The sequence below is a fragment of the Nothobranchius furzeri genome, chromosome 14 (genome assembly GCF_043380555.1).
Source record: "Nothobranchius furzeri strain GRZ-AD chromosome 14, NfurGRZ-RIMD1, whole genome shotgun sequence".
Classification (NCBI taxonomy): Eukaryota; Metazoa; Chordata; class Actinopteri; order Cyprinodontiformes; family Nothobranchiidae; genus Nothobranchius; species Nothobranchius furzeri.
Window position 1 is genome coordinate 21,816,953 of NC_091754.1, and position 243,585 is coordinate 22,060,537.

At 41.9% G+C, this 243,585-nt stretch overlaps 9 protein-coding genes across 30 annotated transcripts; 4 read left to right on the plus strand and 5 right to left on the minus strand.

Moving 5' to 3' along the window:
• Positions 1-553: 553 nt before the first annotated feature.
• Positions 554-24,760, minus strand: adam23b (ADAM metallopeptidase domain 23b). Of its 4 annotated transcripts, XR_001573485.3 has the most exons (27): positions 24,542-24,760; positions 23,828-24,045; positions 22,805-22,881; positions 20,815-20,878; positions 19,573-19,655; positions 19,397-19,460; positions 17,494-17,566; positions 17,072-17,139; positions 16,835-16,900; positions 14,393-14,461; positions 14,041-14,207; positions 13,716-13,800; positions 13,554-13,641; positions 12,053-12,104; positions 11,308-11,407; positions 11,142-11,213; positions 10,972-11,058; positions 10,815-10,895; positions 10,687-10,737; positions 10,517-10,580; positions 8,369-8,474; positions 7,670-7,789; positions 7,381-7,549; positions 5,594-5,705; positions 5,214-5,304; positions 4,348-4,438; positions 689-746 (listed from the first exon to the last, which is right to left on the minus strand). XR_001573485.3 is itself a non-coding variant. In XM_015966438.3 (26 exons), exons 1-26 carry the CDS (start codon positions 24,615-24,617, stop codon positions 701-703), a joined length of 2,349 nt encoding a protein of 782 aa, XP_015821924.1. In that variant the 5' UTR covers positions 24,618-24,760; the 3' UTR covers positions 555-700. The 4 variants fall into 4 exon arrangements, 3 of the variants coding, with proteins under 3 accessions (XP_015821928.1, XP_015821924.1, XP_015821926.1); XM_015966438.3 differs by lacking the exon at positions 5,214-5,304 and having other exon boundaries at positions 555-746; XM_015966440.3 differs by lacking the exon at positions 4,348-4,438 and having other exon boundaries at positions 555-746.
• Positions 24,761-31,358: 6,598 nt separating this feature from the next.
• cmklr2 (chemerin chemokine-like receptor 2) lies at positions 31,359-34,871 on the plus strand. Its single transcript, XM_015966437.3, has 3 exons — positions 31,359-31,576; positions 32,198-32,299; positions 33,530-34,871. The coding sequence occupies exon 3, from the start codon at positions 33,557-33,559 to the stop codon at positions 34,646-34,648; it is 1,092 nt and encodes a 363-aa protein (XP_015821923.1). The 5' UTR covers positions 31,359-31,576; positions 32,198-32,299; positions 33,530-33,556; the 3' UTR covers positions 34,649-34,871.
• Positions 34,872-45,028: 10,157 nt separating this feature from the next.
• On the plus strand, positions 45,029-60,838 carry LOC129159763 (uncharacterized). The gene is made up of 9 exons (XM_070543986.1): positions 45,029-45,290; positions 48,079-48,116; positions 55,056-55,341; positions 56,550-56,624; positions 56,704-56,760; positions 57,067-57,141; positions 58,955-59,026; positions 59,105-59,179; positions 60,498-60,838. Exons 1-9 carry the CDS (start codon positions 45,239-45,241, stop codon positions 60,626-60,628), a joined length of 861 nt encoding a protein of 286 aa, XP_070400087.1. The 5' UTR covers positions 45,029-45,238; the 3' UTR covers positions 60,629-60,838.
• Positions 60,839-63,392: 2,554 nt separating this feature from the next.
• LOC107389979 (NADH-ubiquinone oxidoreductase 75 kDa subunit, mitochondrial) lies at positions 63,393-68,426 on the plus strand. Its single transcript, XM_054746906.2, is given in 21 exon segments — positions 63,393-63,474; positions 63,763-63,851; positions 63,927-64,034; positions 64,143-64,219; positions 64,353-64,398; positions 64,400-64,435; positions 64,525-64,655; positions 64,745-64,952; positions 65,021-65,151; positions 65,240-65,354; positions 65,464-65,609; positions 65,675-65,803; positions 65,889-66,018; positions 66,102-66,262; positions 66,345-66,483; positions 66,624-66,709; positions 66,711-66,753; positions 67,333-67,467; positions 67,578-67,650; positions 68,205-68,241; positions 68,243-68,426. Coding segments are annotated over 21 exon segments (2,154 nt in total). The 3' UTR covers positions 68,295-68,426.
• A 618-nt stretch (positions 68,427-69,044) lies between these two features.
• Positions 69,045-74,552, plus strand: ino80da (INO80 complex subunit Da). Of its 2 annotated transcripts, none has more exons than XM_015966435.3 (10): positions 69,045-69,209; positions 70,503-70,749; positions 70,842-71,653; positions 71,783-71,879; positions 71,957-72,181; positions 72,281-72,390; positions 72,581-72,714; positions 72,816-73,057; positions 73,151-73,308; positions 73,384-74,552. In XM_015966435.3, the coding sequence occupies exons 2-10, from the start codon at positions 70,532-70,534 to the stop codon at positions 74,397-74,399; spliced, it is 3,012 nt and encodes a 1,003-aa protein (XP_015821921.1). In that variant the 5' UTR covers positions 69,045-69,209; positions 70,503-70,531; the 3' UTR covers positions 74,400-74,552. The 2 variants fall into 2 exon arrangements, with proteins under 2 accessions (XP_015821921.1, XP_054602875.1); XM_054746900.2 differs by lacking the exon at positions 69,045-69,209 and adding an exon at positions 70,218-70,352.
• A 5,008-nt stretch (positions 74,553-79,560) lies between these two features.
• stk24a (serine/threonine kinase 24a (STE20 homolog, yeast)) lies at positions 79,561-91,902 on the minus strand. Its single transcript, XM_054746902.2, has 11 exons — positions 91,651-91,902; positions 86,326-86,556; positions 84,927-84,983; positions 84,724-84,832; positions 84,467-84,624; positions 83,827-84,012; positions 83,590-83,735; positions 83,368-83,506; positions 83,219-83,281; positions 81,661-81,797; positions 79,561-79,791 (listed from the first exon to the last, which is right to left on the minus strand). The coding sequence occupies exons 1-11, from the start codon at positions 91,690-91,692 to the stop codon at positions 79,758-79,760; spliced, it is 1,302 nt and encodes a 433-aa protein (XP_054602877.1). The 5' UTR covers positions 91,693-91,902; the 3' UTR covers positions 79,561-79,757.
• Positions 91,903-103,158: 11,256 nt separating this feature from the next.
• Positions 103,159-104,742, minus strand: LOC139062628 (spectrin alpha chain, non-erythrocytic 1-like). Of its 3 annotated transcripts, XM_070543989.1 has the most exons (6): positions 104,545-104,742; positions 104,029-104,121; positions 103,814-103,918; positions 103,709-103,741; positions 103,601-103,636; positions 103,159-103,394 (listed from the first exon to the last, which is right to left on the minus strand). In XM_070543989.1, exons 2-6 carry the CDS (start codon positions 104,092-104,094, stop codon positions 103,317-103,319), a joined length of 318 nt encoding a protein of 105 aa, XP_070400090.1. In that variant the 5' UTR covers positions 104,095-104,121; positions 104,545-104,742; the 3' UTR covers positions 103,159-103,316. The 3 variants fall into 3 exon arrangements, with proteins under 3 accessions (XP_070400090.1, XP_070400088.1, XP_070400089.1); XM_070543987.1 differs by having other exon boundaries at positions 103,601-103,741; XM_070543988.1 differs by lacking the exon at positions 104,545-104,742 and having other exon boundaries at positions 103,601-103,741; positions 104,029-104,233.
• A 3,719-nt stretch (positions 104,743-108,461) lies between these two features.
• Positions 108,462-129,222, minus strand: slc15a1a (solute carrier family 15 member 1a). The gene is made up of 23 exons (XM_054746901.2): positions 129,101-129,222; positions 128,903-128,943; positions 128,320-128,407; positions 127,981-128,122; positions 127,783-127,902; positions 127,585-127,684; positions 126,035-126,125; positions 125,877-125,960; positions 125,714-125,796; positions 125,524-125,610; positions 125,356-125,445; positions 125,234-125,278; positions 125,114-125,146; positions 124,940-125,028; positions 121,602-121,683; positions 121,340-121,459; positions 121,072-121,215; positions 120,939-120,985; positions 111,732-111,839; positions 111,515-111,626; positions 111,225-111,362; positions 109,122-109,229; positions 108,462-109,018 (listed from the first exon to the last, which is right to left on the minus strand). The coding sequence occupies exons 1-23, from the start codon at positions 129,105-129,107 to the stop codon at positions 108,779-108,781; spliced, it is 2,199 nt and encodes a 732-aa protein (XP_054602876.1). The 5' UTR covers positions 129,108-129,222; the 3' UTR covers positions 108,462-108,778.
• Positions 129,223-130,774: 1,552 nt separating this feature from the next.
• LOC107389974 (dedicator of cytokinesis protein 9) lies at positions 130,775-231,858 on the minus strand. Of its 16 annotated transcripts, none has more exons than XM_070543983.1 (56): positions 207,171-207,560; positions 190,566-190,682; positions 183,896-183,985; positions 181,919-182,001; positions 181,168-181,237; positions 173,281-173,376; positions 172,802-172,936; positions 170,033-170,207; positions 167,152-167,204; positions 165,750-165,824; positions 165,517-165,657; positions 162,545-162,757; positions 162,354-162,476; positions 161,996-162,078; positions 160,530-160,652; positions 160,271-160,350; positions 159,992-160,179; positions 159,843-159,908; positions 159,666-159,758; positions 159,471-159,594; positions 159,278-159,396; positions 159,051-159,137; positions 156,594-156,683; positions 155,661-155,776; positions 155,466-155,535; positions 155,245-155,370; positions 155,073-155,144; positions 152,161-152,307; positions 151,983-152,066; positions 151,771-151,882; positions 151,483-151,530; positions 150,837-151,015; positions 150,533-150,649; positions 149,661-149,772; positions 149,446-149,579; positions 147,863-147,977; positions 147,711-147,777; positions 147,571-147,618; positions 146,300-146,343; positions 145,586-145,701; positions 145,373-145,510; positions 143,304-143,486; positions 143,029-143,142; positions 142,745-142,960; positions 142,614-142,671; positions 142,424-142,530; positions 142,198-142,320; positions 142,002-142,115; positions 141,162-141,191; positions 138,954-139,100; positions 138,066-138,276; positions 137,117-137,307; positions 136,611-136,711; positions 135,305-135,448; positions 132,529-132,667; positions 130,775-131,620 (listed from the first exon to the last, which is right to left on the minus strand). In XM_070543983.1, exons 1-56 carry the CDS (start codon positions 207,339-207,341, stop codon positions 131,495-131,497), a joined length of 6,444 nt encoding a protein of 2,147 aa, XP_070400084.1. In that variant the 5' UTR covers positions 207,342-207,560; the 3' UTR covers positions 130,775-131,494. The 16 variants fall into 16 exon arrangements, with proteins under 16 accessions (XP_070400084.1, XP_054602866.1, XP_070400082.1 ...); XM_054746891.2 differs by lacking the exon at positions 146,300-146,343 and adding an exon at positions 146,578-146,645; XM_070543981.1 differs by lacking the exon at positions 146,300-146,343 and adding an exon at positions 146,578-146,714.
• Positions 231,859-243,585: the final 11,727 nt, after the last annotated feature.

The following is a 243,585-nucleotide window of genomic DNA, read 5'->3' on the forward strand; positions in this document are numbered from 1 at the left end:
CAGCTGCTCTATCATAAAATCGAATAATTTTGACCCAAATTGTAAAAGCAGTAGCTTTGTTTTTTCAGAAACGCCTGCTGTAAAACATGCTGGAATAAAAAACAAAAGCAGCTGACCCCTAAACTCCCTATTTATGTACAGTTTTGTGCCCGCCTGCACCACATGGTCTGCACTGTCCTTGCATGCAGCACCTGAATGTGAACTGTAGTTTTAACTGGCTTTCCAGTGGGTTTGGTTTTTAACGAGGCTTTCTCCTGCAATGAATAATTTCTTCTTTTTATGTCTTTTTAGTTGTTTTTTTTTATATTTTCTTGCAGTAAAATTATAGCTTTGGTAGCCATGCCGAGTCCTGCAGGGAGGGCTCTTCATGCTAATGGTCCTGCAAGCAGCACACTTTGTGTGGATAGTCATGCCAGGTGAGAGGATGGTGTGGATTCCGCCTGAACGCCTGTGCACTGGCACTAGGGGAGGGTAGAGGAGCTCCGTTGCTCTATAGAGGTTAGGGTGGAGGAGTTGGGGGGAAAGGTTACACGTGGAGTTCAAAAGGCTGCATTTATAATGTCACTACAATGGAATCTGTTACGATGTCCACTATGTCTTTTTCAAGTAGAACTAATGCCAAAAATCAGCAGCAGTAAGTGCAGTCCAGCTGTCAGGTAGCCAACTGAGGAAGCCTCGGAGGCTGTCATCTCTCCGCGGGTTAAATGGCCTGGGCGTTGGGGTCGTAACGTCGTTTCTTCACATTTCTTATATGGACAAAAGAAAACAGAAGTTAGTATCCGTCATGAACATTTCCCTTAGATAGACAGTCCAACCTGGACAAGCAACCACACTCATCGTTAGACATTTAAGCAATGCAAAATCAAAGTAATGCATTGATAATGTTTTTTTCAAGGGTGCCAAATGAAGCTAACCCCAAAATGTACTTTTTTAAAAACACCAAAAGCGAGGTTTGTTTGGTCCACGTTGGCGAGTTCAGCCTTGACTGCAGAGAGACACTCAGAGGTGTTTATGGTCACACCTTTAAGATGTGTCAAAGAGGGGTTCTGTAGACTCATGAATATCTTATCTGTTCTAGATAGATTTTTAAATGACCCAAGTTGGAAACATAGTGTGTTTCTCAATGTCAAGGCGCCTGGCCTTGCAAGACATCGCCTTGCTTACGAGGACACTGTTCTTCCTTGGTCAAAGAAAACGGTTAAATGGAACAGACTTGCATCCCGTGACTGCTGCGGAAGCCCCACGTCACGACACGGGAGATAATGTTATATTTTATACATTTAAGTTCTAATATCAGCCTTTTACTTTTTAAATTATGTATATATTTGTTAAATTAAATATGTAAGCGAGTTACTACCTGCTAGCCACTGAAGCTGCAACTACTAAGCAACTAACCAACCATCGTTAACTTCTTTGGATCTAAAATAAAAATATTTTTAATTAGTTGACTTTCATTTAAACTTGAAAATTTGCCCCTGAAGTAGCTGCTAGCTTCTGATCCATCATCCTTTCGAAAATACCGCGGTGTATTCTCAGAAATGTTTGACGAAAGCTAGGCTACAAGACACCTCCCCTATATCCTTGCTCAGCTAGCTATACGACTAACAAACGGAGAACGCACACCTCGGTAGAATATGAATTGGAACACCATTGGAACACGCCTCGGCAGTTCCTGATGATGTATCTCCTAGGCAACCGGTTCGGGATCAAGACATCAAGGCAAGGTTCCTTGGCACTGAGAAACACCCATAAAGTTAACTCTGACTGGATTGTTGAGCTACCAGCTAGTCTGAGTGGAGCTAAAACAACTCCAGTCGATAAACTTTCATTGTAATTACAGGTGTTTAAAATGCCCACACACTAGTTGTTCCAATAGATCTGCTGTGGTCTCTAGTACGAATTAATGCCTTGTGACTATTTCAGAGAAAAGAAAAAAGCTCTAGCGGCTATGCTTCAGGGAGTAGAAGTTGGTCGGAGGAGCCGGGGGCAGAAAACAGTAGGATATGCAGACATCTTGCCTCTGATTGACTAACAGCAACGCAAATGTTGTGATGGCTCTGTTCACCATTGCACCGTTTATGTTTAAATCCACAAATAACACAGGCCTGAATGTGTCCCACCATGTTGTGAAACTGCTAATGCTAACGGTTAGCTTCTACTAGCAGGGATGCGCTCTGCTCTCTCCAGGCCACTAAATCAAAACAACCTTCCCCGCCACTAGCCAAAATAAGCAAGCCCATTAATGAAAATTTTCCCTGTGGCTTTTTCTGACTTGAGCATTTCCTAGTTTATGTTCTTTTGGCGGGTAATGCGGAAAATGAAGGTTGAAGAACATTTTCACGTTTGTCCTGCATGTGAAACTCGGAGCTTTAGATCGTATTTCAAAAACAACAAGTATTATATGTTTCCCAGTGAAACTGCGACATTCATTTAAAGGTCAACTTCACTGACAAACTCTTCTTTTTATTATTTCATGAACATGAAAATAGTCTCCTACACCTATCTCCAGCATTAGCTTCTGATAGAAAATAGATGGTGGAATGCTAGGATTTGAAAAGCTTGACAGATCTACGTCATGCTGTCACTTAACACTCATGGACTCACCCATTTTGGCTCATGACAGAAGAGGCAGAAACAGCAGTGAACGTCTCAACAAGTAGAAGCTAACTGTTAGCTTTAGCATCTCCACCACAAGGCAGAACTCATTTAGGCTTGTGTAATTTGCACAAACTGCAATAAAGCTACTGTTATCGGATGGAAGCATTCCTCTATGGCCCTGGTCTCACTCAGAGTAGCAGTTAGCTCGTCAAACTGAGCCTGTTCAGGAGTAAGCTACTGAAGACTTCCACTAAACCCCGCTTCAACTAATCTGGACTAAGGATTACAAATTTCTGCAATAGAAGCACTCAGAAAGAGTAATTTTAATACTTTTTACCCTTGGTTATACAAATGATAACTCATCACCTGACCTCAGCTCTGCAAAGTCAGTTAGAGAAATAACAATATAAACATCCTCTGTTGCCTTCTCGCAGATAAGTACAGATTAGCATGTTCGTGCCACATCAGTTTACACAGTGAAGTGTAGGAGACAAGTCTCGTTACCAGTTTTGATGAGAAAGACATGATTTCACTCAAAACATAACCATCTGGGAGGAAAGAGCTAACATAAAATAAATTCTACAGAGGAGAGGAGACAACCACATGAACAACAACAGCAGCAGCAGAAGCAGCAATCACTACTACCAAAACAGAGGGACAACAACAAACAGGAGTGATGCATAACCTCCCCGTACTGGTGCTTGTTGTGGGGCTTCTATCACTCTGTCATGCACCTGTTCCAATAGTAAGCCAGTTGAAGGTTGGCACTATTGCTGTGCAGTGGTTCATGCAGTGCAGTGCAGTGCGTCGTGTCTGTACCAGGTCTGTGAAGCAGGCAGCAATGGCAGCCGGTGAGGGCGGTCCGAGTCTGGCCATCCAGGTGGGTGTGGCCAGCCATGCCACAAAGGCTGCAGGCAACAAAAATGATCCTGGCTTCTCTCGGCCGCTCTGTGTGCTGTCGCTCTCACCACTCCGTTTAAAGGCTCAGCATCATTGAGACAAAAATCATGGAAGTGATGAGAGGACGCCAACTGCGGGCCAGATGGATGTGCGTTTGGCTCAGCCTTTGTGCAATGAACTGACCTCCTCCAAATTTACATGTCAGCATGCAAAAATGTTTTGGCTTTTAACCTGTTTATTATTATTATTATTATTATTATTATTATTATTATTATTATCTCCCTTCGTTTTGCTCTTTTTGCGATAATCATGATGCTTTGCTATCTGGCATGCTTTGGTGGCTGTAGGACTATAAGTCTAAATTAGTTTGCAGGTCTGGTTAGATTAAAGTTTGTAACACCCCCGCTGCTCAAGACAGCAGGTCTGAAACTTAAAGTGCATTTCCTCTCATCTTAAAGATTTTACAGAGAAAAAAAACTCTAATAACTCAAGCAAACTATTTTATTTTAATGTAGTCATCAAAAAGTCCAATCTTCTTCTTTTGCTTTGTAATAATCTCATGCAAATCAAGCACTGAGCTCTGCCGATCAGTTTGATGTTCTGCTACAAATGCACAAACCTCATCTACCAGCTTCAAAACTCCTCACATTTATATTGATCTGGAACTTCTGCCTTTACAAAATACAAAAAAATCAACCACGACTGCACTTCAGGAAAGCGTTCGCTCTTCTCAAGTGCGTCTCAACATGTTTTAGAGCCGTATTCTGTAGCAGGAGCTCAAACCCTGGTGTCTAGAAGCAGCAGGGATGCTAGAGGTACAGCAGGAGAGGCATGCAGCGTGTTGCTTACTTAAAGCCCCATCCAGTCCCCCCCAGCACTATGGCAGCCACAAGGATGGCTCCGGCGATGGAGCCTATTATTAGATTGGTGGCACTAGGACCTGTGAAGGGTTATGGGGAAAAACACATGAGTTTCTAGACTCACTTACTGGATCAATAACATGAAACTACACAAGAACGATTTCACATGGAACAGAAAACATACCGTAAGAGTTTACATTTAATCTGAGAGGCTATTTTGCATGCGTTTCATCCCCGTTTTATTTGTAACGTGGGTTTGAATCTGACCAATCCACCTCCCTGGTGTCAGTTTAGGTGATTATTATTAGTGATTAGTCTGTTATCCAGAAGATCTGATCCTGAGCATCCATCACTGAAAGGGTTTTATTTAAACAGAAATTGACATGTGGTTGTTGGCTGCAGTACAAAATGTTTTTAGGGGTCCCAGTTGCCACACAGCCTCCAACTGATGGGACAAGCCAGGTAACTAACTGGACTCTTTGCAGGACTGTTTTCATCTAAACGCCCCACATGCCCCAGAAGGGAGAGGATCACAGGAGCAACCACATGACAACTAAGAGCTCAAGAGAGAGGAGAGGAGATGAGAAAAGGGAGAATGAAGAGAGAGTTAATGAGGAACAACAGGAAGTGGCAGAGGGAGAGGAGGAAGGAGAAGGTAGGAGGAGGGGATCCGTCAATCAACCACACAACACCAAAAACATTCAATCACATGACAGTTATATGGTCATCACCAACACACAAGAAAACACAAAGCCACCGGGACGCACACACGGGCTCAGGCCGGCTCACGAGACCGCCCGCACACTGAGGCACCACTATGAGAGGAAGAGCTGTGAAAGGGTTAAAGATGCTTACTCTATTCCCCACCCTGTGCCTCCAAAAATCACCCCCAGGGCCAGAATGGTCCCTGCTACTGCCCCTATCAGCCTGTTAGTGGCCACGCTCACTGTGCAGAGGGAAAAGGAGCATTATTACCACCCTGTCAGAAAACAAACAGCAGGCTTCTGCCTCAGAGTCATGGATCAAGGCACGGCCCACCCCCTTCTCACAGCGCCTGTGAGATCATTTTGTGTTCAGACAGAATCAACTCAAACAACTGAATCTGCTGTGAAACTCTGGTCTCAGGAAATCAAAACGCTGCCAATGTAATTGATGTGTTTGACCAGTTGTTTCCTATTTCAATCCATGCACATTAACTTTTTGCCCATTATTTAGTGGCAGAGGCAGAAACCGACCCTTGGGTTCTTCGTCTGGAGTGACATCAGGCTTTTTGGGTGGGTCAGACATGCTGCAGTCGGTCCCTGCCCAGGTGGTGTCACAGGTGCATGTGGCTTCATTGTTGCACACCTGTGTGGATCAGACAGATAAAGATGAGGCAATAGGTGAAACGTAAGGGTTTTTTTTATAAACATGCTGACACGTCAGGTCTATTTTGCGAAGCTTTACATCCAAAGATGCTGTTCCTAGCAGCAGCCGTTTCACACAAGATATTAAGGCCGTGCTCTTGCAACATACTTTATATATTTATATAGAAACTGTTTTGAAAGAATGTGTTTCTGAAATATTTCCACCTTCACATTAGACAGATTTCTGATTGATGAACCCAGGCTTTCCATTGGATGAGTAATGTAATAGATACGTTTTCCCCACAAGCTTTCTACTAGGAGGGTTTAAGACGCAAATCGGAAGCGAAAGCTATCCACACAGCTGGTCCCACCACATGATGCACTCAAAGGAAATTTGCAAGATCGAGAAATCACGTGATAGCAAGCAAGGAGAAAGGTGGCAGCATGTATCAAAAAGGTCTGCGATTTATTTCCTCGGCCAATGCAAGTTTCACCAGTGATGACATAATTTTATTTACTAGTTAACCAACAGGAAATTTTCATGAGACTTTTATTTTGGAAGTTACCGGATGTTTTACACTACTCATATATTTGATCTCCTGTCTGGCCCAGTCTGAACCAACGAGTTTGACAAACTCCACCTGCCAAGTAAAGCTTAATAAATCTAATATTTCAAGTTAACTGTCATAACAAGTCTGAGGGGCTGAATTTTCCTGTAACTCAACCGTTTAAATGTAATTAAAGCTTGAATTATGAATATTTGCCTACTTGCCTATTTGATTGACAGGAAGCAGATGAACCATCAGCTAGCGCTAGCAACTTGCCTCCTGCTTGCTCCAGGGAAGGCCTCAACCTCCGCCTCAAGTCAAAAAGGTTAGAGGTTCTGCCTAGAGGGCAGAAACCAGTTATGACTAAAACCGCCCACTAACTTCCGTTAGCTTTGGTTAGCACAGTTAGCTTGTAGCTACATTGGCTCAGAATTTGATGGATGTCAATCATCTGCCCCCACCTAGTCACATGATGCATCCAAGATGGCAGTGGTGGGAACTCCCCACTGGGCTTGAATTCAGCTCTTCGGAAACCTACGTGGTTGTCCAACACATTTACAGTCATTGGTTCTTGAAAAGTAAAAAATAGACCCAAAGCGTATATTTAGCTGAGTCATTCTTTGTTCTGGAGCAGGGCCACAGGGGCATTGGCCCCTGCTGGAATCTGTTACCCTCTTGAAGTGCCCCTTTCCAGTCACTCATCATCTGTTCTTTGCACGATGATCAGTTTACAGGTGGATGCAATTCCGAGTCCAAACACTGGTGGCGCTAATGAGCCAAATTGGACTTTTTAAAAGGAAATCTTGGGTAAGGATGTTGGATTAATGCTTGGCCCCTCTATGGCTCCTTGATGGCCCCATGCTCAGAAAAATCCTAGCTCTGCCACTGAGCGCAGCAATGTGAAGTTACACTTCTAGAACGTGCCTAAGGGTGTGGAAACACACACATTCACTCTAATGACAGCTATTGCGTTTTACACTTCTCGGGCATTATGTGATGTTTACGCATCTGGTGGAAAGCCGGGTTATTCTGATCCTAACTTCAATGCTTTCAATCCACCTAAATTACAAGCATAAACAATTCACATTTTTTTATTTGTCAACAACCATCATGTTTATCAGGACTCACGCCATGGGCAGAGCACACCTGCCCGTTAGGTCCGATGGGGCAAGAGCTCATGTTGAGTGACTGGATGGGCAGACACTTGTGGTCAAGGCACATCATGGACGGCCCACAGGGAGTCCCATCCTCCACGTAGCCTAAATCTGTGTCATCATCCAAAAGGACGTGGGCACCACTGATAGAACCGTGGGAGATGGAAAAAATTGAAATATCATAAGAAAATATGGAGCCAAAATGAATTCTGGTAAAAAATAGCTTTTATAAGCAGGTGTTATAATAAAATGAGCGTGTTTACGTGCACTGTATCACTTTGCCTTGGTGATTAAAGGAGGCGGGGGTAGTTTCTCCTTTCACTGTTCCGATGCGTGGCATTCGTCCCACATTGGCGCACAGAAGATACCCACAGAACACATCACTGTGACAGAAATACAAAGAGGCTCTTTAACTCTTTGATAAGATGAAAGTTTTGACTTTTCAGCAAAAAAGGACCAAAAGTGTGTTGCAAAGGCACCTCAGGCTAAAACCTTTCTATTTAAACTAGTATCAAGTGAACAGAAGAAAAATGTGTTTTAAATATTTTCTACATTGTTTTGAAATTAAGGCCAACACTTTTTTTTGCACAAGTTCCAGGTTATAAAATACATGAGAAAGAAAGAAAGAGTCCTGGGTGTGAACACATCCGTAAAACAGGAATAGACTAATTAAAGCTGGATAATTGGCTACTTCAGGCCCAGTTCTGTAAAGAAACAAGTCCTCTGGTGCCCTCTTTTGGGTGGTTGTAATATAACCAGGAATGTGAAAGAAACCAGGGTGTTTGATTAATTTTGACTAATCTGAAATAGAAAAGCTGGTTTTCCTCAAGAAAATGTGATCCTCTACGTTCAAGGCAAATAAATCTTTAACCTGAGACTTAAGAAAACAGATTTTAATTCTGCCTTATACAAAGTAATGTAGTTCCAATAATGTCCAGCACTATTTTTGATCTGTAACTCACTGTTTGCTACACGGGATCCTTTGGTTTACATCTCCTCCACAGTTCCCCTTTTCTGTTCCTTCAGTGTTTAGCTTCTCATAGCAGTACTTCTCTGAACCTCCAGCCTCTGAAGCAAAAGGGAGAGGAATAAACTCAACAGTGACGAATGATAATTATGAAGAACAACAAAACATCTTTGTGTAAAATTAAAGTGCAAGGAGCACAGTCACTGGAGGAAAGCTACAGTTTAGCTTCTTGCAGGTGTGGGTTGTTCTCTGACCAGATTTAACCACTCTTTGGACCTGCTTTTCCAGTTGGAAGAGTTGTTTTCAAATCAAGACCACACACTCGTAAAAAGATACCAGGACTGTGGTTTTGAGCCTAGCTTTGGTCAACTTTCCCAAATTCTTCTGCTGCCAGGTACTCTTTCCTTGTGGCTTTGGCGATTGACCCCCAGGACCTACGTTTTTAAAAGTAGGTGCCATCTCCTTAGCAAATCATCTCATAAAGGATTGCTTCAACATCTCTATGAAGACTCATCCCTGTGTCATCTAAAAACATCTTACTCTGGGTATCTTGCAGAGAACTATAGGGTGAGAAGATTGGAATGGCATGGGACCAAGGACACTTCCTTGTGGGATACCAGTGTTAGGCAGATACAGTTTAAGCCTGGGGCTCACCAGAGGCGGAGGCAGAAGCGGTCGCGGATGAAGCCGCACCGCTGAGCGCTTCTTGGAAAGTCGTGCAATAGTCACAACATCACGCGGGGATTGAGCACAGAAAGTTCTTTAAAGAGCAAGTCACCCCCTACAAGAAACTAACTCCACTCCAAATGCTGTTGCCTGGCAGACCGAGAGGGCAGAGCCACAAATACATGCAAACAGGCTCACAACAGCATTGCGACATCATAATGTACTAGCTAACATCATTGTGTACCTCTCAGCCAATAGCGATGGCAGATTTAAGTTCAAATGTAGTGCAGAGTTTTTACCTGACGACAGAGCAACACTGACAGTTTTAGATAGAATATTTAAATTTTAACTAAGAGGCACTAAAGTGCCAAATTATTAACTACTTACATATGTCTGCAGCACAATTAGACACTCATTTATATAGTTTATCAGTAAAAAGAAGTTCTTTTGGGGGTGACTTGCTCTTTAAAAGGAGAAAAGGAGAAATAATACATGAGATAGACTCATTAAATGCAAAGCCAGACATTTCAAGGCTTTATTTGTAACAATTGTAATGTTTATGGTTTACAGCTTACAAAAACCTCAAATTCAAAATCTTAGATAATTAGAATATTGTAGGCTAGGCTCCAAGTGTCACACTTTAATCAGCTAATGAATCCAAAACACCTGCAAAGGGTTCCTAAGCCTTTAGATCAGGGGTGTCAAGCTCAAGGGCCACATTGAGGAAAATCTAGTCCCAAGTGGGCCAGACCAGTAAAATTAAAGTATGTATAAATTAAAAACTGCTTCAGATTTTTTTCTTTGTTTTAATACGATCAACATAAAACAAAGCTGGAGCCTGAGGACAGTGTATCCAAAATAGTTTAAGCACAACATCACCATTAATAATAAAACGCCTGAAGTGTATTTGAAAATGTGAAATACAAAACAAAAAACCTAGACTATTCCTCAGTAGTTCAAATAACTGATTCACAGATCACATGTCTGCATCAGTTTCATGCATGTCTTTGACTCCTGATACCTGACATCTTTTAGCTTTCACCAGTAGTTTAATTGAAAAAATGAAAGCTCATTTTCAGACTTTACATTGTAAAGTCTGAAAATGAGGTTTACACAGTCATCTCGCAGGCTGGATTTAAACTGTGTGCGGGCCTGATCCGGCCCACGGGCCGCATGTTTGACACCCCTGCTTTAGCTGGTCTCACAGTTTAAGTTGAAAAACTGAAATAAATGGACTTTAGTACCATATTCTAATAATTTAAAGTTTCTTTTGTATCAAATATCCAAACAGACTGTAGTTTTTGTCAAGATATCCAGGGCCAAGATAGCAGGCGTCATCTCTCACAGCAGCAGTTTAATAAATATAGTGTTGAATTATTAACTTCACCTAATGTGCATGAAAACCAACCAAAACAGCTAGTTTTGCCCCACTTAAAGAGCCTTCAGCCAACGTAAAACCAAGGTGAATTATTCTTACTTGATCCCCAGATGTATTTACACTGGTTGTCTCTGGTCTTGCACTCTCCGCTGTAACAGCGACCCTTAAAACAATCAAATAAAAATAAAAAATAGGAGTGAATTCACCTCCTCAGTTTGTTGTTCTTAAACCAATTGTTGCATGATAAAACTAAAACCTTTTTTTTTTACCTGGTTTACCTGGCAGACGTAACCGTCCTGCTTATGCAGGTTGGGAGGACACTGCAAAGTCACAAACATCCTCTTATAATAGTCATCTTCAAAACTACTAAAATGCAGAAATAAGAACACAGGAGCACCTGTCCAGAGTCTCCAGAGCAGGTCTCTGAGATGTCACAGTCATTCACAGCAAAGCGACAGCTGTAGCCTCGCGGGTAGAACTGATGAGAAGATGAGAACATGAGTCACATTTACAGAGAAAAGCAAGTGTTCTGTACCGTGATGCTAAGCTTGTACCAGACACGTGTGATTGCAGCAAGGCCCGTCGCTGCAGTGCGCCCCGTTGGCGAGGGAGCACTTCTTGCAGCATTCCTTGTAGCAGTCCTAAGAAAATTTTTAGTAAAATAAATCTAACTTCAAACAAAACAAGACAACAACAGACAGTGAGGAAAAAATCTGAAACTTACTGCTCTCAGCCCGCAGTCGCACTCTTCCCCAGCTTCCACAAACCCATTCCCACAATGTGCAACCTCAAACAGCTGCCAAGAGGAGATGAAACAGTGTGATTTCAGCACAAGTGGTTCATGGCAGCTGTGGCGAGTTAGAGGAGCGGCAGACATGCGATCACCTGACCTTAGTCGGCCTGTTGAACAGACACGAGCCTCCTCCTTTTAAAAGGAACTCCTTGAAGTCTGTGATGCTGCATTTGGAGAATTTCTGTGGGTGCTGGACTCTGCAGTCGGAAAGTACATCAGGAGATCATTTAAAAGAAGTTATCTGTATTCAGTTCCTCCATCTGTTTCTTCATAGTTTACAGTCACACAAACTCATAACATTTTTCATTTGTTTATTTGCATGGATGGTTTTAAAACCTCTAGGACAGAACTGGATGCTCTTGGTTGTATTTTTGTATGATTTACAGCTGCATGCTAATTTCCCCACTTTCATAAATCTGGTTTTAATCTTTATCTCTAAAAGAACACACGGGCATCGTATGGACCCTTTTATATTCAGTTAAAGACATCCACGTTTGTGTCTCTGGGCAATAAAATAAAATAAATAAATAAGTGACTGAATAATTTCCAGCACCAAATCTTTTGTCTCCTGTTTCAAGTCTCAGATTCAAAAGAAACAGGAAGATGATTAAAGGAAATCATGTAATAAGTGAGAATTGTGCATGCACAATGTGTGTATTTAGTCCTCACTGACTCTATTTGTGGTAAAAAATAATTAAATAAATAGTACTGTAGAATGCAAAACAGGCGACTGACAAACTGATCACCGTCCTTATGCAGCCAAAATGCTGATTATTACATCACTGAGTGGACAGGAACAAGCTTCTGTTATCTCTTTTGTGTTAGTGTGTGTTGGAATTTACCCGGTGTCCTCCATGATGCACCCGGTCAACAAGTTAGCACAGCCACATTCTTCTGCAGGAGAAAAGCAGGACAAACATTTATTAGGAAAAAGAAGCAGCGACCATCAGTGGATGTTAGCGTTTTTATGTAAAATGTTGTGCTATGGGACTTAGAAATCTTCCAGCCTGTTTCCACACAGACACACTCTTCCTAAAGCAGCTTTGGGACCCGATCTGCTGACAGTTTGCATGTTTCTGACCTGTTAGGTGATTCAAGAGCCAGCATCATTAAGGACACACATCCTAAACCTGAACTTGAATCACATTTTTGGACTCCAACATCTTATCAAAAAGGATGTGAAGGATTTAGCCACTGACACCTTTTGCAGATTACAACCAGCTGGGTTCTGAACGAGTCCATGAAAACATGCAGATTTACAGTCAGAATCAAAATTACGTGTTTTATATGTGACAGGTTATGAGGTGAATACAAACCACTTGCAAAAGTTTGCAAATTGTCATGTCACAATTTAGTCTCAAGGTTTCTCAATCTGTTAGCAATTTATATTGTATTATATTGATGCATTTGAGAAACTTCTCTTCAAGGCGAGCTACACAGAGGCGATGCGGCAAGGCGGTAAGGTGTCTTGTCCAAGGACACAACAACAAATAGACAAGGGATGAGCTGGGATTGAACTGGCAAGCCTCTGATTGCTGACAACCTGCTGAGCCAGGGCCCCCCCTCTCTTTATTCCCAAAAACCTTCCCACATTTCTTGTCCTTTTTTAACTTGTGAAACAAATTTAACACGAGTTTGAAACCAGTTGCTTTAAAGGAGACGTATTGTGACTGCTTTTCTTAAGTTATAATAGTTCTATGTTTGACACTAAACATGTTATTGATTACATAACATGTTGGGAGTTATTTGCACTAAATCCCTCTCACATAAAAGAAATTTCAGCAGTTTTATTCTTGACGTTTTCAGTACCTTCCAGAATGAGCCGTTTCAGGGCTCTATCATTTTAAGAAAACAAGCTGGAGCTGGCCACGCTCATCCATCCCTCGCTCAGATTGCTATAAGCTGAGAAAATCAGATATATGGGAGGGACTCAGATTAGAGTCGCCGCTCCTTCAGCAGCTGACCACCCTTGCACATGAGAGATGGTTCTTTTATAATTTCCTCATTTGTGACATCACAAATGGGGACTTTCTGAAATTGTTTGTTTCAGGCTTGTAATCCCTAGAACTGACTGAAAATGATTGGAATGGATTTTTCACATTTAGAGTGGTTATGGAGGCCATAGTGACGCACATGGCAGCACAAAAGGTGAGTATTGCAACTTATGTAAACTTTGCTGATTTTGAATGAGTCCAAAACTCAAGCAAGGCGACAGCAAAGTTTTGAGGCTCACTGTAGAACTCCTGCAGATTTCTAAACATTCCAGAAAAACCCTGTTTCTTATATGTTAAATAACAAGTAAGATTCTGATTCTGATTACAGCAAAACACTTTTCCCACGTACTGCGCTTGGATTCAGGGTCCCACTGGATGCCCATGTTCTGCGCCAGGCTCTGGGATAAGAACACTACCATGGACGGGGTGGAGCCATACTGCAGAAACAAAACAGATTATTCTTCTGCATGACTATGCGCTGAGATACTGGATATTGGACAGCAAATCTTACCTCGTTGACCCCAACCCCTCGGCTCACAGAGCACAGGCCTCCAAAGTATGCAGTGCTGCTTCTGCGGTAGTGGAAGGCCTCGTTTCTAGAACAGCAAATGAGGAGAAAGAGGTCAAAACTCCAGAAGAAGAACTAGAAAGAAGAATCTGAAGCGAGAGGGGAAATCACTCTTCAGGACTTCTCTTATTTAAATCAACCCAATTAAATTAATTTAGGAGAATAAAGTTTATATGCTAATCACACCATGTATTATTCATGTTTTTGATTCAATCAACTCTACTACTGACAAAAAAATGTAAACACCGCATCAAAGCAAAGAACCTACGAGAGGAGCTGCACCGAGTCGGCGTGCAGCTTGATGCTCTGCTGTCGGTACTTGGAGAAATCCCGTAGCATTTCCAGAGGCTTCACGCTGATGGGGATCTGATCTTTATCCGTCCAGATCTCCAAAGCAACAAGAACCACGCGCGTATGCAGCTGGTCTTTGAAGATCTGCCATTGAAGTGTGCGGTGAATAGGGACGGCAAAGAGCGAGAGGCAGAGAACGAGAGAGACATGAAGGAAATTTGAGGAAGGTGAATTTTATTCTGCTTGGGATGCAACCAAAAGATGAATCATTAATCAACGAAATTCTAAAACTGAGGGAAAATGCTGTTCAATGATAAAAGGATACTCACACTATCCACAAGATTCACAACCGACTTGGCAAAATTTCTAGTGTGCTGTTTGTTCTTGTGTCGCTTATACTAAAGACAGAAAAAAGGACAAATTAACTGTAGTGTAGTTGAGGGTGTTCCACTTCATGTGTATGAAGAAAAACATTTTTCAACGTCAGTGCTCGGCCTTGTTTTTAATTTATGTCTAATGTAAAAAAATTTACATTTCAGCAATTTTGAAGTAAGTACGCGGAAATCGCCTTACCTGTCACAGATAGATCTTTGAGCAACTTCGGTTTTGATAAACAGAGATTAATTCTGATCAGCTATTGGCTAATTTCTCTTTTTTTCTTAAAATTACTCCAATCATATACATTGCATGCCAATTCATGCTAAGGAGTTTGCATAAACCTTTCTAACGTCACAGATTTCACATGAAATGCTCATTTACATAAAACATTTTGGTTATTTGCTACAGAAATTAGTGACTGTAGTAGAATGGCAAGCCATCCTATATGATAAATGACCCGAACTTGTATAGCGCCTCTCAGAGTTAGGACTCCAAAGCGCTTTACACTACAGTGTATCATTCATCCAGTCACACACACATTCACACACTGATGGTGATGAGCTACGATGTAGCCACAGCTGCCCTGGGGCACACTGACAGAGGCGAGGCTGCCGAGCACAGGCGCCACCGGTCCCTCCGACCACCACCAGCAGACAAGGTGGGTTAAGTGTCTTGCCCAAGGACACAACAGCAGAATTCTCTGTCCGGAGCCGGGATCAAACCTGCAACCTTCCGATTACTGGACAACCCGCTCAACCTGTTGAGCTACTGCTGCCCACAGCTACTGCTGCCCATGTGAATGCAACCAGCTCAGTGGCCTGGTGGTAGAGTGTCCGCCCTGGGACTGGGTTGGGTGATTCCAAAGACTTTTTAAAAATGGGACCCAATGCCTCCTTGCTTGACAGTCAGCTTTAAGGGGTTGGATTGGGGGTTAAACCACCAAATAGTTCCTGTCTGCAGGTCACCGTTCCCCATGGGGATGGGTCAAATGCAGAGGACAATTTTCACCACACACCAGTGTGTGTGTGACAACTATGGAACTTTAACTTGACTTTAACATTAACCCGTAATCGGAGTTCGGTCATAGGAGTGGAATATATGGTTGTCTTTCAAACTGTCTCTGCACGCAATTGGACGATGCTAGAACCAATCAGAGCAACAAACAATGGGACCTATCCATAGTGATGACAATAATGGGCCATTCCCATCTGTACCGGGTCGGGCCGGGCCGGGTAGCGTAGGTTGTTTACATATCTGGGTGGCCTGGTATTTTTACGGGCCAACCAAGGCTCATTCTCAGCCCTCTTCTCGAGGGGGTCTGCTTCAGGCCGACCAGGGCCAACACACCCACTGCTGACAGCAAATTCACACCTTCCATTAGAGCAAGCCTCTGATTGGTGGGTAGAATCAGCCCACATGGGCTTAAGACAAGGATGTGTGGAATCAACCGGGCCAGGCTGGGGCCGACTGGGGCTACCCGGCCCGGGCCGACCCGGTACAGATGGGAATGGCCCATAAGTCAATGAGGCAGTCTGCCATATAGCACTGAAGAAGCATAAATGACTTAAGAACCTCTATCTGCCCACATCTCAAAGAAAAGCCCAAGTCTAAATTGTCCAAAGTTAACACCAAAGTCATTTCAAGAATGCCATTTCTGAGTCGCTGCCATCTTTGTAGTTCTGCTTAATTGCATTTCTGGTGTTGAGCCTGCCAAACATCTCTCTACAAACTTATAGCCCTGTGGTTGGCCGGACCTAAACTTAATCGAGCCAATGGTAGATTTGCTGAGGCTACAGTGGAGCGTGGCTACACCACCCCACAGAGCAAAATATGTTGCTTTGGCTGCGGTTGGCCTAGATTAACAGGCTACAACTGTAGCACTTGTGGCTGGAAACTCCAATTTTCTAACATAAATGTTGTAAAATTGAATTGTTAGCTTATTATTCTGCTAGTAACTAATTTGTGTTTCCAAAAACTGAGGGTGTTCAAAGAGCTTTACAGCTATTAACAGAAGTCCAATCGTAAAGTTGTGAATTATCATTTTTAACATTGCTTCAAGATTTCCCTTTGGAATAATAACCTCTACTACTTTAGGTGCAAAGTATCCCAACAACATGACACTACCGCCGCCGTGCTTTACAATTGGTACGGTGTTCTGTATCTAGCAAGCTTCGTCCCATTATTGGTCTCTGCAGCTATATACTTTGTTTTTTACTGCACCTTTATTTTCAGTGGTACATTTTTTGCACAATGGAAAACACCTCATTCCTGGGTGGTATCATGAAAAATTTGGGTATCTAATGTTTATCAACAGCTAAAAATTTCAAACAATATAAGAAGCTAAAATAGGAATTGAATGCCGTTGCGTTCTGTAAGACAATAAACACACATACCATACTGTGGTCACTGACAATCATGACTTCTAAATACTTCATCTCCTCAAACACGCTGCGAGGCATCTGCAAAATCAAAACAATGACATGGTGCTTCAGAACATATCATTTGAGGTCGTATTACCACAGCGTGTTTGACCGTATGCAGACTAATCTCTTATTCGTCATCGTAAACACGAGAGAGGGCGAAGGAAAAACGTTGCATCATTTCAGAGGGAGGATGCGCCAGAGACTTACTGCTCGCTTTTTTCTGCGCTTCAGCCAGGACAACTCATCCAGCTCTGAGAGGAGTTGCTCCTCCTTCACTGCAGATGCACACAGGAAAAACAGGGACTTTTCAACCCATTTCATGTTTTTACAACATTGGCTTGTGTTTGCATGAAAGCCAACAAAAATGAGGTTTGAACATAACACTTTCCCCAGAAAAAAAAATTCTCATCATTTCTCTGTTGGCACATAGCATAAAATAAAAATGAAATCCAGCCCGTTTACTGACATTGGATCTGACATCATTAAACCCATGCTAGGAAAAACATAAAAATATGTTTCTTTGTTTGTGTTTCACATTCATTTGGAAAACAAAGTCTGGGTTGAGAGGTGTGGTGCTGGTTGGAGGCGAGTTTATGTAAGATGATGGATGACAAAGACCCAGGCTTTACCCTGCTCCTCTGAATCACCGCTCAGCGGACCCGAGGCTGTTCGTCTCAGCTTGTGAGGCCTTGCAGCTGTGTCCTGTGGAAAGGAATCACATATAAAACCAACAGAACTGAATGTGGACACAAAGAGAGAGGGAGAGTTTTTACTGCACTAACTTAAATGACATAAAACACACAATATATCTGCAGCTGTGCATGCTGATTGTTATTTAGGACCACTAACATGCGGGACTTCTTCGAAATGGAATGCAGCCCTTGATAGTGTGCCTGTGCTTTCTTTTAAGTCAAAATGCATATAATGCATTGGATTTAATGTTTAAACGGTATTAAATTATTATTGCTGGTCAAATTTTGTTTAGAATATTTTCATTTCATGTATTTTTTACACTGTAAAAAATTAAATGTTAAATTTACTTAACTAAGTTATGTCAACTGCTTATATGTTAATAATAATAATAATATATGCTGTTATTGTTATGATAAAAGTAAATGTATTCTAATATTTACAATTAAGTAACTAGGTTTAACCGAGGTGAGTAAACACAACGTTTGATTTCTTACAGTGTAGAACCAAAGACGGGCCATGACTCAAGCCTTCCCTCCCATTAGCAAATGTCCTTCCTACACAAATGTAATTTCTATCTAATTACTTCAATATTGAAAATAAATAAAAAATATCTGTGAATAAGACTTCAAGCAGAAAAGGATGAAGGGGTTCTGATTTCCTGATTAGTGCCAAGCAGCTGTTTCTGCTTTAGTTTCTTTCATTTGAGCTGATCTAAATGGCGGCTTCATGTTTGTCACACTTGCAAAAAAGTGCATCAATCTTCTCCTCTAAATCAATTTCATTTAACTCTTTTCCTCAGGGGAATAATGACGATATTACATGATGTGCATGGAACAAAAGTTTCTGATCCAATTAAGCTTGTTGAGAAACCTTGAACCAAAAACACATCGGGTTTCACAGATGATTAAAGAAGATGATTAAATCTAATAAATAAACATAAAAACACAAGTTACCCTTAACCACAGAACTCATGAGGGTCAGAAAGTATTATTACCTGACAAAAAGTTAGTAAAGTTTGACAAATAGATTATAAAATCCGAACTATGAGTTATTAATGGAAAAATGAGTAAAGTAGCTTGAGCACAGATGTTATTGAAAAGACTTTTACATAATTAACTCATGAGAGGGATGATGTGTTGCAGCTTGTTACACACGAGTAAATTAAATTAGTTTCAAATGCACAAACTAAAATACAACCTGCAGCCTTTGTGCACGGTTTGTTTTCTCTTCTTTTTGGTCAAATAACCGTTGGATCTGAATGATCTAAGAGACCAATAAATCCCTGAGAGGTGAAGAAACTAAAACAAGAGGATTGCTGTTTGTCCCTTTTATCACTTATTCCAAAGTTGAGTCAAAAAAAAGTTTTTCTCCTGTAAAATCTGAACGGATCTCCACTCAGGAGACATGCCGTCTCAATACACCCACCTAAGACTGACTGAGAGACATTTAATCAAGAAGTCCTTCATGCTTTTTGATCTCACAAATACATGTGTGGACATACATTAATAAAGCTGCAGCCACAGCTTCATTGTTCATTCCCAGGGCTCGTTACCTTGTGGTCAGGAGAATGAAACATTTTTGCATCAATAGCAACTGCATACTCAAATCAATGGAACGGCTGCTGGGCGTTCATTTGACTAAAACAAAATCATAAAGGGTAAGAATCCAGACAGAAGCAGAGGATTTCATTCCCTTCAAACACTGTATCTTCAATATTTCACCTCCTTCCTTTAAAAACACAGGATCAGGATATCCTCAAGTATAAACAACAAAACACCAGAAGCCTTGCAGGAAATGTCTCTTGACATTTCGCGGTCGACTGCAAATAGAATAACTCACGATTAAATGAGTCTGGTGCAAAGGCTCGATTAGATACACGTGGACTCCGTCGTCAAACATCCCGCTGGAAGGCAGGAGGAGGGGGGAGAAAAGAGAGAGGATGGCAGGCCAGTGAGGACAGAGGAGTAGAAATCGGAGCATATTCAGGGATGCACACAGCTCTGCGGTTAACTTACTGCAACCCGTTGCAGGTAGATAAGGCCACTTGGGAGTTATCGCTCCCCCTCACCTGGCCGTGGTAGTAACAGTGCTCACCTCCCTGCAGGGGAAGAAGACAGCGGAAATGCAGCAGCAAAACAAAGATAATTCACTAAATGACTCAATAATATGGTATGTAGGGCATGCACAAATATCAAAACTAGCGATATTATGAATCAAAGGCTGGAAAAAGCTTAAGGTTTGATGTGGTATTGTCAAGGTTTTGAAAAGCACAGTGATTTCAAATAATTGTTCTGAGTTTATGTTTACTGCCATTTAATCCAATCAAAGAAACATTTCCAACTAAATTGTAGCTGTTATCTTTACAGCAGGACTTTTTATGTTAGGTGTTTGAACATTTTCTTTGTCCAAATGCAAACTTTGACCAAGAAAAATAAGAATACACATGGAAAACCTGTGAAGAAATACTTTAAATGTTTAAATGTAGCCCTTTTGACAGATTTTTCAGTATGAACTGCTTATGCATGCATAAAATGTTAGAAATATTCCCTTCAAAGTGCTTGAAAAGAGCTTGAATTTCATTTAGGCAAAGCTAGAAGAACATTAATGCATTAATTTTGATTAGCTGTGGCTTTCATCTTGGATCTGATCATCTCCAAAGCGATTGTAGAAGAACACCCAGTGATTATTTTCTAAGACTTGTGAGAAAACCCACCCTACGGATCATGAGATATTTTGCTAAGAGATACAATAGCAACTAATTAATCAAAAGTTGTAAGCAGGTCTAGAAGTGTAGCAGCTTTAGTCACAGATGTTCCTTTGGTTTATCTGCAGGGGTCTACATCTGTGCTTGTGAAGAAGTGAAAGTATTACACCACATCACAGCTTCTGGCTACGATCTCCGGGTGAGAGGAGGACACTCTCCTCACTATACATCATTTACTTTCTGCTGCTTTGTGTGTGTGTGTGTGTGTGTGTCTCGCGTCATCCATCTCAGCCTGCACTGATACTGCAGAGAGCTTTCCTTTCCCTCGTCATGTGACCAGAGTTTCAGCAGAAGAGGCTGCAAGGGAGTGAAACCCTGCTGATTCAGCTCCAGTATACCCAGCCCAGCCCTGTGTCTGAATCAGCAGCAGCAGCAGCAGGATCCAGCTTTCACCACCCTCTACCCTAAAATCATCTCTATCATTCCTACCTTTATCCAACTGATAGGTCTCTAAAAAGATCAAAACAACAAATAACAGACCGTTTAGCCGTACCTTTGAGAGAACTGGTTTCCCATCTTCATAGTGGATCTCCACATAATCAGAAGACAGCAGGTCACTGACAAAAACAAACACTGGGTTTAGTTAGAGTGGAGGAATGTGGTGCAGTCCCAAGGAGGACAACCAGGGTTTCTGTCTGCTTGCCTTTGAAGGCTCTGACTCGCATATTGTGGCCGTGAATGCTGCGAGCGCCACTTTGTTTGGCGCACGAGCAAGAACAGCCAACACCACATGGTGACTGGGTCAGTCTACACAAACATCCCCGTCTAAATGCGACCCGGCAGATTACGGTGCTCCTAAAGATGATGATGGTGTAACCCCACCACACTCTCCACAAGCTGAACAAGATTTGTGCTGTCAAATGAGCAAGCTAGCACATTGATGGCGTGTAAAAACGCTGCGTTGTTTATTTCTCTCCTAAATCAAGCTTCTCTGGTTAAGAAACATCAGGAAAACAGGAACAGAAACTAGTGACGGTACCTATGAGGCCTGATGTGAAAAATGTTTGTGAGGCCTTGGCTTCACCTTGAACACAACAGAGTCCTCCTGTCAGTTCCCGCTGACTGACTCAGCATCCCCTTAACATTACACCCAATCGGTTAGCTGACTTCAAGAGGATGTGATTTTTTTTGTGCCACAGTGGCACTTTATTTTTTTCTGGGTAACCTTGAAAATCAACAACGCACTCCTCCCTTTGAACACGCTGTGTGGTTGTGGCAGTAGCAGCAAGCTAAAGCTCTTCCAGAGCAAGTATTGTATTCGGTTGCTAGCAAGAGGTGAGCAGATAAAGTGGCATGCACTGGCAGATTGCAGGTCCTATCTATATTTAGCTCAGTTCTGTAGCAGCAACAGCACTAAGCAGAATTCAAACCGCTGTTCTCACCAAAAAAAAAAAGCATCTCACAGATAACCTACACACAAACAGCTGGAATTCAAGGTCACAAGCCCCGCTGCTGTTTTGAGCAAGGCAGTTTACAGAATAACATTCGTTTAATGCGCCTGCACAGCCTGGGAACAAGATGAGATAGTTGTTTTTGTTTTCCTCCACGACATGGAACCTCCAAAAAAATATCACAGGTAGATTTTGAGATTTTACAACAAAATTCTGCAGGTTTTCAAAGCTTGAAGCCTAAACCGATCGTTTACATGGAAACAAAGCTTATAATCCGGTGAAGACATTGGAAAATATGATGTGCATGCAGACTGGCTTAATGGAGCAAATTGATATCAGAGAGGACGGTGATGGCCGACCACAGAGCAAATGTCTCTTTGCATCAAAACGATTCTGTCCAGCGGTAACGCCAGAACCACTCGTAGCACTTAAAAACCAGCATGCTGACACAGCAAGTTTGAGTATTCCTCATCACATTATCTGCAGCTAAATTCAAATAGATGACTGAACTGAGATTTAACACACAGCATTTACCACCAGATGGGAATCAATAAGCTATAAAGCATGTAGTTAAACTCCACTTCTGGTCCTGTCTTGAAAATTTCAAAGCTGAATCTGCATAAAAACAGCAGAAGTTTCATTCACAGTCTTAATCATTTATGTTACGCCAAATATAGTTTGCACAAAAAAGACTGACTTTATTTTAGCAGGATTCTTAAACCCTTGCATGCCTATCAATGCTGACTTTCATCTGCTTTCTAATCCTCACTCGCTGCTTTTAACATCTCATTTAACTGGAAGAACTATTTTGAATTATTAAAGACGCTTTTTGTCTCCCAGCTGAAGCATTTCCCATAAATGAGGCAACAGTGTCCCTGCAGGGTCATGCAGACTTTGCAGAAAACACAAACCCTCCATAGCTGCATGAACAAAGATAACATTCAGATAGTTCCTTTCAAGTGGTTGGAACAGATTCTGAAAATAAATTATTTTATTCTTTTAAAACAGTTATTATTGCTCATAATATGGGATTGATGAGCATGGAACAAGGAGCATCATTGTAGCGCAGGTGCAGAAGAGACGAGGACTTACTTGTTTAGTTTTAGATCCAGAACAAACCTGGAGCCAAATGCCTCTAATTGGAAACTGACTTGGGCGAGGTGGACGGGCTGAAGAAGAGAGAAAAAAAAAAGAAAATGTTTAAAGTCTTTTCAACATAATCCACCAAAAAAGGCCTGTTTCTAACTTTCTTTTAAATTTAATTTTTAAAAAAGGCATGAGACAAATTTGCACAGTAACAATTAATATTTTTCCACTTCTCCCCCTGCTGGTTGACAGCAGAATTACAACTGTTGTAAACAAAGCTAGGTCACCATCAGTCCATGATGTCGTAGCCACCTTCAGCTCCTGGAAACGAGTGTAGGCGGCACCGATGTTCACTCTCTTTGTCTAGTTTTCATGCTTTCTTCAACTCTAAAAATATTATACTCTTACTTTTACTTCCAGACTTCGCAATGACGCCAAAAAAAGACAAACTTCTTCTTCTTATTGTGCTTTTTTATTGTCAGTCGGCGAGCTGCAAAAGCTACCTGCTAGCCTTTATATGAGCTACCAGCACAGTAAACTCCACTCCAGCACTTGCTCCATCAATCAGTTGTTACATAAAACAGGCCGAGGGACCTTCCACTGGTACCTACCTGAACCAACAAAACATTTTTGTGCAATTTCTGGCCAGCAGAGGACTCCATTTGTCCCCGTTAGGAACACGAGAGGATTGAAAATAAAAGAAGATAAATAACAAACACAACATTTCAGCCAAAACTCTGAACATGCTTACAAGAAGGCTCACTGCAGCAGGAGTTGTCAAAAAACTGAGAGGAAGCCAAGCAAAACATGAAAAAGGCGCATATTGGACCCCACCAATCTGCAAGGGGCAAAATTTGTATACTTAAGTGCAATTGGTTAGCTTTTTTTTTAAAGTTAACTAATCTGATTTTACAGTGTGTTAAAGATCTCTGAGAACATTTATACAGGAAAATGACTGGTTTGTCCCATGCTATAAGTTAACTCACAACTTCAAGGGCCCCATAACTTTCTGCTCCAGGGCCGGCTCACCTGGTCCGCTGTGGCTTGGTTCTTGGCCCATGTGTTAAGGTCATGGTAGGTGCTCTCCGTATCCTCGTTCAGATAGTAGATCAACCGTGAGGGGTAAGTGATCTCATGCTCCTCTGCATGGTGTGTTGTGCTATCTGTGCCAGGTGCTGCAGTTGCCTGTTGCTTTAGCAATGCTTCCTCTGCGTCCCTCTCAGCCTCGTCCTCGACTCCGGGTGAAACTGCAAAGGAATTTCCAGATGCATGAATGCAGTGTTTCCAAACCAGGAAAGCTCTTATTCGTCATGAAACGGCTCAGACAGATGCATTATATGACCGATATGAATGAGTCAGGGTGATCTGAATGCACAGCATTATTATAGGCAATAGCTTCTGTTTGTGCAGTATAGCAGGAATTAGTTTACATATAGTCTCCAAAATAGTCACAGTGCTGTTTAGTCATAATGTGACCACTACATTAATAAACAGCCCTGTTTTCCACCAGCAGAACAAAAGGTGCTGTAGTCTGCCTTCATGCACCATCAGGGCTCCTGCATATTAAGCAGGATAATTTCCTGTGCGGGATAATACGCTCATATCTGAGCGCACGCGGCATCATTTTGGGCGCAATTTTAATCAAATACAGAAAGTCAAGACGCATCTGGTGCAACAAAAGTGTCCAAAAAATATCCGACATACTGGAACAAACTAAAGGCAGTGAGCTGTTACAACACGTACCCGACGAAGCCAGTGATGGATGAAGCCCCGGCGAATGGACGCTGACGAGCAAAGTGGCCAGAAATATCAAATGCATGATTCATATTTGATTGCTGAGATATCCAGATATATCAGCATAACAAGGTTTTTATTTGGTCGCGGCCCATCGTGGCGGGGGAGGTGTCGTGCGTGCGGGGAGGAAGTGGCTTTCTTCATGGATCCATCCTGGAGACACCGGGCTGTGCTGCTGCAGCAGCGGCTGAAGAGGAGGAAGATGAGGAGGACGAGGGGGAGGGGGAGCCAAAAGAAGGCGGTGGCCAGGCTGCTACTGTATCTACTGGAAGTCTAGCAGCAGACTCCTCCTCACAGACGGACACAAACACCGGACAGCCACGGGGGTGGTGGTGGTGGGGGTGGTGGTGGAGGGGGTGGAATCATAGGTCTGAAATATAAGCCTATAATTATAATTATTGTATCTGACATGATAAAAAAGCAACAGACAAGACGTTTATGTTCCCACCATCGACATATAAATATTGGACAATGGGTTTCCATAGCTCCAATAACACGTTTTTGAAGATAAATGGGAGGTGGCCACCACCGCCATTTTGACCGTGTCACAGGTTCCGTCAAGCCCAGACAATTCCACAAAAGGAAAGAGAGGAGGAGCTGAGGGTGGGGCTGTAAGGCTGGGATCAACTGACGACACCTGGTCGAACTAGCTACAAGCTAACCTGAAGCTAACCCAAAGCTAACGCGGAGGTGGGAGCTAAGCTAACGGAGGTAGCAACCTAGCTACAACCGGAGTTAACTGTGCACAACACCAGAGCTTCTGAGTCAGAGATACGCCGGGCTGACCGCTGGGTAAAACCGGGTGGAACACAGAGGTCTCCCGAGAGCTCCACAAGCCAGCAGCCCGCGCAGCAGACAAGCGCCGCTGCAATCTGAGATGCGCAGAGCTGCCGCTGGGGAGAACCGGGTAGAAAGGTTTCCATCCCAGAGCTCCACAAGCCGGCAGCCCATGCAGCAGTCAGGAGCCGCGATCAGACAGAGATGCGCCGAGCTGCGGGGAGGGGAGAACCACAAGCCGGCCAGCATGCAGCCCGCGCAGCAGACAGAGATGCGCCCAAGCCCCCACAATGCGGTTCAAAAATTGAGGCCAACCCGGAAGAACCAAAAATTACAGTTCAACCCTCATCCGCTGGGGGCTGGTGTCAGAAGCCAGCAAATCCTCATTGACTCCCATGTTAAAAATACCAATTTCACAGCAGAAATAAACACGTTTACAGCCTGGTACCAAAACATGTTTTTTGTTTAAATGATCCAGTTTACACTCATGACAACTCTGAGGGGGGTGAATTTTTTTCTCTCTTCTGTTTAAGTGTATTAAAAGCCTAAAATTCTGTATAATTAATGAGCATCAGACCCACGTGACCACAGAGCCGTGGAAAGGCCTCAGTAGAGCCTCGGTCTGGCTTGGAAACTGTTCCGGGATTTTTAGTCTCTGTGTTTGTGTATTCTTTTTTGGACATTATTTGTGCAATTGTTGGACAAAATGACTTGCTGTGGCATTAATTGCACTAATAGAGCATCCAAGGAGTCTCGGTAAGTAAAATTATATTTATGTATTTTAGGTCACTGCAGAGCTGAGCTTGGATTTTAACATGTACTGTTTAACCATGTAATTTAAATGTAATAGGGTAAAACCCAGTGCATTTAACATAATGCTGCACTTTAGAAAATGGGTTGAAATATAACATGTTGGTGGAGCTGGGTTCCGACTATGGGCTTGTGGAGCTCTCGGGAGACCGATGTTTTCCACCCGGTTCCCCCCTCCCCGCAGCTCGGCGCATCGTCTGATCGCGTCTCCTGTCTGCTGCGCGGGCTGCCGGCCGGCTTGTGGTTCTCCCCTCCCCGTCGAGCTGCGGGGAGGGGATATTGATTAATATAACTACTGCAATGTATGGTACTTCCGGGATTGCTTGAATTTTTGAGCCGCATTGTGGAGGCCTGGTTCCCACCAAGAAGCAGGGGTGCCCCCCAAAAATTCCATGGGGGGGGGGGGGGGGGGGGGAGTTTATTTAGGTGTTACTTGCTCTTTAAGTATCTCGGTATTTCTTGTTCAAGAATGAGGGAAAAATGGAGCGTGAGATCAATAGGCAGATTGGTGCTGCATCTGCATCAGTTTACCCCCTTTCTGGAATTATGATTATTTTGTTTTTAGAAATCCGTAAAAGTGACAGTCTGATCCTGTAATGTGATTTAATGCAATCACCATCTAAACCATCTTCGGTCCTCTAGAGCCCCATGCAATTTGAATTGACCACCATTCAGCATTAGCCATTAGCGTTAGACATCCACTTATATACAAAAGTCAGTCAGAGCGGACGCAAGCATTTGAGGGCATACTGAGTAAGCCTTTAAAAAAACAATATATGTGAATAAACATGCAGTGAGAATAATGACTGTAAAACAATATGTCTTAGCTCTGTTGGACAGCTAAAGGTGCACGTTCACAAATGAGAGGCGTTGCTTTTGGCCGTACATATGGAAGTGATGAGAACGGTTTAGGGTGCACTACATTTGTCAGCCTCTAGATGGTGCTATTTGAAAAGACTGCAGCTTTAAATTGATTTGTGCCTACGGATTTTCTTGTTTATTAATTTAAATGTTTCTTAAGCTCTGAGGCAGCTGGAGCTACTGGAACTTGTTTTTTGTTTCAATGTGATTTGTTTGGCAGAAATAGGACCCAGAGGTGTTCCTAATAACCCCTGGAATGTTCCTGTTCCTTCACATTCTGGCTCACAGCCAGCAGGAAATTGAGGATGAAAACATCAAATTAAAAAGAAAGTCTGTTATTTTATGTATGTCTAGTTATGTAAGTTGTTAAAGGAAAGTTGCATTTACAAAAAAAATCAAATAATGGGTGATAAGGATCATGACTGCAGACGTGCATGAAGGGGGCGAGGTAGAAGGGCTGAGAAGGGCAAAGGGAGTTGAGTAAAGGAAGTAAAAAATGAAAAGTTTGAAAAATAACATTTACACTGCAGTCATCAGTTTTCACAGGATTGCACGAGTTTATTTTTTTATAAACAAAACCATCTGACTCAAGGCAGAATGTTAAATGAGGAGAGAGCAAAACTCTAAGTTTAAGAACAAATAAAACATTAAAACATTTTTATTATTTTTTAAAGCAAAGATCAGAGAGTTGATCAGACCCTTTATTACAGAATTTTGCAAGCCATCACAGATTTCCCATAAAAACACCAAAGGTCTCAGATGAGCAAATCAGCCGCGGAAATCTTGTGTGGTGTCCATTTTGTCTTCCTGGAGGAAACGGGTCCTCATCACAGGCCCGTGTGCCAGTAGGAAACTGAAAACATGAAGATGTGGGTGTGTACACTAAGTGGATGGTTTAAATAAAAGCCATTAGATCTGCAGGATAAATTCAGATGAAAGCAAATCAGACATTTTTCTAAATCTGTTCACAGAATATTATAGAACCAGTTTGAGGCAAATGCAACAATTATTCTGTGTTTTACAAGTTTAGCTGTTGCACATATTTATTATTTTGACAATCTGAAAGTTGATTACTTGGTGTTATGTTTGCTGTAGGAATCCAGTGTTTGTACATATTTTCTGTTATTTTGCCATTTTCTTGTAGTGGCTTCAGTAATTTTTTCATATTTTCTTAATGCTTTCTGTTGGGTCTTTTTTAAGTATTTTGTATGTATTTTTGTCCTCTGACATCTGTTTCATCTGTTGTTTATATTTTCCTTTGTCCATAACTACTGTGGTTCTTCCTTTGTCTGCGGGTAGAATAATTATCTGTTCATTTTTGGATAAAGCTGTCATGGCTGATTGTTGTTCTTTTGTAATATTGCTGTGTTGAATTTGGCAGTTTTTTTTAATGTCCTAACTACGTTATTTCTAAGTTCTTCTTTCCCTCATCTGTGATTTGTTGGCATGCTAGTTCAATTCAATTCAAGATTATTTATATAGCGCCAAATCACGACAAGAGTTGTCTCAAGGCACTTCACATACCGGTAATAAACATTCCAATTCAGGTCAGTTCATTAAGCCAATCAGAAATAATATTTCCTATATAAGGAACCCAGCAAATTGCATCAAGTCACTGACAAGTGTGAGTGACTTTACAGCAATCCTCATACTAAGCAAGCATAAAGCGACAGTGGAGAGGAAAACTCCCTTTTAACAGGAAGAAACCTCCAGAGAATCCTGGCTCAGTATAAGCAGCCATCCTCCACGACTCACTGGGGATCGAGAAGACAGAGCAGGCACACACACACACACACACACACACACACACACACACACACACACACACACACACACACACACACACACACACACACACACACACACACACACACACACACACATGCACACGCGCGCGCACACACACGCACACACACAAAGACAAGCAATGCGTCCATAGCTACACCGTGATGTCTTAGTAAATATTCTATTTGGTGAGAGATAAACTTTATTGTATTTATCCTAGTGGATCTATAATTAAACGGATAAACTAGCAGTAGCACATCCAACGTCAAGGAACGCAAAAAGTTATTATGAGGAGAGGGAGAATGTTTTAGTGGTTAGCAGCAGTGTGCTAGTCGATGGCCCCCTCCATGAGGCCACCACAGCTGGCCTCATGGAGTTCTGTTGCTACAATGAATTCATCATATGGTATTTTCTTTGGTGTTACTGCAAAGTTTAAACCTTTTTTCAATATGCTTTCTTCTGCTCCTGTTAGTTCGTATTGTGAAATATTACATACCCATGAGCTTTGTGTGGCGTTATCTTGTATTTCCCCCCTCTTTTTCTTGTTGATGAGTTTGTTTAACTTCTTTATGTGTCTTTCTTTTACTTTTATGAACTCTTTTTCCTGTATTTCCATCATGTGTCCTTTAATTAGTTCCTCTGTTTGTTTATCAAGTTTTTAATTCCTTTTTAAGTCCAGGTGTCTTCTTTCCAGTTCATCTTCTACTTGCTTCTGTTTGGTTATGACGTTTCTTATCCTTTCTTTGAGTAGTGCTCTCTGTGCTCTTTCCATTATGTTTTGTGCTGTCTTGGTCCGGATCGGTGGTTTTAGCTGCTTGTTGGCGTGAAGTTTTCGTCCCGGCATCTTAAATTGAAGCGAAGGTGGTTCCTAAGACGTGCGCGTTTTTGATGTTATCGTTCCAAACGGCGGAAGTCCTTTGTCCCTTGTTGTCCATATTTTTCTTTGAACATCTTTGGTGTGTTCTTGCTGTGTTGAAATTCTAATTCCATCTTTTAGTTCTTTTTAAAACACAGAAAGGTTTTATTTACCTGCAAAGTTTCGTTTGCGGCTGCAAACTTCGTCAGGCTGACGCTGATGGTGGCGTCACTTCCTTCTCCGTTTATCTGCGGGCAGCAGAGGACGTTGTCGCCCTCTGCTGCCCGCTTTACATTTCTGATTATAATTAGTCACTGAGTGTTCATGCAGGCTGAACATGAAAACAGTCTCTTACATCTACAGTATCTCCTGTATTCGTTTCTGGTGGAAAATAGACGATGAAACTCTAGGATTGGAAAATCCTCACATATCTATGTCACACAGAATTTGAATTCATGGCCTTGCCCATCTTGGCTCGTTTCCGCCCACAGGAAGGCTTTTGAAAAAAAAATTGCAGCGAGGAGAGAGAGTAATTGGTGATAGTGACGTTGCAATGTATCCGGTCCAAGATAGTGCATTAACTGTTTATATTGTGGGGTTTTTTTGCATTTAAGAGACTTTTTAACCTAGACGAGTTTGTCTCTCATCCTCCTCCCCCTCTTTGTGTGCTCACCACCTCTAAACCCACGTTTCCCATCATTTCCATCCACAAATAAAATGCTTGGGATTCTTCATGCTGCTCCACGTCTGCCACTAGATATCTTCGGCTCTTTTTATGTTTTTGAGGGCGCAATGGCGATGCTGGCGTCCGGACCAATCACAAGCTTGCGTTCTCATTCTAGTCGGACGGACGTTTAGAAAAGAGAGCTGGACTCCATCCGTCCTTGCGAGCCTGCTGGAGAGCCTTCGGACGGACAATGGTGTGCCTTCGGAAGGATAATGGCATTGCGTGCGTCTGTCCCGACGCAGAAGTATAAATTAGGCTTCCTGCATTTTTCAGCCCATCTATGCACCAGCGAACTTCTGCATCTCAGACCAGGAGCATCATAGCTCTTTATTTTATGATTCATAAGGCATTGATTTTCACTAGAGAACACGGCAAATGTACTGAACAAACGAGTAAACCACACCTTTAAAATATATTAAAAAATAAAATGCAATAAAATACAATGTCTGTAAAATTTGGAAAATGGAAATAGTAATTTCCCAACGTTTGAATTTTTATAATGGACTATAAAAGGGAAATCATAGCTGCCACTGCTGATTGATTGTTTTCTGTATTTATATTCAAATATAGGATGGCTTGCCAGGCTAGCAAACGACATGAAAATGTTTTTCCTTTTATTTTTTGATGGTGGTTGGTGTTAATTGGAGAAATTGGTCAATTTATGTGTTACTAAAATTTTCTAGTAACGCCTAAAGTGTTTTTTATTTATTTATTTTATTTTTTAAGAAAACGCATACTAAGGCAAAATCATTCTCAGTCGCTTCTGACTGAATAAAAAGGGGGGTTGACAGGAAGAAAAACAGTCGAAGCTCCAGCAACTCTTTGTCTGGAAGACACGCGCACAAAGAAGAAAAAAATCCCGACGTTCCAAACTTTTCTTGGTACAGTCCGAGCAGGACAGCGTCCCGTTAGGTGTGGGAAAAGTCGCCAGAGAGAAAGCTGCCTTCATTCGCGTTTAAACCAATAAGTTTTCTTCCCTCTGAGGTTTGACGCGTCAGCCTGGCGCTCCCTCTGAACAACAGCGTCTCCACACGCAGCTCGGTCTGGGGCGCAGCAGCAGGCTTCACGAGCAGGCGAGAAAAGACTTTATGAAGCCGAGAGAAGAGACGAGACTCCGCATGAGGAAGGAACCCGCAGAGCTGCTGCGGGATTTCATCTAAAACAAGAGGTGAGTGACTCACTTTTCGTCTGAAAACTTAAAGAAATAAAGAATATTAGCAACTGTGTGTGTGTGTGTGTGTGTGTGTGTGTGTGTGTGTGTGTGTGTGTGTGTGTGTGTGTGTGTGTGTGTGTGTGTGTGTGTGTGTGTGTGTGTGTGTAATTTGTCAGTTCCTGACACCAAATACCCACATTATGGCAGCAACAGTTGATTTGTGCGTTTTATACTTTCATGTATAGGTTGCTTTATTCTATTTAGTGTGTTTTTAATTATTTTCTCACCTTGATTTATGTATTCCTGTTTGGTTGAAAATTAGATTTTTATGTTATGTTTAAAATTATTTTTAGACAAACTATAAAATGTTTTTTTTTTCAGAATGATTGCAGTCAAAATAATCTAACCTTGACTGTGGCACAAAGAGATGAACAAGCCTCTCACACAGATTTATTTTAATTCTCTACTTGACAAAAACAACAGAATGTGTGTTTTGTTCTTCTGTCTGATGCCGAAATATGATACACTGTGTGCCAATGCCAGTTCCTCATTTCAGAAAATAAATCTAAATATTCTTTTGAGATCATCTATCTTTCCACATTGTTGTCCAAAATGAATGTTGACAAAATGTTCCAGGACACACCCTGGCCTAGCTTCAACACAGGAACTGGATGACAGGAAAGAGGCTCAAGACAAGTCATTTTATTGAAGAAAAAGAAAACTCACAGCCAGTTTGAGGTGAGATCATGTCAAAGCTGCAATGGCTAATCTGCAGAACAGGCTAGTTTAATTTTTTTCTTGCTTCTTAAAGGAACAATCTGCCACTTTTTCATATTTTTAAATCTTTTTCTTGAGCCCTTATGTGTGAAAATGACCCTGTACAGGATTAATAAAAGGCCACCCAGCTCCTATCGCCCCCTGTGGCCAGAATACCGCATTTGCAACTTCACAGTTGCCTCTCCGGTCTATTGGGACTTAGAAAAAATTTAGCTGACATACCTGACGCTGCTGTCTGGCTTCAGCACGTTTCCTGCACGTTTTAGATCATGAACACAACTGATTTGTTTCAAGACACTTCTACAATATGGCTTTTAGACTGTGACTCATTTTATTGTATTTTGTTTTGATGTGTTCTTAGTATTCCTCATGTTTTATTTGATTTTATTGAATGGTATTTTTATCCTCTGTTTTTCTTGCTTTGATTGGTCATGATTTGGTCCAGCCTGTGCAGCACTTTGGGCAGCTTCCATGCTGTGTTTTAAATGTGCTGTATAAATAAACTATGGCATAGCATGGTATTTAGTGATGAATCACTCCTCTAGACACTTAGGAGCACTGGGAGATGTTCAAGCTGTTAGATCAAGGTGTTAAAAAGACAAATGTACGGCAGGGAGAGAGTTTAGCTTCTACAAAAGGACACTAGAGGGTACTAAAAGGAAGCAAAACGGCTTAGTATACCTTTAACAATGTTCTAATATAGTATTTTGTAGAGATAAAAAAACAGATAGTAAAATAATAATAAAGAGGTGGATCTCTCACATTTCTCTAAATCTCAGCCCTGGCTCGGTCCGAAACCGATTGGACCATCCAATTGTCTGTGTCACCACCAGGGGTGGACTGACCATCTTTGAGTTCTGGAGAATCCCAAAATGACTGGCAGGTGTGCTCTGGAAAACTACCAAATTCCCAAAATGAAAAACACCATTTGACGTCATGGATAGCAATAGATGTTTGGACGCAGAAAACGGCTACTGGTGTTTTGTTCTGTCTGGTTTACGGAAGCAATGATCGTTCCCATATCAGGGGGCTTAGGGATGACATAGCTGATGGGAACAGTGAAGGTTCTGTGATCGTGTTTGAGTTTAAAAGTTAGCTTGTTTTGCAGATTTGCCATTGCACCTTTAAGTAAGGGATCAATATAAATGAAACAGCATCAGAGCATTTAACAGAAGTTTTTCTTTCCAACAGATTATTCCAGCACACATCCCTGCAACAATGGGTGACTCTGGAGAAGACTACACTGGAGAAGACTACAACTACACCTATGCGTGTAATCTGGAGTACGAGGACCTGGGGAAGCTGAAAGTAGGCCACCAGCAGTCGGAACCCATCCACATTATTTCAGTGGTGGTCTACATCATTTCCATCATGCTGGGTCTGATTGGCAATGGCATGGTTATCTGGGTGATGGCTTTCAAAATTAAAAAAACCACCAACAGCGTGTGGTTGCTCAATCTGGCCATCGCAGACTTTGTGTTTGTGCTTTTTCTGCCCTTCTACATCGATTACATCCTGAGGGATTTCCACTGGGACTTTGGTCTGGCAATGTGTAAGATCAACTCCTTTGTGTCTGTGATGAATATGTATGCCAGTGTCCTGTTCCTGACAGTGCTCAGCGTGGACAGATATGTCTCTCTGGTCCACCTGAACTGGTCTCGGAGACACCGCACTGTACACAGAGCCTGGCTCATGTGCGGTTGCATTTGGGCGATGGCTGCTCTCCTCAGCTGCCCCGCATTGATCTTTCGTGACACCTTACGTCTTCACGACCACGTGTTGTGCTACAACAACTTCCACATGCAGAACGGATACAAAGCGGCTATGATCCACATCACAATAGTGACCATTCGTACCACTGTGGGCTTTCTTCTGCCGTTAACTGCCATAAGTGTGACAGGAATACTTCTATCAATCAAAGTGAGAAACTCTGGTGGTTCAGTTCACATGTCAAGCTTCTCTAAAACAGTCACTGCAGTGATTCTGGCCTTCTTTTTGTGCTGGGCACCTTTCCATGCATTCAGCTTGATGGAGCTATCCATACACTCCTCGGTTTACCTCCACCACATCTTGAAATCTGGCTTTCCTCTTGCCACCAGTCTAGGCTTTTTCAACAGCTGCATCAACCCCCTGCTCTACATACTCCTCGGCAAGAAGGTGCGCCACATCCTAAAGAGCGCGTGTCTAAACGTAACCAAGAGTTCGCTGAGAGAGCTTAGCCAGTCGATCTCTGCAACAGAGATCGAATCTGTGCCAGGAACTCACCTGGATAGCAGCCCAGATGATTATTTGACTTCATCTACCCTATAATCCCAACAGAAGTGCATGTTTCCCAAAAACAAAACATGGAGCGCCAATGTGGATAATTTCCACAGCTATGTTTTCCAGCTCAAGTGTTAAGATTTTCTCTCAATGGAAAAGTTGAACTCACACACAAAGTTCATCTCTTTTCATTTTTTTGTATAATTTATTAACACAAAAGCAGGGTGGACGAAATCCAAGCTATAAGTGTTTATTTGGATCAGCAGCGCAATTACACAAATAATCAACATAAAATGCATCTTTAATGTTCTTTAAAATGGCAGAAAAAATAATCAAAGGTCAGAAAGTTACTTTGGTTATCTTTCCAGGTTTTCAGATAACCAGCAGATGTTTAAAAATACTAAATCAAGGGAAGTGGGCAGGCTTCCCTAAAAAACACGCGGTTTTGGAGTCACACGCCTCATTATGTACCTCAAGGAAAACTTAGAGGATGACGTGCTTGACTCCAGTTATTTTTAGTTTTTGAGGTAACACGGATTCAACTAGTTTAATGATGGTTAATGTTTGTTTATGTTGGGGTTGTAACAGCTCCTGTTTGGACATCGTGTTCATTGATTTCCACAACAGAAAATGAATATGAGAAGCATAGAGGTCATATAAACGTAGAGGCGACACGGACTGGGGCTTTCTATCGGCGCTTCTGTAAATGTGGACCGCCATGTTGGATGGGTCACTAGTCATCCCTAGTGCATTCATTGGGCTAGAAAAGTCAATAGTAATCCAAGATAATCTGTTTTCAATAATATGCGGGTTGTTGGAACCATAGACCTCACAAAAAAGGCATAGTTGCTCACTGAGCGTTAACTTTGATTAGGTTTTGGAATGAAGGGCCCATCCAATATGGCGGTGAAGTGATTATACTCCAGTGCTAAACATTGCCTCTACGTATTTCGTCTTTGTTTCATCTCCTTCCCGCCTCTTGTGGCAACTAGCTGTTTGTTTCATAAAAATTGTACATTTGTACTAACTTAAAAAGTAAACTTTCTTCCTACCTAAAGTAGACCTACATTTTATTCGCCGTTTGAATGTGGGACTACTTTCTTTTGAGCGTAAGTAGTAAAGCGGCACTTGTGATTGTTTTAGACCAATGCTGTGCTCGCATTTAGTAACTAGAAAGCCAACATAGCGGTGTATTCGGAGTCAGAAAATAGCAGCAATTGTGATTTAACTACCCTAGAAACTCGTAAATTAGAGAACAAAAATTTTTTATTGAAACGTGTTTGATGTAATATGTCAGGGGACACGTTTCTGTCAAAATATATTTAAATAAAAAATGCTCTTACCAGTTAGCGTTTGCAAGTCTGTGTGCATTTTGAAGTTCCCACGCTTCAGCAGCTCTTTCATTGTTTAAATTAATTATCTCTGTTAAGCTTGTTCCCATCAACTCATGCTGCTGGCTCAAAACTGTATGGCTGTGCACCTTCAGTATTTAACATAAATGTATGTTCGGATTCAGAATCTGGAGCTCCATGCTGCTGCTGCACATTATTTTGTTTTCTGAGCAGAGTCAGGAACGTTTTTCTTGAGCTTCACTTCCGGTTTCCAGCAAGAGGCGCTGTTTTTAGACGGATGAGCTAGGAGAGCCTAGTTGGAAAAGTAATGGCACTTTTTTCCTTTTTTTTTTAAATGAAAATATAATGTTTAGACCTGTTACAATATAAGGGCTTCAACATGGGTTTAACGTAGAAGACCCACTTTAAAACGCTTAAAGCAGAAATCTGGAGTTTCTTTTGTCCAGTGGGTCTATCTAGAGGTGTAAAAATGTATTGCACCTCTTAATACTTCTTTGATTGTGGAAGCAACATGCATCTAGCAGGCCAACAGAGCTAAAAACAGTGTATCACAATTATTCATATGTATGTGTATGCATATATATATATATATATATATATATATATATATAATTACATAAAATACTTACTTGTCTATAAGAAATGTCGCTATCTATCAAGGTATGTACGCTAATGTTTGTACATGCTCTGTGAATTACATCTGTGCATAAGCGGATGTCGAACGCTGTTGTATAAGTCTGAGCGACACTCAAGTAAAATTGCATGGGGATCTACGGGACAGGCTTAGCAAAAATAAAAACAGATGTATTCCATCCATTATATCACAGTACAGGGTCAGACCATCACTTTGTATGGATTTGTGAAAAAAATCCGAAAAAAATCCTGAAAGGGGGAAACTCTGGACTGTAGTTTTAATTGCCCTTGTGGGCCAAGAAAATGTATTATTGTTAATATTTTTTAAGAAATATTTTATGGTGATTTTCTGTTATTTGTACTCCTCAAAAAAGCCCCAAGAAAAGCATTTTAGTAAAAATTTGAGCATAAAAACCTCTAAGTATTGATCTGCATGAAAAGCCAACCGGAGAGACAAAATGCATCATTCCAGAAATGCACTTGTGGGCCGCACAAAAGAAGTCTGAGGGCCACAAATGGCCCCCGTGCCACATTTTGGACATGAGGAAATCTCTGGACTGCTGCTTTAAAACAAGAAATAGAATGTATTGCTGATTTTAAATAACCAGATGCAAGAATGTGCTGTTTTGTCTCTAGTGAGTAAAAATGTTTTTGGGACATTGATGTTTCACAAAGTAAATGAAAAAAGTTTGTGATTTCATCCAGTGATGTAAGATACAATATATTGTTATTATTACAAGTTTCTTATGAGTGCCAGAATATTACCTCATTTAGACCATTAATGTAACATTAGTTTAAAAAGAGCTGAATAAATTTGATTTTGTCAATTGTATCCAATGTCAAAATTCAGTATCCTAATGTGATGATTGTCTGTTTTAACTGTATGTACAGTCTATGGTTTTAACATACTCTTTTGTTTGAAATAAAAAAAATAGACTTTAATTAGTGTGTGTGTGTGTGTGTGTGTGTGTGTGTGTGTGTGTGTGTGTGTGTGTGTGTGTGTGTGTTCTTGTTTTTATGGGTTTGTGTGGACCAACCCCTGACGGGAGACAAACATTGTGTGGACATTCACCATTGTGTGGACATTTACCCGGTCCACACAACCAAAACCCTAGAGGAAGCTTCCTTTGTCCTTATAAGTGTTCTGACTAATTTTCACAATATGACCCCATAGAGATGTTAATCCCTGAAAAGTGTGTGAACTGCTCTGCTCTTGAGTGTCCCTGGTGGACACACTCCAGTACTGCAGCTAAAACATTTCTTTCACAGTTGATTTTTTTGATTGGTTGGTGGAGGGAATTTTCTGATTGGCTGTGTGGACTGCTCTTGAGTCACTCTAGTGGACGCTCTCAGTACTGCAGCTAAAATATGTATTTGGCAGTATTTTTTTTATTTGTCTATGATGGTAATTTTCTAATTAACTAATGGTTGGATTTTCTTGGTGGCTGTTCCTTTCATGTTGGAATATAAGCAGGAAGTTGATTAGGAAAATATGCACAACTAAGTTCTTCAGTTTATTTTAAATATAACATGTAGTTCTTGAAAACAAAAATTAAATAGATGATTTTTGATTATATAAATGATTGAAAATAATGAATACATTTACAACTTAATTATTGTTTTTGCTACTTTTTCAATGTGAATGTTTTTCAAAGCCTTTTAATAGTTTTTTTTTGTTGTTTTATTGTTACTTTTAAAGTTGTGGAGTAGAGGCTGACACATTTTTGGGATCCCAGTGGATCACATGAGGCCTGCAGGATTCCCGTGAAATGGGAGTCAAGTTATTTATAGTCACATTATTGGGACAAAGCAGGAAAAATAATCATCAAGAGTGGGCAAGATTAGGAATAAAATTAATTTTGTTTCCCGTTCAATATGAAATGAGTTTCTTTTAAAATAATGTGTCGTTTTAATTTATATTTAGTTTTGTCTGACCCCAATCAACTAAAATTAATAACTGAAAATACAAAAACACTTCTAAAGCATTCCAGAGACTTAAATGGTCTTTCTATCTAAACTACCGAATAACTCCTGGGCGCAGCCAACGCTCCGCTTCCTGGGGATGGGTCAAATACAGAGATGAATTTCATCATTGTGTGATGATGACTATGGAACTTTAACTTTAATTACAGAAATAAATGCATTATTGCATCGTATTCTAAGTTTTCCAGTTTCACTTGTTTGTATAATTTGGAGTTTTTATTGGCATTTCTATTATTCATAATCTAGTAACAGCTTATCTATGAATAAAAATCCTTAAAACTGACACTAGAACAGGCACAAATGGCCTATTTGAGACCACATGGCAAAAAATGCAGGAAAACTGCCCACATTGCCCAAACGGACCCTTCGCACATTCCAACAGGCACAGATTTGACGTGTTTGGTTTGGGCCAGAACCGGGATGCACTAAAAAAAGTTTTGTGCGCCTCAGATAAACGTAAGCCGAACAGCAGCCAAAAAGGGGGTCAAATCTAGTTAAGGCTCCATTTCGGGCCTTTAGCTCTAGCATGTAGGGATTTTTTGACCTACCTTCCATCGTACAATTAAGATGAAATGTGGTGAGCACTTACAACTTATCAGTAGCGACTCTCACCAATATTTCCAGATTTTTGTCTTATTCAGGGATCGATCTATTACCTGAAAAATGCCTAAAAATTAATTTTGGCCTACGTTTCTGTCTTTTATGTTTATGTTTATTTATTTGGGAGACGCTTTTACCCAAAGCGACTTACAATTTATAACCTATAGGGCATGTTGTGATCTGTGGGGGAAACCGGAGTACCCGGAGGAAACCCACGCATGCATGGGGAGAACACGCAACTCCACGCAGAAAGGCCGCAGCCGAGCCGAGTTTCGAACCTGCAACCTTCGTGCTGCGAGGCAACAGTGCTAACCACCGCGCCACCATGCAGCCCAAGATAAGCTGTTACTAGATTTTGGGGGCTATATCTTGGAAACCACAAAAGACTTTGGCATGCAACCACCTCAGGTGGACTCGTCCCAGGCCCCAGATAAACATACTAAAAGATGGGGTCAAGGGCACAAGCAGAAATTTTTTTCTACTTTGGACCAACTGAATCACCAGGTCTTTTTTGGAGCTATGTGTCCAAGACCCTATATTGTGGCTGAAATCAGACATAGGACTTTTTTTTCTGGGGGGTTTCTGGGAATTTGACACTGAATTCTGATTGTGCTGCCCCATGGGGAAATACCCTCTGAAAACGGGGCCAATTGGTCGTTCCGTTGAGGAGTAATCGCAATAAAAGAGAATGACCCCAGTCACCTGCCGGTCGAGTGCCCACAAGGCCAAAAGAGCACTCAAACGACAAGCTACAGCTACGAAATTGCCAGGGCTTGCTCGGGGTGGTGCCTGCATGCGGAATCTGAGTTTGTTTGGTGAAAATCTGCTGAAAAAATGCCACATTTGAGACCACATGGCAAGAAAGGCAGGAAGACTGCCCACACGGCCCAAACAAACCCTTAAAGGGTTCCGACCAGCATGACTTTGACGTGTATGGTTTGGGCTAGAACCGGGATGCACTAAAAAAAGTTGTGTGCGCCTCGGACAAACGTAAGCCGAACAGCAGCCAAAAAGGGGGCCAAATCTAGTTCAGGCTCCATTTCGGGCCTTTAGCTCTTGCATGTAGGGATTTTTCGACCCACCTTCCATCGTCCAATTAAGACGAAACGTGGTGAGCACTTACAACTTATCAGTAGCGACTCTTACCAATATTTCCAGATTTTTATCTTGTTCAGGGGCTGATATATTACCTGAAAAATGCCTAAAAATTCATTTTGGCCTACATTTCTGTCTTTTAAATTAGCCCAAAATGAAAAAGGCCTAAAATGTTTTGTGACCTTTAACCTTTCTGTATGGCCTAGCAGCCTTTAAAATGGGGGGGGGGGGGGGGGGTCGGACCAGAGGGTCACCTGAAGCTACAGTAAAAATTTCAAGGTTAATCAGAAGCCTAGTTTCAGCGGCTGAATATTAAAGGTACACTTTAATGAGGTTCACCTTTGTCCTAGTTACAAAGCAAACAAGCAGGGGAAAGGGATGCTTAACCCTTCAATTTGGCCTAAGTTTCAGTCTTTTCAAGCAGCTCAATGGCACGCATGGCACCAAAATTATGCCACCTCCTAACAGTGAAAAGTGTGGGTTTTGGGGGGCTATATCTTGGAAACCACAAAAGACTTTGGCATGCACCACCTCAGGTGGACTCGTCCCAGGCCCCAGATCAACATACTAAAAGATGGGGTCACTGGCACAAGCAGAAATTTTTTTCTACTTTGGACCAACTGAATCATCAGGTCTTTTTTGGAGCTATGTGTCCAAGACCCTATTTTGTGGCTGAAATCAGACATAGGATTTTTTTTCTGGGGGGTTTCTGGGAATTTGACACTGAATTCTGATTGTGCTGCCCCATGGGGACATACCATCTGAAAATGGGGCCAATTGGCCGTTCCGTTGAGGAGTAATCGCTATAAAAGTGAATGACCCCAGTCACCTGCCTGTCGAGTGCCCACAAGGCCAAAAGAGCACTCAAACGACGAGCTACAGCTACGAAATTGCCAGGGCTTGCTCGGGGTGGTGCCTGCATGCGGAATCTGAGTTTGTTTGGTGAAAATCTGCTGAAAAACTGCCACATTTGAGACCACATGGCAAGAAAGGCGGGAAGACTGCCCACACGGCCCAAACAAACCCTTAAAGGGTTCCGACCAGCATGACTTTGACGTGTATGGTTTGGGCTAGAACCCAGATGCACTAAAAAAAGTTGTGTGCGCTTCGGACAAACGTAAGCCGAACAGCAGCCAAAAAGGGGGTCAAATCTAGTTCAGGCTCCATTTCGGGCCTTTAGCGCTTGCATGTAGGGATTTTTCGACCCACCTTCCATCGTCCAATTAAGACGAAACGTGGTGAGCACTTACAACTTATCAGTAGTGACTCTCACCAATATTTCCAGATATTTATCTTGTTCAGGGGCTGATATATTACCTGAAAAATGCCTAAAAATTAATTTTGGCCTACGTTTCTGTCTTTTAAATGAGCCCAAAATGAAAAAGGCCTAAAATGTTTTGTGACCTTTAACCTTTCTGTATGGCCTAGCAGCCTATAAAATGGGGGGGTCGGACCAGAGGGTCACCTGAAGCTACAGTAAAAATGTCAAGGTTAGTCAGAAGCCGAGTTTCAGCGGCTGAATATTAAAGGTACACCTTAATGAGGTTCACCTTTGTCCTAGTTACAAAGCAAACAAGCAGGGGAAAGGGATGCTTAACCCTTCAATTCGGCCTAAGTTTCAGTCTTTTCAAGCAGCTCAATGGCATGCATGGCGCCAAAATTATGCCACCTCCTAACAGTGAAAAGTGTGGGTTTTGGGGGGGCTATATCTTGGAAACCACAAAAGACTTTGGCATGCACCACCTCAGGTGGACTCGTCCCAGGCCCCAGATCAACATACTGAAAGATGGGGTCACTGGCACAAGCAGAATTTTTTTTCTACTTTGGACCAACTGAATCATCAGGTCTTTTTTGGAGCTATGTGTCCAAGAACCTATTTTGTGGCTGAAATCAGACATAGGATTTTTTTCTGGGGGGTTTCTGGGAATTTGACACTGAATTCTGATTGTGCTGCCCCATGAGGAAATACCCTCTGAAAATGGGGCCAATTGGCCGTTCCGTTGAGGAGTAATCACAATTAAAGAGAATGACCCCAGTCACCTGCCTGTCGAGTGCCCACAAGGCCAAAAGAGCACTTAAACGATGAGCTACGGCTAAAAAATTGCCAGGGCTTGCTCGGGGTGGTGCCTGCATGCGGAATCGGTGTTTGTTTGGTGAAAATCGGCTGAAAAAATGCCACATTTGAGACCACATGGCAAGAAAGGTGGGAAAACTGCCCACACGGCCCAAACGGACCCTCAAAGGGTTCCGACCAGCATGACTTTGACGTGTATGGTTTGGGCCAGAACCGGGATGCACCAAAAAAAGTTGTGTGCACCTCGGACAAACGTAAGCCGAACAGCAGCCAAAAAAGGGGTCAAATCTAGTTCAGGCTCCATTTCGGGCCTTTAGCTCTTGCATGTAGGGATTTTTCGACCCACCTTCCATCGTCCAATTAAGACGAAACGTGGTGAGCACTTACAACTTATCAGTAGCGACTCTTACCAATATTTCCAGATTTTTATCTTGTTCAGGGGCTGATATATTACCTGAAAAATGCCTAAAAATTAATTTTGGCCTACGTTTCTGTCTTTTAAATGAGCCCAAAATGAAAAAGGCCTAAAATGTTTTGTGACCTTTAACCTTTCTGTATGGCCTAGCAGTCTATAAAATGGGAGGGTCGGACCAGAGGGTCACCTGAAGCTACAGTAAAAATTTCAAGGTTAATCAGAAGCCAAGTTTCAGCGGCTGAATATTAAAGGTACACCTTAATGAGGTTCACCTTTGTCCTAGTTACAAAGCAAACAAGCAGGGGAAAGGGATGCTTAACCCTTCAATTTGGCCTAAGTTTCAGTCTTTTCAAGCAGCTCAATGGCACGCATGGCACCAAAATTATGCCACCTCCTAACAGTGAAAAGTGTGGGTTTTGGGGGGCTATATCTTGGAAACCACAAAAGACTTTGGCATGCACCACCTCAGGTGGACTCGTCCCAGGCCCCAGATCAACATACTGAAAGATGGGGTCACTGGCACAAGCAGAAATTTTTTTCTACTTTGGACCAACTGAATCATCAGGTCTTTTTTGGAGCTATGTGTCCAAGAACCTATTTTGTGGCTGAAATCAGACATAGGATTTTTTTCTGGGGGGTTTCTGGGAATTTGACACTGAATTCTGATTGTGCTGCCCCATGAGGAAATACCCTCTGAAAATGGGGCCAATTGGCCGTTCCGTTGAGGAGTAATCACAATTAAAGAGAATGACCCCAGTCACCTGCCGGTCGAGTGCCCACAAGGCCAAAAGAGCACTTAAACGATGAGCTACGGCTAAAAAATTGCCAGGGCTTGCTCGGGGTGGTGCCTGCATGCGGAATCGGTGTTTGTTTGGTGAAAATCGGCTGAAAAAATGCCACATTTGAGACCACATGGCAAGAAAGGCGGGAAAACTGCCCACACGGCCCAAACGGACCCTCAAAGGGTTCCGACCAGCATGACTTTGACGTGTATGGTTTGGGCCAGAACCGGGATGCACCAAAAAAAGTTGTGTGCGCCTCGGACAAACGTAAGCCGAACAGCAGCCAAAAAGGGGGTCAAATCTAGTTCAGGCTCCATTTCGGGCCTTTAGCTCTTGCATGTAGGGATTTTTTGACCCACCTTCCATCGTCCAATTAAGACGAAATGTGGTGAGCACTTACAACTTATCATTACAGTCTTGTTGTCAGTGTGAAATTGCTGGTGGCCACCACATCAATACATTTATCTTTGGCTTCAATTTTTTTCATTTTAGTCTACATGTGGTTTTATAGTGTTGCTACATGTGAAGGAAGTCTATTAATTAATATTTTCATCAAGGAGTTTGCATATATTATTACTTAAAAAGTATAGGTTGTGTTTCATGTGTATATTTTAATAGTCTTCACAATATTTAATAATTTTTTTAACTACATCATTCTCACTAGTGTTGCAGGGCAAGAGAAACACTGGACAAGCCTCAGTCCATCACAGAGACACACCCTGGGACAAACAACCAGTCGCATAATCACTCATAACTAGGGACAATTTAGATTCACCAGTTACCTTGATTGATGTGCATGTTTTTGGTCTGTGGAAAGAAACCAGCGCTTACATAGGGAGAACATGCAACCTCCACACAAAAAGGCCACGCAAGCTGGATTGAAACAGGTGGCTTATTTGCTATGAGGCAACATTGCTACTAATTTCACCACCATCAAGCCCCACAATAGTTCATTATGATGAAAGTCCAAGTCTGAAGTTAAAGAACTTATATCAAATAAAAATTTAGAAATAGAATTTACCGACAGGTAATTGAATATTAAACTCAAAGTTAGTCCTGTATCATGTTCTCCCATTTGCTAAGTTTTATGTGAGCTTAAAAATAAAAGCATGTAAAAGAAGGTGTTTTTAAAAATTTTGGTTTCAGATAAAAAAAACAACCAATCATTTAATTTTTTTTAGTCTTTGTTTCTAGTTGAAAATGTAAAGGGGAATGTTTTTTTCTACAGGGTCAAGTCATGAACATTGAGGCAGGGTGAGGGAGACGTGGCCCTTTTCAATCCAAACTGTTCTGTACAGGTTGTTTCTCTTGAGTTCAGAGGCACTCATCAACAAGAAGTCATGGTGGGGGATGGGTGGCATTAAACAGTGGACTGGCTAACTCAGGGTGGGGGATGGGTGGCATTAAACAGTGGACTGGCTAACTCTTAAACCTCTGCTGCATTCAAGGAAAATGTGTAACTACCAGTACACTAGTTACACTCAACATCAAATCTGAACCCTGTCTTTTTAAATATAAATTTCACACTGTGTTAAAAAGTGCATAACAATTTCCTTAAAAGTCATTACATGAGCAATTTTTCAAAAGAAATATTTTTAATCTATTAAAACGTGGAGATCTGCACGCAGTTCTCAACTTTCCCAGTGCTCCTGAAAGCAACATCAGTGAGGGGATTCACGCAGCTGCAGAGCATCGGAGAAGCAGATGGAAACTGTTTCAGTGTTTGGAACCAGAAAAAAGTCTGCAACTAAACCAGGTAAGATTTATTTTTATTCATAGTTAACTGTGTGAGGTGTTTGTGTGTATGTATTTTGTTTATTTTGTCAAAATATTGACAACTGGTGTAGTTTCGTGTAGCCTGTGTTGTAAGCTTGACAAAGTAAAATCAGGGGATCATTTTTATCTTTTATTTGTGTTCAGAACAGTTGAATTATCTTACTTTATTCCTTAAACCACTGCAGGGATCCTTTTTATTGCTTTGAATGTACTTGCTTTGCTGCAAACTTCAACCCACTGTTTTAGCTTGCTAACCGGGATTTAGCATGACATATTGACAAAAGGACTTGTAGCCCAAACTATTGCCTTTGACTTTCTAGTCAATTCAAACTGTAAAGAAGACATTTGCTTCCAATCTATGAGTTTGCTTCTCTGAACATACCAGTACTGGTCCAGAACTACAATGATTACCGGAAGTGCGTTCATCCTGGAACTATGCCAGCAAAAAAGCACTGAGGTGCATTAGCAGTTTAATTAGTTTTAATTATTTTAAGTCACACAGAGAATAAGAAAATAAACTGCTGCATCAACCTTTAATGTGTAATTACTAATACTAAACTGCATTGTAGACCTGTGTGCAGTAAATGGTCAATGTACAGTAACTGAGTAAGCTAACAGCCTGTGGGTGGACATCGAGTAGTTTACCACTGTGAGATGATCTTTTTGTGATTTTTATTTGACAAACAAACGCTGTAAGTATTAATGATAGGTTAGTGAATTAAGTTAATTAATTTTTACAGTCAAAATACCTAATGTATTTGAAACTTTTACACTAAGGACCCACAATTTTAACCACAACACATGAATATTTTTTAAATAAAATTATTTTATTGAACATGGTACTTTTTGATGGAAAATTTAGCTGCACAGACTAACACTGTAACCTGCAGCTCAGTCTCGTCTCCTGTGCTCCTTGTACAGAGTGAAATTGTCTGACTCCCATACAGGAGAACAATTTAATCTGTTAAGCAAACAATCAGCTGATAGTTTAAGACGGTCTATAAAGTTGACTACAAGCTAGTGAACATTAAACCACAACAGCATTCTGCCGGTTACCGGCAGTACTCATAGCTCATTTTTGTCTTCCACTCAGCCAAGTTTTATTTCATATTTTACTTTTAATACACACTAAATATACAGCTGTAGAAGAGAAGCTAGGGTTTTTCCTGCGTTCAAATTTGTGTGGCCGCCACGTGAGAGACCAACTCTTATCTGCCCCTGGGAGCCCCGTAATGCATAGCGTCATTTCAATATGGGGGTGTCCGCGACAATTTTTTATATGCATGTAGCGGCGCTGTGGCTGCTTTATATAGTGAATCGTTGCATTCTCCCTCAACCCAAATCCTCGGATCACGCATTTTAGCTAAAATGCTAATGTTAACTTGCCTTGCGTTGACTGTAGAGTTGTGGGTGATCGTCACGCAGATGTGTCATGAAATTTGAAGCGTTGCTGCCTTTCACAGACACTTTTTCTGCACGTGCTGCAAACAGGATAGCCGTCTTCTATCAACTGTCCCTCGGCATTCTTCATATATCCAAAAAAAATGCCCATACTTCCAACTTTGTCTTCTCTGAGAGATAATAAATGTCCTGAGCGCTGCCGTCTCCTCCTCTGGCCATTATTTCGGCTTTAGCCTCAAGAAAGTTTTGGTTGTAAACAACAAAGTGCGCATGTGCTGCAGGCAACTGCAGCAGATGATACGGTGGTCGGTAAGGGTCACCGCGCCTACATTGCAGCCACGGTAATCCACCGAGATAATATTTTTTTTTTAAAACAAGACGATTATTATTATTGTCCACTTTTTTATCGGGGTTTACCACTACACTGGTTACCGTGACAACCCTAATGCCACCATTACATTGTTAGCAGCAGAAATTAAATGTTCTTACCATTTCCAATACAAATGCATGTTAATGAAATCCATTATATTTTACTGGATATATTTATGTGTTATTTTGACTAAGGTGAGGGTTATTAATGAAAACCTAAAATGTTACTGAAATGTAGGTCGATTTTTAAAAATATTTTAAACTTTAAATATCAGATGGGAAAAAGGAACTAAATCACAATCTAATGCATATTATTGAACCTTTTATAATAAGTCTGTTGTTTCAGCCTGATAATTTTGTTGTTTTATTTCAAATGTTTTAGCAGCAAACCAGTTTTGTTTCACTTGAAACGTTGTCAAATGGGATATTCAATTAATCAACAGAAACTTAGATGAGAACACTTAATGAAAAAAAATTTTTGCCTTTAAAAAAGTGAGGCAGTTGAATGCACAGAATATGCATGTGCTGGTGCATGGTCAAGATGGTACCACCTCTGCCTCAGTTTGAGCCAGGAAAAACCCTGGAAGCATTACCTAAAACAAGGAAAATACTTCCAATCATAGCCATGAATACGTAGATGCCCCATTGGCCACTGGAGAACGTAACAGCTTTGTCGCTGTATTGGATGGGTCTCCTCACTGTCCACAGTCAATGCAGAGTGAGCAACTATGCCCGTTTTTGTTCAGCTTACGGTTAACACAACGGGCGTACAATTGAAAACAGATCACTTGGGATTATTATTGACTTTTCTAGCCTTCCTGATTGTACTTTATATTTTAATTTATTTTGTTTCATTATATTCATATATTAATTATGCTATATCATGTGTCTGATTTTGCAAAAAAGCTTGATAAAATGTGCTGTTTAGTTGGGTAAGCACCTTAGAAATGAATGCACTGGGGGCAAATTCCTTCACATTTACATGTTCTTTTTTGTAGATAATGAGCAGAAGGAAGAAGAACAGGAAGAGATAATGGTAAGTATTTCTTAATTATCCTATAGGACTTAAATATGGCTTAAAAATAAAATCTCAGACTTTTTCTTCCAAATTCGAATTGAATTTTATTATTTTTCTCCCTTCTTTTTCTTGAAAAGAAAATACAAATAACAGACAATTTTTTTTTATTTTGTCAAAAAAAATTGTTTTAGAAACATCTTTAGGATTTTGGTCACCATGAAGGCAGAAGGCAGCTGGTAATCAAACAAAATATTCACTGATTTAGTGTTGTATTAAATTTGTTTAGACATTTCTACTTATAACTTTAAGATCATATATAACAAATTTATATTTTTAACCAAACATAATCAGTACCGACACTAAACAGCTTTGTTTGAATTAAAAACGTCTGTGATTGCCAGTAAACTGAACCTGGGTCAGGCTAATGCTTGGAATGGACGTACTACCAACATATATGAAAAATTTAATTTACAACTATTTACTGGTTAGAATATTCTTTAGCTGTCTGTTATTTCAGGTTTTGGTTTGGAACTAAATTATTTGCCAGTGTGTTATAGCAACCCAACTTTAACTAGCTTGATTAATGCTTTTTAACCGTAATAAACCAGAGGCCCCTCCTGTACTGGAAAGAAAAGTTCCTTTAGTAAGGTTGCTGAGAAAGCTAACAGCTGGCATTGGTGAGGAGTAAGCACCACCTCACCCCTGCCACGTGGACCTCAAGAGATAAACCATCAATCCTGCTCAATGGTCAACTTTCCTTGCGGGGGTCACCCATTAGGACAGTGGGAGGGTTAAACTGAGAACAAATCAAGATAGGAAACAATCTGCCTGATTTTTCACCATTAAAATGCCACTGTATTCATGAGGGCATAATGCAGCTCACTGATGGCAGCATTGGCCCAGTCTGTCAGCTAACTCATGTTGGAAGGTCCCAGTGGCAAGAAATCACAAAGTTGTCAATAACGGAGTATGTACTGGAATTAGATTAGTGTGGTTTGTCAGTGGCTCCACAAAGGGTCTCAAATCATGTCACAGCTCCAGAAGGATCTCTGTCAGGAGGCAGCATCTACTCAAAAGCACCTCTAGATTCTCACTACAGGGAAAATGTCCACTAGAGAACACGGTCTGCTAAATCTTCCAACAACAACAGATCTACCATGCTACAATGTCAGCTTCCCGTCGGTCACAGATGCCTTTTTATCGGTTCCAATATCAATTACACGACAAAACTGTTTCTCCACAGACATAATTACTGATTGGGTAAAAATAATTTGTGAATGAGGAAGAATCGTGGATGACTGAGACCTTCAATACTACGGTTACACCATTTTACTATTAGATGCTGTTCGTACGCATGGTCAGATGTGTTATGTTTAAGAACATTTCTACACACAAGTTCCATCATGCTAACTACCACACTATGACCTGTTCATTACTAAAACAATCTACTGTGCTGCTAAGTCTTTGTGTCTCACATTAACTAATACCACCATTAAAACAGCTATTTAAAATGGCATTAGGTGAAAGTAGCTGTGTAGATGGTTGTGTTGGTTCTCTGATGACCTGTCCAGATGTACTCCATCTCACCAAATGGATAAAGCAGGTATAAAAAGCGCATGCATGAATAGAAAGATGAATAGATGTAGTTCTCCCTCATTACTGCACTAATGTCGGACTAGAAGACTCAAGAAGTCCTGTAACAAAGGTGTGAGCTCAGCAGAGCAACTCTGTTGACTGCAGGATGTTCTTCATGTTACTGTCACATGATAAAGTGCAGGGGTCACATGGCAGCAGCTTTACAGACTGTTGTCCCCAAATTAAGCCAAAATTTCTTTCTGGCCACTGCCAAGTTGTATTTTGGAGCCAAAGTCTGAACTCTCAGCACATGGGGCTGAAAGTCTAAAGAAAAGCATCCAATGGCCTATTAGAGTGGGGCTGGATGATATAGCAAAAAAGTATGTAGATAAATGTTGTTTTAAATTGATCATAATTGATAATTATTGAAAAAAATATATATATATTTTAAAAATGTAGAAAATATTTTACATGCACCCCTGGCCATTTTATTTTTGGTATTTTGATTTTTTTTCTCTGCCTCTTCTTGCTGCAATGTCTTTAGGGCTTCCACAAATGGCTATTTTAGTAGTCGACTAATCGTGTCATTTATAAAAGTTTAGCTTATTGCACCAGGATGCACTAATATACCATCATTAGCTTCTAGTCTGAAGTGTGATCAGCTATGGGCCATCTAATAATAAAGACAAGATGATAGCTTAGCAAACCACTTTAATTAACTTGTAACCTGTTGATACAAATGCTACAACTACATGGAGGTAGGCACCTAAAACCAAAAATGACTTGTGTTCACAAGAGGCATGGTGGCAAGGTTGAAGTGCTTCATCTTCCAATCTTCACTCAGGAAATAGCAGGACACACCAAGGTACGCCTTTGTAGCACGGCTAGTCCACACGTTAGCAGTCAGGGATCATCGGCAGCTCTGAGGGTCTGCTTTAGTGTAAAGATAAAAGATATCAAAGTTAGTTTATTTACCAGATTAATCATTCTGTTAAATCAAATAAAGTAGGTTAAGTTTTAACACAAAGAAAATGTTTTATGCTTTAAAACTATTAGGTTTCTTGATTGTTCAGTCAGCGACCTTTTTATTTTTTCATAAATGCATTTTATTCTAATGTTTATTTTATTTGTATCTAGAGAGAAACTGACACACACACACATCTTAAAAGTTGTGTAACTCTTCTTTTCCATCATGGTGGTGAAGTGGGACCAGCCTGGTAGATGGTTGTTGTCATATATATGTCTGTAAACTCCACTCTAACGTAGCGGGATGGAATCAATCATTAGCGTTTGTAACTGGAGCAAAAATATGTGACATACAAACGTGTTCTAAAGGTAACAACGTCACCATCTCTACTGGTGTTGCTGCAGCTATAATCACAAGTAGCTCTTCTCAGCTCTACTGACTCTCAAAAAACTATTTTCGACATTCAAAACTCTGCTCAACCCTCCTTCTCCACCTCGTACCAAAAATCTATCAGCAGTCACCTTTGCCTCATTCTTCACTGACTGGCAGCTATAAGCTATCAGTTTACTCAACTGGCCACTCCTGAACATTCGCTACCACAATCTCCTTCTAGCCCAACCATCTCAGGCCCTACTGCTTCATTTTCCTCTTTTTCCCCTCTCACTGAGAACTGTGTGTCCAAGCTTGTCACGTGCAGCCGCCCTACTACATGCCCAGGACCCCATTCCGACTAAGCTGCTCCAAGCTATTGCTCCTACAGTAGCTGCAGCAGGCACTTATGTGATCAACGCTTCACTGACATCCGGATTTCCTATCTCTGTCAAGCATGCTCTGGTTAAACCTCTGCTAAAAAAAACCATCTCTTCCTCCAAATCATGTGGAGAACTACCGACCTATCTCTCTCCTCCTTTTTCTGTCCAAAATCACAGAAAAGGTGGCTTTCATGCAGATCACAGAATACCTCTCACAAAACTGTCTGCTTGACCCTTACCAATCTGGGTTCAAAAAGGGCCACTCCACTGAAACTGCTCTTTTAGCAGTGATGGAATCCTTAAAAGAAGCTAGAGCAACTGCCAAATCCTCAGTGCTTATCCTGCTCGACTTATCGGCTGCATTTGACACTGTCAAAAATGGCTTCCTTTTGTCCACACTCTCTAGCATGGGCATCACAGAGAAAGCACACGCCTGGTTTGAATCGTACCTCACAGGACGATCATTTAGTGTACAGTGATCCCTCATTTATCGCGGTAGATGCGTTCCAGACCTGGCCGCGATAGGTGAAAATCCGCAAAGTAGGGACACCATATTTACAGTATTTATTTAACAGGAGAGGGAGCGCAGCTGATCCTCATCAGCCTGATCAGCGGGACGGCTTTAAAAGGAGGACGGTTATCCAGATACCACGCCGTATGATTAACTACTGCCTGACTCGCTTCTCCTCCGGATTCTCTCCCATCTTGGAGACTTCTGGATACTCACCGGTTCGCTGCCTGGATACCAACTCCGCTCTGCCGTCCCGCTCTCCACCGTGCTCACGCTCCCTCTCCGTTACCTCGTCCTCCTCATCCGTCTACTCTGCCACCTGGAAATCTACAATTCGCCTCTGGATATCACCCCGGCTCAACTCCACATTCACCCTGAACTTCCGCATTTTGCCGCTTCCTGGTTTACCCTCCACTGGATCACCAGTGCGCCCTCAGTTCTCATCATTAAAGAAATAAAATTATTGTTTATCTTTTACCTCGACTCAAGTCTGATTCTGTATGTCTTTGGTTAGACACTTACCCCAAAACATGACAGAAAAATACGGCGAATCGGTGAAAAATTCCGCGAATCGGCGAATTTCCCTTGAATAAGGCTCCAAAGAAAAAATCTGCAAAGTCGTGAATCCGCGATAAACGAACCGCGAAGTAGTGAGGGATCACTGTCTCTTGGCTTGGACAATCCTCTACCATGCACCATCTTGCCACAGGAGTCCCCCAGGGCTCTGTTCTAGAACCTCTTGTCTTTGCCATATACACCACCTCACTGGGTGAGATCATTCGATCACATGGCTTCTCCTACCACTGCTATGCAGACGACACCCAGCTCTATCTGTCATTTCCACCGGACGACCACACTGTCTCTGCACGAATATCAAACTGTCTCTCTGACATATCAAAATGGATGAAATCCCACCATCTCCAACTCAACCTCTCTAAAACTGAACTACTTGTCATCCCAGCAAACCCATCCATACAGCACAATATCTCAATCCAAAATGACTTCCTATCTCTGGCTCCTTCAAAGGCAGTTCGAAATCTGGATGAACACCTGACCTTTAAAGATCGTGTTGCCTCTGTTGCTCGTTCATGCCGCTTTGCGCTGTATAACATACGAAAGATCAGACCATACCTAACACAACATGCCACTCAGGTCCTGGTGCAATCTACTGTCATTTCCCGCCTCTATTACTGCAATGCCCTTCTAACTGGTCTTCCAGGCTGTACTGTGAGACCTCTTCAAATGGTCCAGAATGAAGTGTGTCTGGTCTTCAAATAGCCAAAAAGAGCACAAGTCACCCCTCTGTTCATTGAGCTCCACTGGCTACCTCTAGCAGCACACATCAAATTCAAACTGCTAACACTAGCATACAAAGTCCGAGATGGTACGGCTCCCATCTACCTGAATCCTCTTGCAAAGGCTTACGTCTCGGCCTGGCCGCTCCGGTCATCACAGGATCGTCGACTAGCAGTGCCTACACCACGCTCAGGACAATCCAGACTCTTCTCATGCATCGTTCCACAAATGTGGAATGACCTACCAAGCACTACCAGAACAGGGGCTTCCATTTCAATTGTCAAGAAACTCCTGAAGACCCTGCTCTTCAGAGAGCATCTTCTAAACTTGCACCTTCCCTGCACCCGTCCCCCTCTCTACTGTCCACTCCTTGTTCCCTCCTCCCCATGACTGATGTCAAGTTGTTGTTGTTGTTGTTGTTCAAGGGCAACATGCCGATTATCACTTGTAAGTCGCTTTGGACAAAAGCGTCTGCTAAATACATAAACATAAACAAACTCTGTTGATGTCAGCTGCTAACAAGAGGTAAACTTACCGAGGCGGCTCTGTTCTTCCTCTTAAGATGCTCGTGCATCGCCGATGTGCTCCTGTGAAAGAGTTTTGCTTTGCAGAGTTTGCACCATGTGGCTTTCTTTTGAATTAGTATAATGCTCCCAAACTTTTCAGATATGTTGCGACTCGACACTTTCTCCGATGATGAAGGCTGAGCTGGATAGCCACCATTGCGCATGCGCCTTGGAGCCAAAGTGGTGGCTGAGCAGAGAGGCAGGAAGCAAAAGCCCAACGTGCCGCAGCAGGCGACATTTTAAAAAATTGTTTATAAAATAAGGTTTATTTTATTTGTCTGCGTTGTCGTGACGAGTCGACTAATCATGGCAGCCCTAGACATCTTGCTTCCTTTCGCTCTCTTTTGGTTTGAGAGGGGAGGGCCTGGTGACGTAGCGTGCCGAGTCTGTGGTTTTGATTGGTTAGGAGTGAAGGTTGGTTAATGTTTGACGCGTCCGCGAGGTCCGCACGGCTCCACGCGGAAAAGTTCCGTCATTTTAACAACCACGCCCCTCCACCGTGCCTCCGCACGGCCCAAACTTTCCGCAACGCACACCTAGGAAATTTTCTAACCACGCGGACGGTCGGACGCGGAAAAACATGGCGGACTGGCAAGAACTAGTATGGCAGAGGTTCGTAAATAGACATTTGTATGATTCAGCTCTCAGAGATCACCGTGATCAACATGTTGTTAATAATTCGTGGAGAGAAATAGCTCGCACTGTCAGAAAAGATGAGGATGCTGTTAAAAAATGCTGGAATGCCATGTTGTAAACAACAGTAATTTTTACTTCTTCTATGGTGTAGTGTTGGATGCATGCCGTAGAGCTCCATGCTGCCCCATTCAGTTTGGGAGAATATTGGCTCACCGCAGAGACAAGCCGCATGAACCATAAACACTGCAATTTGTGAAGCGCGTTTCATCCGCGAGCCGCATCACCAAGCGGAAAGTAAATGCGTCAAGCATAAACCAAGCTTAAGTAGTGAGTCTAGTATGCTGCTACCTGATAGGTTATAATGAAAAAAGGAAACTTTTTAATCGAAGTTTTATTGACCAGTTTTTTTATCTATCGCACCACATGTCTATCGATAGATATATTGAACTATTGAATTATCGTCCAGCCCTATATTAGAGCTAAACGTATTTTGGAGAAAATTTTTTGAAAATACAGCAGCAAGGTAAGAAGTGCAAGAATGAACCAAAGTCAGCAGCTGGAAATATTTTTCTGAAGTGTAATTAAAGGTTAAGTTAAGAATTGTGGTTTAGAAATTCCTGTCCTAAACTTGAGTCTTTGCTCTATTTCTTTCAGGAGCTTTCTGCTTCAGAGGACTTTTTCTCAGACTCCAGCCATGATTTGGACAGTGATTATATCCCATCAGCTCCTCCTTCCTCAGAGGATGAACTAACCTTTTCACAGCCTAAGCTCATGAAGACACATGATGCATTAAAAAACCCTGGCAAAACCTCTCTCAGCCAAAGCTATGTTCATGAACAGAAGACACTGATGGACAGTGGTAAAAGTAATGAAGCTCTGGACATGCATTACAATGCAGATACTGAGGAAGAAAATCCGGAGGAATATGAAGATGATGAGGGTAGGTCATGTGTTACCGTTAAAACTTGCACTAAAGGCTAAATGATGACCATGTGTTCAGTCACATTTCAAATGAATAGTCAATAGTTTGAGATACTAATTCAAATTGTGTATATGTGAAAGAAATAGAGTGCCACAGAGAAAAAAAATATTAGTATTTTTCTTTAAAACTCCTTATGTTCTTTCTGTGTTTCTTTTCTAGTTCCATTTTTCTGATCTTGTCTCATACAGAGTAGCAAAGTTTATGTTTTACCTTATGTTGCTGACAGTTTTGGGTACTTCCTGTCACCTTCGGGAAGTAGCTGAAACTGTCAGCAAAATAAGCTAAAAACAGAAACTTTGCTACTCTGTATGAGATAAGAACAGAAAAATGGAACTAAACGATTTGTAGAATTGAAAAAATGTTTTGCTTAGTGATCAACTGTAACAGTTCTCATTGATTTTCAGTTATCCATTGACTATTACCCCTTCTTTCCACCGGAGCCGTCAGCAGCACGTTACTGCAGCAGCACGTCTTAGCTGCTGAAAGGAACCGCTGTGGTCAACAGAATCTTTTCCACCGGAGCCGTCAGCAGCATGTTGCCGTCCTTATGCGCCGGTTCTATTTTCTACGCGCAACGCCTCTGAAACGGGTCAAGTGCGACATTTTTGGGGAAGGAAAGACAGGAAATCGGACGCGGGAACGGAGCGAAGCTCCCGAGATTTTCAGAATTAAGAAATGTACTGCCTTCCGGTTGCTTTACTTTAAAAAAAGTTATTAACTGTGCGGCCCCGTGAGAAGTTATCACCTAGCTAGCGGTCTCCTTTGTTTTTCAGGTCCGTATTGGCAATTATAAAACGGACAGAACATAAAACGCAAACCTTTTGGAGCCATGTTGTAGTTTTCTCCTGCTTGTTGTGTTTACTGACGAAGTCACTTGTGTGACTTCGTGCTCTGTCGGTGACAGCTGCTCCCCTGCTGCTTCGCGTCTCGTGGGAAGGGCCAAGCAGCAGCTTACGCGAGCAAGACGTGCTGCTGCAGTAACGTGCTGCTGACGGCTCCGGTGGAAAGAAGGGGTCAGTTCGTTATTTTAGTTTTATGGCATTAAAAAATTATTGTAGGATTTAGTGAGGTAAAAAAGTTTTTTTCTTACTTATTTGATAACATTTGAGTATTTTATTTGGTATCTGTCAGACAGGATTGATGTTCATGAATGTTTTGTCTTGTAGAACCTGACATTCTGACTCAGAGGCCCACAAGAGCAGAACCATCAGATGATCACAGACAGACAGCAGGAAAAAGAGGTAAACTTTTGCTTGGCTAAAGTACCTAATGATAATAAGGTCACACTTGATTTTACAACTGTTTTTCTTCTCTTTGAAGTGACGTACAGAGGAAAAGGGCCAAGGAAGAAGGTTGAACCAGCTGAAGATTCAGATGGTGAGACATCACAAGGTTCACTGCAGATGGATTTTACATATGTGACACTCGTTCCTGATCCTTTCCATCCTCATCACTCCCAAAGATAACCTCAACATTTTGAGCTCTGCAACCTCTTCTACCTCCCGTCTTTTCTTCGTTTATGCCGTTTCTTAACCAGACAACATGACTGCTCTCACTACTGTCTTTACAGCTTTTCTTTCCTTCTTGCTGAAACCCGTAGACTCACTGCAATGTGATTTAGTACATAAATGTAGTTGATTCACTTTGGTTACTAATATATTCTGAATGTTCTTTATTTTTCAGATCAGGGAGAACCACTGAGCCAGTGCTCAAAATATGCAGAACCATCAGAGGACATCAAGAAGAAATATAAGATAGGTACATTTTTTCTTCATTTGTCTTTGTGCTGTTGGGTGTTGGGTTTAAATTTCTGTGTATTTTATCATATACTCATTTCATTTTTGCTAGTTTAAAGATTTGCATATACACACCATGCTGAACTCTCAAGCCTACTGCACACTGGCAGCAAAAGCGCCGTGGAACGCCAACGCCGTGGAACGCCAGTGGCGTGGCACCGCTTGCAATAGAGTCCATAATAGTATATGGAGTGTCACAAACAAGCTGCGTCACGGCAATTTTCAGACGCGGCCCAGGAGCGGCATGCCGAGGCGCTAAAGATAAGATCGTGTTCTAATTTTTCTGTGAGCCACTCCTGGGATGCACCAATTTCCGCAGTTACCGTTGGGCTAGACGGGAAATCACACACAGTTTCAGTGTAAAATCCATGGTAAAAGTATTGCAGCGATGCAATGTCACATAAATGAAGCCTACGTGTGATTGGCTTATTTACTCCTAGTATCATATTCCATCATATATGACATCAAACAGTGATAACAACGTGATTTCCTTCTTTTTGGTTTAATGGCGGACGGCATAAATAAACTCATCTTAGTTGCAATTTACAGATTAAGAAAAAATCCATTACCAACTAATACACCATCTTAGTGTCACACTTGGGGAGAAAGAGATTCAGCTGCTGTTGGAGACAATATCAATATGGCACTTTTCCTGTTACTTATTGAAGTAGTTGTCATTTTGCACAGAAAATGTTTAAAATATAAGCATGCATGATAAATGATCAGAGATGTTGAAAACCTAAAATGTTTTAGTTTTCCTTTTTTGTGAGAGCATATATCGAGCATTTTTATAGGAAATTACGAGTCGACAATGTTGGTAGATCAGATATCGGTAAAAAAGACAATATAGAGCATCCCTAGAATTTAGTGAAAACAATTACGTCTAGCGGTCCACAGTATGCAGCTCACAGGCCAGAAAGATGTAGCTCACTAACCAGATCCATCCAGGGGAAAGTACAGCCTTTGCTGGGTGGTGTAATTTTCAGGTGAGGTCCTCAGAGAGATTAATGCCCAGGAATTTGAAGGACTGCTCTAGCTCCACTTTGTGTACTCATCTTCCTCAGAGATGAGTCCAATGATGGTTGTGTCTTATTCATATTTGATGATGGTTTGATGGGTAATTTGGTGTACAGAGAGAAGAGGGAGGGGCTCAACACACTGCTCTTTGGGGAGCCAGTAATGAAGGGGTATATAGGTATACAGGCCAGTTTTGACTCTGTGTGAGTTCAGTGATGTAGTCTTTCATCCAGAAACAGGTGCAGAGTCATAGTGTGCCTATAATTGTAAAATTTGGTATTCTCTTCTAGAAGAGGACTTTTGTAACCGTTATTTTGTAGATAGGTTGCCGGCTCTCGGTAGTACATGGTAGACAGGCTACAGTTGGGTTTTATAATTCTTCTTTATTTCCGAACGGCAGGACAGAAAACTCAAACGCGCAGTTAGCCGCTGCTACTCCACTTCCTCCTTTTTTCTCTCCTACGCTTTTCTGTTAACACAGCATGTCTTCTTTCCCCTAATCCACCAGTAGGTGCTGTAAACAGATCAGCCTCTTTTACCCAGAACTCAAATCTACATAATCACAAGCATTACTGTACTGACCAAAGTAATGAAATAACAAACACATGAATTATATAAACATTAAATAAAGGTTACACTTTAATCAAATTTTTTCTCAAAGGTCTATTGTTTGCCATCATCTACATTTGTTTCTCATGTGAGTCAAAGCTAGATGAAGTCGAACCTTAAACTTACAGTTGTTTTTCTTCTCATTGAAGGAACCTACAAAGTAAAAAGGTCAAGAAAGATTGTTGAATCACCTGAAGATTCACATGATGAGACAGCACAAGGTTTACTGAAGTCTGATGTTACATAAATCTTGTTGCTATCATATTGGTTACCAATATGTTCTGCATGTTTTTTTTCAGATCAGGCAAAACTGTTGAGCCAAAGCTCCAAATCTGCAGAACCAACAGAGGGCTTCAAGAAGAAAAAGAAGACAGGTACATTTCTGCATTTGTGTCTTTGGGCTCATGTTGTGTTAAAAGTTGTGGCTCCTACTGACAAGCACATTAGGCACCGCCGGTTCACTTTGACCACCACCAGCAACCAAGGCCATTAAAGAGCAAATTGCAGGTTATTTTTTAAAATTCATGTAAAATGCTGTCCAAAAAGTACAATTTGAAATGCTTATGAGTTTTAAAGTACATAACCGCATAAATTTTCGAGTAAAAAGTGCTATTTTTCAGCAAAGCTTCTACAAACACTCTTTTTTTTCTAAATCTTAGCCTCTGATAGAGCCAGAGGGAGTCATGAGCTTGGCGCTGCCTCAGCTCAGTGTGGCAGGTAGGTAGTTTTAGGGTAGAGAGATCATGTTATTGAGTCAGTGTGTGTGTTCACTAGTTTAGAATTGTGTTCATTTTGATAAACTATTGTTTGTGGTGGGTATATAAACTCCAGCCTGTATGGACATCGAGTCCTCGGGTTTCCAAATAAGAAAAACAACGGCACTATCTTCTGTGCATTGGAGGTATTTTTTGCAGCTGAAAATATGAGACTTCATTTCTGCTTCAGCTTAAAAAAATGCGGTCGTTGTGGTGAACACTTCAGACCAGAGGGTTACAATCCCAGTGATGTGATGGAGTTCAACAAGCATGCCATCCTCAGAGGGGAGGCTTTTGAAAATAACCTGCGGGCTTCTGGAGAATAGATCAGGGTCGGACCGCCCGCCCCGACCTCCAGAAGAGGATGGGCAGCTTTTAAAAATACCAGCAGCCCAGTCTAGCTGGTTTCTGGGTCAGAACCAGCTCACAGCAGCCCGCCCTGAGCTTCTGAAAAGGATGACAGGCGTCTCTCTCTCTCTCTTAAGTCCTAAACTACGTTACGTGAACAAATAATGAGTATGAGACAGCTGACAAACGCTCATTATAGTTTAATACTGTCTTCAATGGGTTAGGGTTAGGGTTATATATACATATATGTATATATATATATATATATATATATATATATATATATATATATATATATATATATATATGTGTATATATAAACAGAATCAAGAAAAATTGCAGTTAAAATAAGTGTATGACACTTTTCATTTTGTTGCAATATACTATGTTGTATCATAAGATCCAAGTCATGTATTAGTATTACCAAATTTATTAGCGAGCAAAATAATATATATTTTGAGACTTAGAATATAATGCATTAATACAGTTTCAGTTGCTTCATATATTTAAAACTAATTGAAAAGTGATAATAAATATCCCTAACCATCAAACATCCTTAAATATTTCCTACTTGTGATTTCTGTTGCAGAACTGGATCAGCTTCTTCTCACCAAACAAGGGGTGAAAAAAAGGCCTTGGAGTTCAGCTGAGAAAGCAGCAGTATGGCGACAGCTTGGAAAGTACATAACCTTAGAGACCATTCCTGGTAAAGTACCTTAAGGCACTTAAGACAGAGCCAGTGCTCAAGAGTAGAACCTGGAAAGATATTAAAAACCATGTCTACAACTCCATCACAGCACAGAAGAGGAAACGGTTGTAAACTGTTTGCGTTCGCATGATTGTTCGTGGTTCACATGTCTCAGTGTTGTGAGGTGGAGTTCTTTTGGTGTGACACAATGAGGCCTAGGTGTGTTGATGCTAGGCATGTTTCTAAGCTTTTATATATATATATATTTTTAAATTTGGAACAGATGTATGTTCACACTGGCTACAATCATAAAAACTACATTTTAAAAGGCACTTTTTCCCCCAGTTTATTTTTCAAAAGCAATTGAAGTTAAAATAACGAAAGCTGTCATTTAAAATGTCCAGCTATTTATAGGATTTAAAAAAAAAATCCTTGTTTTTCTGTTTAATTTAATAAAAGGATGCTTTGCAAAGAAATTGTTTCTTTTTAATGAAACTGCATGAATTAGTCTAAAGTTTATATATAATCTAAACGTAAAAATCGGGAAGAATGATTTAATTTTTGTACTTGACAAATAAAATGTAATAGATAAATGTAAAAATCCCAGCACTGTAGCTGCTAAACTTGCTAGAATCTATCTATCTATCTATCTATCTATCTGTCTGTCTGTCTGTCTGTCTGTCTGTCTGTCTGTCTGTCTGTGTCTGTCTGTGTCTGTCTGTGTCTGTCTGTGTCTGTCTGTCTGTCTGTCTGTCTGTCTAATAAATTCATTTTTATCTGTGTCAAATACATTATATATTTATCTATATATCCATCTAATAAAAAATGCATTTGTATCTATCAAACTGTCAAAAAAATAATATATATATATATGTGTGTATGTATTTGTGTGTATGCATATGTATCTATGTGTATTTATATAAATTTTGCATGAGATAGTTTGGTTTGAATAGAAATTTTGATGTGAGGAAAAGCGCAAATCTGCCCGGCAACAGGAGTATGTCCACACAATGACTGTAAATAAATACAAGCTTTTAGTTTGAGTTTTCCCATATTTTGGGTGACATTCTGAATCTCTACTCCCACCTAGAGGCAAACATAATTTTTGCACCATTCTAGCTATAGTGGAAGTCAGGGTCCACACAAAAAACTCAGAAAACTTAGTCCACACAAACCCATAAAAACATGTATGTGTGTGTGTGTGTGTGTGTGTGTGTGTGTGTGTGTGTGTGTGTGTGTGTGTGTGTGTGTGTGTGTGCGTACGTACGTGTACCGGTCTATACATCAAAGTGAGGACCAAAAGTTGTTTTTTTACCTGCAAACTGAGGACATTCGTAGTAAAGTGAGGACATTTTGCTAGTCCTCACATGACAGAGCTCTACTGGTTATTTTTAGAGGTATGATGTGAAATAAATTTTAGTTGAGGTTAGGGTTAGGAGTAGACTGGTTATGGTTAGAGGTGGGGTTATGGTTGGTCACAATCCAGTCCCTAAAAATGAATGGAAGTCAATGACGGTCCTCAACGAATGCTAGCTAGACTAGAGTTTGTGTGTGTGTGTGTGCGCGCGCGTGCGTGCGTGTGTGTGTGCGCGTGCCTAATAAGTGTCCTAAAAGAATAACACATGGGTTAGAGGTATGCATGAGCATGACTCATTCTCGGAGGGTCTCTTTACACATTCTTCAATTTTCTGTAATTCTCTTTGAAGCCAGGTTTGGCTGGCGAGGGAGACATCTCAGCAGGATGATGGTGAGAACACATGCTTGTGTCTGCTGAGAAAATGTAAACAGGAAGTAAACTTTGAAAGTAAAAAGTTTTTAATCTACTGAGCATGTCCATTAACTGGGATTCTGGGATAGATCTGTGTACTTTTTGACACAAATGACACAATTATTTCTACATCAAAGTTTGTTTCACTCTAGATTTGAATATGTGACCATTTTGAATGTCATCATTTAAATGATCAGGATAAAGTGTGGATTCTTGGAGATCATGACATTATAACAGGGATTACATTCCTGATTTTACATATCAAGAATTTAGCAATGCGTTTATGTTCATATTCGGTTTTTTTTTTATTTCTGCAAAAACTGAAAAACACAAATGACCAAAAAGTGTATTTTTAAAAAATCGCTGGTGTCAGATTGTCTCTACTCTCAACAAGCTTAGTGGATGATTTATACGTTTTTAGTATTTTAATTGTGGCCAATAAATGCCTACATGGATGGGTGAAAACAATAATGTGACCCTTCTTTTCTGGATCATATATAGGCTACAGGATCAGATAATCCGTGACGCAGCAGATTAAGAAAACAGCTGCGCAATCCTGAAGCAGTGACTCAAGGTAAGAAAACGGTCGTTTGTGCGGAATACAAATCCCAAATATTATATAGAAACCTCGTAGTTAGATACGAAAGTGGTTTACTGAAGCACGTTTGGTGCCCTAAACTGGTATGATGACTCAACGTAACATCGCTCGTTGAGGTTGATTAACGTTAGCATGACGAGGCTCTCGGGATTTGGGGAATTTGGCACATTTCGTGACGTTTTTCAACAATTTCCGACGTTTCACGGTGCTTGTAAACACAAACAAATGAGTCATAACCATGCAGACTGTAGCTGTCCAGACTCCAGACATGTGTGGCTCGTTTCTTTTCAAAGGCCTCTGGGATTACCGTTAGCACCTGCCTTTTGTTTTGCTAGCCACGTGTAAACTAGTTTAGCTAAATGACTGACCAGTGGATGTGGGATTATTTGATTAATCTCCTGATATCATGATTTTTCGCATCTCTTCCAGCATGCCGCGTGTGTCTGCTGTTGTGAGTCGGAGTCTATTTCCAGCCTCTGTTATCAAAGGAGGCGCGGCAGCGTCACACAATGGTAACAATATGCCACTTCATCATATGATTCATTGATCGAGAGCGCATACGTGGGGTTTGTGTTTTTGTATAATAGCCATTTTGTATTTTGTGCCCAGCTAAGTAAGTATTTGAATCCCATGCACCCATGTTACTGTTACACTTGACAGATTAAAAACTGGTTTACAGATTTTTCCACTCTGGATTACGGGAAAAAGAGAATTGAGTGATGCAATTGCAATTTTGTTGGATGTATTTGGTGAAAATAATAGCCGTGTGAAGACATTTATAATTATGTTTGTGCCTGAAGTTTGCACGGTATCTGCTGCCAGAAACCTCCTGGAGGTGTTTGTGGATGGGAAACCTGTCATGGTGGAGCCAGGAACCACTGTGCTGCAGGTAACACAGTCATTTCATCCATCATCATTAAACGACAACATGTAACATCTCATCACCTGATATGTTCTGTTCCAGGCATGTGAGAAGGCAGGAATGCAGATTCCCCGCTTCTGTTACCATGAACGTTTGTCAGTCGCTGGGAACTGTCGCATGTGTCCTGTGGAGATAGAAAAAGTTCCAAAGGTATTGTTTACCCTGCACGTTTGTATTTAAAAAGCTGTCGACGTGTTTCCGATGGTGTCTTTGCTTTAAATAACTAATAACCACACACAACTTGTGTGTTTCTTCTAGCCAGTGGCAGCTTGTGCCATGCCTGTCATGAGAGGCTGGAATATTCTCACAAATTCTGACAAAACAAGAAAAGCCAGGTAGAATAAAATCGGTGCAGGCCTCACTTATCTGTGCCTTTTCTCCTTGAATTAACTCTAAGATTAATAAAAGCTAGAACATCACAGTGATATATAAACCATATAGTCAAAGGTTTTGCCTAATTTTACACAGAGAGGGTGTGATGGAGTTCCTGTTGGCTAGCCATCCTTTGGATTGTCCCAATTTGTGATCAAGGAGGTGAATGTGACCTACAGGTAACTCACAGTTGCATTTGCTTTGACTCAAATGCTTATCAGACTTAACAAAAAAAAAAGAGATTGATTCATCCTGATTGTGTTTGCAGGATCAGTCCATGCAGTTCGGGAGTGACAGGAGTCGCTTCACTGAAGGCAAAAGAGCCGTGGAGGACAAAAACATCGGCCCTCTTATCAAAACCATTATGACTCGCTGCATCCAGTGCACTCGCTGTGTGCGGTGAGTCAGCCTTCAACGACAGCAGGAAACAACGCTGCTGTGTTGTTCTCAAATAATAACATTGTGATTTTTTCCCCCTTTTCTTAAAGATTTGCCTGCGAGTTTGCTGGTGTGGAGGACCTTGGCACCACCGGAAGAGGGAACGACCTACAGATTGGGACTTATGTGGAGAAGATGTTCATGTCAGAGTTGTCTGGGAATGTGATTGATATATGCCCAGTAGGAGCCCTGACATCTAAACCTTACGCTTTCACCGCTCGCCCTTGGGAGACCAGGTTTTTACAATGTTCTTTACGTGTCTAAGATAAATAATATTAAAAAAATATATATATCTATACCCTAGATGTCTTATTATCTTCACATAGACTGAATCCATTGACGTTCTGGATGCAGTGGGCAGTAACATTGTTGTGAGCACACGTGGAGGGGAGGTGATGAGGATTTAGCCTCGTCTCCATGAGGACATTAACGAGCAGTGGATCTCAGACAAAACCAGGTTGAGTCCGTCTCACCTGGGGCTTACGTCGTACGCAAATTCAAATCTTTACATCCCTTATGATCATTTTCTTGTCTCATTTTTGCAGGTTTGCTTATGATGGCCTTAAGAGACAGAGGCTCACTCAGCCGTTGGTGAAAAACGAGTCTGGGCAGTTGGTTCCGACGTCCTGGGAAGACGCGCTGACCCGAGTGGCTGGAACTGTTAGTAATTGTGCAATAGCTTCCAATGCTACTTAGATATCACGGTGGAGTAAAATCATGTAAATCTTGTGGGTTGAATGAAGCAGAATTAAATGCAGTCTGTCAACAGTTGCAAGGGGCTAAAGGAAGTAGTGTTGCTGCTGTTGTTGGAGGCTTGGTGGACGCAGAGGCTCTTGTTTCTCTCAAAGATTTGCTGAACCGTTTGAATTGTGATAATCTTTGCACTGAGGAGAAGTTTCCCACGACCGGGGCTGGGTAAGAACGATCTAAACACATCCTGATACGTTTTTACAAGCAGTGATTTATTTGTTTATTTACAGCTCTGACCTGCGTTCTAACCATCTACTGAACACGGGCATTGCTGGCATTGTAGAGGCGGATGTGCTGCTGCTGGTGGGCACCAACCCGCGTTATGAAGCTCCTCTGTTCAACGCACGAATCAGGAAAAGGTCAGTAGTTTGTTTATCTTTGGTGGTTAAACGTAATGTTCTGAATGACGTTAAATATTTGAGTCTTTAATTAAATTCCCCTCAGCTGGCAGCACAGTGAGTTGCATGTTGCTTTAGTGGGAAAGGAAGTGGAGCTAAGTTACACGTACGACCATCTCGGGGATTCTGCCAAAGTCCTGCAACAAATCGCTTCAGGAGTCCATCCATTCACTGATGTAAACGCCCCGATCGTCCCTTGTTGTGAAGGTTATCAGTCACCAAAATGTCTCTTCCTGATGGCTTCTGCCCCCTCTTCCAGGTTTTTGCTGCGGCGAAGCGGCCTGTTGTTGTTGTTGGCAGCAGCTGCCTGCAGAGCGAGGATGGAGCAGTGATAATGGCCGCTGCATCAACTATTGCTCAACATGCTCGTGTCAGCAGTGGAGCGATGGAAATTTGGAAGGTTTTTAATGTGCTGCATAGGTAATAATCATTAAAAAAAACTTCTACTAATGGTGCAGTGTTTGTCTAGAATTGAAATATTTTTATACATTCGTGTCATCAGGGCTGCAAGTCAAGTGGCAGCACTTGATCTTGGGTACAAACCAGGAGTGGAGACCATCAGAAAGAACCCACCTAACGTCCTGTTCCTGCTGGGAGCTGATGATGGATGTATTACTCGTCCAGACCTACCTGATAGTTTATCAAGGTCACTTTTCACTCTTGATTTGCAGCAGCTTTAGATACTTTGGTAAAGGATTTCAAGTGTATACATTAATCAAAAAGAGCTTATTAGTTGCTCTCTGTCAGTGTTATTAAGATCTCACATCTTTAGAATCGGTTTTATATTTACTCAGGTCACCATGGCGATGTGGGCGCATCCATGGCCGACATAATACTCCCTGGAGCTGCATATACAGAAAAATGTGCTGTTGGCCAGGGAGGACTGGAGGATCATTAGAGCCATATCTGAGGTGAACTGCACTAACATGTTAAAGGTGTGGAACACAGAAATTAGCTTCTGGTAGAAAATAGATGGTGAAACACTAGAATTTGAAAATCCCCACAGATCTACTTCACTCAGTGAATTGGCATTCATGGACTCGCCCATCTGGGCTCATGACAGGGAAGGTTGTTATTGGTTTAGCGTCCAGGAATCAGCAGAGAACTTCTTGGCTACTAGAAGCTAATTGTTAGCATTAACAAATTCACCACACTGCAGAAGCTCCTCCAGGCTTGTGTAATTTGAGAAAAAACATCCATGTTGCAAGTCAGTGGTGGAGTTGTGTTGCTGTTTTCTAATTCGTGGCGAGATGTCCAAATATCAGGAAATAAGACTCCAAAACATGTTGTCTGAAGCTCAGCAGTGATGTGGGTGACTTCTAGTTCCTGGAAATGGTGCGTCTGTTATTTACCCCCCAGAGTACAACTTACAAGACATTCATTCCTACTAGAGACCACAGCAAATGATTGAATGAGCGTTCCACATCTTTAATATATGTTTTATTAAAAGGACAATTAAAGCACTGTATTTATTGTATCCTCTTTTTAAGCTTGCTGGAGTAACTCTGCCTTATGAAAGCCTCAATGAAGTGCGTGGCAGACAAGCTGAGGTTTCACCCAATCTTGTTCGCTATGATGAAATCGAGGAGGCTAACTACTTTAAGCAGGCTAATGAACTGTTTAAGGTCAGCCGTTGGATCATTTAACAACAACATATTTCTTAGGTTGGTATTTGTCTCTGTTTACGTCACGCTGCTCCAGTTGACGGAGGTGCTGTCTGCCTTATCTGTTTCAGGCAGTGAAGCAGGCTTACCTAACTCCACCTTTAGTTCCTCCACAGCTCACTGCCAAAGACTTTTATATGACAGGTAGGTTGCTGATGCACAAAACTCAATAATCCAGGAGTTTGCTGTCACTAAAACATAATATTTTACTATTCAGGTTTGAAAATCTTCTTTAAATTCAGAAAACGCTAAGAAAGTGGTGCTAATCCACAATGTGATGTCAAGAGATCTGAGTTATAAAGGATATGTGATTCTTTTTTTTATGTAAAAATTAAATTAAATTCAAACATTTTCAATAATTTATTGCACTAAATTCCAGCTCTTCGTAAATATTTAAGAGATCTGTGAGATCATTTTGCGGTACATTTTTACAAACTTACATATAATAGATTATTTTTTAATAAGTGATGTTTGTAAAACCACCATTAGAATGAATAATCAGAATACATTTAGGTAAACAGACATTTTAGTGTAATATTTAGATGAAATGGTATGCACAAAATGATTCTCATTTTAAAATAGCTTGGTTCATTTGTGCAGTGTTATCCTTCGATTTATATATTTCTTCAACAGTTCTTAGTTTCATAAATACTATAGAAGTTAAATGTAGTAACTTTTCTGTCAATTTTTACCCGCAGATCCGATAAGCAGAGCCTCCCAGACCATGGCAAAGTGTGAAAGCGGTCACAGAGGGAGCACAGGCCGTGGAGGAGCCAGGCATATGCTAAAGCACAAAGGATTACTATTAGTTTTATTTTGAAAAATGATACGCACAACTCCTACATTTGCACATTCCTAGGTGGATATTTAATTCACTTGTGTTCAATCACAACTAGAGTTCTATAGTGGAAACTGCTTTTAAAAATAATCATAATATAAGAAGCACTTTTTAAATCTGTGACCAAAGATAATAAAAGTCTTGTAAAATAAGTTGTTTTTAGGATCAGAGTATATTTTATACATGTTGTAATGAATATTTAAGTGCATATTTTGTAATAGTTATAAACATTAATAAACTAAATTGTACTAAGCCCAATACATTTTTTATTTAATTTTGTACCCTTTAAAAGTGAATGAAATGGTTTTCTGGTGGAAGCTGCGTGTGATTGACACTTGTGTCTATCATTAGTGAACAGCAGGGCTGGTAACTCATTCATGTGGACGATGAGGAGACAGTCCAGGTGGATTTCACACTAAGCAGCAGCCTTTGCTTGATTTGCCGTCGCTTATTTTTTAAAATTTTAACATAAAAAGCGACTCCTTCCTCCAAACGTTTGTTTCATTTGAGTAGTTATGATAAATGCACGCTGAGTGGCTTTTAAGAAAGTTGAATTTCCAATATGGTAGGAGAGGTTGTTGTTGTTGAGCGGGTTGTTGTCATGTCCCCGCAGTGCCTGTAGTGGTGCTGTGAGGAGTCTGCTGTGGATCCAACAAATATCCTCAGCAGCTACCTACTGCTTGTAATTTGCTCTGGATAGCAAATATTTACATGCGTCCTTATTTTGAGAAAATTTGAGCTCGATGAAGACCAGCGTTACCGTCCGATCCGGAATATCGATGGCCAAATAGCCTAGCTGAGACTAATAGACATTTCGGCCGTCTGATCTGGAGCGAATACCTTGCGCAGCCCAAACCAGTTCAAGGTAAGCCGAGTCGTGCGCAGCCCCGACCTGGTTTTCTGAGCGGGCCGCTTTGCGCTCGCTTCAGTCGGACTTCCGTTTTTACCAGAGACCGCTGCCTTGCGAGATCAAAAGGCCTTTCCTAATTATGTTTCTTATTTTGTGGTGATCCTCAAAACCTTTTCCCCCTGCGTGGATGTACGCAAATACCTTATGTTAACACTCCGATCCCCAAAATGATACTAACGTCACATTATATAACGATAATGGTCTTAATTTGTATCGATTCATGGCGAAGGCCTCGGAAACCAGGCCTATAGCCTTTGTTCGTAATTATATAAGCGGAGACGCGTCGTGTTGGTTTATATTAATTGATTAGAAGGGCCAAGTAACAGTTACAGGCAACATTATTTTATACTTATATTTTTGTTAATAAAACTTAAGCAAATATAGCTCTTTTGAGGGTTCCCTCCATTTACACACCGGCGCACCAGGCAGACGAAATTTGCGCTCGGCAGACCCGCTCACGTCTCGTCGTCACGAGGCTTCCTTGCATCCATTAAGAACACCTAACATAGCTTTCCTGATAAATTGTATTAAATGTGTGATTACAATCAGCGGGGCTACTGATTCTGATAAAATACATGAGAAAATCTCCGCTCATTATAACTTCTAGCCGGGTCGTGCGCCGGTACAGAGTTGTGGAGCGGACTCAATGTAACGTTTGCTGATATTTCCGTTTCCTGGTGAGCTACCGCCTTCTAATTTAGTGTTTTTAGCTTTGCTAGCTTATTAGCAAATGAAGGCTTTTGCATGTGGTTCTTGATGAAAAATAGAGCTGGGAGTAAATGTATACAGTGGTGCCTTCTGGAATTGGGATTGGCCTGTTGTTAGATTTAGAGTACTTTAGATTGTCACACTTAAAAGTTTAACATGTTCCATCGGTTGTTTGAGCTAATGTAGCTTAATGTTAGTGACGGTTTGTCGCTTATCCGGTTCTCCCATGCTTGACTGAAGTTTTTCTTAAATTATGATCAATACGGATACAAAAGGATAAATTCTTCTGGTCACTGTGTGTTTTTGTTGTATTTCACCTTCTTAAAGTGCACAATTGTCCTCAAGAGTTTTAGAAAACAAAACTTTCAAATGCGTCGAAATTAAAACGAAGTGAGTCCCCAGTCAGAGCATGAAACTAACCAGTACGTTTATCAGATACTTGTTAAGGAAATAAAAAAAATGCTGAAGTGAATATTCACCTACCTCTGTACGTTAAATGTTCTGTTTTATAGTTGTCACTGTTTTCCTTGATCTCCTCAGCTGATGTTGTCAAGAACAAGAGTCACGTGATGTACGAAGGCAAACACATACACTTCTCAGAGGTGGACAATAAACCGTTGTGTTCCTATAGTCCGAAGCTGTGCAAGCAGCGCCGACTAAACGGCTATGCGTTCTGCATCCGGCACGTTCTGGAGGATAAGACGGCTCCCTTCAAACAATGTGAATATGTGGCAAAGTACAACAGCCAGCGGTGCACCAACCCCATTCCAAAGTCAGAGGACCGCAGGTGTGCATGACTCTGTGTGCATGGTTGATTTGACCTAAACAAAATGTTAAATAATTTGGGTTTTGCTCAATTTGTTTGGGATTTTTCTCCAGATACTGCAACAGCCACCTGCAGGTTCTTGGCTTTTTACCCAAGAAGGAACGGAAGAAGAAACACGATGCATTAGAGGAGGTGCGTCCTCGGGCGCACCTGGAGTCGGTGGCTCTCAACATAACTGTGCCCTCTTTAGTTTTGAGAGCTCCCAACGGAATAGATGAACTTCCACCATCTCCCCCCTGTTCACGCCTGTTACCGCTCCCCGATGGAGAGCTCCTGGATCCGTTTGCCTTTTACGAGGATGACACGGACGGGGAGGAGGTGGGCACTCCTCAGAAAGGCAACAGCATCAAGAAGAAACTACAGAGTCGGCTGGTGCTCAACCAAAAACTCTGCCATGACACAGAACTCTTCCAGTCAACTCCCGAGCACTTTACGGCCTCCCCCGTTTCCCGCGTCCACCCTTCGTCACCGCTGAACACTCACCTACCCCTTCAGGCATCAGGTCTTCTCCAGCAGTCTCAACACTCCAGCGTGACTTCCTTCCCCTTCCCAGGACAGCAGCAGGGTTTTTTATGCAATCCACCTCCATCTCAGACGGTCAACTTTCTGCCTCCAGGGATGCCCGCGAACATGGCACCCAGTCCAGGGCAACATTCTGGACCATCGCTCAGCAGGAAAATGCCTTTCACTGCTACTCAACTGCCTGTCAACTGCAAGGATGGCGGTAGTAACAATCAGCGGCGTGTGGTCGTCATGCGTCCCTCGGCCTTCTCACCTTCTGCCAACTGCCTCACCAGGTTGCAACACCTGGTGCAGCTCTGTGCCAAGAGACATCGAGAGCACGGAGACCTCTTTCCTCATCTAGGTGACCAGTTTTAAATAACTTTTAAGAGTTTAAATTCTCATGTTGCATTTAAAGGTGTGCACGGTGATGGTTTTAGGGCAACAAGAACTGTCTGAGATAGACGAGTCGCTCTAAATAGTTATGTTCCAGGTTTGGACTGGTCAGAGGACAGTGCCGAAAATGACGATGAAGAAGAAGAGGCAGAGAGATATTCTCCTTTTCAAGGTTCATGGAGACAAGAGAATGGGTTTGTATCTTTACATGTAGCCTCACCCATTAACCTGTGAGATGTCACATTGTGACCTTTTGTGTTTTCGGATGCAGGTTGGAGGACGGTGGGGGTTCTTCACGGAGGACGCGGCTACTTAGGCTGTGCTCATACCTTCAGGAAAAATACAAGCACATGTGCAGGCAAGAGAGGGCGAGTATCCGCCAGAAGAGATACCGTTATGCCTTCCGCAAAGCCTTGCTGCATGCCGCGAGCAACAACCCCGACTGTGCAGGGCAGCTGATCCAGGAGCTGAGTGGTGCCTCTCGCGGCTCCTCGTGGTAATTTCGAACAGATTCTCTTGCTGTGTCGATTTCAGTTTCAAATGCACTTAAATGTGTAGTTTACCTGCTCTGTTCTGGATATGTATGTCTTTGCAGTCCCATTCCAGTTAAGCTGCCCAGCACAGATTCGGTGACCTGCACTGGCAGCACAAAGGGTCAGCCCTGCAGCAACAGAGCCCTGCCCTTCACTCGACACTGCTTTCAGCGTATCCTTTTGCACTCTGGTGTTTGTAATTATGCATTTAATTCAAAATATTTAAGAAATTTTAAAATAACTCGATAAATCACACATTAAGGGATCCCTGTGCACTGAGCCTTCGCTGTGACATGTAATGTTTAATGCCCAGCGCACCTTTTTTTTTTTATTTTTTTTTTTTCCTTCACCATCTCTTGTAGACATTCTGTTGAGTCGTTCCCAGCAGCTCTTTGCTAGTTGCACAGCCAAATTTGCAGACGGGCAGCAGTGCTCCATCCCGGTGTTTGACATTACGCACCAGACGCCCCTCTGTGAAGAGCATGCCAAAAAGATGGTGAGTTGAGTGGCTGATGGAAAACCTTGACATTTTTTTATTCTTCAGAAATGAGCAGAGTCCGACCTCCAGCTGCTTTTTTTACACGCCTTTTTCCCCAGGATAATTTTCTGCGAGGGGACGGAAACCGACGAGTGCAGCACCATCATCACCATCACCACCACCAGCAGCAGCAGCGAAAGCCACGTAAAAAGACCAAACCGCCGGCGCTCACCAAAAAACACAAGAAGAAAAGGAGGAGAGGGCCTCGAAGGCCACAGAAACCTATACCACCAGCGCTGCCGCAGGGGAACCTGGGAATGCCCTCAACGAGCCTCTTGATGACCTCACAGGCCAGCATCAGGTCTGACCCGCACCTGCATGTCATAATTTTTCTGTTCTCGGTGGGAGTGTGTTTCTCTTCTAAAGCCTTGGCTTTGTTTCCTGTTTCTTCCAGGAGCCCTTCAACTCCTGACCTGAGCACCGAGGAGCTTCCTGATGACATCACCAGCGACATAGCAGACATTCCAAACGACCTCGAGCTCAACCAGGAGGATTTCTCTGATGTGTTACCAAGACTATCTGATGACCTGCAGGACTTTGACTTATTTGAAGGTTATTTTATAGTCAGATCATAGATTCTTCATGTTGTTGTTTTACACGTTGTAAATGTATTCATTTATTTTCCAGGTAAGAACGGCGAGTTGCTGCCCACCACAGAGGAGGCTGAGGAGTTAGTACGTGCGCTGCAGGCGATGGCGTCTTATCCAGACTCGTTGGTGTGCCTGACCTCCATGGGAGACCTGACCTCTGCTGAAGGAGTGGACCACAGAGCCATGGCGGTGTTTCCTGGACCAGTCCAGACGGGCGGCATGGGAGACCTTCTCCACAGCCGCATCCCCACAGAGAACTTCCCCAGCCTGGAGCTGGAGGACAACCTGCTGCAGTCCACCGGGGATCACTTCTCCCCCTCACCACCATCCCAGCCGGCTAGCCTGTCCCCAGCGTCGTGCTCCAACCTGAGCTCATCCTCTGCTGTGGCCACCACCAGCATCTCCTTGCTCACCCAGAACTCCTTAACAGAGCGAACGTTTCCTCGGACGCACACGTCCCACGTCCTGACAAAGTCGGAAGGGCCCACGTCATCTCCCCAAGCCAGCCACTACAGCAGTGAGCACGTGCCATCTCCGTACAGTGACCATATATCTTCCCCCCACGCCAGCTCCTTTCAAACAGACACCCCTTTGCTTCTCGAAGTCCCTCTCAGCGGGGTCCCAGGGGCCCCACGCTCAACGTGGAACAACCTCACCCTTCCCCTCACTGACCCCACGCAGTTCGGCAATCTCATAAGGTCAGAAGGTCATCTCATATCCACCTCCCTGTCCACGCCACCCGCCACCACCCACTCTGTGACTTTGCAGCCCATGGCGGCTCTCTCAGTGATGCCCCAGAGCACTATGACAGGCTTGTCCACTCCCCCCATCCCCTCATCCTCCACTCACAATCTGTTGACCTCAACGCAGCCCAAACAGCAGCTCCCTCAGTTCAGTGCGGCCTTTGGCCATCAACTGGCCTCTCACAGCGGCATCCCGAAAGACGTGCAGCCGAGCCACAGCTCCACGGCGCCCCCTGCCGGCTTCTCTTTAGTTAGTGCCACCGCTGCAAGTGCCAACAGCGCCGCGCCGCCCTTCACGCAAAGCAAATGAGTGAGACGGGTGCAGCGTTTGCATGATGACGTGTGGACTCAGTCACCGGCTTCTTGGTCACCACCCTGTTCATCTACTTTATGTGGTGACGGTGCACTGTTTCAGGATGAATTTGCACAATCTGGATTTAATCGTTAGCATCTTTTCTCCTATTTTGCAACCAGATGGTAAGATTTAAAGTAACTGAGTCCACGTGTTTGTCCATCAGCAGGAGGGGGCGTCAGTCCGATTCTGCGATTAAAACGAACGGGTGAAGGACCTCAACAGAGATTTAATTCATCAGTGCTCAGAAATCCTAAACTCCTCGATCGGGGATCAGCTTCATTTTCTCTTTTAAAGGGAGAGTCTGGATTTTTAAACTTGGGGCTTTAGTCATAGCTTTTGGACAACCTCAGTTTGAAGAAAGATCAATTCTGACGGGATTGACTTGCTAACAGCTAGTCCAAGACCAAAGTAAATTAGCTGCTATCTTGAAACAGTGCTAATCTGAAAGATTTCCTACTAGTTGCTATTGTAAAGAGCCATCACGTTATTAGTTATTTATATGGATGTCTGTAAGAAAGCTAAACTACAAATGATATTCCAGCAAAACAAGTCCCTGTTAGCAGTAGTATCGCTAACAGCTAGCTGCTACTGCTGCTATCTGTACTATGTGCAAAAAGCGTTAGCATAAAACTCTGTAGGATTAAAGTAGTTTTAAATGCTCTTAACCAACGTAGATCTTTCTTAGATTAGCCGTTAGCTTATGACAGTCTTTATTTCTTCAAACTAAAGCTGTTCAAGGGGCCTAACCTTTTTTCTGACACCCTACTTTAAAAGTTCTGCACTGTCTCTTTAAATCCTGTCTTCTAAAGATCAACTGTACCCTGCTTTGCTCAGATGGCCATTGCATTATCCCTCCACCCTTCCTGTTTTATACACTGCGTCTAAGAAAAGAAAAAAATAAGCGTGCTCATTGTGACATTTTTGTAACCCATTATACTATTTAACTGTCATTAAATCAGATTTCAGTCGTAAAAATTTACCAAAAAAAAAAAAACCTTTTTAAACAGCTGTTTTTATACCGTGTATATTGTATATGTGCTCATTTATTAATTTGCTCAGATGTCGATTCTCAGACCTCACCGTTGTTCGTGGCACTCTGAGAGGCTCAGTAGACGAGTTGAAGGTAAAATCAATCTAGTTTCTTAAAGCAATAAACACATTAGCATCATGAGGTATTAAATTCATCACGTGTAGCCTCACTCGCTGAAACCAGCCTGTTTTTTTTTTCCTTTTTAATCCGTTCAAGCCATCTTCCTTTCTCACGAGTCAAAGAATCAGTGAGCTTCAGTGTTACAAGGTGAGGATGATGATGGATGATGGTGCAGTGCAGGGATTTTTAAGTGTCTACTCTCACAGGTGCTCTCTGGTCCACGCATACAATAGTTTTCAGCCACCTGCATGTCTCAGAGAAGTCAGATTACACGGGATTAGGACATAAATTAGAGATGTATCATTTACTCGCAAGCCAGGTGAAACCATGATGGTGTAAAGTGTCTTTGCACGTCTAAAAGTAAAGCACTGTCTATTTTAATCGTGATTTCCTTTTTTTTTTTAGCTACGCAATGCGGAGGTCTGGGTGTAGTTTTAGGAAACGAGTCCCCGTCCCGTCCCCTCCTCGCTTCGCCCATTCTCTCTGAACTCACACAGGCTTTTTTAACCAATGAAACAAATGATCAGACATTGTTGCATACTAGCTACATAGAATAGAGTCTATCTTGGGGTTTGGTGATGCAATGGATTGGAAAATGTGTCATTTGCGATGTGTTAAGTGGAAACCGTGTCTCGTGGAGTGAGTTTTTGTCTTTAATAGCTATCAAAACGGAAGAGATCGCTGTTTGTGTGTGCTGTTTTGTCTTTCTGATGGAGAATATTTTTTGATAGCTATTAAATTCCAGGAAAAAGTCAGATTTTTTTTTTGTGTGAGAGCATTTTGACATAAGATAGTAGCTTGCTGTTATGAATCATTGGATTGTATACATGATGTTGTTGGAAAAATGCAGATCAATGAACTGTTTCAACAGATTTGCACAAGAGTGGATGAGATCAGTGATGTTTTCAATTGTCCTTTATAACTTGATTTTTTTAATAATTTTTTTTTACTCATTACACGCACAGTTGTCATGAGAACCAGCTAGAACTTTTACCATTTCCAGTGAAAAAAGCGCCCAGATTCTTTATTTTCCCCAAAAATTTGAAGCATAAACATTTTGTTACACTGCAGAAGACTGGGATTCTCTCTAACTGCAGATTTCTCTAGAAACAAGAAAAAGTCAGAAAAGAATGAATCTGTTTTGAAATGTGGCAATACTGCTGTAATCACCTAGCATGAGATTTTAGCGGCTGCACCAGTCTGCTTCAAAACCACGTAGAACAAAAGCGTACAGGGCTCGTAGGCACAGGTAACCGCTTCGACTTCAGACGGCTGACAAATTCCTATACCCGTTGAATGTACTGTATTACCGTTTTTAAAGATAGGACAAGCTAATCTAGTCACCTTTTGTTATTGGTCCTCGTTTGATTTGTCTAAGGTATTTTTTGTATACAAAAGTTTACATTTTTATGTATATTTTTCTTGTGTACAAATGATGTTATTGTGTACAAACACTGTATGTAATATCTGTATATAGTGTGAGAAATTCGATCTTTTGTTTTTGGATGTATAAATAAAACTTGCTGTGAGGTATTTGCTGAAAGATTTTAATGTCGGCTTGTTTTTGTTTTTTAAACGGCATCTTGGAAAAACAGACCCAATCAAAACTGTTTGTGATGAATCTTTATTTTACTCTTAATCGTCGGCAGCGTTCAATAAATCTAACATGAATTAGCAAACATGTATACTGGACAGCAAAGTCACACAAAGTGAAATGTATATTTTTAAATGATTGCTCTCCAGTGTCAAATAAAACTTGAACACATCACAAATCCCCTAAATCTTTACTTCTGATACATAATACTGCTCTGTGTGGTTATTTTAAAAAAAGTGAAATGAATATATGCCAGTTTGTATCAAGACATGTTTAAATGAAGGTAGGAGACAAAAATAAAACCGCAGCATCATTTTTAGCAATAAGTACCACTTTTGTAAAAATTCAATAAACCTACAAAGTGCAACACTTAGAAATCCGGGTCAAAGGTGCTAATTGTGTTTGTCTCAGAGGGGCAGAGATGTTGAAATGACACTTTTTACCAAAGCGCTGGGACAGATAAGCAAAACAACCGGTGCAAGCAGACCACGGGCATTCTGCATCGTGGGGAAAATAAAAACTTCATTATTTCTCTGCTAGTTAAAGGAACAGTTTGAGGGATGTTTATTAATTTTATCAAATGATCTCTGAACAAACAGCCATAAGATGCACAGTGTGAATAAAACACATGAAAAACAGATTCGTCACAAAAACTCCACTGAATATAATTGACTAAGAGATGATTTTTAGGGTTTGAAGCTGCTGTAAACAGTGGAAAACACATTTTTTAAAATGAATTTGCTTAAGTTTGTTTTGTTGTTTTCAATGTAAGGCCCTGGAAAAGAGGCGATGGCGCACAAGCCAAACAAACAGTTGTTCAAATGTTTCTAAGCTGAAAAAGCTCAAATAAATATTCTTGAGTGCTTCGAGTGTTTCCCATCTTGGCAAACTGTTCCTTTAACTTGCATAAATAAATCATGTGACACTCAAGAGTCCTACAAATTCTGTTCAACGCTAACAGTTCTTAGAGTGAAACAGAAAAAAACACCCAGATCTGTTGTAATAAAACCTACATTTGCATTTTTATGCAAGATGGGGGAAAAAAAGAACAGAAAATCTAATTTGCTGAACTGATCGCATTCGTCCCGTTCATCACAAACACTGTAAGGCTGATTTATTCGTGTTCAGGATTCGACACTCTTTGGTTCCTGCGACGGTATGCTACAACGCATACAGCTCAGGCCAGACTAGGCTGTCGATACTATCATGGACGTCCCGCTGAACACCCAGTCATCAGTAGCAACAGTGCAGCTAGTCTCAACACCTCTTGGCTTTAATACTTACACCTGACAGCGGGGTCCGTCCACGGCGGGCGACGTCCAGGACTGTTATATGATGCATTCCTGCACAATGCTGCAAGTGTCATGCTACTGTTTTATGGCTACTTTGTTTATAGTCAAAGGCATTTATAACTGAAGTGCAAGTCAAGCAGTCGGTACATCGAGGAGATGGTACCACTGCAGCTCCTATAGGAAGACCAAGAGTCTTGCTGATTTATGAACAAAACGATGGCACCGCCACATTAATGGAATGACTGGACGAAAACTCGGTCTATCTGAGCAATTTCACAAACACACGTGCACACACAGCAAAAACAGCACCACCTTTTGTGGAATGAAGGCTGGAATACAGCATCCGGCGTTAAAACCGGAGAGGCTTCGATGAACCAGCCGGCTTTTACATTCTCAGACGCGTTTTCAGCCACAGCAGAATCCAACAAGTAAAAAGAATTGGGAAGTGTATGACTCTATAGCAAAATGGGACAGGGGGCAACTATCGGTATTCACAGGATGAGAACTTAAAAGAGCGGAGGCAAAAATTAATCAGTCTCTGATACAAAAGAACGAGTACGGAGGCAAGGCAATTTTCATTTGCAGCCACTTTAGACTCAAAATATTTACCCAACAACCATTATCTAAACTTCTCAAGTGGCCATTTTTTTACACACTTAGAGGAATCTGTAGAAATGTGCTAATTTACAAGACTGTACAACCACCCTGCTAGAGCTCCTTCCATCTCCCAGAAGACTCAATCCACCTAAAGCAGGATACCTGAGTTTAAGCCACTCATCACTCCTCGCGCCACCCACACACACACACACACACACACACACACACACACACACACACACACACACACACACACACACACACACACACACACACACACACACACACACACACACACACACACACACACACACACACACACACACACACACACACACACACACACACACACAGGGGATTTCCTCCAACAGGATGTTGAGTGTAAACCTTTGTGAAAAAACCACAAAAATCACCAAAAACACCCTAGATTCAAAATGAAACAGTCGAGGAAGGAGGTACAGAGAAAAGACATCGTACAGCAGGTGGCAGCTGGAGCAGCCAGCCTGAGCAGAACCCTCTGGTGCTGTGCTAGCATTTCAACAGAAGGGAAGTAGGCCGGCTTTTGCTTCAGGCATGAGTGATGGAGACCTTCCTGGGAGATTTCATCTCAGCTTTGGAAGTCAGAGGAAAAGATCGGACTGGTGCCACCAGGGTGAGAAATTAGAGCAGAGCAGCTCCTGTCACTGAGCAGAGGCCTCCTGTGGCACAGAAAACCTGCCAAACACAACGAATCATCAGTTCACACACCAACAAACGAAAACTTTTCAATTCTTTACAACACTTTTGTTGTTAATATTGCAAACTTAGCTTGTAAATGAATACATTTTCACCTCTGCAAAGGAAGTTATGAAGTTGGAAATCTCAGAGGTTGGATGAAAAGTCATTTGTTATCTTCTTTTAGCCATTTATAAGTCTTTAATCGAGCTAGCAGCTTGAAACAATCAATGTGAAATAAATATAACTTATAATAAAAATCATCCCAACTGGATTAACCCTCCCACGGTCTTCATGGGTGACCCCGTCAGGAAAGTTGACCATGGAGCAGGGTTGATGGTTCATCCCTTGGGTCCACGTGGCAGGGGTGAGGAGTGAGCACCACCTCACCCCTGCCACGTGGACCTCAAGTGATAAACCATCAACCCTGCTCCATGGTCAACTTTCCTGGCGGGGTCACTGTAACGTGAGGAAATATGGGTTTTCTATCACAAAGGTGGTGTTGGACTCAGCTGTGTCAAAGCAGGGTCGCTGAGAACTTTCACCCACAGATTAAGACCTGAACGCCAGCGAGTCTGGGAGGAAACCATAACATCTGCCACCTGCAGTCTACCAGAAGATGTGTTTACATGAGTTGTACCCAGACCAAGTCAAAACATAAAGTTTAAACTTCTTTTTCTTGATTTTAATGTTAAAGTAACCATTATCATTTTGCTCATTATAAATGTGATTAATCAAATGAATGACTATTTAGCTTTGGGGTAATTATAATGGTTTAATGAATCCATTCTTAAATAATGTTGAGAATGTTTGTTACTGACCTTCACACTCAAGCACACAAACATTCACACACACCTTCCCACAGTAAAATCCAGACACATTTGATGACGCACATGTTTTTGCTTTGAGAAGAGAAAGGTTTTTGGTAAGTTTTCAGTCTTATGATTCAGTTCGTGTTGGACAACGAGAGAGAACAGACCTGAAAACCAAAGGGGGGGCAGAGCCTGTTGGCTCGTTCTTCCCCCCTTTCACGCTGTTTCTGCCACGCCAGGCAGAATAGCTGAATCGCAACTTCTAACGCAGACTCATTACCGAGTCTTTTGATTTCTGAGTGAATTAACTTAAGAAAGCGCGTCGACAAAACGCTTTACCATCAAAGTGTACCGAGGACAACTCTGGACCGGGTCGCAGCGCATCTTTGTCTTCTCTGCCAGCCAAGGTGCCCTGGATGAAACATCCTAAGGTGACGCCCCGGATCCGAAAGAGGGTCCAAAAGAATTCGGTGAGACAGAACACGGTGTTTAGCGTTTTGATGCATCTTTTACAACTAAACCTAAGTTTATTCAAACCATCACTTCACTCAGACACCTGTTTCTTCCTGAAGCAAAATCAGATGCACACATGCATTCATCTCATCTCATGTTCAATTCTCACTACACTTGGCACCCACACGCATCCATAATCACATCATATCACTCTCAATCTTCATTCACCTACAGAAGGTCTATTTGAGCATTAACAGCCTATCAACTGTTAAAAAGATTGTCCCACAAAGTTATCAATGTTGATTGTATTTCCTGTTTGTCAATTTCAAAATCATTAGTTTAATTTGAAGAATTAAAACTTTTAAACGTCAAACTTGTTTCCTCATTGAACTGAAACACAGACACTCAGATATTATCGGCAGTTTATGAATGAAAACAACCTTTGAGTCTTCTGAACAATATAAAATTTGGTTATTGATTTATTAAAATTAATATTCCGAATTAATACGTAGCATGGTTCCTCTTTCATAAAAGAGCATAAATCCATAACGCTACATCACCCATGAAGACCGTGGGAGGGTTAAAAAATAAGATTGTGAACCACCTCTGAAGTCTTTGCAGTAGTTCAGCCACGAGTGAGTCACAGATCCCCGGGTGTGCATCATCTGCCAGGAAAACGGCTTTCTTCAGCTGTTCTGCAGCTTCTGGCTTGCCGTTACTTGTCTCACCCTTTTCCTTCAGCTGCAACAACAGGTTTCCAATTACTTCCACCTCACTGTGGGACGGGTTTTCGCATATATGGTGATCCAGATCCAAAATGTTAACTTCTGATCATTTAGATCTAAAGAGGACATGTCCAAAGTGTGGCCTACAGAGTTATTTAGTGTGGCCCACGATGAATTTTGTCTTTCCAGTTGGCTGTTCATGTAGACTTTTTTAATGTTCAGATTTGTACCAAAATGCTTACCTTGGAGCTATTTTGAGGATTACAAATAACAAATAATCAGAAAATAATTTTTGCATACAAAAAATAAATCAGACTTTTGTGGTCTGTGAGGGCTAGTGTAGCTACAATCTTCTCAGGAATGATGTATGATTTTTTTTAGAAATCCATAAATGTGATAGTCTCACTCTGTTCTGTGAAATAATGTAGATAAAACGTCTTTTTTTGCTGAGCACCACTTAGCATTAGCCAATAGTGTTAAACATCCACTCACATACAGAGCGTGCATTGCATAAGTGCCTAGCCAGATGCAGAGCTGGCGACATTTCTTATGAACATGGAAGTCTTTAAAAAACATTTATCTGTGAATAAACAGCAAAACATGAGATAAAAATAGTAAAACTGTGTGTTTTAGCTCCGTTGGCAGGCTAAAGGTGCGAGTTGACGAACGAGAGGCGTTCCAGCTGTGATTACTGAAGTAGTGAGAAAAGGTGTAATACATTTTTACCCTGACATAAAAAACTTCAGACTTCTGCTTGAACTTTTTCGATTTTGGCTCTCATCCTGAAAAGTTTGGACACCCTTGATTTAAATCAGGGGTGTCAAACTCATTTTAGCTCAGGGGCCACATTGAGGGAAATCTAGTCCCAAATGGGCCGGACCGGTAAATTAAAAACAACTTCAGATTGTTTTCTTTGTTTTAATACAATCAATATAAAACAAAGCTGGAGCCTGAGGACAGTGTATCCAAAATAGTACAAGTACAACACCTGAAGTGTACTTGAAAATTTGAAAAAGCTAAAAAAATCAATAAATAAAAAATATTCCTAAGTGATTCAAAGAGCTTACAGATCACATGGCTAGATCAGTTTCATGCAGCACTTAAAGTATATTTGACTCATTTTACTTTACATCTTTTAGCTTTCACCAGCACATCAGTATCAGAAGTCACATCCTGAGTGGCAGCCAACTTCAGGATGGGATTCAAGTTCTTGTGTGAGCCTTGAGCACAGCTTTGTTTTATTTATACTCATTACAGAGAAAACTTGCTCACAAAGATGAGTTTATTTTCACGCTACATTGTAAAGTATGAAAATAAAGTTTACACAACCATCTCGCGGGCCGGACTTAACCCACTTGCGGGCCGCATCCGGCCCGCGGGCCGCATATTTGACACCCTTGATTTAAATGATCCCCAGTAAGTAGGCGATTGCTTTACCTCATTGAACAATGGAGAGAATATGGACGACAGGCTTTGGGACGGAGAGCCCTTTGGACTTTCCTGCACAAGGGTAAAGAAACATTTTAAGAACAAAGAAAAACATAAACAATCTCATTTTTCACCTTGACTGTATATACCAGTCTCACCTCCTTCTCCACTTCTAACTCTGCAGGCTTAGGTGCCCCATTCTGAACCGTACTGGGAGGCACATGGAGGTCCTTTGGGTCCTTAATGGTGAAGTTCCATTTGTCATCGGATTTACCAGCTTTCTTATTGGATGTTTCGCTATATATCAACAGGATTCAGACACATCAGCGCATTTGCTGTGATTAGAAACCAAGCGAGATGATGAGGTGTAAACAACCTACTCTCCAGATTCATCGGAGCTGGAGTCGTCCCGTGACTGCTCTGATTTCCACCTCTTGTATCTGTCGATCAGCTCTGTGAGATAGGTCGTCTTTTTGGCGTGCCTTACAATAAATCGATGCTTTAACAACTCCTTTGCTGTCGGCCTCTGTAAAAAGGAAGAACATGGTGAATACCATTAGGATTGGGTTTTTTTTTCATGGTCAATGCAATGAAGAACAAAATTCCTTTAAACTTACAAAGCTGGGCTCCTTATTTAAACAGGCTTCAACAAACTCTTTCAGCGGTTTACTGTAGTTTCCTTCCAGAGTCGGTGGATTGTTCTTTGGGATGAGGAACAAGACTTTCATGGGATGCAGCTCGGAGTGGGGCGGCTCTCCTTTAGCCAGCTCTATAGCGGTTATACCCAAAGACCAGATGTCTGCCTATAAGAACATCAAAAAAGCCTAGATATTTTTTTCACCAAAATGGGTAAAATCTCACAGAATTTCCCACTAAAGCAAAGGCAAAATGAAGAGAAGTGACATTTTAACTGGCTGACTAAAGCGACACAGGAGTATTTGAGGAAGCTCTGCAAATAGAAGACTGTGACACAACAGCTGTGCTTACTAACCAAAGTCACTCGTGTTTTGGTCGTTCTAATAATATACACAGGCTCTTTTCTCACAGAAACGTAAAAACACAGGCAGAAAAAATATTTTTAAAAGCATTTTTTATCTAAACTCTGATCGTGAAGATTTATATTAGTGTTTAAAGAAGATGTCAAGTTATAATATTAAATCAGAATAACTCGCTAAATACCACATTCCTTTAGAGGATTTATTCTAAAAGCACGTCTGCAATCTGACGGTAACACCAGGACAAGATGTGCTGCCTGACCTTTGAGTCGTAGGCCGATTGCTTTATGACTTCAGGTGCCATCCAGAAAGGTGTTCCAACAAAAGTGTTCCTTTTTATCTGCGTGTCCGTCAACTGACCTGCCACGCCGAAGTCCGCCAGCTTCACGTCGCCTTGCTCTGACAGCAGCACGTTGGCAGCTAACAAGGCAGAGACAGAAATATGCTAAGATCTGTCGTTTAGCTTATCTGCTCGAAGAAGACGATGCTTTTATCAGCTGTTCAGATAAGCTGTTGTACCTTTGATATCTCTGTGTATTTTCTTTTCAGAGTGCAGATACTCCAGCCCTTTTAAAATTTCTCTTAGGATTGTGGCAATCTGAGTTTCATCCAAGGAGCCTGGTTCCAGCTAGAGTGACGGATAACATCATGAAAATATAACAAATACAACAGCTGCCATAATGAACAAAGAAGGGTTGTTGATTTTGTTTTAGGTAACTTACCAAATCTAGAGCTGAGCCTCCACCCAAATATTCCATAATAATCCATAATTTTGTACCCTGAAATGTAAAAACAGCAGTGAGGTCAGATAAGCATTTCCCACTAGTAGCGCCCGGAGCACAGATGCAGCATTTTAAAGTATAATTTAAGCTAGTTAACTTCTGCTTTATGCTAAATTGCTTTCAGCAGGATAAAAGTTTGAATCCGATTAAAAGCAACACAAATCCTCTTTCAGTCAAAATATGTTTTATTTATTCAGTGGGAGAAAACCAAATTATTGCCTCAGTCCAGTTGAAGTTAAACCGAATTGGACAGCTCCTAATCGAGCTAAAGCAATCAGATTACACGGCTGAAATAACCAAACTTCTCTACATGTAAACAACATCCCAGCTTAGCCATGCTATGACCGGTCTGGGTACGCCCCTTTCTGGGAGTGACCACACCGCAGACGGGGTTTTCTGATGATATCATCACCACAAGTCTCTGCATGAATCTGATGTGTAACACCATCAAACAACACGGTATGCACCGTGCTGCAGAGTTGTTGTAATCCAATCCTTCAGCCATTGTGCATATAGTGTTTTTACTCTGTCTGCTTCACTCCCACCAGCGTTTGTTTACCATTTGTGTTGCTAAAGGCTAACTGGAAGAATGTCAACACAAAAGGACGCATGTCTCCACCTACTGTTGCGGAGTGGAACACACTTCATTCAATAACTCCATTTACTAACGGACATGTAGACTGGGATTAAGGCCTCCACTCTGGCTGAAGCATTAGCTCCGTTATTGCCACAGTTTCATTTAGATGTGAATGTAACCGTACTGACTGGCTAAACGGAAAACAATAAAATCATCAACTGCTTGTAAATCTCTTGCTTTTCTACTGAGAATAAAATGTGAGTTGATATATTTTTATAATCCTCACAGCCAGAGTCACCCTTAGCCCACACAATACGAACCAAACTTTAACAAGCAGACAAACAGGAAAACAAAAGGGAAATTTAAAAACAAAACACCTCAGAAATTCAGTACACTGTCAGATATATAGAAACAGATTTATTTGGGGTATAGTGCAACAGCATCCTTTTTCCAAGTTTTGCAAAATACACTCAAAAATATATTATATGATCAAACCACCCCCAAAAAAATCTATTTTCATCTCTTCTGCTGACATTTAGATGTCTTTGTGATTGCAAAGTGCACTGGTAACAGTCCAAAATGTTCACTACAACTGCAATGTCAGCCTGGTTTATGACTCGTTTCCAAAACGTCACTTATTAGCTCCATTACAGATTTCAATTATTTATTGACCTATATTGGCTCTTTTTGCTAGCAGAAACCCCATTACCATAGTCATCATGTGCATCATAAACTAATCCACTAAATGAAATAAAAGCTTACCTTCAGATAGGATCCATAATACTTGGTGATAAAGGGACTGTCGCATTGACTTAGCACAGTAATTTCCTGCTGAATGTCTTCTATTTCGTCCTCAGCTTCCTCCAAATCAATTATTTTAATGGCCACAACTTTTTGAGTCCGACTGTCGATGCCTTTAAAGACTTCTCCAAAAGAACCTTTCCCTATCCTCTCCTGCTTGGTGAAAAGCTCCTCTGGATCAGCTTTCAAATTCTGAGAAAAAAAAAAGAGAGAGAGGGAAAAGAGACCCAATGGATGAAATCTGATGCATGTTTTTCTATCTTAAATAAAACTATTTGAAATTTAAACAAAATGCTAGGATTTCAGTTGTTTAAATACTGGAAGGGGGGGGGGGGGTCCTTTCTGGGGCAGAACCACAGTGAAACCAAAAGGCTATAAGTTGTGTAATGTCGAGCCACTTCATGTTTCACTCTCTCACAACTTGGTAAACTTGCAAAACTTCAACCTGCTTAAACAGCACAGCAGCCATCTGGATAGCAGCTGTCAGAGCAAATGCTGAACTAATTGATGTTAGGATGTGGTTTCTATAGCAACGACATGTGTCTTTTAGACCAGATCAACTCAAATCACGTTAAAAACTACAGCCAGCACAAGTAGCTAATGTATTACACAACTTCTCACTTCAGAAGTGGCCCAATCCCTACATGCAGCTGTACTTTTAACGAGAGACGTTCCATTGATCCAACTCATTTGATTTTGAGTATTTGCCAATCTTGAATCCCAATCTGATAATTCAGCAACAGAATAAAATAAACAGAAGCAAAAGAGAGAACACATCCAAGTAGGAATGAATGGTATAAATATGGTGAGTATGGTATACGTTTAGCCACCGATGGAGATTTTGACTGTACCGGCCAACCGGCCATCAGTTTTTCTGTTTGAAAATCTCTCAGTTTAACATTAAAAGGTCGTGTTTGTTGTTTTATAAGGTTACATCTGATGTTTTTCAGCCCATTTAGACCTTTCGAAAATCACGTGATTGGATCTAAGCATACTTTTAACCCTTTTCAAGGTAGTTTGCATAAAACTTGCATCATAAAATATCATCAATGTGGCTTAATGGCCTCCACTACAAAAGCTAAACACAAACTGAGTGACTACATCCTAAACTATTGACTGCACTAAAATGCTCATTTCCCCATGGAGCATCAGAGAGGAAATAGCCTCCAACTTGTCCAGTTAAATGTTAAAATTTAAATACATTGTTTTTCTTATCAACAAGTGTAATTTTATATTTTCATCACCTAAATGTATACCAATTTCATTTAATGGAGATATATTTGAAGTTTTCAAAAAAGGCCAAGCAATTAAGCTTCATTCCTACTTGAACAGGTAACTTAGCCTAAAGATGATGATGGATTAGAGTACACAGCAAATTGCTTTACAGTCCCTCATGAGAACACTTTCCTGTATAAGTGCTAAGTGCTACAAGGAAGGCGAGATGAGCAGCTACCACTTTGAAAAACTGGCAGAGGGGCTGCTGAATTTGACCTCACAACAAAGACGAAAAAGGCCGAGCCGTGCAGAACAAAGCAGAGCAGAGACACAACAGAACAAAAACGCTGTCATAACATTGGTGTGATCAGTCATCCAGGTGAAATCTAAAATGTTGGAGTTGTAAAAACATCAGGGCTGTGAGCGACGCCTACTCATGTTGGGTATCCAAAGTCAGCAGGTTTACTGCAGCAACCAAAGCCAGCTGATCATCCCTCTAAAAGCATGTTTGATTCTCAACCATCTGCACAAATGTGTAGTCTGGTCTCCTCCTCAAACCAAAGCGCCACACCCTCATTAAGCTTTAGATGAAGGTTTGCAGCCTGCTTTACTACTGCAACAAGCTACGCTTTGAAGGAACATGTGCTATAACCCATGCAAATCATTTTCAACACACCAGTTAGTCACACATAATTCAAAAGAGGAGTTATGACTATAATCAATGGACCACAAGTTATTACACACATTTTGTTGGCCTCATAAATCCCAGTGAAGAGCTCCTAATGTCTGATTCAACGGTAACGCTAAATATACACAAATAAACTATATGGAAACACATGTTTGAATTCAGGTCAGTACTTGTAGATGTGCATTTTGGATCATTGTCGTGTTGGAAAAGTGTGTGACGACTAAGTGCACGGAGTGATGGCAGCATCTTCTCCTTCAGTATAGAGCAGTACATTATTGAGTTCATGATACCATCAATGACATGCAGCTCCCCAACACCAGCAGCACTCATGCGGCCCACATAAACACACCTCCACCACCATGTTTCACTGTAGGCACCATGCATTTCTCTTTGAAGTCCTCACCTTTATGACACCATACAGTTTTGAAACCATTAGTTCCAAAAACAGCGATCTTTGTCTCATCACTCCAGAGTCTATAGTCCCAGTAGTCCTCATCTCTTTCAGCATGGGCCCTAGCAAATTCTAGATGTGCTTTTGTGTGCATGGGCTTTAGGAGAGGCTTCATTCGTGGACGATACCCATGCATGCCATTCCTCTGCAGTGTCACAGGAAACGGTCACTCCAGTTTGGCTTTCTACTGCTTTAGCCAACTGCAGTGAACTTGCATGGTGATTTTCTTCAACCCTTCTCATCAGAAGACACTCCTGTCAAGATGTTAACTTCCGTGGACGACCTGGACGTCTCTGTAAGATGGTTGCATTTCCATCTTTCTTAAATTTTGAATCCCTTTCACTACTTTATTTTGACTGATATGTGAAGCTATGCTGATCTTCTTGTAGCCCTCACCTTTTTTGTGTAAAGAAATGATTTCCTTTCTCAGATTTTGTGACATTTCTCTTCCATGTGGAGCCATTGCTGACAGCATGAAAAGGGAAGGGCTTTTCATTGTTAAGTAATGCCCTTTTATAGTCACCTGTCTGCTGGACACCTCTTAGATTAATCATAAGACTCACACTCACCTGTGGTTAAATGCCTTAGTTTGAATTTTGTAGTCTAAGTTTTTCTCCTAAGAATATAATTGGGGCAAACTTATTTTTGCAACAAGGGCTTGAATGGATTTGTTAGGAAAATCACTTTTTTGTGTGTGAAAATTAACAAATCTTGTTTACAACCAATGACCCACATTTAGGGGGTATTTTGTAGTATGGTATCTCATATAAAATGTTGATTCTGAAAGGAAACTAAAGGTTTTCTGACAAATGTAGTGGGGTGTACTCATTTATGCTGAGCATTGTATTTATGTTAATATATACAGACACCACTTCTGAGATGATAACCATCACTGTCACATGACTAAACAATAGGGAGCCTAAAGTCTGAGTCATGCTTCTGCGTCTGCGTAATTGCGGAGACACGCAACGCCATTATCCGTCCATGTGGGCCTGCTGGAGAGCCCCGCAAGGATGGACGGAGTCGAGCTCTCTTTTCTAAACATCCGTCCGTCGAGACGGAGAGCGCAAGCTTGTCATTGGTCAGGGCACCACGGTCGTCTACACTGCCGCCATTGCGCCCTCAAAAACATAAAGAGAGCCGAGGATATCTAAACACAGAGACAAGGAGAAGCTTGAAGAATACCTCGCGAAAAAACTCTAAAAATATGAACGTTTAATTCCCCGTGACTGGAGGAGTGAAAAGATGCGCAGCAAGCGTTTTATTTGTGGACGGAAATAACAGGAAACGTGGGTTTAGAGGTGGCGAGCGCATGAAGAGGTGGAGAAGGATGAGAGACAAATTTGTCTGTGTTAAAAAGTCTCTTATATACAAAAATCACATTATAAACACACCATCTTGGACCGGATACATGACAGGATACCACAGAACAGCACTACGCCCTCTGTTGTCCTGGCAGGGAATTGTTTTGCAACACTCCTCTGGAGACGGAAAAGTATGAGGGCAAAACATCTCCGTCTGTCCATGCATGTCTCTCCCTTTTGGAGCTGACGGAGAAGCATGACTCAGGCTTAAGTCTCTTCCCTTTCCGGTCGGCTTATGGGTGCCCGGAAGAACGAAAAAATGAATTAAAGTCAATGGGGCTAAAAATGCTAATTTCTAATTCTGCTTGTTTTGTGCCATGGATTTCACATAAGATGTCTGTGAATCTTAAACACATTTTGATACCAAGAATGCCTTAATTTGCAAACGGGGGGAAACGCTATTTTAGGATTTGAATGAAACTAAGTCCAGGACTACAAATCCGCATCACGAAAGTGACGTCATCGAACCAGACACGGAGAAAACTGAGGGAAATGGCTGTAAGGTCAGTAAACTTCCCACAGAAGGAAAGAACCACCATAAATCTGGCCATTTGGTAAGTATCTTCGACGTTAGGGGAGAGGAGATTATGTGGCAACGTCACATATGCGACGTGCCGATTTCTGGTGTGTAGTCATGCTAATTACAAACTTTTACAAGCTAATAAATCTCAAAGTACGTGACTGGCAAGGTCGAAACACCCATCATTACCTTTCATTTAAATTGCAGTACAACATATGTGCGATCCAGGGTCTAAGGTAAAGCGGATTAGAAAATAGCGTTTTTAGCCCCATTGACTAGCAATAATTTTTTCATTCTTCCGGGGACCCATGAGCCAACCGGAAAGGGAGGAGACTTAAGCTCCCTATTGCACATCATCACCCCCCTTGTCCTCTGAAATAAATACACAAATGGAAACAAGATGGAAAAAATATCTCAACAGACGGACATAGATATGTTTAAAATGACGAACATGATTGGCCGATACTCATGCTGATATATTCCCTATTTTCAGCTATTGTTTAACTTTTTATTTTAAGTTGTCCACATGTTTTTAGCTTGTTTAAACTTAAGAGTGACAAAATAACTGGAGTCAGGCATTATATAGTAATTATGAGAGGAAAAGAAACCACAATGAATGAATGAAATAATTTATCTAAACTATTAAGTGTAACATCCTTACTATTACAAAGACAGTGTATTAACAACTGGAAACACACGGAGTAATGCGTTTTGGGCGTGAGTGTACATCTATCATCATAAACAACTATTCAGCTGATTCGTAAAAGCAGACATCTGCCATTCCCAACTTCCTAAATGTGACACTAGACCACTTTTCCAGTTTGGTGAATAAATAACAACACTTAAAAGATAACCACAGTACCCAAAACTTACATCATGGACTTCGGCATGCCATGAAAGCAAAGGTGAAGGCGTCAAGAAGTTGACTCTGAGACAATTTCCCGGTACAAAAAGTTTTCTTTAAGTGGATTTAGTTAACTTCAAATAAAATGAAAGGTAAAATAAATGAGCTAGCCCGTGAAAGAAGCAAAAATATGTTATTTTTTACCTGAATCCCCGGTAGTCCACTCTGAATAGGGGAGTGAGCCATGGCGTCAAGCAAAGATGACGCCTTTCTCGTCTCTCCAGCTCTCCTTATCAGCGGAGTAGAGATAAACTCCTTGACACCTCCTCCGAGTGCACACAACTCTGTAAGCCGGTGAACGAATTTAACGGATGCGTCACTTATTTAATTAAATGCTATACAGACTTTTCTGCTTCTTGGAGTGTCTTCTCCCAACTCGCCTTCCGCAGTTACAGAGAGCTAATGCTAGTAGCTGCCTCCCTGTTAGCAAACAGGGGAGTAGCGGTTTCTTTGCAGTCTCTTGGCGCGTGCGTGTCAGTCAGTGGTCCGCTGATCGAGCAGAGGTCCGTTCGGAACCAGATGTAAACAGGTGTACACGAGAGTGTGAGGTCGTAACGTTTGTTGTTCTAATCTGGCATCATTTGTCTCCGTCTCTCGGAGCCATCTTGGTTGTTATATTCATTTTTCGTTGAACCAATCAGGAAGAGCAAACTGCGAAAACGTAGTTGGCGTTGTTCACTACTTTCGGGACTCGAACAAAACGTTTGTCTTTGTCCCGATTAGAGCGTTTGTAACAACCGTAGAATACGCAGAACCTTTAGGGCAGCGATGACAGGCACGCCAGTGTTCACTTAACCGGAAGTTATTAAACATAGGCTATGTAATAAATGTGTTAAATATGAAGGAATTGAAATTATTGAACATTTTATTATTTAAAAAAAGAACACTATCGATTTTGAAAAAACATAACAAAACGTATACTAAAAAAAGGTCAGAAACTGTCAGATATGATCGGGTCTAGTCACGTAGACGCCCCCTTCGACTGGCGCTGCCGTAGTTGCCGGTCGCCATCTTGGATAGGTCTCCACTCGCCACCAATGCACAACGCAAATCTTGTGACATCTGTTATATTTAGCTGTGCAGCCAGTTACTTTCACAAAATGCAGCCACGTCTCTAAATTCTTTCGGTACTATTTATTTCACAAACTTGGAAAAGATGCGGGGCTGTAATTGAGTGAGATTCATGTGGGGCTCTAGGACTCTGGAGTGCTATCTTTTTGTCCCAACCAGATCAGGTCCTCCACAATAACAACATTGCCTATCATAGTTGCATTCAGATGACACCTAAATCTATGTAGGTCTATCACTGTGATCCACTAGACTGGAGTGAGCTAGTTACTAGATGCAATCAAACTTCCTTCAGTTAAACAAATAAAAGACTGAAGTTATTGTCTTTAGAAATAAGGGCTGGATGGAAGTTATTGGCTCCAGAGGAATAAAGAGACAAACACTCAGGTTAGATATCTGGTATCATAACTGATTCAGACATGAGCTTCACTGGTCACATTAGGGCTATTGGCTATAGACTAAGGCTAGAGACTCAGAGGTCTCATATCCAGACAGGGCCTAGAGAAACTCATTCATGCATTCATGTCCACATGAAAAAAGTAAAGGAAATGTTTTGATAAATTTGATCCCCAAAATATAGTAAAGATAGATATGAAAAAGAAGAGAACAAAAAAGTGAGTAGTTTCACAGTACTAGGAATTTCCTTTGGTAAAATTGTGCACAAGCACAAAATTAGTCATTTAGCGGAGCCAAAAAAGAATTTTGATATTGCCCTAATTTTTCCCTTTTTTTTCTTGCGGCCCCATGAAAAAATACTGGCCCCACTGTGGCCCCCTGGATAATTTGGTCTAGATCTGCCCCTGATGTCCAGAACTATTGCAATGATCTTTTTTCAGTTCAAGCCCTTTCCCACCCCAGTCAAGGAGGCGCTGTACATAGAGCAGGGACACATAAAAGCAATGTAATAGCAACATTATAATAATATAAAAGAATAAAACACAAAAAAACCTATAAAAATAAAAGAAATAAGACTGAAGAGCAATTAGGAAAAAAACATTAATAAAACTAGCAAACTGATCTAAAATAAAGCTTTAGTCTGGTTTTAATACTAGATACATTTGCATATGCACATGTAATTGGAATTAATGCCCTATCAGATCAAAAATTCTTCATGTAAACATATCAATTGGAAAATTCAGATCCGATACGGCCTGATCAGAATCAAATTCCGTTCCGACTGAGAGAGGTGGTTTTGTCCGATCACCATTCCGATTGACGCCCAAGTACATACTCATTCTGATTGTTGAAGTAAAATAATGCCCACCACACATGTGTGCAACTTCGGCGTGATGCCTTTCCGCCTCTGCAGCCACTCAGGACAAGTCGAAAACATGGCTGGTGGTAAAGAGAAGTTATCTTGCTCTCCTCTCCTGAGGCGGAGGAGCAGTAGTTTTACGTACCACTGAGCATGTAGCTAAGTTAAAGCGATCAGTAAAAACGAAAGCATACAGGTAAAAATGCGATGATGGTTCATAACAGGGAAAAAAATGTAAGTTAATGGACAAAGTTAGAGAATAAGAAAATAAAACGTGAGGGGAAAGGCATGCAGACAAGATGGTGTTTGTTAACAATTTTTTTCCGGGAAAGACATCTTTGCACATGCTCAACCTATGTAATCGGACTGAATGCTTGGTTTATGTATACTCACGGCATGATTGGATCATTTCAGTTAGTGCCCATATAAACAGAGATCTTGGATTTCCAATCAACCAAGATTTGAATTGGATAGGGGAAAATGGGCACATGTAAATAGCCACTGGGTAGAGACATGGACTGTTATATCTCTAATGGAAGTTGGTTCCAGAGCCAAGAACCTAGAACCGCAAATGCATTATCACCTTGCATTTTGACAGAAGAACCACCAACAGGTCACACTGAACCAAGCGTAGACAACTTGCAGGGATGTAACGGGTCCCAAGTGAGGCTAAATGGTTGCGCTGATCCAGATGGAGAGTTAAAGACAAAGACAAGAATTTTGAGCAGAATGCGACATTTCATTAGTAACCAGTCCAAGGCAGCCAGGAGTGGAGTAACAAGCTTCTGCTTTCATGCTGTGTAGATGAACCTGGCAGCAGCATTTTAGACCAGCTGCAGCATTGAAAATGAGGACTGACTCAAGAAGGCATAGAGGGAATCACAGTAGTCCAGTATAGACATGATAATAGCGTTTGTCACAATTCCCAGCTCCTGTTTAGTGAGGATTGGCTTAAAGGGTGGGTTTCCTGGTGATAGGGCCAGTACATACATACATTTAAGGGTAGTTTTACACTGTATCACTGTGACTGTCTCTAGTTAAAAAAATAACCATTCTGTGGAGCAGAAAGCATGCAACCTCGGCATGACTCCTCAGGCTTCACTTAATTCCATCTGGCGCGGTACTTTTTGAATCTGCTCGGTGCCTGCTGATGATGTCATCATACTACGGAAATACCACTCTGCCAAAATATATTGCGTCTTTTTAAAAATTCTGTTCTTTCACATATGTTTTGGAAAGGGTTTTGCAGTTCTGTTATTAAATTCATGTTTCTAAATGTTTCCTAAATATTTTTGAAAGTAGTAATGTAACTTCCATAAGTCGTACATCCAGCCAGTCATCTAGTGTGACATCATCGACAGGCCCAGGACCCCGAGCCGGCCAGAAGGAAACATGGCGTCTAATATGGTGCCCCCCAAAGACGCTAGACCTGCGCTCTATGTACTTTAGACCCTATTTTTATGGTTATATGTAGGGATTTACGTAGACACTCCTATTTGCATTGGGCTCCTAATTTGTATAGTAAAATAAAGAAATGTCAGTGTAATTATTTAGTTCAATGTAAGAAATAAGTTTTAAAAATAACCGTGGCCTCCAGAATGTGCTTATAAGCACGCGATGACAAGCAGCGCTGTGTATTGATGCCAGACGGTACGCTGCGCAACAAGTTCAAACTTAAATAAATCAAACTTTATTTGTATAGCACTTTTCATACAAAAGAAAATGCAGCTCAAAGTGCTTAACAGATTAAAATAACCCCATTTAACCCATATTCCCATCCCTTCCCCACAAATGTGAAAACAATTATGGCAGTTACACCCCCATCCCACAACCCATTTGCCAGGCACACACCCACAGACACACACCCACAGACACACACCCACAGACACACACCCACAGACACACACACACACACACACACACACACACACACACACACACACACACACACACACACACACACACACACACACACACACACACACACACACACACACACACACACACACACTGCTCTGGTGTACCAGTGGGTTTTTGAGATACAGAAATTGACCTTGTCTGATGTGTGTGTGTGTGTGTGTGAATCTCTTTTTTTATTTTATTTTTTTTTATTTTAGGGGAGACTTTGCCTGAAGGACACAGCTGTACCTACAATCTTCTCTTCCTTTAAGGTAAAAAAAAACATCTTCCAAGAAGGAAAGTACAGGTAAGTAGGAATGACAAGGTAAGTGACAACCCCGTTGGTTTTGTAAAAAGATTTGAGAAGGTTGCAGATGTAGAAGCAGGGGAAGATAGTTCCATAAAAGTTGCTGTTGATCTGAACAATAATAATGATGTGTGAAGACTCACCTCAAGAGGTCTTTGTTACTCAAAATGTAACACATGAATACACTCCTCTGCAAGCAATTGAGTGTGATACTGCTCATTCTGGTCAGTGTTCAACACATAGACTGTACATATACTGGACAATTCGATTCCATAGGCTTCAATTTCACGTTATCTGTCCATAATGGGAGGTGTCCACCACCGCCATTTTGACCGTGTCACAGGTTCCGTCCAGCCCAGACAATTCCATAAAAGGGAAGAGAGGAGGTGCTGAGGGTGGGGCTGTAAGGCTGGGCTCGAGTGACGACACCCAGGCGAACTAGCTACGAGCTAACCTGAAGCTTTTTTTTTTTTTTTTTTTTTTTTTTTATTTAGTAAATTTACAAACAAACATGGCACCTTGACAATGTTAAGTTCAAAACTTAAATTCAAAAGGAGCAGTTAATATAACATTTGTAAGTATCCAGTAAAACAGAACAACAAGAGACAAAAGAACATGAAGAACAAGTACAGCTTTCAATGAGGGTACAGCATATATCATACAGAATTATGAAATCACTTTGGAAGTTCAGCTAACATGTTATATAGATTTTCACTATATTTGTTGAGTTGTTTCAGGGATTTTAAATATAATTGAAATTCTATTAAAAAAACATTGAAGACAGGGGATGATTGCAAAATTCGTTGTTTATGGATAAAAAATTTGGCTAAACAGAGGATGATATTATAGCAGAGTTCTTTATCTTTATTATTGAATATAATCCCAAATATTATCATATCTTTAGTGATGTGAACTGGGAGTGGTATTTTAGTTCTGATCCACATCTCTAGCTTTTTCCAGAACAATTGTGTTTTCTGACATTCATAAAATATATGATCTATAGTTTCTATGTGATTTTCGCAAAAAGAGCAGTTGTTGCTATCAATATTAAAACGAGCTCTTAACAACTCTTTTGAAGGATAGATTGCATTCATTATTTTAAAGTGGGTTTCTTTAGCTTTCGGTGGTATAGGTAATTTTAGGTAGATAGTTCTTATTTTCTCAACAGATATTTTATCAAATTTGTAAATTATGTTATTTTTGTTTGTTTTTCCAGGAAAAAGAGATTCATTTAAGGCTGATCTTATTGTAAGATTGTTGCATTTTCTGTCAGTTAACAGAAGACCTTTAATAGATAAGATAGGAAGGATTGGAATAGAACATTGATGTTTTAGATATTCTTGGGCTTGGATGATAAACTGTTTTGGAAGTGCATTATGTAACCTGTTAAAGTCAAGCTCAGAAGCCTTAAAATTGTATCTTCTGCAGAAATTGTCATAATTCAAGAGCTGACCATCTACATCCATTAAGTGTATAATAGACCATATATTGTTATCTAACCAATCTTTATAGAATAATGATTTGTTTCGGTGCAATATAAATTGATTGTTCCAAATGATTATAGAGTGTGGTGAGTAGTTATGTACATATATCATTTTCCAATACAATAAAATTTGTTTATGGAACTCTGAAAGTTTAATGGGGAGTTTGTTTATATTGTAGTCAGTTAGGAGAAGAATTTTTAAGCCACCAATTTTGTTAAAGATGTAATTGGGGATACTATACCAAAAGACGTCTGGGTGATTTAACCAAAATTTTAACCAGTTAATCTTTAGGGTGCCATTAAGACATTCAAAGTCAATGGCCTTTAAACCTCCATCTTTTATTTCTTTAGTCATATGAGCCTTTTTAAGGTAGTGTGGTTTGTTTCTCCAAATAAAGTTAAAGTTTGTTTGATTTATTTTTTTAATTAGGTCGTTTGGTAAGGCAAGGTTACAGGTTGGGTAAACTAATCTTGATAGACTTTCCATTTTGGTGAGATAGATACGACCTAGAATAGAAAGGTCACGTTGGAGCCACAGGTTAAGTTTAGAATTTCCTTCTTTAAGTTTATTTTCAAAGTTTAAGACTGAATTAAGTTTAGGGTTTTTGTTAATGGTCACTCCTAGATATTTAACCTCAGATTTTATAGGGATATTATGTATTTCTTTTAACACTGTGTCGTGAATTGCTAGAAGTTCACATTTTTTTAGATTTAGGTTCAGACCTGAGGCCTCAGAGAAGAGTTGAATCTTTTGGATGGCTATAGAAATTTGTTTAGAATCCTTTAAAAAAAGCGTGGTGTCATCTGCAAGTTGACTTATAATTAGATCAGTGCCTAGAACATTTAATTTTGCAATGTTATCACAGTTTTTTAAGTACAATGCCAACATTTCGGTAACCAGAATGAATAGATATGGTGAGATTGGGCAACCTTGTGGGATTCCAACATTAATATTAAATCTAGGGGTGGTGTTTTTTGGTAGGATGACACAGCTGTTTATGTTGTCATATAGGCCTTTAATTAAGTTGATAAAGTTGGTACCAAAACCCAGGCGTTCTAAGACTGAGAAGATGAACTGATGTTCTACAGAGTCGAAGGCTTTGTAAAAGTCTAAGAAAAGTATGAATCCATTGTCAGTAATCAGATCTTTGTATTCAATTAAGTCCATTACCAATCTAATGTTATTATGGATCGATCTGCCTTTTAGAAAACCGGATTGTGATTCACTGACAATATCTGAAATTCCTGACTGGAGGCGTAAGGTAAATATGTAAGTAAGCAATTTATAGTCCGAATTTCTAAGTGTGATGGGTCGTCTGTTTTCAATATTTCTTGGGTCTTTGCCTGGTTTGGGGATAGATATGATGATGCCTTGTCTCATCGTGGGTGGAAGAGTAGAATTATTAAAGATTTCCGAAAAAACTTCAAAGAGTAAAGGTTTTATGTCCTCCCAGAAGTGACGGTAGAAGTTACCTGTAAGGCCGTCTGGGCCAGGTGCTTTATTAATCGCTAATCTTTTGACTGCCTTATCTAGTTCGCTCATTGTAATTTCCTTTTCACAGGTATTTTGGAAGGAGTCATCTATTTTAGGGATGAAGGAATCAATATGGTTTAGAAAAGCATTAGAATTAGGGGCTGAAAATTTAGAAGTATATAAATTTTGGTAAAAGTTGAAAATTTCTTGTCCTATTAATTTTTCATCCGTGGATTCAACATTATTTATTAGTAAAGAGTTTATAGAATTTCTTTGTTGTCTTCTTTTTTCTAGGTTACAGAAATAAGCAGTGTTTTTCTCACCTTCCTCAATCCATTTGGCTCTCGATCTAATGAAGGCTCCTTTAGTTTTTTGTATGTACATGTTATCCAACTTTATTTGAAGGGTTAGGACATTTTGCTTGTCTATCTCAGATGGATTAGGTTTATTGCAATATAAGTTTAATTTTTGTATAATGTCTAATTCTAAAACCTGAAGTTCGTTTTTAAGTTGCTTACTAAATGAAATGGAAAGTTGTCTGATTTTGTACTTTAAAAATTCCCATTTAGTGGTTGGACTGTTTAAATCTTTTGAGTTTACAATATCTGTAATAAGTGACTTTATTTTTTTACAGTAATGGTCATTTTGGAGAAGGCAAGAGTTAAATTTCCAATATTTGTTTATCCTATAAGTGTTGTTTTTCGGCTTAATTTTAAGTGATATAAGGTAATGGTCCGTTAGTGGGGCAGCAGATATATCAGAGATGAAGTCATATAATAAAAGTAAGTCATTAGTAATAAGCCAATGGTCGATCCTTGATTTATTAGTTGAATTAAACCATGAGAATTTCTGAGTGACTGGGTTAAGGTGTCTCCATATATCCATAAAATTATGTTCAAAACAGAAGTTGGTAAATAATGGATTTGGGTAGCTTATCTCATATTTAGATGGCCATCTATCCAGAAATTCATCCTGAACAAGGTTGAAATCTCCTCCAATAAGGACATTATTGGTGGAATGTTTGGCTTTTATATGGTCTAACCGTAAACCTATTTCTTCCAGCAATATTTTATTTTGAGTTAAGGTATTATATCCATATATATTTACTAGAATAAAAATAGAATTTTCTATGTTTATGGTAAGAATTAACCAACGGCCAACAATATCATTCTCAATAGAAGTAATTTTACCTCGAAAGTTTTTCAACAAGATGGCAACCCCAGCTGACCTTGAAGAGCCATGAGAAAAAAAGGCTTCATCTCCCCATTGCTTAGTCCAAAAGTTGCTGTCTTCATGTGTAGAATGAGTTTCTTGTAAAAAGGTAAACACAGCATTTTTCCCTTTGCAGAATAAGAAAAGGCTTTTCCTTTTAGTGATATCTCTCAACCCTCTTGCATTGATAGAGATTAACGAAAGTTCGCTGTTTATAATAACCATATAATGAACAAAAAAGAACAATATAGGATGAGCTAACCTAAAGCAATAAGAGAACCTAGGTAGCAATCCCCAAAAACTATAATCTGAGTGAACAACATTTATAACATTTGCGGATCTGTATCCTCATACAACTACAACTACATACATATGTAAATAATCATAAGTGGTCTCATTTTCACTTACACATGTTTATGTTAAACTGGCTAGGGTGTAACCCGCTGTCCATTGATGAAGGCATATGGACCTTTAAAGGTGGTTTTCAGCCCTGCTTTTCTCGCTTGTTCCACCCTGGGCCATACCGCAAGACGTGCTTCACGGTCCTCCTTGGTGAGGTCCTCGGCGAATCGGATGTTGAGCTCTCTGCATGTGGGATGTTGTTTAGTAGATCTCCAAAGTTCATCTCTGTAGAAACGGCTGGTGAATTGTATGATGACTTGTCTTGGGTGATCAGGGTTTTTGGGGCCGATACGGTGAACAGAATCCAGAATGAAGTTAACCTTCTCCTTCCAGCTGGGTTGGATCTTTTTAATGATGTCCGATACACTTTGTCTTGTGTCCTCCTCTTTGTCCTCTTTTAACCCTTTGAGCCGTAGGTTCCATTTTCTTTGGTATCGGTCAAGGTTTGAAGCTTTGTTTTCCAAGTTGTCAACTTTTTTAGTTAACACTTCATTTGTGGTTTTCAGCTGAGTTATTTGCTTTTCCATCTGCTTATTTTTCTCTTTACAGTCTTGAATTTCAGCGCTGTTAAATTCAACCGCTTTGGCAATGTTAGAGATGGAGAGTGTATTTTGTTTGAGGTCAGCGCCAAAGCTTTCCATCATTTTTTGTAGACCTTCAATGGCGGCTAGTAGCGCACTGTTGGATACATTAGAGTCGGTTTCTTCTTCTCCTTTTTGTTTTTTGTGTGATGTTGTGGCTTTGCAGGGTGATGAAAGTGGGTTTTTATTACCTCTTGAGTTGGTGTCCATATTTTCCGAACCAAGGTAGTCGTGAGTTAGCAGGGCTTTGTGAGCTTTGCTGTTAGCTTTAGCCATTTCTTCGTGTTTCACGTATGGCCTCATCCACTCTTGTTTAGCTAATACCAGTACTAGTTGTAGAGGGTAGTTTTATATTCCCGATGAGATTTTTCATTAAACATTAAGTAATAATAGTTCTTAAATTAGACCATTCTTTGAGGTTGCTACCGGAGCTCCTTACAGAACGTCTGCTCCTTCCGCCATCTTGCCTCCCTCTCTCAGCTAACCTGAAGCTAACCCTGGCTAACCCAAAGCTAAAGCGGAGGTGGGAGCCGAGCTAACGGATGTAGCCACCTAGCTTCAACCCAACCGGAGCTAACTGGAACACCCATCGACCTGAACCTTACACGGAGTTTAGGTGGAGGTTTTCTGCGCCTGTTCGTGAGAAGTACCTGTATTAAAAAAGTTTTAAATCGGTAAGTTTATAATTTATTTCCGTAATGAAAACATTTTGCTTTGAGCAAGTTTTCAGTAGTTTTTTTTGGCGCTATCACTCCTGAGTCGCACCAGCCATTAAATGTATCATGAAGAAGAGAAAATATATTTAAGTCGTATTTTGGGGGGACATTTTATTATCTTTCTTACAAAATCTGAGACCAAGCGTTTCACATTGCAACACAAGCACCGGTAACCATAACAGAATTTACAGCCAGCAGAGGAGAGGATGGCGGTGTTTCAAACCCTCCCGGCCGGCGTGTAGAGCTCATTCCTGGGCTGGAGCCGGCCCTCAGCACCCCGCCACAGGCTCTAACAGATGCTGGCGGTGTTTCATATATTTCCAAAACGTAATACTTGTTTGTATCTTGTACAGCCAACTAGCCTTTATTCTGGACTCAGTACAATTTACCAAAAGTAAAGAGACATTATACAGATGAAGTAAGCACAAGATAACTTACTGGAAGACACAGAGTTATCATCAGAACCAGAACAAGAGAGCCTGATAACAGTCATGTGAAAATAACAGTTAAAAAGTATGTATGTATAATAGAAATAAAAATATATTAGAATTAGTGTAACTCACTGTGATCCAAACAAATCAGCCATAGCTGATGAGTAAATATGACATGAGGTCTGGGAGTTTTTAAGTTCATTCTTTTATTACATTTTTTTCTTAGATCTATTAAAAGGTCACCATGGCAGCCTGTGTGTCTCCAACGTCAGCTACACAACGCAGCGTGTAAGTTCCAAGTACTTGTCTTGACCACTTCATGAATGGTTTTGTACTTTAAACAGCTAGGCCAAACCTGTTATTTTTTCCTCCATAGCCATTTGGATCATTGGAGACAGCTGAGTGAGGCGTGGTGCCCAGAGAGCTGCAGAGACAACCTTGGCCTCCCTGACGTCTGTGTCTCTTGGTTTGGTTGGGGCGGACCATCGACATACATACATGTGCCGACACTTTGCGCCCTGTTTTATAAACTGTAGTGTTAAAAATAAATGTTTTTGCTCAATTACTGGAATTTCTTTGGTTAAGACAAAAGTGAGGAATAATCATTTACAAGTTATTTGTACAACAGGCCCATTTTAAATCCCAACAGTTTCTTAGCAGACAATAGAAATGTGTTCTTTACTAACTTTACTTGGTTTGAAAATCTTACTAAAATAAACTTGAGTGCCGTATTGCAAAACCCAATCATACTTGTTATGTAAACATTAGCTTTGTAGATATTTTTTACAGATATATATTTGTGTGCAACAAAAACCAAACTTAAATAATTTGTCATTCTTTATTGAAAAACAACAAAATACAGGTATACAGAAGTGTGGGAAAATGATAATGTGAAAGTATTGCACTATAAATGAAGTGAGATGAGATGAAGGTGGACGCCAGCGGGCTGGACGCCGGACGAAGAAACCTGGAGACGGATCGCTCAGACAGGAAGGGAAGAGCTTCCTCTTACCTTGATGGAATTAAAGTTAGCCGTTGTCTGAACGCCCAACCGTACGGTCTGAGGTCAAAGGTCACAGGAAACACACACCAGTCAGCAGTCATACAGATGCATAAAGATAACTAGCCATGGCAACCAGCTGACATGTCCCCACTTTCACCAAAACCTGGTGCCTGCCGGGTCACCTGAATTCCTGTGTGATGTCAGCACGGTCGGCCGTGACTGCTGCCATCAGAGGTGACCTCTGATCAGCTGAATGAACTCACCTTCCAGGGTGACGCCGTGTTAGAGTCGGCTTCATCCTGTAAACAAACAAATGAGTGGTAACATAAACACCACGTCTGGTTCTGGTGGAGGCGGAGGACAACACGCACCTTTCCAGGAGCAGAACCCAGATGTTCTTGTTGCTACAAACAGAGACGAGCAGAGTTAAACCAGGAAGTGAGAGGGACCAGCTGCTGCAGACAGGTGACGCTCACCTGAGCCTGAACCATAGGAGCCTCCTCAGCCATCAGACCTTCTGACTCCAGTTCAGATGCCACCTTGTTGATGTCCCTCAGGCGGGACTCGTTGGCCTTCAGGTCCTGCAGGACAAAAGCACCTGCTGATCACCTTGTTGCTGTCGGGTTAACAGGTCTGGTGTTAGAACGTGGTGGATAAGAATGTTCTGACGGGCCGAGGGCTCTGAACTCACCCTGCAGGACTGGGCCTGCTCCTTCAGGGCCTGGATGCTGCTGCCGTAAGCCGACAGGTCCGACATCAGGGCCTCGTGCTTCTTCAGGAGAGCCTGTGGAGCAGAACATCAGAACCTTCAGCTCGTCTGACACAAGTGGAGCTTTCTCGCAGCGATGGTCCAATCGGATCCGCCACCGTAAAACAAACCCTGCTCAGTTCACCGCAGACGTAGCTCTGCGGGTGTTTAGTGGAAAAGCGTGAGCCTTCTGCCGGCTGCCACGTGTCATGGCTGCTCTGCAGCGGGAACACACATCACAGCTTGTAAACCGTTTGAAATAAGAGCGACGGGAACACGTTTGTCATCACTTTCTGTGCGAGGCCAGCACTTCTACCCCTAACCCATGAGACGCTTAAACGAGCAACGACGTCTGGTAGACAACCGAAGGAAATGCCAAATACAGAAACACTAATTATGAAGGACTGGAAAGAGAGCAAAGAAAAGCGATTGGAGTTTCTCAGGAAGGGACTTCCATACCTCGGCCAAGTCCTCGTCTTTCCCTTAGTCTGGACTTCCAACGATGGGCTCCTTCTCCCTCATCCAGGACTCGGCCTCATTAGCATCCGCAAAGTACTGCTGGGCCTGCAGAGAGTCCTCCAGGTCCTGCCTCCTCTGGGACGCCTTGGCCTTCAGCGTGTCCCAACGTCCATGAAGCTCCCACAGTTTAGTCTTCACCTCCTCACCAGCGAAGTGACCTGGACCCAAAAAAAGTGAGCCAGAACCTGCAGACACCTCAGAAACATGTCAGGACCAGACCTGCTCTACCTTCTTCCACCATGGTCTCTCCTTTCTGGGTGACAGCCTTGATGCGAGGTTCATGACCTGTGATCTCAGCCTGCAGAGCCTGGTGCTTCTTCAGCAGGTTCTGGACACCAATCAGGTCCTTCCCTGAGGACACATGTTAGAGTTCAGCATTATGCAGTAGACAGACCAGTTTAACCCAGGGGTTTCTTTCTTCTACAATCTGCTCTTTAACTGTATTATTTCCTGCTATTTCAGCTGTTAACTTTATTTTCTCTCTAAGTGTTTTTCTCCCCAGAAGAAGCTACAATGATGTTCTGCTGAGTTGTGGTGGCCTCATAGAGGGGGCCATCGGCTAGCACACTGCTGCTAACCACTTAAACATTCTCCCTCTCCTGATAATAACATTTTACTTTCTTTGATGTTGGATGTGCTACTACTAGTTTACCCGTTTAATTATAGATTCACTAGGATAAATACAATAAAGTTTATCTCTTGCCAAATAGAATATTTACTGTGGCGAGCCCGTGAAGAGGTGTAGGAGAATGCGACAAATTTGTCTGTTAAAAAGTCTGTTATGTACAAAAAACACAATATCATCACACTATTTTGGACCGATACATGACGGTCAGGTCCAGCTTGGGGAGAAAATATGACACGTCTTTCAGGATGGACTTCATCTTTGGTAGCTGGCGAAGCCGGGAAAAGCAGGATCTAACAACCTGGCTAATGTGGGAGTCCATCCGCATCTCTGGGTCCAAAACCACCCCCAGGTTAGTGATGGTTGGCTTCACTAAGCTGCAAAAACAGGGTTGCAGGACAGGACTAACTGCAGTGGGAGAGGGAGGAACAAATATTCCAGTTATAAATATTAAATATTTGAACAAATAAATATTTGTTAAAAGGAAGAAACTGATGATGACTAAGATTAGAGGAATGTTCTAGAACGGGTCTGGAACCAACGATGGCCCTTTGGATCAAATTTGGATTAAAAAAATAGCTCATGATTTTATTTATGGATGGAATAAAAATACAGGTTGTAAGCATCTTCTCAGTATCTTCATGTTGCACGACTTTCCACAGCAGAAGGACACAAAAACTGCCAGAATTATGATTAGAAAGATTTACGTTTTAATCTCAGAATCCCAACTTTTCCCAGAATCTTCACATTATTCTATGAATTCAGAGAAAATATACATTTTTCAGAGGTCTCGCTCCCCTGTTGTGGATATTTCTCAAAATTCAACCATTTTTTCTTTTCAAAAGCTTTAGTAAGAGTTTGGACTCTAAACAAGTTTTACTTTGCAGACTGCTTGTCTAAACCTTCATCAGATCTGCTCATAATAAAACATTTGGGTTATATTTAATGCCCAGGAAGATGCTCTTCCTGGGCATTAAGTTATCAAAAACAGATAAAATTATTTTTTACCATAATTTTAACTGCTATCAGCTGATAAAAATAATAAAAAACAGCCTGATCATTAAAGGGGTGTAAGTGAAACCGCACGGATCACACAAACCATCATGCTGTCTATATGACTTTGAAAATATATAGTTTAATTACAGTTTGATTTATTTGACATCTGTATAATGTTTATTATTTTGTTTTTCCCCCTAAATGCCTAACGTTTCAGTTTAACATGAATATTAGTCATTCATCACAATACATAAAGTTACACATTTTAAATTTTAATAGGGGAAGACTGCAGGAGGGAGCGGTAAAATACAGAAATCCCCAGCAAAAACAAGAAACTTTACGAGTCTGATGAAACCCGCTGGAGTTCCTTCAGCAGGCCTGGTGGCAGCTACAACGGCCCAGTGGCTGTGCTTGGTCAATGTTATCGAGCTCAGTCCGGCTCGGCCGTGAACGAGCCGAGGCGACATCCTGCTCTGCTTAAGAAGAGGTGTTATTTTCCGCTTCAGAAGAAGCGTCCGTGTTTTACGCTTTCTCAGAGACATGTCACGTTGCTAAGTTGTTAGCGCCGCGCGCTAACACGTCAATAGTGCAGCATAGCCTGCTGGAGGTTTTAAGGGTTCAGATGAAAACACCCTACCACTCAGGCTGCTTACACATCGATATTAAGTTGTCGCTGTTGCGCTCACGCCGTAATACAGTATTAGATGCGGTTAAAGTCAGACATGAAAAACTCCACGAGCGGTCAGACCGCGCAGCAGCTAGGCGCAGCAAGTAGGCGCCGTATCGGTCAGGCTGCCCGGCCTGACCGCTGGGGATTACCGGATGGAAGAATGGACACAGAAGTCTCCCTCTTAGCGCTCCGTCATATTTCAACCCATTTTTATCTTAAATGCACTGGGTTTTACCCTATTACCCATCTAAATATGCCCTATTAATTATTTTACCGTATTTTACATTTAAATTTCATGGTTAAACAGTACATGCTACATGTTAAACTGATAGTTAGCTAGCTACTTCGGTAAACTCAGCTAGTTTAAAGGTGGCAGTGACATAAAATACGAATATAGATTTTAACTTACCGAAAAAAATGAAGTGGAGACTCCTTGGACGCTCTATTAGTGCAATTAATACCACTGCAAGTCATTTTGTCCAACAATTGCACCAATAATATCCAAAGAAGAATACACAAACACAGAGACTCAAAATGCCGGAGCAGTTTCCAAGCCAGACCGAGGCTGTACTGAGGCCTTTCCACGGAGCTAGCTCTGTGGTCACGTGGGTCTGAGGCGGTGGTCACGTGTGTCGGATGCTCATTAATTATACAGAATTTTAGGCTTTCAATACACTTAAACAGAAGAGTGAGAAAAAAATTCACCCCCCTCAGAGTTGTCATGAGTATAAACTAGATAATTTAGACAAAAAACATGTTTTGGCACCAGGCTGTAAACATGTTTATTTCTGCTGTGAAATCTGCATTTTTAACATGGGAGTCAATGAGGATTTGCTCGCTTCTGGCACCAGCCCCCAGCGGATGAGGGTGGAACTGCAATTTTTCTTACTTCCGGGATGGGACCATTTTCTGAGCGGCATTGTGGGGGCTTGGTTCAACACCAGAATGACTCAGACTCTGGTCAGTTTAACACTGTGCCATTACAGCCAAATAGCATCCTGAGTGACCATTGCTATCAAATCACAGAGTCTCCCAAAACGCTTAAAAGGAGAGTTCTGTCAGCAAATGAAAAGGTACGTGCAGTTCAGACAAAACTTAGATTGCAGTCCCAGAAGACAAGGATATCGAAGGCAAGAATTTCTTCTTTGATATGTGTCGATGGGTGACACCAGGCCTAGCGTTGCAGTCTGCTTCTAGCTTGTTTTCTGCATGTTTTAGATCACAAACACAGCTGATTTGTTTGATTTAGTTATGAATTGCTCCTGTAGAAACTAATGAAGGCTGGGGAGACATTTCAGCTCTTAGATTAAGGTGGTAATAAGACGAACGCACAGCGAGGAGATAAGTTTCACTTTTGGTTCTACTAAATGGACACTAGGGGGTGCTAAAAGCAAACAAAACTGCCAAGTTTGCCTTTAAGGAACCTGCTCATTGTCTAGATTCTACACTAATTAGAATTCAAACTAAACATATCAAATATGTATCTAAGGAACCTGCAGGTAAATGTATATTTCACTGAGATTCAGTACAAAATAACTTAACAACGTTTAATAAGAAACACAAATATGTTTTATATTGCATATTTATGTTTATTCTTTTAGGAGATGCTTTTATTCAAAGCCACTTACAGCTTTTAACCTAACGTGTGTTTTTTGCTCATTAACATAACTTATGCATAAATAAAAAAGTGAAATTATATGTGCAAAAGCATTCCAACATGATTTGAATAATTATTTTTTTTATACTCAGTTCAGTGTTATGGAATGTCATTTCTTGCCTTCAAACGTTTTACAATAAAACGTTTCACATGCACACACATGCATGTACACTGACATTCCCTCCATTGCGTTGATGTCATACTTTTGAAATTCTCTCATTGATGTTCACATCTTGGTCTGTTTGCCTTTATAATGTTCATCATCACTTCTATCCAAGTCTCTCTTCATCATCTCCATTTCTAACTTCCGTTGCTTATCGTTTTTATCATCATCATCATCACCGACATTCCTCCTGAACTTGGCCTCGATCTCTGTGGGGTCGATGTAGGTGTAGAAATAAGCCATGATGGAGAAGATGATGCACACACACAGCAAGAGGGAGGCAAACAGGACATACTCCGTCCACTTTGGATAAAAAAAAAAAACACAAGAGAAACATAAACATGGAACGTGGTTTTCACGTCACAGTATGCACTTGTTTTTTGTTGATCATGTAATTCCTTCCTACCTGTTTGGGAAGCTTCGCAACCTCTGCTACAATCAGGACAATAAAGTTGCCAATAGCAACGGTCAACAGCCAGCCTGCCTGCAGCACTGCTTTCATGTTACTGGGTGCCTTGATGATGAGAAAGAAAAGTTTTAAATATTAACTAAGAAAAAATATAACAAAGCAATAATACTAAAGAAATGTAATACTTTTATGTGTACATTTAAAAAATAATTGATAAAACATGCAAGTTTATGCACAAATGAGTCATAACATTATGATCATTTCTATGTATCAACCTGTCAGTCCTTTTAAAGCCTCAAATGTTTGACATTAAGTGAGCGCCATTACTATACACTCTAAAAAATGAAATGTTGAATTAACTTTAACAAGATATGACAACTAGTTCCACTAAATCTAGGTAAGTCCATATAAGATTATGTACATTTACTTTTAATATAATAACACATAACAATGTATATTACGCTTTACATTTAGTCATCTAGGTTTAGTGGAACCAGTTGGCCTAACTTGGTTAAGTCAATTCAACATTTTATTTCTTAGTGTGTACAGTAGCATTAATGTTTCTTTAATTCATCCACTGTTGATGTGGAAAACAAAGGTCTACATCCACAAAGGCCTGGGTCAATGATTCATCAAGTGAAACCATTCTTGGTGGTCCCACAGCAGTCATGTGAAGATGCTGCCGTCCAACCAGCAGACTTTGCTCTTAATCAATGTTCCTCTTGCTTACTTTCATTCTTCAATCTGACTTGTTTACTTCACTTGACAGAAAAACCCAACATTTTTCATGTCTTAGTGGCCTAGTGGTAGAGTGTCTGCCCTGAGACTGGGAGATCAGGGTTCGATTCTTGGTAGGATCATACCAAAGACTTTGAAAAAATGGGACCCAATGCCTCCCTGCTTGACACTCAGCATTAAGGGGTTGGATTGGAGGGTTAAACCACCAAATGGTTTCCGAGCACGGCTGTGTCTGGCTCCTTGTTATTTACAGGATCCAGTTCAGACATTTATTGTTTGTTTTTCAGTCTCTTAAAGGTCTATCCCAGGGGTGGGCAATCCTGGCCCTCGAGGACTGCTATCCAGCAGATTTGAGTATTTTCTCTGCCTAAACACACCTGGTTTGAATCTGCTGTTGATTAACAGGCTGCTGCAGAACCTGATGAGCTGATGAATGGGTGGTTAGGGTGAGGGTTAGGGTGTGTTGGAGCAGGTAAATAACTAGGACCAGGATTGCCCACCCCTCGTCAATCCCATTGTTATCTGTCTGAACTAATCGTGTCTCACATTCCAGCCAGAAGCTCACAGCAGCTCTTAGCAGTTCCTAAAACAAGGCTTAAAAGCCGAGAGGACAGGGCTTTTCCGGTAGCAGGAATTCCAAAATTTTGGAATAGTCTGCCATTGAATATTAGAAGAAGAAAGAAGAAGAAAATGTCATTTCTATAGCGCCTCTCAAGATAAAAATCACGAGGTGCTTCACAAAAACAAAAAATGTAAAAATATAAAAATAATTTAGAAAATGGTTAAAATATATTTTAAATGAGCAAAAAATAGACAATTGTGATTTAAAAATGTTAAGATAGAGAGAGCGTGACTAGGAAAGAGGGAAATCAGTGGATCATGAGGAAGGTGGAATAGGTGGGGAGAGCAGAAGAAAGAGAGAGGGGTTGAAGAAGGTCTTACAAAAGCCAGCTTGAACAAGTGAGTCTTCAGCTGTATTTTAAAGGAGTCCACTGAGTCCACTGATCTCAGGCTCAGGGGGAGAGAGTTCCAGAGTCTGGGGGCCACAGCAGAAAATGATCTGTCGCCTTTGGTCTTTAGCCTGGTGCGCTGCACAACCAGTAGGCTTTGATCACTGGGCCTCAGGGACCTGCTGGGGGTGTAGGGCCCAATTTCTTTAATTCTTGTTAATCAGCTTTTACTATATTATAGTTATGAGCTACTTTTAACCTCTTATTTTTGATCCTCGTTATAAAGTCTTTGCATGTTCTTATTGTTTTTAATCTCTGAAGCACTTTATTACTTATGCAGTTATTACTGTTGTAAATATGCTATATAAATTAGACAATGACCTTATAATTGGTAGTTTTTTTTAAATGTTACCTGTGAGTAAGAAAACTCCAGACCAGTAACAGAAAACATCACTTCACCAGCCGTGATGAAGAAGTACTGTGGGACTTGGAGAGCCATGTGAACAGAGTTTGGCTTGATGTCCTCCGCACCAGTTATGGACTCCTGACACTGAAATAATTAAATAAAATAATAAAATACAGCTTGTTTTACTTGTAATTTGTTTTGTGCTTGAACTTTTTACTCAACTCATTTATGGCTCAGAGTCGAAAGAATCATAAGATTTCACTGGATTAAATCCAAATTTTCAGCTTAAGACTTACATTTGATCCTAAACTTAAAGTGCTAGGAATGAAGAAAGTGTATGAACTTCCGAATCCAAAATCCCTGCTGAATGCACACGACAGCTGCCCACTCTGCAAGAAAAATGTTGCCCTGATGATGATGAGAAAAGGAAATATCTTTAAGAATCTGTGGGACGAAATTCAATATTGATGTGTTTAAGCCACTAAACAGATAAAAAGGGGAAAGAGTTCTCACCTTCCATTTCTGATCTGGGAATAGTTGGAATAATGAAATTTCTCAATTTGTCCAAAGACTACTTCACTAGTGGAGACATTTACTGGCTTATTCATTCCATTAACAAATCTGAAAAGAAAATGTTAGGTTGGAAAATTTAAGGGATGCCATTCAAACTGAAAAGGGATTAAAAACCAAGTTCACTCATTTTTTCAACACATTTACAGAGGTCTCTAAATGAATGCAATGTTTCTCAATGTCAAGGAACCTTGTCTTGATGCCTCGGTTGCCTAGGAGATACGTCATCAGGGACCACACAGGTGTGTTCCTATGTTCATGTTTATGTTTATGTTTATGTATTTAGCAGACGCTTTTGTCCAAAGCGACTTACAAGTGATAATCGGCATATTGCCCTTGAGGCTAACAACAACAATAACAACAACAACATTGACATCAGTCATGGAGAGTAGGGAACAAGGAGTGGACAGTAGAGATGGGGGACGGGTGCAGGGAGGGTGCTAGTTAAGAAGATGCTCTCTGAAGAGAAGGGTCTTCAGAAGTTTCTTGAAAATTGAAAAGGAAGCCACAGTTCTGGTGGTGCTTGGAAGGTCATTCCACATTTGTGGAACAATGCATGAGAAAAGTCTGGATTGTCCTGAGCGTGGTGTAGGCACTGCTAGCCAACAATCCTGTGATGATCAGAGCGGCCGGGCCGAGACGTAAGCCTTTGCAAGAGGATTCAGGTAGATGGGAGCCGTACCATCTCGGACTCTGTATGCTAGTGTTAGTAATTTGAATTTGATGCATGCTGCTAGCGGTAGCCAGTGGAGCTCAATGAACAGAGGGGTGACGTGTGCTCTTTTTGACCTATTGAAGACCAGATGCGCCGCTGCATTTTGGACCATTTGAAGAGGTCTCACAGTACAGCCTGGAAGACCAGTTAGAAGGGCATTGTAGTAATCGAGGCGGGAGATGACAGTAGATTGCACCAGGAGCTGGGTGGCATGTTGTGTTAGGTATGGTCTGATCTTTCGTATGTTATACAGTGCAAAGCGGCATGAACGAGCAACATAGGCAACATGATCTTTAAAGCTCAGGTGTTCATCAATCACAACACCCAGATTTCGAACTGCCTTTGAAGGAGCCAGAGATAGGAAGTCATTTCGATTGAGATATTGTGCTGTATGGATGGTTTTGCTGGGATGACAAGTAGTTCAGTTTTAGAGAGGTTGAGTTGGAGATGGTGGGATTTCATCCATTTTGATATGTCAGACAGTTTGATATTCGTGCAGAGACAGTGTGGTCGTCCGGTGGAAATGACAGATAGACCTGGGTGTCGTCTGCATAGCAGTGGTAGGAGAAGTCATGTGATCGAATGATCTCACCCAGTGAGGTGGTGTATACGGCACAGAGAAGAGGTCCTAGTACAGAGCGCTGGGGGACTCCTGTGGCAAGATGGTGCATGGTAGAGGATTGTCCAAGCCAAGATACACTGAAAGATCATCCTGTGAGGTACGATTCAAACCAGGCGTGTGCTTACTCGGTGATGCCCATGCTAGAGAGTGTGGACGAAAGGAAGCCATGGTTGACAGTGTCAAATGCTGCCGATAAGTCGAGCAGGATAAGCACTGAGGATTTGCCTGTCGCTCTAGCTTCTTTTAAGGATTCAGTCACTGCTAATAGAGCAGTTTCAGTGGAGTGGCCCTTTTTGAACCAAGATTGGTAAGGGTCAAGCAGACAGTTTTGTGAGAGGTATTCTGTGATCTGCTTGAAAGCCACCCTTTCAATGATTTTGGACAGAAAAAGGAGGAGAGAGATAGGTCTGTAGTTCTCCACATGATTTGGAGGAAGAGATGTTTTTTTTTTAGCAGCGGTTTAACCTGAGCATGCTTGAGAGAGGTGGGAAATGTACCGGATGTCAGTGATGCGTTGATCACATGTGTGACTGCTGCGGCTACTGTAGGAGCAATAGCTTGGAGCAGCTTAGTCGGAATGGGGTCAAGTGGGCATGTAGTAGGGCGGCTGCACGTGAGAAGCTTGGACACACAGTTCTCAGTGGCAGGGGAAAAAGAGGAAAATGAAGCAGTAGGGCCTGAGATGGTTGGGCTTGAATGAGTTTGTGGTAGTGAATGTTCAGGAGTGGCAAGTTGAGTAAACTGTTTGCTTATGGCTGCAACTTTGTCAGTGAAGAATGAGGCAAAGGTGTCAGCTGATAAGATTGTTGGTAGGAGGTGGAGATGGAGGGTTGAGCAGAGTTTTGAATGTTGAAAATAGTTTCTGAGAGTCAGTAGAGCTGAAAATTTTGTCAGTGTAGAAAGCTTTCTTTGCATCAGTGATGCTGGCAGAGAATGAGGACAGTAATTCCTGAAATTTCAATAGATAACCAGGATCTTTTGTTTTGCGCCATTTCCGTTCCGCAGCTCTAAGATTGGTCCGTAGAGACCGGAGGGCATCATTTAGCCAAGGGTGCGACTGAGAGGATCTAGCAGGTCTAGTGGCTAAAGGGCACAAGTTGTTAAGACAAGAGCAGAGTGACTCGGTGGCATCATTCACTTCATAAGCGGAGAATGTGCTGGGAGATGGAAGAGTGGAGGCAACAAGAGAGGAGAAGTGGTTGGGTGCCAGATTGCTGTGGTTGCGGCGGAATGAGACCATTGGGGAGGAAGCAGTGGACCTCCCTTGTAGAGTCGTGCTGAAATGAAGTAATGATCCGAAAGATGCAGCGGTGTGACAGAGATTGTGTCTATGGCACAGTTTCTGGTGAAAATGAGGTCAAGTGCTTTTCCAGCTTTGTGAGTTGGAGGACTTTGTACTAGTTTTAAATCAAATGACATTAGTGATAGGAAGCCTGATGAGCTGGGATTGTCCAGGTGAATATTCATGTCTCCAAGGACCATTGTGGGACAGTCATGGTCAGGAATGGAGGAAAGCAGGGTGTCGAGTTCATCAAGAAAGTCTCTGAGTTGACCTGGTTGTCGATATATGACAACCAAAAAGAATATTTTCGGTACAGTTACCTGGATGGCATGGTATTCAAAGGAGTTGTATTTAGTGATAGGTAGCAACTGACTGTATATCCATTTGTTGGAAATTAACATGCCCGTTCCACCACCTCGACCAGATGCACGAGAAGTGTGGGAGAAAGTGTGGTTAACTGAGAGAGCAGATGGGGTAGCATTGTCACATGGTTTAATCCAGGTCTCAGTGAGAGCCAGTGCATCGAGTGACAGGTGGTTTGCATATGCGGTAATGAAGTCTGCTTTGTTTACAGCTGATTGGCAGTTCCACAGTCCCATAGACAGGTGGATGTCTTCGGGGGGAGTTGGTTTTAGAGAGCAGAGTTTTTGAAGGTTGCGAAAGTGGTTTTCTGTGTGTGACCTTCCTCTGAAGCTAGTGATCACAGGTATGGGATAATGACACATTTTGCTAGGTGTTGATGGAGCAGCGTCTGGGTCAAGTTTGTTTGCTCTGTGTACCTGCTCTGTGGACACGCGCAGGTAGACACGTATGTCTTAACCCTGGTGTGTCTTCACACCAGAGGGACTGAGACACCAGGGCTGACGCTTCTGCTGACGTTTCAGTTATGCTACCGAGGCATCTGTTCTGTTCTGCATTTGTTATCAGTTTAGCTAGCTGACCAAGGATACACGGGAGGTGTCTTGTAACCTGGCCTTGGTCAAAAATTTCGTTGTATTTTCAAAAAGGATGGCGGATCAGGAACCAGCAGCTACTTCAGGGCAAATTTCTAGTTTAAATGTATTAAAATAACTGTAGCTAACAGGCTTTTATCTAAAATGTTTTTTTTTATCCAAAGCAGTCATCTATGATTGGTTAGTTCTTAGTAGTTGCAGCTTTGGTGGCTAGCAGGTATTAACTCGCTTACATATTTAATTTAACCAATATGCACAACAAAAAAGTAAAAGGCTCGTTATACATTTATAATGAAACGTATACGTTTAAAATATAACTTTACCTCACATGTCAAGTGAGATACGTCTGTTCCATTTAACCATTTTTCTTTGACCAAGGAAGGACAGTGTCCTCGTAAGCAGCACCTGGCCAGATGCCTTGACATTGAGAAACACCCATGGAGCTGCTAATGCTAACAGTTAGCTTCTACTACATAATATATTGGTTATTTCTCAATACCCAAGGATGCTAGTACATTCTTGTGTACTTGACAAGTATGTTCTTGGCAAGGACACCAGAAAGTCCATTCTACCAAGTATGGGAGAACGAGAACAGCATTTGGAACAGAACTGTACTCCGTTGTGTCATTGCAACAAGCGCTGCTTGTTTAACTAGGGTTTAGACAAAAGAATAAAAGTCTAGTTTGTCCCTCAATTAAAAAATAACAATAAATACAAATTACTTGTACAATATTTGGTCCACTTTTGATGAAAACTGACAGAATTCTAGCATTTCCTGTTGTTAAATTAAGAAAAAATAAATTTTGTCATCAAAACAAAGCAATGCTGCTTTTATTTTGATAGTGGGTTAGCTAATTCGATTTCTGAGGGATCATGAAGAGTCTGAAAGAAAACAAAAACAAATACCGGTACACACAGCAAATGTTACAGGTTACACACAATTATTTACAATACCAGTTTTTTGTATTATTCTTTATTTGAATTTATGACATAAAACTCTATAGTTATGAGCTTTCTCTGACATTTGAAGTGAAATGGTTTGTGGCGCAATGCATTATGGGATACTTTGCTGTCCCAAGTCCACAGAAGAATGCATCATTGAATCCTCAACACAATCGGTGGAGCAAGAACACATCCGGAAACTTAGGGCGAACGTACCATGATACGTACTTAGGGTTGGAACAATAACTGGACTATCGTTGATGATGTGTCACAAGGACGTGAGTACACAAGCACAGACATGTATGCATATTGAGAAACGGCCATGCTTTGCTCTTGAGGGTAAACCAATAACAGCCTTTCCCGTCCTGAGCCAAGATGGGTGAGTCTGTCCGTCCCTCCCTCCCTCCCTCCCTCCCTCCCTCCCTCCCTCCCTCCCTCCATCCATCCATCCATCCATCCATCCATCCATCCATCCATCCATCCATCCATCCATCCATTTTCATCTGCTTATTCCATCCATCCATTTTCATCTGCTTATTTTCATCTGCTTATCCGGATTTTCCATTTTCATCTGCTTATCCGGATTTTCGTCTGCTTATCCGGAGTCAGGTCGCGGGGGCAGTAGCCTAAGGCGAGAGACCCAGACTTCCCTCTCCCCAGCCACTTTGGCCAGCTCCTCCGGGGGAATCTTAAGGTGTTCTCTGGCCAGGTGAGAGACATAGTCCCTCCACTGTGTCCTGGGTCTACCTTTAGGTCTCCTCCCGGTTGGACGTGCCCGGAAAACCTCACCAGGGAGGCGTCCAGGAGGCATCCTGACCAGATGCCCGAGCCACCTCAACTGGCTCCTCTCGATGTGGAGGAGCAGCTTGTCTACTCCGAGCCCCTCCCGAATGGCTGAGCCTCTCACCCTATCTCTAATGGAGAGCCCAGCCACTCTTCGGAGAAAAATAATTTTGGCCGCTTGTATCCACGATCTCGTTCTTTTGGTCACTACCCAAAGCTCATGACCATAGGTGAGGGTAGGAACGTAGATCAACCAGTAAATCGAGAGCTTTGCCTTCTGACTCAGCTCTCTCTTCACCACGACAGACCGGTACAACACCCGCATCACTGCAGATGCAGCACCAATCTGCCTATCGATCTCACGCTCCAGTTTTCCCTCACTCGTGAACATGACCCCGAGATACTTAAACTCCTCCACTTGGAGCAGGAACCTCATCCCTGACCCGGAGAAGGCATTCTACCCTTTTCCGAATCAAGACCATGGTCTCAGATTTAGAGGAGCTGATTCTCATCCCAGCTGCTTCACACTTGGCTGCGAACCGCTCCAGTGAAAGCTGAAAATCATGTTCTGATGAAGCCAACAGGACCACATTATCTGCAAAAAGCAGAGACCTGATCCTCAGGCCACCAAAACGGATGCCCCTCCACACCTTGGCTGCACCTAGAAATCCTGTCCGTAAAGGTTATGAATAGAATCGGTGACAAATGGCAGCCTTGGCGGAGTCCAACTCTCACTGGGAACGAGCCCGACTTACTGCCGGCAATGCGGACCAAGCTCTGACACCGGTCATACAGGGACCAAACAGCCCGTATCAGAGGGCCCCATACTCCCGGAGTTCCCCCACAGGGCCCCCCAAGGGACACGGTCAAACGCCTTCTTCAAGTCCACAAAACACATGTAGACTGATTGGGCAAATTCCCACGCACCCTCCAGGATCCCCCTAAGGGTATAGAGCTGGTCCAGTGTTCCATGGCCAGGACGAAAACCACATTGCTCCTCCTGAATCTGTTTCAACAATCCGACGGACCCTCCTCTCCAGAACCCCTGAATAGACCTTACCAGGAAGGCTCAGGAGTGTGATCCCCCTGTAGTTGCAACACACCCTGCGGTCTCCCTTTTTAAATAAGGGGACCACCACCCCGGTCTTCCAGTCCAGTGGGACTGCTCCCGATGTCCTTGCGATATTGCAGAGCCGCGTCAGCCAACACAGCCCCACAACATCCAGAGCTTTAAGGAACTCCGGGCAGATCTCATCCACCCCTGGAGCCTTGCCACAGAGGAGCGTTTTAACCACGTCAGTGACCTCAGCACCAGAGATTTGAGAGGCCAACCCAAAGTCCCCAGACTGCTTTCTCACTGGAAGACGTGTCGGTGGGATTGAGGAGGTCTTCGAAGTATTCTGCCCACCGATCCACAACGTCCTGAGTAGAGGTCAGCAGCACACCATCCCCACTATAGATAGTGTTGGTACCACACTGCTTTCCCCTCCCTGAGGCGCCGGATGGTGGACCAGAATCTCCTCGAAGCCTTATGAAAGTCTTGCTCCATGGTCTCACCGAACTCCTTCCATGCCCGGGTTTTTGCCTTGGTGACCACCCGAGCCGCGTTCCGCTTGGACTGCCGGTACCCGTCAGCTGCCTCTGGAGTCCCACAAGCCAAAAAGACCTGATAGGACTCTTTCTTCAGCTTGACAGCATCCCTAACCGCCAGTGTCCACCAGCGGGTTCGGGGGTTGCCACCACGACAGGCACAGACAATCCTGCAACCACAGCTCCGGTCGGCCGCCTAAACAATGGAGGCACGGAACAGGGTCCATTCAGACTCAATGTCCTCCGTCTCCCCCGGAACATTTTGGAAGTTCTGTCGGAGGTGGAAATTGAAGCTCCTTCTGACAGGAGACTCTGCCAGATGTTCCCAGCAGACCCTCGCAATACATTTTGGCCTGCCTGGTCTGACTGGCATCCTCCCCCACCATCTGAGCCAACTCACCACCAGGTAGTGGTCAGTTGACAGCTCCGCCCCTCTCCTCACTCGAGTGTCCAAGACATGCGGCCGCAGGTCAGACGAAACAACAACAAGTCGATCATCAAGCTGCGGCCTAAGGTATCCTGGTGCCAAGAGCACATACGGACACCTTTATGTTTGAACATGGTGTTCATTATAGACAATACATGACTGGCACAGAAGTCCAATAACAAAACACCACTCAAATTCAGATCGGGGGGGGGGGCATTCCTCCCAACCACACCTCTCCAGGTCTCACCGTCATTGCCCACGTGAGCGTTAAAGTCCCCCAGCAGAACAAGGGAGTCACCGGAAGGAGCGCTTTTCAGCACCCCCTCCAAGGTCTCCAAAAAGGGTGGGTAGTCTGAACTGTAGTTTGGTGCACAAGCACAGACCACAGTCAGAACCCGTCCCCCCACAGGTAGGCAGAGGGAGGCTACCCTCTCATTCACTGGGGTAAACCCCAACGTACAGGCATCAAGATGGGGGGCAAATAGTATGCCCACCCCTGCTCGGCACCTCTCAGTGGGGGCAACTCTAGAGTGGTAGAAAGTCCAACCCCTCTTAAGGAAATTCATTCCAGAGCCAGAGCCATGCGTTGAGGTGAGTCCGACTATATCTAGTCGGAACCTCTCAACCTCACACACCAACTCAGGCTCCTTCCCCACCAGAGAGGTGACATTCCATGTGCCAACAGCCAGCTTCTGTAGCCGAGGATCAGACCGCCAAGGTCACCGCCCTCGACTACCACCCGTCACACACTGCACCTGACCCCTTTGGCCCCTCCCACGAGTGGTGAACCCATGGGAAGGGAGACCCACGTTTCTTCTTTAGGCTGTGCCCGGCCGGGCTCCATGGGTGAAAGCCCGGCCACCAGGTGCTCGCCAACGTGCCCCACCTCCAGGCCTGGCTCCAGAGGGGGGCCCCGGTGATCCACGTCAGGGCAAGGGAACACGGTTTCCATTTATATAATTCATCATAAGAGGTCTTTGGGCTGCTCTTTGTCTGATCCCTCACCTAAGGTCCAAGTTCAGAGACTAAAAATAGCGGAACAGTTTTCAGGCGAGACCGAGGCCCAGACTGAGGCTACTGAGGCCTTTCCATGGAGCTAGCTCTGTGGTCACGTGGGTCTGATGCTGCGGTCACGTGGGTCTGATGCTCATTAATTATACAGAATTTTAGGCTTTTAATACACTTAAACAGAAGAGTGACAAAAAAAATTCACCCCCTCAGAGTTGTCATGAGTGCAAACTAGATCAGTTAAACCAAAAACATGTTTTGGTACCAGGCTGTAAACATGTTTATTTCTGCTGTGAAATTGGTATTTTTAACATGGGAGTCAATGAGGATTTGCTCGCTTCTGACACCAGCCCCCAGCGGATGAGGGTGGAACTGCAATTTTTATCACTTCCGCGTTGGCCTCAATTTCAGACCCGCATTGTGGGGGCTTGGTCTGATCCCTCACCAAGGACCTGTTCACCATGGGTGACCCTACCAGAGGCAAAAAGCCTCAGACAACTTAGCTCCATGAATGAGTGAGTCCATGAATGTTAATTTTCAATGTGACGTAAAACTGACTGGCTATTCTAGTCCCGTCTATCTTCCATCAACGACAAATACAGGAAATAGGGGTAAAAGACTAATTTCACAATCAGCCTGCTTGTGAAACTCAGCGTGACTGATCAAATTTAAAACATAACAAGTAAAAATGATTTCTCAGTGAACTCAGTCTTTAAAGAATGTAAAAATGAAGAACAAAAATATATTAGCATTTAAAAATGCTTAATTATGATTATTCTTTCAGGTATTTATTTAGATATTTATTATAATTTCAGTACTCAAACTTACCGGATTGCATTGTTTCCTTCTTCTGGCTTAGTAGTCAAATCTGCAGTCTGAAATAAAACACATAAATGCTTATTGATTTAACCGTTGTAAATCTCCTCGTGTCTTCATTTTATTTTGTGTACTTAGAACTCACCAGCTGCCATTCATCACTGATGGTTAAGGGGATGAGAAGTGTTTGCCTCTGTCCTTTTATCAATGAAATATTTCTTTTCATTTCAGGGCCACTTACTGAGATAGAGATCTGATCTTCTTCAAAAGTGAAGTATTCTTCACTGGCCTGCAGAAGAAAGAATCCTGATACTGAGCAAACACTCTGATTACCATTTAAATTTATTCTGATTTAAAAACAAAAAGTATATAAATCTAAATTTTCTAAATATTTGTTTGCTGGTATAACATACCTGAGCTGCCTGAAGAGTCACCTGACCATAGCCTGGTAACCCAGCTGTAACTGGATGATTGCCCATGTTTAGTAACTTCAACTGACTTTGGAAGTTGGATGGGAAAACTGGCAAAGTTTTCTGAAAATTACAGGAAACAGTCGGAGTTTATAAATCTCAATGTTAGATTTATTCACAATTATCAGTTTATAACAAATTAACCTCTCATCTCTTTTGCATTTTACTGTGTAAGATTAAAATATGTTAAATGTTTCCTACTTACGTCGATTTCAATCTGAACCACAGCTGCACAGACAAAAGCAAGCGCTGCCAGAAACATCCCCACTGTCATTCTTTTCAAAGGTCTGTTAAAACCAACAGGAATAAAGTTAATAGACTTAATTAAAAGCATTTACCTAAAACAGAGATGTCTTCATCTTTTCTGCAGTATGTATGTAAGGTATGTTGTCATTTAAAAAAATAATCATCATAAAGTTTGTTCATTCAGTTTAGACACATTAAATCTGCAAAAGCAAATTTTGGAAAACAAATGAGCATGAAACTTTTTTTCATACCTCTTAACATACTGATATAGTATAAAATAATAATAATGTTGTTCTCTTGCATTTGTCTGAAAACCTCAGCCAGCAGCACATGTCGGACTGAAAGCAACCATTGGACCATCTGGTTGGCCGTCTCGCCGAACTGCACCACTTCCGCACTTCATGGGTCCTCCATTCTTTACGCACTGGCATATTTAGCAACAGAACACCATTGGTGTGAGAGGCTCTCCGCTCAATAATATCAGAGAAGAAGAAACAGCCGGCTGAAACCACTTCAACTTTAGGACAAACTCACAAAGTCCCAAAAAGCAAAACACCATCTGAAGTCACAAACAACAAAAGATGTTTGCACTTAGAAAACAGTGACTGGTGTTTAGCTCTATATCGTTTTCTCTGGTAGTGTTGGTTTCTGCCAGGAAAGATACCTGAGGGGAGGGGTGAGTGTTCTGTGACCGTGTTTGCGTTCAAAGCCTAGCACGTGTGCAGATTCGCTATAGCAGCTTTAAGTTAAAGATGCAGAAGGAAACATGGAGGTTTCACATCATGTGCTGGAGACAGAAATCTGACTGTTTTTCTCATGATGACATAATGAAAGAAAGACCCAAAACTACTTTCTTTAATTGTTATAAAAATCTCTGCATTGCTGCTGCTCACTGAAATGCAGGTGAGGCAGCTCATTTTACAGAGAGGCAGGGGCGTTTCTAGGACAGGTCCAGGGGGGACCAGGGGCACCCTGGCAGCAACCTTGGACCCCTCTGTGGCCCCGCCTTCTGAGGGCAGTGTGGATTCTTTTTGTTATAATTTATTGTAATGCAAGATGTGGAACTACAACATGTGAATTAATTCCTCTGCAGTTAAAAAGAGATGTTGAGACAAATACTTTCATGTTGTTACTTTGACAAATAACTACAATGTCAAAGTCATTTTTGTAAAATTGTTGCATTTTGAAACATTGAAAAAGTCTTTTAACTAAAGTAACTGTAACAATATTGCTGTTATTATATTGTTGTAATTACACTCTAAAATTTGAAATGATTATTGTTCATAGTGTTTTCTTAAAAAGGTGTCTCTCTAAAGCCCGAATCACACTGTGCAATTTTTGGCCACTTTAGCCAAATCCCTCGTCGGGAGCATGATCGTGTAAGCAAGACTCCACCCCTCTGAGCTTCGGTTTCAATTTATTTTTTAAACGTGGATTATAAACTACACACCAGTTTTTTTTTTTCTGTTAATAGCCCAAGTTACACCGGAGCAATACTAAAATAATTAAACTACCTTTTTTAGACCATCAGATGAATTGTGAAAACTGTGATTCTGTAAACTGTGAGAATGTGAGAGGAGATGAGCTCACAAACATTCAACTCAATTCAAAAATACTTTATTAATCCCAGAGGGAAATTGAACAACATAAAAAGTAAAGCACAAAAACATGAGATCCGTTTGCTGTTGGTGGAAATATTACATATTCAACTGATAAGGATGGTTCAGTAGCATTTTGCTGAAGAGACAGCGGGTGTGAGCTGTCACACGGAGCGGAGCAGTCAGAAAGAATTCACGGCAAAAGTTTAGATACTGAAGCGATCTGTGACAGATTAATGCTTCTCTGTAGTTTAGTGGGTTCTTGTGTATAAAGGAGGAGAAGGATGAATGATCAGCAGGGGCAGATTTAGGACTGAAGAAGATCCGGGGCTTAACACACACACGCACGCGCACACACGTGACACGCACTAGTCAACATCACATATATATATATACATATATATATAGATATATATATATGTCTTGTACCACATAATTTATAATCTGAAGGTACATATTAAGCATATTCAGGGCAGAGTATTGTTCCTGTTAGTGTTTAGTGTGAGATGATAGTAAATATTCCCTTTCTTTCTCCAGCAACGTTACGTGATAGTAAGCTAACTTTAGGCAAACCAGCAGCACAACAAATATTTTCAAATAAGACTCACAAACCTGAGTCAGCACCAGTCTCATCAAAGCTGGGGTTCTGTCGTTGTACTTTTGGTCTAAAAACGTCCTTATGTCCATCTTCACTCATGCGTTTCAGGCAGAGAGTGTGGAAGAAGCCAGCTGCTGAAGGGCTTCTTCTTCAGTGGTGGAGGCTCGGGCAGGCTGTATACAAACTACTGCCAGCTGCTCCCTCTCTGTTGGACTTTGGTACTGCATGTTACTTCCGCGATTGAGATCCGGGGCTTATCATGAAACATCCGGGGCTTCAGCCCAAGTAGCCGGGCCTAACGCCGCCCCTGATGATCAGCAAACTGATCAGCTGTTTAGCTGGAAGATGGAAAAAGGAGACCTGCAGCCGGAGTCTGACGCCAAAGATGAGATGGGTCATGAACTGACACTAAAACTAAGTGTTTTTATCTTTTCAGCTTTGTTTTGGTTAGCGGTCTGCTTAGTGACGCATGCTTCAGGAGGTTCGCTCATGACGCAGCATGTCCTGCTGGAGAGAGACGTCATGCAGTCTGCTTCACAGAAATCTTGCGCCGTACAGTGTGCTACCTTTCTGGAGTTCTCACAGTGTGACATGAACAATACTGTGCGACGGTCAAAAATCGCAGTGTGATCCGGGCTTAACTTAGCAGCCGGCCTCAGTCCACTAACACCCCCCTCCCAATTTGAAAAGAGTGGGTTTTTTTTTTTAATCAAAACATTTGCAGTAGTCTCTAGTAAGAATGAATGCCTTCTAAGTCGTTCTTGGAGGGAAAAATATACCGGTGCACCATTTCTCTCACCTAAAAGTTGCCCACATCAGAGTTGATGGCAGGATTTCGAGTCTTATTTTCTGATATTTGGACATCTTGCACTGGATTGGATAGCAACAACGAGACTCTACCACTGACTTGCAACTTTGATGTTTCATCTCTACAAAAATCACAAGCCTGGAGGAGCTTCTGCCATGTGGTGAAGTTGCTAATGCTAATGGTTAGCTTAAACTAGCCTGTTTCAGTCAACCACACCTTTAAATTACAACCTGCCCTGCAGATTGGAGCTAAAATAGAACAGCAGAACTGAATATTTTTCTTGCAGAACTTACGTGAAGTTCAGACCACACTTTTTAATCAGAGGGTAAATCACGCTGTCCATTATGGGAACCAGAGTCAGGATCAAGATGGGGTTTACTGTCTTTCCAAAAAAAAAAACAAAAAAAGAACAAAATGAGTTTTTACTTAAAAGTATAAACATCTGAGTCTAAACTATTTTTACTTACCTGCATCTGATCCGGCTGTATAACAATCGCCCCCTGACGAACCCCCAAAAAATTAAGAATAAGATAAACACACTGCTCTGATGAGCAAAGAGACATTTATGCTTTTATCACCAAACTTACAAAGTTTCCATCCATTGTGGTGGCCTGCAGAGTCCACCTAGAACCCTTCAGACAGAGTTGCAACATTTAGCAGAACATCTGCTGCAAACAGGTTGTTTCTGCTCAAATGAACTTAAAGGTACCTTTTGATCAAACAGGGTCCAGAACATTGGCAGCGGGATGTATAAAAAGAGAACCTTCAGCACCATTTTTATTTGAGCAATGAGGAGTTTCTGTAGCATAAAAAGACAAAATAACTAACTTTTCATTCTCTGGAATAGACTCTTATCACCCATGAAAGTTGAACTTACATCGTATTTGTCCTCCGCCCAGTCCATCCAGTGCTCTCTACTTGGGTACTGCTTGCTTCTGTGTTTGTAGCGATTGCTTATTGCAAACTGTTGCAGAGTCAAGTTGTAGAAACAGGTTGTTAGAAAAATCTAGGCTCACCTTTAGACGCATCACTTGTTGGAGGAATATTTAAATCTGAGAACGACCTACCCCGATACATTTACACACATCCCCCATGATGTTCCCTTCAGGTTTAGCTTTGTAGTACATACCACTCCCCACAATAAACACCACTGTTGAAAAATACCGGGGGAAATGATCAGATCCACGAGGGAAACCTTTGAATTTCTGCTTTATGTACTTTTTTACGCACCGAGTGCTACAACCATCAGCGCTGCAGGGACACCGAAGGCCAGGGAATAACACTTCTGTTTACTGTAGATACCACAGTTCTGAGCTGCAGATGGAAATATTTAATCATTGTTTTTTATCGTTGATTGCATGTTTGTGACATTTTAGTCAAAAACGTACCTCTGAGGATCGGAGTGATGATGGTTGACAGAAGACTCCCACCATTGATGCACAGATAGAAAACAGAGAAAAACGTTCTTCTTTGTCTTTCCTAGAAAAATTAAACTTATTGTATTGAATAAGCAAAAGCTGCATTTATATTTCACTATTTGAAGATTTTTACACAATATGCATGCATGACCTCAATGTGTTTACTGCTTTTTGCCTTTCAGTGTTTTTTTCTTTACTGTAACATTGAGCCAAAACCTTATTTTCAGTTGCTTCAGGGACTTCTTGCCTGATTTCGACTTTTGAAAGCACATTAAAACTTTGGACTCTGAGTTTGTATTTTCATCTATTCCTGCTTTAGAAATAATTTTTCTGTCACAGTCAGCATGCGTGTTAATCAGCAAACCATTCTGTAAATAATAACCAGTGGCTGTACAGTTTACGGGAACCGGTATTAGACCTGTCTTACAGCACCACCTTGCGAGTGGGATCTGTTTTCTTGTAAGAAGGTTCAAGTTCTGTAATTACCTATTTTTTTGTTAAATTCAATGACTTTGGTAGATTAGCAGGTGTTTCTGGATTTGTAGACAGTTTTTGAAAAATTGGAAGGTGAGACAAGAGAATGAATGGAGATGAGAAGTGAGCTCTTTCAAAGGGCCTACACCTGTTCTTCAATAAATCAGATGTGGTCTCTATTATGAATGAAAGCCTTGCAAATTGTTCTCTGGGGGAACAAAAGCTCTGTTGCGTCTGTTTCAGGAAGTAGAAACTAGCTGGAGGAGTAGGGGGAAGAAAACAGCAGGATTTTGAGTCATATCCATTACTATTCATGATATTCAAACATCTCGCCTCTAATTGGTCAATAGCAATGTGACTCTTCCACTGCCTCCATTCACTCTTCTTTCTTGGGTAATTAATGCAACATTGATGTGTTATCTCCACAAATAATACAACCCTGAATATTTTGCGCCATGTTGTGGAGTTGCTAATGCTAATAGTTGGCTTCCACTAGCCGAGACACGCTCTGCACATTTCCCTGTCCCTTCTACCAGCGGCTAATGCGAGCGATAGAGGTTTTTGAGTTCAGCATTCTTGTGAAACTTAGCATGAACACATTTCTTTAAGTTTTGATCTCATCATTTTAAATCCAATATTTCCATGTTTTCTTTCAGCCTTCCACTTATCAGCTCACATAAGCTTCTGGAGGTGTGAAATTATTAATATTTTAATTTTCAAGAACTAATCACAGGATTTATGTAGGAAAAATCTGTGAACGGTTTCCTTTTACCTCTTCAGTGAAACCAAAATATTCCAGCGTTTACTGAACTGATTTTGTTTCTTACTATGTTTAATTAAAAATCAGTATTTTATCATGTGAAGAGGCGCATTTACAGCATCCAAACTGGAACTTTTGATGTATGTGCGATGACCTTAAAATTTATTGCCTAACCAAGTTTGACAGACAAGATAAAACTTTCAGTGGAGGCAATAAAATATCTGAACTATGGATGTTGGAACATGCAAGCTGAGGCTAAAGGTGGAACATGTGTAGGTAAGAGTACCTGATGATCGCCAAACTGGTCTCCACCAAAAGCAGCCACACAAGGTTTGATGCCACCGGTACCCAGAGCGATGAGGAACAGACCCACCATGGATAACACTCTGAATGTGAGGAGGGAAAAGATGAGGAGGTACATGATGAGAAGAATGTTTCATCCTGGTCTTCATATCTAATTCCCTAAATAATCATTTAAACCTACACATGAAAGGTCATGTTATTTGGGGTCCCATCTCGGTCTGTATCAGTGATGTCATGAATTGCACTGACCGCCATCGCCACCTGGCCAATCGCATAAACAATGGACAGGTAGATAATGGTCCTGTGAGAGACAAAAATACATATTATTATATTAGTGTGTCCTAAAATACACAAGTTAAAATTTGAGACATTTTCTTACTTAAACTTTCCCAGCCAGGAGTCGGCCACGATGGCCCCGAGAATGGGGGTCAGGTAGCAGAGAGCCACAAAGGTGTGGTATATGGAGGTGGCCAAGTCGTCGTCCCATCTTAAAAAGTACTTAAAGTACAAAACCAGGACCGCTGCAGAGAAGCATTTATAATAACCTCAACCTAAAAATGGTTAATGTGGTAATTGAACAGCTAAAACATTTGTTAGGGTTTTCAAGCAATTGTTTGTGTTAACTGAGTCCAGAAAGTTTTTTAGAATCCTGCAGAAATATTGGACTATTTTGGGCTTTGCATGACTATCATATTTACTTATGTAAACTTGGACTCACCTCTCATTCCATAGTAGGAGAACCTCTCACAGAACTCATTAACAACAATGAAGAAGATGCTGAGCGGGTATCCACACACTTCTTTACTCTGTTTAATAAAATGACATTTATACAGTCTGTCTTTCAGCTGCAGTATCCATTTAGTATGCAGTCTGATGCAGTTTAAATATAAAATAGATCCAATGCAAAAGTTCCTTTCAAAATAAAATGCTATTATCAGTATTTAAACTAATATTTTGTAATAAAATATGGTGCAAAATAGCACTTTTTTGTATTTTTTTAGACAGATTGCTTATAAATGGAAAAAAAGTTGTTAAAGGGGAACTACTTGTTTAACGTTTTCATTTAATTTCTAATCTTTTAAACTAGTATAGCTCATGTTCGCTTCTTATAAATAAAATCTTTGAACTCTGAGCAACATTGTACAGCTACATGTGCAACAATGTCCAAAAATTCTCACTTGGGATTTTTGTTGAAATGATCAAGCAAACGTTGATTAAAGTTTAGATTTGATTCTAAAAACGATCAACTGGTCTCACACTGATCTTAAAAACTGGAAAAAGTATTGGAAGGAAGGCGTTACCGTTCCTTTGTTCTTCTTTCCAGTTTTGGGATCTTCATGATCTGTGAGCAAAATCATTTATTGAAGCTAAACGAAAAGTCCACCAGAAATGGTACACATGCTATTTTCTTCTATATAGAGCTTTGTTACGTTATAGAGTACAAATTGTCTTTACTTTCAAATAAATTTTCTTAAAACATTAAATCCAGATTTATTTACCAGCCATGATGTTTTACTGAGGCTTCCAACGACACAAGCTTCTCACTCAGAGCCGATAATTGACCTCCTCACTAGTGTGGAAACTTCCACGCTTTATTGCGTCTTATTAGCCCTTGATCTGTTGAGTTGCTTTCAAACTGGGAGGGAACAAGAGCAGATAGGCTGCTGGGTGCAGTCAGTCCTTGACCCTTCACTGAAGTTCCCACACTAACTGCAAACAAGACAAATAATTGTTTTCAAAGTTGTCCGAAATAGTTTTCTTCTTTTTTTTTTTTTTACAATTGAGCCTCGATATAGCGTATGAAACTTTGTTGTGGCTCACAATGACCCAATAGTGACCAAACACACATCGGTTGGACTCGGACACTCGGCCAGGACATGCTTTGTGCTGATTGGCTGGTTTACGGGGAGCCCAAGTCTCCTCCCCTTCCTGCCGGCTCCGGTCCGGCTGTAAATGAAAGAATGTAACGTTAGCGGGGCTAAAAGTTATTTTCTGGTCCACTTTGACTCACACATGTGTTTTACTTCCATTTAAATAACAAATAATTGTTCGTTTCAAATTTTTCATGTAATTTGAGATTTAATCGCTTTTAAAAATTCATTTTTAAAAAGACTACAAATCACAAGTTGCATGTATACATCACCCCAGAATCTAAGAGCGTAGCTGCTACTTACCACATGGCCAGATTTATAGTAGTTTCTCCACCTTTAATAATCCTCTCCTCCTGGGAGAAGGGTGACAAGCTCTTCCCCTTGTCTGGTTTGCTCACGTCAATTTGGTGAGACAAGCATTTGTAGTCCTCACAGAAAGTTCCCACACAAAACCTAAAATAACTGAAGCTCTTTCTTGGCATCGTAGTGTGTCTTTTTAATTCACTCACATAATTTATCCATGACACCAAACAAGATAAAGAAAATAACTTTAACTGGTCCAAAGACTCCGTTCATATTTTTTGACAGTAGGGGACACATGGACCGGAAGTAGATGGGCGTGACTTAGACTTTCTATGACACTGCCTGAAATGGAGGGGTACGAAAGGGGAGTGTCCAGCAAAGTCACTGTCTGGCGGGTTGTAGAGCGGGGGGACTGCAGAAGAACGACGACAAGGACCACAAGCTGTGGATCTATCTGGAATTCCTTCAAAGTCTGGATATTCTCTTTACATCCTGGAACATCACTGCCCCAACATTCTTCTTTGTCATTTTCCTCTCTTCCAACAACGATGTTAGCAGTAGCTTGGGCTAGCGTCAGCAGCATTTGGCCATGCATTGTTCTGCAGTGAGCAATACTGCAACCAAGGTTTAAATTTTGTCAACACTGAAGTGGGTTGAACATGAGAAATCAGGTTTTCTTAGAACAGTCAGAATCTTACATCATCATTAATTTACATAGATTTTTTGGTAAGCTACATTAGCCACCCCAATCTTCCTATACTGAACCTTAACGGGGTCAATGTGGTTTTAAACTCTAGAATACCTTTAAGGAAAATGATTTTCATGACCGAAACTGAAGAGAAAATAGTGTTTTTATTTAAAAGAAAAGCATTAGGGAATATCTTTGTTTACAGCAGAACAGTGACTTGTGTTAAATATAGATAAAAACAATGCTGATCAAATATAAAACACACTTTTGAACTTTTAAAAAAACATAAAAAAGTAAAAGGTGTGGTCCCCCCCCCCACACACACACACATTTTATCGCTTTGGCAAAACAAGTGAACAATTTTCTTACAGTGTATGATCCACACAGCAAGATGCTTTGCAAATATTGCACAGTCCTTTTTATGTACAATAATGAACAATTTTGAATATATTTTGTATACAACGACTTTAAATAGAAAAGCCTCACCTGCTCTAAGACAATAAAGTGATTTAAGATTTAACTCTAACATAATTTTGCAAATCCACGTTTTTGGGAATTTCACACGGAGGGAGGTGAGCATTGATATTTGCAGCATTCATCAACACAGTGGCTTAGAAAAGTAGAATTCTGTACATGGAAACAAGACGTGGAGTCAAATGGGGTGCTTGGGAGGTGGTGGCGTAACAACATGCATGTAGAAAAATGTCTCCTTGGAAAACACTGCTCGGTTTTTTCAGGTGAAGATCAAAACTAATCCATCCGTTATGCAGAAATAGTCTCTATCATGATATTTTGTAGGACAATCACCAATTTTCTTGGTTCTTTCTTTGGTGATATCTTGTAAACGTGCTCATTACCAACACTAAAATTCCTCATGTATGTTTTAGACGTCCAGTGTCTTATTTGTGGTCGACTGAGTGGTCTAAACCATGAGGGTCGTCTCCCGACTCCCGCTAAGCTGATCGAGGCACAGTGGCCTCTGTAAGCAACACTTTCCCACCAGAATAAACCGGATGCAATCCGGATCGGGGTCATATCACAGAGGCCGAGTGTGGGACACCCTGGATGGTGACGGAGGTCGGAGTGCCACTGATGGCGTTGAAGATGTGAAGCGAGTCCGGGAGGACACTCTTCATGCCATCTTCCACAGGATTTATCTGTGAGGAAAGTTACATTTTAGACAAAGGCATATCTTATTTTTGTTCACAGAACAGACAAAATAAGAAAAAGCTCAAATTGGAAGTTAAAAACTTTGGGATTTTGCTCTAAACTAATAAAAATCACAAATTAATGAAGTTAATTCCACAGCTAATAATTTGTTACTCCATTGCTCTGATAACATGACCTGTAGATCCTGGTGAATTATGGAATAAAATATAAAAGCTAAACAAAACTTCCACCAAGACTTCCTCTTTTTTTTTTTGTTTTTTTTTTTTACACAAATTCCACTAAAAACTGCTCCCTGGGCCTTTTTTCAACACGTTTTTCTTCTCAATAACCATTCAAACAGAAAATCATAACATACATAAAATCAAACAAATAACACATACAAAAATGATAAAGGACAAGGCATTTATGCCCCAAACAACTAAATTAGATGTATTTAACATTAAATAAAATGCAAATACACACATCAACATACTTTACATGCAGTTTTCTGTAAAAACATGCTGTGTCAAACATACAAAATCCTTTAAAAATGATTGTTGATCAAGCCAGATGATGTTTTGCAAAGATTTAATATTGGGGTTTTAAAATGTACAATCTCTGTGAAGCCTTTATTGAAGGATAATAAACTTGTTTATGATCTGATTTGATAACGCCTCAGGGTAAAGAGGTGGATAACATAACTGCAGAAACTCCAGCTGGTTAAAAGGATTCAACTCATTTTCATCTGGCTGCACCAACAATTAACTCCATCTTTGTTTTGGTCAGATGCTTCTTGTATTACCATCAAATCTGCTCATGTCAGCACAAAGAAAAAACAAAGAATGATGTTATGGCAGGTTTCTGAGGCGGGTTAAGTGGCATTTTTGTCAGAGTGATTACAAAGATTTGAGCCTACCTGCTCGTGCATGATGATCGACAGCTCTCGGGTTAATTCTCTATAGTTGGCCTTCATCTCGTCGTGGTACTCCTGTTGGTCCTCCTTGATCATGCGCTCGTTGATGCCTAAGCCATGGCCACAAGCTTCCACAAAATGCCTGATTAAGAAAAACACAGGTGATTTATGTCACCCAACAGTTTTAAAGGTGTACCAGAAACAGTTTTTTTTAAATAAATGATACATTTATGATAGGTGGCCAAATACATCCCCATAATAAAGCCATAAGATGTAAAAACTGATGTCCTCCTGTGTTAAAGAGCAGGTTCACTGAAAAAAAAGTAATGATAATTTCTGATTATAATCAGTCACGCTGAGTTTTTCATGCAGGATGTGCAAGAAAATAGTCTCCTACACCCAAGGGCGTCAGTTTGTTTTCAGAATTGCTGGGGACAATAACCATACACTTGAGTGGGGTTTAAAAATTGCTGGGGACAATATAGGCTAGCACAGGGGTCGGCGGCTCTGTAGCCGCATGCAGCTCTTCCATCCATCTGATGCGGCTCTCTGTGCTTATAAAATAATGAATGGATATTTAAATAAAAAGCTTTATATTTTACTGCATTAATTTTACATCTGTATGCCAATTCTAAATGTAAAGATTTTCTGCGTAAACCTGAACAGTTCCAACCCAGTCTTACTGTGAGACCGGGTTGACGCGTCACGCTTGTGCGTAATCATATGCGCTTCCTGAGCTGGAGGATGTCAGATTCTGGGATTCTCCTCAGCTCCTGGATGCGTCGCCACATTGGAGACAGGAACAAGCACTATTCAGCCAAAGTTTCATAATCAGGGAACATTTTCTAAGTGACAAGTCTCTCTGAGAGACCGGGTTTGGAACACACTCGCTTCATGGGAGGAACCTTCTCACATGCGCTCTGGTTCTGAGAGCCTGGATTTGTATTCTGAACAGTCTAAACATGTTTTTAAAAGAAGCGTGTGACAAAAGTGGTACCTGCTCAGTAAAACCACCAACAAGGTGAAAAATATCAAAATATTGTAGGCAGAGACGGGCCACAACTTCTGGATCATCTTTATCGTTTTATTGATTATCTTCTTATGAAAGATAACTTTGACGTACACGAGCGACCAGGCGTGTTGCAAGATTTTCAAAAGTGTGGGAGATGTTGTCTGTGCCTAAAATAATTTGATGTTATTCACCTTGTTAGTTTAATTTCCATAATAGCGGAGCAGGTGCGAATTTTAGATGCATATCTCCGTTTGAAACATGTTTAAACTGTTCAGAATACAAATCCAGGCTCTGTCTCGTTAGATTGGTGTAACTAAAGTTTGTACTGAATGAAACTTTACATTAAACCATGTTGAAAAGAAAAGGATCCGATTAAATCATTTCCCCTCATTTACAGTCACGACGTACAGCGCAGTGCGCGTGGCTCTGGGGTTAATCAAGTTTAGTTGTTTCTCTTTGCAACAATCTTCACAAGAAGGCAAAACAGTTAAATGGTAGGTTACAGATATTTCCATTTGACTGTTTATTTTGATGGATAAACTCAAGGATGCTGGCTGTTTTGAAAGAATTACCCCGACGCACACTGATGCGCATGGATGAGCTTGGAAAAATGTTCTTTTTATGAAATTATTAAACTTTGGCTGAACAGCGCTTTTTCCCGTCTCTAATATGGAGACGCATGACGCATCCAGTCTGAGGCAGAATAGCAGCGCAGAAAGCTCCTGTAGAGACATTTGATTACGTACAAAGTTCATATGGAGCAGAAGCGGTCGGGCCACGGCAGGTGAAATGTTCCTAGCCTACATGAAGTGGAACTGTTTAATTGTAACATTAATATGTTACTGGACACGTTGGTCTGGTTGGTTAGACCAGTGTTGGAAGTGGAAAACACACACACACACACACACACACACACACACACACACACACACACACACACACACACACACACACACACACACACACACACACACACACACACACACACACACACACCAATTAAAATAATGCTGATAGCATGGACTAGAAGACAGGTGATGGTTTTATTTACATGATGATCAGGCTGCTGTAAAATGTAATCTCCATCCACATCCAGACAGAATGATCCTCTATTCTATTTGCTCTGTTCTTGTCTGGGCTGATGTAGCTGATGGTGCGCGCGGCGCGCCTAACGGCTGTGGTGCACATTTTACGCATTTGGAGAGGTGGGCTGGATGCTTTGCTTTTACTGGAAGATGGTCCACTTAACGCACGGGTGTAGACTACATATTAATGACAAATGAATGAAAATTAAATTGGGAGTTTTTACTTCATATTTTAGAAATAAAAAGGACGGGGGAACACATTTATGACGCCTTTTTAAACAACATTTTCTAGAGCGACCTGCCTGCTTCACTTAAGTCACTGCTTATTATGTCTGTCCAATATTACCGTGGCCCACCCAAAAATGAAAACCTGGCACCGCGCCTGTAACCTCTGCAAATTGTTGTTCTTCACTTTATCAAACTCAGACTTTGTACAGCTAATGTCAAGATGTAAAATTATGAATTCAGTCGAGCTCTTCCGTCCCTCCCTCTCCTGCTCTCCTGGAAACCCGACATCGGCTGTCAGAAGCGGAGTTGAAGAAGGAGATGAGGCAAACAGAGTGAGTGCGACATAGAGAAACCAGACAGGTGTGGAGGTGAGCAAAACAGCTGGAAAAGTGTGGGTGTTGAATCCCCCACGGGTGCGATGTCCATGCGAGCGACCGGTACCTGCTGCTGTCACCTGGTTGTGAGCAGCTCTCTGCTGTCTGAGGGTAGGCCCCGCCCACAACGCTGCGGCTGCTGCGGTGTTTTCTTTACTGTGGGAAACGGGTAATAATGGCTCTTTGATGGGAACAGATTGCCGACCCCTGGTATAAGATCTGAGCTGGTAAAACAAAAATCCTCATCAGCAGGCTTTTTTGGACACAGCTGCCAATCACAAATTTTGCCGGGGACATGTCCCCGGCGTCCCCGGTTAAAATGACGCCTATGCCTACACCTATCTCCTGTGTTAGCTTCTGATAGAAAATGAATGGTGAAAATATAGGATTTGAAAAGCCTGAAAGATCTACGTCCCATTGTCACTTAAAGCTGCAATCTGAGGGTTTCCCTTAGGAAACACTCTACCGCTAGGCCACTAAGAAGGTGAATAAATATGTGAATACACAACATAACATGAGCCTAATAATTGTAAAACAATGTGTTTTGTTGGCTAGAGGAGCGCATTCATGAATGAGAGGCGCTGCTTTCGGCCATAAATACGGAAATGAAACTAGGACATTGTGTGATAAGCTTGTCAGCCTCTGTGGTGCCATCAGATAAAAGAAAAAACATGGGCAGCTACTTTAACATTCATGGACTCACCCATCTTGACTCACGACGAGGAAGGCTGCTGTTAGTTCAGCGTCCAGCAAACAGCAGAGAACGGCTGTTAGAAGCTAACCATTAGCATTAGCAACTCCACCATGCAGCAGAACTCCTCCAGGCTTGTGTTATTTGTGGAGATGAGACATCAATGTCACAAAGCAAATAGAGTTTGTGTAGCATTACTGTTAGCCGATCAGGGGAGAGATGTCCAAATATCAGGAAATAAGACGAAATCCTGTCGTCTGAAGCTGCTTTCTCCTCCAGCTGACTTGTACTTCCTGAAACAGGCATCCGAGCACAGACGGGATGATCCCACTTCTAGTTTAGAAGTGGTGGGGACATATCCCTGGCTAAAATTCAAATATGGCTTGGGCTAGTGTTAGCTGTAGCTTGAGGTAGTGTTGTTCAGTGGTTAGCAGTACCATGACCAATGTTTATATATTGTGAATATTAACGTGGGTTGGGAAATACAAACTCATGGTGTGTTAAACCAGCTTTTCTCAAGATGAACCATTTGTCTGTGGCCATTTGAACATTACTAATGTACTAATTGGAAAGAAAAGCAGAGATGGCACAGACTTTTGGTACGATATTTGACACCCCAAGATGGCTATAGCCAACTACAACATGGTAAACACTGTTTTAAAATTTAGGACCGCTTTAAGAAACTTAAATCTCACCTGAAAACCTCTTTCAGCTGTTTGACCTTATTATCTGGGTACTTCTTGGCACATGTGTCATCCAGAAAAGCTCTGGCGTATGCAAGTGGTCCTGCATTCACCTACAAAAATAGGATTTCATTTAAATGTATTCAGTTTGTCAGATATAATAATAAAAATAATGCATTGAACTTATATAGCGCTTTTCAAGACACCCAAAGATGCTTTCACACACTCTCACATTCACACACTGCTAGTGATGGTAAGCTACTTGTAGCCACAGCCGCCCTGGGGAGGTCTGACAAGAGGCGAGGCTGCCATTTGGCGCCGTCGGCCCCTCTGACCACCACTAACACAGGCAGGTTGGGTGAAGTGTCTTGCCCAAGGACACAGCAGCAGGATACCCCTGGCGGGAGCTGGAATCGAACCCACGACCCTCCGATCATGAGGCAACCCGCTCTACCACCTGAGCTACTGCTGCCCCAAGATATGTGTGCATGTTTGGTAACGAGATCCAAAGCAGGCACCTGGACGCTGATGCTGCCTTGCAGTTTGAGCTGCAGACGGATCATGTCCACATCATTGGAGGAGCACAGCTGTTTGATTTCGGCCACTTTGTTGCTCATCTCGTCTATGGCCACCTCGATGGGGCTCAGATCGGTGTGGTGCTGGTACATCACTGCGATGCGTTTCTTCACATAGGGGAAACAGTGCGTGGCTGCAGAACAACAAAGGGACGGTTCAAAACCGTTCTTTATGACTCAGTTTCCACTTGTGCATCATCAGAAGGTCCCCGCCAAAAGATAAGAAGATATAGCTAAACCGTTGTCTACAGCTCCATAAACCGATAAATGTGTAAATATGATTGGGAAACTTCAACAAACAGCTGACATGTTCAAGTTCTAATCAACTTCTTCCATTTATGATCAGAAACTTTCTGCTAGGTTATGCCACGTGCTAAATTGGGTGGGAACTGCTTTGATGTGCTGCTAAAAGATTGCATTAGGAAGGAAATTATCTAATGTTTCCCTTTTAAGTTATATTTATAAAGCAGATGTTTAACACTAAGATTATTTGATCTATTCAATTTTTTGCTTTGGTACTAATATTTGATTCTTTTTCAGTAAAATCTTCAATTTTAGAAATACCTTAGATATTTTGTTTCTAGTGATTTAAAATTTTAAATATTTAGAAATTTTGATTAATTTTATGATTGTTTTTTCACATTAGTTTTTTATTTAAAACAAATTGATAAAATAAAAAAAATGTGTTCAACAGCAATATTTACCAATAGGTTTCTGCCACATTGAAAATCTCGTAGCTTAAAAACTGAACAAATAGTATAAAAGATGAACTTTGAAAAAAAGAGAACAAAAACTGTTGGGAAGTGAATTTCTAAAAACTGACAATCTTAAATATATCCTCATTGTTGAAGCTAATGCCAGATGTTAAATAAAGGGAAATAAAGTCCCTTACTGGTCAGTATAGTCCTGCGTTTGCACTGCTCCTCCACACCGCCTTGCTTCTTGCCGGATACTGTGAAAGGCATCTCAAACACAAATCGACGGATGTTGTGGCTTCTTTCAAAGTCCGTCTTCCTGTCAACCATCTCCTTCTCGTCCAGGTACGGAGTCACGTGCGTCACCTGTATGTATGCGTACTTAGAGTCCAGGTCTTTGGGATTTATCTAAAGATGACATAAATTCAATCATTAAAGGTCAACTTTACTTATATTTTTTAATACATTTGCAGTGGTCTCTAGTAGGAATGAATGCCTTGTAAGTCTTTTTCTGGAGAAAAAAAGCTCCAGTGTGCCTGTTTGAGAACGAAGAAGTAAGCTGGAGGAGAAAGTAGCTTCAGACAACATGATTTTGAGTTTTATTTCCTGATATTTGGACATCTTACCTCTGATTGGCTAACAGCAACACAACTGTACCACTGACTCTATTTGCCAGCAATATTTATGTTTTATTTCCACAAATAACACAAGCCCGAAGGAGTTCTGCAGTGTGGTGGAGTTGCTAATGCTAACAGTTAGCTTCTACTAGCTCAGATGTTCTCTGCTGTTTCCTGGACGCTAAACCAACAGCAGCCTTCTCCATCGTGAGTCAAGATGGGTGAGTCCATGAATGTTAAGTGACAGTGTGACGTAGTTCTGCAGGATTTTCAAATAACCATCTGTCTAATATCAGAAACTAATGCAGTAGATAGGTGTAGGAGACCATTTTCATGTTCAGCCTGCATGTTAAACTCAGACTGATCATTTTCTAAAATATTAAGAAAGATATAGTTTCTCAGTGACGCTGCTCTTTAAAAGTTAAATCAAACTAAAAGGCATCATATAAGGGCCCCACAAGGTCTTACCCGTCCTGAGTCCTGAATCATCTTGACGTTCTCCGGTCCAAACTTGTCAGAGTACAGCTTCAGGAGCCTCTGGGAGATCTCAGAGAGAGGGGTGAATTTTGGCTCCTTGTAAATGTACTCCTTACCATCTTCATCTTCAAAGAAGCCCTGATGAAGAGACCAATTCCCCCAAAAGTTAGCTTAAGTAAACACAAAACTGAGTCAGTCTAGGGAACACAACATCAAACCAAGCTACGGGCGAGCCGAGAGTGGGACACACTGCCTAGTTCTTAAAACAAAACCAAATTTGACTATAAAATCAGAGGCTAGCCACTAGAGAACAAATTAGCAGAGGTGTGACCAAGTCACTGCTTTGCAAGTCACAAGTAAGTCACAAGTCTTTCCAGTCAAGTCTCGAGTCAAGTCCAAGTCAAAGATAATCAAGTTCAAGTTGAGTTCAAAGTCAATGATGTGGAAGTCCAAGCCAAGTCCAGGGGCCTCATTGAGATCCATTCATTCAAGCTGGCTTACGCACAAAACGGGGTGGGAAAACTGTGTAAGCAACTTTCCACGCAAACTTTGGGATTTATGAAAGAAAACTTAGCGGAAAAATGTGTGCAACTTTAAGTTGACTAAGGACCTGGCGTACGCACATTTTGGACATGGAGAGCACCTGCAGTGCTGCTGCTGCGAAGGATAAAATTATGAAATCCAGCAGCATTATCACTTGTACCGCTTTGTGCGCACACAGAACAAGCCACCCCGCACTCACACACGCATGCGCACGCGCACACACACACACACACACACACACACACACACACACACACACACACACACACACACACACACACACACACACACACACACACACACACACACACACACACACACAGAGAGAGAGCCTGAAGTGCAGAATACGGAATGCAGAATATCAGCAGGGGGACAGATTGAGACAGAATGTCATGTGCCTGTGACAGTGTGTGTGTCCTGTCACTGTGACCGGATTGATCATGCGCCCTGGCTACTTGTACAGAGGAGATCTCTGTTTGGGTGACTGGTTAGCGCACATGAATTTCACCCGGGAGTCTGGGGATCGAATACCGATTGGATCATTTTCTTATATCCGCCACAGGTCTCTCTGAAGAACTCAGCATTGACGGCTTCAGCGACGCTGTGCCTCTCCATGGATTTTCTCTTATTTGTTTTGCAAAAGCACTTCCTTTCATTTCTCCACCTCACCCACAAGTACCTCAATTTCTGCTTGTGAAATAGCACTTCCTTGATCTGCGGTCGGGATCGAAATGCTGCAACAAGCCGGCTTATGTATATGCATGAGATCCACGAGGCACTTTGCATTGACTATTTATGGCAGTAAGTGGGCGTGGCGAGGGCGGGATGAGACTAAAATGCAGCTGAGAAACATTCTCGTTAGTCTCTGACTTAAGAAGCGGAGATTGCGTGCAGCTGTGCGTACTCCATGTTTGATAGATCACAAACCTACCTGGCATAAGTAAAAAAAATTTACTGAGCTTAAGTACAGTTTTAGTAAGGATTCTACGCAATGTTTAATAAATGAGACCCCAGGTCATTAACTTTGAATTTTCAAGTCATAATCAAGTCATCAGTCCAACTTCAATTTAATGACAATGATAATAAATCAATTCCAGAAATAAAACTTCTTAAAGCTTCATTTATTTGCTCAGACAAGCAGAAAGTGCACCTGAAACTGATTATAAACAAAGTGCTGCTGCATGTAGCGGTACAAGATCACACCCAGAAGGAAGAATGACTCATGATTTTTGTCCATGTCGGGCCACTTTTGTGCTAAAATATCAAATATGCTCAAGTCATCATCAAGTCAACAGATGCAAGTCGATTCAAGTTGCAAGTCATTGTTGTTCAAGTCCGAGTCAAGACGTAAGTCTTTATAAATTTTATCAAGTCAAGTCAGAAGTCCTTGGAGTCCAAGTCATGTGACTCGAGTCCACACCTCTGCAAAGTAGCATTAGTTTATTGTTATAATAAAGATCAAAATTCCTCCAAACAGAAAGGCGAAGCCAAGCGTGATTCTGTAAATGAACGGTTTAAGGGTTTCCTATCACTGGAGCAAATCTGAGGCTGAAGCACAGCAGGAGTTAAAAAGCTAAGAGAATAAAGCGCTGCAGACCACATTAGTAAAGGAGCACATCACAGCTTACAACACCACTGCAGACCCAACTAATTTACCTCAGCCTCTGAGTCAGTAAACTGGTACTGCTACAGGAGTGTGGAAAAAAGATCAAAAAACATTGTTATGTCATAACTACAAACACACACGATGACTCCTGTTTTTACTGGAAGGAGTGTAAGGAATATTATTTAACAAAAACAGCTGGAGGCTGACAATGAACTCATAAAAGAAGAAGGTATACACTGAAGCTTTACAGTCTGGTTTACTTTAAAGCAGATTCGGTGAAATGAAGTGAATGAGAGCCATGCAGCACGGCCCTTCAAACAGGAAGCGGTGACGTTTACTGATGGCTACCGGGTCATTCCATGTCAACAAAACTTGACGTTATACCACCTCAGCTTTTTGTTTATTTAAGTGAAAGGTGGTGAAAAAGTTACTTGAATATGTAGGATTTACTTTCAGATTTAAGGAAACAAATCTAAATTTGTACAAAAAATATAAACGACCAAGCAAAATGTGAAGTGACACAGAATGGTCCGAGCTGTGTTGGACGAGAGGATTAAAGCATCACCAACACCACCGCAGAGACTCGGGCAATCCAAAACAAAGCAAGCAGGGTGTCCTGCACGACTTACCGCTGCCTTCAAAGAGGATAAAAATAAAAAAGCAGAAAAGGCGTATTAAGGTCGGTCACAACCTGCTGCTGCATGCGGTCTCGTGCTCTTAAAAATATAAAACCCTGAGCTACTTTGGGAGAAAAATCCTCCTTGTCGTGCTTTTCTGTGAATTCAAGCTGCATTATTTAAAGTCACATTTAGAAACAGCACTCTAGTTTTTACAGGGGAACCTAATGGGTCGCCCTAGTGGACAGAATCTGTTACTGCAGCTTGACTCACCTGACCAAAGAAGGCCACTCTGAAGAAGGTTCCCAGCAGCCTCTTCCCTGTGTGTATGACCTCTGTCACCTTGCTGTATGCACGATGCAGCGTGTCATACAGGTGGGCCAGTTTCTGTAAAAATGAACACAAATTCTTTTAAGCCATGTCTGGATTCTTAAAGGGAAGAATCGTTCTAAATTAGTGAAACGTTTACCTCAAAGTCCCTGCGCTTCTCATAAATTGGGATTATGAGTTTGTAGATGTCAGAGATGAGCTCGTAGCGCTCTGCTTTCCATAGCCCATCTGCACATTCCTCCAGAAGCTCCATTAAAACATCCTGAGGGGACAACAAATGCCCAACATTAGGCACATTAGGTGTGAAAATACACAAAAATACTTATTTTGCAAAGTTGCACGATGTGCAGTACTACAGATCGCACCTCGTTGAAGTGGACGTCCTGCATCCCGACGTCCTCCATCATCGCTGCTTCCTCATCGATGTTTGGGGTCACAACTCGGAAGGCGGAGCAGCCCTGCTTGAACATGCCTGCACACAACAAGAAAGATCAGATCAAACGATTGTTGATTAGAACAATTAAAAAAACTTGCTGCATCAGATTAGTACAGCACCTTTTCTCCTGAGGTATTCGGCCACAAGCGCTGCAACGTGTATGTAGCACATGGCCGCCTGTAAACAAACAAGTCTGATCAGAACTGAAGAAAATGAACTGAAGGAGCTTCAACTGGGTCTGACGGCAGACCTCCGACAGGTCTCCGTTCTTCACGTGGATTCGGGCCATGCTGTCGAGCCAGGTCTTGCGTAGCTCGGGTGTGCTGGCGTAAGACTTGGCCAGGCTGTACTGCAGGTCCACCAGCATCTCCGGGTCTCTCTCGTGCTCCTTCATCTGAGCCGTGGCCATCAGAACCGTCCTGATGCGTTTGGTCAGGTCCTTGACGTCTGACGGGAAAGCTGTGTTCTGTTGATGAGGATGCAGTTATCCTAAAGTGTTTAATTCATCATGAGCGTGCAGGTTAAGCTTCTCACCTTGATGGTTCTATCACTGTTGGCACAGTTATTGATTATTGACAGAGACTGCTGGAAGCGGGTACTTCCAATACCGATCACATCAGCAATCAGCTGACTGACAGCAATCACCACCTGAAAACACATAAAAAATATGAGAATACTTTTCAATTTAACCCTGAGAAACAAATATGTGACACTTTTGTCTAAAATAAATGAAAATTGTCATGTGGAGATAAACATCTTGTTTTTATAGCTAAGGCTCATAATTGGTGAAGACAGAAGAACCACCTCACCTGTAGGTGTGTCCTAACAAAGGACTTCCGACCCGTGTAATCAAAATTGCTCTTCATGAGAAAATACAGCAGGTGGGCTGCGTCACTGCGGATGGAGCTCAGCTTGGAGTTGCAGCATTTCAGGATCTCGTAACAGAACGCAGCACACATATCTGCTCGTCCTTCGAAAAATGTGCACGGGAACTACAAAAAAGGGGGAAAAGAACCAGTTCTTAAACCAACACTAAAGAGTTTTTACAATTTGAAGCTACCGTCTTCAAACTGGTTTCAGTGGTTCTCGAGCCAGAAACTCTGTGTTCCTCCACTGACTAGAACCTGAACTGAAAGGTTTTGTAGTTGAGGTCGCGGGAACTCTCTACTTGCGTTATGGCAATAGCTGTTCACTGTGCCGGTAGCTCATATAAAGGCTAGCAGCTAGCTTTTTTTTTGTTTGCCAACCATCAATAAAAAGCACAAGAAGAAGTTTGCATTTTTGTTGGCATCATGGCAGAGCCTGGGGGTAAATGTCTTTGGAGGCGAAGCAAATAGTGAACATCGGTGCAGCCAACGCTAGTTTGAGGGAGCTAAAGGAGGTGTAGGGTTTGGTAAATTGAGTGCTTTAAGAGCTCAATAGATATTTTACCTCTACTTATGACCAATAAGCTGAGATACTCTATCTAACTATAGAATATCACCCAGCTTGGTCGTTATTGTGCTTTAATCAGAAGATTCTAGGATTCTTTCTTTATTAGGGGATTGTACACTCTTCGTTTTGATTCAGAAACAGTCAGGTTTATAAAAGTAAGAATTTACTTTACCAACAATTAAAACATGACAAATTCACTAAGCATTTACTGTGATGGATGGAGCTAGATGTGACGTATGAAACCTCTGTGTGAATGCGATGTTAGTCAGAACTTCCGTATCTCGGAGAGCTGCGTTCTGGATGTAAAAGAATTTGGTTTGCGTTAAGCTATGAAGTTGATTATTATCAAAAACCACATCAGATGCTATATGTGTGTCTACATTACTCATTTTCAGAGACCCTCTTGGTGGATCCGAAGGTCAGAGAGGTTGGATGACCTCTGGCACCGGAGGGCTGTGGAATACCACCAACCCTTCAGTCCAGAGATGTCTCGGGTCACGACAGACGGATGGAACCACACGTCTGAGAAACTTAAGGAGTCTAGCCAATGTCAGCTCGTTCTGCAGGAACCGTTTGCTTTATCAGCTTCGCAGGTGGAAAAAGGTTTTGACAACGTGTCAAAAGCTTTGGTGGTTAAAGAGGCGTGCTTTAGGTGGCCGGTCTGAAGCTTCTCAAGAATCACCAGAGAGATCCAGTTTTAATGTTCTCATGCTATGATTGTGTAGCCAACCAGAGGTTGACAAGTTTGAGGGATATTACCAAGAATCTCAGAAACACACGCCCTCTTTGACACCGGAGGCTGTATATCATTGAGCACAGATTAATTAAACATTTCATTATTCTATAATTATTATAAGTAGCAATAAGTAAATGTTCATTTAATGATTATTTAAATTTATTAGTTGTGGAAGTTCATCTTTAATTATAAAATCTTCTTTCTTCTGTGAAGCAACGAGACTTAGACAAGAAGGTGCTCTGTGAGGGAACTTGAGGAGAGAATGTTTATTGTTATGATTTCGTTATCTCTGTCAGAGCTGCAGGCTCTGAGTTCCAGCAGGTGGGATGAAGGCAGGCTGATTTAAAGGGAACACATGCAGTCTCGTGTCTCCTTTTTGACCAGATGTTGGATGGTCAAACAGTACCTAAAAACTGACCATTGCTGGATGTTACAGAGGCTACAAAATCATGGACTGATGGTGACCTGGCTTTGTTGCTTTTGGACTTGTAGGTATTTTTGTTCAACAGTGTGTATCTTTTTACTTCGTGGCTTATTTAGTATCAGTTGGATTGATGTTAGCATTAGCTTGTTATTGCTACAGTAGGCTGTGGCGGGGTCGCATGTGTCAGTTGTAATTCAACTTTCAACCAGTAGGAGGGAGAAGAGGAACACTTGTTTTGTGTTGCTTTAGGTTTTATTGTAATTTTGACAACTGAGAAGCCTTACCTTGTAGATAAAGGTGCGCAGTGAAGTGAAGACCTGCTTCAGAGCTGTTTCTGACTGATTGATGCGCAGGAAGCAGAGATGGACATCAAACACCTTTTTCATGAGGGGGCCGTGGCCGTGATCAGCGCATAGCTGTGTCTATGGAGAGGAAGGGCGTCAACTGGAACTCTGTGACTTTATAGGGGTGTAACTTCAAAATAAAATAATTTTTACCTTAAAACCCATGATGAAGATGCTGAGAGTGTCCAGGATTGTTAGACACACTTCAGTAGCAATGTTGGACTCCAGAAGTGACTGATTCAATACATCCGCATCCGAGTGGCTGTAGGCTGAACAGATACAACAAAATGCTGTAGCCAGTTCATGAGCACTCCTAATGTCATGTTAACTTTACCCACAGTGAGTTTTTCATTAAATCATGTCAAACTCTTCAGTGTTAAGGCAAAGCCGTTTGAAAGATATGACTTTCTTTTTATGCAGTTTCATTCCAAATAGAAGGCAAAGATGATTTGTTTACAAATTCAATGCAAATGAAACAACTAACTTTACTGCAACATGTGCACATTTTGTTTTTGACCATGTACTTGTGCATTCTGTAATATCTCACCGTTAAAACCAACCTTTAGTGATGAGTTGTTATTTCTTTCCATCATTTTTCTAATCTGTATCGATAAAATGACCTGCTTACTCACCAGTGCACCAATGTTGTTTGACTAATTTAGAAAGTTAGACTCTCTTCGTTTTGGAATGAAACTCAGTTGCATTTTACATGAATTTCTTTCACAAAATAAAATCCAGAGCAGATGAGCTGAGGGACAGGAAGCTTTAGAAAGCCAATGTTCAGTTAAAAATATGCATGCTATATCTTTTTCCAAACAGATGAACAAAGCGAGCAGCAAACATCCTGACAACCTGACACATTCTTACCATGCTCTACAGATATTCCAAGTATACTTGAAATCTTTCTTACACTGAAAACACAAAGAAACTGTATTAAACGATGCCATTTAACAAAAATAAACACCTGGCTTACTTCTAAAATACTCTAGGCCCCATTTTTTTAAAACGTTTTCTCAAAGATTTCTGCTGGATTTGCAGAGGATGAGGAAGGAGATGACGTAAGGCATGAGGAGTCAGACTACTCTAGGTGACGAAGAGGAGGTTTTTCTGATGTCTGATGACAGCTAGTAGATGGAGACACTTACTGTAGTTAAAAGTGTATGAGTTATCCAGGCTGCTGAGCTGCTGTAAGCGGGCATGCATCATTCCCGCCCTGTTACGGGACACAGGCAGAGTCTGAGACTTCCGCTCATGTGCTACAGGTCCTGCCCCATCCTGGTTCCTGATGAGGAAACAGGATAATGTTAGACGAGAGCACCGGAGACTGGCCGAGTTAGCTTAGCAGGTAACCATAGAAGATGCCCCCTTTTACACAGAGAGGTGCAAATTGCTGGAAGTTCGAGAAAATGCGCAAATCACACGAGAGTGTGTGATATTTTGAAGGGGAATGTGTTTGGCATGCTGAAGGGGTAGTCTGGGTCTTTTTCAGTGGGTGTTTGTTGGAAAATGTATAAAAAAGCTTTTTGAACTAATTCAGTTTGGAGAAATTGAGAATACGAGTTTTGAGTTGATTGGCCCCACTGTGGCTCGCCTTTAATAGCTTCTCACTCTGTTCAGATCTAACATTTATTTCTCCAAACTGAGGTTGTTGAAAGAGCTTTTTATGACAGGTACGATGCTCATTGTTCATCAGTTTTCCTCGTAGTCCCACTTTGAAAAGGCAGAGCCTTCATTTTAAGGTACGGGTGAATGGAGCATGAAGCTAAAGTCATGCACGCTGAGAAAAAGAAAAGTGGTCAGTTTGAAAAATTAAAAACCCAAAACAGCACTGCACGGTCCATAAGACAAGAAAACGCCATGCAGTTAGTCTGCCAGTTCCACCTTTGGGCTTACCCAAGCAGGAGAGGGCAGGAGCCTGGGTTTATTAAGTTAAACTTGCCGGCATTTGAGTGATTAGAGATAGAAACAGTGATGGGAGGTTAGAGAGAATGAATGCCTCAAAAAAATCTTTATACTTATTGCATTTCACTAAAAACAAGTCCACAAATACTCATGGAATGGCTAAAACTGCCATTTTTATTTCAGAAATAATATGTTGTCTTCTCATAATCACCGTTGATCATTTTTATCAACATTACCTTGCGATATATCTTTTCCCCATGTATCTAAACTGGTGGAGGCACACCCTGAAATAGGAGACCAAAGTCAGTCATCACACATGTTGAGAAGTATTTATTGTAACACCAAAGCGTTCAACAGCAATAATAAAAGCTCTTACTCAATCAAAGTGAAAAACTCCATCAACTCGGCAGACGAGGCTTTGTTCCAGTAGGTGAACAGAGCATCTATCGAAGACAAAGACGCCAAAGAGGTTATTGTTATTTTTTTAAATTATTTTTCATTAAATTGCAAAAGCAGCTCAGTATTTACCCTCAGACATGCTCTTGAGGATGTGTAGGAAACACATGAGGAGGCTCTTAATCTCTGCCTGGTCCAGTTTATCACAGCGTAGCAGGGTGCTTCCCAGCATGGAGGCAGGCTGGCTCTGGTTGGTCACAAACAGACGGATATTAATCACAACACAGGCAAGTGAGGGGAGTTTGGTTGTGTTCTGGCTGAGTCTCGATTTTAATAAACCACTTCTGGTTCAGTAACAGCCAGCAGATCTTAGTTTGGTTTTGGGCGTGTGCATTTGGCCTCAGAACTGGCACAGGACTCCTGCCCACATAAATAAAACTAAAAAGGGCTAAGATCCAGAACTGGTTTGATTTTAGCATCTCGTGTGCTTGAGGGATTTTTGAGTCGTCATTCAAACCCAACTTGAACTGAGGTATTTCTCTTGGGCTGAATTATCTTGAGGCCTCAACCAGTATGGCTACCTAAAGAGCTGGTTCACCACAGGAATTCTCCAGAAGCCAACAATCTAACCTTGATGATTGCCACTGAAACAGATGTTTTATGACTTGTGATTTATTTGTCAGATTTAAAGATCTGGGATGAAGTTGTCAGGATGGAGTAATAGACTTGTTCTAGCAGACGTTGCTCGCCTCTCTCTGTTCGTGTGTGTGTGTGTGTGTGTGTGTGTGTGTGTGTGTGTGTGTGCATGTGTGTGATGGAAAACGTGACTTTAAACAACAAACACCATTTCTAAGACTGAGAGAAGAAAAAAAAAAGCCGCTCTACCACAGCGAGGGGTTTGGAAATTTACCAAGCATGCATCTTTTGCCAGGACTTAAGTCTAGACCATGAAACTGTCTGGGGATGACTTCATGGAAAGCATGAGATGGTTTCTCCTAAAGGGTGTTTTGGGGAGAATATCTAGGTTAAAGTTAATGTTCCTGTAAAGATGGAGTTATTATGGTTTGGTGTCCTCTGTTCATTATGTCTGAAACACACAAATATATAAAAAATACACACACACAAAAAAGGAGAATAACTACAAGAAAGTCAGATTAAATGACCAGAAGGGATGTTGTTTTCAACACTTAGACATAGGCTGTTTATGAGAAAGTGAAAAATTCCCTCTAAATTTGCACGTTTGTCAACATCTTGAGTCATTAGTGAGGGCCATTAGAATCACGGGCCAGTTTTCGAAAACAAGAACAAACTGAAAAATTGAAAAAAGCTCAGAGTTTCAGAAAGTAGGACATGCCAACGCACACAGGAACATTCCCTGATGGGACACTCCGAGGAAGTGTGGAGGTGTTTTGTACTTGAAGCGGAACAGGCTGCAGGACAATCTCTGGGACACAGGGGACAGCAAGCAATGAGAAATCCACGGTGAGGCGTTTGGAGCATGAGGGGACCATGCTGTCCTTAGCCTCCACTAAGAAGCAGGGAACAGAGTGTCTCCGTGCAAATGTATTCGTCTGCCGCGGTTTCCGTTTGACGATTGCAGGAAGTTAAAGTGAACAATTAACAAAATGAACTTTCTGTGACTTTTTAGCTATTATCTGGGAACTTGGAACCATTACAGGGAGATTAAATCAGATTAAAATCTCTTTAGAGATTACCTTATCCAGAGAACTGCCTTTGTCAGTGTTCCTCTCAGGCAGGCTGTTCCCAGAATCAGTGCTGATCAGTGAACCGCGAGAGTCGGCGTGGCGCACAGAGTTAACGTTGGGGGTGGACGCTGCATGAGGTGAAGCTGTGGACGAGATTAATCAGGCTTTTTAACACCTATTTGTCAAAGAAATGACTATTTTGTTCCACTCATTTGATCACCCACTAGTGCCCGAGATGGCCCCAAAAACATCTTTGTGCAAGCTGGTGTCCAGGAATGTGCTGGACCTGGGTGGGGTCATCAAGGTGTTGCTCTGGAGAGGATCTTCTCTTCCGTTCTGATGGGTAAAAAGACACAAAAACAAAATGAAAAATCATTTAAAAGCAGTTTATTCTCACAAAATCTAAAGTTTTAGCTATGGAATAGTAATCACAGACCATAGATCAAGATCTTTAGTCTTAAAATCCAAAAAGAAAGTGCAGTTTGATCCAAAAATTTGATTTACTTGCTGTATTCTTGAGCTTTTCTTTCATTTAATTATTAAAAAATTGTTGATTTTAGAAGCCTAAATTAAAATTTCTTAACACCTTATGTATAACTGTGACTTAATTTACTTGCAATGCAGATAATTTGTTTGTAGATTAGTCATTTTTACATTTATCCTTTATTTTTTTGCTGTACAGGTTTGTTAATTTAGTAGATATTTAAACACAAGATTTCTGTGAAGATTTATTGTTTCTAAATTTTCAGATACGAGTAAAACCGGAGGAAATGGGAGCATCTAGCTTAAGGTTTACTCATTTTGATCTATGCTTCAGTTGATAGTTTTTGTATTTATGTCTAAAATATTTAAAACTTTTTGGCACTTTTGGAGCCAATTTGTCATCTTTTGGTTTTGCTTCTTGTGTTCATCGTAACCTTCTCTTTGTAATATGGTGAAAAAGTCATTTTACACAGATATAAGTTCAGATTTGTGAAAATAAGACAAAATGTGTTTTGCGAACAAGTCTTTTTAGAATAAGGGTTAGAGTTCTCTTTGTGAGAATAAAAAATGAAAAACTTAAAGCCCATCAGCAGCCACTAGGTGGCGGTCTTACATTATTGGAGTGGTTGATGGGGAATGGAGAAACCTCCTTCACATTGAGCCTGTTGACGTTCTCTTGAAGCAGACCAAACAAGGGAAAGTACAAGGTGGACAGCCTGGCCTGCTGGCTCTGAAACAATAAAAGTAGGTTTAACTCATAAATACGATTACACACACACACACACACACACACACACACACACACACACACACACACACACACACACACACACACACACACACACACACACACACACACACACACACACAAACACACACACACACACAAGTGGCAAAAGAAAAAGAACTGCGCATACCTTGGTGGTGTAGCGATCATCGAAAGTGTGTTTAACCATGAGGTTCTTCAGCACCTGGATGGCGATCTGACGAATCTCTCTGAACTCCTGCAGAGCAGCGCTGACCTCCCTGAGCAACAGTCCGACCAGGAAGTGGTTCCTGCAGAAGTCCTCGGTCAAGGAGTAATCCATTTGGAGGTCTGAGGAGAAGAGAGGACATCATTAGTGAAGGAAGAAACTAAATGGAAGAATGTGAAACCACAATCAGCCCCAAACAATGAGAATAAGTACTTGATTTGATGCTAGCCTAATGAACTATTGCAAAGGAAATGCAGAAATACCCAAACACAGACACAAAAGCAAACTTATACCTCAGAGTTGGGCTGATTTCCACAGTGAAAAAGTACACCAACAGTGTAGAAAGACAAACAAGATAAAAGCAGGCAGTGGTAGCTGTTCACATCTCAGATGAGCAAAGCAATCTCAGATCCACACACACACCCTCTCAACAATTTGGTTCTACTTAAATTTTTTTTAAAACCTGCAATTTAAACATGCAAGCTTAAAAACATGTTTTTTTCTGAGAAGAGTCCCTTTTATCACTCATCAAGGACCTCAGCGATGAATGATCACATTTAGATGTGCAGGCAGCACTCCTTGCACCTACCTACTGGAGTATCATAAGACTCCACAGTATCACATGGAGATAACACAGCTAATTGAGAAAAACAAAACACAAAGAAAAATGTTTTCTATAATAAAATAGTTGAAATAAATAAATGAATTCCATACAGATATATAATCAGCTCCTTGAAATAAAGAATAAAAGACACGTTACAAACTCGGCACAGTACTGCTTTCTTTTCACTTTACAAATCTTTTGGATTCAAAAGTCTTTCGATTGTGCCAGAAAACTACAAATCTGCCAGTAAGTTGTATGAATTTGTTATCTCACCTTGAAATCTCAATATTCTCCCCTTCCCAAAAGGCATGGGCAGGTTTAGGGGCACGTAGTGCTCGTGGTTGCACACAACACGCAGGAACTCAAACTTAAACTCAAACAGAGTCTGGAACAAAGAAAACCAGAAAAGCCCCCATCTTTACTAAAGTTTTCATTTAAATTAGGTGTTATTTGTATTTCTATGGGGGCGGTTTTTAGTGCCGTACCTTTGGATCTCCAGGCATAAAGCAGCTGATATAGTTGTTGATCTGCTTGAGCACAAAGCCCCGGTCCATCAGGTTAAAGCAGCGCTGCAGGACGTAGAAGTAAAGCTGTTTCTGTTATTATTTATGCAAACCAGAGACACAGCAGTGAGGCAGCACAGAGGGTAAATGTGGGTTTGACCTTGATGAAGACCGCCAGGCTGTGGTTGGCGTTTCGAGCAGCATCCAAGTTGTCCTTGTACTTCTGAGTGATGTGTGGCATCATCATGTTGACCAGAGTCTCCACAGTGTGATGGAAAGAAGCTGAGAAGCGCTGATTTCTGGACAGCTGAGGGACAAAGATGGTTGTTGTTTTAAACGCTACAGAGGTCTGACCAGCAGCTCAGTTTTCACACCAACGACCAACAAAGTTAGAATTTTGTTACAGATTTTACTATATTTTACAAAGATGCTCTTCAGAAACTTTAAGAAGCAATCACGACACACAGTCATTATTATGTAAATAAAAAATTAAACACAACTGATGCACGTACATTTATCTGGATTGTTAACATTCCTCCTGAGTGGAATAAAATAAAATGGCATTTTCAAGATCCCCATTTCAGCATTTAAGATTATATTTATAATGTTTTTAAAAAACTCAGCTCAGTTGACTTCATAGGGTTTTATTTTTATATGACACAAGAACTTTTATATGTAAAATATTTACCAGAATGAGGAATAATGTTAGTTTTTATTTTATTTGGATGTGTTCTTAAAACTATGCAGCATAGATAAAAAAAAGTTGCATTATAAAGTTGATTCTTCAGCGTGATATATTGGAGATGTGGCGTAAAAGCGTGTGAGGAGGGTCAAATGAGTGAGTCTCACGCTCAATGCATGTGGGTTGGCAGCCCTGCTACCTCCTGAGTTACTACTGCATTAGCTCGGACTAGCATTAGCTCAGACTAGCGTTAACGGTAGCTCAGTCTAGGATTAGCTGTAGCTCAGAAGAGTGTTAACTCATTCACTGCCAATGATGACTAAAGTTGTCATTTTAAATCCAAACGTTCACTTTTGTCATTGGCAGTGAACTCATGCTCTAAAGCAGATCTTCATCCACATATGTCACACGTCACGTGATCAGGAAGCAGAAAATCCTTGTGTTAGGACACATGTGTCAGACACTGGTCCGTGGAACATTTTTATGTGGCCCGCGAGATAAATATAAAAAATATATTAAAACTGACCTGCTGGCCTATTTTACCTCAAATACTACAATTCCCATGATGCTTTGTGGCATTAGCGCAAAGCCAAAGCGCCCCCTCCTTTGTGTTTTTTCCAGCGTCTGCTACCGTGTCTGCAGCTCAACTGTCTCGGACAAACTAAGCACTCCTCTCACTCAGCGCCGAGTTTACTCAGTTATTTGCCGACATTGAAGCCCAGAAACGGAGATTTTAACCGCTCAGTAATGTGTTCAGGACTGAAAGAGAAAGTTTTCCAACTAACTTCCAGACAGAGCTGATACTCCAGCGAGCAGCGACACGCTCAAATCAGCATGACTCTGTGGCTGCTGTAGTTTTTATTTTTCCTCCCCGACACACAATAACGTGGTCAAGCTACTCAGACGCTCTCCATGCTCACCAGCACAAACCTATGTGAGCACCTGTTGTCATCTAATGTTGTCATTATTATGATGAAGATGAACAAAACAACAGGAGTCTCCTCCTCAGCTGAGAGCCCAACTCCATGATGCAGGTATCTGGCTGGAACAGGTGAGCATCACAGTAAATCAGTGGAGCAAACTGAGCTTTAAATATTTTGGTTTTATGCTCTTTTTCTGCTCCAAAATATGAAAGTTAACAGGTGAGATATTGCATTTTCATTTAAGATAAAATAATATTTTTATTTTGTTGTTGGCCCGTGAGAAAATATTTAACCTACAGTAAAACAGGAAGTGGAAAGGCTGCAGACAGATGAATAGAATAGAAAATCCCTTTATTGTTCCTCAGTGGGGAAAGCTAGATGTCACAGCAGCGATGACATTTATTACAGGAGAAAAGAAGGAGAACAAAAAATAAGAAAAGTGAATAAACAACAAGAAAACATAAATCCAGAATAGATTTTAAAAATGCTGAATATACAAGTAATGAATACCACTGATGCGTTTTATTTAAAATTGACTTGCTCGTGTGTAATTTGGTTATTCCCCATTTAGTGTTAATGCAAAAATAATTTTTTTTTTCCAAATTAAAAGGTTCAAAATTGCATATATGTTGATAAAAGAAAATGTGCTAATTTGCCGTCACTTTTTCAAAAAATATTAAGTTTTAAGTTTAGCCCGCGACTTCGTCCCAGATTGTCATTTCGGCCCAGTGTGAATTTGAGTTTGACACCCCTGTGTTAGGAGATAGATTTGGGCCGCTGCTGTAAAAAAGTGAGGCGCGAACCGGAAAAGCTTCTGCCGATCACAACGGATTATGAAAGAACGGATACAGCTCGAAACGCGCGGATTCTTCCTGATGTAAGAGGTGAGTCTCCTCTTTGTTTTGGTTGTTTTGGCGTCGACATCATCCTAGCGCACAACGTTTTGTGACTCTTAAAAAACAGTAAAAACAGTGAGAAACGCTGGCAGCGAAGGGCTTTACCGATCAGGAAACGGCTGGTAGCGAATGAGTTAACAGTAGCTTGGACTAGCATTAACCAGTAGCTCGGTCTTGCATTAGCAGTAGCTAGCGTTAACAGTAGCACAGGCTAGCATTGTTCAGTGGCTAGCATTACCACGACCAGCATTTATATGAAGTGGGTTGGGAAATGTTAATTTAAGGTGGTTTGTCTAAGCTTATGACGTGTTTAACCAGCTTTTTTTTAGCTAACCGTTTGTGACCATTACAACATTACTAAAGGACAAAAAAACAGGTGGGAGATGGCACAGACTGTTTAGTATGCTAAAGTAGACAGCCCAAGCTGACTTTATTCAACGACTAAGTAAATATAATTCTAATTCTAACACCTCTTTAGGGATTGCTTTTGCCTACAAGACTTAGCATGTTGTAGCAAAGAAAACAGGATGAAAGAGGTCTCAGTATAGCAGGAGTGTTGCAGCAAACTCACCCTCACTTTGCAGCTTTCAATCAAGTACTGAGCCATGGACTTGACTAAGGCTTCAAAGAAATACCAGGAGTACTGCAGGGCAGAAACATGCATCACAAAACTATAGAGCAAGCCTTTTGTTGAATATATTTACACAATGTGTAATCTTTTGTAAAAGGAAAACAAATGTTACTTTGAGCAGCTTGTTACTCGTCAGGAAGTCAGTGGACGGTTTCAGGATGGCAGTCATGGCTTTTGCCAACTCTTCATGTATTGTTCGAGTAGTTGAGGATGTGTATGGTTCAGTCTTAAATACAAACTGTCGTTTAAAAACAGATATGTCAGTTCTCTGGCACAAAAAAAAACAAATACAATTTTGGTGAAACATAAAAACACGAGGAATGTGGATTTCACCTTCACGTAAGAGCGAAGGTAGTGTTCCAAACCTTCCTCGTGGCACTGGGCGACGATGTGAATCATGACTCTAATGGAGGAAAATGTAAGAAGAGCTTTTTTTTTCTGCAAACAAATTCTGCCCAGTTACAAAAATAATCATGAACTCATGGGATTGCATGAATCGTCAGGTGTTCACCCTTCAAAAAGTCACACCTGGTCACATTTACTGCTACATCCTCTTGTGTGTTACTGGTCAGGACCCTGAACAGCTGATTGAGTATGGTTGGTAGGAACTTGATCATCACATGACCCTCCATGGCATGCAGACTCTGAGTAGAAGAACAAAGAATCAAATCAAATCAAGTTAAATTAGACGAGTACTAAAATGCATAAGAATAATCAGAGAAAAATGTATTAATAATAAGTGAAAAACAGTAAAATACACTCCAACAAGTGGAAATGTGAAGTTTAGGTACCAGATTGTACACAGGAAGCTACCACAAGCCTTCCAAGTCATTAAGAGAGCCTCCACCTTCCACTGCTGACCTCTGGCTATTGTTCACTGCTGTGTTTACACTGAAACCCACTGGACCAGATGTTGCTTTCAGCAATAAACCGAGGCTATCGTGAGCTGATAGTGAGCAGTAGAGAAAAATGCAAGACCCAAAGCTATAAAAGTAGAGAAATATCTATGCAGCCCAGCTATAGACCTGTGCAAATTTACAGGCATTAACTTGACCTCTGAAATTAAATAAATTCAAAGTGGAAAGTAAAGAAAAATAAAATAAAGTTTACATTATAAGTATGTGCAGCTGGCTAGAGAAAAAGCAGTGCAAATAACATATCCATTCCATCTGTTTCAAGGCAAGTCTGGTTTGGCAGATTGTGGTTTTATGGTGCAACTATCAATGAAAAAAATGTCACACCTTACTTTTTCAGATGTGGTTATAGCCTAATTTTATTCCCAATAATCCTTTTTTGCATCCAGATAGGATATTCAGTTGCAAAAATAAGTCCTGAAATCGGTGTATCAACATTTTATGGGTTGATGAGACCAAATTCAGCATTTAAAGTTTATTTTATGCATTATTACCAGTAATGTTTGTCTCCAAACTTTAAAATTATTCTTTTGTTGAAGCGCTTTACCTTCAGGTATTTGACCAGCTCTCCTCCTGACACCTGGCCTGCTGATGCAGTGCTCTGACAGTGATGGAAGAAATTGTGCAAATGTTGATCCTGAAATACAAAGAAAAGTTAATATTGTGCTGCAGATGGGAAAGATACCGTAAATCCTCTAATACAGGCCGGCATTCCATTAAAGGCCGGGTCTCCAATTTTGGCCGGTGTCGGAGTCAGCAGAGGTAAATAATGGCCGGTCTCTTATTGTGGCCAGGTGGAATGTGGTAACAAGCGAGTATGAGAGTCCCAGCGGCAAGATTATAGTCCCCAAATCAACCAGCAGGTGGCAATAGAGGTTCACACAGACCTTTATTAGGCTTTTTCTTCAATGCTTTGTAACGCTACAGACACGATCCTCTATCACGCTCCTACCACACAGAGTCATGGTGTCAGTTAACCATGCTAATTCAACCCGCTCCACAGAACACACATCACCTTCCCTGTGGCTTACATAACACTCACACAACACTCAAATCAACACATAGGAACTAGCAGAACGATAGGAAACACATATAACACAATACCCAGAATGCACCTGGCTTACAACCCCAGCCAGGTCATTACACTATCAAGTTCAAAGAGAACGTGCTGATTATGCTGCAGAACACTCTGGAGAGCAGCAGTAGGGGGTGTATGAACTAGTCAACTATAGTGACTTTTTATGCCTGTCGTCGACTAGTCGCTGTCACGTGATAATGACCGGCAAGATGCAGCCCTCGGAAAAGACAGCAGCCTGCTGTCAGCAGGTGACAAGCTCCTGCGCTCGGGGGGTGGGTGGGGTGGGGTGGGGGGTGGGGGGGGGCAACGCGCTGTGCCAGACCGTAGGTACTGACACGCGATCGTTCATGTTAGTTCATTTCCTTTAATGTTTTCTGTCTTTTATTTGTGCCTGATGCGTTTCGCTGCATGCTGTGGAGCGGGGCGCTGCGCGCATCACCTTGTCCTCCGACGCACTGATCACTGATACGGCTGCCAAACAGCGAGCGCTCCGCTGTTTTTGCGGTCGGTAGATCTTTTAGAACTGCAGTTCAAAGGTAACTCATAAGGTGAATATATATGAACCCAGGTAGCAGTTTTTCTTTAGGATTGAGAGGAGATGCAGGAAGATAATAAACAGACAGGACAGAAAAATAGTCAAATAAAAACAAGTTAGTTTTTGTACCTGGTGGTTGCAACAAACAGACACCATTGAAGGTAATCAGAAGTGAGGAACAGAAAATGAAATAATTATTTTAATGTTTAGAGCAGCAGGAACTCCGAGAGGCTGCAGGCGCATCAGTGAGTTTGCGGCCGCTGCGCAGGGGGAGGGGGGAGAGGGCTGAAGCAGGGGGAGGGGGGAGATGGCTGAAGCAGAAACTACCGTTGTTAAAAGAAATGTGTTTAACTTTGAAAATGTGGGCGCAATTTTAATTGTCAAAAACTCCAGTGAACCATTAGTTCATTTTGCTCAAATAGAAATAGAGGCCTGCCTCTAATACTGGCCCTCCTTCCAATAAAGGCCTGGAGCTTGATGAGCTTGAGTCAAATACAGGCCCGGGCCTGTATTAGAGGATTTACGGTAATAACGTTGCGGAGATGATATGAAACAGATTTTGGTTTTGGACCCCACAAAAATACAAATAAAATAATGTTCAACAAGAAAATTCAAAATGAAAAAAAATTTTGCTGGGATGAGAATCAGCTCTTCTAAATCCGAGACCATGGTCTTGAGTCGGAAAAGGGTAGAATGCCTCCTCCGGGTCAGGGATGAGGCCCTTCCCCAAACTGAGGAGTTTAAGTATCTCGGGGTCCTGTTCATGAGTGAGGGAAAGATGGCGTGAGGTTGATAGGCAGATTGGTGCTGCGTCTGCAGCGGCACGGGCATTGTACCGATCTGTTGTGGTGAAGACAGATTTGAGCTGGAAAACGAAGCTTTCGATTTACCGGTCGATCTACGTTCTTACCCTCACCTACGGTCACAAACTTTGGGTAGTGATCCAAAGAATGACATCGCGGATACAAGTGCCTGAAGTTAGTTTTTTCCGCTGGGTGGCTGGGCTCTCCCTTAGAGATGGGATGAGAGAAGTGGAGGGGCTCGGAGTAGACCCGCTGCTCCTCCACATCGAGAGGAGCCAGTTGAGGTGGCTTGGGTATCTGGCTAGGGTGCCTCCTAAATGCCTGCTAAACACCTCTCAGGTGAGGTTTTCTGGGCATTTCTAACTGGGAGGAGACCCAAGGCAAGATGCAGGACACGCCGGAGGGACTATGTTTCTCATCTGGTCAGGAGACACCTTGGGAGTCCCTCGGAGGAGCTGGCCCAAGTGGCTGGGGAGAGGCAAGCCTGGGCCTCTCTGCTTCGGCTGCTGCCCCATGACCCAACCCTGGATAAGCGAATAAAAATAGATGGATGGATGGATGGAAAAAGAGATTTGGTTTTGGACCAACCTGAGTGTACACAGTGGACACTAGGTGAGTGGACACCTTAAATAATGGTTTTCCTCCATCGACCCATTTGACTTCAGGAACCAAATGCTGCAACATGACAAAATAAAACAACACTTGTTATTTTGAAAGTACTGACACAGAAATAATGTATTATCCAATAATAAAGTGTTGAACTATGTGGAGATGAAGTAAAACTAATGAATTAAACAGCAGGAGGATGGCTCCACCTTGCTGGCTCCCTCCTGACAGCTCAGGTATCCAGTGGGCAGGTTTGAAGCCACGGGGACGTGACTCTCGTTCATGATCACACGCCCGTCTTTCAGCAATGGGAGCCAGGCGTAACCAACTGGGAGCAGAAAACAGAGTTATTCTCATGTCAATGAGTTGATTTGATTTGAGGATTAAAAGCCATTTTTGTACCTTGCGTCTCCACCATGTCTCTCTTCTTGGTGCTGGCCTTGCTGTTGCTCTCACAGCTCACGTGATAGAAGGTGAAGAGCAGGTGATGCTTCTCGTGGAGCTGTGTCGGCAACTCAATCTTAAACTAAATCATAAAAGCACGAGTAGTTTAGCAACAAAGACACATTAGATGAATCTTCCAAGTATTTATCGTACTTCATCGTAGAATTCGGGGTTGTGCTGGTGATGTAACACTGAGGTAAAGGCAGTTTTGGTAAACAAGGGTCCTCCAGGTCGCCCGTAGATGCACTGAAGAACAACAAACAAACAAAAAGGCATAAAATTCTGTGTGTGATGACAGAAAATTCTCTGAAGATTTCCTGGATAATTTACCTTAAGGGAAACAGCCTCTTCGTCATCTGAGTCCTTGAACTCAACACAGACAGCTAGATTTCTAGCCTGAGGATGAATAAAAAGGGAGCAAAGTCTCAAAGTCCTTAAATGCATCAGCAAAAACTCTGCACGGTAAGTGATGGCGTTACCTTTGCAAACGACTTCTGGCCATCGTATTTCAAGTGCTTGGGGTAAACGTAGAGGTGATTGTTGTAAATGGTAAAAGGCTGAGAACATTTGGCGATGCACGGCACAAACTCTTCCACTTCGAAAAAGATGTTGCTCCTCTCGTTGACATCAAACTGCTTCACGGGGATGTAGGAGGAGGTGACACAATCTGCATAAAGAAACAGAAGAGAGAACACATAAAGAGCCCACACACAACTGGATCAGTCCAGATCTGAGCGGGAGCGGATTTCTTCTCTTACTCGTCAAGTCGGGGGCGACGCTGTCGATGGTGACATCAAGGTTTCCTAAAATTACGGGCAGCTTGGCCATCTTCTCTGGTCTGGGAAAATCAGATTCAGCTCAATTAAATTTAACAAAAACTAAATTAGAAACAGGCTGGTAGTTTAAAAATTCAACCAGGGGTAAATGAGTGCTTAAACAGATGTTTCCCCAGACATTTTCCATCCTGAACATCTGCAGCACAACTTGGCGTTTTCGCAGCATTAAGGCATTACTAACTTTCTGAAATCAGCCAGGAGTTTGAGCATGTCTTCGTTGGACAGTTTGTTGCTGTCCTGTCTGTACAGCGCTGAGAAGCGAGCACATTTGTCAAGAGTTCCTGAAGCGTCTTTGAACAAAGATCTGCCAAAAAAAGCAACACAGAATAAATAAAGTTTTTATATAGTTTTCAAAAAGATTAAAACACTGTATTTTTGATCCATTCTAACATGTCAATGTCACTAATACTGCAAAAGCTCCTCATAGACGACTACATATAAAGTACATTATTAAATTAGATGAAAACGGATAGATTACAGATAGACTTTCATGACTAGGACAACAGATGATCAAAACTACTTAGACAGCGTTATTTAAAAATAACAGAAATGCAAACTTTTAATGTATTTGAATAATATTAACAATGTCTTAATACTGATAATAGTTGCTAATAGTTCCAAATGTTATTCAAACAATTCTTTAAAAGAAGATGATGGAGAAAAAAAGGAGAAGATGATGAAGAAAAAAAAGGAGAAGATGATGAAGAAGAGTTTTTATAGTGCCTTTGAAGACAAATAAGACAAGCACAATAAAGCACATTAAAACATAAAATCTTTAAATCTGCTCCCGCTCAGACCAGACTGATCAGATGCGTAAAGATGGTAGGAAATTCCTTTTTAATGAGCTCAGGATGTGCTGGAGAGGGAGCAGTGGCCCCAGCACAGAACCTTGTGGGACTCCATGGAAGTGGGAGGTGTAGGACTGAAACTCCAAATGGCCACAGTTATATTACACGCTGGGTTTTAGGTGGGGTAGACCACTACATCAGTCGACAGATATATCAGGGCTGATATTTACTGCTTTTTATACATCGGTATCAGCCAATATTTGTCCTTCGTAAAACCGATTTAAAGTCAGGCACATCCTCAGGCAGCCCGGTGCTGTTGCAGAATATCATTAAGATGTATAATAAATACTCTAAAGTAACTTTATTTAAGTGTCTAACTTTAATACTGAGCATTACACACAGTTAAGATTTAACAGTTAGTTAAATTCAGACTTAGAAAACTGATTCAGCTTCATAAACTTTGTGCATCGACTAATGTTATTAGTGACACTTTATAATGAAAATAAAGTGTAAAATATCTAGATATGGATAGCGGCCATGTAAATCAGCCCATAAAAATCAGCAGCACATGTTGGCCATTGGCTGACTATGACGCCAACATATTGGCAATAGAAAAACCAACATCGGTCAACCTCCAGTTACAGCTGCAAATAAAAAAAAAAATAAAAAAAGATTTGTCATGATTGATTGATTAGTCTTTATTTCAAGTATGTTAAAGAAAAATGCAATTATTTATTGTTGACGTGTACTTTTGTCTTCAGTTCTGATGCAGCTTGTGATTTTTCATCATCATTGAAAGCTAAAATGAAACCAGACAGAACTTACAGTTAAATTTAATTATACAGAGGAGATAAATTACCTTGCAGCCCAGGCAAAGGGCATCCTGTACTGACCCAATCGATTACATGCCAGTTTGGCATTTTTCAGAACCTTCTGTGCCATCTAGTGGAAAACAGAAACACACACACATACACACACCAGCCTTGTTATTGTTCTGGGGAAATATTTAGTGTGCTGCCAATCCCAACACAGGTACACACTCAAGTGAAAATAATCCCGCTCCTAAGAGAAACACAATAACCCACCACACACCCTTCGGGGAGCAGATCTATATGTGCAGCCAAAGTCAGCACTGCTGTTGTTTTGGATTATTGTTGTATATTTTTGAGTGAGGAGATTTTTATGTGAGGGGGATTGTTGCTGAGGATAATCTCTACCTTCGTGGAGTCTGAACTCTTCATGTACGGCTCGGCGCAGTGGTTGATTCCTCCTTGGAGCACCTTCTCAATGCGAGCCACCAGGAAGATGTCAGGGTGGGGACACGTCACTGAGAACACTCCCTGTATTTGGAACCAAAATGTTAATCTGAGCAGCAATGTTTACAACGCGTTGCTGTTTTTGTCTTCACCTGTCTGGGGTACTGCAGGGCTGCCTCCGACACCTCGTGAATAAACCGCTGGCCAGCGGGACGGCCGTCGGCCCCTCCGTTCATGTGCTGGCTGGTGTTACTAGGTACCATGCCTCTGACAGATGGGTGGTTCAAGTCTACTTGGAAGTCTGAGGAGATTTTTCTGCCATTTTGGATGTCAAACAGCGACAAGGTGACATAGAATGGCTCCACCTGGAGAACAAAACAATTCTAACTTAGAGTGACACCAGGACACTTAATTATGACTTTTATACATTCAGTTAATAGAAAAGAGGACACCATAGAGAAATGCAATGTTCATTACATAGAATTTAAGCTTGTACTATCATCACAACTATATCCAGGATGTAGATGACATAACAATATGTATTACATTTTTTCCCTAGAGATTTTTATTTATTTATTTATTTAGGAAGAGGGGCAATACATATTAATGAACATTTCAATAAATGTAAATATGCCAGATTATAGCCTTGGGCTAATTTCCATCTGCAGACCCTCCGGCAGGTTGATGTTAGACACAAAGTAGTGTAAACATACAGAGATAGTATTTACAAGTCATGTGACAGAGACAAAAACAGTCATCCCATTATACTAACACAAACAAATGTCAAAGAAAGATGTTTGATATTGGCTTTATTTTTTTCACCAATTTACTGACATAGTCAAACTCTTTAATTCCAATACCGATATGAACCAGTAAGAATATATGCCGGGTCGCCCTTATGAAAAAGGAAAACTAATTTTAGAGAACTGACATCAATCACATATCTCCTATCCTGCATACCTGACATTTAAACATTACCTGTGCTAAATATTACTACTTTAATTTAAGTTGGGTCAGTTGGGGCAAACAAAGACAAAAAACTCAAAAATTAAACCTCAGATCTGTAATATTTTGGCATTTTGAGTGAGACGATAAGAAGCTGAAGAGTTTGATGCATAAAGTGTGCGTTGTATGTAAATGTTGTCATCAAAAGAGTAAAAAAACCCAATAATTATAATTTCTATTATTTTTGTCATGCCAATATTGGCCAATTATATCAGACAGCCCTAGTTTTACACTTTTAAGCCTTCAACAACAAATGCATTGTTTTACATGCAATTTGTTGTACCTCTACCTCTTTAACTGGATTAGCACATTCATCAAAAACAACAGTTTCAAATCCTGCTTGTATCTTCTGCCATCTTGTGAAATGTTAAAAGTACTGCAGGTGGCAAAAACAAATTTTATTGAATTATTTTATTGTTAAATTTAGTCGGATATGAAAGGTTGGCCAGCCTTGTTAATCCTCATGCTTTGCCTGTATAAATCATTGGTTGATACGATAAGAAATTTCAGTTAAATACATCATATAGGAGACACACACAGTGATATTTGGGAAGTGAGACGAAGTTTATAGGATTTACTCAATAACAAAAATAGGCAGGTGCATAAATTTAGGCACCACAAAAAAGAAATGAACTCCGTATTTAGAAGATCCTCCTATAGCTTCCAATGAGAGTCTGGATTCTGATAGAAGGTGTTTTGGACCGTTTCTGAGCATGGACAGCTCTCTTCAACTCACTCCACAGATTTTCAATAATATTCAGGTATGGGGACTGGGATGGCCATTCCAGAATGTTCTACTTGTTCCTCTGCATGAATGCCTTAGATGTTGAGCAGTGTTTAGGGTCGTTGTCTTGTTGAAAGAACCAGCCCCGGTGCAGCTTCAGTTTGTCACTGATTCCTGGACATTGGTCTCCAGAATCTGAGTGGAATCCATGCATCCCTCAACTTCAACAAGATTCCCAGTCCCTGCACTGGCCACACAGCCCCACAGCACAATGGAACCACCACCATATTTTACTGTAGGTAGCAGGTGTTTTTCTAGGAATGTTGTGTTCTTTTTCCTCCATGCCCCTCGTGATGCCCAAGTTAGTTGCATCAGTCCACATCACCTTGTTACAAAATGAAGCTGGCTTGTCCAAATGAGCCTCAAGCAGCTGTTAGTGTTGTGGGTGGAGAAAAGGCTTCCTCTGCATCACTCTCACGTGCAGCATCTCCTTGTGTAAAGTGCGCTGAAGAGTTGAACGATGCACGGTGACTCCATCTGCAGCAAGATGGTGTTGTAGGTCTTTGGTGCTGGTCTGTGGGTTGACACTGACTCTTCTCACCATTCACTTCTGCTTATCTGAGATTTTTCTTGTTCTGCCACATTGAGCCTAAACTTGAACTGTGCCTGTGGTCATCCATTTCCTCGATATGTTCTTAACAGAGACAGCTGTAATCTCTGAGACAGCTTTCCGTATCCTTCCCCTGAACCATGATGGTGAACAATCTTTGTTCTCAGTCCATGTGGGAGTTGTTTTGAGACCTCCATGTTGCTACTCTTCAGAGAACATTCAAAGAGGAGGGAACCTTATAATGTTTTTAATTTTAAAAGGTAACCAATGATAGTTTATTAAGACATTTTGCTCCGTATTAAAATTAAGAAGATCGCAATGTAAGAGCACTGGTTTAGTAAGTCTGTTTCTGATGCTTGTGAATTTAAGCTGAAGTCTTTTTATCTGACACACACACACACACACACGCACACGCACACGCACACACACACACACACGCACACGCACACGCACACACACACACACACACACACACACACACAGTAACATAAAGATTTATAGGGAAAAAATTAGACAGAGAACTGGTGTCAAAAACAGAAATGAACTTGGATGCAGGATGTTTAACTGGGTCCTACTTATGCAAAGAACTCCTTATTAGAAAGTTATTAGAAGTGACAGCAGACTTCATTACACAGATTGTTTCTGCATCCTGAGTCAGCAGGCGGGTTGCCATGCCAACAGGAGTACCTCAGCATCTCATCCGACCACTGTAACAAACCATCTCCTTCACCTTCAGCCAGGTGATATCTGCTTATTTTAGAAGCTGTTTTCAGAAACAGCCTTACATTTGTCGTCGGCCCTTCCTCGTTCTCGGCGACGCAGCTCTGCAGGTTAAACGAGAGGTCGTTGCAGTTCACCAGAACACGCTTCCCAAACTTCTCCTCGAACTGCTTCACGTCTGGCTCAATTCCTGAGAAGTCAAGTCTCTGAAAACAACACACAGGAAAGGTTTTACATTTAATCTGTAAGAATTACACTGTAAAAAAAACATTTTCTTTTAAATGTTGTCTTTAGTTACTTGAGTGTCTGGATCCAGAGTGAACAGCTTCAGTCTGGTCTCGTTCCTCATCCTGGACTCGATGTCTCTCGTGCTCTATTGTGGAAGAAAGTCACTTATTATATCAAACCGCAAACTGTTGGAACATTTTCACCTTCAGTTGGTTTTATCATTAAGTTCATTTTCTGACATAAGCACCCAACTGGAAGCCAGGGTTCATATTTCACAGATTGCTGAGCAGACATTCTCGGTGGGACTCAAGCTGTGCCAACATTCATCTCACTGGAGCATAATGGTAACAACAACTACGAGTTTTGTCTCCATCAACAGACAAGATGATTTCATACTAACAAGTGGTCTACCAGCATCAGGAGCTTTTGGCCATTTTACTGGTTAAAACTTTAAATTATTGACAAATATATCTTGGTGCAACACGTCAAGAACAGACCTAAATTTATATTGCGTGTTTAACTGTAATAAATGTATAAATCATTCAGTGGCACAGGGCCAAAACAAACGTTTATCAGCTGAAAGCAGTCAGCTGGTAGAGCTCTGGGTCAGAACTAAACAGGGTGAAGATGCTTTTAGCTCCTATAGCTGCATTTCCAGTATAGGAGTTCGGGGAATTTTCTGAGAGGGGGGAAGTAAGCAGGAGATACGCTAGTTCAGCTCTCAGCCATACAATCCCCACACAAAACTGGTGCTGTCAGGGGAAAAAAAAATCACCAGTCCACCTCTGCCCACAAGTCCCGTCCAGCAACTCGAGCAAGCCATTTCAGGTACTCCATTAGTCCCTGAAATGGCCCAGAACGTGGCCCTTTCAGGCCGACCGGTGAAACGGAGACAAGCGGGTACCGCAAAGGTCTGGTGAAATTACTCAGAGGTTCTGATTGTGGAAACAAGCCAAATGCAGCACACAGATGGAATCAGCTTCCTTATTACCTCAAAAGTGCCCCCAAAATCCGATGTTTTTATCTGCCTTTTATTTATTTCTACTGCAGACTCTGCTATAAACCATTTTACCTTGGTCCTTACAGTCCTCAAAAGTGTACAGAACTTTTGCATTTTCTCAGTTTATTATTGTATCTTCCTGTATCATGGTAATGTATTTGTAATTTTTTATTGCTAGCAAATTATTTTAACTAATTTCTGCCAGCCTTTTACCTCGTACTGAATATTTTAAGCTAAATCATGTTTGCTGCATCTCTCAAGGTCCAGCATTTAATTAGCCGTTTTCTCCTTCAGACCAAAGCTCACAAAACACTCAGAAAGGAACAACTATGAGAAGTCGTAATCCAACAAATTAATCAGTGCTAATTGTGTGGTTAATCCTTGAACTTAAATTGAAGCCACATGTTTGTCTCCTTCTTAATCACCACAAACGTGGTTTTGAGTGAATTCACAAGTGTCAAACCAGACCTACCTGAAAGCTGTCAAGGCTGCCAGAAGAACCATCTGACTTCCCAAGATCATCATCTGTTTAGAAAACCACGAGTCACAATGGATGCAGAAAATCCCACAAGTTTCTATAAACCCCCCTTCACCGTGTTGAGACAGTAAACAGTAACTCAACTATGCAGGAATCAGTAAAGATTCAGACAGAGATACTAGGAGGTCTTATTTTAGGAAAGCTCTCAGATATTTTTAAGCTGGGTGCTTTTTGTTCCACTCATAAGGAGGATAATTAATAAAAGCTGAAGAGTTAAAACGATTACTGGAGCGTTTTACACTGAGGCGATCAGTCTCTCCTCCAAGGCTAAGCCTCCTAAGAGACCGGAGGTGAGCATTAAGAGTCTGGGTGGTCGGGTTTTACATCTCCAGCATGTTCAGAGCTGAACGAAGCAGAAAAGAGTTGATGGTGTTAAAACCTAAACTCCATGCACTTTTCCAGGATAAATGACTACATGTAATACCTGGACGTACAAATTTAGTCCAGAGCTTTACAGACAAACTGATCATTAAACATTTTCATGCATAATAAAATGACAATTAAGTTACCTAATGGTTTGAAAAGTGTTTTTTCTAAAGATAATATGAGTAATTATTATAAGATAAACAGGTAATACTTTAATATAAAGGCCCCTGTGTTAACATTACTTAGCACATTATTAAGCATTAATAAACTATTCAACTATTCAATTAATCATTAACATCTGCTTAACTATATTACGTAATGTAAGCACACACCCACTGCCCTTTGCCCTACCTTAAGGACACTTAATAGTTAACAATAACAGTGACGTTAATAAAGAGACCCTCTGTTTATTAATGCTTAATAATGCACTTAGTAACTTTTTTTTTACCGTGTCCTGTCTGGCTGTGAAGCAAACAGAATTAATGTCTAAATGCTGGTGACAAGCCTTACAGATTAACCCTCAGGTGGAACATCAAAGCGTCTGCTTTTAATGTCACGCCTGATACTTAAAACTTTACTGTTGTTGTTTTTTGAATGCTAGTAATTCCAACTGGACACGGAGACAGGTGAAAGAGAAAGGGGGGGGGGAGGGGGATGGGGGCCCCCACAAAAATTAACAATCAATGATGAACAATAGTTTGCTTCTAGACCTGCAGAATGAGAGAGAGAAAAAAGGGACGCACAGCAATACAACAGGAGCAAGCTATCACTGCGTCAACCTGATGAGGAAATATAAAATCAACATTATTTTACTGAACAATCACAATAATGAATCACAGTGCATTAAGTGCCAACCACAGCCGACATGTGTTGACCATGCCCAAGTCCATATTTATGAGAGCACCATGTGAGCACCTGTGTGCGTACCTGCGCTCCTATATGTAAGGTTTCTCTATAGGAGCGTCCAATGGAGAGTGTGAGGGGCCACAGATCTGTCCCCCAAAGATGCGTAGGAGATGGAAGGAGCTCCAAGTCTCAGAGATTCAGGAGCTGCCCCAGAGCGCAGGGAACCCAGGGAGACGGCGACCAGAAAAGCCCCTGCCCCCCTCGAGAGGCACAGAGGATTGCCCTGGGGGCCACAACCAGAAGCCGGCAGAGTCTCAGGGATATCAGCGGCAAGCCCACAGGCCCGCCCGTAGCCTCCCACCCCTAAGCCGGCCGAGCCCGGAACCCAGCGACCCGGGACCCAGGGGCGACCACCCCCGCTGGGGAACCAACAGAGCCCAGGGACCCAGATCCCACCAGGCAGCCACCGGGATTAATCAAGCAGATGCTAAAAATCTTAAACCTCCTGACCCGGGAGCCGCAAACACTCAGGCAGACCAAGGCACCACACTCCACACGAAGTGTGACAGGGGGAGGGGAGGCGAAGATGTATAGCAGCAAAAGAAGTCCCAGGAGAGGTGAGGAGTCAAAGGCCCCACCTGACATAAACAGTAATACACAGACACAGTCACACACTCCCTCCCTCATGCTCACACATGCACATACAGCCTAAGACTCACAAAAATGTACGCCAGACACCCACTCATACTCCCCATACACACCCTATTCACTGTGGTCCCGGTACTGTTGCACAAAAGACAAGCCAACCCCTGTACATCCCTGAGTTTTGAAGAAATTCTCCGCCAAAACAACAGAGGGCGCGTTCTTATGCAGGTGTGCATACTCTTGTAGTGACGTGTCTGCCCTACTACTATTTACTATTTACGACGCAAAAAGATGGACGATGAGCTGGTTCGTTGTTTGGCACCACTCCTACGGCACCAGGGAACACATTCCATGCCGATTTATGCTGCACAGAGCCTTACCGTTGCCCTGCGGGTTTTAGCTTCTGGTGCGCCCCAACAGGCAGTCGGTGCGAGCTATAAAATGGGTTCCGGAAATGACGCTGGGTTGTTTGGCTGACCAATAACAGACATCCAGCATACAACGCTGCCGTCGGATGTTTAGAAAATAGAGCTCGACTCCATCCGACGTTTCATCACTATCCAACACTGTTGGATCGCCCATACGACGTTGCATCATGGCGATCCAACAGATCCGACATGCTGGAGCAGTGTCAGTATGAATCAAAAGGATCCCTCTGTTTATTAATGCTTAATAATGCACTAAGAAACATTAATAAAGGCACTCTTTGTTTATTAATGCTTAATGCACTTAGCAACATTAATAAAGGGACCCTTTGTTTATTAATGCTTAATAATGCACTAAGTAACATTAATCAAGAGACCCTTGTATTGTAAAGTGTTAACAATAAACAAAACAGAATATAAACATTTGTAGATTTTCTAAGATATTAACCTGAAATAATTACTCAGTTAAACAGATTATTTGGTACCAATCTGCTGAAAAATAATAAAATACACACAAACAAACAAATGCACACCATCATGAGCGTCCCCGTTTCTCTTCTCCTGCATTGCAATCTCAAAGCTGCTATGCAGGATCTTGTTGAGTGTGTTGATCCAGTCGTCCATCTCTGATTCGCTGTCGGAAGCCAGCAGGTAGGTGCTCTTATCCTGCATCTTCAGCTCAAACGCAAACCGCCGAACTTTGTTATTCTGCAAAAACACGACATGGAGGAAACAAGAGAAAGTGTTTTTCTTTAAAGACTAAGTCACCACCTGACCAGAAAAGACAGAAAGAACTTTTTGTAACCTAGAAAAAGGAATTGGCTTGGATCGGATTCAGAAAGACTCAACAGTTTTTTAAAAATATTTTAAAACTAAATATCCAACTCTAAACAACACAGGGCAAAAGGAATGTTTATTTCCTGCCTTAAATTAAACGTTTAACAACTGTCTATTTGAAACACAGGAGACATTTGGTTTTACGCTTTCAGTATCCTATAAATACAAAACATAAGCAGCAAAAGTACATTTGAGCAGAGTTGCTTTTGGAGAAATGTGAGCAGCAGATTTCATTTAGCATTAAATACAAACAAACAGCAATGAAACAAGTTTGGGAGGAACAGTGTAACTTTTGTGTGGCTGCAGCAGGAACTTTGTGTGCAGAAGATGAGGAGTATCAACGATAAAGCATGACCTCAATAAGCCGTAAAAAATGATGTCACCGCCCATTTGAGATTTTTCTAATGTTCCTCTGTTTTAGCTCAATCCAAACAAGTCCAGGCTGAATCAGCTGCAGTTTACCTGTAATACAGCAACTCTACAGAAATCTTTGTAAAGTAGAGTTAAGCATCTAGAAGGTAATACAGCTGCATGAGTCCATTTTGCATTTATCTTGGCATCTTTACAGAGTGCAGGAGGCTCAGTATGAAGTCACCTCGCATGCCATTCCAGCTGCAACGTAAACATCTGCAGCACAGCTCATGAAGCAGGAGTTTAGGTCATATTAAGAGCCGCTGTAGAGTGACATAAGTGAGATTTTACAGTTAAGAAACACAATGCGCCTTTCATAAACGAGGCCTGTAAGTCGGACCTTTTTTAATTGAATTAAAATGTGGTGTGTAGGTAAGAATATTAGGGGGAAATCACGTTAAAAGTGCTTGAATATGATAGATAAATGAAAACATATCCATACTGACCCCCATATGATTGGTTCAATGTAAAATCATACAAAACAAAAACAACTTTATATAATATTACACCAAATATGGAACCCAAATGATAAAATGTCAACTAAAAATGTTAAAGAAATAAGATACAAACATTCAAATGTGTAATAAGGAATTCTGTTGGGAAACTTAAATCTCTATCAGTCAATTAATATGAAAGACATTTAATTTTAATTTAATCGGATTAAATAAATAATAAAAAATAAAATATAATTGAATAAAAATGCATTAATTTCAATCATTAAATATATAAAAATAATAAAAATATAACTTAAGAAATATATATGTTTTTTTCATTTTAGAAAGTTGTATTGTTAAAAATTGTATTAAATAAAAAATTATATATATATTTAATTGTTAAAATAAAATCTGAGGGAAGAAAGAAATCCCATTAAAGAATGACAGGTAAAAATATATATATATATATATTGACACTCAAACACTTAAATACAATTTATGTATTGTACAATTTATACACCAACATGCCAGTGTGGTCTGCCTTTTAAAGTCTGATACCTATACTGGTCCCCCCCCCCCCCCCCCCCCCTCATAAAACAAAAATAGAAACTCAATCATTTTAGGTAACGTCACTTATCTCCTATCTTGCATATTATAAACATTATCTGAGCAAAATATTAGAACTACTTCAATTTAAGTATGGCAAATATCCCAAACAAAAAAATCTCAAACTAAACCTCGGATTGGTCGTAATTGACATTCTGAGAGAGAGGAGAAGTATCTGGAAAGTTTGATGTAAGATGTGCATGCATATGTAAAAGTTGTGTCACCGAGAGTAAAAACAACTACTGATCATTTCCAATTTTACATAAAAATGCAAATATTGGCCGATAATTTCAGACATCCCTACTTTTGAGTTAAGTCTACATCATTTAGTTCTACGTATTTCAAAATAGGTCAAATATCTGATTTGGCCAAAAAGATGAGAAATAATCAAACCTAATAGATGGTAGACACCATTAATCACGCTGATAAATGAAACCCTCTTCTCCATAGTGACCTGATCACCCTGATTCATGCTAGCTGACTTCCTCACAGGTAAAAACCAGGTTGCTTCCATCTGTTGAGATGATGGACAGACGGTGGAGCATTTAGTGGTTATAGTTTGCTGATCAGCATATGGTATCGATTCCAAGGCCCCAGGAAAGTGCTCTGAAGTGAAGACCTCAGCGTTCACCTTGCCTCAGTGGCTGAACATCAGCAGAAAAACACGACCTTGAAGGGGAGGAGGCTCAGGTTTCATGGAAGCAAAGACACTTTTCAGCAGCGGTCCACAGCTAAGTGCTACTTGTTTTGACATTTTATTATTGCTCGTGTTTTATCACCATATGATGAGAAACACAGCGACGGAGACAACAATTTCACAGAGGAAGCTGCTTTGTACATATTGTTGGACTGTTCCTGGAAAAACGGCAATTTAATCATCATCAGGGACCGGCTACATCATTAGAGAGCACGGCGCCAGCGTAGACATCCTGTTTGGCAAAACATGTGCAGGGTCATTCGCTTTAACAATCACCGCCTTCGTGGAGGCGATGGCTTAAGCAGATCGGAGCGTACCTGAACCACGCCCATACAGGAATCCAGGAAAATGGTTCCTTTGGGCTCCTTGGAGATCTTCTCATCCTTGTAGAAGTTCAGATTGAACGAACCGTCTCCGAGCTGCGTCAGGTGAAAATACCTCCTCTTGAATGACTAAAACGAAGAAGAGAAAAGATGAATGTGAAGAAATAGCAAACAATTAATTGGTCAGTATTTTCTAGATTGTTATTTTAAAGATAATCAGTAATTAATATACTCAGTATGATTGGTTTATTCCTTATAATAAACATAATTAACTTAACAAAAGAATTCTGCACTTTTAAGCTTCAAAAACCCAAAAATTGTCATAATGATGAAACTAGCATGTTACGATGCGGTTTCCTAGATATGATCAAATCTGGAGATAAAAGAAAAAAAGGAGCATGTGCTCGCCAACTGTACTGCTACAGGCAGGAGCCCAGAAAAGCTTTTAGTGTGTTTTATTCCTGTTATCTCACCCTCATGGTGACGCTGATGGCACTGTTCATGTTCCCTTTGTACAGCCAGCCATGTTTGGAAATCCCACCTTTCTGGGATCCTAAGGAGGCGGTGTCCTTCAGGAGAAATTGGCACAAGATCAGGAAATATCTCAATATTTTTTCCCTTTAGCTTCGGCTTTGTTTCGTTTAGTTCATTCAATCAATCAAATAAAAGTTACATTAAAACAATTCATATTCACAAATAATCATAAATGAAAAGGAGCAGAAAGAAGCAAAAACTTATAATATCTGCCCCTTTTCACATCAAAACATTAGCTGTTCAACTTAAAAGAATTTCGTTCATCTAACCCCCACCCCAACACAAAACAAGTCAATAAGCCTACTTAAGGTCTTATTACTTTATCATGATACGTTTCACTTTTTTTTTTAAATACAGAAAATGATTTAGATTGTTTTATTTCACTGTTGAGTCTATTCCATAAATAGACACCTTTAACTGAGATACATCTTTCCATTATTGCTGTTCGGGATCTTGTTTTTTTTTTTTTTAATCAGTTCCTTTTAGATTATTACTTTTTCAAAATAATTTGTAAAGCCCTGGAAAAAAGATTAGAGAAGGTAACCCCCTTCATAATACACCCTGACCAAACGGGTTTCATCAAGGGTAGACAGTCATCCACTAACTCATGTAGATTACTTAATTTGATAGATTTCTCTTACAGTAGAAACATAGAAACTAGTAAATTATCTCTAGGCAGAAAAGGCTTTTGATAGAGTTAACTGGAGGTTCTTATTTGTAACTTTACATAAGTTTGGGTTTGGAAACTTCTTCATAAACATGCTACAAACATTATACAGTTCACCAACTGCACGTGTCAGGGCGAACAACCAAATATCAGCTAGCTTCTGTCTTCAGAGGGGGACCAGGCAGGGATGCCCACTCTCCCCCTCACTGTTTGCTCTCTTTATTGAACGACTAGCGGCAGCAATTAGGCAAACAACAGGTATTAAAGGGATAAAGTGTGAGAAAATAGAACATAAGATTAGTCTTTATGCAGATGATGTTTTACTTTTTCTCCGGAATTCTCAATCCTCTCTCTCATTCAATAGAACTGATAAACTCTTTTTCAAAAGTTTCAGATTACTCTATAAAATGGTTAAAATCAACAGTTCTACCAATTAATTTCTATTTTGTCAATTTACTTAATACACAATTGGAGTCAGGGAATATCACATACCTGGGAATTAATGTCTCTCCCAAGTTGTCAGATCTAACCAAACTAAACTACATCCCACTTTTAAATAAAGTAGAAGATGATCTTGCAAGATGGAAATCCTTACCGATATCACTCATGGGGAGAGTTGCTACAATTAAAATGATGGTCTTACCCAGAAGAAATTACTTATTTTCAATGATCCCAAACAAACCACCAGCTGACTGGTTTAAATCTCTGGACTCCTCAATTACCAAATTCCTTTGGCAGGATAAACCTCCACGAATTAGCTTAAAAATGCTTCAGAAGACCAAAGACAGAGGAGGACTAGACCTACCCAACTTTTATTATTATTTCTTAGCCAACAGGCTGCAATATATACCAAGATGGTTGCAGGATAACCCACTAGATGAGTCTTGGTTAGATATAGAACAGACACTTTGCAATACGATAGAGCTTTCAGACTTACCATTTATTAGCTCAAGCATAAGAAAACATGAAGGCTTCAAAAGTATTAGTATCAGCACTTCTCTGACAGCATGGTGGGAGTATCTAAAAATGACAGAGTCTTCACTAGTTCCATGCAGATGCACATCTATCTGGCATAATCCTGATATTTTGCAAAATAATGAAATGATGAACCTTCCGGACTGGAAAAATAAAGGAATCCTACACCTGGAACACATATATGAAGGATTGGACTTCATCCCATTTAATAGAATAGTCTCCCAATTTGGAATAGATAAGAATAGCTTTTTAGAATATCACCAAATTAAATCTGTAGTCAAACAAAAATTTAAGCTCAATAAAATAGAATTACAAACACCACCAAGGGTATTAGACTTCTATAATCTCAAACCCCCCAAACTACTGTCTAAAGTATATAAGACACTGTCCAAAATAGGCGATAGAATGGCAATCCCTATTGAAAAATGGGAGGTGGATCTATCAGTCAGCTTTGACCAGAACTTCTGGTCCCAAACTTGTTTAAAAACTTTTAAAATGATCAGACACTCCAATTTACAATTAATTCAGTACAAAATTCTACACAGAGTACACTATATAGGTCATCGGATGTCCAAGATGGGGTTTGTGTCATCTGACACCTGTACACACTGCACAAACAACGTTCCTGACAATTACATTCATGCACTGTGGTCCTGTCCACCTGTCCAGGAATTTTGGGGTAGAATGTGTGAAGACCTGTCAAAGTGTCTGAAATGTCATATCCCAACCACCCCCTCTCTTTGTTTACTGGGAAACCTGGACGATGTCCCGAATGAAACATCTTTGGTTCACGTGGTTCTGACTGCCATATGCATCGCTAAGAAAACTATCCTCTTGAATTGGAAAAATAGAGAAACTCTCTGCATTAACCAGTATAGAAATCTTTTGTTAGATCATATTACACTTGGTTTAGCCTCTGCTTCGACTTCAAATCAATCTCTCTGGGCTCCTTTGATTGGTTCCATCACATAGCGATGATGGGGGATCATTGATATTGTCCTGCAGGATGGTGTGGGTGGGGGGTCTGAGTTTGGAGTATCCGGATGTTCCCTGGAGGTGGGTTCACTGGGGGTGTCTGGGACTGGGGGGCTGTTGCCCCCCACTGGAGGTGCTTGGGTTGCCTCGGGGGGTGGACTACTGGCGGTTGTGAGTGGGGCTCCTTGGAGGTCTTGGCGGCGACCATGGGTCACTGCCTGGCAGCTGCATTGCCCCTGGGCGGGTCTGGGTGGGGGCCTGGGGGCTCAGGGTTTGGGGGTGGCCGGCCCCGAGTGGGGATCTGGGCGGGGCCTTGGGGGTCGGGTCCTGACATGTATGCTGCCGGGAAGAAGGCAGGAACATGCAGCAGTGCCTGGCCCGGGTTCGGGGGCCTCGGGTAGACCTTGGCTCCTCTGTGTCCCATCGCAGGGGAGGGGGAGGTCCAGGAGGGGGAGGACCCAACCTTACCTGGATGTCCCATGTCTTATATATTCTGGAAGTTGTGCAAATGCAGGGATGGGCATAGCTATTCTGCTGGGGTGGGGCTGTGTTGGTGCCCTCGGAATCCATGAGGCTCTGTAATGCTGCTGCTTTGGGCCCTGTCAGGATGGGCTGGGGTCTCCATGCCCTGGGTGGCAATTTGACAACAGAGGTGCCTATTGGGGCCAGTAGGGGAGCTGGCTCCCTGGAGGGCTAAGCCCAACCAGCCATTCCTCCCCATCCCCGCATATTTCTCTCCTCCTGCTCCCTCACATCATCACACAAACATACACATAGGACCTTGGGGGGTGGACAAGTCAGGGAGTGCGGGTATGGACCCCATTTCCGCATTCCTGTGGCAACCTGCCTCTCAAGTTTATTTGCACCTTATACATTTCCACTGACGACATTCCACACAAACACACAATTAGGGCCTTGGGAGTGAGCACATTCAATGGCACTTGGCAGGGGGATTTCTCAGCCTCCTCCTGGGTGCCGGTGCCCACTTCCAATTTTAAACCGCACTTAGACACAGAGGGTTGTGGGTGCAAGTGGGGTGGTGCAGTGGCATCAGCTGGCATAGGCCAGACAATGCCCTCACTGCCCGCTCACCATAGCCATGGAATACACCTCATGAACACACAACACTATATTGGAGCAGGCGGAGGGAGACTAGGGGTCTTAGCACACCTCAGTTGTTGCTTGGCTTCCTGGGGCTGGAGGCTAGGAGGGAGATCTGGCCGTCTGGTTGGGGTCTGGGGTGGTGGGTTGCTGTGCTCAGCGTTGGGCGGGGGAGCCTTTTCATCAGCACCCCAGCAGAAAGGGTCAAACTCTGGTAACTGGTGATGGTTGTACCCAATGTGCAGCAGTACCGGGACCACAGTGAAAAGGGTGTGTATGGGGAGCATGAGTGGGTGTCTGGCATGCATTTTTGTAAGTCTTGGGTTGTATGTGCATGTGTGAGCATGAGGGAGGGAGTGTGTGACTGTGTTTGTGTATGACTGTATATGTCAGGTGGGGCCTTTGACTCCTCCCCTCTCCTGGAACTTCTTTTGATGATATAGATCTTTGTCCCCTTCCCCCTGCCACACATGGTGTGGCGTGTGGTGCCTTGGTCTGCCTGAGTGTTCGTGGCTCCCGGGTCAGGGGGTTCAAGATTTTTTGCGTCTGCCTGAGCAATCCCGGTGGCTGCCTGGTGGGGTCTGGGTCCCTGGGCTCTGCTGGGTCCCCGGCGGGGGTGGTCGCCCCAGGGTCCCGGGTCGCTGGGTCCCGGGCTCGGCCGGCTAGGGGTGGGAGGCTGCGGGCAGGCCTGTGGGCTTGCCGCTGATATCTCCCGGGACTCTGCTGGCTTCTGGTTGTGGCCCCCCGGGGCGATCCTCTGTGCCTCTCGAGGGGGGCGGGGGCCTTTCTGGTTGCAGTCTCCTTGTGTTCTGGGGCAGCGCCTGGATCTCTGGGACTTGGAGCTCCCCCCGTCTCCCACACATCTTTGGGGGGCAGATCTGTGGTCCCTCACACTCTCTATTGGACGCTCCTATAGAGAAACCTTACATAAATAAGCGCGTGTACACACACAGGTGCTCACATGATGCTCTCAAAAGTATGGGCTTGGGCACGTTAAACACAGGTCTTAAGACTATGGTGGGCACTTAATGCACTGTGATTTATTATCGTGTGATTGTTCAGTTAAACAATGTTGATTATATATTTCTTCATCAAGTTGACACAGTGATAGCTTGATCGTGTTGTATTGTTGTTGTGTCCCATTTTTTTGTTCTTTTGCTTTTTTTTCTTGTCTTTATCTGCAGGTCTAGAAGCAGACTCTTGTTCATTATTGTTTATTTTTGTGGAAACTTTTCCCTAAACTGGACTGATCATGAATTTATTTGGACATCTCTGCAGTGGAGCATCAGAATAATAACATAATGACCCTGAGGAAGCTCTGCTGCATAAAGCCTCTTTGATCTTGTGGTTTGAGATGACAGCGACACAAAACGTTGTGCAGAGCTGGCTCAGTCCAAACAAGCAGGCAGAAGAACATAAAACAAACTCTGACTTTAAAACAAAATAAATGTCTCCACCGTCACAACAAAGCTTTGACTCCTAAATCCCGCTCACACTTGATCAAAGATAGCATTGTTGCTCATCATCTGCAAAACCAAACAAGTTAGGGAGGAATAGAAGACGGGGCAGGGTCAAAACATTCAGCTCTGATTCATTTCTCTAATTTAAAGAACTGCTGTTTTCCTTTAATAAAAAGAGTAAACGACCTTTCAAGATGTCCCCTTTTCCTGCAGGGTCAGTTATTATTCTTTTATTTGTCTAAAAAAGAAATAAAATAAAAAAGCGCAAAAAGGGGAATTGTTAAGTTCTGGCCTGACTTTTTACACATGGAGGACTGTGGTGTGAGCTGAACAGCAGCTGTGAACGTTCACAGCTCGTCTAGACAGAATTGTGACCGGAGAGGAAGAGAAGTCACTGGGCTGCAGCCGACAGATCAAGTAAAACCAGAGCTAATGACTGGCCCGAATCAGCAATTAAAAGAAGGTCATTAAAAACTCTTAAAAGGGCACTTTCAGTCCTATGATGGGGTTTAAAACCTGACTGAAATGCCAGTGTGAATGAGATGCACGCTGCTCTCTTCTAGATAAACCAACAACAGCCTTCATTGTCATGAGCCAAGATGGGTGAGTTCACGAATGCTAATTTTTAGTGTGACTTAGATCTGTGTGGATTTCCTAATCCGAGTGTTTACCTGTCTATTTTATACTGGCGGCTAATGCAGGAAATAGGGCAAGACTATTTTCACGTTCAGCCTGCATGTGAAACAGGCTGACCAATCATATTTCAAATAAAAAATAAAAACAGTTTATCAGTGAACTTGCTCTTTAAAAATCTCTGTCCAAAAGGCAGTTTTGAGAAAATGATCAATTAACAAGTTAGAAAAAGAATGTTTCTTGTTTGAAGCTGAGTTGTCGAGATAAAACTATAAGTTTTTAAAGTGCATGAATTGCAAATTCATGACGTTAGCATGTCCTGCTACTGCAAGACGTCGTGCAGTTTGCCTCACTGACATCTTGGACCGTACAGTGTGCACAGTCCTATGAGACAGGTGAAAAACCCACAGTGTGGTCTGGGCTTAAGGCACTTCATGTGGGTTTCCTTCTGCAGGCCTAAAGGTGTAAGGTAGCATCAGATAAATGCGTTTGTATGCAATTGGAGCTGTTTTAAGATGAGACGATCCACTTTGATCCTGGTCTCACTTAGACTTGCCATTAGCGTGTCAATCTTGTCAGACTTTAATTCTATTTCTTCAAACCGAGGTTGTTCAAAGAGCCACAACAGGTGAGATATTTCCTCACTTCTAAATATTTAAATCAAAGTCTACCATATTTATCGGGTAAATAAACAGTTTGCAGACTTTTTGCGGAAAATTTCTAAAGATCTAGCGTGCAAACTACTTCCTGCCTGTAGGAGGAGCTGTTTGACATTTAAGATCAAAGCCGGTTGTAACAGTCTATCTTCTGCAGCAGCGGGGTGAGTTCTACAACAGCTCAGTGTTATTCCCCCCAATAAAAAATCTGAGTGCTTGTCAGGTGATTTATGCCCCCCCTCCTACAAACAGAATCTAAACACAACAAAAACACATTTAATGTTTGCTAGTCTACACCCACGCTGTTTCACATGAATCAGTAGAAGAAAAGAGCCATATGTTGCTTGTAAGGAAAGCCTATTTTAAACAGTGGTAAACCAGAAATAAATGGTATTTACACTTAATTCTATCCATTAAATTCAGCCATTATTACGGACAATTACATTTTTACTTCTCACAGCTAAAATGAAAACAGGACAGGCTAAAGTTCTGGTAAGAACAATAAGCTATTAAGGGGGAATGTGGACTTTTAAGGGTGAAGTTGTTGTGATTTTAGGTGATAACGCCATCACAAAACCAACCCAAACTTGTCTTGGCTGCCGGTTTCTGAGTTGTGTGAAAACTAGCAGAATGTAGTTTTCCCTGTTAGCCAGTCTTAATGAATAATAAAGTAATCTTCCATTCAAGGACATTTTGCTACTTAAAATGTTGAGAAATTTAAAAGAAAATAAAAAATCTTAATTTTCTAAAGATTCAAAATTAAATACAGCAAAATAAGCAGAAAGAGGCAAGAAATCTTTTTTGTTTCATGAATAAGACTTTTTTTCTTGTCTTATTTCTTTCACCAGAAGAGCAGATAGTAATATCCCAGCAGCACAGTTTTTTTTTTGTTTTTGTTGGTTTCCATTTGTCCCAATATTCCTCACAGGTGATCATTTATCCGGCAAGGAGAAGTCTCCTGCCTCCACTCCTAGTCTCCACAGCTGCTTCTCATCTGCTGATCTGAGGAGAGGAGTTAAAAGATCTGCAGAAACTCCGCCCCATTGCCAGGTCGTTTGTTGTAATGGAAAATGAAACCCCTGTGTTATGTGGAAACTGGAAATCTGCACCCTGGGTGCTGGATGATTACCCCTTGCTACCAAACCCAACCAAGAAAGCCTCTAACCTCCCAACTGGACTGAACCCCCCCAGTGGAGCACCTTTAGTTGTTAATTTCCCCTCCCTGATCCTCCCATGGAGCGCCTTTAGTTCATCTCCCTGAATTAGTCTTTGGTCTGAGTCCTTCGTTCCTCAACCTGACACAGACGGGTATAATAAAAAGTTTTAAACAGCTGGATGCAAGAAAAGAAGCAAACTGACCTCATCTTTATCAACGTCCTCGTCCACCTCAAACACGTGAACAGGAAGTTTATCAGGCCTGGGCACTTTGCTGCAAAATAAAAGACTAAACATGATTAAGTAATCACATGCCATGACTTTAACTATTTTATGGAGTTTGGAATTTCTTCTGAAAGTTTTTTTTAAAAAGTTACTCTCTCAACAAAGTCAGGAAGTAAACTGGCAAATAATAAAAACTTTTTTGTTTTTTAATAGCTGCTTTTATAGTTAACAGCTCATGGAAAAAGGTGTACACTCCCTGCTGGAAAATGAACACGGGCTAACCATAAACCTCATTTTTACTGAAAGAAGTGCCAAAGCAGTTAACAGGCGATCCGTGTCCTGCTGCATTGTTTTAATTCCCTCCAGACTGAGTAAAATAGGAAAAACATTTGGTGTCCGATGAGGCCAGGAGGAAGTTGTGTATCCAAACACGCTAACGGTAAAACAGATACTCTTCAGGGAAGAGGCTGCAGCTGATGACACAATCTCTTGACAATGAGGGTGGTTTCCACACTGCGTTAGGAAAATTATGTAATGCCCCACAAACAAGGAAACACTCATCTTTTGCAAGGAAATAAGACTAATTTGTACTGTGTGTTTTGTAATTGGGTCACGTTTGTCTGCAGCAGGAAACAGGAATAGATAACATTAAAAAGAACCTGCTTCTACTCACCAATGACTTTGCACAGCTTAGTAAACACAGAGCAGCTTCGGATCTAAGTTGACTTACTTTGGGAGCTGTCGGAAATCTCCAGAATAGTCCTCGTACTTGTAGCTGACGACGTGCCAGTCCGATTTGTAGGTCTTGATGCACTGTGGAGTAAGTTCAAGCCGTAATAAACATGCATGCTGTATTCAGTTAGTGTGGCAGATTAGCAAAAACATAAATAAAAAATTGCAAAAAAGGACTGCGATCTTTGGAAGGGGTGCTTCAGTGGAATATTTATGAATGATCACTATCGTATCTGTTGTAGACAGCTGAAACGTGAGCGAGCTTTGGAGACATGACATTTAATTCTGACCTGATTGATGAGCTAACGGCTAGTTTGAGCAGAGCCAGGTCAAAGTGGACGATGGTGTCCTAAAGTAACTCCAATCTCAAAAATGTCAGTGCTTTGCTGCAGGATTGACTTTATGAACCTTTGTATTTGCATTTAATGCTTAATACAGTAGAAATGTTACAACACAATGATTTATTCATTTGAAGTGGGTCTACACCATCTGCTGTGGTCTCTAATGTGATTAAATGCCTTGTGAGTCATTTTCTGTGGTAAGAAAAGCTGTGGTGCTCCTGTTTTGGGAAGTAGAAGTTAGTTGGGGGGTTGACGAGATGATTTCTGAGTCTTACTCATTCATGGTTTAAATATCTTGACTCTGATTGGCTAACAGCAACATGGCTCTTCTGTTGCCTGTGTTTGCTCTTCTTTCTAGGGTAAAAAAAAGCAACGCGAATGTTTTATCTCCACAAATAAAAAAAGTCTGAATGTGTTCCACCATCCTGTGGAGTTGCTAAAGCTAACGGTTAGCTTCTACTAGCCGAGACGTGCTATGTTCTCTCCGGGTTGCTAAATAAACAATAGCCTTTTGTGGAGCCAAGATGGACGAGTCCATGAATATAAATTTTACAGTGTGACGCAGATCTGTGTCGCTTTTCTGACCTGAGCGTTTCCTCGTCTATTATCTTTAGCAGCTGATGCAGGAGATTATTTTCATGTTCTGAATGCATGTGAAACTCCGAGTGACAGATCGTGTTCTCAGTAAACCTCTTTAACTCACTCCCATTCCCTCACTCACCTAGGCGGTTTTCTGCATGCTGGATTAATACTTTTATAAAGGTTAGATTATCTGGTGAGTAAGTGAGCCAAGAACCTCTAAAATTCAGTTTTGAATCCAAAACAGGTCAAACGCTCTGAGGAGTCTTTAAAGATGGCAGAAAAAAACTGGAATACTTCCCTCACATTTGGTCAACATGGAATTTAAATCTTTTCTTCGTTATAGGACCAAATATTTTATTCACATTCATGCCAAACACATCTAGACAACATGTTCTGACCTTTAGAGTCCAGGGATCTTCTGATTTAATCAGACAGCTCACTGACCAGAAAATGGAGCTTACTAACAAGATGACAAGTTCGACAAGAATTTGCAGGGAGATAAAGGAATGCACAAAAACAATAATCTCAACAGAACATTCTCAGAAATACTATGAAAAAAGTGTTCGGCATCTCCACCTCGGTCGACCCATCCCTTTGGAAGGGAGTGTATCATGATCCCCACTAACTTAGAAGACATCTGTTCATTGTTAAGAGCTGGTGATAGGAGAAGCTCGGTGCTATCTGTTCCACAGAAACACGCCGTTTACAAGAACTGGCCCTGCAGGGAGACGAAACACAACCTGAACTGCAAACAGAGAGGCTCTCAATCTGTGCAGCTGTCCCTGTGATGTCACACAACACTAGTGCTACGTCTCTGTATCTCGACGAGTCCAGACGCTCGGAGCTCTAATTGCCGACCTTTGACCTGGACGTTCAGCGGGATCACGATCAGCTCTAACGAGGAGTAAAGGCAGTATGTCTGAGTGGAACTTTGATACAGCGTCTTCATTTTGTTTTGTCACAACCAAACTGCACTTTTCAAAATAAAGCCCTGAGAATATTTTTCTTTTGATTTGCGATTTCATTCCTTTCATGAATAAAAATCAACTAACCTCTTGCACAAATAGACTCTGGGCTTCTTGCTCAGCTTTCTTAGGCACGGTTGGGTATAGAGTTCTCCCCTGGCGTCTAAGAGTTGAGATCTGTGAAACAAAACAGGAGAGAGAACAACATAATTGTGAAAGAATCAACAGAGTAACACTAAAAACGAAACATACAAAGGAGCAACAGGACAGCTTTTGCCATAACACTACAGTAAAATGAATCAATGTTTATGCAAGTTAAAAAAAAAAGAAAAGGGCAACAAATTGGAAAGGCTAGCAAAAATTCACACAGATTTCAAAGTAAAAGCCTCAGACCGAGAAAAAAAAAGATTTTCATACACCTCCCCATCTCCAAAGAATGTTATGGGGCATGAGGGGCGGGGGTGGGTCCCACCCTGGGGGGGGGGTGAACCCCACCAATTGAGAATCACTGGACCAGATACAGCAACACCCATGGTTTTCACACCTTGTTTAGGTAAGATAAGATTTGTGATACACTGGATTTTGACAAACTGATCCACAGCTATATAAAAATATGTGAGCAGAGGCTCAGGTTACTCTGAATATACCATTTGGAGAGGCCAGATCTGTTTTCCTGTACCATTTTCCTTTTTTTTTCTCTCTATATAAATCAACTTGAAAATTGCAGCTACTAGCTCAGTCTTTTCCCACCTTATTTACTACTCAAACTAACAGCTATAAGATTTGAGTTTTTTTTGTCCGTACGTCCGTCCCAGGAGAAAAAAAAAACCCGGGCCAGACTGAGGGTCCTCCCGGACTGCAGACTGCAGACCGGACCCTGCAGATGCAAAAACTACAATAATTGGTGCCAAAACCTTAGTCTGGCCTGGTTCTTTTTCCTCAGGGGAGGGACTACGGAAAAACATGACGGACGAACAGTAAGGTTGCATATAAAACATATAATGTGCTTTGTAATCTCTCAGATACAGTGGGGCAAAAAAGTATTTAGTCAGCCACCGATCGTGCAAGTTCTCCCACTTACAATGATGACAGAGGTCAGTAATTTACATCATAGGTACCCTTCAACTGTGAGAGACAGAATGTGAAAAAAAATCCATGAATTCACATGGCAGGATTTTTAAAAAATTTATTTGTAAATCAAGGTGGAAAATAAGTATTTGGTCACTGCAAACAAGGAAAATCTCTGACTCTCACAGACCTGTAAAGTCTTCTTTAAGAAGCTTTTCTGTCCTCCATTCGTTACCTGTATTAATGGCACCTGTTTGAACTCATTATCTGCATAAAAAACACCTGTCCACAGCCTCAAACAGTCAGACTCCAAACTCCACTATGGCCAAGACCAAAGAGCTTTCGAAGGACACCAGGAAAAGAATTGTAGACCTTCACCAGACTGGGAAGAGTGAATCTACAATAGGCAAGCAGCTTGGTGTGAAAAACCAACTGTGGGAGCAATTTTCAGAAAATGGAAGACATACAAGACCACTGATAATCTCCCTCGATCTGGGGCTCCACGCAAGATCTCATCCCGTGGGGTCAAAATGATCATGAGAACGGTGAGCAAGAATCCCAGAACCACACGGGGGGACCTGGTGAATGACCTGCAGAGAGCTGGGACCACAGTAACAAAGGTCACCATCAGTAACACACTACAACGGCAGGGAATCAAATCCTGCAGTGCCAGATGTGTTCCGCTGCTGAAGCCAGTGCATGTCCAGGCCCGTCTGAAGTTTGCCAAAGAGCACATGGATGATACAGCAGAGGATTGGGAGAATGTCATGTGGTCAGATGAAACCAAAGTAGAACTTTTTGTTATAAACTCAACTCGTCGTGTTTGGAGGAAGAAGAATACTGAGTTGCATCCCAAGAACGCCATACCTACTGTGAAGCATGGGGGCGGGAACATCATGCTTTGGGGCTGTTTTTCTGCTAAGGGGACAGGACGACTGATCCGTGTTAAGGACAGAATGAATGGGGCCATGTATCGTGAGATTCTGAGCCAAAACCTCCTTCCATCAGTGAGAGCTTTGAAGATGAAACGTGGCTGGGTCTTCCAACACGACAATGATCCCAAACACACCGCCCGGGCAACAAAGGAGTGGCTCCGTAAGAAGCATTTGAAAGTCCTGGAGTGGCCTAGCCAGTCTCCAGACCTCAACCCCATAGAAAATCTGTGGAGGGAGTTGAAAGTCCATGTTGCTCAGCGACAGCCCCAAAACATCACTGCTCTCGAGAAGATCTGCATGGAGGAATGAGCCAAAGTACCAGCTACTGTGTGTGCAAACCTGGTAAAGACCTATAGTAATCGTTTGACCTCTGTTATTGCCAACAAAGGTTATGTTACAAAGTATTGAGTTGAATTTTTGTTATTGACCAAATACTTATTTTCCAGCCTGATTTACAAATAAATTCTTTAAAAATCCTGCCATGTGAATTCATGTTTTTTTTTTCACATTCTGTCTCTCACAGTTGAAGTGTACCTATGATGAAAATTACTGACCTCTGTCATCATTTTAAGTGGGAGAACTTGCACAATCGGTGGCTGACTACTTTTTTGCCCCACTGTAATGTAATTAAGGACATCATTAAATATCATGCTTAAATTCATGTCCATGATAGATTTTTACCAGATTTGAAAAGAAAAGCTAATTAAAAACTACAGTAAAAGATCCACTGTACAAAAGGAGAATAAAAACAGTGTAAACAGATTCATACTTGAGTAATTTGCTTTAAGCAACTTTGTCACTATGAGGTTGTAGAGAGAAATGTATTTTTAAAATGATGCACCTGACTGCTCATAAGCCCTTCCAGCTAACAAGAAACACAAGCGTCCATTGAGAGTTTCAGCTTGTTTGGGATTTTATCAATAAACCCACTTCTTGCACACACACACACAGAGAGAGAGAGAGAGAGAGAGAGAGAGAGAGAGAGAGAGAGAGAGAGAGAGAGAGAGAGAGAGAACAATAAGAAGACAAGTAAACCAAATTGCAATATGTGGCAGAGCACGAGGCAACTGCCCCGAGTTCTGCTCTGCCAGTTTATTTTATAACATGAGATAAGAAAGGAACAGAGGTGTGTGTGTGAATGGGAGTGAGGTCATGAGTGAGAGAGAGAGTGTGTGTGTGTATGGGAAGAACAAGAATGTGTGGGTGTGTCTGAGTGTGAGTATGCTTCCAAGCATAAAGTAATACATTAGTTAGTAGGATTAAAATAATTAAACAGATAATTTCCATAACACAGCTGATGTTACGAACAGGAAACTTCCTCACAACAGGAAGTTTGCAGCCACAAACGAAACGTAGCGGGAAAACAGGTAACAAAACTGTTCTGTGTTTTAAAAAGGAACTACAGCATGGAATTAGAAATAGAACACAGCAAGAACACACCTAAGATGTTCAAGGAAGTTTCTGGTTTTGTGCTCGTGAGCTGCATTTACAATTACTTGTGAATCTACCAAAACAACCAAAGATACATTTCTGAACAGATCTAGCTAACGAGCCAAATTAAAACATTTTTATTATATTTAATTTTTAGAATTTTTTTCAAAAAATGAGTCATCAAGCATTTTGCTGTGAATGCCTGCGATACACCAAAGGAAACAGGTTTAAAACAACCGAGGCCTACTCCATGATCCATAACCTCGCGTTCATTTTGCGACTGAGCACAGGTCAACTAAACCCAACTCTACACAAGCGCTCATTAGTGAACCTGGAGGTTCCTTTTCCTGTCTGCTAGCGAGGTTTCCTGTAGGAAATATTACACTCTTTACAACCCAGGAAGCAGAAATAAACAATGACAGAGGTAGGACGCAAACAGGAAGAGTTAAACTGGGTTACAAGTCACCATAAAGGGCTACAAGGTAGAATAGATCCAAGGAAAAACAATCCCAAACACCGGAATACTTCTGCATTTTATTTAGAATATTTTAGCCTTTGCAGAAAAAAGTTTTAGGGTTTAAAAGGACTACAGAGAAAAAAAAGTCAATGATGATCGCAAGACCTGATAATCACAACAATCAGCATTCATAACAAAATAGATGATAAAACATTTACTTAAAAAGAAAAAGAAGCAACATGTGATGTTTGGCGAGTCTGGGGGAAAAAGAGAAGCAAGGGCAAGGGTTTAAATTCAGAAAAAAAAGCTATTTAAGCCATATGAACCATCACTTTCTGGCTGTTTTTGCAGACTTAATAATCGCATACTTGTTTTTAGGCAAAGGAACAGCCTTCTGTCACTGCAGCACAAAGTGATTATAGTTCTGAGAAGGCAGAAACAGATGTTAAGTTGAGTGACTGTGTCTCAGCATCACCTGTCAGCCCTTAACGACACACTGCTTGTAACACTGGCATGTTATTTTTATGACAGCAGGCTGAGAAGACAAAGTCATGGCTGCTGAGATGTCACCTAACACCCAGCTGTCAGGCCTTCCACGCAATAGAAACCACAACTAGACAAACCCATCGTGTCATCAGCTGTAACGCATGATTTATTTATTTATTTTTTTGGAGGGGGGGATTGTTTAAAAAGTGTGACTTTACATTATTACTTCATGAACATCAATATTATCATTAGCAGTGTAAATTAATCTTATAAGTCTAACCCTTATTGCCCCAAATTAATAAAAAGAATAAAAGCAGCAAAAGAGATAAACTTATTTCAAGGTGTGGACATGAAATGGTTAAATGCAGTTTATTTGCTGCACCTCAAACAACATTTAGATGATTAGAATAACTGTTTAATTTGGTTGAATGAACACATAGTGGCTTAAAACTGGGGAACGTAGCTTACATTTCTTAACTTCAAATTCGCTTAAAAGTGACCATCTGACCCTGTATGATGATAGAAAGAAGGTAATCTTTCAGAATGTATATCTCCCCTAAGTCCCTCCCCTGGCCTCTACAGCAAATGATTTATGTGAGCCTATAGAGGTTCACAAAGTCCGAGATGGTACGCCTCCCATCTACCTGAATCCTCTTGCAAAGGCTAAAGTCTCGGCCCGGCCGCTCCGGTCATCACAGGATCGTCGGCTAGCAGTGTCTACACCACGCTCAGGACAATCCAGACTCTTCTCATGCATTGTTCCACAAATGTGGAATGACCTTCCAAGCACTACCAGAACAGGGGCTTCCTTTTCAATTTTCAAGAAACTCCTGAAGACCCTGCTCTTCAGAGATCATCTTCTAAACTAACACCCTCCCTGCACCCGTCTCCCCCTCTACTGTCCACTCCTTGTTCCCTACTCTCCATGACTAATGTCAATGTTGTCGTTGTTATTGTTGTTGTTAGCCTCAAGGGCAATATGCCTTTTATCACTTGTAAGTCGCTTTGGACAAAAGCGTCTACTAAATACATAAATATAACATAAACATAGAGCTTCTGACCAATTTGATGGTATATCCACAAGTAGGGAGAGGTCAGTCTGTCCCAGCAAGCACACCAACCTAGCTTGAATGCTAGCTCGAACTGCACTGAATTATTGTAAGCCTGTGAACGTCAAGCTAACTGTGGAAGGGAAGGGATTCATCATTTGTGTGCTGGAACTAAGTGATTAGTGTAGCACACAAACCTTACGCTACATCGGACTATTGTGTTAGTTGTAGCATTAGCGGGGGTGTGATAGCATTGGAAATGCCAAACAGATGCCAATTTTAGATGTTTCCTGCTTTAACACTGCATACTTGAGTAAAACGAATGATTAGCAGCTCCTGCAGAACCCGGTGAAGGCTGGGGAGAAAATTCAGTAGTTAGAATCAGCTGTGTCTGAGCAGGAACATATCAAAAACATGCAGCCTCAGCGGCCCTCTCCTAGCGCTACAAGGCTATTTGTATGTATGCTCAACATCTCCTCCTCATGTCCTTGATTACATCACACTACACACCCCAGCTTTAATGCAGAGTTTAATTTCATTTTGCATAAAATTGCATCTCAGCTTTAGTTTCCCTTTTAATTTTTGTGCATATTACCATGAACCTTAAAAGAACTAAGTTCTTGAATTTTCAGAGCAGCTTTAAAAAGCCAAAGAATTAATGAGGATCATACTTTAGTCATTAATGTTGAAATTAAAGCAGTATTTACTCTTTATGTGAAAGGTTAAAGTGACTAAGGCAGAACAACAAGTTATACTGTAAACTCTTCAATCCCTCCTGCTTTTCCCATCATTACATTTGGAGTTTGAGCTTTCAGATACTTCTCTCTCAGGAGGGATTTCTATACCAATCCAGGTATCAGATTGATTCTATAAAACTCAATGTGCAGCTAGGAGACAGAGTGCTTGAGACAGGCTTAATGTCTTCTCGGTGCTGCTTTTGGGAAGGACATCCCTCAAAGAGCTCTCGTTTCCTGAAGCGCCAGCACAGTCCAGATTTCCATTTTAGATTTTCCTTCTGCAGCAGCGTGGAAAGTTTGACAAAGCCAAAGTCCTGCACACAGTGTGGTGAGCGATAACACTTGCTCTCACAACATTACGGCCAGATTGAGCCAATTAAAAAGATGGCCCATGACCCTTTACTCGCCACAGCGTAGAACAAAGTAAACAAACGGAAAACCCCACCCGGAGCCCAAAAACAGAGGTCCCGCCTGCACCATAGAAAAAACACACTAAACTAAATAAACACAACAAAGAAAACATGTTAGTAGGTGAATACTGATGATGGAGAGATGGCGCATTTATGGCTGTTGAACAAAATGCCTAAAACTCACCTCAAAGTCCTCAAGAGGGAACTGCAGCATGTCTCTGAGGACATCACTGAGGATCTGTGTCTTCCTCTGCACCAGAACATTTTCATAATCCAGCGGCTCGATCACCTTCGGCTTCACCTGTGGAGCACAAGAAAAAAAGCGTTCACTACTAACACGTTTTAGCAGAGGCTCGTCAAGTGGGCGCATCTGAAAACGAAATCAAATTAGCAGTATGGATTTGAAAAGGAAAACATCATAGTTTTATTGTCTTTAATACTGTAAGCTTTGGTATAACTATCACATATGTAAGTTTCAGTTATGACAAGAATAGTTTTCTTCCCTCTTTCCATAAAAGAAAATCAGTAAATCGATAAATTGATTCATCTGTAAACCGAAGCAGTCGGTAGATCCAGGGAATCATTTAAAAATGGATCTCAATTAGCATGAAAAGAGAAAAGATAAGAAATTGATTTCTTTTGTTTGTTTACATTTTATCAGGGTGTGAGTGTGTGTCTGTGTTGTAAAGCATTGGGGGGGTTCTAGGACTATTGAAGATGCTAAATCAATACAGGCTGTATATCATTTAGCATTCATCCACCTGTATTCACTAAAACATGAGTGAAGTTAGTTACTTAAATAAAAGCTAAAACCTTCATTGTACATAAGATCTTCCACAGACCTGTATGATGATTGCTAAATGTGACACAGAGAAGACTAAAGTGTACTAAATAACAAAGCTACGTTAAAAAAAGATTTCTGAATGATCTTGGTCACTGTACCAAAATACCAGTCAGCATGTTTCATCCCAGCCCGTGAGTCTAATCCAGGGGATCATACATCAGACACAATGGACTCTACGGTGACTCATCCAGCTGTGCCGTCACATTGAGAGATATGCTTCCGTAAGATAACATGTTATCACTTAAGTGTGTTGTGACAAGTCAATCAGGACTCCATCTGTGCAGAGAGAGTTCATTAGCTCCGACACTGGGCAGGTCAACAGGAGAGCAAATGTTAGCCTCGTGGACCCCCCCCCCCCCCCCCCCCCCCCCCACACACACACACACACTCTTGATAGAAAATACATACAAATCAGTTTTTACCCACAGGTGTCTTTAAAGGACAACTTTACTTATGCGTTTAATACATTTGCAGTGGTCTCTACGAGGTATACATGCCCTGTAAGTCGGTTTCTGTGCGAACAAAAGCTCTGGTGCACCTATTTGAGGATGTACAAGTCAGCTGGAGGAGAAATTGGCAGCAGACGGCAAGATTTGGAGTCTTATTTCCTGAGATTTGGACATCTTACCTCTAATTGGCTAACAGCAACGTGACTCACTGACTCTGTTCGCTTTTCTATGTTAATGTTTGATCTCCACAAATAACACAAGCCTGGAGGAGTTCTGCTGTGTGGTGGAGTAGCTAATGCTAATGGTTAGCTTCTGCTAGTTGAGACGTTCTCTGCTGTTTCCTGGACGCTAAAACCAACAACAGCCTTCCCCATCGTGAGTCAAGATGAGTGAGGCCATGAATGTTAAGTGACAGTGTGACGTAGATCTGTTCTAATCCTAGAGTTTCACCGTCTATTTTCTATCAGGCGCTAATGCAGGAGATAGGTGTAGAAGATTATTTTCATGTTTAGAGTGTCCGATTGCAATCAAAAATAATAAGTAAAATGTTTATTTTCAGTGAAACTCACCTTTAAAGCTGGAGGACATTGTTCAAGTATTTTAAAGTAACTTAAAAAGTGCTTAAATTTGCCTATTTGACCCTGATCTATGATATAAAGTAGGTAATCTTTTTAAATTTATATTTCTCCTAAATCCCTCTCCTCGCCTCTACAGCAAAAAGAGTCATTTACACGAGCCTAGAGTGTTGATTTTTGTGTCCACAAGAGGGAACTGTCAATCAATGAGAATATGAATTATTCAGCTTTTACTTGTGTACAGAGAAGAAGAAGACTGAGGTTTGTAATGTTGCAACCAAAACAAGTACTGAAGTTACCAATTCCTCTACTGCCTTTGACATGTCAAAGAAAATAAACAGTTTAATGGGCTCGACACACGGGAGGCGACATTGCCTCTCCTCCATTCATTTTCAATGAGACATGCGCGACAAAGCGATAATCGCGGGTCTCCCTCCTACCAAGCGAAACGCGAAAAACGTGCGTGCGAAATTTTGCGCTCGTGCACGTGTCGTGCACAGGCGACCCAGCGACGCGATCCCAGAAAGTTGAAACATTTTCAACTTTTCATCGCTGTCGCTCGGACGAGGACCAATCAACGGAGGTTTCATTCACTGACCAATGAGCGGACATAATGCTCCGTACACCTCCGAGCAAACATGAAGGAGAAGTTGATTATTACTATGTTTTATATAGTAAAATCAGAAGTAAGATTTCACATAACTCTAGCAGCACCTTGTGAAACATCATATCTACCACTTTATTAACTCTGAACCGCTTAAATAACCTTAACTCCCTCCAACCTGACACAGCCAAACAAAACAACGGAAGTTTCGATTTCGCCATGGAACAGAACGCGTAGACGGCTTTGCCGCGGATCGCCTCCCGTGTGTCAGGTAATAAAAGCGATGGCGACAAATTTGGCTGATCGCGGTCGTTTGTCGCCTCCCGTGTGTCGAGCCCATTAAGGTCCTTCTGCACAAGTCGCTGCAAGACGTTTACGGCAGTCGAGTAGAATTTACATCAGAGACACTTTGAAAAGATGGCGGGAGCTTTGTGATCTGCAAGGGCTCAAACCTGGTGACGAGTAGGAAATTTCTTTTGGACAGGTAAATACTAACGAATTCATTAAATGTTAGAAAATTGTAACTAGAATTTAATATAAATAAAATAAATAATACTGCTGATAATTGTTGAACGCTGCAAATAAGCTGCTAGCTTAAATGCTAACTTTACCCGCATTGAATTATTGAACGAAAAGCGATTTACCTTTTGTGTATTGTTTGTGTTGGAACTAAGTGATTAGTGAATTGTTCAACCATGCACTACATCGGACTACTGTTTTAGTTTTCCGCGCATGCTCATGTGGTGTTCACCTCACTATGGAAGGGCAGGAGAAGCAGAGCTATAGCCATTTCAATTTCTAAATCCCCTTTCCTCTACGACCTCACACTAAGGAGCACCGTTTTAACTGGCTGCAAAAATCTACAACCAATGTTAAAAAGCTGTTACGTGAACCTCAGTGTCTGGAGAAGTTGTAAAGATACCGATTAGATGGAGATCAGCGTGACTGATTGGAGGACTCATAAGGGAAAAATTAACCATGACACACCATCAGACATCAGAGCTGAGTGACACCATGGATCACTTCTTACTTTCACATCTGGGAATGATAACGCTTGATCTCAGAGGAAGTCATGAAAACCGACAAAACACGTCGTAATACACTGACGGAGCAGGCGGGACCTGATTCTGAGCTATCAGGGCAGAGATTGAGCCACTACTAAAAACAAGACTTCATTCACATTTTCACTGGTAAAGAACAGGTGCATTCATGTGCGCTGCATTCCCCTTTTGTTTTGCAGAATGCACAAAGACAGATGCTAAGATTGCAGTTGCATGCGAGACGGGTCACTCTGGAAACTACTGACCCAATCAGACAAGCTGATCCAGGTACGGAAGGCAGCAGGCTTAGATAAATAAATCAGGTGCTTTGATAAAATAAACAAAGAGTTATTTAGGATTTTAAGAGATTGACCAAAACGCTACATCTACAAACACCTGGTGACGTTACGGTACACCAAACCAAACGCTTAATATTTAAAAAATGTAGCCAATGAAATATTTGACCTCATAATGGTTATGTTAACCTTTTCCCACTGCTGATGCATTCCTGAACCTGCTCTGTTGTTGGGTAATCCCCCCCCCCCATACACACACACACACACACACACACTTTGCTTTGTCAGTAGCTAAGAGTGGTCAACCACTAAGTACACTCAGGAATGAGTAAGGAAACTGACATGAAGAGCTTGGTCATTCACAGCCCAGAGAGCTGACCTCAAGGAGAAGATCATTTATATTTCTAAAGACAGATCAAGTCTTGAAAAAGCATCTAAAACAAGCCAGTTTTATGAATTTTATGATGAAGTTAGGAGGCGAATATCAGCGCTAGAAAGTATGTGTATGAGTCCATCTCCTCCCTTTGGTGATCCAGCAGTTGTTAATCTGTAGCTCCCACTCCTCCTGTCACTGCACTCTGACGCAGCCTAAAACAATGGTTCTGTGTCGTATTTCTGCACCAAACGATACATTCAGCCTTTCACCAAAGACTGTTCAGATGACTCCAAGGTGCCAAAGCCACTGGGAGCCTTCATCTCAAAGGATAAAAATCAACACCGTCATCTGCGTTGACTTTTGAGCCAAATAAAATGCTTTACAGGCCATGGGGAAGTCTTTAAATGATCTTTGATGCTGGTAGTAAAGTTCAAACATTCCTCTGGGTTGCTGCTGACGCTGCAGGTTTTAAATGTGAGCTGGAAGCATTATGGGTAATGAAAAAGATGCTCACATGACACCTGCTTCGGGGTTTTATGACCTAAACGGCGCTACAAGCTGAAAGATGTTCCAGTAGACGAGCGCAGCTATAAAAAAAAATATATAAGGATGAGTTTCTGGACTTACCACCACCTGTGGCACCGGATCTACCTCAGCCTCAGCTGCGGCAGACGTCTTGAACTGCTGCGGGCTCTCAATGACCAGCTCCTTCTTAGGAGACTTATTAGCTCTTCCCTGCATTGTCAACAACCCTGGTGAGATACTTCTGATTTAGATCCCAAAAAGAAGTGAAATGCAAGCATATCAGAAAAAATATAGTAAAAAAATATGTTCTCCTTCTCCAACTCCAACTCAGACTGCTCTGACTGAAAACAGCGGACTCACACCCAGACCGAGGAGATAGCCCCTCCTACACACAAATGAGCAGCCGGAGGAAGTTAAAAACCCTCTCACCCACAAACACACACACACGCTATCCAACCCCACACACTGACACACACACCAACCACCTGCACTGTCACACAGGGCCGGCAAAAGAAAACAAAGTAAACATTCCTCAAGTATTACAGTCTGGTCAGGGCTCGTCCACACCTCACGGAACAGCTGAAAGAAGAGCTTTAAGAGGAAATGTTACGATCTGATACCACAGGTAGACTTTTTAACATTAATCTATTACTTATAAAGCTGAGATTTGGGTCCAGCTCTAAATTCACTGCTTTGGAGATGCTTGAGGGGCATTCCAACACAAAGCAGCCTCCATCTGACCAACCTAGGAGAGGACTTGGATTCTTTGGTGGGCCACCACAGGGGAGGATGTTATCTTTTCACGCCTGAATTTCAGCTCAAGTTGAGGAGGAGGGTGGACAGCCGCTCCCTTAACGCTGTCACACATGGGCCTCACACAGGGAATGAATCCAGTCTTTTGGTGTATTGGAAAGAATGTGGTGATACGATATATGTCACAATATAGGGGAGACGATACGACAGGGGTGGGGAACGTACGGCCTCAGGGCTGTATATGGCACGCAAGACCATTTTAACCGGACCGCCAGACCAAAAACCTTTAGAATTTATCAATGAAAATTTGTTTTAGAAAGTTGGGGAAAATTTTTCTTTTTCAGCGATAAAACAGATGGAATTGTATGTCCGAGTTAGGCTCAGCGTCAGTGAATGCACCATGAGATGAACATCATTATGTGATTGAGACAGACGACTAAGCGTTAATCATGGCTGCTGTCAAGAAGAGAAAGGTGGATGCAGAATGCCGTGTATTCCAGGAAAATGGGACAAATGATTTTTTTCTTCGTTGAAGTGAGAGGCAAGCCAGCGTGCTTAGTTTGTGGTGATGCGCTGGCAGTAATGAAAAAGGCGAATCTCAAGCACAGGGTCTGAAATTAAATTGTTTACTCACCGGCCAAGTTGGCTGGTAGATGATGAAAATCTACCGGCCAAGCATATTTTTTACCGGCCAAAATTCTAAATGATTTAGATCTACCTAAAGCGTGTTATTCTATATTATGTTGATTCCAAACAGAGTGACAAAATAATTAAAACATCAATTAATAAGAAAAAAACTATTTTGTTATTTGTACTATTTATTTATAGAGATGTTTTTATGAACTTTTTCATTGAAGTCTAGTCAGACTCCTTGTTTTCTCTGTCCATGAAGTCTGGCCTCCAGCTTCTGACACCGTCTTTGTGCCAAAGCATTACAGACTCATTTGGGTCCTAGTCCTTGATCTCTGGAGAACACAGCTGCAGCATGAGAATATCTGAAAGTGTGTCAGGGCTAGGGTTGTCACGGTAACCGGTGTAACAGTATACCCTGGTAAAAAAGTTGACAATAATAATAACCGTTGTTTTTTTTTTTAAATATATTATCTCTGTGGATTACCGTGGCTGCGGTGTAGGCGCGGTGACCCTTACCAGCCACCGTATCATCTGCTGAAGTTGCAGGCGGCACATGCGCACTTTAGCACTCGGGACATTTATTATCCCTCAAAGAAGGAAGTATGGGCATATTTTGGATATTTGAAGAATGCAGAGGGACAGCTGATAGAAGACGGCTATCCGGTTTGCAGCACGAGCAGAAAAAGTGTCTGTGAAAGGCAGCAACGCTACGTGGCCATCATAATGCAGCCATTGTCTCATGACTCCGCCATCTCCAGTTCGCCACTTTCACAAAATCTTCTGGTTGCCACTGGTCCTGGTGGTTTTTCTTCCAGTTCAATGAGTTTTCTTTTGGAAGGCAGGCTGACTCCAGTTAAAAACCGCCACATTTCACCGCTAGTTTTAACACGAAGCTAACTGCTAACTTGATAAACTGATTGAATGGGATAGGTGGAAATGACGTTGAATGCGGTGCTCACGTTTCACGTACGTTTGTGTACGTTGCATGCAGGCGGGAGGAGTATCAGAAATCCATGGAAGATGACTGATAAACATAACTAATTTGGTGCAAACATTTACTCGCCAGGTGGCAGATAGAGCTCAAAAATTTACTCGCCAAATGGAGCAATTTGCTCGCATTTGGCGAGTGGCGAGTGTTAATTTCGGACCCTGCTCAAGCGCCATTACCCTTTAAAACATGGTAAACTTGCGGAGTTAAAAGGACAAATGCGCATGGATAAAATAAGGGCTCTTTGTCGGGAGTTTGATTGCTCAACAAGCAGCTTTCACACGTCCACATACTGACAGAGAGAATATTACGCGTGCAAGTTTCGAGGTGAGTGCATTAACAGCAAAGAAGCTGAAACCACATGCTGAAGGAGAGTTTGTAAAGGAGTGCCTAGTAGCTGCCGCATACCTGCTCGTCCCCGACAAGGTGCAATCATTTCAAAGCATCAGTTTGTCTCGAAGAACCGTGTCTGACAGGATTGCTGATATGGCACAGGATATTAAAAATACACTGAAGGACACTGCAAGAAACTTTAAGTATTTTTCTTTGGCCTGTGATGAGACGACAGACATCACTAACACGCCACAGCTAGCAATTTTTGTGCGTGGAATTACAGTCTCGTCTCGTCTCGTCTCGTCTCGTCTTCCTCCGCTTATCCGGGTCCGGGTCGCGGGGGCAGCATCCCAACTAGGGAGCTCCAGGCCGTCCTCTCCCCGGCCTTGTCCACCAGCTCCTCCGGCAGGACCCCAAGGCGTTCCCGGACCAGATTGGAGATGTAACTTCTCCAACGTGTCCTGGGTCGACCCGGGGGCCTTCTGCCGGCAGGACATGCCCGAAACACCTCCCCAGGGAGGCGTCCAGGAGGCATCCTGACCAGATGCCCAAACCACCTCAACTGGCTCCTTTCGATCCGGAGGAGCAGCGGTTCTACTCCGAGTCCCTCCCGAATGTCCGAGCTCCTCACCCTATCTCTAAGGCTGAGCCCGGCCACCCTACGGAGGAAACTCATTTCGGCCGCTTGTATCCGCGATCTCGTTCTTTCGGTCATTACCCAAAGCTCATGACCATAGGTGAGGATTGGGACGTAGATCGACCGGTAAATCGAGAGCCTGGCTTTCTGGCTCAGCTCCCTCTTCCCCACGACAGATCGGCTCAGCGTCCGCATCACTGCAGACGCCGAACCAATCCGCCTGTCGATCTCCCGATCCCTCCTACCCTCACTCGTGAACAAGACCCCGAGATACTTAAACTCCTCCACTTGAGGTAGGACCTCTCCCCCGACCCGGAGGTGGCAAGCCACCCTTTTCCGGTCGAGAACCATGGTCTCAGATTTGGAGGTGCTGATCCTCATCCCAGCCGCTTCACATTCGGCCGCGAACCTACCCAGCAAGAGCTGAAGGTCAGAGCTGGATGAAGCTAGGAGGACCACATCATCCGCAAAAAGCAGAGACGAGATTCTCCTGCCACCAAACTCGACACACTCCACACCACGGCTGCGTCTAGAAATTCTGTCCATAAATGTGATGAACAGAACCGGTGACAAAGGGCAGCCCTGGCGGAGTCCAACCCTCACTGGGAACAGGTCCGACTTACTACCGGCTATGCGGACCAATGTTCGAACATAAGGATGCCCACCGGTACACTTGGTACCAGGGCAGCCTAGGTCACAGGTCGATGATAGATTTTGTAGTCGTATCATCTGACCTGCGACCGTATGTTTTGGACACCCGAGTGAAGAGAGGGGCGGAGCTGTCAACTGATCACCACCTGGTGGTGAGTTGGATCAGATGGCAAGGGAACATGCCGCGTAGACCTGGCAGACCCAAACGCATAGTGAGGGTCTGCTGGGAACGCCTGGCAGAAGAACCTGTCAAGACGGTCTTCAACTCCCACCTCCGGCAGAGCTTTGACCACGTCCCGAGAGCAGTGGGGGACATTGAGTCCGAGTGGGCCTTGTTCCACTCTGCGATTGTCGAGGCGGCTGTTGCTAGCTGTGGTCGTAAGGTGGCCGGTGCCAGTCGTGGTGGCAACCCCCGTACCCGCTGGTGGACACCAGAGGTTCGGGGAGCCGTCAGGCTGAAGAAGGAGGCCTACAGGGCGTGGCTGGTCTGTGGGTCTCCGGAGGCAGCAGACAGGTACCGGATAGCCAAGCGGGGTGCAGCAGTGGCAGTTGCCGAGGCAAAATCTCGGGCGTGGGAGGAGTTTGGTGAGGCCATGGAGAAAGACTATCGATCGGCTCCAAAGAGGTTCTGGCAAACTGTCCGGCGCCTCAGGAGAGGAAGGCAGCAACTCGCTCACACTGTTTACAGTGGGGATGGGGAGCTGCTGACGTCAACTGAGGCTATAGTCGGACGGTGGAAGGAATACTTTGAGGAGCTCCTCAATCCCACCAATGCGCATTCCGAGGAGGAACCAGAGCTGGGAGGCCTGGGGATGGACTGTCCGATCTCGGGGGCAGAAGTTGCTGAGGTAGTCAAACAACTACACAGCGGCGGAGCCCCGGGGGCGGATGAGGTTCGTCCTGGGTATCTCAAGGCTATGGATGTTGTAGGGCTGTCATGGTTGACACGTCTCTACAACATTGCGTGGTCATCGGGGGCAGTTCCTAGGGAGTGGCAGACCGGGGTGGTGGTCCCCATCTTTAAGAAGGGTGACCTGAGGGTGTGTTCCAACTATAGGGGGATCACACTCCTCAGCCTCCCTGGAAAGGTCTACTCCAAGGTACTGGAGAGGAGGGTCCGATCGATAGTTGAATCTCAGATAGAGGAGGAGCAATGTGGTTTTCGTCCTGGCCGTGGAACTGTGGACCAGCTCTATACCCTTGCAAGGGTGATGGAGGGGGCATGGGAGTTTGCCCAACCAATCCACATGTGCTTTGTGGATTTGGAGAAGGCTTATGACCGTGTCCCCAGGGGCACCCTGTGGGGGACGCTCCAGGAGTATGGGGTGGGTGGCTTTCTGTTAAGGGCCATTCAGTCCCTTTACCAGAGGAGGAATTACAGTCGATTTTGAAACAGAGGAGGAGTTGCTTTCTTTGCAAGCCATGCACGGCACTACTAAAGGTGAAGATTTGTTTCAACAAGTTGTTGTGGCAATGAACAATTTTAAACGGCCATCCAAAAAGCTGAGCGGGATCACCACTGATGGAGCACCTGCAATGGTTGGAGGTCAGAAAGGATTGACTGCATTGGTAAAAAACCTAAATGAGCCGTTTGGGTCTGGATGCAAGTGATTTAATTGTTTGCCACTGTATCATACATCAAGAGAGTCTTTGTGCACATTCCCTGAAGCTAAACAACGTAATGAAAACCGTTATGTCAGCCATAAACTTCATCAAAAGCAGAGAGCTGAACAACCGCCAGTTCAAAGAGCTCCTCTGCGAGCTTGAGTCGGAGTACGGAGATCTTGTTTATCACTGTGAAGTGCGCTGGCTGAGCTGTGCAAATATGCTTGTACGGTTTTATACACTGCGGGAAGAAGTCAGACATTTCATGGAGATGAAGGGGAAACCTGTCTTGGAGCTCAGTGATGGCAAGTTCCTCAGTGACCTGGCCTTTATGGTGGACATCACAAGCACCTGTCAGAGCTAAATATCAAGCTGCAAGGTCCCAACCAGCTTATCAGCTCCCTGCTTTCAAATGTCACTTTCAAATAGTCCTTCCAGCTTGTCCTGGGTCTTCTCTTGGGTCTCCTCCCAGCTGGACGTGCACAGAAAACCTCACCAGGGAGGCGTCAAGGAAGCAACCTAACTAGATGCCCAAGTACCTTAACTGGCTCCTCTCAGTGCAGATAAGATCTACTCTGAGCCCCTCCCAGATGACCAAGCTTCTCACCCCTTCTCTAAAACCGAGCGCACACCGTACAACTTTTTCACTTTTTTGAACCGATTTTCCCCTCGTGCGAGAATCTACAAGACCGGGGCGAGTTTTGCGCTGAGAGTTGTGTGGTACACAGGGGGTAACAAGAGGCGATTAACACCACGTGAGCTCGCATGAATTAATCCCATGTTTGAATTGTTCTTCAGCCATCGCATTGTCGAATCGGTGCTGCCAGTGGCTGCGAACCAAATAGTACCAGAACCGCTCACGGTGCATGCACAAATATGAGTCAACACGGCTCGCCAGCCATTTCCCTACACACATTGTTCATTTTTACACTTGTTTTGCACACAATGACGAGGATTGTCCAGAATGCGTCTTTGCCGTGTTTATGTCAAATTAAACTGATAAAACACTGATTTACTTTCGTCTTCCTCCTCCAAACCCAATAAATCCCTTTGTGTCCTCCTACAGCAATCCCGAAGGACAACAGACATCAATAACAACACAATAAAAAGTCTGATGTGTTCATGGACGTAATTTTGGGGGGGGACAGGGGGGACATGTCCCCCCCCCCCACTTTTTCCAAAGTCAAGTTTTGACCCCTGCGCTTTTGACCATCCAAAAACAATATTACTTTTTATTAAATTGACACTGGTTGAGCTCTAGGACCAAGCAGAAATCAACCGTTTGTGTTGAAGCCTGCTTCCCTTTAAAACATACTGTAAAGTTACCCCCCCCCCCCCCCGTGTCCCCCCCACTTCTAAAGTGAAAATTACGTCCATGGATGTGTTGTGGAAAAACTGTTATTTTTAGCACATTTGTAGGTTCAACGTGTTGCTACCAGACGTGTGCAGTCGGATCGCATCCAAGAACTGGGTCGTAGTGTGAGCACATGACTCGTGTGATTTGCTCTGTGAGGAAGTCAAACAGTTTCAGCTGAAGCTGAACGCTACGAGTGAAAAAACACCCTGCAGAGAAAATGTTGGCTGTATCTGCAACCTTGTTCTTTTGGTCACTACCCAAAGTAGTACACACATATTCTAATGGAAATGTTCCTTATCGTGATAAAAATGTGGGAAAAAAAACTGTCTTAAAAATTTTACAAGCCTATTCCATACTTATTTTAAAGGTCAAGATTAGCATTTGCAGAAATAGGATACTTTACTAAAATATGTGGGTAAGGCACAATGCTCATTTTTTCAGTTTTGCTGCTTAAATCAAATTCCAGAGTCGTGAATCAAGACATTTTTCTTTGGGCAAGCTGGCAAGGCAGCAGCAAGACCTGCTGAACCGTTTTTACTGGAAAAACAAACATTCAAGATGATAAACGCCAACTTAAAAAAGGAGGAAATAAGTATATTTGGATTATAGGAGTTTAATTTACCAAGATAAATGTGAAGAGAGAAAAGTTCCTATGACGACTACAAGCTTTGGTTTTATGGCTGTAAATTAAAACTGGATTCTACCAAATTTTAGCTTCAACTACTTCTTAACTTTACAAAAATTTACCTTTCCTGAGTTTTTAAGGCATTTATGGCATTTCGGCAATGGTTTAGCAATTTTATAACAAAACTGTGAAAAACACACAAACAAAAACCTTTAATTTATTATATTTACTGAACTCATTTATAAATCTTTATATATAATATTTTTACATGACCTAACGGTTTATCTACATATCAAAAACAGTCTACTACTGAGAGTTTTAATAATTTGCTTTCTGAGTTTTAACTCGTTTCTGATCATTTGTTTGCTCTAAAGTGAATTAACAAGAAAAATATAATTATTAAAATGATCTTTAATGAGCCAGAGGTTACAGACGTATATGAGAATGTTGGCTGGCCTTTTCGGTTACATAACACGACCTCAGAGCCAGAGCAAAACAGGGTGGAACCTGGAATGTATTACAACAAAAACACTCCACTACATAGACTGATCCGGGACCCAGTGATCGTTTTGTTTACAGTTCATCCTCCAGAACGAACTGAGGGTTTTACTAAGAATTATTTAAAAAAAATATTTGTTTTATTTGTTGGGTGCATGCAGTTTTTAGAAGTAGGTCACCATCACTGGTTTTATTGTTAATATTAGATATTTTATTGCCTTGAAGTTTGAGACTTCATTGGAAATCATCATATCACCTAAGAAATACAGAAGGCGGTCAATAATGTTTTTGCCTGAGTGTTTGTGTGTTTTAGTGAAATATATCCAGAACCACGGATGGATTTTAATGAAACTTACAGAAAGTGACCACTGGATTTATGTTTAAAGCTGGCCAAATTTTGGAGCCTATCCAATTCAAGATGGCCGTCACAGCTAATCAAATTCAGCAAACAGAAAAATAGCTATAATTCATTCACTTTAGCAGATAATTGAGTAACTTAATGTGTTTGCAGCTGAGAATCGCAGACACCATGTATTCTAACAAATGAATGAAAATTGGATGAAAATTAACATATTTCTCAAAATAAAATACTCTCAAGTCAAAAAATCTTCATAAAAAGCAGGACAGGCCTTAAAATGCAATGTTTAAATGTTTAACCGAAGTAACACCTGACAATGTCAAAAAGCAAAGGCAGTCATCTCACGACATGCAAGAAAATGAAAGTTTCTGCTGATTTTGCTCTAAATTGGCTCCAAGTGTTGACGAACGTTTTAGAAACTGACAAACAAATGCAGATGCTTTTAATAATTAATGCAACTATAGAAGTATTGAATTTGACTAATTCTGCTCTTGGATTTATTGGAAAAATCTTAAAGCCAAAATTACTAATCTGCAAAGCAAGCTAGCTTCAAACATTTTTTCATGCTTCTTAACAACATTCTAACAGTTTGGCTATAAATATATTGTGGAGATTTAAAAATGAAGAAAAAAATGCTGAAGTGGTTCTGTTGCATTTGTTTAAAAACGTTAAATAATCGACTGAAACCATCGATGGGGCCATCCGGTTGTTTGTCTAACTGAATCACCACACTTAACCTGGGTTCTCCTCGCATATTCAGCAACAGAACACCGGTATCAGTCAAACATGACCTAGGGATGATGGTCGATGGGAGGGGTGAGATTTCCGTAACTGTCTTTGTGGTTAAAGGCTAGCTTGTTTTGCAGATTTGCCATTGCAGCTTTACTGCTACATTTCTTCTATGAAAACGAGCCCGAGCTTTGCTTCAGTTTGCTTCACTTTGTCATTCCATAACCTCTGCAAACGGGCATAAATGTTTTTCATTTGGAGCACATCGTCACAGCTGTAAGCTAGAAGTGGTCCTCCCTAAAAACGATTAGATAAAACCTCTTTCATTCTCTGCGTAGCTGACGTCACCACGGGGCATCAACTTTCCTCTGAGACATGCAGTGTTACTCTATTACTCTGAACGTCAACTGCACAAAATAAAGTAAAAAAGGTAAATTATTCTAAATAATGATGTATAATTGTTGTATTTTCTTAGATAGGAGGGTTTTACTTTGAAAACCTTGTTTAAATTTAAAAAAAGATTCGAATATCGATTTCTATTTTCCACTGAGCTTTCAATATGTTTACACGAAGGTGTGTGTGTGTGGTTGGCCTAACCCCATTACCTATTTTTGTCACTCTCTAATTTCCATAGATAATAATCAGGTTGGATTTAAAAAGTCACATGTTCATGTCTTTTTATAACCACGCTTAATGAGTTACAACTGTACAACAGTTTTCAAAGTAGAACAATTTTACAACATTTTGAACAAAGTGTAGATGTAGTAGCCTGGCAAGCCCGACTAAATAAATAGATCTTTGCAAAGCAAGACTTTGGTCCAGTCCACTAGGCCACTGATGTAGAGGAAAGACATATAATAAAAAGTTACTCTCCATCTATATATAAGGTTAGAGAGCCCAAATGTAGTGGTGACTCCTTGTATCCATTCATTAGGAAAACAAGAAGCCACTGCACAACTGTGGTGATATTTGCACAGACAAAATTAGTCAAATGTCCAAAAACTGTATTTTTTGAAAGCCCAGATTTATGATGACAGGGATGATGTCCTGAGTGGAACAGAGCACTCAGAGGGTTGCAGGTTCAAGCCCTGTTCAGTCTGTCACAGACACTTAAGCCGCCTTACCTCCTGGTGGTCGTAGGAACTGGTGGCATCTGTGCTTGGCTGCCTCGCTTCCATCAGTTAGCCCCACGGCAACTACGGCTACAATGCAGCTGATCATCAGTGACTGTTTGTGGCATCTAACCATAACACACCACACATGATGAGATAAGATCATCTGATGAGATTATTTTAAGTGCCGTTAGAGTAATCCTGTCCAAATTTAAGATAGTCAGAAGAGGGGGGGCTGGTCAGAAATCAGTATGATCATCTTGCCGTGTGAACCAGGCTTTACAAAGGCAATAATAATTAACTATACAAATAAAACTTGCAAATAACTCTATGTTATAAAGCAAACTAATAAGAAATGGTAACAACATTCTAAATAATAAAGAATAAATAGCTACAACAGCACAGTTGCAAAATGTGTTGCCAATCAGATCTACTGCTCGTGCACATGCTCCTGAGGAGTCACTTTGCAAAACTCTAACAGTACATTTTCTATTTAATGTTTCATGTGGTGAATTAATGCACCTTTTTAATGCCAAAGCAGCCATCTTTTCTCCACACATGTAACTGTCGAGTCACAAGACTTTACATGCTGATGGAGGATTAACTGATGCTGCCTGAATGATAAGAGCATCCCTGAGCCAAAGGAAACAGCCTCGTCCTTGACCTAATTCCCTGCTATCAGTCGGCCGATGTCACTCAGCACTCTGCTTTGAGTCTGATTGGTCAAGCGACATCACACACACGCACACACAGTAGTAAGTAAACACAAACAGAGGGGGAAGACAAGCTGGTACGGAGCAGTGGAGGCACTGCCAAGCCTTCCGTTTCACAGATGAAGAGCAATGATTGATTTCCAGCAGACACAGAGCTTACTGTCCACCCCTGTCCCCTCTTAACCTCCTCGCCCTGCCCTCAGAGGCTTTAACCCATGCGGTGCTTAGCCATAGCCAACGTTCAACCCTCCTACTGTCCTACTTTTTATATAGCTGAATCAAGACTGCAGGAGCGGCATCTTCACAAATCTGCTGAATATAAAAGGTGATGATTTAATGCAACTCCACAAGCATTTATGGTTTGATGGAGGTAAAAGGGGAAAAGGGTGCACTCAGCAAACCTTTTTATACTAATATCAATCATAATTACTGCTTAAATTTACATCCAGAATATTTTAAATAATAAATGTGTCAGTGTTGCAGAATATGCAGAGATTTTGCTTCTAAGCAAATTATCTGGTGGCCTTTTTTGAGGAGGAAATTGATGTTTTAGACAATTAAATAATTCTTTGCTTATTATTGCTGCATCAATATTATTCTGGAGGCAATTGGGTGATTAAAACTGTTAAAATAAAATGTAATAAATACTTCTATTTTAAGCTGCACTACATATAAATCATCCCTGCAATATAAACACAGTAATGGACTTCAAATTATATACGTAGTTTGCAAATTTGATGGAGTCTCACTGCTCCTGACGACCAGTCTGGATGATGAGGATGGAGGTGCTACAACACAAAGGAAGTGATCCCCACAACGGAGCAAAACAGAAAGAGGGAATATGGATTTATTGCAACTTTAAACTTTATTTCAATATTTTCCATGTGTTTACATAGCATTGTAATTTTTTCACATCATTCAGAATAAAATTGGCCTCCACTAATTTATTCATATATTTTTGCTTTAAAAATGAAATTAAACTGATACCCAAGGATATTTGCTCCATGCTGAAAAAAAAAACTTGTGAATTTTAGCCTCAATAAATGACAAAAACTTTAGTTTTTTTAAAAGATCCACTACACACACACCTTGAGAATCCTCGGTGTCAGTAAAGCACGCGACTCTCTTCGACTCAGCGCTCTCTCAGCCTCAGATGGTCCGCTGGGCTCGGCTGCTTCCTTGCAGATGTAGCCACTACAGTTCCTCTCTAATACGGTCCGCAGCCCATCAAACACCACAGCGCTGGTGGTGCACCCCATCCCTCCAACATCCAAGCAGGCATCGGTCAGGAGAGCCTGCTAGTGACCCAGTTTACCTCATCATCCCCTGCTCCTGTCTGGTCCATGCTCTTACTTTGACTCGCAAATCCACGGTTTCTCCCCCAGGAATTAAAATTTCCATGCAGAGGAATCCGAAGGGTAAATATATGCACACAAACACTGATTACGAGCTGCTCCAACAGTCCCCTTTTGGAAATACCTCAGCCAGCAGGCGAGATACAGTGAGTGAGTGAGATAGAGGAGAGAATGAGGGATGGGGGGGTGGAGGTGAAAGATGCTGTGTGAGCTCTGCTGCAGCTTCAACTAATGCTCAGCATCGCCGCATTGAGTGTGTGCATCTGTCTGACTTCCTCACACCTTAGAAATTAAAATTTCTTCCATATTTTCTTTGTAATAGTGACCTTTTACACTGTAATTACTCATCTTATGTCATTTTCAACCTATAGAATTTGATTTCTTGACTTTGTGGGATAAGTAACTGGGACATAAATAGGTTAGACTGGCTGTAAGCTCTCATATCCAGAGGGAGTGTCTGGCTCCATGGTCAGGCAAACAGCAATATGGCTGAATGCTTATTTAGTTCAGATGAAAAACACAAGGCAAAAGCAAATGAGTCATAATGTAAGGTACAGTATATAAAACCCAGCAATAAGCAGCTGCTTCAGTGAAAAGATTAGATTAATAACACATGAAAAAGCCAAAAATTGGAGGTCTAAAGACAGAGTTCTGGCAGTGACCCAGATGGAGCTTTATAGAAATCTCTGTTTGCAAAACAGACCAGAACATGGGAGGATTTCAGTCTTTCAGGCCAAGACATCAAATGAGGGAGTGTTCTTCTGCAAAAGATTAGTAGCACTTGATCACAAGCTGCCCACTCTGCCATGCACACACATACTGGGAGTGCAACAACAAAACTAAATCACAGACAAGGTTTTAGAAATATCAAGAGATGATTCATCTGCCGAAAGGGCCTTTTGTTTGAAATGTCTCCAGCTTGTGATCAGAGAAACAGAAGATAGTAAAGATGTGCTTCAAAAACTGCTAAATCACTTATTTGTATTAAAGCAACACAAAACACTGCTTTCAAACGGTTTTCTGTGGTTCTTGAGCCATAAATTTAAGCTAATTCACATTGGGAAGCGATTAACTGTTTTGTGGTTTGGGTAGGAACACTAGAGGGAGGTGTCTACCTGCTTCACGGCAAAAGCTGTTCACTGCGCTAATGTAAATGCTAGCTGTTAGCTTTTTGAGTTTGACGACCGTCAATAAAAAGCATAAGTTTGTTTCTTTGTAGACATCATGGTGGAGCTTGGAAGTAAAAGGAAGAGAGTAATATATTTAGAGGCCCCCTGCCTCTCGAGGGGGGCGGGGGGCCTTTCTGGTTGCAGTCCCCTTGGGGTTCCTGTGTTCTGGGGCAGCTCCTGGATCTCTGGGACTTGGAGCTCCCCCCGTCTCCTACGCATCTTTGGGGGGAGATCTGTGGTCCCTCACATTCTCTATTGGACGCTCCTATAGAGAAACCTTACATATACAAGTGCGTGTACACACACAGGTGCTCTCAAAAGTATGGGCTTGGGCACGTTCAACACATGTCTTAAGGCTGTGGCTGGCACAAAATGCACTGTGATTTATTATAGTGTGATTGTTCAATTAAACAATGTTGATTTTACATTTCTTCATCACGTTGACGCAGTGATAGCTTGCTCCTGATGTAGTGTTGTGTGTCCCATTTTTTTCTGCACTTCTCTTTCTGCAGGTCTAGAAGCAGACTCTTGTTCATTATTGTTTATTTTTGTGGACCCCCCCCCCCCCCCACACACACACACACACTCTCTTCCCACCACTTGTGTTTTCCTTTCTCTTTCACCTCAGTCTCCGTGTCTGTTCGGAATTACAAAGATTCAAAAACAATAACAATAAAATTTGAAGTATCAGGCGTGACATTTAAAGCAGACGCTTTAATGCTACACCTGAGAATAAATCTGTAAGGCTTGTTACCAGCATTCAGACATCAATTCTGCTTGCTTCACAGCCAGACAGGACACGGTTAAAAAGGAAAAAAAAAAAAAAGAAAAAGAAATATCAAGAGATGATTCATCTGCTAGAAAGGGCCTTTTGTTTGAAATGTCTCCAGCTTGTGATCAGAGAAACAGAAGATAGTAAAGATATGTGCTTCAAAAACTGCTAAATCACTTATTTGTATTAAAGCAACACAAAACACTGCTTTCAAACAGTTTTCTGTGGTTCTTGAGCCATAAATTTAAGCTAATTCCCATTGGGAAGCGGTTAACTGTTTTGTGGTTTGTGTAGGAACACTAGAGGGAGGTGTCTACCTGCTTCACGGCAAAAGCTGTTCACTGCGCTAATGTAAATGCTAGCTGTTAGCTTTTTGAGTTTGACGACCGTCAATAAAAAGCATTAGAAGAAGTTTGTTTCTTTGTAGACATCATGGTGGAGCCTGGAAGTAAAAGGAAGAGAGTAATATATTTAGAGGCAGAGCCAGAGTGAACTAGCCTGGCAAGCCAGACTAAATAAATGTATTATTTAGTCTGGCCACGCTCCATTGACGGCTCTCGGTTGTGGGGCGGGTTCTACCGTTGTCTTTCAAATGATCTCCACATTCCACTAGACAATGAATGTGACATACTCTTGTATATAGAGTGCCCTGATTGGCCCACAAAGTGGATAAAGCTCTGTGATTTGTTCACTAAGCAGATAGAGCACTATGATTGCCCCACCATTATGGACCAATCACAGCTCTTTATGTGTTTGAAACCCCTCTAGAGAGCTGTGATTGGCTAGCCAGAGTCCTGGTAGGAGCTGCGAAGGTTCCAATGGAGCATGCCTAGACCAAACTTTGCGAAGCAAGAATTTGGTCTAGTTCACTAGGCTAAGAGTGAACAGTAGTGCAGCCTGCACTCTTTTTAAGAAGCTAGAGGATACGAAGACTTGTAAGTATAAAAACGATGTCCAAAAGAGGGAATTTTTTTACTTTGTTGCTTATTAAGTACCACTTGGCTCATGTTAGCACTAGCTCCTTGTTAGTACTAGCTACAGCAGGCTGTAGCACGGTTTACATCAGTTGGAGGAATAAGCAGGATACTTTTTAAATCTTGCTTTAACCCCTTAACATTCCTCTGTCCTGCCTACGGGATTTGATCAACTTCCTGTTCTACTCTTGAGTACAACCGCAACAGTGTTTATGTAAACATATAAAACTATACATCATTGGAGCTAAGAATCTTGACATTCCAGTGAGGTATGCTAATCAAGCACACAACAACAGCTGTAGACACTGTAAACACTTTTGTCCAACCACTTGCAAAATTTGTTTAATCTCACCTTTGATGCTTTATATCATTTACAGAATGCAGCAATCTGGAACAATAATGATCTTTTTTTATCCAAAAGGGTCCAATACAAGTACTCCAGTAAAATAGTTAGTCCACAACAAGTCTCATGTCCACAACCCAACATTATGTGCTGCTGAAAGCGTCCAATATTCCTTCAAATACATTCGTTTTCCATTATGTTTTGCTCATAACGGCCATTAGCTTCCTCGTGTTGGCTTCAAACATTTACACAACCAAACTTGATGGCTAAGCTTTTGACTGATATTTTACTTTATCCAACAGCTGATATTGGATAAGCTGTTTTCCAATAGATGATGGTGTTTACCTTCTCTGCTAATGTAAACTCTTTTACTATTGGCAGATGACTATAAAGTCCCTCCCTCTATTGAGATTTTTGTAGCTTGACCCCATCACAAAGCAGTTTGTCGGCGAGTCAAGCATCATATAGCCAATTAATTTCTGAAAAGAACGATATCTAACGTGGAGGTCTGTACGGTTGGGCATCGTTTGATTTTGAACGATTCCGATTCCAATTCCGATTGTGATTCCTTGTTTCGATTCCAGTTCCTATCAATTCCCGATTCCGATTCTTTCAAGACATGACATGTTTTACATCAGCCAGCTAACCACAGGCCCTGCTTGATGAAATAATCTTAACTTCAACATGAAAGAACAAATTCCTTGTTAATGTACATTTTGCTGGCCAATTGTAATTTATTTTTGTTCATTGTTCGGATGATCGGGTTGCACTACTTTGCTCAGATTGTCAACTGTGTTTTGTTATAATTGTTGACTACACATAAAGAAAAGAACTTACCTTGTGGCATTCATTCATATTTAAGTTCACCTTGGCTCTCCTTACGAATTTATATCTTCTGAGACTGGTCCAGAATCGTCTTTTATTATTAAATATATGTTACTCGGTTATTACATAGTTAGTAAAGGGTTACATAAACTTTGGCTTTGGCAAGGATTAACTAGGCATGGGGCGACGGTGGCACAGGAGTTAAGTGCTCGCCCCGTAATCGGAAGGTTGCAGGTTCGAGCCCCGCTCAGTCTGTCGCTGTTGTTGTGTCCGTGGGCAAGACACTCAGCCCACATTGCCTGCTGGTGGTGGTCGGAGGGACTGGTGGCGCCAGTGCTCGGCAGCCTCGCCTCTGTCAGTGAGCCCCAGGGCAGCTGTGGCTACATCGTAGCTCATCCCCACCAATGTGTGAATGTGTGTGTGAATGGGTGAATGACTGATTGTATTGTAAAGTGCCTTGGGGGGTTCCTGCACTCTAGAAGGCGCTAAATCAAATACAGGCCATTTACCATTTGTCGCTGCCTCTCCCCACTCCAACCAGGCCCATCATCCTAGATAGCTTTGCTCCTGTTTCTTTGCTTGAGTTAACCAAACTAGTTAAGTCTATGAAGACCTCTGCATGCCCCCTCGACATCTTACCCTCATCTTTGTTTAAAGGTGCTTTTCAGTCCATCGGTCCCAGCGTGCTCTCTATAATTAATGCTTCTCTGGTTTCTGGTCAGGTCCCTGCTTACTTTAAGAATGCTGTAATCCACCCGCTTCTTAAAAAAATGAGTCTTGACGCCTCTCTCCATAGCAGCTTCAGACCCATCTCTAAACTTCTGTTCATCTCCAAGATCTTGGAAAAGGTTGTGGCTAAACAACTCACAGCTGCTCTTGATGAACATAACATCTATGATAGCTTCCAGTCAGGTTTTCGTAGAGCTCATTCTACTGAAACAGCTCTTCTTAGTGTCTCTAATGACCTTCTGACTCACAGTGATGCAGGGGACTGTTCTGTTCTGGTCCTGCTGGACCTGACTGCAGCCTTTGACACTGTTGATCATCACCTGCTACTGGAGAGGCTGAGAGACTGCTCTGGAGTGGTTCTCCTCTTATCTCTCTGAGCGCTCCTTTTCTGTGGCCATCTCCAAGTTTAGGTCCTCCACCACCTCTCTTACCCATGGTGTCCCACAAGGTTCTGTGCTGGGGCCTCTGCTCTACCTCCTCTATCTGCTTCTTCTTCAGCACATCCTGAGCTCATTCAAAGGAATCTCCTACCATCTTTATGCAGATGACATCCAACTGTACATCTCCTTTAAGCCCCATGAGATGTCTAAGCTGCAGCTGTTACACACCTGCTTAGACTCTATCAAAACCTGGATGGTGGGAGCTTTCTACAGCTGAATGAAGATAAGACTGAGATCCTCATCTGTGCCCCAGACAAGCTTATTCCCAAAGTCAGAGACTCTCTTGGTCAGCTTGCTTCTCACACCAAACCCTCTGTCAGGAATCTTGGTATGACCTTTGACCCAGCTCTCACCCTGGATTCCTAATGTCAGTTCTCTTGTTCACTCTTCCTTCTTCCATCTCAGGAACATTGCAAAGCTGAGTCCCATTCTGTCCCGCTCTGAACTTGAGACTGTTCTCCACACCTTCATCTCCTCACGCTTAGACTACTGTAACTCTCGTTTCACGTGTCTGAGCAGAACCCCCCTGAACCGTCTACAGGTGGTTCAGAATGCCTGTGCTCGGCTACTGACCAAGTCCTCCAAACACACCTACATCACCCCGCTTCTCCTCCAGCTTCATTGGCTGCCAGTCAACTTCAGGGTTCATTTCAAGGTCCTGGTTCTGGTCTATAGGGCCTTACATGGACAAGCACCATCTTACATTGGTGATCTTCTTAGTCCCTACACCCCCAGCAGGTCCCTGAGGTCCAGTGACCAAAGCCTGCTGGTTGTGCAGCGCACCAGGGTAAAGACCAAAGGTTACAGATCATTTGCTGCTGTGGCCCCCAGACTCTGGAACTCTCTCCCCCTGAGCCTGAGATCAGTGGACTCAGTGGACTCCTTTAAAAAGCAGCTGAAGACTCAATTGCTCAGGCTGGCTTTTGTATGACCTTCACCATTCTCTCTTTATTCTGCTCTCCCCACCTATTCCACCTTCCTCAGGATCAACTGATTTCCCTCTTTCCTATTCACTCTCTCTCTTTCTTTACATATTTTAATCACAATTGTCTATTTTTTGCTCATTTTACATACATTTTAACCATTTTCTAAATTCATTTTTTTATTTTTACATTATTTTTTTGTTTTTGTTAAGCGCCTCGTGATTTTTATCTTGAGAGGCGCTATAGAAATGATATTTTCTTCTTCTTCTTCTTCTTCTACATTATGCGAATCATCAGTCACCAATAGTGATTATCTGGAGAGAGTGAAGTATTCCCTCACATCACAACCATACCCTAAACGTTTGCCCTCATTCCTGCTTTCTGCTGCCGTGTTAATATTTTAGTGCAGGCTGACACACTGAACTACATTTGAAAGCAGAGCTGCAGAAGACAGCAGCTGAACCTGTAAACGAACAAATTCCGGAAGAGCAATGCTGAAGAAAATTAATTTTGATTATGCAAGGAGACACATCTCCTTTAAGTTTATCCCTTCTCTAACATCTGGGTCTCCATCCTTCTGCCACAGCAAAGAGGGATTTAAGGGTTTAAATAGAATAACAAGATGTAATCCTGTGTAAAACTGCAAAGTTATAATTCTCCCTTTAAGAGGCCATGTGACAAGCTGACAGATTTTTTTTTACTTTGATGCATTTGTTCTTGCTAAATTTAACGATGGAATCAATCAAAACCAGTTATTATGCTGCTCAGACATGAGTGAGACGTTGTTCAAACTACAATCAGACATCGTTTCAAGCGCCACAGCTGGCCATCATGAATCATTTCCCTCCCACGGGACACACATTCATCTTGTACTTGTATAGACACGTCTGCAACAGTGACCTAGGGCGCTCGCAATGTTGTAAGAACTCTGATACGAGATTTCCTTGAAAAAAATAACAATAAAAAGGAAACCTGTACCCTCCTGGGACCCTGTATGTTGTTCTGTCAGTCTACAGAGCAGCTAGTATATATATATATGTGTGAGGGTGTGTGTGTATACAGTACATACATACATAAGAGTCTGAAAGCATTTCAGCCATTTATGAGAATGATTCTTGCTCTGTGTGAAAATCCTGGACAAGCCCCCAGTTCATTTTACTAAATTCAAATTTCCTTAAGACTTTTCGGGAATGTGAGCCACCTGATGGAGAAATATCTCAATACTGCTCAAGTGTGGCAGCTCTGCAACCACTAAAATGTCCATGCATCAGGTATGCATTTGGCTGTAATCCATTCCAGAGTTTTTACCTTTTTGTTCATTTAAAAATCCCCTTAGAAATACATGTTTATTCTATAAAGCAGTTTCATTATTTACTCTAAAGTGTGATGAATATTTCAGGTTGCTGAGTCATGAGTTGTGCCTTGTGAAACAACACACTCTGCTTCCCTCTAATCAATACTCTACCGCATTTTCCAGGAAACATTCAGGGGTCTTCCCACAGGTTGAGGACTGGAGCTGACGGAGCGCTGCAGTGCCTGCAGCAGTTCACGCCTGAGTCAGGCATGCTAAATCACGACGTGGAGCTCCAGGGAAAGAAGATACAATATGTGACTGTGTTGATATTCTGTGGGCTGTGGAAGCTCAGCTACAGTGCTCAAATCTGCAGCAGCTGCAAGGCAGATAAGGCCTGAGCTTAAGCAGCGCTGAGCATGTAGGGCTTCGTGGATGAATCATTCTCCTGTTATAGATATAGTCGAATTCTGAATTTCATAAACTGACACAAACTGATTCCAATATATGAGAAAATCCCTATATGACACAATAAGTGATGTGATCTACACACTCCTGTTTGCTGATTGGTCGATAAACAAAGTTATAAAACAGACTCGGCTGCAGCACGTAGCCTGCAGAGACCTAACAGGACCAGAAATAAACCTCCAAATTACACCACTTTTTTTTTTTTTTTTTTACTAATGTGGAAGTTTCCAGCTGTTAGCAGCAAGTGTTGGGTGGAGCCCAGCTCCACACATCAAAGCTAGTGCAAATCTACAGAGCGGGTCAAGCTGAGTTCTTCCCTTTACACTAGGGAGGGAGGATTTCTGCACACAACAGACAGAAATGTCCCTGCATGGCTCCGAGGAGTCCGAAGGGGAGCTGGCACTCCATCTGAAGAGCCTCTCAGAAAGAAGGTTAAGTTCACACAACAGGCAGTGTTTTCAACCTCTGCAAAGAGACGTGTGTGTGTGCTTTCTAAGATGGATCACAGAGACATCACCCCCCTCGTGTCCATCAGGACCTGAGCCACCACCAACTGGACCCTCCTGGTCCTCCTAAAAGGAAGTGGCTGTTTCCTGCTGATGTGAGTGTTAACTATAACAAGGCTACCTCACACCGCCTGCTGTCCACCCCACCCCCCAACGACTCCCAAACACCAGAGAGTTCAATGGAAAAAGTTCAACATTATAAACATATTAAAGTTTTACTGTTAAATAACACATCCAGGAGTGATTTTACTCCCAGATTCTTAAAAAGAAATAAAGAATGTAAGAAAGAAACATTTGAATCAGTTCCCAGAGGTTTCTGTCTGAGAGCCGTGTTGTAGGTACGGCCCTACGGTTTCACGTGTGGGTGGGCTGCACTGATAGGCCTGGAATTTCAACAACCCAAAACGCCTCGCGTGTTTCATGCCAAGTTTACATTACAACCTCAAAAATTCCTTAAGCAACACCGAAAACTCACGTCATTGTTCAAATAATGTTTGTTTTTTTTGTTACTCGTTTTTGCTTTGACCCAGAGTTCACGCTCAGACAGATTATCTCTACCGTCTTAAATATAACACAAAACAAACAACACAACCACATCCCTTTCCTTTAAGGTTTATTTACCCCCGGAGAAGAAAACGACCTATTTTCCTGAGCAGCAACACTTCCTTCTCTTTGTAGTAGGGTCACTGGGCATGAAGTAACTACAAAACGCCACACAGCTCTGATGCCTCTGCCCTCATAATCCTGTGTTTTGGTTCATTTTTTAGGATTAATATAAGTGTTGAATGTAGCTTTGCCTTTAGACAAATATCACTTTAGTTTGATCTAGAAATGGTGTGAAGCAGAGCCAAACCCCGGGGATGTGCTGTCACCACCACCGATTAATCAATCTACAAAACTCACAATGTATGCTTTCAATTATTTCTCATAGAAAACAACCACCGTTTGCCTTCATTTAGCAGAAAAGCAAACAATTAGACATAAAAACTGTTTACCACATTCCGTGTATGCACAAAATACACTGGGAACCTAAAATTTAAAAAAAAAATCACTGCTGCCTCTTACTGCCACCTACAGGAAAAAGATGCAACTACACAATATAAATATGCCATTCTTTACATGCGGTGCAAGAAAATGATGAACGCTCTGATAATTAATGCAGTCAGTGAAGTGATGATCTTTTTCCACGTTAATCAGAAAACGGGTGAGAAATGTTTTACAGGCAGAGCTAAATCCCCACACTCAGGCTCTGACACGCAGCGAGGAAACCGAGAGCTTAGTGCTTCTAAAACAAGCCCGTACTGGTCTGGCATGAAGCCATTGCCGGGGTGAAATCGCTGCACCTCAACATGCCTGCTTATCCGGTGCAACAAAGTTATTGATGTCATGAATGCACTATATGGTAAAGCACAGAAAACACAAATCTAGGTGGTTGTTTTCCCATTTGGAGAGGGTTTGGAGGTGTCATGCTGCTGGGAGATAGAGGGTGGAAAAATGTTGTAGTTTGGGACCTTAAAGGAGCTGATCTGTGCTGGCTCTTTTGTTAGTAATTAGTGGAAATCCTATTGACCTCGGCTCAGTGAGCCCTGCTGCTCACAATCAGAGGAAACAGCGAGGAAGAAATGAACAAATGTCCATGCACCTGCACCTCAGAGGAAGTGGCTTAACCTGGCATAATGCCATATCACACCACGGCAAAGCTGTTTGCAAATACAGATATTTATTGTAAAAAAGATTGACTTTGACTCAAACAAAAGTAGAAATCTGTAGAATATTCCTTGCTTGTTTGAGGTTTAGCCTCCCACTTGGATCAGATCACAGTGGCTGCTACAGCTACTAAGACGGATTTGACATTTTTTAGAGGCTTAGAGGGATTCACTTGTGAAAGCGTTTTGTCACGCAATGAAAAATCGGATAATAGCTGCAAAGAAGTATTTAAGCAGGAGTCCATCCTCCAAGTTTAGTTAACACCACGCAAGACTTTTGTTGAATTAAATAAAAACACTAATGAAATTCCCACAGAGCTCTGTTAGTGGGGGATGGTGTTGTTGGGAGCTCAAAGACAGGCTCTAATGTGAGATTAAGTGGAGTGAAGGACACCGAGCCGTTTATCTGCAGAGCCGCGTCAGCCTGTGTTCGTTTCTAACACCCAACGTGCACGCTGTCTGCTTAAAGCATGTCACACACTTCAAAGCGTCTGCACATGTCCAGGATCAGCTCCAGTGAGTGGAGAAGTGACTACGAGCAGACCTTTCGCTCCTCTGTAAACAGCTTCATTTATCCATCCCAGCGTGGGACACGGTGGAAACATAAAAGCAACACTCAGCAATCCCGCCTCCTGATCCCTGAAAATCAAACCGGGAGCGAAAACAGAAACAAGAAGAGGCTCCGTCTGTTGTAACAGGCTTTGACAGGAAAACTAAACACAGATTAGCAGAGTAACAAGACCGTTTAAGAGGTTCAAGCTATTGTTCAGCTTTCCTTCCTGTAGGTTTTCTGAATAATACAGCAGAAAAAGGGAATTTTTAGGGAATAATTTGGCATATTAACACGTGTATAGTGGGCAGAGCCTTAACAATGAGAATATTGTAGCTATGAAGAACAAAAAACAAGAACTCATTGAACGGGCAACTAAGAACACTCATTAAAATTCATTTCACATTTGACAGCTTGTCTAAACTTTGCACTGAACATCACAGAATAAGTTCTAGAGTACTTCCGTGGGTCTAGATGGAGCCCATCCTGACTCAATCCTGCAAATTTAGAAGTAAACTTTGACTTTTAGACACATTTATTTCCGCCAGTATAAGCTCAAACTCTTATTGGCGTGTAAGACTTGCTTTCCTGTACCTCAATTTAGTTTCCTTGAATCATAACAATGTGTGAGAAATAAGAGGGGTTGGCAGCCGTGGCTGAACAGGGCATGATTAAAAGGTCTTATAATTGATTCCCAGTCCCAGCAGGCCATGTGCAGAAGCGTCCTTGGGCAAGATGCTGAATCACAAAGTTGCCCCGGTGCAATACTTGCAAAGTGCAGCCCACTGCTTCTCACCAATGTAAGGATTGGTGAACTGCAGAGAACAAATTTCCCCAAGGGGATCAAAAGAATGTGGCGATACAATATATATCGGGTGGGTAGGGGGGTATCTTTTGTACGTTAGTTCTGTGCAATCCATCAAATTCTGGACTGGACTACTCCAACTCAGTTCTCATTGGTGTAAATGCTTCCCTCAACCATCTACAGAAAGTCCAGAATGCCACAGCGAGAGTTCTTTCAAACACAGATGCTGTCACATCACTCCCATTCTGGCCGATCTTCACTGGCTTCCTGTGCACTTTCGAGTGAAATACAAAGTTTTAACTTTTGAATTCAAAGCCCTGAATGGACTAGCTCACCCATATTTGTCAGAGCTGCTCACGCCCTATCCCCTCCAGGTCACTGAGATGTGCTGGCCATCTACTGCTCCATGGTCCCAAAATGAGATATGAAGCTCATGGGGAGCGTGCATTCGCGTTTGCTGCTCCCAGACTCTGGAATGCACTCCCTCTGGTGGTGCACCAGGTTTCTTTGATGGCTTAGTTTAAATCCAGCCTAAAGACACATTTCTTTCACTTAGCCTTTGGCCAATGCTTGTTCTTTTATGCTGTGCTTCTGTTTTTATTGGCTTCTGTTTTGGTCTTATGTGTTTTTATTTTTTGACGGTTTTTATTTGTGTTTTATGTGTAGAAATGTGAATAAAAATTTTATGGCTTTTTAGGTTTAAATGCTTTTACTCTGTGCAGCACTTTGGTCAGCTGACATGCTGTTATAAATGTGTTATACAAATAAATTTGGATTGGATCGGAAATTTCATTGTTTGGTTCTTTCCTAAACACAGAGTATTGGTTTGTTTTTACCTTTTTTAGCTGACAAGTTTTGGCTAATGCTGTAGCCATCCTCAGAGCACCGCCTAGTATTGCAATACTAAATGACTTGTCAGATGAAATTTCCAATTTCAATGACTGAATTTATTTGGAAAACTCAGGCCAGACGCTTCCAAGACACATGTTCCGGGATCTTGCAGTTCTGTCAGGAAAAGGTGGTAACATCTCAATTACACCAAACAAAAGAAATACAGTAAATGTTTGCATGTAAACTCTACTTTCAAATACAAAATACTGTGATATTTCAGAGTATCGATATTTTCTTACATCCCTGTTACTTTGTGGTTAAATTCTAACAAGAACATTTGCACGACTGCCACAATTTCCTCACCGTTTTCTCCCATGCCCCACCTGACCCAGACAGATGGATACTTCTCGTAAAAGAGGGTAATTCCAACTTTTAATTTGAAGATTTTCTTGCATTTTTGTGTCTCCAACTAGTTATGGCCAGCCACAGCCCTCTGAGATCCCGTCATAAGGTATTAGAGTACTTCCTGTTCCAATTTCAGAAGTTTTTTCCTTGGGTTTGGTTCTTTAGATGCCAGTTTATTATAAAATCACAAAGTAATAAATTCTCCCTCCTTTTTACTGGTCCAACGGTTTGTGAGGAATGCCAGCTATGCAGACAGACTGGTAAAAGTCATTACCCCCCCTTCTGCATTTGCTTGTGGTAGCTCCAAACACAAACCCTGAGAGGTGCACAGAATGAAGACTCAATTTAATTAGGCACTGTGGGCAAATTAAAAGAAACACCTCCAGTTCACTTTACAAAGGGGAGTTTTTTTTTACTTCCTTGAACGATAATCTCAGTTCTGGTGTAGGGTCAAATACATGTCACGTTCACAAAAATCCCAGCTGAGTGATAACATCACCTTTTGCAACGTCCACCTTTATCTTTGCGGTCTGACAGAGATCAGATAGCAGCAGCAGCAGAACAGGAATGGTAAGGAGCTGTCTACACGTCTTCATGAGTAAACCCATCTGACCCGAGTCTAGTGTCAGCGACCATGCTGGGGCGATGTCAGCGGGGTCAGAGGAGAGATAGGCTGTTTAGAGCAGACGAGTTTAAAGCTGCAACAGCCACAGAGTAGGATGAGAAACAGGTGCACAATGAAACCAGTAATTAGGTTTCTGACAATTATATGCAATTATGTTCTTAGCTCTGTATTCCGGATTACTGCATAATAGCATCGTATTAAATGACAGCATGAAAGAATGCCACGGGTTCAGAGATGTTTCGTTTTGACAGCAGGGCAGCAACTTCTACGGCACAACAACCTTTAACCAGTCGGACGGCTGCAAAGGAAGAAAACTGTGGTTTTGAAGCCTGACACTAAAGAGATGAAGAAAAGTATTCTGGGAGGCTTTTTGTCTGGCTTTGGTTTGACTCTTTCCTCACGCCAGCAGGTGTTTTTTTAAGTGAGCTAAAGCTTTATTTCTTCAGAATCTTTTGACAAAAGAGTTATTTCCGACTCCCTCGTGCACTGAAATCTCTTTCAGAAAAGACCAAATCAACTCAAACTGCTGCTAAACATTTTTCCTGAACTGAAAATGGTTTTGTTTCCACGTCAGAGATTTTTTTGCACATCCTAAAAGATTTCAAATGACTATCAGTGTTGGCTTAACAGGAGTATGAGAAAGAATGAATGAACGAATGAAGTATGCTATGAATAAACTCCGATGATGAGACTCAAGAGTTTAAATAAATCAATACAAAAATCAGCTGCAGATTCGAAGAGGATTAGAAGAAACTGACTTATGGTGGGAATGATGAGCAGGTTTCCAATTATCCTGAAGCCCAACTTTGCAAGACTTGTGTTCCTAAAATTATATGTTTGTGCTGCTGTGAAGGACAGGAAGGAAATGCCACTTTTATGAAGAATTCAAAGCCCCCTTTAGACATTTACTCTTAAAATATAATGAATGTGTTGTTCACAGTTGTTTTTTATCATGAACCTGATCAGAGATCAGATATTTTCACCTCCTAATCCTCCGATGGGCCTCTGTCTGAATGAATGAGTGATGGTAAGCCCATCGGTCTCCACCTACACTTGATGTTTTCTACTTATTCACGCACTCTCGTGTGGGCTGCTTCATGTAAGGAGCCGCTTGTACTGGTGCCATTCATATGACTGTCAGGATCAGCAGGCTAAAACTTGCACTCCCTCGCAATATTCTGATGGAGGAGAGGCTGAAACCTGATCCCAGAACAGCAGCGTGACATGCAAAATGCTGCTCCATTCATTCAAATGTTCCTCTCTATTATTAGATCACACAAAATGATGTCAGAGTTTATCAGTTTACACAAACTGGATTAACCACATAATGATCAGAGGAAACTGGAAGGAGTTGGGACTGAAGTTTACATCTGTGAGCTCCGCTGGGTCAGAAATAGCAGCGTTAATGGTTGGAGAGGAAGCAGAGCACTGCTGATGATAATGATGGACAACAGGACGTCTCTGCAGTGAGACACAACTTGGAAATGCATACAAGTTCATTTCTTCTGGTTATTTCCATAGAATGTGTATTTATTTGCAGGAGAAGTTGGATTTTTTCCCCCCATCAGACCTAAATTGTGGGCTTAGTAGGGAAAGATTAATATAAACATCTTTAATCAACAAAATACAAAAAGCATACTGAACTATGAGGAATATGAAGGCAACAGGAAGTGTAGAGAAGAACACAGAGGGACTAAATGTGCTGTGAGGGTAATTACTGATGACAAATAGGTGGGGTGAGTGGGTTAGAGGATGAGGGAACAGGTATGACAAACTCAACAGGATCTAAGGAGTAAAAGCAGACAAACAGGAAGGAACTCATCTTAAACTACAGAACCAAAATTCAGAAACTTTGCCCCGGCTTTTCACCAGATGTGTAATCGTCGCCTGACGTTGGTGAAGCACTATATGCTGCCGGTAGCCGCCGTTATGGTCAACGAGTGTGTTCCCACCAGCCATCAAGCAGGGCGTTTTTGATAGAGCCATATTCTTGCATCAACCTGCTAAATTTATGATTTTGGGTCAGACAGACCAGATCAGGTCAGACAGGAAATCAAACACAAAAACCAGAGTCAAACATCCAGCAACTTTCAAAATAAAAGACACAGGCAGATTTCCTGTTGCCCAACTAAAAAAAACGTCATTACCTGTAGCATTTCGGTTTCAGAGGTGATACGAGCAGAAACTAAACCACAGACCTTTTGGATACATGCTGCCATCTTTTTCTTTGCCCGTTATCGCGTGAACTGCCAAAATCACGCGTGATCTTACATTTATCTTTTGATTTCGTGACCTCACAGAGCTAGATATGTAGAATGCATTTACTGCTGATTCACATCTGAAACGCTCTCAGCAGGGAGGGACTCGTCATTAAGATTACGAGAAAATGCATCTATTACGTTACGCGTCAATTACGCATCTGGTTGAAAGCCACGGCAAAGCTGCGACTAACAGCAGCAGAGCTAGCAAACATTTAGCGTTTCTGGTGCAGCCTTGGGCAACGACAAGATTATTATTCCTAAGTGTATAATAAGTGATGAAGTGTATAGGTTCATCATCTAGACCTGCTCACAGATTTGATTTGTCACTTCAGATCTTTTTGAACAATCTCCGTGTGGTAAAAGTAATTTATATTCTATCCAGACTGAGGAGCTAACAGCTAATCTTAGTTTGGCGGAGACTAAAGATTATATCAGTTCTCTTAAAATAACTCATATTTTCATAGCATTTCATGCATAAACGTTTTATAAATATTTATACAGTGTTGAGTTCCAAATTAAACAGTTATTTATGAGAAATATCTTGGGAGAATTAGCATTTAATGAGGCAACAATCCATTCTGGAGCTAGCCTCAAACTAAGTCTGTTTACAAAGCCATCTGCAACAGGTACTAGTTATTCAGAACCATTCTACAGATATGAGCTCTTTCTTCAACACAGCTTTCTTCTTTCATGATTATCCCCATCTGGGTCAATGAGAGAGAATGAAAACTAAACTTTGGAGGAGCCTTTAAACTTCACCTCAGCCACGGAAGTGGACAAATATTTAAGCAAAACTATGTGGAAGAAATTATTTTAAAAACAGTTTAGAAGGAGGTTATTAAAAAAAGTGTAAATTCCTGCTAGGTGGCAGGGTTTTAAATACTCTTTGTAAGAGGAGTGTAAAATAAAACCCTGTCATGCACTTGCTAAAAGGAAACCCCCCATCAGCCGGGCCCTCTCTGTTATGGTAACCTCATCTGTTCTCCAAAAACAGCTCTGCTCTGTCAGGCAGAACACTCACAGTGGGCGGTTTACCTCCGAGCCCTGCCCAACACTTATGTTTAGCCCAAATACAGGCACTGGAAACTCACTATCTAGGAAAACATGCAAACCTCTGCTCTCGCAGCTGAAGATGAAGTGCAGGAAGTCAAGGCCACTTCCTGTTCTGGCAGAATGGAAGGATATTGAAAAGTTGGGACATTTTCTGATCTTCACACCTTTAAAATGGTTTTGGATGCATCTAAAAAAAATAACGCTAAGAATGAAGCTTGACAATTAACCCATGTTGAGTTAGACGAAAGTCAAATAATCAAATTGTGTTAAATGGAATTAGATTATAGCCAGAAATTAAAATTGAACAATTATGTTGACATGTAGTTAAAGCTGAATCACAAAAATCAACCAGTTTACATTTACACTGGAACAGATCTGTCTGTCTGGTTCTTTTGAGTTAGCTTTGATACTGAACTAACTGGTTGCTTACGGCTTGATGAAGGAAATCCTCAAAAATCACCGCTAGACAAGAGTTTTTAACACTTTAAGATTCTGCTTTCAAACTGGTTTCAGTGGTTCTTAAACCATAAACCTGGGCAACTTCGCACAAGACAGCACTCTGTAGCCCTTTCCTGAACAGAAACTGCACTTAACAGATTTGTGTTTCAGATAGGAACAGTAGTGTGAGGTCGCTACCTGCGTTACAGCAATAGCTGTTTACTGTGCTAATGTAAAGGTTAGCAGTTAGCTTTTTGCCAACAATCAATAAAAAGCAGAAGAAGATGTTTGCTTTTTTTGTTTGCATCATGGCAGAGCCTAGAAGTAAAAGAAAAAGAGTAATGTCTGTGGAGGTGAAGCAAAGAGCTAAAACCAGAGTGAACATCAGTGCAGCCCACACTAGTTTGAGTGAGATAAAGGAGGCTGCAACATCAAGGGCTGATGGTGACCTGGCTTTGTTGCTACTGGACTTGAGTGATAATATTTTGTCCAACAGTGTGGATCTTTTTACACTGTAGATTATTTTGCATCAGTTGGCTCAAGTTAGCATTAGCTCATTGTTAGCTGTTAGCTATAGCAGGCTGAAGCAGAGTTGTTTACAACAGTTATAATTTCACTTTCGACCAGTAGGGCAGGGAAGTGGGAAACTTATTAAGTGTTGCTTTAAACAGCAAACTCCATGATTGACAAGTCTGGTTCACACACACACACACACACACACACACACACACACACACACACACACACACACACACACACACACACACACACACACACACACACACACACACACACACACACACTTTTTCTCAACTGTCATGCTTGGTTGCATTCACAGATTTGGACAATGAAATCCGGGAAAAGTTTGCAGACACACATATGATTATGAAACTAACACGCAGATGTCATGTTGTGGGGATGTTTGGGACCCAAATATGCAGATTTACCCAGGATGACTCGAGGCAGAAGTTGGTAAAGTAAAATCCCTTTATTTTGGAAGAACAAAAAAAATATCCAAGGCAGCGAGCCTAAAGTCAAAAAGTCCTGGAGCACAGGACACCCAAAGCTCTCTTACAGCACCAAAAACCTGGAGACCAAAAAAGGCCCAGACAGAGCACCAGAAAACGCTGACAGAAATACAAACAACAATGGACCGACAAGACGCTAAGACAAGACAGGGCTTAAATACACTGGGGCATAATGGAAGGATGATGAGCTGCAGGTGTGAGGGGAGAAAACCAGGTGAAAGTGATAACTAATCAGGGACGAGGAGCAGGAGAGGACACCAGACCTAACTGGGAAAGGACACACACACACACACACACACACACACACACACACACACACACACACACACACACCTAGCTGGAGGAGGACATAAACACACACACACACACACACACACACACACACACACACACACACACACACACACACACACACACACACACACACACCTAGCTGGAGGAGGACATAAACACACACACACACACACACACACACACACACACACACACACCTAGCTGGAGGAGGACATAAACACACACACACACACACACACACACACACACACACACACACACACACACACACACACACACACACACACACACACACACACACACAACTGGAATAATAGACCTATGGAAATTATGGTGGGGAGACTGAAGTAACACAGGACCTGAGAGGGAATATCTGGAGGGCTGAAGACCAGGGGACACAAGAGGAACACAGAGACACAGACACAGACCATGACAGCAGATGGAAAACACAGAGATTTGTTTAAAAAGGCAAGAAACTAGACAATGCAGTTGTGGAATTATTGTGGTTGGATTACTGAGACACAGACCTTCTGTTGTCTCCTGCTGCTGAAAAGTTTAAACTGAATCAGTCAAAATGTGGAAAAGCAGGACAAAAGTTGCTAGACCTGAACTGTCCATCAACTGGGAGCTAGGAAGTGTGGTTTCAGTCCCATCATCAATCAATTAACTAAAAAAAAAAAAGAAAAGAAAAGAAAAAGATGTAAGAAACTTGAGTTCACGTGTGCTTCACAAGGCTTTGCCACAAGCACCAGTAACGTTTGTGCTTTTGGTTTAAAAGAATGTGGGGAAAAACAATTAAAATGGAAAATGTTTAGTTTTTGAGTAAAAATATTCTCTCAGTTTGGGATTCTTTGTTTATTTGAATGTTTTCTGTCATTTGAAGCTTTTAAACTTAGAAAAGTTGGCTTAGAGAGCTACACTGTAACTTTATATGAGGAAATTCTGCTTTTGCATCTTTTTTTTCGTGTCCTGTCTGGCTGTGAAGCAAACAGAATTAATGTCTGAATGCTGGTGACAAGCCTTACAGATTTACTCTCAGGTGGAGCATCAAAGCATCTGCTTTTAATGTCACGCCTGATATTTAAAACTTTATTGTTATTGTTTTTTGAATGCTTTATAATTTTGACCGGAAACGGAGATAGAGGTGAAAGAGAAAGGAAGGGACAAAAGGTGGTGGGGGGGGTCAACGAAAATAAACAATCAATGATGAACAAGAGTCTGCTTCTAGACCAGCAAAAAAGGGACACACAACTAGCTATCACTGTGTCAACTTGATGAGGAAATATAAAATCAACATTGTTTAACTGAACAATCACACGATAATAAATCACAGTGTATTTAGTGCCAACCACAGCCTTAAGACATGTGTTGAACATGCCCAAGTCCATACTTTTGAGAGCACCTGTGTGCGTACCCACGCTTGTATATGTAAGGTTTCTCTATAGGAGAGTGTGAGGGGCCACAAATCTGCCCCCCAAAGATGCATAGGAGATGGAGGGAGCTCCAAGTCCCAGAGATCCAGGAGCTGCCCCAGAGCACAGGGACCCCAAGGAGACCGCGACCATAAAAGCCCCTGCCCCCCTCGAGAGACGCAGAGTATCGCCTCTGGAGGCCACAACCAGCAGCCGGCAGAGTCCCGGGAGATATTAGCGGCAAGCCCACAGGCCCGCCCACAGCCTCCCACCCCTCAGCCGTCCGAGCCCGGGACCCAGCAACCCGGGACCCAGGGGCGACCACCCCCGCCGGGGACCTAGCAGAGCCCAGAGACCCACATCCCACCAGGGAGCCACCGGGATTGATCAGGCAGACGCCAAAAACCTTAAACCCCCTGACCCGGGAGCCACAAACACTCAGGCAGATCAAGGCACCACACTCCACACCAGGTGTGGTAGGGGGAGGGGAGGCAAAGATGTATAGCATCAAAAGAAGTCCCAGGAGAAGAGAGGAGTCAAAGGCCCCACCTGACATATACAGTCATACACAGACACAGTCACACACTCCCTCCCTCATGCTCACAAATACACATACAACCCAAGACTTACAAAAATGCACGCCGGACACCCACTCATGCTCCCCATTCACACCCTATTCACTCTGGTCCCGGTACTGCTGCACATTGGGTACAACCATTACTAATTCAATTCAATTCAATTCAAAAATACTTTATTAATCCCAGAGGGAAATTGGTTAAACTCAGTTCCCAGAGTTCGACCCTTTCTGGTGTGTGTGTGTGTGTGTGTGTGTGTGTGTGTGTGTGTGTGTGTGTGTGTGTCGTTCCTTAAGCAGTCTCATGTATTATTGACCCATCTGCTCTACTGTCTCAGGTTTTGTTTTCGCTGCGTAACTTTAACCAACACAGCATCAAATGCAGCTTGTGCAGGTCATTTTATGCAGCACAGACAGACAGACAGACAGACAGACAGACAGACAGACATACTGTGGACAGTCTAGCATTTCTGCTTAAAAACTCTGCAGACTTTTCTTTAAAATAGGATTTTCCTTCATTTATTTTGGTTTAAATTACCTTCTGGTAACTAGAGTGATTCTATGCCCTGCAGATATAAAACACTTAGAATCGGTCCTCATTTTTTATACTTTGACCTATGGATCAGTCAGGTGTAAAAAAAAAAGGGGGGGGGGGGGGGGCTCCTAAAGTTCTGAATGAAAGCGTACAGGTGGCCTCGGACATCTAGTTAGGATGCCTCCTGGACGTCTCCCTGGTAAGGTTTGACCTAAAGGAAAACCCAGGACACGCTGGAGGGACTATGTCTCTCAGAGGAAGTGGCCTCTCGGAGGGACCAGTGGTGCCAGTGTTCGGCACCCTCACCTCTGTCAGTGCGCCTCAGGGCAGCTGTGGCTACATCGTAGCTCATCCCCACCAGGGTGTTAATGTGTGAATGCCTGTGTTGTAAAGTGCCTTGGGGGGTTCCTGGACTCTAGAAGGCGCTATATAAAATACAAGCCATTTACCATTCTCAAATGGCCAGGGAACGTCTTGGGATTCCCCTAGAGAAGCTGGCTCAAGTAGCTGGGGAGAGGGAATTCTGGGCCTCTCTGCTCAGGCTGCTGCTGACCCCGCGATCCGACCCGGGATAAGTGGAGGAAAATGAATGAATGGATACATTCTGAAATGAACAAATCTTTGTTTTGCCGCATGACACAAAAACGTGTGAAAAAGCAGCCTGGTTCCTAAAAGGAACTTGATTGCAACCACTTTAACAAATTCAACAAATTCTGTCGCTTTAGAAACTAATGATAAAGTATTTAAGGATGGTTTAAGACTTTTGTGCAATAATGAATGTGATGAATGTCAGAGTGCAAAAAAGACCAAACCTACGAGATAACAACAACAACAACAATAATAATAAAAATAAACACTGGTGCACAGAATCACAATACACTACCCCACCACCACTTCCCCTCTGGGGAGTACCTGGGATTCCCATATCTTTGGGAATGGACGGGCACAGAGGATCCATAAGTTCATAACCAGCACTGTTTGAATTTTAGCTTCAGAAGAGGAAAGCGCCAAACTGATTAAAGCATATCTAAAGAAAATATCAGTTCCTCTAAGTCGTCCATGAAGCCTTTATTTTTTACACCAATCATGCTAGCCTGGCTGTCCCTTCTGCTTCAGGCAGCTAATTGCATCACACCCTCTTAGTGACTTCCATCTGCTGCAGAGCAGGAACACACAGCGAGCGCATCACCATTAGGTGGGCAGCCAGTCAGAACTATTGATTTTAGTTACACAACCGCTCTGTCGTACGCCGTCCACGCCTCACATGCCTCAGCATGTTAACAGTCACCCACAGACTCATTTAAAAGCCTCGTCAGCAAAAAATAAACCTACATTTAAAGCTGACGATGACAGCCAATCACAGAGCTGATAGAGCTGAAGTGTAAAAAAACAGAAGGATGTCTCTGCCCCATTACACGTCTCTCTGCTCTCCAGTCCAACAATAAACAAAGAGGCTGACCAGTGCGTGCCTTCACTAAAATGCAATCATTTGTGCACAGCTGCTGGATAGGCTGCACGTTTTCTGTATGTTACAGCCTAAAGACGGACTTGTTAAACATTTGTTTAAGTTTGGAGTGCATCTGAAACAGAACACGCTACAGTCTGTCCTTCGTGTCCATAAGATAGATTTCTGTCCTCCGGCTGTGGTATTTACAAGTTTCATGGTGGAATTAATTACAAGCTGAGTGGACAGACGTTGCATTCTTTGTCCTGTTGAGGAGAATGAGCCTGGATTGTTTCTGATTTAAATATATTGTCATGGTGTTGCTGGATTAGACTGAACCTGGTTAGAATATGAGAAAGACTCCAGCATTCCTGCGCACCCAATCAATTTTTCTAAAAGTTACTTCAGTCCTCCGGAGGCACTCCGATTTCCCAACATGCATTCTTGTATCCACTGCTGATCTCCTCCCTCGGGCGTCTCTGGCAGAGCACCAGAGTGAAGAATGAATAAATAATATGAAGGTGTGGTTGGATGTCTGCGATCCTGACTCAGGATTCCATTTCCCTGACAGAGAACCTGGATGGTGTCCGTTTCAGGTTGCCTAGCAACTTTTTCCAGGAAAGCTTGAAACAATCGAGAGGCACGGTACAACAAGTGGCACATGCACACAGACTTTACATGACAAAAAAAGGTAGACACTTTTCTTGTTTTTGAGGGGTCAGTGGGAAACGGATACCTAGCAGGAGGTGGGCTGCAGGTAAATGTCAGCCAGATGTTACCATCCAGAGCGGACAGTCAAATTCAGCATTGTCACTGGACACGTGTGTGTGTGTGTGTGTGTTTTGAGAATGAAATGAATACTTTCAGGTTTCTTTTGTGTGAAGGGATCGTCTCATCGGATCCCTGTGACAGTGATGCCCACATTGACACAACTAAGAACTTCTGCACAGATGATTTCAAACGCCTGCAGAAATGTGACCCACAAAAGGAACAATGATGGGGAAAATGACGCTTTTAAACCAAAAAATAATAATTCAGGCGAAGCTTCGGCCCACAGAAATCACACCAGCAGAGGTTTGAGACACACTAAGAACACAAACATTAATAAGACATTAAACAGAACCCATTTATGCTTTCATTACATGAATCCTCTTTGTTATTGATGTAGTAGCTTTGGTGAAATGTAATTTTATTTCTCAAGACTCAAAATGTGATATTTTATGACTCACAGGTACTTGATCCATATTTTGGGAATCACTTTGTGATATTATGTTTTTTCCTTTAAACTTTGTCTATATGTTCCACTATTTGATCTATAAACCTTAACTTTAACCACTGATACTCCAATAGCTGTGTGAGAATGAAAGTGAAGGATTTTCCTCCACCCACAACTTGCTTTGAATGAAAACTAAAATTGAAACAGTTTGTGTCTTTTAGATTATTTTTGTCATGTTTAAACGCTGTCATCTCCATTGAGCCATAAACTCTCCTGATCTCAGGTCAGGGTCACCAAATCAGACCTGTATTGTTTCTAAGTGACAGCTGCCATCCAGCGGATCTGTGGTCAGCTGTTTTTGCTGAAACAGCGCGTAAGGCAAGCAGGCACGGTTCCCAGCTCCAAAACTGTTTAAAAGGGAAATAAACGATGGGGGTGGTTAAGGTGAGTACTTACCACCAACACGGACGTCCTCACCACCTCCGACACGCTCTGCCTCAGTTCAGCCGCGGTTCCTGGTTTACTCAAACACCGCGTAAATTTTCTGGTCTCCGGGTGCGCCGGGGTTCCCATCATTACGCACCGCTTCGCCTCGACAGCTCGTCCAATCGGAGCGTTTTTACCATCAATTCTTTACAGGAAATCCATTGCCACGATCTTTACTTGTGCTCACCACGAGTGTGAAGCTGGAGCATGTTGCTGTGGTGCTGCTTCAGGCGATCCGCGCCCGCCCAACGATTCGGTTTTCGCTCCTAAATCCCAGCGCGTCCTACAGTACCCCGGACTCCATCGAGACGGATTGTTGTCACAATAAAAGGATCCTTACGAGGAGAGTTTCATTGACCGCGCACAGACAGACAGGAGGTGTTTAATCTGGTCTTTACGCAGCGCACTCCGCCCCTCGCCGGTTTAGAGGCCGGCCCACTCAGGGATGGAGCTGCAGGACTTTGGACCAACAGGAAGGTTAACTGAGTCAATGTTTCCCCATGAAGAAAAAAAAAGTCACAACTGTGGTGTTGGTAGAGCCTGCTGACGTCAAAGTTTAAAAAGTTTCAAACTTTTAGCAGCACGCAAAAAAAAAATAAATAAAAATAAAAAAATAAAATGAAATAAAATTAAAATTTGTTTTTATTTTACTTTTATCTTTATTTTTTGCGTGCTGCTAAAAGTTATATACATGTATATATATATATATATATATATACATGTATATATATATATACATATATATATATATATATATATATATATATATACATGTATATATATATATATATATATATATATATATATATATATATATACATGTATATATACATGTATATATATATATATATATATATATATATATATATATATATATACACATATATATATATATACACATATATATATATACACATATATATATATATATATACATGTATATATATATATATATATATATATATATATATATATATACACATATATATATATATACACATATATATATATACACATATATATATACATATATATATATACATATATATATATACATATATATATATACATATATATATATATATATATATATATATATATATATATATATATATATATATATATATATATATATATATATATATATATATATATATATATGAAGTAAAAGCTTACAAGATCACCTCGACTCTACATCTTTTCTTTTGTTTCTTTTTAGGAGGAGGCGAAATATCTTCTAACGCCTAAAAGACCAAAAGTGTAGTTCCAGATTTCAAACACTTGAGAGAGGCAACTCTACATCTTAGCTCTAAATTCTACTAGTTGTTCTGTTGTTTCCAGCGGAGGGCGCAAATTCCCCATTCTTTCAAGGCAACCACACATAATGTTTGGATTTTTTTTGAGAAATTGTTTAGTAAATAAATATTGTAAAATTCTGTTTAGGTAAATAAGAAACAGTATAAAATTGCTGCAATTCTACTTGGTTACTTGGTTAGAAACGTCTAAATGGAAGATAAATATTATCTTCTAATGGCCTCTTTCAGTGCGCCCACCAGTGTGTGTGAATGTGTGTGTGAATGGATAAATGATACACTGTAGTGTAAAGCGCTTTGGAGTCCTTTGACTCTGAAAGGTGCTATACAAGTGCGGGTTATTTATCATTAAAAAAGACCCAAGGTGTAGTATCAGCTTTTAGACACTGGAGGGCAGTACCTTCCAATTTTTACTTCTTCTGTAAATGCTGCTGGAAACTAAAGTGTTCTCTTTACATGCCAGCAGAGAGCGCAAATTCCCCAATCTTTCAAAGCAACAATAAATAGTATAAAAATAGAGCAAAGGTTTCCACTAAATAAGTCTTGAAAAAGTCTCTTTAGACAAAAACAAACATTATAAAAAGTACCAACATTATACTAAGATACCGGTTACCTAAAAAACGCAAACAGTAAAGGATCAACACTTTAAAGGTGCTGAGATTCATTTAAGAGTGCTGGTTAGGCTAATTATTATCTTCTAAAAAGACCAAAAGTGTGGTATCAGACCCCCCCGGACCAAAAGCAGACGCCCACTGACCAGAAGCAGACGCCTCCGGAGCAGAAGCAGACGGTTCCGGTTCCGGTCCAGAGGCCGGCGGTCCAGAGGTCGACGGTCCAGAAATCGAAGGACCAGAAGTCGACGCCCCTGGATCAGAAGCCGACGCCCCCGGACCAGAGGCCGACTCCCCCGGGCCAGAAGCAGACACCCCCGGAGCAGAAGCAGACGGTTCCGGTTCCGGTCCAGAGGCCGGCGGTCAAGAGGTCGACGGTCCAGAAATCGAAGGACCAGAAGCCGACGCCCCCGGACCAGAGGCCGACTCCCCCGGTCCAGAAGCAGACGCCCCCGGACCAGAAGCAGACTGTTCCGGTTCCGGTCCAGAGGCCGGCGGTCCAGAGGTCGATGGTCCAGAAATCGAAGGACCAGAGGTCGACGCCCCTGGATCAGAAGCCGATGCTCCCGGACCAGAGGCCGACTCCCCCGGGCCAGAAGCAGACGCCCCCGGAGCAGAAGCAGACGGTTCCGGTTCCGGTCCAGAGGTCGACGGTCCAGAAATCGAAGGACTTGAAGTCGACGCCCACGGATCAGAAGCCGACGCCCCCGGACCAGAAGTCGATGGTGGTCGACGTCTGGTCCTGTCCTGTAGTCGATGTCCCTTCCTCTTCTGAAGTCGACACCTCCTCGTGTTCTGAAGTTGACGCCCCTTCCTGTTCTGAAGTCGACGCCCCTTCCTGTTCTGAAGTTGACGCCTCCACCTGTTCTGAAGTCGACGCCCCCACCTGTTCTGAAGTCGACACCTCCACCTGTTCTGAAGTCGACGCCTCCTTGTGTTCTGAAGTCTCCTCTGAGGTCAACGTCTCTTCTGAAGTCTCCTCTGAGGTCGACGTGTCCGAAGTCGTCTCCTCTGAAGTCGATGTGTCTGAAGTCGTCTCCTCTGAAGTTGACGTGTCTGAAGTCGTCTCCTCTGAAGTTGATGAGTCTGAAGTTGCCTCTGAAGCCGTCTCGTCTGAAGTCGGCGTGTCTGAAGTCGACGTGCCTGAAGTTGTCTCGTCTGAAGTCAACGTGTCTGAAGTTGCCTCTGAAGCCGTCTCGGCTGAAGTTGCCTCTGAAGCCGTCTCGGCTGAAGTTGCCTCTGAAGCCGTCTCGTCTGAAGTTGACGTGTCTGAAGTCGTCTCGTCTGAAGTCGACGTGTCTGAAGTCGTCTCATCTGAAGTCGACGTGTCTGAAGTTGCCTCTGAAGCCGTCTCGTCTGAAGTCGTCTTGTCTGAAGTTGCCTTGTCTGAAGTTGCCTCTGAAGCCGTCTCGTCTGAAGTTGTCTCATCTGAAGTTGCCTCTGAAGCCGTCTCGTTTGAAGTCGTCTCGTCTGAAGTTGCCTCTGAAGACGTCTCGTCTGAAGTCGACGTGTCTGAAGTCGACGTGTCTGAAGTCGTCTCGTCTGAAGTCGCCTCGTCTGAAGTCGCCTCGTCTGAAGTCGCCTCGTCTGAAGTTGCCTTGTCTGAAGTCGCCTCTGAAGCCGTCTCGTCTGAACTCGCCTCTGAAGCCGTCTCGTCTGAAGTCGCCTCTGAAGACGTCTCGTCTGAAGTCGACGTGTCTGAAGTCGACGTGTCTGAAGTCGTCTCGTCTGAAGTCATCTCGTCTGAAGTCGCCTCGTCTGAAGTCGCCTCGTCTGAAGTCGCCTCTGAAGCCGTCTCGTCTGAAGTGGCCTCTGAAGCCGTCTCGTCTGAAGTTGCCTTATCCACTCTAGAGGTCGACGCTCACTCCACTCTAGAGGTCGACGCTCTCTCCACTCTAGAGGTCAACGCTCTCTCCACGCTAGAGGTCGGCGCTCTCTCCACTCGAGAGGTCGACACTCTCTCCACGCTAGAGGTCGGCGCTCTCTCCACTCGAGAGGTCGACACTCCCTCTGGTCCGACGTCTCCACCGTCTCCGGTTCCAATGCTGGTTCTGAAGGTCGCCCCGGCCCAGCCTGCAGAGACTATGTCCCCGGCCCAGCCTGCAAAGACTATGTCCCCGGCCCAGCCTGCAGAGACTATGTCCCCGGCCCAGCCTGCAGAGCTCCTCTGCCGCAGGCGCCGGCCTCCAAGAGCCCGTCGTCTCCTCCTCTGTCCCAGGCGCAGGCCCCCGGACTCTGCTGGTCCCTGCCTCCTCCTCATCGGGCCCTCGGTCCCTCTCGGCCCTCCCTCCGGGTCCCCCTCCTCCCGCCCTGCTCCTTGTTCCTGTGGGCGTCTTGGATCCGCCCTTTTTTTGGGGGGGGGGGGGGGGGGGGGGGGGGGTTGTACTGTCACACCCTGTCCTGTCTCCCTGTTTGGTTCAGCCTTGTGTCTCGTTAATTACTCCCACCTGCCTCTTGTTTTCCCAATCACCTTAGCTCCCAGTCCTCCTGTATTTTAACCCCTTCTGTTCTGTGTCTTGTGTCGGTTCATTGTTCCATTGTCCAGTGTGTCTCAGAAATAAATCATTGTAAGAAGTCCTACCTGTCTGCCTGTTTCCTCCCCGGTCTGGATCCTCGCCTTTCCTCGGCTCACTTCACCGGCACGCCTGACACATTTAACTTAAACTGTGCAAAAACTTAAACAGCAAAAGTATTTTAAAACGAATCCTTACACCAATGGGCAGCCAATGAAGCGCAGCCAGGACAGGAGTAATGTGGTCATACTTGCGCCTGCCGTCTAAAAATCTGGCAGCAGCATTCTGCATCATTTGCAACCTGGCTATTGAGCCCTTGTTCACACCGAATAAAACAGAGTTACAGTAGTCCAATCGCACTGTGATAAAAGCATGGACTACCATCTCGAGATCAGGTCGTGGCAAGAAAGGTTTGATCTTTGCCAGCCGACGAAGGTGGAACAAGGAGGATGAGATCACTCCATTGATGTGGGTGTCAAATTTAAGGGCGCTATCCAGTTTAACACCAAGATTAGTTACTGATGAAGTCAGCTGGCCATTAAATGACCCACAGTCAGTTAGGTCACAATGTCTGCTTGGAGCAAACAATATAGCCTCTGTTTTGTGATCATTTAGGCTCAGAAATTTTTCACTCATCCAGGTCTCGATCCCTCTCAAACAGTTCGTAAGAATAGAAATAGAGAGACCACTTGACGTGTTCAGAAGCAGGTACAGCTGACAATCGTCAGCATAAAGGTGGAAGGGAACTCCAAGCTCACGACAGATGTCACCTAAGGGCAGAATGTAAACAGAAAACAACAGAGGTCCCAATATCGAGCCCTATGGTACCCCCCAGGGTATATCAGAGTACTCTGAGGAATAACTTCCCATCCTAACACACATTTTTCTTTTTGTCAGGTATGATCTGAACCAATCCAGGGCTAACCCAGAAATCCTGACATAATGATGTAGACGGTGAAGCAGCACTTCATGGTCTATCATGTCAAAGGCTGCAGTGAGGTCCAGCAGAAGTAACAACACAGAATTACTGCTATCAGTAGCTAGATAAATGTCATTTAGCACTCTAACCAGTGCAGTCTCCATGCTGTGTAGAGCTCTGAAGCCAGACTGGAAAGTCTCAAAAAGGGCATTCTCATCCATAAAAACCAAGAGCTGGTGGTAAACACATTTCTCTAGTACATAACTTAAGAATGGAAGTTTAGAAATGGGCCTGTAGTTTGCAGCCAGCGAAGCATCCAGTCCAGGCTTTTTGAGCAAAGGTTGAATAACCGCCTTTTTAAAATCGTCAGGGACTATACCAGAACTGAGGCTCATGTTAATTATGTGCAATATAAAAGGGGCGACCACTGGAAAGACTTCTTTAAAGAGGCGCGTAGGCATCACGCCATCTGGCGAGCCGCTCGGCTTAGCCTTCCCAGCAATCTTAATCAAATCATCTAGACTAATTTGTTGAAATGCCACCAAACCTCTGATGGCAGTAAAAGAATGGCTACATACCGGTGCCCTAGACATGGTAGCCCGGAGCGCAGCAACTTTCCCAATAAAAAAGTCACGGAACTCATCACACATTTTAGCTGAAGCCTGCACCACATGATGATCATTTGATTTCAGAACTGAGTTAATTGCTGTATAAAGTACTCTGGGGTTATTTGAGTTTAAAGAAATGAGATTGGAATAATATACACATTTCGCAGATCTAACTGCCTCTTGGTAAGATTTCCAACTGTCACGTAGAGCAATTAGGGAAACATGCAGATTATCCTTCTTCCACTGTCTCTCGTACCTTCTACATGTCCTTCTTGTGGCACGAGTAGCGTCCGTTACCGTACGCTTTCCCCTCCTTGGCCTTAATGGCGCAACAGTGTTAAGGATAGCCTCACAGGTCTCATTAAAACAGGTAAGCAATCCATCCAATGAGGACTCATCTGATAAATCAAATAAGGCTTGTTCAAACAGCAAAGTTAAATGAGTTGCAGTGTCAGAGTTCACATGACGACTATACCTACTGGGGGCAACAGGTGCCAGCAAATTACTATGCAGAGTAGTCTCAAATAATATTGGATTATGGTCTGAAAAAACTGCATCCTTAATAGTCAGATTATCTACTGAACACCCCAGTGATAACCCAAGATCCAGTGTGTGGCCACATTCCTGTGTGGCCCCATTAACCCACTGCGTAAAAGTCAAAGAGTTTGCAATGTTGATAGAATCAGAGACTAAAGGTTTTCCAGGACAGCAGATATGATTATTAAAGTCTCCCAGTAGCAATATCCGCCAATATCTAGCAGCCAAGTTTGCTAGGACTTCTGAAAACTCCGGGCAAAAAATCCTTATTGTATTTCGGGGGTCTGTATACTACAGCACAGAGGATTAGTTGCGGATGAGCAAGTTCGAATAAGTACAGTTCAAAACTGGTATTAGGAGACCAGGACTGCAAGTGTTTCATCTTCAGATTAGCTTTATAAATAACCACCAATCCACCGCCACGTTTAGCGGTCCCCGGCACATTAATAAAAGCACAGTCAGCTGGGATCAGTTCATTAAAAACAGCGGACTCACCAGGAAGAATCCATGACTCCGTCACACAGAAGATGTCGAGAACATGCGTTGTAAAAAATTCATTCACAATGAATGTTTTGTTAGCCACAGGCCTAGCATTGACGAGGCCCCACCATAAGGATACTTCAGAACTGTTGATGGTGGAAGAAGCTCTAGTCAATGATCGGAGATTCCTCAGATTGGCTCGTCTCCGACTGAATCTCCGAAAGGGTGGGGAGCGCTTACCATACTCCCATGAACAGCCGGCAACAGGAACGAGCCACGAATCCACTGGATCCACCACACGCCACGGTGCCAGCAACTGAGTGGATGAACACAAGACCATTTGAAAACCACCAGAAAAGGCAAGCTTCAATGCTTTCAGCTTGACGAGCCGTCCACCCCGACAGCCTCTCCTCCTACGTTTCCTCCTAGCAGAGTGCATGAACAGTGGTGTTTCCCAGCACGCCAAAAGACCATCCAGGTAGAGGGGAGAGGAAGTTTTCCGGTGCTCAACAGCTTCAGACGCTAAAAATCCAACCGAAAAACCTATTTTAAATAGCATATGACGATCATACACCAATCTCGGGTGAGCGGGTCGTAACACATAGGCTAAAAACAACAAAAATACAAAAAGTAGAGGAGCTGACAGACCGCAAACCGGCAACACTGGCGCCATCTTGACACTCGAGATTGTGCTGACCCCTGCAAATTCTCCAGTAAGACGTTTAAAATATTTATTAAAACAGTTCAGGAGTTAGTCACCAACACTGCAGAGAGAGATGGCTTGGTTGTAGTGAGGTGGAAGCGTGGGTCAGAACCAGAGATGATGGCGAGAGATCCAAGGAGGCAGGTGAGAGCTCGAAGTCAGGGGACAGATCCAATGTCGATAATCTGGGAAATCCAATAGCGTGATAGGGAACGAGGCAGGGGTCCAAAGCAGGGGCAAGGCAAGGCGAGAATCCAGGAGTTAGAATCAGGTCGAGATACATGAGACAGACGATGGATGGAAGGCTGGAGAATTTACTAGCTGTGGTGTTCAATAATCTGGCACTGGTTGGAGAGCAGGCTGGGTGTTCTATAGCAGAGGAGGCAAGTGTGTGACATGAGTTGATGACAGGGTGCAGGTGATGATAAGTAAGTGGCTGAGGGCTTGATTGAGGAGGCAGCTGAGGCAGAGGAGGGTGGCAGCCTGGGAGTCATGACAGTGCCTCTCCCTGAAGGACCGGCACCTGCCGGGCCACCCGGCCAACCAGAAAGGGTCCAGTGGAAAGCGCGGATGAGCGACCCATCGAGGATGCCCCTGGCGGGTACCCAGGAATGCTCCTCGGGGCCGAATCCCTCCCAATCCACCAGGTACTGAAGCCCTCTGCCCCGGCGCCCAGATTGTAGGATCCGCCGGACAGTCCAAACCGGCCCACCAGCCACAAACTGGGCAAGCGGAGGGGGTCCGGAGGAGGGCATGAGGCCGGAGGAAATGACAGGCTTGATTCTGGAGACATGGAAGGTCAAATGAATAAAATAAATTGTAAGTCGCTTTGGATAAAAGTGTCTGCCAAATAAATAAACATAAACATAAACATACTGGTAACTTGCTTTATGCAGGCATCAAGCAGGCCTCCATAGCGAAACTACAGAAGGTCCAAAATGCGGCAGCCAGGTTACTGACTGGTACCAGGAGATCTGAACACATCACGCCTGTTTTGGTATCCCTACACTGGCTTCCAGTCTCCTTTAGAATTTTGTTTAAAGTTCTGGGGTCTCATTTATCAAACATTGCGTAGAATCCTTCCAAAACCGCACTTAAGCAAAAAAATGTACTTTCGCCAAGTAGGTTTGTGATCTATCAAACATGGAGTACGCACAGCTGCACGCAATCCCCGCGTCATGAATCAGAAACTATCTAGAAAGGTTCTCAGCTGCTTTTTAGTCACATCCCGCCCTCACCACGCCCACTTACTGCCATAAATAGTCAATGCAAAGTGCCTTGTGGATCTCATGCATACACATAAGCCAGCTGTTGTAGCGCTCCACCAATGACGATGGTGACCGTAGATCAAGGCAGATCAAGGAAGCGCTGTTTCACAGAAGAAGAAATTGAGGTACTTGTGGGTGAGGTGGAGAAATTAAGGGAAGTGCTTTTGCAAAACAAATAAGAGAAAATCCATGGAGTGGCACAGCGTTGCTGAAGCCGTCAATGTTGTGAATTCTTCAGAGAGATCTTTGGCGGATATAAAAAAATCAATCAAATCCAATCAAGATTCGATCCCCAGACTCCCGGGTGAAAGTCACACATGCTAGACAGTTACCCAAATGACAATCTCCCTTGTCCAAGTAACCAGAGCACATGATCAACCGGGTCACAGTGACAGGACACACACACTGTCATAGACGCATGACATTCTGTCTCAATCTGTCCCCTTGCTGATATTCTGCATTCCGTATTCTGCGCTTCAGGCTGTGTGTGTCTGTGCGCGCGCGAGTGTGTGCGCACACGTGTGTGTGCGTGTGGGGGGTCTTGTTCTGTGTGAAAACGAAGCGGTACAAATAATAATGCTACAGGATTTCATCATTTTATCCTTCTCAGCAGCAGCACTGCAAGTGCTCTCTATGTCCAAAATGTGCGTAAGCCAGGTCCTTATTCAACTTAAAGTTGTGCAAATTTTCCTGCTAAGTTTTCTTTCACAAATCCCAAAGTGTGCGTGGAAAGTTGCTTACGCAGTTTTCCGACCCTGTTTTGTGCATAAGCAAGCGTGATAAATGAGGCCCCTGGTGTTTGTTATTAAATGTTTAAATGAGTTGGCTCCACGATATCTATCAGATCTGATCCATCCTTATGTTTCCTCAAGGAACCTTCAGTCAGCACAGCAAGGACTGCTTGTCGTTCCCAAGCACAGACCAAAATCTCGATGGGGTCATGCTTTCTCGGTACTGGGGCCGAGGCTCTGGAATGAGCTACCTACAAGTGTCAAACAGGCAACCACGCTCAGCAATTTTAAGAGCCGTCTGAAAACACACTTTTATTCTTTGGCTTTTACTCAAGAGGAGTCTCGTTAATGGGTGGCTTTGCACTTTTTGCTCCCCCACCTAGATTTTATCTACATGTTTTTGTTGGTTTTTAAATGGTTTTACATGTTTTAATTTCTTTATGTTCATGTCTGTTGTGCAGCGCTTTGTTTGGTCCTTGGGCCATGTGAAGGTGCTATATAAATAAAATTTAGTAGTAGTACTAGTAGACTCAGATCCCACCAGGCAGCTACCGGGATTAACTGGGCAGATGCCAAAAATCTCAAACCCCTTGACCTGGGAGCTGCCAACACTCAGGCAGACCAAGGCACCATACTCCACACCAGGTGTGGCAGGGGGAGGGGAGGCGAAGATGTACAGCATCAAAAGAAGTCCCAGGAGAGGGAAGGAGTCAAAGGCCTCACCTGACATATACAGTCATACACAGACCGAGTTACACACTCCCTCCCTCATGCTCACACATACACATACAACCTAAGACTTACAAAAATGCACCCCAGACACCCAATCATGCTTCCCATACACACCCTATTCACTCTGGCCCCGGTACTGCTGCACAAAGAGTACAACCATCACCGGCTGTTAGAGTTCGGCCCTTTCTGCTGGGGTGCTGATGAGCAGGCTCCCCCGTTTAACACTGAGCAAAGCAACCTACCACCCTAGACTCCAACTAGACGGCCAGATCTCCCTCCTAACACGGTCACCGAACACTCACACCTCCCCTCAGGTCTCTTGGGACACTTCTGCCAGAACTTGACACCCTCGATGCCGGAGGACATGAAAACACCAGTCAATGTTTTCTAATTACAAACATAATTTTTTGTCTGTGACTGTAAATGGGTTTTGTTTTGGGACCCTGCTAGTTTGTCCTAAAGTTAAAGTGATAGCAGTCAGATGGAAGACATTGTGGACACAAAGCTAATTTCAGAGGCCCTTCAGGATACTTAAATGGTCGCCGCATTAACAACTGAACTTTACTTTTGGTTACTTAGACTTACTTGGGATAATGTAATGAGAACAGAGCTACCCTTTATTCTTTTCTGCTGTTTGTTCTTTTTACTGTGTCGTTACCCAGTAAATTAATGTTCTGAAAGCCAATCTATCTTTTATTTCTCTAAATTAAAGGAGTATTAAGAACAACATTAGAAGAAAAAAACAGTTTTTGCATTGGAAAGGACTAAAGCCACATTGACGCTTGGGTCATCTCAGTCTGACCTTGGGAGGGTAACTATTCCTCAGTGATAAGATCTTGCATGAAGCCCACGTTTGAAGCAGACCGACAGTCATCTTAAGCCTCTTCCATTTTGCTCCAGCAGTTGATCTATTTGCACCGAGCTGCTTGGCCATTGCCCCAAAGTCATTTCTAGCCTTGTAGAAGTCCACAATTTAGTCTCGGGTGTCTTTAGACAGGTCTTTGGTCTTGCCCGTGGTAGTAGAGGAAGTCTGACTGTGGGGTGGACAGGTGTCCTTAACAAGCTCAGACAGGTGCTACTAATTTAGATTAGTGGGTGGAGTAGAGGTGGACTTTTTAAAGGCAGAGTAACACGTCTTTGAGACCCAGGATTCTTGCCAATTGCCAGCTGTATAAATACTTTTGTTCCTCACCGTTATAAAGGACATTAGAATAAGATTACAAATTAAATGGATCTATATGGTTTTAATGTTATTTGCATTAAAAAATACCATTTGCCATAAACTCAAATGTTCACATCAAAGTATATAACATTGTTTATGTCCTATTTAGCTTAGTAAATCTTACAAATAGCAGTGATTATTTCGTAAAGGTTTGTCTGGAAAAAAATGAAATTTTTTGCTTCATTGTATTAAATCGTTTCTGCATCAATCCAATCAGATCTTCTGATATAATAATCTGCCATTTTTCTGCTGCTTTTGCTAATGTAATATGGCTTAAATCAAGTTGATTATGATACAGTAATGGTACATCTGATTGTGAAAAGCAAGACTTTAACTTTTGAAATACTCATGCAGTTGCCTCCAAATGCCTAAAGGCCTTTCTCATTTACTTTTATCTTTAAACTAAAA

Excerpts from the sequence above, each read along its gene's own strand:
- adam23b (XM_015966438.3), bottom strand. The coding sequence starts at position 24,617 with ATGCATTTGATATTTCTGGCCACTTTGCTCGTCAGCGTCCATTCGCCG. Across the intron at positions 17,140-17,493 it reads CGGTGATTCAGAGGAGCAGG|TGAAGGAGGAGCAACTCCTC; the intron begins GTAAAGCCTGGG and ends GTGCATCTGCAG. Across the intron at positions 10,738-10,814 it reads GCTCTGGAGACTCTGGACAG|TGTCCTCCCAACCTGCATAA; the intron begins GTGCTCCTGTGT and ends GTGACTTTGCAG.
- cmklr2 (XM_015966437.3), top strand. The coding sequence starts at position 33,557 with ATGGGTGACTCTGGAGAAGACTACACTGGAGAAGACTACAACTACACC.
- LOC129159763 (XM_070543986.1), top strand. The coding sequence starts at position 45,239 with ATGGAAACTGTTTCAGTGTTTGGAACCAGAAAAAAGTCTGCAACTAAA. Across the intron at positions 45,291-48,078 it reads AAAGTCTGCAACTAAACCAG|ATAATGAGCAGAAGGAAGAA; the intron begins GTAAGATTTATT and ends TCTTTTTTGTAG. Across the intron at positions 48,117-55,055 it reads AAGAACAGGAAGAGATAATG|GAGCTTTCTGCTTCAGAGGA; the intron begins GTAAGTATTTCT and ends TATTTCTTTCAG.
- ino80da (XM_015966435.3), top strand. The coding sequence starts at position 70,532 with ATGTACGAAGGCAAACACATACACTTCTCAGAGGTGGACAATAAACCG. Across the intron at positions 72,182-72,280 it reads GCCTCTCGCGGCTCCTCGTG|TCCCATTCCAGTTAAGCTGC; the intron begins GTAATTTCGAAC and ends ATGTCTTTGCAG. Across the intron at positions 73,309-73,383 it reads GGACTTTGACTTATTTGAAG|GTAAGAACGGCGAGTTGCTG; the intron begins GTTATTTTATAG and ends TTTATTTTCCAG.
- stk24a (XM_054746902.2), bottom strand. The coding sequence starts at position 91,692 with ATGGCTCACTCCCCTATTCAGAGTGGACTACCGGGGATTCAG. Across the intron at positions 83,507-83,589 it reads AGCTCCGATGAATCTGGAGA|CGAAACATCCAATAAGAAAG; the intron begins GTAGGTTGTTTA and ends GTTGATATATAG. Across the intron at positions 79,792-81,660 it reads CTACTGCAAAGACTTCAGAG|GTTTTCTGTGCCACAGGAGG; the intron begins GTGGTTCACAAT and ends TGTGTTTGGCAG.
- LOC139062628 (XM_070543987.1), bottom strand. The coding sequence starts at position 104,094 with ATGTCGGACCTGTCGGCTTACGGCAGCAGCATCCAGGCCCTGAAGGAG. Across the intron at positions 103,919-104,028 it reads AGCAGGCCCAGTCCTGCAGG|GACCTGAAGGCCAACGAGTC; the intron begins GTGAGTTCAGAG and ends TTTGTCCTGCAG. Across the intron at positions 103,742-103,813 it reads CTCCTATGGTTCAGGCTCAG|CAACAAGAACATCTGGGTTC; the intron begins GTGAGCGTCACC and ends CTCTGTTTGTAG.
- slc15a1a (XM_054746901.2), bottom strand. Across the intron at positions 125,611-125,713 it reads ATGTGTGTAAATGTATCGGG|TTTGCAATAAGCAATCGCTA; the intron begins GTAGGTCGTTCT and ends ACTCTGCAACAG. Across the intron at positions 111,363-111,514 it reads CTTTAAGTTTAGGATCAAAT|TGTCAGGAGTCCATAACTGG; the intron begins GTAAGTCTTAAG and ends TAATTATTTCAG.
- LOC107389974 (XM_070543981.1), bottom strand. The coding sequence starts at position 207,341 with ATGGGGTGCACCACCAGCGCTGTGGTGTTTGATGGGCTGCGGACCGTA. Across the intron at positions 149,773-150,532 it reads CCATCAACCACTCCAATAAT|AACGGAAGAGAAGATCCTCT; the intron begins GTAAGACCGCCA and ends TTTACCCATCAG. Across the intron at positions 143,487-145,372 it reads TGCGCACCTTTATCTACAAG|TTCCCGTGCACATTTTTCGA; the intron begins GTAAGGCTTCTC and ends CCTTTTTTGTAG.